We start from the raw sequence: 268,240 nt of genomic DNA, 5'->3' as shown, positions 1-268,240 counted from the left end.
TTCAAAGATATTAGCCCTTGATAACCCAGAGAACCTTGTCTCTGACTTGAATTTTGAAATTTTTCTTGAGTGGGAGAGAAAGTATATCTTAGCCTAGTTGGCTAGGAATAATGTTTAGTTAACTCACAGCCCATTCTTCCCATTCTGAACTGACATCATGTTAACACCCCAAAACCAAACCCACTGCCATGGAGTCGATTCCAACTCATAGCAGCTCTCTAGGACAGAGTAGAACTGCACCATAGAGTTTCCAAGGACCACCTGGCGGATTCGAACTGCCAACCTTTTGGTTAGCAGCCGTATCACTTAACCACTATACCACCAGTGTTTCCATCATGTTAATTGTCATGGTAATAGAATTTACCATAGTGCTTTACTTCCTCAAAAAAATTTTCAAGATATTTTAATCCCAAAGTACTGTATGATGCATTTGAACATCATCAGGTTTCCATACCTTGGGAAGGAAAAAAAGGTGAGAACTTCTAATAAAATTTATGTAACTGTTTGATTTGAAATTATCCTTGGATTTTTATTTTCTCCTTGAGCACTTATTTGACATTGTCAGAATTTGTAAAATGTAATGATTGAACATACTTTCACACAGCCTGTTAACTTATTTAATAAAGAAAAATTGGGCTGGAAATGAGATGTTACCTTTAAGGATATCTGTGGTTAGAATTTCTGTCTAAAGATTGTAGAGAAAAAATTGTGCTTCAGTGGAAAACAGTGAATTGTTTAGCACACACTCTCTAGGTCATCTGATTCATATTCCACGAGAATGGTTTTACAGCTTTATAAATTGTAGACAAGGAGCCCTGGTGGTGCAGTTATTAAGCGCTTGGCCCCTAACCGAAAGTTCAGTGGTTCCACCCACCAGCCACTCCTCAGGAGAAAAGACCTGGTGACCTGTTCCAGTAAAGATTACAGCCTAGAAAACCTTCTGGGGCAGTTCTACTCTGTCCTATAGAGTTGCTAGGAGTCAGAATCAACTCCATGGCAACGGGTTTGGGTTTTGGCTGGTTAAAAACCTAAGTGGTAGATAACTATAGCGATGCTAAATATATCTTGTCTATAGACATGTTTTGGGTTGCTATGAGTTGGAATCAACTGGATGGAATTTTTTTTTTCTTTTAGACATGTAAATCTGTCTTGTCCAATTGACTTCCCTTCCCTTCTGTGGAAAAAGCTAGCTTTGCCTCCATTTGCAGATTCCTTTCAATATTCCTGATCTATAAATGTATCTGTTGAAGTCTCCTTTGAACTGACTGTAATAGCTTACTAGATTCTTCATTATGAGTTTTAATAGATCTTTAACACATGTTCATTTTATATATGAATCAGAATCATGATTTTACCTTGTTTTTTGGGGGGATTACCTCTAATTAAATAGTTAACCATACAAATGTGGGAGGCTAGTCCATCTTTAGGATCTCTGAGTCAGAATCAACTCTACAGCAATGGGCTTTTGGCTTGGTTAGTCCATCTGGAGTGGTGCAAATAGTTAACATGCTAGGCTACAAGCCAAAGGTTGGTGGCTTCAGTCCACCTATAAGTCACCTCAGAAGAAAGGCCTGGCAATCTACTTCTAAAATATCAGCTATTGAAAACTCTATAGGGCACAGTTCTACTCTGACACCCGTGGGGTCACCATGAGTCAGAATTAACTCCATGGCAACTGGTTTCTGGGGTTTTTTTTCTGGTCCATCTAGATGCATCAGCAACAGAGATCCTTAGTTAGCTGGGATCTGGCTTCATATACCCGTAATTATTATTATTGTTGTTATTTATTATTTTTATAATTATTTGTTGTTTCACACACACCTAGTGATCAAGGTAAACAGATTTTAAATAGATAATTGAGATGATGTTTGGTCAGAAGTTGGGTATTCATTCCAAGATATATAGGTTCTTAAACTCTCTAAAAGCAAACATTTTCTAGGACAGACAAGCTCTTAAATGTTCTTTTCTGAGCTTTAAAATACACTTTAAATGTGGCTTGTGACAGAATAGGAGCCGAGGCCAAACAGTTTAAGTAACTTGCCTAACTTCACATAAGCCTGGAAGTGGCAGAACTTAGATTCTAATCCAGCTCTATCCTGCTCTAAAGACTTCCTTCTACACTGTCCCTTGCACTCCCAGGGGCGATCACCCGATAAACAAGGTATGCATGGGCTTACTTGTGCTTACTTCTTAATCTGTAGTAAGACCCATGTGAAATTGTTCACTACAGATTAGGAAGTAAACCCGTGCTTACCTTGCTCACTGGATAATCCGTCCCAGTCAGGGATTGTAAATTTGAAAAGAGACTTCGATACTGTAGGGAGGTGCTGTGGGTTTGGGAAGAAGACAGATGCCAGCCATACCTAGAAGCAGAATTTTCGATGTCATGAAAAAATGTGCAGTTGTTCTCTACAGACAATCTCGTGAACAAGGTAAGCACCTTACTTATCTTGCCTAGTGGGTAATCCACCCCAGCTCATACTTCTGACATTTTCTTTTCCAGAAGTCTCTAGTTAATATCAAAATTGCTCTCTTTCGACAGCCTGCTTAAACAGCTTGACTTCAACAATTAATACTTTGAACATTAGTAGCAGTGCTGGGGAGGAGGTGAGCTTAGCCCCCCACATTTGAGATAGTATCCAGGAGATTCTCCCACAATACCTGCTCCCACCCATCTGACAGACCCCAAGAAAAGGGAAACCCAATAACTCTGCTCCACTCTGTTCATAGGCTATTTCAACAAGAATTCACAACTTGCCCAGGGGGTCCCTGGTCCCATATTTTACAAGGATAAGTAGTAGAACCCAAGGTTTTAGAGCATGTTTGTGATTGGTTGGGGACAAAAGGTAGTGCCTTAAGGGGTGGGAGGGACAAAGGAAGGAGGAGTGAGTGTTTAGGGGGCGCTGAGTTTCCGTTAATGGTGGTGGAGTAATCTGGAAAAGGATCAATGAACGTGATGAATATAATCAATGTCAGTGTAATCAATGTCACTGAATTGTACATGTAGAAATTGTTGAATTTGCAAAAGTTTTGTTATATATATTTTTACCACAATAAAAAAAAATTTTTTTTTTAAATGAAGGTGCCTCAGGCATCAAGTGTTCCTTGACCTGGCCAAGAACTCCTATGGGCTGTCTCACTTCCTGGCAGCTCTGTAGTCTAAAGAAACTTCGCCTACGGCAGTGCTCCAAGTCGCCTTTCAGATCTTTTGATTAAATAAACATTTAAGGCGCTGACATTTTTCACATTTGCTAAGGTATATTAGGAACATGGAAACCTGACACGCGTTGTATTATAATAAGCTTTCAAGAGAGGTATTGCCAACTAGCTCCAGTAATGTCAACAACCATCTAGTGAAAATCTACTAAGGGTAAACACTATTGTAAACATAAAATAAATAAGACTTGTTGCCTGCCTTCAAGGAGGCTTAATGTCAATCTCTGTAGTTGACTGCAGTTTCAAAATATGCCCTACGTTACAAAATAAACTCTGTGAAGGGGCAGTCCAGCATAAAACACTAAAAAACAGTTGCCATGGAGTCGATTTGGACTCATGGTGACCCCATGTGTGTCAGAGTAGACCTGTACTCTGTAGGATTTTCAGTGGCTGAATTTTTGCAAGTAGATTATCAGGCCTTTCTTCCCAGGCACCTCCAGGTAGACTTGACCCAACAACCTTTCAGTTAGTAGCCAAGTGTGTGAACCATTAGCACCACTCAGGGACTCTGCAGTCACGTATTAAAAAAAAAAAAAAAACTAAACCAATTGCCACGGTTGATTTCAACTCATAGCTGCCCCACGTGTGCAGAGTAGAATTGAACTCCATAGAGTTTTCAAGTCTGTGACCTTTCGGAATCAGATCGCCAGGCCTATCTTCTGAGGCACCTTTGGGTGGGTTTGAACAGCCAACCTTTCAATTAGTAGTTGAGCCCTTAATTGTACCACCCAGGGGCTCCGCAGCCCAGCACATGGCTCTGAATTCAAACTTCTACCATTTCATAGCTCTGTGAGCTTGATTAAATGACTTAACCTCTGTGTGCTTTAGTATTGTCTGTAAAATGAGATAATAAGGTTGTGGTGAGAATTAAATGAGCCATGCCTAAAAAACTTCTTAAAGTGGTTCCTGGAACATAGAAAACATTCAATAAATGTCAGGTATCATTATTACTATTACTGAACTCTCAACAAATGTTATATCTCTGCCTGAGTCAAATCAGCCAGAAATTTCATAAAGTTAGCACAGGACGTCCCCATCTGTTGGTGATTTCAGGAGTTGGAGTATATCTTTACACAGAAACATTGTAATAGATGAAGCTTAGTTCCCAGGCCCTCAAACAAAAGGCCCTTTAAGCCCTATCACTTAAACTTGAGTGAGTAAAATTTAAAAACAAATTTAAGGCCCTGCTATTGTAATAACAGAAAAATGGAACAGAACAACAATAAAATATCATCAGTAGCTTTTGATTTAGCTTGAAAGTTAGCTCTTGAAGAAAACAGGATATATTAAAAAAAGGATGAAGGGCCATATAGAATTCGTGCAAGATGAAAACACACATCTGTTGAGTCAATTCCGAGTCATGGCGACCCTATAAGACAGAGTAGAACTGTGCCACAGGATTTCCAAAGAGGAAATCCTATGGTGGATTTGGGCTGCTGACCTTTTGATTAGCAGCCAAGCTCATAACCACTGCACCATCAGGCTCCTGTAATTATTAGAAGGTCTTATTTCACTCCAGTACTTACATGACTTTTTTCCCTCAGCCATTATTAGAGGTGGTTTTGTACCTGTTTATGGAATTAAAAGACAGGCAGAAGAGGACAAAAGAAGATACGTTTTCTTTAAAAAGATGTGTACACATACAAAAACAAAAACTTGTTGCCATCGAGTCGATTCGGATTCATAGCGACCCTATAGGACAGAGTAGAACTGCCCCACAGGGTTTCTAAGGAGCAGCTGGTGGATCGAACTGTCAGCCTTTTGTTAGTAGCCATAGCACTTAACCACTGTGCCTCCAGGGCTCAGTGTACACATAGAAAAAAAAAAAAAAAATAGAGGAGAGAAAAAAAAAAAAAACTGTCGGCAATGGAATGAACTCAGCTTTAACAAATAACAGCAGGATAGAGTCTCCAAAAAAAATTAATAAAACTTGTTAAGCAGCCTTTGACTTTCATATCTTCAACTATCGAGCTACCTGCATTTTTACATGGCTCCTTTGGTAAACATTAAAAAAAACAAACCAAACCAAACCCAGTGCCATCGAGTGGATTCCGGCTCATAGCGACCCTATAGGACAAAGTAGAACTGCCCCATAGAGTTTCCAAGAAGCACCTGGTGAATTCCAACTGCCGGCCATTTGGTTAGCAGCCGTAGCACTTAACCACTATGCCACCAGGGTTTCCTGGCAAACATTAGGACCCAGCAAATGATCAAGTTGAATCCTTGTATGAAGGCTCCAACCAGCCAACAGTACAGTCTGCCATCTTTGTTTGGCACTGATTGTCCATGTGAGTTAATACTTTGTTATGCTTTTTCTTATTACAAAAAGGAGTGAGCGAGAGGAAATGAAAAAACAGAGATAATATGCAGACCACATAAATAGAAGGCAATTGAGACAGAGATGACTCTTGAAGGAACACATCCTAAATCTGTCCACTCATCAACGGTGAAGGCAAAGAAGAAAATTAAACGTTAATAAAACACTAGAAATATATATTTAAAAATTATGAAATAAAATTATGAATTTGATTACCCATTTTAATGCTCTGGGGATGGCAACCTCATAACATGTAAATTCATGCATAGCATATAAATCCAGAGCCCTGGTATAAATCCAACTTTTTCACTTTTGATTTTCGAAATGCTCTACCTATGTGCAAGAGTAAAGGGGTGGTCTGTACAAAGTGAGGAAGGTCGCTGCGCCAGATAGTTCCCCATGTTGGTCACCAGGGGTCACCATCAGCTCGTAATAGCCGGGCTGCTGGCTCTGTTACTGGGGGCGGGGCGTTTTCCGTGAGGTTCAGAAAGGAAAAAGCAATCTGTTGTTCAGTGCGTTCATTCTGTTGGGACTTTTACAAATCAGATGTTTGTAACCTAGAGACTGCAGGAGATGTCAGGTTGTAATTAGGTTTTTGCTGCCTCATTAACATACTTTATATAACCATTTTTTTAATGTCCTCTTGGGGGTAATTGCCTCTCACTTGTCAGCTCTCTCAAGAACCTGCAGAACTATTCCTGTTCCGACGTGACTCGGTAGCTTCTATCTGCTGAAGTAGACAATCTCATCTGTCTGAAGTCTGAAATGCCAAATCTAAGTAAGAACCTGACTTTAGGTTTTGATAAATCTTTAAACGAGATGAGCTGCTGCACTTACATGTATCTCCGTAGGTGCTGTTAATGACAAGACAGGAGTAGGATTCTAGACTAAACTGAACACTCAGTCAAGAAAATGGCCTCACTCGTTTCCCATGACTCTGCTCCCTCTGAAGACACACAGGGTTGCTGCATGATGGCACCATACAGCCCCCTTCTCTTGCACTGATGCTGTAGAACCGTTTGCTTTTCCCTTTCGGGGTGTTTCCTCTTGCTGATAGACTCTGCTGTATAAAAGGACTAAGTTACTTTGGGAGTCTCTGGGTGGTGAAAACGGTTAAGCACTCAGCTGCTAACCAAGAGGCTGAATGTTTGAGTCCACTCAGAGGTGCCTCTGAAGAAAGGCCTGCCAATCTACTTCTGAAAAGTCAGTCATTGAAAACCCTTTGGAGCACAGTTTTACTCTGACACATCTGGGGTCACCACCAACTGGTTTTTAAGTTTCTTTAAACCATTGAAAGGGCAATTTGAGCTGCATTGAAAATTTTTGGCTGTTAAGCCCAGCGGCTGCTAAAGAAGGTCATCCTGGGTAGCAGAAAGCTGGTAGGGAACTCACATTCCAGGGTCTGTTCCTTCTCACCGTGATCCAGAAACTGACTCGGCAGTGTGGCGATTGAGCCTTATACTACCACACTCCCGGGAGATTGTTGTACAAAGGACAATTGCGATTTATTAAGTCGTGATCAACAAGGAGGGCACAGGAGAGTAATGATGGAGGCACATGGTTAAATGGTAAGAACTCGTGGGTTTTTGAAGTTATTTCAACAAATGGCTAGACTAATCCATTAAATGCATGTTTTACTGGTTGATTTCTCAGTGGGTACATTATTTCTAAGTGTGGGAAAATAAGCCCGTTGCCCCAAAGTCGATTCCAATGCACAGTGACCCTATAGGGGAAATAAAACCAAAAACCAAACCCCTTGGCATTGAGTCGATTCTGACTCATCATGCCCCAGATATACCACAGTATGAATGTACTTTAATTTGTTGTCAGTTCCCACACCTTTATGTATATCCCACTACCTGTCAGTTTGCTGTACTGTGGTGGCTTGCGTGTTGCTGTGATCCTGGAAGCTATGCCACCGGTATTTCAAATACCAGCAGGGTCACGCATGGTAGACAGGTTTCAGCAGAGCTTCCTGAGAGTAGGAAGAAAGGCCTGGTGATCTGCTCCCAAAACTTAGCCAATGAAAACCCTGCGGATGGGAACAGAATATTGTCCAACTGGACTCAAGCATACCAATGATCATGAAGATGCACAGGGCTGGGCAACGTTTGGTTCTGTTGTAAATAAGGTCACCATGAGTCAGAGCTGACTTCTTGGCAACTAACAGCAACATATGGTGTTCCTCCCCAGGTTAATAGGATCCTACCCTCCAATACAGAGTATGAAAGATCACACTGGGATCTGTCAGCACAGTATTAGGATAGGATAAACTATGCCGGGATAACAAACCCTGGCTTAACACTGTAAAGCTCTGTTGCTCGTTCATACTGATGTTCCTGGTCAGAAGTCTCATCTGGGCAGCTCTTCTCCAACCAGCAAATTCAGGAATCGGGACTCCTTCGCTCATGTGCCTCTGCCATCTTGGGATCTTCACTTTTAGCCCTGCAGACGGAGTGAGAATGAACAGGAGAGCTTCTGTGGAGCCGTTTATGCAAGGGAATGCTGGGAAATGTAGTCTTCCTCTGTGCTCGAAAGGAAAAGGAAATGGTTTAGTGAACACAAAGAATTGTCTCCGTCACAATCATGAGTCATTATTTCTAACAGAGGAACTTTCTGTAAATTTCAATTTCAACTTTCCACTCAACTCAATTTTCTTGGATTCTGTACAGTTTCTAATAACATGGAGATATAAAACTTCCACATGCTTGTAACACTATCAAAAGCATTTTAAGCTTATTTATTTAAGATCTGATTTAACCTTGAAGAATATTCTAGCTACAGAGCACCCTCCACTGGTTGAGGACGAGCACTGACTTTAACCCCCGCCCCGCACTCACACCTTTAGGGCTCAATCCATGTTACAATTAGGACCTACAACCACCTATAGGGTCTCTCTTCCTCACAGTTGCAAAGCCCTAACTCTCTCAAACACAACAGAGAGTAATATTTCCAAATTCCTGACAGATAGTAATCTTTGGAATTTGGGAATGAGAGATGAGAATTCCCAGATATTCTCAGGTATACCCAAAACCATAAGGTCTATCTAAAATACTACCAATTTTCTTTTTACTCTGTATTCATTATTATGGATATCGGAAACAAATTTGCTTAATAATTACAAAATATCAAGTTTGATAGTATTTACAAAGAATCGTAGCCTATAGTGAATACTCAAACACTGGATAAACATCAGCAAACATCCCAAAATCAAACCATTGCCATGGAGTCGATTCCAAATCATAGTGACCCTATAGATCTGAGTAGAACTGCCCTATAGGGTTTCCAAGGTTGTAAATCTTCAGGAAAGCAGACTGCCACATCTTTCTCTCATGGAGTGGCTGCTGTGTTTGAACCTCCCACCTTTCCGTTAGCAGCCAACTGCTTTAACCACTGTGTCACCACAGCTGCTTCAGCGAGCATCACCAAAAACAAAACTAAACCAGTTGCGGTCAAGTCGGACCCACAGCAACCCTATAGGACAGAGCAGAGCTGCCCCGTAATGTTTCCAAGGAGCGGGTGTTGGATTTGAACTGCTAACCTTTTGGATAACAGCTGAGCTCTCAGCCACTGTACCACTAGGGTTCCATTAGTAGGTAATATTTGAATAAGGAAACATTCAGTTTTCTTGGAGGCTGAGTGGTGCAGTGGTTAAGAGGTTAGCTGCTAACTGAAAGGTCAGCAGTTTGAATCCCCCAGCCGCTCCTTGGAAACCCTGTGGCGCAGTTCTACTTTGTCCTATAGGGTCGCTGTGGAATCGACTCAATGGCACATAACAACACCAGCAAGGTTAACAGCCCTACACAGACCACTTAAGGAAATTGGCAATTTAAGGATTTATTTTGCTTCCTAAATTTGTTATTTCTTGAAACACCTCTCAAAGGATTTGTATACCATTTATATAAACTGCCATTCTGTCTTCTCATCTGTAAATGGAAAGTTAATTACGCCAACCTCAGAGAGCTGCTGAGAGGATTAAACAGATCACAACGTAAAAACCTATCAATAATGAAGAAATGTTTGCTATTATTATCAATTAAATATGTACATATATATGAATACAAATGGGAAGAAAATTATCTGGAAGGAAGCACACAAAACTGCTAATAGTGGTTATTCCAGGGAAGGTGAGCAAGATTTTGGGAATAATAAGGACTTGAAACATTTACTCTGTATCTTTCTGAATTTTCATTTTTTACAGTGAGTATTTATCAATAAGTTATTTCTATAATTTCTGGAGCGATGTATAGACATGAATGGTCATTGCGGTGTTTTTAGAAAACATCACATCATGCACTAATACCTGTCATTTCATTGAATAACGTAGATTTTGTATTTTCTAAAATAAAGCATAGCTAGGAAAGACTGATCTGATAAAAAAAATCATCTTGATTTTGCCATAGGAGGTTATTGCCCTAGGAAATAACTAAAGCAGTTCCATAGAAATCTGCACTAATGTGCTCCAATTGCATCTTAGAAATTTCGTGTCATATAATTACAGCAAGAGTTAAATACATGACAAAGTATCCATTTTCATTACCATGTCGCTGTATAAGTGGTTATTGTCTTTAGTCTGGGCCATCATACCACCTGTACTTGAGTTTCCACTTCATATACTTACGTTCAGTGACAAAAGAAGTGCCAGATGTGTGCTGCTGTCATTACTTCACCTGGGCCACAGCCACAAGTTGTTATGTAGGACACGTGTCTATAGGTAATAAAAGAAGGCTGCAACAAAAATCGGCACAGTGGCTGCAACAATGGGCTCAAACACGGCAATGATTGTGAAGATGGCGCAGGACCGGGCAGTGTTTTGTTTTGTTGTACATAGGGTCACTATGACTCTGAACCGACTCGAGGGCACCTAACAAAAACAACACAACAAAAACAAATGCTGGAATCTTAGGGGGCAGCGAGTTTATGTTAATGGAGGAGGAACAATTCAGAAAAGGAGGGCAAGAATGGTAGGACAACTCAAAGGGTGTAATCAATGTCATGAATTGTGCTTGTAGAAACTGTTGAATTGGTGTATGTTTTGCTGTATATATTCTCAACAGCAACAAAAAAGAAATTATTTAGAAAATAAATAAACTCTGTAATTCCGAGCCAATGAAGAATTTTTTATTTTTGTGACTGTGCTTGGGGATATTAATGAGAAAAAAAAAAGAAAAGAATTTAACTCTGTTTTGAACAGTTTTGTCCTTAATCTCAAGGGCCCAAACATCAACATAAGAAGTAAAGTTTGGGAAGAGAAGTTGTGGTGAAGATACCCCTGGAGTTCCAAATCCCACGGACAGAACCTAACTCAAACAACAGGGTTCTATGCTGACCCCTCCCCTCCATTCTCAAGTATATTAAGAAACCACAGGGACCTGTGAAGCCTGAGGCTTGAGCTTCCCTGCTGGTGAAATTTAGTTGAAAATAAGTTAGAGATCTTTTCACTATGGTAAACCATTTTACACGAACCCAGAGGAGAAAAAAGCCTTCTGCAGAGGTTGGGAGCCTAAGAGAGGGGACAGGTTGTTAAGAAGAAGAAGGAGGAGTGCTGCGCAGAAAGCAGCAAGCCAGCCCCATGAGCCCCCTGGGTTGGAGCTCCTGCTATTTTGCGATAAAATCGCCAGGGGGCGCACGGGAAAGGATCACGTTCAGGCCCTTTGGACTATAGGCGAGTGTTGAAAGCCCATCAGCCAAACACCAGCAGATTCACACCTGTATTCAAATACAGTCGGGTTTATTACTTGAATCAGCAAGAGAAACTATACACCCTGAGGAACCGCGTGACATCTATATAAGGGGTAGTAAGGGGGGACTTGTGTTAGGTTGGAGCCCTGGTGGCACAGTGGTTAAGAGCTCCGCTGCGAACCAAAAGGTCAGCAGTTCGAATCCACCAGCAGCTCCTTGGAAACCCTGTGGGGCAGTTCTACTCTGTCCTACAGGGTCGCTATGAGTTGGTATGGACTTGATGGCAACAGATTTAGTGGTTAAGTTCTCGGCTACCAAGCAACCCAAAAGTGAACTAAACGAAAATTCCACGGTTTGACCCCACCTGCCCCTTGGCAGAAGAAGGATGTGATAGTCTGCTTCGGTAAAAGATTGAAAAAAACAAAAACCAAACCCAGTGCCGCTGAGTCGATTCCGACTCATACCGGCCCTATAGGACAGAGTAGAATTGCCCATAGAGTTTCCAAGGAGCGCCTCGCAGATTTGAACTGCCGACCCTTATGGTTAGCAGCCGTAGAACTTAACCACTATACCACCAGCGTTCCCGGTAAGAGACTGCGGCCTTGAAAACCTTTATTGGTCAAGTATACTACGAGTGGGAATCGACTCCACAGCAATGGGTTTGCGGTTTGTGTGCGTGTGTGTGTTAGCTTAGAAGCCGTGTTTGTGAAGCTCCCCGGCTAACCGCTACACGGCAGCTCGGACCCACCAGCCGCTCTGAGAGAGAAAGATGTGGCAGTCTAATGTGACAGTCTGCTTCCGCAAGAGATTCCAGCCTCGGAAACCCTATGTGGCAGTTCTAATCAGTCTTATAGGTTCGCTTTGGGTTGGAATCCACTGGACAGCAGTGGGTTTGGTTTCGGGTTTGATTTTTGTTAGGTTGGATCCCTGGGTGGTACAATTAATGTGCTCGGCTGCTAACCAAAAGGTTGGAAGTTCGGGTCTATCCAGAGGTGCCTCCAAAGAAAGGAAGGTCTACCAGTCTCCTTCCGAAAAATCAGCCTTTGAAAACCCTATGGAGCACCGCTCTACTCTGATACACATGGGTCTCTGTGAGTCAGAATTGACTGGATGGCCACTGGTTATGTTCAATTTATGTCAGATGATTTGGGGACGGGCTCAACAAAGTGAGGATTATTTTGGATTGGGTGCCATCAGAAAGCATGGGCAATTTGATGACTGGGCATCTTAATAATGATTTTTATCTCGGAGGTGGCAGGAACCAGAGGGAGCTACAGATGCAATGAAAGGAGCAGTAGTTGTAGTTGCTCATATTAGCCAGGAGAGGGGGATGTTTGGTCGTTTCTGCAGCGGCACACTGTTCTTGCTGTCGTGCTAAAGACCTGATTACAGAGTGATCTCTCTCTCTCTTTTTTTTTTTTTTTTTGTCTCACTGCATCGCAGTCATAGAGTGACCTTGTGTGACATTGCTACTCTGTGAAACTGTTTATGTTCAGCAGGTGAACACCTTGGCCTAGCCGTTGGTTCCAGGTCACTCTCCAGCTGACAGCTGTCTGGACTCCATGTTACTTTTCATACTTCCAGTCCACAGGGTACCGGCCGCCAGAAGGAGCATGACTAAGAAGCCACCCCTTCAGAAAACCTGTTGCGTGGTCATTAAATGCCCAATTCATGGCATCAGACTGACCTGACTTTGCATCCTAGCTCTGCCATTCACTGACTGTGTGACCTTGAGTAAGTAATTTTTCTGTGCCCCTGTATCGTCACTTGTAAAACAGAGCTAAAAAAAAGTACCTACCTCTTTTGGAAATTGGAAAAATTGAATGAGACAACATATATAAAACACCTAAAACAGTGCCTAGCATTTAACTTACATTGTGGTTGTATGCCGTTGAGTCAATTCCAACTCATAGTGACCCTATATGATAAAGTAGAACTGCCCCATAGGGTCTCCAAGACTGTAATCTTTATGGAAGCAGACTCCCGCAAAGCTGCTGGTGGGTTCCAACCAGCCACCTTTTGCTTAGCAGCTAAGCACTTAACCACTGTGCCACCAGGGCTCCTTTAACTTACGTTATTTACCCTCGTAGTCATTTGTCAGAGGTCACATTCTCTCAGCCACCCACAGTGCTCTCTGGAAAGCCATCCACGATGCTGAAGAATCAATATTCAGTTTCTATAAAACTTATACTGATACGAGGGGAACTGATGCATTGTTTTGCCATTTCTGGTTGCAAATTGTTTCTTATTTCTCAAATTGCTGCATTTCAGATATGGATGACATTTAGGCTTTAAGATGATCTGAGAGATACCTGGATCCTTATTTAGAGAGTGGAATCCCTCAGTAGCACAAATGATTAAGTACTCAGCTACTAACCCAGAGGCGCCTTGGAAGAAAGGCCTGGTGGTTTGCTTCCAAAAGGTCACAGCCTTGAAAACCCTATGGAACACAGTTCTGCTCTCCAACACATGGGTTGCCATGAGTCAGAATTGACTCAAGAACTAGCTTTTTTGTTTTTGCTTTTTATTTAGAGAGGCAGATCTATGTGGGAGAGGGACAGAGAAAGAAGGCTTGTTTACTTGTGACTCCACTGACAAACCAGACTGTAACATACTTGCCTATTGCATAGCCTGTGTGACTCTTGGCATTTCTCTCTGACCTACGAGTGGATCAATGAGAAATAAAACTTAAAATGAGGTGACATAAGCACGAATGCTGAAGCTGCACTTTAGTTCAATTCCTATTGGTCCCGCAGCCACTAAGCAGACAGCTCTCTTTCACGGGTGCTTTGGCCTTGCTCTGCCTTCAGCTCAGCATTGAAATGCTGCTCACTGACAGACTCCCTGCAGAACCCTCTCTGCCTCCCATGCACGTCTGAATGTTTTTCTGTGTTGCCTGCCTGACATCTTTTGAAAGAATTAAAACTTGCCACTTGCAGTTCAGGGCTTTCCATACCAGCTTGCACCTATAGCATCTCGCCTATCATTCTTTTCTCGCCTTTTGTCCCGCAGTGACGTGGTTCGAGGGCTACTAATTCATTCTGAAATAGAGCTGGTCTAGCTTGTAATTCCTACAACTTATTTCCTGGAAGCCAGCCTGGATGTAGCCTAGACCCTGAGAGGTGACCTGGAGTCCTCAAGCCTGCTCCCCTCCCTCAATGAACATCCTTATTCAATGTTCCTGCCAGGTTCTGAGCAGTGAGGCTTTGATTTGCTTTCCCTTTCAAGAGCCGAGGGAAAAAAGCTGTCAAGTTCAAGCTGATCATTCTGAACTAATTCCGAGGATTTCTGGAAATGCTCAAAATCCAAGTGGGAGTGGGCAGCAACAGGCAGACAACTGAAACTGGGAAATGGGTAGTTTCTCTTTCTGTCCACACTTACCCCTCCCCTTCCTGTGCTTTTCCTGTTTCCTGAAGAGATTCCTTTCTTCCTCCCCACCCCTTCCTGCAGCTTTAGGAGCTAGTGCCCTCTCTTCTTACTAAAAATAAAGCAAAGCTTGCCTGTCCTAAAAGAAAGGATGTGAATCATGGAATCCCATAGCTAAAAGGGACGTAAGTGATCACTTTGCATTTTGGGAAGGTAACTCTAGCCTTTTTTCTTTACGTCTTGGAAGGCTCTGATCGTGTATTTTCCCAGAGGTAGAAGGAAAGATGTAACTTTTCATCTGCTGGCCTCCTTCCTTCCCCTGGAGGCTGCTTTGCCTAGTGGTGCCATTGAGTCAGTTCCGACTCATAGCGACCCTATGCATGACAGAACGAAACACCGCCTGGTCCTGCGCCATCCTTACAATTGTTGTTATGCTTGAGGTCATTGTTGCAACCACTGTGTCAATTCACCTCGTTGAGGGTCTTCCTCTTTTTTGCTGACCCTGTACTTTGCCAAGCACAATGTCCTTCTCCAGGGACTGATCCCTCCTGATAGCATGTCCAAAGTATGTAAGACGCAGCCTCGCCATCCTTGCTTCTAAGGAGCATTCTGGTTGTACTTCTAAGACAGATTTGTTCGTTCTTTTGGCAGTCCATGGTATATTCAGTATTCTTCGCCAACACCACAATTCACAGGTGTCAATTCTTCTTTGGTCTTCCTTATTCATTGTCCAGCTTTCACATGCATATGATGAGATTGAAAACACCAAGGTTTGGGTCAGGTGCATCTTTGCCTAGTAGAGAAGGGTATTTTGTGGCACCCCAAAGGGGAAGCAACGAAATGCTTGGAAATATCCTTGCACCTAGTGCACAAAAAGAAATCTGCGGCAATGTGAACCTTGTGTATAGAGATAACACTCTTAGAGGGTGTTTTAGGCAGGGTTCTCTAGAGAAACAAAACCAGTAAAGTGTATAAATATCTATATAAAGAGATTTATATCAAGGAGATGGCTCACGTGATTGTAGAGGCTGGAACGTCCCAAATCTGCATGTCAGGCTGGAGGCTTCTCCTGATTCACATAGCCGCAGGGGCTGGTGAGCCCAAGACCGGCAGGCAAGTCAGACAGCAGGGCTCTGGCTCACAGGCTGTGAAGACCTATGAATCCCAAGATCAGCAGACAAGACTGCAGGTAAGCTTCTAGCTCAAGTCCCAAAAACAGGAGGTCAGACAAACAGGAGCCAGCTGCAGGATCCAGAGGGAGCAGAAGCCCACAAGCCTTGCCAGAGAGTCCATTGATATTCAATGCAGGCCACACTCCCAAGGAAACTCTCTTTCAGCTGACTGGCTACTCACAGCAAATCCCATCATGGAGGTGATCACATTAGATCAAATCTCATCACAGTAGTGATCACATCATCATACGACTGCCAAGCTACATCATAACTGCCAAACCATTGAGAATCATGGCCCGACCGAGTTGAACATACAACCTTAAGCATCACAGAGGGAGATGTTGATTAAATACTGGAGTGGGTATGTGTCTTAGTCATCTAGTGCTGCTATAACAGAAATACCACAAGTGGATGGCTTCAACAAAGAGAAATTATTGTCTCACTGTCCAGTAGGGTACAAGTCCAAATTCATGGTGTCATCTCCAGCAGAAGGCTTTTTCTGTCAGTTCTGGAGAAATGTCTTTGTCATCAATCTTCCCCTGGTCAAGGAGCTTCTCAGGTGCAGGGACCCCGGGTTCAAAGGACAAACCATGCTCCTGGTGCTGTTTTCTTGGTGGTATGAGGTCCCCTCATCTCTCTGCTCACTTCTCTCTTTTATATCTCAAGAGAGATTGGTTAAGACACTATCTAATCTTGTAGATCTCATCAATATAACTGCCACTAATCCATCTCATTACATCATAGTGGTAGGATTTACAACACACAGGGAAATCACATCAGATGACAAAATGGTAGACAATCATACAATACTGGGAATCATGACCTAGAGAAGTTGACAGATATTTTGGGGAACATGATTCAATCCATGACCGTATGGGAAGTGGATGGGCAGGGGATTTAATCAAACAACATGTAAACCACAACTCTAAATAATACATTAATGCCTGCAGAGAATTCTCTTCCTATAACAGGAGTAGGAAAAAGCCAGTTGAAACATGTTGTTTTGCAACTGCATCGTCTTGGAAAGAGTACTCCTGTTTTGCTCTGGGGAGATTTCCCCTTCCCCACTCTCAGTCCTTATGCTCCAGATGGAGCTGACTCAGCTCCAGGAATGGAACCTATGACCCGGGCCTAAGCCAGGCAGCACATTGTCATCCCCTGTCTACTGTGACTTGTGCAGAAATGGGCACAAGTTCCAAGATGGCCCCATAGTCCTATCCAAGGACTTGTGCTACAGCTCCCTGTAGGAATTTCTCTGTTCTTCTCATCTGACTTGAACCTAAGAGACTGTGAGGCTGCAGCTGCTATGTCAACCAAATACTCAGAGCCTAAGAATGGAGCCAGCACACAGAGGATAGCAGAGTCAGCCACCAAACAGAGAAATCTGGCTCCCTGTAACGTTGTTTGAGCCCTCAATCAAGCCTGTCCTCAATTCCACCAGCCAATAAATTCCCATTTGCATCATTCCAATTTCATTTTGTTTTCTATCACTGGATGGATACTCAGAGTTCTATCCAAAAGAATGAATACACTTAACACATAATGAGCATTCAAAAAATGTTTTTGAATGTGTTGATGAATCAATTGTTTGCTGAACTTGAATTTACCATGTAGCTATACATCTACACTTCTTGGTTCCTTTCTTTAAAGGAGCGTTCTTCAAAGGTGAGTTCAAAGAGCTTCAAGTGTTTATATTTGAAATAGGCGCATAGTAGGTGTTGTTTTTGTTTGAAGATAAGCAGGGAACAAAAAGGAAGGAAACTAGAGATGGTGCAGGATTTCTAAAGTGAGTCATTACCTTCTCAGAAGAGATGCAAAATTAAAATCCCCGCCAAAGAGTTGGATGCCATTGCTATCTTAAATGAAGAAACTCAGGAAAAGTACAGAGAATAAAAACCTTCTGAGGTTTGTACCTTGAACAGCAGAGAGCCTTTAAGGGGTTGAAAATTGTATAAATGGGTTCAATCCTGTTTGAAAGTCTTTTGCCAGGATTTGGGAAAAGAAAGTTTATGTTTGGACCCATGTTTTGAATACCTATTAAACTGCCACAAAACTCAGTGATTTAAAACAGCCATTTATTTGGCATATGGTTTTGTGGGTAAGGAATTTGGGAAATGCTCAGCTGGACAGTTTGTGCACCTGGCTTTCTATGGGACAGCTAAGTCTGGAAGACATAATTCCATGGTGTTTTTTTCTCTTACATGTCTGATTGTCTCAGTGACTTTTCTTGCTCTCCACCTGACACCCCAGGACCTCATTATGTGACTTGGACTTCTCACAGCATGGTGGCCTCAAGATAGTTGCACCTCCTAGAAGCAGGAAGTAGATGATACCAAGCCAGTGAAGGACTGCACCTGAAATAGGTGTGGCCTCACCGTTGACATATTCTATCGGTCAAAGCAGTTGCAGAGCTGGCCTAGATTGAAGGGCGACTGACAAGCTCACATTGCAGAAGAGCAATGGGCTTGTGGGGTATTCTTGTGGCCATCTTCAGAAAATACAATTTGCCTCAACCCTTAATCTTATTCTTAGTAACTTATTGTAAGGAAATGATGACAAAGAATGTATAAAAACAGGTCATCACAGCTTTTGTAGCTTCTCCCCTCCCCCCCAAAATTGAAAACAACCTCCATGCCTGGTAATAGATAAACAGCTGAGTGACTGACTGATCACGCACCAAGTGAAAGGAATATGAAGCCATAATCATTAAGAAGGTTACAAAATGACATGAACAAATGTTGCTATAAAAGGAGCAAAAATGAAATGAAAAAGCATGTGTACTATGATGACAATTATGTAAAAACCTGACCGCATCTGGACAAAGCCTGGAAGGAAACGGGTAGAAGTGAAAATAATTGCACTGAGGTGGTAGATTATGCATGCCTTATATTTTTTGCCTTTACTGTTGTAGCTTTACCAAAAACAGAAATTGTAAGAAAAGAAGAGAATTACAGTTTTAAGTGTCAGTGCCCACCCAGTACTTGGCAGGTACATGTACTGAAGACAAACGGGACCTACTGCTCTCCCTTAGTGTTCACACGGGTTCAGACCAACTTCCAGGTCAGAGAATCCACAGATATTCTTATTTAAAATTAATCTTCTGCTTTGACCCATCATCTCTGGAATGCTGACTGTCATGGAAGCAATCATTACTATATTCGTCTGGCTATGTTCCCAAGGTTGTCCGTGATATAATACTGTGATTTAAAATGCCACCTTGATGCATAAATATAAGGTGATATATTAATCTTTGTCATAATGAATCTATCTTATCCAGGGTTTCTAAAATCGTCAATGGCAATTTGGCATGGTAGTGTTCCCTAGAAGACTCTGACGAGAACTAGATTAGCTCCAGTCCCCTTTTTATAGCCTTCTGTTTGCCTTGGCCTCAGTGTTTTGTAGACAAAGAGGTTGTGGAGTCTCGAATAGGCTATACTAACCAAGCTGTAAGCCCAATTTCTGGAGAAGCCCTGAATTTAATCTGGTTTTCAGAGACCAGATACCAGCCTTCCTGGGACTCTGACACACTAACTGTGGATGACTTCCAGCCCTTCACAATCAAAACCAGCCTTGGAACATGCATTGCTTTCTGATATTAGCTTACTTGCTTGTCTTAATTGAATTTTTTTTTCAATGACTTTTTGAAGAGTTATTAAGGAAGGTGAAAGAAAGTGCAATAAAGGTAAAAGTCTGAAGAAAGTCTGATAAAATAATTGAAAAAGAAAAAGAACATATCTGATTAGTTGGCATGACCAGTAGTTGTGTTTATATAATTAATCGGAGAAAGCCTGAACAAGATAAGGGTTTAGATAGTATCCTGGTAAATAATTTTGATGTAGCTCAATTGCCTTTAGGCAAGTTAAAAAATAATAATAAGAAGAAAGGCCTATATATCTGATAAATGCAACTACAGATCTTAGAGGTAATATTTAAGTAAGTTTTTTTCCACCTGAAATTGTTGTTTTATTTAACAAATGCTTACATAGCAATCACTATGTAGGAAGACTCCCTCCCTCCCCTACCAGATAGTCATAATAGCAGTAGCTAAAATATACCAAGCCTTTGCATGGTGTGCTTGTCTATTTCATTGGTGGCCCCCCATGAATCATTCCTCCTAGTATTCATGTCCTTGTATAGTCTGCTGAATCCGGGCTAGCCTTGTGACTCTATTAATCAATAGAATATGGCAGAAGTGATGCTGTGCTAGTTCCAGGAAGTCTTAAGCTGGCATATAAGAAGTTCAACTGCCTTGCTTATAGGCCATGTGCCGAAAGGGAGAGACTCAGCTGAGCCCAGCTCTCCAGTCAACTACCTGTCAGCTGATTAAAGCCACACAAGTGGCAAGACCAATAGAAGAATCACCCAGCTGAGCCCAGCCCGAATAAATAGTTGTTTTAAATCACTAAGTTTGGGGATAGTTTGTTATCTAGCAACAGATAACTGGAACACTAGGTGTCCCTGCCCTTTATTATCCATTCATTTGCAAATATTTATTAAATGCCTACTGCATGCCAGTTCTAGGAATTGGGTATAGTACTGAATATTAACAATTAAACGTAAATAAATAATATAAGTACTCTTGATAAAATATAACCAGATAAAATGATAAATAGTAAGTGGTGGAGGTGTTTATTTTAGATAAGGAGGTCAAGGAAGGACCCTCTAAGGAGGTTAATTTCAGATAGAGATCTGAACAATGAGAAGGAGCCAACTAGGTAAAGATTAGAAGAACAGAGGGGACCACAAGTTAAAAGGCCCTGAGGTGGGAAGGAGCTTACATGTTTGAAAAATGAATGGCCAGAGGCTGGATCATAGTGAGTAAGGGGTAGAGTGGTGAGAAAATGCAATCAAATAGGTAAGCAGGGACTGTGCGGTATTTGGGCTACGGTGGAATTTGGATGCTATTCTCTGTGTAATAGGAAACCATTGGAGAGTTTTAGACAGGGGAGTGATATACTCTAATATGAGCTTTTCAAAATATTGCCCTGGCAGCTATGTGGACTAATAACTATACAGGCCCCAGGGTGGGATCAGGGAAACTAACTAAACAACTCTTGTAATAGTGTAGACAGTGAGTGAGAGTAGATTGGCACAGGGAAATGGTTCTCAAAGTGTGGTCTCACCAGTTTGGCCAGTCCTCATAAAGTTAAACAGAGTTACGATGTTGTTACATGCTGCTGAGTCAATTTTCAATTCGTAGCGACCCCAAGTGACAGAGTAGAGCTGCCCCATAGAGTTTCCTAGGCAGTCATCTTTATAGGAGCAGATTGCTAGGTCTGGGAGCAGCTGGGTGGGTTTGATCTGCCAACCTTTCAGTTAGCAGCTGAGTGCTTAACCATTGCAGCACAAGTGCTCCTTAGAGTTACTACAACCCAAAAAAACCAAACCCATTGCCATCGAGTTGACTCTGATTTATAGTGACCCTACAATGATGGAGTAGAACTGCCCCGTTGGGTTTCCAAGGAGCAGCTGGTGGATTTGAACTGCTGACCTCTTGGTTAGCAGCTGAGCTCTTAACCACTGCGCTATCAGGGCTTCCAGAGTTCCAATGTTGTTGTTGTTAGGTGCCATTGAGTCAATTCAGACTTATAGCAAGGCTATGTACAACAGAACAAAACACTGCCCAATCTTGCGCCATCCTCACAATCCTTGTTATTCTTGAGCCCATCATTGCAGCCACTGTGTCAATTCATCTCCTTGAGGGTCTTCCTCTTTTTCACTGAAGCTCTATTTTGCCAAGCACAATGTCCTTCCCCAGGGACTGGTCCCTCCTGATAACATGTCCAAAGTAAGTGAGGTGAAGTCTCGCCATCCTTGCTTGTAAGGAGCATTGTGGTTATACTTCTTCCAAGAGAGATTTGTTCACTCTTCTTCATAGTCCATGGTCTATTCAATATTCTTTGCCAACTCTATAATTCAAAGGCATCAGTTCTTCTTTGGTCTTCCTTATTCATTGCACAGGTTTTGCATGCTTGTGAGGCAATGGAAAACACCATGGCTTGAATCAGGCACACCTAGTCCTTAAAGCGACATCGTTGCTTTTTAACACTTCAAAGAGGTCTTTTGCTGCAGATTTGCCCAATGCAATACGTTGTTTGATTTCCTGACTGCTGCTTCCGTGAGCATTGATTGTGGATCCAAGTAAAATGAAATCCTTGACAACTTCGATTTTTCTCTATTTATCATAATGTTGCTTATTGGTCCAGTTGAGGGGATTTTTGTTTTCTGAAAAATCTGAAGAACATCCTTGATCTTCATCATAAGTGCTTCAAGTCATCATCGCTTTCAGGAAGTAAGGTTGTGTCATCTGCATATCTCAGGTTATTAATGAGTCTTCCTCCAATCCTGATGCCACATTCTTCTTCATTTAATCCAGCTTCTCGGATTATTTGCTCAGCATACAGATTGAATAAGTATGGTGAAAGGATACAACCCTGACCCACACCTTTCCTGACTTTAAACCATATGGTATTCCCTTGTTCTGTTGGAACGACTGACTTTTGGTCTATGTACAGGTTCTTCATGAGCACAATCAATGTTCTGGAATTCCCATTCTTCACAATGTTGTCTATAATTTGTCATGGTTAAGAGTTTGCCTGCTAATCGAGAGATCAGCAGTTCAAGTCTACCAACTGCTCCTTGGAAACCCTATGGGGGCAGTTCCACTCTGTCGTTTAGCATCATTGTGAGTCTGAATCAACTCCATGGCAATGGGTAGAGTTTCTATATGACCCAGCAATTCTACTCCTAAGTATGTACCCAAGAGTATTGAAAACACGTGTCTACACAAAAAACTGTACACTTATATTCATAGCAATATTATCCATAATGGTTAAAAAGTGGAAACAACCCAAATGTCCATTAAGAGATAAATGGATAAATAAAATGTGGTATGTCTAACAATGTAATATTATTCTACCATAAAGACAAAGTACAGATACATTCTAAATGTGGATGATCCTTGAAAACATTATACTAAGTGGAAGAATGGAGCTGCCGTTGAGTGGATTCCGACTCATAGTGACCCTATAGGACAGAGTAGAACTGCCCCATAAGGTTTCCAAGGAGCGCCTAGTGGCTTTGAATTGCTGACCTTTTGGTTAACAGCTGTAGCTCTTAACCACTATGCCACCATGGTTTCCAAGTGAAAGAAGCCAGACAGAAAAGACATATTGTGCGATCATGTTTATATGAAGTGCCCAGAATTTGCCAATTCATAGAAACAAAGTAGTGGTTGCCAAGGACTGGTGAGGGAGAGAATAGGTAATGGCTGCTAATAGGTACAGGGTTTCTTTTTGGGGTGACGAAAATGTTCTAAAATTGATTGTGGTGATGGTTGCACAACTTTGTGAATATACTAAAAACTATTGAACACTTATTTTAAAAGGATGGATTTTATGGTATATGAATTATATATATCTCAATAAAAAATATATATATTTTAAAGTGTGGTCTAGGGATCCCTAAGAACTCTTAAGGTCAAAACTGTTTTCATAATAACACTAAGATGTTATTTGCCTTTTTCATTCTCATTTGCTCATGAGTATACAGTTGTTTTTTTTTATACAGTAGAGTTTTTTTTTAATAACTTTTATTAAGCTTCAAGTGAACGTTTACAAATCCAATCAGTCTGTCACATATAAGTTTACATACATCTCACTCCCTACTCCCACTTGCTCTCCCCCTCTTGAGTCAGCCCTTTCAGTCTCTCCTTTCTTGACAATTTTGCCAGCTTCCCTCTCTCTCTATCCTCCCATCCCCCCTCCAGACAAGAGTTGCCAACACAATCTCAAGTGTCCACCTGATATAATTAGCTCACTCTTCATCAGCGTCTCTCTCCCACCCGCTGACCAGTCCCTTTCATTTCTGATGAGTTGTCTTCGGGGATGGTTCCTGTCCTGTGTCAACTGAAGGTCTGGGGAGCATGGCCGCCGGGATTCCTCCAGTCTCAGTCAGACCATTAAGTTTGGTCTTTTTATGAGAATTTGGGGTCTGTATCCCACTGATCTCCTGCTCCCTCAGGGGTCCTCTGCTGTGCTCCCTGTCAGGGCAGTCATCGATCGTGGCCGGGCACCAACTAGTTCTTCTGGTCTCAGGATGATGTAGGTCTCTGGTTCATGTGGCCCTTTCTGTCTCTTGGGCTCTTAGTTGTCGTGTGGCCTTGGTGTTCTTCATTTTCCTTTGCTCCAGGTGGGTTGAGACCAATTGCTGCATCTTAGATGGCCGCTTGTTAGCATTTAAGACCCCAGGCGCCACATTTCAAAGTGGGATGCAGAATGATTTCATAATAGAATTATTTTGCCAATTGACTTAGAAGTCCCCGCAAACCATGTTCCCCAGACCCCCGCACTTGCTCCGCTGACCTTTGAAGCATTCATTTTATCCCGGAAACTTCTTTGCTTTTGGTCCAGTCCAATTGAGCTGACCTTCCATGTATTGAGTGTTGTCTTTCCCTTCACCTAAAGCAGTTCTTATCTACTGATTAATACAGTAGAGTTTTCCAGAGGCTACATGACTTGTGATATTGCAACAGACTAAATGCAGAAGTAGCTATAAAAATCCAATTTTTTACTAAGCCAGACATTAAAGAGATTCCCACTCTTCTCACTAAATTGTTTTTAAAAAAATATATAGTAACTTTAAAAAAAATGTGTTATTTATGTTAACATGATATGGACTTACTATTTTTTTAATGAATAAATAAGTATTTAAAATTTGTCTCAGGTTTAACTCCTAATACTATTAATAAATAAATAATTTTTTTTTTAACCCTGGTGGCATAGTGGTTAAGTGCTACAGCTGCTAACCAAAGGGTTGGCAGTTCAAATCCACTAAGTGCTCCTTGGAAACTCTATAGGGCAGTTTTACTCTGTCCTATGGAGTTGCTGGAAACCCTGGTGGTGTAGTGGTTAAGTGCTAGGGCTGCTAACCAAAAGGTCAGCGGTTGGAATCTGCTGGGCGCTCCTTGGAAACTCTATGGGGCAGTTCTACTTTGACCTATAGGGTCACTATGAGTTGGAATCAACTCGACAGCAGCAGGTTTGGTTTTTGGTTTATAGAGTTGCTATGAGTATAGGGTCGCTATGAGTCGGAAACGACTCGACAGCAGTGGTATGAGTTGGAATCTACTTGATGGTAATGGGTTTACTAATAAATATTAATATAATCCACATAATAACAAGTTTTTGATGTGAAGAGTCATGTTAAAATGGCAAATGTTCAAAAAAAAATGTTCAGTCACCTATATATTTATCAAAATAAAAAAAAGGGCAGGGGAGGGGTCTTTGTAGTTCACAATTGTTTCTAAGAGCATAAAGGGAACCTGAGACCAAAAAGTTCGAGGATTGCTGATCTAGGGTGATAGCAATGGAGGTGGTGCAAAATGTTTGAATTAAAGATCCATTTTGAAAGTAGACCCCGAGGCTGGGAGGTGAGAAGTCAGTGTCAAGGGAAGGAAAAATTAGGAATGACTTCTAAGTTTTGGGCCCAACAAAATGTGATTGGTGGTGCCAAGAGCTGAAAAGGGCATGAATTATATTGAGGAGCATGTTGTGCAGAGAAAATTAAGAGTTTTGTAGTAAAATTTAAATGTCTGGGCATTGAAGGAGGAGCTCTGGTGGTACAGTGGTTAAAGTGCTCAACTGCTAACCAAAAGGTCGAAAGATGTGGCAGTCTGCTTCCCTAAAGATTTACAGCCTTGGATACACTGTGGGGCAATTCTTCTCTGTCCTATAGGGTCGCTCTGAATTGATTCCAACTGGACAGCAGTGGGTTTGGGGAGTTTGGGTGGCATTGACATTATCTCATTTAATCCTTCCACCAATTCAGTGAGGTATTATTATTACTATTATCTGCATTTTATAAATGAAGGCATTGGGACTCAGAGCTTGCCTAAGAATGCAGGTGATGGAGCCCAGGCCTGAACCACTCCTGACTCTGAAGTCCACACTCATCTCAGTGGCCTCAATTAAATTTACCCAAACTGCCAAACAAAAGGAAATAATAAAGGGATTTAGGTAAAAGTCGTACTTAAAATATGTAACAACCAGTTCACTGCCCCATGGAGCCCACAGTTCCCACAAACAACCACAGAAGGTTGTCTGTGGGATGGTAGGCTGGCAAATCCTCAGTGACCAAATGGGCACCCAGCATTCTCCCTCTAGGGTGCCAGCACAGATGCCAGGGGCACAGACTTCCCTACCAGCCACACCCGGGCTGCTATAGCCCAGGTCCAGAGAAGCCCAGGGGTGTGCTTATTGGGGGTGGAAGGGGTTTCAGGACAGTAGCTAGTTACTTTTACAGAAGCATTTTCATATTTTAACACTGGGTACAAGCATAGCAGTGCAAAGCAGCTAAAAGTCACCCATGGCTTTAGGAAGGCAGAAGTCAAGATACTGCTTCTTCCTGTCTGAATTCAGAGAAATTATTTTCAAAACAGAGAAGTTAGATTTCAGTTTTGCACTGTTTTTTCTCCTGCAAACAATCAACTTGCTCCGTTTTTAACCCCTGGATAAAATCAATCAATCAACAAATCTATCAAATATAGGAAAGTGATTTATAATATATATTCATTTTAATGTAATTTCAGCAAAAAGCAAGGCTCCAGGAATTGACAAAATGCCAACTGAGATGTTTCAACAAACAGAGCAGTGCTGGAAGTGCTCACTCATCTATGCCAAGAAATTTGGAAGACAGCTACCTGGCCAACTTGACTGGTAGAGATCCATATTTGTGCCCATTCCAAAGAAAGATGATCAGACAAAATGCGGAAATGCTGAAGATCATTCAAAAGCGGTTGCAGCAGTATATCGACAGAGAACTGCCAGAAATTCAAGCCAGATTCAGAAGAGGAGTGGAACTGGGGGGATCTTTGCTGATGTCAGATGGATCCTGGCTAAAAGCAGAGAATACCAGAAAGATGTTTACCCATCTTTTATTGATTAGGCAAAGGCATTCCACTGTGTGGATCATAACAAATTATGGATAACATTGAGAAGAATGGGAATTGCAGAACACTGAATTGTGCTCATGCAGAACCTGTACATAGACCAAGAGGCAGTCGTTCGAACAGAGCAAGGGGATACTGCGTGGTTTAAAGTCAGGAAAGGTATGTGTCAGGATTGTATCCTTTCACCATACTTATTCTTTCTGTATACAGAGCAAATTATCCAAGAAGCTGGACTAAATGTAGAAGAATGTGGCATCAGGATTGGAGGAAGATTCATTAACAGCCTGTGATATGCAGATGACACAACCTTGCTTCCTGAAAGTGAAGAGGACTTGAAGCACTTACTAATGAAGATCAAAAACTACAGCCTTCAGTATTACACCTCAACATAAAGAAAAAAAAAATCTTCACAACTGGACCAATAAGCAATATTATGATAAACAGAGAAAAGAAGTCGTCAAGGATTTCATTTTACTTGGATCCACAATCAACAGCCATGGAAGCAGCAGTCAGGAAATCAAACAACGTATTGCATCGAGCACATCTTCTGCAAAAGACTTCTTTAAAGTGTTGAAAAGCAAAGATGTCACTTTGAGGACTAAGGTCCACCTGAGTCTAGCCATGGCGTTTTCAGTTGCATCAAATGCATCCAAAAGCTGGACAGTGAATTAGGAAGACAAAAGAAAAATAGATGCCTTTGAATTATGGTGTGGGCAAAGAATATTGAATATACCATGGATTGCCAGAAGAATGAATAAATCTGTCTTGGAAAAGTATAGCCAGAATGCTCCTTGGAAGCTAGTATGGTAAAACTTTGTCTCATGGACTTTGGACATCTCATCACCAGGGACCAGCCCCTGGAGAAACACATCATGAAAAAGAGGAAGACCCTCAACGAGATGGATTGACATGGCTGCTGCATCAACGGGCTAAAACCTAATGATTGTGAGGATGGCACAGTACCAGACAGTGTTTCATTCTATTGTACGTAGGTCACTATGAGTCATAACATGGAAATAATCAAAATAAAAAATTTGGATTCCTGTAAAGTTCAACCTGAAAAACCTTTTCCATTACTACCAAACATTATTTGAACTATGTGACTATAAGTAAGGCTTTTAGTATCACCAACTGTACATTATACGATATAAAAGAGGGTTGCTCATTTGTTTTAGGTGTGACAAGCCAAGCATTTAACCACTGTGCCACCAGGGCTCCTCTTTAAAGATACATACTACAGTATTTTCTGGTGAAACAATATGATCTGATATCTGTGATGACTCTAAATAATCCAGTGTGCGGTGATAGGAGGAACCATAAAATTATAAGTGAAAAAAGATTGGCCATGTTTTGGTAAATGTTGAATTGGGAAAATAGATGCATGGGAGCTCGTTATTCTACTTTTGTATATTTTTGCAAATTTCCATAACAGAAAGTTTTAGAATAAGCTCAGTATTTATCTAGTGTTTGGAGACCATGGCTGCTGTTTGATAAACAGGCATATATGATGCAAGGTTGTGAATTGTTTTCTGTACTTTACTTGCGTTAGGGTTGTGTTTTCTTGAAAGCATTTTGTGAAATTGTACATTTCAAGATGAATATAAAAAGTAGTGTGTATTTATCCATAATCTCCTTTGTAGTAGCTTCTGTGGTGCCTCCTATATGCTTCCAATCTTAGCAACAAGAGTAAATAATTCCCCCTAATTTGGCCTCAACACTCAACTGCTGTCACATTAATTGCTACCTTTGTGTAGTTCCTACTGCCTGCAGACATTTTTAGTGTCTGAATTCAGATGTTGACTTAGGAAGCTTTGTACTTTTTAGTAATTTATTTTCTTTTAAGTTGAAAAATTTTAATTCTGTTGGCTTAAGTCTATATTATAATCTAGTCATATCTTGCCTTAAAGAGGTCTCCAGAGCTCTCTTTTAATTCAATAATTTTGAAAAGGTGGCTCCACAATGTACTTAAGCTTCTAGCTATAAATGATATAGAGGGGAGAGTGTTGACAGGTTGTGGGGTTGGCAACTGATGTCACAAAACAATACATTTATTAATTGTTTAATGAGAAACTAACCTTCATCTAAAGCACATTAAAAAAAAAAAGATAAAAGAATCCCCGTGTCCAGGACCCAAGGCACTCACAGACACATAAAAACAAAAGTTACTTATTTTAGACTTTTTAAAAAATTATATATCTCTGAATAAGATATTCTTAACTATGTTCATTGGTAGTAATAGTTATAAAATGAATTGAGTCCTAGTGGATTTGTAAAAAAGGAATTTTTAAAATGTTTAAGTGGGTGTTCTAAGCTTGAATTTTAAGCTTTTCATATTTTTTCTTTTTAAAAGTATTTTGCACGTATTGTCCATTAACTAGTTGCCATCGAGTTGACTCCGACTCACAGTGGCCCTTTAGGACAGGATAAAACTACCCTATAGGGTTTCCAAAGAGCGGTTGGTGGATTCAAACTACCAACCTCTGGGTTAGCAGCCGAGCGCTTAACCACTGTGCCACAAAGCAAAAAGAAGGAAAAAAAAATCACTATTGATCCTGCTACCTAAAATAAATGATGTTAATTTTTTTTTTATTGAGGTGACATTCATATAACACAAAATTAACCATTTTAAAGTCTACGGTGGTATTTAGTATTTTCACAATGTTGTGCAGCCACCACCTATTTCAAGTTTCAAAATATTTTTATCACCCCCAAAGAAAATCCTGTGCCCATTAAGCAGTTATTCCCATTGTTCCCTGCCCCTACCCCCTGGCAATCACCAAGCTGTTTTCTGTCTCTATAGATTTACCCGTTCTGGATATTTCACATAAATGGAATCATACACTGTGTGACTTTCGTGTCTGGCTTCTTTCACTTAGCTTCATGTTTTTGAGGTTCATTTATGTTGTAGCATGTACCAGTACTTCATTCCTTTTTGATTACTATGCGTATAGATTATGTATATATGTAGTATGGGGTATGTATATACCACCTTTGTTGATGAGCATTTGGGCTTTTCCATTTTTTGGCTTTTGTAAATAGTGCTGTTATGAACATTCATATACAAGTATTTTCAATTTTTTGAGGTATATGCCTAGGGGTAGAATTGCTGAGTCATATGGTAATTCTATGCTTAACTTTTTGAAGAATTGCCAGATATTTTCCACAGCAGCTGCACCATTTTACATTCTCACCAGCAGTGCACAAAGATTCCAATTTTTTCACATCCTCACCAACATTTCTGTTCCACATTTTTTATCACAGCCATCTTAGTGGGTGTGAGGTGGTATCTCGTTTGATTTGCATTTCCCTGGTGATTAATGATGTCAAGCATCTTTTCATGTGCTTATTGTCCACCTATATTTCCTTTTTAGTGAAGTGTCTGTTCATATCCTTTGCTTATTTGTTAATTGCATTATCTTTTTATTGTTGGGTTGTAAGGGTTATTTATATATTCTGGATACTAGACTCTTATCAGATATATTATTTGCAAATATTTTCTCCCATTCAGTGGGTTGTTTTTTCACTTCCTTGATGATGTCATCTGATGCATAAAAGTTTTAAATTTCTATGAAGTCCAATTTATCTATTTTTGCTTTTGTTACTCATGCTTTTGGTGTCATACCTAAGTATCTATTGCCAACTCCAAGGTCATAAAGATTTACCTCAAGCTTTCTTCTAAGAGTTTTAATAGTTTTAGCTCTTACATTTAGGTCCTTGATCCATTTTGACTTAGATGTTGTACATGGTGTTATGTGATAGGGATCCATCTTCATTCTTTTGCAGGTGAGTATCCAGTTGTTGCAACGCCATTTGTGTTCTTAATAATTTTTTTTCTTTGTTTTAATAATATTTTATTGTGTTTTAGGTGAAAGTTTACACAGCAAATTAGATTCCTCTTTAACAATTTTTATACAAGTTGTTCTCTGACATTGGTTATAATTTTTATAATGTATCAGCATTCTCATTCTGTTTGCATTGATCTAGCTTCCCTGTCCCTCTTTTCCTTTCCTTCTTCCCTTTTGGGTAAATGTTGGCCATTTGATTTCATAGAGTTAATTGATTAAGGGAGCACTTTATTCATGGGTGATATCGTTTATTTTATAAGCCAATCTATTATTTGGCTGAAAGGTGACCTGCAGAAATAGCTTCAATGCGAAGTTGAAAGGCTATCTAAGGGTGATAGTCTGAGGGGTTCCTCTAGTCTCTGTTGGTCTAGCACGTCTTTTTTTAGGAATTTGAATTTTGTTCCAGATTTTTCTCCCATTCTATCCAGGACCTTCCATTGTGTCCCTGGTCAGAATGGTTGGTAGTGGTAGCCTGGCACCATCTAGTTCTTCTGGTCTCAGGTTAGAAGAGGCTGTGGTTTGTTTGGGCTACTAGTCCCATGGACTAGTTTCTTCTTTGAGCCTTTGATTTCCTTCATTCTCTTTTGCTCCATGCTAGTAGAGACCAACAGTTGTACCTTATATGGCTGCTCACAAGCTTTTTTTTTTTTTTTAATTGTGCTGTAAGTGAAAGTTTACAAATCAAGTCAGTCTCTCGTGCAAAAACTTACACACACCTTGCTATGTACTCCTAGCTGCTCTCCCCCTAATGAGACACCACACTCCCCCTCTCCACCCTGTATTCCCCGTGACCATTCAACCAGCTCCTGTCTCCCTCTGCCTTCTCATCTTGCCTCCAGACAGGAGTTGCCCACACAGTCTCATGTGTCTACTTGAGCCAAGAAGCTCACTCCTCACCAGCATCATTTACTGTCTTACAGTCCAGTCCAATCCCTGTTGAAAGAGTTGGCTTCAGGAATAGTTCCAGTCTTGGGCTAACAAGGGTCCGGGGGCCATGACCTGCAGGGTCCCTCTAGTCTCAGTCAGACCATTAAGTCTGGTCTTTTTACTAGAATTTGAGATCTGTATCCCACTGTTCTTCTGCTCCATAAGGGATTCTCTATTGTATTCCCTGTCAGGGCAGTCATCGGTGGTAGCTGCCACCATCTAATTCTTCTGGCTGATGTAGTCTCTGATTTACGTGGCCCTTTCTGTCCTTGGGCTCATGTTTACCTTGTGTCTTTGATGTTCTTCATTCTTCTTTGCTCCAGGTAGGTTGAGACCAATTGATGCATCTTAGATGGCTGCTCACTAGCATTTAAGACCCCGGACGCCACTCACCAAAGTGGGATGCAGAACATTTTCTTAACACATTTTGTTATGCCAGTTGACCTAGCTGTGCCCTGAAACCATGGTCACCAGACCCTGGTCCCTGCTGCTCTGGCCTTGGTTGTATTCTGGAAACTTCTTAGCCTTTGGTTTAGTCCAGTTCTGCTGACCTCCCCTGTATTGTGTGTTGTCTTTCCCTTCCCCTAAAATAGTTCTTGTCTACTATCTAATTAGTGAATACCCCTTTTGCTCCCTCCCCACCCTTGTCACCATCAAAAAATATTTTCTTCTGTGTTTAAACTTTCTTGAGTTCTTGTAATAGTGGTCTCATACAATATTTGTCCATTTATTCGCAAGCTTTTAAGACCCCGGACACTGCTCACCAAAGTATGTTGTAGAACATTATCTTTGTGAACTGTTGTTGTTGTTGTTGCTAGGTGCCACCAAGTTGGTTCCAACTCATAGTGACCCTGTGTAACACAGAACGAAACACTGCCTGGTCCTGTGCCATCCTTAGATCGTTGTTATGTTTGAGCCCGTTGTCGCAGCCACTGTTGTCAGTCCATCTCGTTGAGGGCCTTCCTCTTTTTCACTGACCCTGTACTTTACTAAGCATGATGCCCTTCTCCAGAAATTGATCCCTCCTGACAACATGTCCAAAGTATGTAAGAGGCAGTCTTGCCATCCTTGCTTCTAAGGAGCATTCTGTTTTTACTTCTACCAAGACAGATTTGTTTGTTCTTTTGGCAGTCCGTGGTATATTCAGTATTCCTCGACAAGTTTTCACTGGCTAATTCTTTTTAGAAGTAGACTGCTGGGTCCTTCTTCCTAGTCTGTCTTAGTCTGGAAGCTCAGCTGAAACCTGTCCTCCATGGGTAATCCTGCTGGTATCTGAATACCGGTGGCATAGCTTCCAGCATCATAGCAACACGCAAGCCCCCACAGTATGACAAGCTGACAGACAACTGGGCATCTTTGTAAACCAGGTTATGACAGTTGACTAAGTTGTTCTCTGAGACTATGGTCCCAAGCTTTTTGACCCAGTAAACCAATCCCTCCAGTTGCTTGGGTATGTCTAGGAAGCCTCTGTAGCTGTACCTCTTATGTGGTTTGTTATATGAGTGGATACATATGGAGCACACACAAACCTGTGTATGCATATGCCTACAGATGTATCTATACGTGCATGTGCATTTACTTACATATCCCTTCCCAAACACAAATATGCATACATACCTACCTATGTCTCATGGATTGAATTGTGTCCCCCCCAAAGTATGTGTCAATTTGGTTAGGCTATGATTCCCAGTATTGTGCCGTTGTCCTCCATTTTGTGATTTTCCTTTGTGTTATAAATCATAACCTCTGCCTGTGGTTAAAGAGGATTAGGGTGGGATGTAATACCCTTGCTCAGGTCACATCCCCATAAAGGGGGTATAAACATAAAGGGAGTTTCCTTGGTGTGTGGCCTGTATCACCTTTTATCTTACAAGAGATAAAAGGGAAGTGAAGCAAGCAGAGAGTTGGGGACCTCATACCACCAAGAAAGCAATCCCGGGAGCAGAGCACATCTTTGGACCCAGGGTTCCTGCCTGTAGAATCTCCTAGTCCAGGGGAAGATTGAAGACAAGGACCTTCCTCCAGAAACAACAGAGAGAAGGCTTCCCGTGGAGCTGAGGCCATAAATTTGGACTTATAGCCTACTAACACTAGACTGTGAGAAAATAAATTTCTCTTTGTTAAAGCCATCCACTTGTGGTATTTCTGTTACAGCAGCACTAGATAACTAAGACACTATGTAATCACAGACATATTTGTTGTTTTTACTGTTGTTGCAAAATTGTATATGTTATAGCATTTACTAAAAATGTCCTTTTTTCTGTGTACTTCTTAGTGTACACTTACCTTGGTCAAGTTGCACTGACTTCACCCATATCTGGGATGCCTTTCCCATCACCAAAAATAAAAAGTGTTTACTATGTAGAAAGTGATTTCCTCTCCCTCTCCCTTCCATGCCTGGCAACTATCAAAGAATTTTGCTTTCTGTGTTCTTGTGTATCTATTCTTGATTTTTTTATAATAGTGGAACCATATGATATTTGTCCTTTTTTGATTGACTTATTTCACTGAGTATAATGTCCTCCAGATTCATCCATGTTACAAGATGTTTCACAGGCTCATTATTCTTTATAGTTGCATAGTATTCCATTGTATGTATGTACACAGTTTTTTAAATCTACTCTTCCATCAATGGGCATCTGGGTTGTTTTCATCTTTTGGCTGTTGTGAATAATGCTGTAATCAACATAGGTGTACATGTGTCTATTCAGGTCAGTGCTTTTATATTTCTAGGATATACACCCAGGAGTGAGATTGCTAGATCATAAGGTATTTCTATTTCTAGCTTTTCGAGGAAGTGCCATACTGTTTTCCATAGTGGCTGTACCATTTTACACTCCCACCAGCAATGTATGAGAGTTACAATCCCCCCACAGCCTCACCAGCTTTTGCTGTTTTTGTTTTTTTAATCATTTCCATTTTTGCAGGGGTGAGATGGTGTCTCATTATAGTTTTGATTTGTATGTCTCTTAATGGCTAATGGTCACGAGCATCTTTTCGTGTATTTGTTGGCCACCTTAATGTCCTTTTTGGTGAAGTGTGTCCTTAATAATTTAAAACTTAAAAACATGTATGTCTGGGAATTGCCTAATATTTTCTCTGTTGATTTCTAAAAGGATGAAATATTCTATTTTTTTAGTAATCTATTTTCTATCACATCTATAGTAAGAATTTAATCACAAATAGCCACAAATTAAAAATACTTATTAGCGCTAAAAAGTTCAGGCAAAATTATATAAAATTTGTTTAACCTTCAAACCTGTCTAAATGATATTTACTAGTGCAAGAAAAAATATTAAAACTTATAATTTACCTCTGAGAAAAAGATTTCACTTCTGAAAAGTATAACTGCCTCAATTTTATGCCCTACCTTGCCCATTTAAATAGAGATTAGACTTTTGTGAAGAGTCATTTATTTATAAATCGATCTCTGTAAGGAGCTTGGTGTTTTATAAGTTTAGATAATCGACAATTTTATGAAGTGGTAAAGAGTTTGCTGATAATTTAAGAACCAAAAAAAAACCAAACAAGTCAATTCCGACTCATAGTGACCCTATAGGACAGAGTAGAGCTGCCTCATAGGATTTTCAAGAAGCAGCTGGTGGATTCAAACTGCCAACTTTTTGGTTGGCAGCGATAGCTCTTAACCACTGCACCATCAGGACTCCAATTCAAGTATCGAAAAACCAAAAACCAAACCACTTGCTTTTGAGTCCATTCCAACTCATAGCAACCCTACAGGACAGAGTAGAACTGCCCCCTAGGATTTCCAAGGAGCGGCTGGAGGATTCGAGCCAGGGCTCCAATTTAAATACAGGGAGATTAAATTATTTTATCCATCTCAACTCTTGAAGAAATGAGAATATAAATCTAAAATGGTTGATTCATGCTTCTGGAGCTTCACTACTGGATAATGCTCTCTCCTACTTTTTTAGTTAATAAATGCAAATCCTCTTGTGTTGCCTTAGGTTCTGTTACTTTAAACAGGCACCTACCAGATTATCATTTTGACTTGTTTGAAGATGGTTGGGGTCTGATATTAATTTTTTTTTCCTTTCAAGAAAAAAGAAGAAAGAAAGGAGAGATAGCATACAAGAGAAAAGCTAGAAGTAAAAATTATTTGGGAAAGTAAATTAAATCGGCTTTTCTCCCACTATCCTTCTTGCCACATTCAATTATTGTTTGAGTCTAAAGTTCAAGGAAATAGTCAGAGGAGAAGAATTCTTAAAAAAAAAGAAAAAAGAATCCATAGTTTTCCTAAAATATAATAGGTGCTTTCCAAAATGTTTTCCAGCAGCTCTTATGTAAGCTGGAATTTCTCCTTAGAAATGATGTGCGTAGAGGGGCTGTAAGCTTGGAGTATGATATTTGCTTAGAAGCAAGCTAAGTCGAATAAACATCCTGAACTTTCTTTCTATGATGTAAAGCCTAAATCAATGATGGGATTATGACTAAATTGCTAAGCTTAAAATAATTGCCTCATGAATAGTCATAATGATTATGACTGAAAAGCACAGAGGATCTGTGTTCTATTTTTAGTTTAGATGTACAGTCTTTGTTGAGGAAGCTGAGGGATGCATTTAGTCAATCAATTTTCTGAAAGTGTAAACTGCGAGATATGAGGGGAGAGAAAGCAGTTCCTGACCTCCAGAAGCTCTCCGATGCACAAGCTGAGGAAAAAAAGATTAATATCCCCGAAATAATTAATAGTGCAATACGAAGTTGTGTGGGACAAGGGTTTAATTAAAGTGCCTCTCAGTTTGAAATGGGGGGGGGAATAGACGAGTGAGATTTGTCTGATTTATAGGAGGTTCTAGGAATTGTATGTGAAGTCAGGAATAGAGAATTCAGGCTCAAATTCTGGCACGTGGCAAGGGTCTAAAGATGCCAGATCCAAGATATATCCAGATCAAGACTGGTAATTTCATGTAGTTGGCTATCCAATGGAATGATTTCAACCTTAAGGCTTTTAGATTGAGAAAGCTTACAAATATATAACTTAAAATTGAGTTCATTACTGAATAAACAAATTAAATTTCTTTAATGATTGAAAATCATACCTACATAAACATGTATATTTTGCTTTATCTCAATATTTATAGTTACTTATACTCTTGAGACTATTTTGGATTTACATAGGTATAGCACTATGTATTTATGTATTTATAGGACTTTTATTCACGCACGTATCTGTAGAACATTGCCTGGCATATAATAGGCATTCAATTAGATTGCTGAATAAAGCAATGAATTATCATGGACACATGTGTGTGTATGGATCTACGTATGTATATATAATCATTTGAATTCGTCTGGAGAATAAGTCAAAAATAGTTGAGTTTAAGTTATTTGTATAAGAATAATCATATTCGCAATACTGAAATCTTTCCTCCACAGAGGAAAAACAAACACCTGAAAAAAAGGTTTTGAATTATAGAAAGTAGGAGACTCCTGTTGTAAAATTTTTTAGCAATACAGAAATATGAAAAATAAAAAGTGGAAGCCATCCAGATGTTTTCACTGCACATATACATGCATAGTTTATTTTCAGCATAAAATGTAGGATTAAACTATATTTTTTTCTTGCTTCCTTTTTCCATTCAACCATATATTAGGTAATATTTTTTCCATCAGTGCAACCTCATTATTAGTGTTATATCATATGGATACACCCACCAGAATTTATTTAACCATTTCCTATTGGTAGAAATAAGATTCTCTCCACTTTTTTTTAATATCATGAACAATGTTTCAGAGGACACTATTGCACACGTGTCTTTCACTTGTGTGTATTTCTGTAGGATAGATTCTGAGAAGCAGAATTGATGAATCAAAAGTTTTGAGTATTCTAAATTTTACTTGAAAAACTGTATTTTAATCATTATTCTAGCATCCTTGGTCTTGATTTAATGAGAAAGAGCCTGACCCACCAAGGAAAATACTTTATATAGAAAACTGCTAAAAAAAAGAAGTTTCTTCCTCATCCTATCATCAGTGATCTGTAGGGAAGTTGGGGGTGGCTATCCTAGCTGAGGAGCCCTGGTGGCGCAGTGGTTAAGAGCTATGGCTGCTAATTAAAAGGTCAGCAGTTCAAATCCACCTGCTGCTCCTTGGAAACCCTATGGGACAGTATAGCATCCCTGAGTCGCAATCGACTTGATGGCAATGGTATTTTTTTTTTTTTTTTTTGCTGTCCTAGCTGACAGAGGCTCTGTTGACATATCACTCTCACATCCTTAAGAGGAGATAGCTTTAGAACTTTTTCAGAAGATGGAATTATATATTTTTTTCCTTTTAGATTTAGAATATATTATATATGTATACACATTTTTTTTATGTACACAGACATATATATGTATATACATTTTTTTTTAACTAGAAGGAACTTTAGAAATCACGTGAGTTCAACCCCCTTATTTAATGAGTGTACTTATACTTGCAAGTAAAAGAAAACAACTCAAACTCACTGAGACAGTAAAAGGAATGTACGTATTGGCTCATATGACTGACAAATTCTAGATGTTGGGCAGGCTTCTTGTGTGATTTGATCCAGAGATCAGGATATGATCTGCTTTTTGGTGATTCTCTTGGCTCTGCCCCAATCTGTATGTTGGCTTCATCCTTGGCCGTGCTTTCTCTTCAGGGCTACCAGCAGTTCTCAGGACTATGTACTTTCTTATTTACATTCAAAGTGTTTCTTCCTCCAACTATCAAACAAAAGTCCTGAACCTCACACTAATTAGGCCAGTTTAGGACAGCTGGCCATCCCTCAACGGAGAACTCTTACGAGGGAGATTGGCTCACAAGGCCTCACCCTAGAGCTAGTAGAAGGCCAATCCTATCCAAACAACTGAACACAGTGAAGGAGGAGGAAAATCGATCCAAACAACTGAACACAGTGAAGGAGGAGGAAAATCGATCTTGGGTAAACAACTACCCCATAAGGAATAACCTACTTCTTGTCCTCTTGCCTTATGTTTCCACGCAGAGGGACTTCCTCTACAGTAACACCGTTGGTCTCTCCCTCACACATTGCTTACTTCTTCCCTGACTGGGGTAGCAAAGTCTGACATCCATGACCCCCCTTTCTCCATTGGATGGAGCTAATCTAATTAAAAGTTGTAAGCATTGGTGATTCAGCTCTCATTTTCTTTCTATATGAGGCTTATATGGAGCTGCATTACTGTGGTAAATATAGATGGTCTGCAAACTGAAATATCTCTTTCTGTGGGTTATACTAGGGCCCGGTCTTGGGGGAGAGCAGGACTGAAGGATGAGGACTAATGCACCAAATCTTTTTGATGGCAGATCTAAAGCTCTTTCAATCACCTTTATCAGTAATAAAGTCTGTATTTTACTCTCCATTTGTTGAGGTCTTGTGTCTTACTTGTCAACTGGTTCCAGTCTTGGGGCAGAAAATGAAGTTGCTTATTGATCTTTAAAACTCAACACTGCACTGTTTCAGGTTCTGGTCTCTAGGGCTTTTCTTTCAAATCTAGACCTTCTACCAAGTCTAGTCCTCTGCATTCTTTAATTAGGATGTATCATTGTGCCTCAGAATTGGCCTCCTGTCTTATATGCTGTCATCATTCTCTTTCCATGAGCCCTGCGCCCTATGTGTCTTGGGTCCCACTATGATAACCTACCTAGGTCTCCAGTTCCTTTCTTAGACTGGACCCTTGCCAATTTCCCTTGTAACTTCTTGATTTGACTGGAGAACCTATGTCTCTCTAATAGTTTTCCTAATGCTGACTACTTGCCCATACTTTTGAATGCTACCTGCATTTGGTCCCCACTTCTGTCACTTTTATATATTTATATATGTTGTTGTTGGCTGCTGTCAAGTTGATTATGGCTCATAGCAATCCTATGTGACAGTAGAACTGCCCCATAGGGTTTTCCAGTATGAAATCTTTACGGAAGCAGATCACCAGGTCTTTTCTCTTATGGAGTCGCTGATGGGTTCAAACCACCAACCTTTTGGTTAGCAGTGAAGCTCTTACTACTGCACCACCAGGGCTCCTTAAATTCATAATTAGCATAGGTCATCTCCAGTTTAGGGCTATGATGAATAAAGCTGCTATGAACATTCACAAACAAGTCTTTTCGTGGTCATTGTTTTCATTTCTCTTGTAAATACATAGAAGGGGAATTTGCTGGGAGATACGATAAGTGTAGGTTTAACTCTATAAGAAACCGCCAAACTGTTTTCCAAGTTGCATTTTGCATTCTCACCAGTAATATATACATCCTTCCCAACATTTTATATTGTCAGACTTTTAAATATTAGCAATTCTCATGGATATGAAGTGGTATCTTTTTGTGGTGTTTATCATTTACTGATGTGGTTTAGTTATTCTTGATCTTTTCCATCTCTACCTGTTGAAATAGTGATCTTTTCATGTTTATTAGACATTCCTATATCTTCTTCTTGGAAGTGTCTGTTCAAATATTGCCTGTCTTTAAAAAATCAGTTGTTTCTCTCCTTTTTATTGAGTTGTAAGAGGTTTTTTTTTGTTGTTAATATTCTGGATACAAGCCCATTGTCAGATGTATGTACGGCAAACATTTTAACATACAGATTTTTTTTAACACAAAATACAATCTACTAATAGGAAAAATAAGTTTATGATATCTTTAATATAGGTTTGCTATTTTATCAATAATGTAAGAATGGCTTGGGGGTATCATCTGACCCTTTGTCTAACTTCATGAGGGGAAAGAATCATCAGCTTCAGCCCAAGGCTGATTCCTATGAGGTGGAGGTCAGCCATACCTCCTCTCTTCCACCTTTTTACCAATTATGACACCAGCTGTCCCTTCCACAGCACTCTCTACTTCTCTGCTAGGTTTGCTAATTCATTGCAGTGGCCACACAGAATTCACAGCCAATACTCACGATCATGTGATTTACTAGGGAAGTAACAGGTTACAATTTGGGATCAGGATCAACAGGCTAAAAACTCAGGATCAAGACCAGGAAGCATGTAGGCAGAGTCTCCCTTCTTCAGTGAAAGAAAGCCTGCTCAGCTCCTGTTGGCCATGCAGGGATTCTCTCAGTCCCATAAGGACAGGCCTCCTCTCTCCACCCTTGGCCCACTTGGGCAAGTGTTATAAAGCTCTTTAGCTCCACTGATAAGTTCCCAGGGGCACCCCACTGCACCATGAAGCCTCCTTCCCAAAGGCTCTCAGCTCTCTCGTTCCATGGGTCAGCATGCCCACTGTAGCTGCCTTGCTCATGGGCTGGGAAGCCTACCATGCTTTTTTGAGCTAGTCTCCTGGTACTGCTGCCACCATTTCTCTGCTGCTGCTTCTCACCGTCTCTCACCATGTCCAATGTTACAACTGTCTCTGTCTGTCTCCTGAGTCTAGGAAGTTCTCGGCACAGGGACCCTGGGTCTGAAGGATGTGTTCTACTCCCAGCTCTTTCTTCATGGTAGTGAGGTCCCCCTATGCTCTGGGATTGGCTCTTTTTTTAAGCCTAGAGGGATGGCAAAACTGACCAATCCCCTAGTTAGGGGTTCCATACACTTTATTTGCATGGTTCCACCCTGCAGGGGTTCCATGCACCTTATTTGCGTTATTAGCAGGCTGTCCAATCCCCTTGGTGGGCCACAAACACCTTATCTGCATAGTCCCCCCAGTCATTTTGTGGGGGTCACAGGACCATGCATGCCTATAAGAGCCATACAAAGCAATTCACTGCACCACAAATAAGCAAACAGATGGAGTACAATCAGTTTTCATGGGTTTTATGTATTTACACTTAACCTAGAAACCTTGAAAACATACATAGAATTACAGATTCTCTTTTGAATTTGGGTTTGGAAGGATGCTTAGAATGGTCTTTATATCTTTTACCCAGAATGGTGGTGCAAATATTTAACACACTCAGCTGCTAACTGAAAGGTTGGAGGTTTGAGTCCATCCAGTGGTACCTCAGAATAAAGGCCTGGTGATCTACTTCCAAAAATTCAACCATTGAAAGCCCTATGGAGTACAGCTCTACTCTGACACACATAGGGTCTTCATGAGTTAGAATTGAGTTGACAGCAACCAGTTTTGTTTTTTTTAACTTGAAGCTTTTGCCTGAATCTTCCTATTGATATCATCCAGACCAAATCATACTTACATGTGCACTTTTTTGGCTTTAAGTGCCAGAGTCTGAATTTAAATTAGCTTAGGCAAAAAAGCCAAATTCATGATAACAATAGTGGCTATCTCATAAGACTCACTGACAGTAATGTGGCTGGGCCTCAGAAATAGTGGGAAGCAAAAAAGCGAGAGGCTGACTGAGCGCTGCTGACTCAACGGCACGTAGGGACTCACTAATGCAGTGAAAACTGGGAGAGCCAGAACTCGATGGGACTGCCTTGTTTTTCTGGGTCTTGAAAGTTTCCCATCTTTGACAGAGTGCAGTCATCACTTTTCTATCACTCTCTATGTTTAGTGGAAAATATTTTAGTTTTCCTTCTCTGACAGGTTTCCATCTTACGCAGGTTTTGGCTTTCACAGGTTCAATGAATGCCTCGGCTCTGAATACTTACATCAGTAATCCCGTTTCCTTTAGTGGGGTTTGATAAGGGTTGTCTTAGCACGGGCAGAGAGACATAATCTCCCCTTTCCCCAGCATAGTTTTTATATTTTGGAAGATTCATTTGAAGTCGTTTTCATTATTTTAGAGGGACACACAAATGACATGTTACATAGTTAATGCTTGATTATCTTTCAACTTCGTTTCATTGCAGCTTAATGCAGAATATATTCTAAAGTGATAATGAGGAAAGTACTGAGGTATTTTCAAATTAGTGCTTAATTTTATAATGTGTGACTATTTCTTTAAAAGCTTAAGGGAAAATTTTAGGAATGTTGTCTATTTTAATGAGATTTATGTATTTTAATTCATACATTGTTTCATTTGGGCTTATTTTTATTTTTTTTTTTCATTTTAAGAACGTTAGCATAAGTTAGCATAGAGCTTAAAATCTCAGAAATCAGTGACTGTTCAAACTAGCCAAAAGTGATATGTCTCTTGGCTAGTGCAAATAATAATTTTTGATTGTTCTTTGTTCGATTAGTCTAGAATCTAACAAACATTGTGTTATGGGTGGAATGTCATGGATTGGATTATATTCCCCCCCACCCAAATGTGTGTATCAACTTGGTTAAGGCATTATTCCCAGTATTCTGTGGTTGTCCTCCATTTCGTGATTGTAGTTTTATGGTAAGAGCATTAGGGTGGGATTGTAACACCACCCTTACTGGGTCACCTCCCTGATCCAATGTAAAGGGAGTTTCCCTGGGGTGTGGGCTGCACCACCTTTTAACTTTTAGGAGATAAAAGGAAAGAGAAGCAAGCACAGAGTAGGGGACCTTATACCACTGAGAAAGCAGCACCAGGAGCAGAGCGCGTCCTTTGGACCCAGGGTTCCTATGCCTGAGAAGCTCCTCGACCAGGGGAAAACTAGGGACAAGGACCTTCCTCCAGAGCCAAAAAACAGAAAAAGCCCTCCCCTGGAGCTGACACTGTAATTTGGACTTTTGGCCTACTTTATTGTGAGGAAATAAATTTCTCTTTGTTAAAACCATCCACTTGTGGTATTTCTGTAATAGAAGCACTAGATAACTAAGACACATTGTGCAAGAAGCCACCATCAAAGATAGTTGGGAGAAATATAAACACACCCTACCACCCCTTCCCCTTCCGTATTAGTGAAATTGTTTTGTTCATTTCAGTATTCTCTACATGAGAAAAAAGCCATCATTGTATAAGAGTAAATTAGTGTATGTTACATAGGTTACAGATATTATAGTTTTTGTGTTTTCCTAGTAGCATCAACAACCTGTTACTACCTACATAATCAGCCTTCCATTGATTCGATAAACATAAATTGAGGGGCTAAGTGGTACCAGGGTTCTGCTAGATACTGGAAATGTAATGAACAAGGGAGTAGGACTCTTGCCCTAGTGGAGCTTACAATCCAACTAAGAAAACAGACACAGTAAAAATCATTACAAGTGTTTTGAAGAAAAACTGCAGGCTGCAATAAGAGGTAAAGGTCAATTACCCAGGCTGTGGTTCATCCTGATTTCTTGATTCTTCTTACATTTCAAATTGGAGAGAGAGAGGGAGAGAGGAAGAGGAAATGAAGACACAAGCTACAGTAAAAGATAGTATGCATGCATACATATCTTCTAGGAAGATTATTAAGTCAAATAATGAGGCTCTCTCAGCCCACCGCCCTGGAAGATCTGCTTTTGTGTCTGCCAGTGGTGTTCATGATCCTCCCCACCCTCATCCTTATACCCAAATCTAGAAAGAAGAGAGTAGGGAGTGGCGGGGAAGGGATGGCCATATGGAGATGGAATGGATTCAGCGTTTCACCTTTGAAAGGAATAAGAACTGGCTGGTGAACTCCTCTGAAGAAGGAAAAATCTGAGGAAAGGGCAGTGTAGGCAAGCCTTGCCTTTGTGAAGAGCAGAGTTCAGGGTCTAATTCCTGTTGCCTTATCTCCTCCGAGTGTACCTGCAGAGACAGCTGATAATTATCAAACGAGGACAGAGCTGGGGAACTGGAGTGCCTTGGCTACTTTACACCGACCTGGAAAATGTCCGGGTAAATTACGGAATGGTGGGGGTGGTGTGGGTGTTGGCGATGGTACTCCTTTTAGAAGTCTCAACACTTTGTGGATATTGAGTGTTTTTCCCCCCTCAGCGTTGACGTACTACCAACTGTTTGTGGAAGGATGGTTTGTGAATGGCCGGGGGAAGGACGGCCAGAGGGAAAGGATTTAAGGACTAGAATCTTAAAATAAGACATACCTCTGCATGTGACATAGTTTAAAGATATCAATGGTCCAGAACGTTGTGGGAAATGGTCTCAGAGTCGCTGTTATCCTTCCCCGAACCTGTGTATATTTTATTTTTTAATTAGAATGGGTAGCATCCCGTTTAGAAGACAATCCTCCTCAGCTGGTATCCCTCTAACCTGTTAGCCACGGTTAGGAGGCGTGCATGTGGGGTCCCCCGCCTGCGCCGCAGCCCCGCCTGTGAGGGTGAATCTCTCCAGTGCCAGGCGCTCCCTCGGAGGCCGCCGGGCGCGCGCGCGCGCGCACACGACCGGAGTGCGCGCCCCCGCCCCCCGCGAGCACGCCCTTCCCCCAACCCCCGCCCCGCGCCGGTCCCTGGCGCCCCCGCCCGCCCCGCGCTCCTTCAGCCCCGGCGCAGCTCAGCTGACCGCCGGGCGCCAGACGCTGGGGCTCCTAGCTCGCGAGCGCAGCTGCGGCGGCGCGAGCCTTTCAAGCCGCGCTCTCGCACACGCCGACACTCCCCCTGCGCGCCCCTCCCCCACCCCAGAACTGGGTCCAGGACCGACCGAGCGCGAGCCCGTGGCCGCTTCCCCGGCGCCGAGCGAGGAGCGAGGCTGCGGTGGCGATCGGCGACCGCGCAGCCATGGGCGCGCCGGTGTCGCCTTAAAGCGGGCATACAGGGACCCCAGTCGGAGCGGCGGCAGCCTCGGCGGCGAGCCTTCCCGAGCGGCGGCGGCGGCGGCCGCAGAACAGCGCGGCCGGGATGAGCGGGAGCGGCGCGGCGCCCGGGCCGGGCTCCGGCTCCTCCCCGGCCGCCTGCCGCTTCGCGCACTACTTCGTGCTGTGCGGGATCGACGCGGACAGCGGGCTGGAGCCTGACGAGCTGGCGGGTAAGGCCGAGCTGGGGCGACGCGGAGGCGCGAAGCCGGCGGCGTGGGGGTCCCCTCAGGGACACGGGGGAGGCTGCGGAGACGTGCGGGAGGCAGGGATTGGGTTCTAGACAAAGTCCGCTCCTGGCTGCGCCCCCCGCCGTCGGCTCTCCTGCGGGACGGACGCTCGGGGGGCGATTTAATGACATTGTTATTTATTCCGCGTGCAGGGTACGCTGCTGAGCCCGCGGGCGCCTAGTCGCCGAGTGGGGGCTTTTGCCTCTCCGGCGTGTGGTTATTAATAACGGGCGCGGAGGCAGGGGCGAGGGCGGCACGCAGGCCCTTTCGCCCGCAGCTGCACGCGGAGGCGGCAAGTGACTCACGGGGCGCGTTAACTCCCCAGCCTTGCTGTTATCCCGTTGATCCCACCCCCCACCCTTTCCGCCCCGGCCGTGAAGTTTCAGCCCCGGCACGTGACGTGGCGCTCAGGCCTCTTTGGGGTGAGGGGTGTCGGAGACCAAGGCGGGTGATGGCCCCCCGGGCAAGCGCGGAGCGGGAGGCTAGTTGGACTTCATCCTTGATTGTTCCCGGTCTGCACCGCCTCCCGCCTCGGGTTCTGTGATGACGGCAGAGTCACCTTTTGGAATCCTGTCGATTTGGCAGTGTCACGGGAGCTGGCGGGGACTTTGGACGCTTCAGACCCAGCATGACGCTTTGTTGACATTGCCTACCCTGTACCCGAGTTTAAGGCGTTGGGTTCCCCTCAGTTGGGTGCACCTTGCGGTTCTGCCAGGGTTTCCCTGGAAGGACACCAGTCCCTCCTCTTGACTCATTTGATGGCGCAGTGCAGGGCTGAGCTGGGAACCGACGCTGGGAGAGGGGGCCGTTAAAGGATTGGGGGGGGGGAGGGGGACAGGTAGGGTAGTGCGCGGTGTCCAGAGGAGGCCAGAGAGAAATGACCCATTTCATTTTTCACGCATTTTTCATTCTGCTTGGCTCCGTGGCATCTTTGGTTTCTTTTTTTTTTTTTTAAGTGAGTGAGACAAGTGACATCTACCGCCTGAACTTTATCTGTGTCAGTGTTAAACACTTAGGTCATAGCCTTTCAGAATGGCTTCCTTTGGACATAGCATTCTTTATTGATTGCACCAATGGGGATTTTTCTCCTTGCCTTTTGAGAGGACTGGGAAGAATGTATTAAATAATAAACGACATAGTAAACGAAACTGTTAAGCCTTAAGATACAGTACCCATCAGCCCATGTCTTAACTGAGTACCTTTTTATTAAGTCAGCTTCAGGGCAAAGCATTTTCAACAGTAAGAACTATAAGTCTAGTTTAAGCTGAAATTTTTCAGAAAAGAGGGATAATACAGTATCAGGTTTTCTGTATACATAATTATGCAATCATATTGTTTCTTTAAGATTTCACTTTTTTGGTCATATACATATTAAGAATGACTTTATTAACATGGCCAAAGAATATGAAGTTAGAAAAAGTGCCTGTAGAGGAAATTGGGGAGAGTCCTCTTTTGGTATTGGTGAAGAGATTACTGGTATCTCATTTTTCTAGCATCCCTTCTTCCCTAAACGTTCTGAACATTGGTGACACAAGGGTCACTTGGAGGCCTTCTGTCAAGTGGTAATCGGTGAGAGGAAAAAGCCTGTATTTTTTCTTTTCCGTCTGGAGTCTGTATGCCTAGTAAAGTTAAAACAACATCAAAGATGTGTCCTGGGGTGCTTTAGACACAATGCAAATGGCTTTTTTAAACAAAATTAAACAGTAAAATGAATTTTTAATGTAGTTTTTAGAAATGATTCTCTTGTTGCTATTCTATGTGTGAATGTGGATGATTGATTGGAATTTCTGCTCCTCAGGGTGTCTTGTATTGGTAATATTTCAGTATCATTCATTCTTTGAACAGTTTTAAAGCCTTCTATGTGTAGACTGTGTTCTAGGCACTGGGGACAACTGTGAACAAAACAGTCAAAAATCCCTGCTGTCATATAGTTTATGCGCTAGTGGGGTAAGACACTCTGTAAACAAATAATGAATATATATTGTATCCCAGATGTTAGTAAGTGCTATGGGAAAAAAACAAAGCAGAGAAATGGGATGGTGGGGTAGCAGTTTTAAATAGGATGGTCAGAGAAGGCCTCATGGAAAACATGCCATTTTGAACAGAGACCTGAAGGAGGTTAGGAAGCAAGCCATATTCAATTGTCTGGGGAACAGTATTCCGGGCAGAGGAAGACAGCAAATGCAAAGACCCTGAGGTGGGTAGTGCCTAGTTTGTTTAGGTATCAGCAATGAGACTGGCACTGAGGGAGAGTGAGAGTAGTAGATAAAGTCCAAGAGAAAGGGTAGGGGAGATTGTGTAGGGCCTCGTAGACAATTGTTAGGCTTTAATCTGAGTGAGAGAGAACACCACTGGAAGGTTTTGAGCAGGGTAATGACAAAATCTGATGTACCTTTTAAAAGGATCACTGTGGCTGCTATGTTGAGTGATTACATCAGTGGCAAGATGGAGACAGAAGAACAGTTAGGAGGCTGTTTCACTATTTGAGGTGAGAGATGTGAAATGTTGGTGATTTAGACCAAGGCAGTAGCAGTGGAAGTGATGAGAATATAATTTGGATATATATTAAAGGTAGAGACAACAGGACTTGGTGATGAATTGAATATGGTATTTTATATTCAAAGAAAGGGATCAAAGATGACTCCAAGATTTGCAGCCTGAACAACTGAAAACAAATTCTCTCATTACTGAAATAGGGAAGACGGATGGAGAAGCAGGCTGCAGAGGATTAGTTCAGTTTTGGACATGTTAGTTTGAAGTATCCATTAGCTGTTCAAATGGAGATGTAAAATAGGTAAGATATCTCTCAGGCAAGAGGTGGGGCTGTAGATATTAATTTAAAGCCAAGGAATTGGGTGAAATCACCTGGGGAGTGAGTGTGACTAGAATAGAGAAAAGGCTCAAGGATTGAGTCAGGGGAGCATTCCAATGTTCAGAGTGAGAGAATCGGGAGAAAACAACCCAGAAGATTAAGGAGTGTAACCAGTGAGATGGGAGGAAAACAGAAGAATGTATCAATTTCCTAATTTAACAATGCTCTTGACTATTTCCCCAGAGCTAGATTTGGAGATAAGGAAACAAGTCCAGTGTGTTAGGCAAATTAGAAGCTTGTTTCTGTTTTACCACATTATTAATTCAAAATTAAGTTTCTATTTTGCTTTTCTGAAACTGGTCTATTTTTGTCACACTGTTTCTTAGCAGGTTGTCACCCTGCTTGTAGAAGGTCTTAATTGACTTCCATTGAACAAATTCTACCAGTTGCTTTGTAAACTTGTTCTTAACATATGCATGTTCCTAGAATTCACACTTCACAGGTGGTGGGACAAATTAAGGACAAATACCATGTGATGAAGTGATACGATTAAGTAGACTAACACCTTGTAATAAAAGTTTCCAAGGCTTCAGATTTCTGTTAGACATTCGTCCCAGTAAAACCCAGCTTTCACAACAGAAGAAAATGTCTTCTATCTCAAGTAAGTAGGTTTCTTAATAGTTGAAAGTAATTTAAACATACATAAGTAAAATATATGTATTTCAATATGGAGGACCTAGAATTTTTATGGAGATGTGCACAAATCTATACTGATATTACATATTGTCCTTTCTCTACCACATCTTAGCTGTTAATGTGCTTCTCCTTCTCCTCATTGTGTATTTTCAAGGTGCCCTGGATCCATAAGCAAAAACTCCTTTAAGTGTTAACAAAAATATTTAAAATTCCTTTAAATGTTAAAGATAAGAAAAAGGTATCAAAACAGAATTCTTTATTGCATGAAGAAGAAAGATGTAAATGGAGGTAAATCTTGAAATTAGCTGATGGAATGGAAAGCAGAAAGTTTGAAATTTTTTTTTAGCTTTCATTTCCTTTAAGATCCGGCTGTAGGAACTTACATGGCTTGATTTACAGCAAGAAATCTCTAAGGCAATGGAAAAGTGAAGGACATAATTAGGCCTTTATTCAAGTAACAAATACGCAAGCCATCCAAGAAGTTTGCTTCTCTTTCACAATACCTAATACATAGTACACAGTATTTAACAAGTACATGAATATAAAGTTTACATATGAGCCTATAAATTGTGTGACAACCAAAATAATCTTAAACCATTCCCATGAGCCTGAATTCAGTCTTGCTCATAGCTGTTGAGTTTGATGGGTGAGATCCCTTCCTTAGCATCTCTAGCTGTTTTTAGTTTTGATTGTCTTGAATGCGATTTCCAGAAGAACTTGGAGGCAGTGGAGACCATGGTCTAAGTTCAAATAGAAAATTTAGTTCAAAGTATCATGCCATCATAATCCTAGAAGAAACCTTAGACATCATTTACAGTGATGAAACTGAGGCTGAGAGATTAAGGGACATCTTAAGATCACATTGAACCAGTAGCAGAATCCAGACTAGAGCCTAGTTGTTCGTGTACACTGTGCCCCAGAGTTTTTTTGTTTAAACTCAGAAAAGATGAGTTTGACTGAGGTTCAGCAAGAATTTCAAGCTTACTGTCATGCAAGACTTGAATGTCACAGTCAGGACTGTGCTGAAGGCTTAAAAACAATGGGCAGAGGTACAGGCTCTGGTGGTTTGCCCTGATCTGACCACCATCGTTAGTGCCTCTTTTGTTAGCCACAATAGATTATGGTGGGAGTTTGAGAGGTTTGGCCTGATTAATAGCGGGGTCTGGGGAAGGAGTAATACAAGGATCAGCCACTACTCTAATGAAGCCAAAGAAGATTCAAGGTCTAGTTGCTGTGGTATAGTGATAGCTTGATTTAAAAAATTCACTGGGAAAAAAAACTCTTTATAATGAAATTGGCCCAACAGCGAGTGCTGCTGAACTTGTGATAACCCCAGGGCTCAGACATCTGCTCCATTTTGTTAATGCAGGACCCATCAGCATAGAGAAAGAAAAGAGAAGATGGTATGTTTTATTTAACCGAATGTACCCCAAATTTTTTTTTTTTACCCAAAATATTATTTCAACATATAATCGATATACAAACAAACAAAAAACAAACCTTTTGCCATAGAGTTGATTCCAACCCATAGTGACCATAGAGAACAGAGTAGAACTGCCCCATAGGGTTTCCACGGAGCAGCTTGTATATTTGAACTGCCTTCCTTTTGGTTGGTGGCCATATCAATTAAACACTGTGCCACCAGGGCTCCATAATCAATATAAAAATTATAAAAGAGGCATTTTATATTTTTCTTACTACATCTTTGAAATCCATTGTTTGCTTTACTTGCAACACATCTCAATATGGACTAGCCCCATTTCAAGTGCTCAATAACCATACATGGTTAGTGGCTACCCTGTTGGATAGTGTAGCCCTAATCTCTGCAGGATTGGCTTCTCGGCGTTCAAGTCTCTGCACATGTGTTACCTCCTCCGAGAGGCCTTCCCAGACAATGCTATATAAAACAGTGTCCTTCCTCACTCTGTCTGCCCTACTTTTGCCAGTCACTCTGCATTATTTTCCTTATAGCGGTTGTTAGCTGCTGTCAGGCCGGCCCCTGACTCGTCACACCATGCACAACTGAAGGAAACTGCCTGATCTTGCACCATCCCTTTAAGATCAGATCTTTGTGATCCGTAGTATATTCATTGGCTGATTTTCAGAAGTAGATCACCAGGCCTTTCTTCATAATTCATCTTAGTTTAGAAACTCCACTGAAACCTGTTCAACATCATAGCAACACAAGCCTCACTGACAGACAGGTGGTGGCTGCACATAACGTACATTGGCTGGGAATCAACCTGGGTCTCCAGCATAGAAGGTGACAGTTCTACCACTGAATCACCAGTGCCTCCACATGGCACTTACTAGTACCTGACAATATACTGTAAATGCATTTGCTTGCTCTTTTTTTGCTTTATTATTATTATTTTTTATTGTACTTTAAATGAAGGTTTACAGAACAAACTAGCTTCTCGTTACACAGTTAGTACACATATTGTTTTATGACATTGGTTAACAACCCCATGACATGTCAACACTTTCCCTTCTCAACCTTGGGTTTCCTATTACCAGCTTTCCTGTCCCCTGCTACCTTCTAGTCCTTGCCTGGGCTGGTGTGCCCCTTTAGTCTCATTTTGTTTTATGGACCTGTCTAGTCTTGGGCTGAAGGGTGAACCTCGGGAGTGACTTCATTACTGAGCTAAGGGTGTCTCAGGGCCATACTTAGGGTTTTCCAGTCTCTGTCAGACCAGTAAGTCTGGTCTTTTTTTGTGAGTTAGGATTCTTTTCTACATTTTTCTCCACCTCTGGCTGGGATCCTCTGTTGTGATCCCTGTCAGAGCAGTCAGTGGTGGTAGCCGGGCACCATCTAGTTGTATGGGACTCAGTCTGGTGGAGGCTGTGGTAGATGTGGTCCATTAGTCCTATGCTTACTTTTTTTAAACATAATTTTATTTTGTTATGGAGAATATACACAGCAAAACATCAATTCAACAGTTTCTACATGTACCATTTTATGACATTGGTTACATTTTTTGAGTTGTGTAATCATTCTCACTCTTCTCAGTTGTTCCTCCCCCATTAACATAAATTTACTGTCCCCTAAGATTCCTATCTAATATTTTGAGTTGCTGTTGCCAGTTCGATCCCATACAGATAGTTCTTAAAAGAGCATAATGCTCAAGGCAGACTTTTTTTTTTCTTTTTTTACTAATTAAGGTAAACTGTTGTTTGGTTTTAAGAACACTCCAGGGGATATTTTTGGTTTAAGGTTTAAAGATTATCTTAGGGCAATAATTTCAGGAGTTCCATCCAACCTTCACGGCTTCAGGAAGTCTGGAGTCTATGAGAAGTGGAAAATCTGTTCTGCGTTTCCCCCCTTTTGGTCAGGATTCTTCTATGGAATCTTTGATTAAAATGTTCAGTAATGGTAGCTGGGCAGCATCCAGTCCTTCTGGTCTTAAGGAGGCAGTTATTTGTTTACTTTTTAATGTCAGTCTTCCCCATTAAATTGTCAGCTTTTAGAATGTAGGTTAGGGAGATTCCAGGTGGTACAGTGGTTAAGAGCTTGCCCGCTAACTAAAAGATCTGCAGTTCAAAATCACCAGCTGTTCCTTGGAAACCCTATGGGGCAGTTCTACTCTGTCCTGGAAGGTTGCTATGAGTCGAAATCAACTGGATGGCAACGGTTTTGTTTTTTTTTTTCCCAAGAAGGTTTTTTGTAGGGCCTTTGTCTCTTGTTTATTGTTACTGACGATTGATTGGAGTGTGGGTTTTTTAAATCCTAAGGTGGAAGTGAGAGTTTCTTTAAAAATGAGAAGCTTGAGACTGATGAAAAAAGCAAGTGGGTAAATGATTAATTATTAAAAAAGATATATATCAGCTTTGTGGAGAGCTACTAAAATTTCTTCTGCCTATAATATTTATTAGCCTGTCCCTTACCTCTTGCAACAAACTATGATAAATAAAATTAATCTCCCCCCCAGTTTTCTTTAAGCAAGCATACAGAGACCAGCAAAGCTTTGATTTTTTTTTTAAAGCAAACAACATGTCTTATTTATTTATAAACTAGTGCCAAGTGATGAGCAGATAAATAGTAGGTAGAGTTTATGAAATTGCGGAAAGTGGTTGTACTAGAGGGTGCATGTACCTTCAGTAGTGGTTTTAGAGGAGCACCGTAAGAAGTCGCATTCAGTTTCCTTGCTCGTGGGCACCCACACTAGTTTTGGGCATGGTCAACAAGGATAGCTCTTTGTTTCTATAAAGTTTAATCCTATCTCTATATTTTTCCATATATACTTATTGTGCTTTATATAATGTCCTGTCCTTCTAAGGCTTCACTTTTTAAGATGGCACCAGAGATTCTGCAAATTTTCAGTATAAAACTGCCCTTTCAACATTACTTCTTAAATCAAATGCAGAGATGGCTGGGGGTAAGAACTGGGAATCTAGGAACAAAAGTGGAAGTATTTTATACGCTGCTAAACCAGCACATCATGAGGTAGAAGAGTGTGGATTCTCAAATATCCCTTCACCTTGTCTAAAAATTCATAACTTTTACTAACTTTATTCTAAATTAAATATTGTAACTTTTTACTTACATGAGCTTCTTGAGTTACCTGTTTATTCTTCTGTAAACTTGAATACAGCACTGGTGCGGAAAACCGATTTTGAAATAATGCTTTCTTTAAATGATTTTCAAAGATAAGTGCTAGCATTCTTAAGTCAGAAATAACCCCAGGAAATCACCTTTATGCTCTGAAGCCACAAAAACATTTATTGGGTCATGAACTGTGGTTGGTGATTTGTAAATGTTATCTTTCATCCTCGTAATAACTCGAAGGTATTACTGTCCTCATTTTGCAGATGAGGCTGAGGTTCAGTGAGTTGTTGCCCAAAGACGTAGAGACAGTAAAGGCCAGAGCTGGATTCCGTCCCAGGCTGTCAGTTTTAAAGTGGCCCTCTTTCACTGTGCCCTACTGTCTCCCTCTCCAAGACCTACAGACCAGCTGTCCTCAACTGCTGGGTCACAAATAATTTTTTATTAATAATAGTTGAAATACTGGGGTTGTAAATGATGTACATTTTTAATAAGTAAAATGGATTCAAGGCCTCCCCTCTAATTGTATCATTCTCACGCAGTTCCATTCTTACGCGCTTTTATCAGATGGGAGAGAAAGAGGTGGCGTTATATGCCCCTTACCAGGAAATGTGTATAGCTCCAGTGCATAATGGAAAACCTATCTTGTTGATGCTAAGGCTAAGCTACTGTAAGCCATTACTGTTGAGCTGTGAATAATTTCCACATATTCATAAAGTCTTTTACGAATACCTCTGCAAAAGTAGTCTTATTTGGTTCCTTTCCTGTAGACTTGTTAAAAATTTTGTTCATAATCCGAGAACACCCGGAGGAGTGCGTTTCTCAAGACTTATGCTGAACTAGATTGTTTCTAGATACCTTCCTCAGTTACAAGATGTGGCAATGTTTTGGAAAGGGCTTTTAAACTCTAGGGTGCAGTAACAATATAAAGTGGAATTATAATTTTAGGTTGTAAAATCTTTTAAGTTTAACCCTGCTGTGAAGACTGTAGTGCCGAGTCCTTAGGTATAGCTTGTATATTTTTAAGTAGTCTATTTTCTACGTCCCAGAGGCGTTGTGATGAAAATCCACCTGTTTCACATTCCTTAGTGTAATTTCCTTGTGCCAAAACCAGAGGAATCACGATTCCTGGTTTGAAGACAATGTTTTTAAGCAGGAGCCTTCTTGCCCTTCCCTTTCCATCCACTTTTCTGGCAGACACACTCGCTGTCATCTCTTTAACACAGGAAATTATCCTGTAGTTTGAGGAGACTAGTGTAGAAGTGATATATAAATTAAGTAAATTTGCAATAGTCTTAATTCTTCCATACAGATTGGCACAAGTTTGCTCATAGATGGATCTTTCATACTTCCTCTGTCCCTCCTTCAGAGATCACCGTTATTTCCACCTTAATCCTCATGAAGCCACCTCTCACTGTCCTTTTAGTTGTCTCTTATTAAAACCTCTAGAAGAAGAAACATTCCTTTGACAGAAAATTCCAGGATCACTAAAACATCATAGTGAAGAATTCTTTTCAGTGTGTGACTAAATCCTCCAGTTACCTTCATTCCCAGCAGAACTAGGAAGAATTTCTTATTTCCCGCACCTTTTCAGGTTTAATACTTTTTGGTCCCCTCTATCGTTTCCTTCTGTCATAGTCCTTTGAGAAAACAGGGACAATCTGCTAGACCAACACTATTCTTTCTGTGTATTAAATTATTATTATTATTTTCTTTTTGCTATAGATTGGGGCTAAAAAGGGAAGGAGGGATTGTTTCCCCTAGGCAGCTAAGGCAGGAATTGTTTGGGGGGAGATACCCTATAACAACAACAAAAAAAATTCCCTAAGGTGAAAGTCGCCCCCCCCCAAAAAAAAGAATCAGCAGCAGCATATCAACTGGAATGCCATGAGAATGAGATAGTGTCTTTAGTAAGAATAGGTTTGAACAGCAGTAATTTAGGTTTAAAGCTCGTGTATGATTCACTTCCAGGACCGCAGTGTTTTGTTTTATTTTCTGGGTTAACTTATCTTCACTTCAAATTTAACCCCAACCTTTAAGGAAATTTAAATACCTGGGGTAACAAGATAACAGATTGTTTAAAAATATTTCCCATCTCCTGTCTCAACTGTATTCTTTTTCCTAATAAATAAACTTTTGTCTAGGTTTCAAAATATTCTGGCTCAACTCCAGGGAAAAGCGCTTTTGTACTTGACTTCACTTGCTTTGTGCCATTGTTCACAAGAACAGTGACTGATTTCACCGTTTATTAAAACACAGGCATTGGTACCATCGAGATGATTATGCCAAAATAGGTTGTTTTGTTTGGTTGTTCTCCCTCCTGTCTAGCAGTGCTTATTTCTTCATTGGCAGCCCTAGTTACAACCAGATGTTAATTAAATACATGAAAGATGTATGTGTTTGAATGTAAAAATTTGCCTGTCCTTCATAGGGAAGGACTGACAGGTCTTATTTACTCTGAACCACTTTGAAACCATCTTGTCCTTGATGGAAGGGGCCGAAAGGGAGAGAGTTAAAGCATGGGTATACAGAGGATGGTAGAAAACAAAAAATTAAAAACCATGCCTGTTATGACAAAATCATCTTTTCCTGATTTCACTGATCTCTCTCTCACCTCCTCTTCCACCTTAGAACACAAATTTTTTGGCTCAAGGAGGAGAAATGGCACAGAGGTATCCAGATAAATGTCTCAAGCCCCTGAGACCCTACAAATTTTAAGCCTGTATGAGAAATAATGGAATCATTATAAAAAGTCTCCTGCACAAATGTTGAGCCTACCGAAAGTTTAACAAAATTACATTCACTTTTCCTTGGAACGAAATTTCCTCTTAGCAGGGGTAAAATTCAGCATTTTCTGAATGTGAACATAAAACCAAGAAGTAGACATAGTTTGTTGCATCATTAGGAGGCAGAGACCTTGATGTGAAATGTCTCTTGACATGTACGCACATTTAGTATTTATTTCTGTGCCCTATTGAACTTTGTGTTGAATAGATCAGGTGACAGCTTTTATCTGAAAGTCAGTCTTCCAGGGATAGCTGAAGCCCTGGGGAGTGTGTGTGTGTGTGTGTGAGAGAGAGAGATTGTGTGTGTGTGTGTGTGTGTGTTTCCCAAAATGTAGGGAAAAGGAAGATGTGACTTCTTAGATTCCTTGCTCTTAAAAATAAATTGTTTTGTAGAATTCAGATTTGCCTTGAGACTTAAAGGAAATTGTAAATAGTTGTATTATTTTAGAAAACACAACTGAATAGTTTTGGAATGTCTTCTGAAATAATGAGAGATAGTCTCCTCTCAAGTGTGGGAACTATTTTGCACCCTGTTCCCCGACCTCTGCCTTTTGACCCTCTTGTTTTGTGGTGAGATTATAGGCCTTTCAGCTTTTCTCCATTCTACCCAGGTTTCCTTACACAGCAACATAAAGCTTTAAGCTTTCTTCAAAGATGCTTCTTACAAAATTGAGAAGAACATTCAGATTTAATTGTGGGTATGAGTTTTGTAAATATTTTCTTTAAAAAGTTTGTTTTTTCTTCCTTAGTACTCTTCTTCTCCCAAAGTATCTGTGTAATGAGATTTTCTAATAGAAACTTTGAAGTTGTATGTGTGTGTGTATGTGTATGTGTGTGCATGACTAAAAATGTTTTTCTTTGGAGAGATTTCCTTTCTTAAAGTGAAAGTGCTGATTTAGGGAAAGGCTAAAAATTAGAGCTTTCTTGTGTAAGGAAGCCCAGTAGAGACTCAACTAGTTACTCTCTATTGTTGTCTCTTAGGTATGAGAAGTTAAAATCTAGATTCAGAGGGTGCCATGCAAGAGCAGCAGATTGATGATTTTCAGAGTCAGCGCTTTCACGTGCTTATCTTACAGTAAACAAATACTGTTTAGACGCCTAATCAGGCAAAATAGAATAGGAAGAGAAACAGGGACCCAGAAAAGGAGATAACTCATTTGTTTTTGCTGTTTTTTAGTAGCTTATGTAAGAGAGTTTCTGGGAAAGAAGATAAAATTAGTGACAAAAATAAAAATTAGAGATTATCTGTATATTATTGTTTTGCATCCTATCTTCAGGTGTATCCAGAAAACCAAGCATTTACTCTGTTCAAGACATTTTTAGTAGAATTTTCTGAGCAATGCCTGTTTTACAAACCCTCAGAAAGATTTATATTAATGAAGCATCAGAACTTTGGTTTACGTGGCACATTCTCGCTGCTGAATATTCCACCAAGAGTGAGGATAAATAAAATAATTGGTTTGAGATAACAAAATGCACTGAGTGCTTATTTTTTTAAATTGTGGTAAAATATATTTAACAAAATATTTACCATTTTAATTTTTTTATTGTGGCTTTCAATTATAATAGTAATGTATGTTCAGTTTAAAAGCTACAAAATACAGAATTGCATAAGGAAAGTAACAGTCATCTGTTATCCCACAGGGGTTGAATTTAAGATAAAAATAGAAGTTTTGATTTCTGGTCACTAACTAGAAGAGTGACATTTTACTGAGGTGTTGTGGTTAAATGAGCTGAGCAATAATGCAAGAAACCCAATAAGATTTTTTTTTTTTTTGGTCCAAGTCATTGCCACTTGTTTAGTTTGTGATATCTGTGAAGACCTCAGTAAATAGCGGATTGAAAGAGTAGATGACAATATAAAATGGAGTTGACTACATCAGGTGTTTACTTTGAGGAATAAAAATTAAATCCTTATTACTTGCAACATATTTTCTTGACCAACATCCTGTACATAATCAGTAATTAAGGTAAAATGGGAAAAAGAAAGAGTAGCTCTGATTCTTAGGCTTGTACGCTAAAGTAATCTACTTTTTTTCTTTTTTGTTATGGAAAAGAAGGGAACGTATTAGTGACAAAAGAGATGGAAAGAGAGAGAGGAAGATGCTAGTAAACAGGCAATTCAGTGACAAATAAGATAAACTCTTGGTTTTAGTCTTATGGGAATCTGATTTATTCGTTGTCACATAGAACAATGAAAACCATGTTTAGATGGTATAAGAAACCTGTGATGGAAAATACAGTTGTCTCTGTATATGAGACTAAATGGGCACTCCAGCCCAGGGGCAAGGATAAAAAGGAAAGCTGGACAAATGGAAATGGGGATTCTGAGGTCGAGAAGGGGCTTGTTGACACATCTCGGGGTTGGCAACCAATGTCACAAAACAATGTGTGTATTAATTGATGAGAAACTAATTTGCTCTGTAAACTTTAACCTAAAGCACAACAACAGCAACAAAATATGGTTGTCTCCCTTCAGGTTGATGGGAGAGAAGAATATTTTAGAACGCTAAATCTATCTAAAAGCAGCAGCAGATCTGCCAACATATGTCCCTCCCAGCTCCCTTTTCTGACTCCCATGTAAGGGCTGTGTAAACATTTCAAGATCAGTGGTGGCACTAGCTGCAGAGACTGTGGATAATGCCTACAGTTTCCCTTTTCATGCGGTGGAATAATACTTCCAGGGACAATATTTTGACTGTCTTGCTATGTTTTGGCTATCAGTGCTTTTTAAATTCCCAGACTATGTTGCTATAAGGAAGTCAGAATTTCTGCCCCATTTTGTAAATGACTTGCCCCCTAAAACATATTTACCGTAAGTTTCATATGTGTAAAAGGAATACCTTAAGATACCAAAGAAGGGATATTTGTTATAATAATTGGAAAAACTTATTCAAGGACAGGTGTGCTTCTCTCATTTTCTTTAAACCTATCAATTTGTGGACATGAATGTGAGTTTTCTGTGTTATAACAGCACCTCCCTTTTTCCTTTTGTTAAGGGAACCAAGTATGTGTGTATATTCATTTAAATCTGTGTTTTCAAACATAGGATTAGGATATAAATACATCATACTTAAGAAAAATGTAGCAACTTTTAAAAAATAGTATGTTTTTGATTAAAGTTTACACAGTAAATTAGATTCCCATTTGTCAGTTCCTACACAAATTGTTCAGTGACATTAGTTGTATTTTTTACAATGTGTCAGCATTTTCTTTAACTGCACTCTGCTTGTTTCATTTCTAGAACTCTAGTTTCCTTGCCCTCTTATCTTCTGAGTTTGCTTTGGAGTAGTTGTTGGCCTTCCTAACTTTTTTTTTGAGTTAGGAAAATTTGTTAAGCATTTATCAGTAAATAATTTACCCTTTTTCTGCAGTCCTTCAGTTTGTGCTTAAAATGCATTTTTTATGACAAGCTTTAGTGTGTATTTAGAGTGTATCTGTATTCTGAAGTTATGAGTCAGTGAGCCATATGCTTTTTAACATTCTGGATTTTGTATAGAACAGAACCACCTATAACCAGTTTGAAGGAGTGCTTGTGGCACCATGGTTAAGTGCTGGGCTGTTAAGCAAAAGAAAGGCCAGTGGTTTGAACTCACCAGTGGCTCCAGGAGAAAAGCCCCGGCGATCTGCTGGCGTAAAGATTACAGCCTAGGAAACCCTATGGGGCAGTTCTGCCCTGTCCTATAGGGTTTCTATGAGTTAGAATTGATGTGACGGCGTATAACAACATAACCTGTTTGAATGTCTGCAAGTGCGTGCACTGGTTTTAGGCATTCTGGTTAACGTGCTCCACAGCTAATGGAAAGATTGGTGGTTTGACACTGCCCAGCGGTAGTCTTTAGACAAAGTAAAGTATTGTCGTACTGTGGGGGCTTGTGTGTTGCTGTGATGCTGGAAGCTATGCCACCGGTATTCAGACACCAGCAGGGTCACCCATGGAGGACAGATTTCAGCTGAGCTTCCAGACTAAGACAGACTAGGAAGAAGGACCCGGCAGCCTACTTCTGGAAAGCATTAGCCAGTGAAAACCTTATGAATAGCAGCGGAACATTGTCTGACAAAGTGCTGGAAGATGAGCCCCCCAGGTTGGAAGGCACTCGAAAGATGACTGGGGAAGAGCTGCCTCCTCAAAGTAGAGTAGACCTTAATGATGTGGATGGAGTAAAGTTTCCGGGACCTTCATTTGCTGATGTGGCACGACTCAAAATGAGAAGAAATAGCTGCAAATATCCATTAATAATCGGAACCTGGAATGTACGAAGTATGAATCTAGGGAAATTGGAAATCAGAAAAAATGAAAAGGAATGCATGAACATCGATATCCTAGGCATTAGTGAGCTGAAATGGACTGGTATTGGCCATTTTGAATCAGACAATCAAATAGTCTACTATGCTGGGAATGACAACTTGAAGAGGAATGGTGTTGCATTCATCGTCAAAAAGAACGTTTCAAGATCTATCCTGCAGTACAATGCTGTTAGTGATAGGATAATATCCATACGCCTATAAGGAAGACCAGTTAATATGACTATTATTCAAATTTACGCACCAACCACTAGGGCCAAAGATGAAGAAATAGAAGATTTTTATCAGCTGCTGCAGTCTGAAATTGATGGAACGTGCAATCAAGATGCATTCATAATTACTGGCGATTGGAACGCAAAAGTTGGAAACAAAGAAGGATCAGTAGTTGGAAAATACGGCCTTGGTGATAGAAACAATGCCAGAGATCGAATGATAGAATTTTGCAAGACCAACGACTTCTTCATTGCATTGCATTACCTTCTTTCAACAACATAAACGACGACTATACACATGGATCTCACCAGATGGAACACACAGAAATCAAATTGACTACATCTGTGGAAAGAGACGGTGGAAAAGCTCAATATCGTCAGTCAGAACAAGGCCAGGGGCTGACTGTGGAACAGGCCATCAATTGCTTACATGCAAGTTCAAGCTGAAACTGAAGAAAATCAGAGCACGTCCACAGAGAGCCAAAATATGACCTTGAGTATATCCCGCCTGAATTTAGAGACCATCTGAAGAATAGATTTGACTCATTGAACACTAGTGACCACAGATCAGACAAGTTGTGGAATGACATTGAGGACATCATCCATGAAGAAAGCAAGAGGTCACTGAAAAGACAGAAAAGAAAGAAAAGACCAAGATGGATGTCAGAGGAGACTCTGAAACTTGCTCTTGAGCGTCGAGCAGGTAAAGCAAAAGGAAGAATTGATGAAGTAAAAGAACCGAACAGAAGATTTCAAAGGGCCTCTCGAGAAGACAAAGTAAAGTATTATAATGACACGTGCAAAGAGCTGGAGATGGAAAACCAAAAGGCAAGAACACGCTCGGCGTTTCTCAAGCTGAAAGAACTGAAGAAAAAATTAAAGCCTCAAGTTGCAATAGTGAAGGATTCCATGGGGAAAATATTAAATGATGCAGGAAGCATCAAAAGAAGATGGAAGGAATACACCAGAGTCATTATACCAAAAAGAATTAGTCAATATTCAACCATTTCAAGAGGTGGCATATAATCAGGAACCAGTGGTACTGAAGGAAGAATTCCAAGCTGCTCTGAAGGCATTGGCGAAAAACAAGGCTCCAGGAATTGATGGAATATCAATTGAGATGTTTCAACAAACAGATGCAGTGCTGGAGGTGCTCACTCGTCTCTGCCAAGAAATATGGAAGACAGCTTCCTGGCCAAGTGACTGGAAGAGATCCATATTTATGCCTATTCCCAAGAAAGGTGATCCAACCGAATGCGGAAATTATAGAACAATATTGTTAATATTGCACGCAAGCAAAATTTTGCTGAAGATCATTCAAGAATGGCTGCAGCAGTATGTCAACAGGGAACTGCCAGAAATTCAGGCTGGTTTCAGAAGAGGACGTGGAACCAGGGATATCATTGTTGATGGCAGATGGATCCTGGCTGAAAGCAGAGAATACCAGAAGGATGTTTACCTGTGTTTTATTGACTGTGCAAAGGCATTCAAACTGTGTGGATCCTAACAAACTATGGATAACACTGTGAAGAATGGGAATTCCAGACTGCTTAATTGTGCTCATGAGGAACCTTTACATGGATCAGGAGGCAGTTGTTCGGACAGAACAAGGGACACTGATTGGTTTAAAGTCAGGAAAGGTGTGCGTCAGGGTTGTATTCTTTCACCATACCTATTTAATCTGTATGCTGAACAAATAATCCGAGAAGCTGGACTATATGAAGAAGAACGGGGCATCAAGATTGGAGGAGGACTCATTAACAACCTGCATTATGCAGAGGACAGAACCTTGCTTGCTGAAAGTGAAGAGGACTTGAAGCACTTACTAATGAAGATCAAAGACCACAGCCTTCAGTATGGATTACACCTCAACATAAAACAAAAATCCTCACAACTGGACCAATGAGCAACATCATGATAAACGGAGAAAAGATTGAAGTTGTCAAGGATTTCATTGTACTTGGATCCATAATCAACAGCCATGGAAGCAGCAGTCAAGAAATCAAAAGACACATTGCGTGGGGTAAGTCTGCTGCGAACGACCTCTTCGAAGTGTCGAAGAGCAAAGTTGTCACCCTGAGGACTAAGGTGCGTCTGACCCAAGCCATGGTATTTTCAATCACATCATATGCATGTGAAAGCTGGACAATGAATAAGGAAGACCGAAGAAGAGTTGACGCTTTTGAATTGTGGTGTTGGCGAATATACTATGAATATACCATAGACTGCCAAAAGAACGAACAAATCTGCCTTGGAAGAAGTGCGGCCAAGAATGCTCCTTAGAGGCAAGGATGGCAAGACTGCGTCTTATATACTTTGGACATGTTGTCAGGAGGGATGAGTCCCTGGAGAAGGACATCATGCTTGGCAGAGTACAGGGTCAGGGGAAAAGAGGAAGACCCTCAACGAGGTGGATTGACACGGTGGCTGCAAAAATGAGCTCAAGCATAACAACGATTGTGAGGGTGGCGCAGGACCGGGCAATGTTTCGTTCTGTTGTGCATAGGGTCGCTATGAGTCAGAACTGACTCGATGGCACCTAACAACAACAACAACAGCGGTGCTGTGGATGAAAGACTTGGTGATCTACTTCTGAAAAATCAGACATTGAAAACTCTGTGGAGCACAGTTTTACTCTGACACACATGAATTGCCATGAGTTAGAATTGACTCACTGGCAGCTGGTTTGGTTTTTGCACCTGGAATGTTTAGGTCATCTGATACTGCTGTAGAAGTATATATACCAATTGGCTGTATGAAAAAAAATCTGAAGTTGAACTAGCTGGATTTAGCTGATAGGTTATATATAGTACTTACTACAGAGCATGTCAGAATGTAATTGCTCAATAAATGTTAGCCATTATCTTTATTGCCATAATTAAGCATCAGGCATTTTGATGGAATTTAAGGTATTCCTTGAACGTTCCCTTATACATTCAAGAACACCCGTCTTTTTTTTTTTTTTTTACCGACAACTTATTTTGTTCATTATTATTTCTTTTTTCAATTAATATGATTTTTTTTATTGTGGTAAAATATATATATAACAAAGCATTTGCCATTTCAACATTTTTTACATGTACCACTCAGTGACACTAATTATGTTCGTATGTTTTTTTTTTTTATGTTGTGCAGCCATCACCAGTGTTTCCAAATTTTTCCATTGCCCTCAACAGAAGTACCTGTAACCCCTTGCCATTGAGTCGTTTCCGCCTCATAGTGATCCCATAGGACAGAGTAGAACTGCCCCATAGAGTTTCCAAGGAGCGCCTGGTAGATTTGAGCTGCCGACCTTTTGGTTAGCAGCTGTAGCTCTTATCCTCTCTGCCACCAGGGTTTCCTGACAAGTACAGTGCTCCCTAAACAATGACTCCCCCTCTGTCCTCCCACTCGTGACTACTAATGAAATTAGGTCCCTATGCATTTGCCACATTCCAGATGTTTCATGTAAGTGGAATTATGCGATATTTGTCCTTTTGTGACTGACTTATTTCACTTAGCATAATGTTTTTAAGGTTCATTCATGTTGCAGCGTGTATTAGGATTTCATTTCTCTTATGGCTGAGTAACATTCCGTTGTAGCTATATACCAGATTTTGTTTATCCATCCATCAGTTGATGGGCATTTAGCTCGTTTGCACCTTTTGGCATTGTGAATAGTGCTGAAGTGCACATTGGTATATAAATTCCTGTTTGCATTCCTGTACCTAGGAGGGAAATTGCTGGACCATATGGTAACTCCATGTTTTAATTTCTCAGGAACCACCAAATGTTTTCCACGGTGGCTATGCCATTTTACAGTTCCACCAACAATGGATGAGGGTTACAATTTCTCCACATCCTCGCCACCACCTATTATTTTCCATTTTGTTGTCCGTTATTTTTTAAATAGATAATACATTTGTGTGTAGTACCATTCTCAGGAGATACAAAAAAAATTATGTTAAAAAATATTTATCTGACTCTCTCCCCATCCATCCCATTCTTTACTCCAAAGACAAATAGCTAGCACTTTCTTGTGTATGCTTTCAGAGGTACTCTGTGTTCCATGACATTTTTCTTATTAATTAGATTACACCCTTGACTTTGATTTTGTACATACCTTTCCCTTTTACCCAGGTTATTGTCATTTGTTGTTGTTAGTTGCCACTGAGTTGGCTCTGACTCATGGAGACCTTATGTATTACAGAATTAAACATTGCTCAGTCTTGTGCCATGTTCATGATTGTTAATGTGTTTGAGTCCTTTATTGTGGCTCCTGTGTCAGTCCATTTCATTGAGGGTTTCCTTCGTTTTCACCGACCCTCTACCAAACGTGGTGTTCTTTTCTAGTGATTGGTCTTTGCTGACAACATGTCCAAAGTAAGTAAGTCAAAGTCTTGCTATCCTCGCTACTAAGGAGCATTCTGGCTGTATTTCTTCTAAGACAGATTTGTTCATTTTTTTGGAGTCCACAATATAGTCAGTATTCACCAACACCACATTTCAAATGCGTCAGTTCTTCTGTCTTCCTTTTTCATTGTCCAACTTTTACATGCATATGAGGTGATTGAAGAGACCATGGCTTGGGTCAGGCAAAGGTGACATCTTTGCTTTTTAAACCTTTAAAGAGTTCTTTTGCAGCAGATTTGTCGTGTGCAATGCACTGTTGGATTTCTTGACTGCTGCTTCCATGGACATTGATTGTTGATCCAAGTAGAATGAAATAGCTGGCAACTTCAATTTCTTCACCATTTATCTTGATGTTGTTTATTGGTCTAGTTGTGAGGATTTTCATTTTCTTTACGTTCAGGTGTAATTTATATTGAAGGCTGTAGTCCTTGACCTTCATCAGTAAGTGCTTCAAGTCATTGTTATTTTCAGCAAGAAAGGTTGTGTCATCTGCATATCACAGGTTATTAATGAATCTTCCTCCAGTCCTGATGTCACATTCTTCTTCGTATAGTCTGGCTTCTCATTTTTTGTACAGCATAGAGGTTGAATAAGTAAGATGAAAGGATACAACCCTGCCACATGTCTTTTCCAAGTTTGAACCACACAGTATCCCTTTGTTCTTTTCGAATGACTGCCTCTTAATTCTTGGACAGGTTCCACATGAGCACAATTAAGTGTTCATAAATTCCCATTCTTCATAATGTTATCGGTAATTTGTTATGATCCACCCAGTTGAATGCCTTCATGTAGTCGAGAAAACACAGGTAAACATCTTTCTGGTATTCTCTGCTTTCAGCCAAGATCCATCTGTCATCAGTGGTATCCCTCATTCCATATGTTCTTATGAATCTTGCTTGAACTTCTGGCAGCTCCCTGGCAATGTGTGGCAGCAATGGTATTTTAATTATCTTCAGCAAAATTTTGCTAACACGTGATAATTAATGATATTGTTCAGTAATTTCCATATTCCATTTGATCACCTTTCTTTGGAATGGGCACAAATATGTGTTTCTTCCAGTCAATTTGGCCAGGTAGCTGTTTTCTAAATTTCTTGACACAGATGAGTAAGCACTTCCAGCATTGCATCCATTTGTTGAAACATCTCAGTTGGTATTTCAGCAATTCCTGGAGCCTTGTTTTTCACCTTCAGTGAAGCTTAAGCTTTTTCCTTCAGTACTAGTGGTTTTTAATCATAATCTACCCTTTTTTTGGTACAGTGACTCTTTGTATTCCTTCCATCTTCTTTTGATGCTTCCAGCATCATTCAATTTTTACCCATAGAGTCCTTCAGTAATGCAGTTTGAGGCTTGATTTTGTCTTCAGTTCTTCCAGCTTGAAAAATGCCAATTGTGTTCTTCCCATTTAGTAATATTAATAATAAAAGTGTTGCATCAATTCTGTTTTTTATTATTTATAGCAGGTCAAAAGCAACCACTAATTCACAGTTAAGGTCCCTGATGGCGGAGTTTAAGAGCATGGACTTTGAAGCTCAACCGCCTTGACAAGTCACTTAAATTCTCTAATAATGATAGTAGTGCCTCGTACCATGGCAGCAAGATGTGGCGGTTTGCTTCCATAGAGATTTATAGCCTTGGAAACCCCCTGGGGTAGCAATGAGTCGGAATCTACTCAATGACAGTGGGTAGTACTTTTTGGGATTGTTTTAACAGTTAAATCACGTATTGTACCTGGCACATAATAAATGCTCAAATGTTAATTGTTATTATTTTTTCATTGTTAAAAGATCTTGGGTATGAGTGAACTCCCAACTGCTTTTGTATCTGGACTGTGGGGTAGAATGATGGAAGATGAAGCTGAAGGGGTAGGTAGGAACCAATGTACCATGGAAAGAATGAGCCTTCACCTCTGAGTGCTAAGCAAGAGTTGATCTGTGTGTTTATATTGTTGTTAACCCTTGACAACTAGTGTTTATTTTAAACTATGTTGTTTTAAAAAAGAATAGTCTTTTGTAGCACTTCCTTTGTCCATTTTTGCTTTAGTAATAACACCTGGATTCATCTTCAGACTTAACGGTGCAGGCCATGTAGGTGTTCTTTTCTTCTTCTTCTTCTTCTTTTAAATAATCACCCCAATTTGAAAGAGAAGTGATGATTGTGGTGCTTTTTAAAAAGGAAGAAAAAAAAAAGTGGTAGTGGAAGGGAACTGAAAAGTGCTTGATAAATTATGTAAGGAAGCATTTGGCTTTGGTGAGAAATTTAGTTGTTAGCCAGCTGCAAGCCATCCCATCTGGCACACTTATTATTCTTCTGAAATATTTATGGGCTCCAGTAGTCCCTGCCTTGTTACCATTAGACCCTCACATAGTCACATCTTCCTCACATAGTATCATCTTCCATTAGCTAATCTGGAGTTGCAGTGGTTGCCCTTGTTTTGTTTTCTTGATGCTGTGGATGTAATCAGTAAAGAATAGACACTCGAGGAAAAGTTTGGATACTCAAATTCTCTTGTAAAATAAGTTGTGAAGCAAATTAAATAATGTACTATTTGAGAACAACAAACAATGGCTAAAATCATTACCACAGTATATTAAGCTTTAAAGTATTTCTGAATCATAAATCTCTTCCTGATCTTTAAACAGTGCCATTCATTTTCATTACAGAAATTTCATTTTATTTTTTTAGAGAGCATGTAACTAATAAAGTAAATTTAAAACGTTTTATTTACAGAAGAAATTTGCACTGTATTAATTTTCCAGCAGTCTCTTGAAATCGTTTAGAATGTAGATCAAAAGAGATCATAAGTAATCCTTTTATTTTAAAAAATTAGCCTCTCTTGCTTTAAATGGTTGATATTAAGCTTACTATTTAGCATTTGAAACCCCTGATAGCGTAGTGGTTAAGTGCTACAGCAGCTAGCCAAAAGGTCGGTAGTTCAGATCCACCAGGCACTCCATGGAAGCTCTTATGGGGCAGTTCACTCTGTCCTGTAGAGTCGCTCTAAGTTGGAATCAACTCAGCGACAACGGATTTGGTTTTCATTTAGCATTCAAACAAAGGTTTTGAGAATTTGTCTTACAGACTTCTCTTAAACCTCATAAGACTGTCCTGAATAGGAATTTGAGATTCACCTAGTTATACATACTTCCATTTTAAGTAGAAATTTTGCCACTATTTAGTACTGTCTTCAAAGTTAAAATATGATTTTCCTACATTAGCTGCCTGTTTTACATGGGAAGGGAACTCTCAGATAAAAAAAAAAAAAAAGACGGTTATTAAAAAGGAAGTTGACAGTTTGAGTTCATACCAACTGCTGAGATTTTACCTATAGTGATAGGTTATTACCATTTTAAAATTTTGTAGGTTAACATTGTGATGGCAGTTTTGAAAAATACAGGCTGTTTGTGTTACAAATATGTAAGATATGGCGGCAACATGTTTGGTTTTGGTTTTTTAATCTTCCTTTGGCTTTTCTTCTTTCAGTTTTGGCTCCTTTGTCTGCTCTGGCCTTAAAAAATGAAGAAACATAATGGCTTTATTGGGGTCACTGCTTCCCAGAAACCTGGCTGACTTTTATAGTCAATAGGACTCATTTGCCACCTTTTAAACAAAAGATTTGGAGGCCTTGCAGGCTGCGCATCTGTCTTAATGAAATTCAGTGCAGCTAATGTGCAAAATGAAGTTTTACTTTGGGGCAGAAGGAAAGAAGCCTTTTCTACATAAGTATTTAGAATATGTAAAAAATAATTTTTAGATAAATTTAGTTTTGTGCTGTATTACAGTTTATCCAATTTTGTTTCCATGCGTTAGGAAGAATGAGTTGGACAGAAATATAGGTCTTGTCGCCGAAGTAATTAAATCAAAGTTATTACACAGCAGACTTTTCAGAAGAAAAGGAAAAAGCTAAAAATTAGTCAATTAACGGTTTTCATTTTTTACTATTTTCATTCACTTAATTTTTCTAGTAAAATTGATATCACACAGATTATTTACAAGTGCAAGTCATCTATTTAAAATTAAATTTGTCCATTTTGTAGTATAAAATATGTGCCTTCTTTGCCTGTGGCTACTTAATTTGCCATTTTTATTTGTCAGGTAGACTCTTGGGTACCAGTGAGGTAGGGCTGGTCAGGTGTATTAACATTATTTCTAAGCATATCTTTCTGCGCCCTAGACTTGAAGCTACTTGAGGGAAAAAGTTTAGCACGGTAAAGAGCATGGGTTTTGGAGACGGGGTGCCTGGGATTAGATTCCAGCTCTGCCATTTGCTAGCACTTGCATCTTAAACTTTCCTAAGCCTTAGTTTATCCTTTCTAAAACAGGGGTATATTTAACTCATAAAGTTTTCAGGCTGATAAAGGAGTATGTCTCTCATGAGAGTGCAGCCAGGTTGTTGGCAGGGGCTGCAGTGATCTTGGGGCCTATCGACATCTGGAGTGCATAGAAAGCACTCAGTAAATGTAACCTACAAAACCAAAAACCGAACCCACTGTTGTCGAGTTAATTCCGACTCACAGCGACCATATAGGACGGAGTAGAACTGCCCGATAGAGTTTCCAAGGAGCGCCTGGCGGATACAAACCGCTGACCTTTTGGGTAGCAGCCGTAGCACTTAACCACTACGCCACCAGGGTTTCCACATGTAACTTAGTATACACATTTATCATCCCTCAGCGTCTAGTACAGTGCTGTGCACATAATAAATGCTCACTGTACATTTGATGAATGAGTGATGTGGCTTAAACTTCAAGGAAAACTTCCATAAGACATAGCCATCGTCAATGTAATTGATAAATGTAGTAAAAAAAAAAAAAAAAATACCTATGCGTTAGATATTTGTACTTCATTTTCATTGCAGCCACCACACTCTTGAGACCTTCCAGGCAGGGACTTTTTTACTCATTTTTGTGTGCCAGCTTCTGTGACAGGCCTGACAAATAATAGGTGATCAGTATATGTTTGAATAAATTGTTGATTTTTCATTCCTCCTTGAAATGGAAAGTTTTTCTATTTGTCACTTATGTTATGCTAAACAGATTGAAGTTTTAGGTATCCTTTTTGAAAAATGAAACTATGACTTCAGGAGGTCAGATGTTGACTAATCATATCTCAAAATGGTGGTAAGTTTTTGGTTTTTTTTTCCTTAAATATAAGCATAAACCAGACGTAGTGGTCTGACAGAAACTAGAGGAACCCTCAAGACTATGGCCCTGGACACCTTTCTTAGAACTGAAGCTACTCTGGAAGTTCACCTTTCAGCCAAAGTTTAGACAGGTCTGTTAAACAAACAGTAACACATGTGAGGAACATGCTTCTTAAATCAATCAAGTATATGAGACAAGTGGGCAACATGTGCTGTGGTAGTTAAGCTTGTGTGTCAACTTGGCTGGGCCGTGATTCTGTGTGTTTTGGCAGTTGTATAATGTTGTGATCACTTCTCTGTTGAGATTCAATACGTGGTCACCCCCATGATGGGATCTACTGTCAGTAGCTAATCAGTTGAAAGGGAGTCTCCTTGGGTGAGTGGCCTGCATTGAATATAAGTGGACATTCTAATCAGGCTTGGGGGCTTTTTGCTTGTGCTGGATCCTGCAGCTGGCTCCTGTTTGTCTGACTGCTGGTTCTTGGGACTTGAACTAGCGGCTTACCTGTGGTCTTGCCTGCTGATCTTGGGATTCATCAATCTTTGCAGCCTGTGAGCAAGAGCCCAGCTCTCTGACCTGCAGATCTTGGGTTTGCCAGCCTGTGCAGCTATGTGAATCGGGAGGCCTCTATCCTGACCCATGGACTTGGGATATTCCAGCCTTTATAACCACATGAGCCATTTCCTTGATATACATCTCTCTCTCTGTGTATATTTATACGTACGCTTATTGGTTTTGCTTCTCTAGAGAACCCAGCCTAAGACACTTGCCCAAAAGCAACGTTGAGAAGGCAGAAAGGGACAGGAAAACTGGACGAGTGGAAAGGGGGAGACTGCTGACACATTGTGGGGATTGGAGCGAATGTCATGAAACAATTTGTATATAAATTTTTGAATGAGAAACTAATTTGCTTTCTAAGCTCTTACCTAAAGCATAATAAAAAAAAAGTAGCACATAACAGAGGTAAAGGCAAAAAAAAAGGACAGAATAAGAAAAAAAGCACAACAATTATCACCAGCAGGTTGACTAGTTATTGAACTGCTGTTTAGTTCTGATCTTAGTTCTGGAGAGGATCAAGCTTTCTGGTATTATTTATAAATATTTTCTTTCTCCTTCAGTGTTAAAGTACAAAGTTGAAAGATTATCTTATATATATATGAAACTTAAACCACAATCAGTGTAAAGATGATCATTTTATTAGTACTTGTGCAGCCTTGTGAAAACTCTGTGATATACTGTACCCTGATTTGATGTCTGGAGCTGTCGTTCCTTGGGAAGAAGTTCTCTAACTCACATTAAAAATATTTGGGAAAATAATTATACTCAAAATTTAAAAATAAGCAGGCAGTGTGCACCTTAAAAAGATACAGAAACAAAGTTCTTAGTCTCTCCTGCTTGCAGGTCGCTGATTAGAAGTTGCAGGGATTTTCCACAATATGAATATTTGTTCTGTGTACTATTTATTAAAATAGAAACAAATTCAATGATGTGCAATAAAGGTTTTTTCAAAACAAAAACAAAATAACAAAAAAGGTAAGCATAGGCCTCAGTTAAGCACCTTTCCTTAGACATAAACTGGTACAGACATTATTTGCATATACCTCGAGCTGGGGTAAGAAAATGCTCTGCTGTGTTTTAAATTATTAGGTTTTTTTTCCTGTGAAACTATTAATAAGAGTATGCTACAGCTATATATCTGTGATTCAGATAGGGCCTCTGAGTATAGATCCTTTTTGGTAACTCATCTTTTCTTCATCTCTTGCATGCAGAATTCTCTATTCAAGTCCCTGGACATAACTGGGGTCTTGACTAAAGGCTCCAGCTGATCTCCTATTCCATTTTCTTGTGGCAGTACTCTCTCCATTCTAGTACTTTTTTCCACAGTTTTTGCTAGGTGAGATAAGTTCGCCAAGGGTAGGTTACAATTTCTTTTTTTTTTGGCTGGGAGGGGGCCAGCTGCACTATTAAAATAGGATGGTCAGGGTATACCTCACTGAGAAGTGACTGGTGAACAAAGACTTTTGAAGTAAGGGAGTTAACCAAGTGGATATTTTGGACAAATGCCTTCCAGGCAAAGAGAACAGGTAAAGCAAGGGCCTTAAAGTGGGGGCTGTGGTGGTTGTCTTGTGAGTTCAAGGAACCCTAAGGAACCTGGAGGAGTGAACAAGGGAGAAGAGTAGTAAGAGGGGAGAGCAGAAGGATCACAGGAGGTCAAATTACGAAGGATCTTGTATTGTTGAAAGGACTTTGGCTTACTCTAGGGGAGATGGGGAGTTGTGGCAGGGTTTGAACAGAGGAGGGATGTCAGACTTAGTTTTAAACGGATCATTCTGACAGGTATATTAAGACTAGACTGTAAGGATGCAAGGGCAGAAGGGAGACCTGTTAGGAATCTATTGCAGTAATCTAGGTAAGAGATGATGGTGGTTCAGATCAGAGTGGTAACGGTGGAGGTGGTGGGATGTGGTCAATTTCTGGATATATTTGGAAGATTGAAGCAATAGAATTTCATTACCGAATGGTGGGGTGTGAGAGAAAGGGAGTATCTTAGTTACCTAGTGCTGCCATAATAAAGAATACCACAAGGAGGTGGCTTTAAGGAAACCCTGGTGGCGTAGTGGTTAAGTGCTACGGCTGCTAACCAAGAGGTCAGCAATTCGAATCCTCCAGGTACTCCTTGGAAACTCTATGGGGCAGTTCTACTCTCTTCTATGGGGTCAGTATGAGTTGGAATCGACTCGACGGCAGTGGGTTTGGTTTTTTTTGGTTTAGGTGGCTTTAAAGGGCAGAAGTTTATTTTCTCAAAATTCAGGAGGCTAGAAATCCAAATTTGGCACTTGGCTGTAGTGGGAGGTCTTTGTCTGTTTGAGCTTCTAGTAGCAGGCAGTCTTTGGAGTTCCATGTGCCAGGTGTGTCTTTCTTTATATGGTGTCGTAACGCTGTGTATCTGTGTCTGTTCTCTTTTTATAACTCAAAAGTGAACAAGGTTTAGGACCCATCCTACTCTGGTATCATGTCATTAACATAGCAAAAGAAAACCCCGGTTTCTAAACAGGGTCATATTTACAGGTACAGGGGTTAGGATTTTGACGCACATTTTAGGGTATGCAACTCAGTCCGTAACAGCAAGAAATCAAGGAAGACTACAAAGATTTCGACTTGAACAACTTAAAAAAAGGAGTTGCTGTTAACTTAGATGGGGACGACTGGGTTACATAGGTTCAGGAGGGATTGTGCAAATCAGGAATTCATTTTTGGACATACTGAGTTTCAGGTAACTCTTAGACATCCTGGTCCAGTAGGCGGTTGGATGTATAAGCCTGGAGTTTGGGGAGAAGACTGAGCTGGAATTATAAATTCATGGATGTATTTAAATCCTTGAGACTAGATAAAATCACTAGGGAGAGAATGTAGATAGAGAAAAGGAAAAAGACCAAATATAGCTCAGGGGTACTCTAGCATTAAGACTGTATCAATAAGAACATTTAAAATATTTAGGAAAATGCTAATTAATATTTAAAGAATAGAGGATAGAACAGTAAAGAAGGATGGCAGTGGCACTTGTATCTCTTTTTTTCTTCCCTTATAAAAACTCTTTTTTTTTAATTTGGCTGTAAGCTCAAGGTCAAAGTGAACATAGCACTAACTAGCTTTTTTCCTGGTAGATTAATGTCTTTGGTTTCTGTTCCTTTCCCTTCATTGATGTTCTTAAATCCTTGATTAAACCTCAAGTATGTAATTGCTAAACAGATATTAATAAATGCTATCATTTCCACAACACCTTCATTAAGCTGAACAATGAAATAAACTGTAGGCACCATCCTTACTGCTAACAATATATTAATGCCATAAATTCTGAAAAATGACCAGCTCTTGGACATAATAGCATTTAAAAAATTTTTGTTTTTACTCCTTGCCTGGAGATAATTACAAAATATTTGTGTTTTAGCTACTCTGTGTGGGGTTTAGCTATAATGAAGGATAGAAGGTAGCTGGTCTAACTGATGGAAAATCCTTGCCGATACTTGAAATTAGATTAATGGAGCTGATTCTGAAGCAGAATCTGACTTAGGTAACAGTGTCTTCCTTTCTTCTCTCACATTCTCTGTTTCCAGTTTTTAAGCTTGTGTTTGAATTTGACTTGTTGAGGAAAAATAACTTACGAAGAGTAACTTGATTTGCTGTCACTAATTTTCTCTAATAATGTAAGTGTTCAACTATAGTAAATTAAAGACCGATTATTTTCCCTTCCACCCAGGATTAAAGATTATCTATCAATATTAGGATGGTAGAAAGTTTACTTTTCATTTTTCACCTATGGTTAAAACTTTTGTTCCAAATGACATATTTGCCATTGAATTAAGGTATAGTTGGTAGCCGAATGACTGATATTTAAAGGTACAAGCATACTTTGTTTTCTCCATACAGCTAATGCTTCAAACCCCCCATTCTCAAAAAATAAAAATAAAAAAACCTAACCCATTGCCAACTCACAGCAACCCTATAGGACAATAGAACTGCCCAATGGGATCTCCAAGCAGTGGTTGGTGGATTTGAACTGCCAAACTTTTGGTTAGCAGGGCTCCCTTCCCCTCACTAGGAGTGATTAAAGACTTTTTTGACTGCCATTTACTTTTTTTTTTACTTAGCAGCGTTGAAGCATTGGAACCCTGGTGGTGCAGTGGTTATGAGCTCAGCTGCTAACCAAAGGTCTGCTGTTTGAATCTACCAGCCACTTCTTGGAAACCCTGTGGAGCGATTCTACTCTGTCCTGTAGGGTCGTTATGAGTCGGAATTGACTTGACGGCAATGGGTTCAGTGAGGCGAAGAAATTTTGTTAGTTGCATTTGTAATAAAACTCAACATCAGTCTATATTCATGAGGTTTCTAGTTTAAAGAACCTCAGACTTTCAAGTATTAAAATAAATTTTCAGTTGCTAAATGGATGCATGACCACGTCTTCGTCATGAGATTGATTATGTTTGGATTTTACTACTGTTATTAAGCCAATCATTTGGAGAGGGAGCAAAGGGGATTGATTTAGAGTGTTGTGTAAAATGTATTTTTATCTATCATTGTGAGTATTTTTCTTGTTTTAGTCATGAAACAGTGGGTTCAGAGAAGTTTTAATAAAATTTCCAATTTTATTGGGTCAGAATAAACCTTGTAAATAAAGTTTTATGGTGCTCGGGTACAAATTAAAAAACTAGAAATAGGTGTTATTTGAGTCTTGCATTTGAATTTTAGGAGTTGTAGAAAAAAATGGTGTGTTATACCCTGGAGGTCTGCAAGTTTCCTTAGATCAAAGAGCTTGGGTTCAGTTTTCTTATTTCGCTGTTCTTTTGGCTTCACCCCAATAATTTTTGATGGGAAAACTGAGAACTTATGTCATTGTGAAGAATCACCAGTGCAAATGTCTCTTGTTTCAAGCCCAGGAAAAACAAAAAAGGGCATGGAGGGGGAACTGATTCATATTAGTATATCCCATATAAAGAGATTTATGACTGACCTCTATGAGGAATTACTGAAAAGAACAATAAAAATTTGTGGTCTGTGGTACACCTCTGTATTACTTTAGAATGGGCTTAGTGTCTGAGTATAGCTGGAGCTAAGTTATAAAAGTTGTGAGCTCCTGAGAATAGTCTATGCCTGTTTTTATTTAGGAGCTGGGAGACTTAACAACAGCTTCCCCTCCACAATGTTTTGATGCGGCAAATTGGTGGAGCATTTCTCTGGTTTTCACAGGTTACAGATTGTCCCCACTCTGAGCTTTTTCTTTTTCTCTCTTCCTACTTTTCAAAAAACTTGAACTGTATTAGTCAGATTTTTTTCATTATTCAGCTTCCTTATTTACCCTATGCCTTGAATTTGGACTACTAATTTTTGCATTTAAAAAAATGAATATAATTATATATTTATTCTGATTGTCAAAATACCATATGTGATTTTGTAGAAAATTCGATACAGGAAAATATAAAGCAAGTAAAAAATGAACAGTATCTTGGATGTTTAGCAATAACTGTGATACATTTTAGTGGACATCATATCTCTGCTCTCTGTACATGAAGATAGAAACAATGTGTAATAAGTAATTTATATTTAATATGTAATACCCAAAACCAAACCAAACCCATTGCCATCAAGTCAATTCTGACTCATAGCGACCCTATAGGACAGAGTAGAACTGTCCCATAGGGTTTCGAAGGAGCAGCTGGTGGATTCAAACTGCTGACCTTTTGGTTAGCAGCCTGGACCCTTAACCACTGCCTTGCCAGGCCCCCATAATAATTGTATATAGTGAAATTACGTTATAAATTATGTTAACCATTTAAAACAATAATATATTGTGAACATGATTTGATTTTAGATCTACATTATCCTTTTTTAATGATAGAATACCATACACTTTATGGATGCACCCTTATTTATTTACAAGATGTCTTTCTATAAAATTATTAGGTTGTTTTGCATTTTTTTATTATTGTAAACAGTATTGCAAAGAACTTCCTAGTGGGAAAATCTTTGCACACTTCAAAAAAAAATTTTTGGTACACATTTTTAATGATCGTTTAAGTCACATTTCTAAGGGGAACTGCCATGTCAAGAAGCATGTGTATTTTATTTTTTAAAGCATATTGCCAAACTGCCCTCCATAGAGGCTGTACCAATTTACACTTCTACCAGTATTCTTGAAGGAATTATTATGGGTTTAGACTTTTGGGTTTTTTTACCCTCTACTGTGTATTTTGTTAAGAAAACAGAACCCACTCCAAGACTCACAGTCTCTTTATTCCATAAACAATAAAAAAACCAAACCAAACCCTGTGCCATCGAGTCAATTCCGACTCATAGTGACCCTATAGGACAGAGTAGAGCCCCATACAGTTTCCAAGGAGCGCCTGGTGGATTTGAACTGCCGACCCTTTGTTTAGCAGCCATGGCACTTAACCACTACGCCACCAGGGTTTCCTAAACAATAGATGACTTAATATTGATCTGCAAAGCCTCTGGAATTCCTAGGTGTAATAAAATTGTCTTCTGAAAATTAAGTGTGGTTTCTCTTATGGAAACCCATATGACCGCAAAAAGGAATAATTTTCTAAAGAGTAGATTACCCCCAGACCCGGTTGCTGTCAAGTTGATTCTGACTCATAGCGACCCTATAGGACAGAGTAGAACTGCCCCCATAGGGTTTCCGAGGAGCGCCTGGTGGATTTGAACTGCCGACTTTTTGGTTAGCAGCTGTAGCTCTTAACCACTATGCCACCAGGATGTCAAAGAAAAGATAGCATAATTAAATTAATACTTAAAATAAATAATTTTTAAAAATCTCAATCTTTGGTTTCATTAATAATTTTTCTTAAAAAAATCATTTTTTTTTAGAATTAAAAAAAGACAATACCTTTTTAGAACAAGAAGAAGACTTGGTTATCGTTGCTTATGGGGAGTGAATGGTATATTTTAATTCTCATTACTGAACTTTCTTACTGAAGTCACAATTAGAAAATGAGCTTGGCTTTCAGTACTGTGTTTGTTGATTCTGTGCTAAAAGGGCCCCAGTTTTCACCTACACCCAATAATATATTCTCTGCATAAGAAAAATATAGCACTGACCTTTGAAAGAATACATAACCATTAATTAATTAAATTGGTCCACTTGAAGGCACTTTTGCTGAAAAGGTCTGTTCTTTCACTCAAAGAAGGAAGAGGTTTGATTAATTTGCAGAATATGCTTCAGCATATAGTATAGTATTTGGGAAAATGTCAGTCCCTTATGAGTTTTTTTTTTTTTTTTTAATGTTATCATGTGGGAAATTTATTTTCTTGTTAATTGAGCTTGTTTTCAGAAGGATGTGAAGATCCAAGAGTCTTGTGATGGTAATTAAGTTTGTTGAGAGGCCTTGTGCCACATGGGGAGAAAATCTGGTTTTGGAATCAAGCACTCTTCGTTCTACTCTTGGTGGGAAATTCACTTAATCTCGCTATACCTCAGTTTTCTCAACTGAGCAGAGTAGACTAGGTATGTGCTTTGAAAACTTTAATGTGCATATGAGTCACCTGGGGATTTGTTAAAATGCAGAGTCTGATTTTGTAGGTCAGAGCTGGGCCTTAGATTCTGTGTTTCTAACAAGCTCCTAGTCCAGTACTGCTGGTCCAAGTATCACAATTTAAGGAATTAAATGATATCTTTGTTTCCTCCTAGCTTTAAGGGCCTAATTCTGATTTAAGCTATGCTAGACATTAAGTTAAAAAAAAAAATTAATGTCTTAAGTGTAAAGTGTAAGAAAACAAGTGTATTTACAACTTTTAAGTTTGCTACCTAGAAGTATTTATCTGTGCTCACCTTGGCAGCACATATACTAAATAGAGAACCATTTATCTAATCATGTCTGAGATTTTTAAATAATACTCCAACCCCTGCTCCCTCCCTAAAAAAAAGTCAGGAGGGGAATGTATAAAACAAGGATAGCAAAATACTAATAATTGTTGAAGCAGGGTGATGAGCATATAGGGGTTCATTATCCTAACCCAGTGCCGTTGACATACCCTTCCCATATTCCTTGTGTGGAAACCGTGGTGGCATAGTGGTTAAGTGCTACGGCTGCTAACCAAGAGGTTGGCAGTTCAAATCTGCCAGGCACTCCTTGGAAACTCTATGGGGTGGTTCTACTCTGTCCTATAGGGTTGCTATGAGTTGGAATCGACTGGATGGCAGTGGTTTTTTTTTGGTTTATTCTTTCTCCTTAGGTGTATGTTTGAAAATGTTCATTAAAAAATAAAAGTAAGACACCAACAAAAAGAAATGTGAACTGCCACCGTCACAGACTGAGGGGTCTGTGTATATCTTCCTTCAGGCACAGGGTCCTTGGTACCGATTTGTCTAATAGGAAGCGATATAGCAGTGACCTGAGAGAAACTCTCTGGAGGAAAAAAGCATAATGGCTAATAAATCACATTTGCTGGAAAGAAAGAAATTCAGAACTGCCATTTTCCATGCGCGAGTCGTAGGCTATTTTTGTTAAACATTGCAAATGTAACTGTGCCAACAAGAATGTGTTAGTGTGGTGTTTCTGGAAAATCACTTTGCAAACTGTAAATTCGAAATGGATTTCGGTTGCTTTTGTTGCTGAATTAATCAAATATCACCATATTTTTATGGAACAAAGAAATTTAAAGAAGTATGCAGGAAGAATACATTCAACGTATGTTTTTTGCTATTCCAAGGGTCTTTTAGATGTAAGGTTATGATGTTGCTTTAAATCCAAAGTAATTTTACATGCTATGCAATAATAGCTCAGTTCCCGCTAAATATGTATTTTTCAGAGAGATGAAAACAAGTAAAATCGAGAACGGATATTGTAGAGGGAGCTTTGTTTTGGTAAGGATTTGGGGAAATGACCAGAAAAAGGTTATAGAATGACACCCTCATTGGTAAATAACATTAAGAAAATTTTTAATTGTGGTAAAATATATAACAAAGTATATTTTGTGGTAAAATATGTAACAAAGTTGACATTTTGACAATTTGTAAGTGTACAATTCAGTGACATTCATCAGAGTTGTGCTACCGTAACCTCTTTCCATTTCCAGATGTTTTCATCACCCTAAACAGATATTCAGTACTCCTTAAGCAGTAACTCCCACTTCTCCTTCCCTCTAGCCCCTGGTAAGCACTAGGTTAAACCATCAGTTGTTGGCAAGTCACCTTTGACTCATAGCAACCCCGTATGTGTCAGAGTAGAACTGTGCTCCATAGAGTTTCCAATGGCTGATTTTTCAGAAGTAAATCGCCATGCCTTCCATGGTGCCTGTGGGTGGACTTGAACCTCCAACCTGTTGGTTAGCAGCTGAGTACGTAAACCATTTGCACTGCCCAAGGACTCTAACCACTAGGTTAAAAAATAAATTTTTGTCTCAATGCATTTGTGTATTTTATATGTGGTATTATGTAATATTTGTCCTTTGTTTCACTCAGCATAGTGTTTTCAAGATTTATCCATGTTGTAGCCTGTATCAGAATGTCATTTCTTTTTATGGGGGAATAAATATTGCATTCTATGTGTATACCACATTTTGTTTATCCATTCAGCTGTGGATGGATACTTGTGGTGTTCCCACCTTTTGGTGATCGTGAATAATGCTGCAGTGCACACTGGTGTGCAAGGATCTGTTTGTGTCCCTGCTTTCAAGACTTTTGGGTATATACCTAGAAGTTAAATTGGTGAATCATGTGGTAATTCTATGTTATATTTTCTGAGGGACTGCCAAACTCTTTTCCACAGCAGCTGCAACGTTTTATATTCCCACCAACAACGGATAAGTGTTTCAATTTGTCCACAACCTTGCCGGTGCTTGTTTTCCGTTTTCTGATCATAGCCAATCTAGTGGGAGTGAAGTATTACCTCATTGTGGTTTTGATTTACACCTCCCTAATGACTTTTTTTTTTTTTTAATGACTAAGTGGAAACCCTGGTAGAGTAGTGGTTAAGTGCTATGGCTGCTAACCGAAGGGTCTGCAGTTTGAATCCGCCAGGCGGTCCTTGGAAACTCTATGGGGCAGTTCTGCTCTGTCCTGTAGGGTCGCTATGAGTCGGAATCCACCAGACGGCACTGGGTTTGGTTTTTTTTTTTTTGGAATGACTAAGTGGAAACCCTTGTGGTGTAGTGGTTAAGTGCTACGGCTGCTAACCAAGAGGTCAGCAGTTCAGATGCACCAGGCACTCTTTGGAAACTTTATGGGGCAGTTCTACTCTGTCCTGTAGGGTCGCTATGAGTCAGAATTGACTCGATGGCAGTGGGTTTGGTTTTTGTTTAATGACTAAGTGTTTAAGAGCTTGGCTGCTAACCAAAAAAGGTCGACAGTTAGAATCCATCAGCTTCTCCTTGGAAACTCTATGGGGCAGTTCTGCTGGGTCTTACAAGGTTGCTTTGAGTTGGAATCGACTTGAAGGCAGTGGGGTGTGTTTTTTTTTTAAATGACTGAGGATGTCCGGCATCTTATGTACCAGTTTAGCGTCTTTATTTTTAACCAGAATTTATAATAAAGCATTAAGGTGTTATGTATTAAAAGTCTTTTTTCAACCCAAAACAATGTTTTTTCTATACTTTTTGGAAAGATGATTATATCTCTCATGTAGAATGAACCTCAATCTCAGAGAAGAGTAGTAAACCAAAAAAAAAACCCCAAACCCACTGCCATCAAGTCGATTCCGACTCATAGCAACCTTAGGAGGGAAAATCTAAAAATTCATATTATAACAATATTTAACAGTTACTCTAAAAATATTCATATGCCATTTCTTCAGCCAGGCCGTGGAAATGATTATTCAATGGCTTATGGAAGTTCCAAGACCCAGAGCCTTAGGACAGAACTTTGGAGACGATGTAGTCCAAGTCCGTGGACTTACTGGTCTGACAGACACTGGAGGAACTCTGAGAGTATGGCCCCCAGACACCCTTTTAACTCAGTACTGAAGTCACTCCTGAGGTTCACCCTTCAGCCAAAGATTAGATAGGCCTGTAAACAAACGACAACACATGTAGTTCAACTCTATATATGAGACTAAATGGGCACACCAGCCTAGGGGCAAGGATGAGAAGGCAGGAGGGGACAGGAAAGCCAGTAAGGGGGAACCCAGGGTTGAGAAGGGACGAGTGTTGACACATCATGGCGAATGTCACAAAACAATATGTGTATTAATTATTTAATGAAAAACTAATTTGCTCTGGAAACCTTCATCTAAAGCACAAAAAAAAAAAAAATCTAGGTATAAAAATAAATGGTACCACAATATAGCTGTTTGCTAAGGTCAGAAACCTAGAAATCATCCTGAATACTTCATTCCTCCCCATAAAAACCACTGCCGTTGAGTCGATACTTCCCCATATCTAATTTTATCATCAAGCCACATTGTTTTTATCCCCTAAATCTCAAATATATCCCCTTTTCTCCATCACTGTCCCACTTCGCTAGTTTATTACTGCCGTAACCTATTAATTGCCTCCCACATCCATTCTGACCATCCTTCAGTCTGTTCGCCACACTGCAGCCAGAGTGATCTTTTCAAAAAGAGAATGTGTTTTTACCCCCGTCTGGTTTTTTCTGCCCCACTGCAGTACAGTGGGTTTCTCTTATATATGGCTTTTCTGGCCTTGGGTTTATGATTTTGCCAAAATGATTGACTAGGCCATGACCTTGCCAAGGAATTGGTTAGTCTACTATGCAAATAGGGTGCTTAAAGCCACCCAGTAGGATTAAGTGACCTTGTGGGAATTGGTCAATTACTATGCAAATTAAATGACTGTGGCTTATCAAGGGGATCAGTCAGTGGTCCTGGTGGGAGGATCTTGCCTTGAAACTGACAAGGAGTAGGCTTACTTAAGGGCCAATGCCACAGAGGTTGGGGAGGACCTCATTAACATCAAGAAGAGTCTGGGATTGAGTGTGTCCTTTGGACTCGGGGTCCCTGCACTGAGAATCTCCTAGACACAGGAGAGAGCTGCAACACTGGAGACAGCATGAGATGGTGAGAAACAGCTGCAACCTCAGTAGCACCCCAGTAGGGAAACAGTGGCAGCAATATGAGCGGCGAGAACCAGAACGGTGAGACTGGTGAGAGGTGGCCATGGTGGGTGTGCTAACCTATGGAGTGGCAAAAACTGGGCTTCTTCAGGCAGCAGGCTTGGTGGTGGGGTGGGGTGCCTCCAGGAACTTGTCAGTGGAGCTAAAGAGCTGAGAGACTTGCCTGAGCAGGGCAGAGAAGTAGAGAAAGCCCTGCAGTGGGCATTGGCCAAGAGAAGGGGCTGCCTGTCTTGAAGGCACAGCCAAGAAGAAGCCGAGAGCTGTCTTAGTCGGAAGCTGTCCTGATTGAAGAACTCTATCCCGTCTCCTGAGTTGTATCCTGTTAACTTCTAAGTTGATCCTGATCCCGAGTTGAAGCCTGTTACTTTCCTAATAAACCACATAATTGTGATTATGTTACGAGTTTTCTTTTGACCGTTGCAATGAAATATTGAACCCAGCAGAGAAGTAGAGAGTGCCATGGAGAGGTGTGGCTGGTGTCAGAAATGGTGAAAAAGCTGGAGAGAGGAGATGTGTCTGACATATGCCTCCTAGGAACCAGCTTTGAGCTGATCTTGATTCTCATCCTTCCTCCTGGATTTAGGCACTGATGCTAGCGGGGTATACCCATTTAAAACCACTTCAGTGATTTTTCTTTGCTGTTAACAATAAAATCTAATAGTCTAGGAGGCGGAGCCAAGATGGCGGACTAGGCAGACGCTACCTCGGATCCCTCTTACAACAAAGACACGGAAAAACAAGTGAATCGATCACATACATAACAATCTACGAACCCTGAACAACAAACACAGATTTAGAGACGGAGAACGAACTAATACGGGGAAGCAGCGATTGTTTCCAGAGCCTGGAGCCAGCATACCAGTCAGGTACGGCACAAGCACAGAGACCTGCTCCACCCCCCTGAACTAACCCCGGGAGGGGGACTAGCCGGTTCCACGGGCGGCGTGGGACGCAGCCGTTAGGAGAAGTCCCCGGGAGGCAGTGACTGATCTTGGAGCAGAAAGAGCAGCACCCGAGCCGGGGAACCGTCCCACAGGGATTTGGACTGCACGCAGGTACGCCATAAACACGGAGAGTTGCTCCACCCCCTGAACTAACCCCGGGAAGGTGACCATCCGGGTCGCGCGGGCGGCGTGGGACGCAGCCGGTAGGAGAAGTCCCCGGGAGGCAGCGACTGGTATTGGAGCGGGGAGAACAGCGTTCCAGCCGGGACACTCGGTCGCGGCACAAGCACGGGGAGCTACTCCACCCATCTGAACTAACCCCGGGAGGGGGCCCACCTGGTTCACGGGGACGGCACGGCCACGCGGCTGGAGGGACGAGAAGTCCCCGGGAGGCAGCGACTGATTTTGGAGTCGAGAGTGCACCGTCCCAGTAGGGGAGCCTTGACGCTGGGCGTGGGGCTGGAAGCGGAGGATCTGACCGTGACTCCAGCGGGCCAGACCCCCCGGGGGCAATCTCCACACAGACAGCACACATAGGCGACGCGCCCGCGGGAATCTCAGATATAATAGTCTTTCCAAGCAAGACAAGCAACTCTGGCTATATTCTGAAGTGCTACTCTCCTATCTCTCTGTTCCCTCCCCCACCCTCCCCAGGCGGCTTCATTAACATCTGAATAGCCTGAGCCAGAGGGAGAACTCTGATAGGGATCTGACTGCAGTTTTTTTTTAGCGGATTTTCTGGAAAAACTAGTTTCCCAGTGATGGCTCGGAGACAACAATCCATATCAAACCACTTAAAGAAGCAGACCGTGACAGCTTCTCCAACTCCCCAAACAAAAGAATCAAAATCTTTCCCAAATGAAGATACAATTTTGGAATTATCAGATACAGAATATAAAAAACTAATTTACAGAATGCTTAATGATATCACAAATGAAATTAGGATATCTGCAGAAAAAGCCAAGGAACACACTGATAAAACTGTTGAAGAACTCAAAAAGATTATTCAAGAACATACTGGAAAAATTAATAAGTTGCAAGAATCCATAGAGAGACAACATGTAGAAATCCAAAAGATTAACAATAAAATAACAGAATTAGACAACACACTAGGAAGTCAGAGGAGCAGACTCGAGCAATTAGAATGCAGACTGGGACATCTGGAGGACCAGGGAATCAACACCAACATAGCTGAAAAAAAATCAGATAAAAGAATTAAAAAAAATGAAGAAACCCTAAGAATTATGTGGGACTCTATCAAGAAGGATAACCTGCGGGTGATTGGAGTCCCAGAACAGGGAGGGGGGACAGAAAACACAGAGAAAATAGTTGAAGAACTTCTGACAGAAAACTTCCCTGACATCATGAAAGACGAAAGGATATCTATCCAAGATGCTCATCGAACCCCATTTAAGATTGATCCAAAAAGAAAAACACCAAGACATATTATCATCAAACTCACCAAAACCAAAGATAAACAGAAAATTTTAAAAGCAGCCAGGGAGAAAAGAAAGGTTTCCTTCAAGGGAGAATCAATAAGAATATGTTCTGACTACTCAGCAGAAACCATGCAGGCAAGAAGGGAATGGGACGACATATACAGAACACTGAAGGAGAAGAACTGCCAACCAAGGATCATATATCCAGCAAAACTCTCTCTGAAATATGAAGGCGAAATTAAGATATTTACAGACAAACACAAGTTTAGAGAATTTGCAAAAACCAAACCAAAGCTACAAGAAATACTAAAGGATATTGTTTGGTCAGGGAACCAATAATATCAGATATCAGCACAACACAAGGTCACAAAACAGAACGTCCTGATATCAACTCAAATAGGGAAATCACAAAAACAAACAAATTAAGATTAATTAAAAAAAAATACACATAACAGGGAATCATGGAAGTCAATAGGTAAAAGATCACAATAATCAAAAAGAGGGACTAAATACAGGAGGCATTGAACTGCCATATGGAGAGTGATACAAGGCGATATAGAACAATACAAGTTAGGTTTTTACTTAGAAAAATAGGGGTATATAATGAGGTAACCACAAAAAGGTATAACAACTCTATAACTCAAGACAAAAACCAAGAAAAACGTAACGACTCAACTAACATAAAGTCAAACACTATGAAAGTGAGGATCTCACAATTTACTAAGAAAAACGCCTCAGCACAAAAAAGTATGTGGAAAAATGAAATTGTCAACAACACACATAAAAAGGCATCAAAATGACAGCACTAAAAACTTATTTATCTATAATTACCCTGAATGTAAATGGACTAAATGCACCAATAAAGAGACAGAGAGTCACAGACTGGATAAAGAAACACGATCCATCTATATGCTGCCTACAAGAGACACACCTTAGACTTAGAGACACAAACAAACTAAAACTCAAAGGATGGAAAAAAGTATATCAAGCAAACAATAAGCAAAAAAGAAGAGGAGTAGCAATATTAATTTCTGACAAAATAGACTTTAGACTTAAATCCACCACAAAGGATAAAGAAGGACACTATATAATGATAAAAGGGACAATTGATCAGGAAGACATAACCATATTAAATATTTACGCACCCAATGACAGGGCTGCAAGATATATAAATCAAATTTTAACAGAACTGAAAAGCGAGATAGATACCTCCACAATTATAGTAGGAGACTTCAACACACCCCTTTCGGAGAAGGACAGGACATCCAGTAAGAAGCTCAACAGAGACACGGAAGATCTAATTACAACAATCAACCAACTTGACCTCATTGACTTATACAGAACTCTCCACCCAACTGCTGCAAAATATACTTTTTTTTCTAGCGCACATGGAACATTCTCTAGAATAGACCACATATTAGGTCATAAAACAAACCTTTGCAGAGTCCAAAACATCGAAATATTACAAAGCATCTTCTCAGACCACAAGGCAATAAAACTAGAGATCAATAACAGAAGAACGAGGGAAAAGAAATCAAATACTTGGAAAATGAACAATACCCTCCTGAAAAAAGACTGGGTTATAGAAGACATCAAGGAGGGAATAAGGAAATTCATAGACAGCAACGAGAATGAAAATACTTCCTATCAAAACCTCTGGGACACAGCAAAAGCAGTGCTCAGAGGTCAATTTATATCAATAAATGCACACATACAAAAAGAAGAAAGAGCCAAAATCAGAGAACTGTCCCTACAACTTGAACAAATAGAAAGTGAGCAACAAAAGAATCCATCAGGCACCAGAAGAAAACAAATAATAAAAATTAGAGCTGAACTAAATGAATTAGAGAACAGAAAAACAATTGAAAGAATTAACAAAGCCAAAAGCTGGTTCTTTGAAAAAATTAACAAAATTGATAAACCATTGGCTAGACTGACTAAAGAAATACAGGAAAGGAAACAAATAACCCGAATAAGAAATGAGAAGGACCACATCACAACAGAACCAAATGAAATTAAAAGAATCATTTCAGATTATTATGAAAAATTGTACTCTAACAAATTTGAAAACCTAGAAGAAATGGATGAATTCCTTGAAAAACACTACCTACCTAAACTAACACATTCAGAAGCAGAACAACTAAATAGACCCATAACAAAAAAAGAGATTGAAACGGTAATCAAAAAACTCCCAACAAAAAAAAGTCCTGGCCCGGACGGCTTCACTGCAGAGTTCTACCAAATTTTCAGAGAAGAGTTAACACCACTACTACTAAAGGTATTCCAAAGCATAGAAAATGACGGAATACTACCCAACTCATTCTATGAAGCCACCATCTCCCTGATACCAAAACCAGGTAAAGACATTACAAAAAAAGAAAATTATAGACCTATATCCCTCATGAACATTGATGCAAAAATCCTCAACAAAATTCTAGCCAATAGAATCCAACAACACATCAAAAAAATAATTCACCCTGATCAAGTGGGATTTATACCAGGTATGCAAGGCTGGTTTAATATCAGAAAAACCATTAATGTAATCCATCACATAAATAAAACAAAAGACAAAAACCACATGATCTTATCAATTGATGCAGAAAAGGCATTCGACAAAGTCCAACACCCATTTATGATAAAAACTCTTACCAAAATAGGAATTGAAGGAAAATTCCTCAACATAATAAAGGGCATCTATGCAAAGCCAACAGCCAATATCACTCTAAATGGAGAGAACCTGAAAGCATTTCCCTTGAGAACGGGAACCAGACAAGGATGCCCTTTATCACCGCTCTTATTCAACATCGTGTTGGAAGTCTTAGCCAGGGCAATCAGGCTAGACAAAGAAATAAAAGGTATCCGGATTGGCAAGGAAGAAGTAAAGTTATCACTATTTGCAGATGACATGATTATATACACAGAAAACCCTAAGGAATCCTCCAGAAAACTACTGAAATTAATAGAAGAGTTTGGCAGAGTCTCAGGTTATAAAATAAACATACAAAAATCACTTGGATTCCTCTACATCAACAAAAAGAACACCGAAGAGGAAATAACCAAATCAATACCATTCACGGTAGCCCCCAAGAAGATAAGATACTTAGGAATAAATCTTACCAAGGATGTAAAAGACCTATACAAAGAAAACTACAAAGCTCTACTACAAGAAATTCAAAAGGACATACTTAAGTGGAAAAACATACCTTGCTCATGGATAGGAAGACTTAACATAGTAAAAATGTCTATACTACCAAAAGCCATCTATACATTTAACGCACTTCCGATCCAAATTCCAATGTCATATTTTAAGGGGATAGAGAAACAAATCACCAATTTCATATGGAAGGGAAAAAAGCCCCGGATAAGCAAAGCACTACTGAAAAAGAAGAAGAAAGTGGGAGGCCTCACCTTACCTGACTTCAGAACCTATTATACAGCCACAGTAGTCAAAACAGCCTGGTATTGGTACAACAACAGACACATAGACCAATGGAACAGAATTGAGAACCCAGACATAGATCCATCCACGTATGAGCAGCTGATATTTGACAAAGGACCAGTGTCAATTAACTGGGGAAAAGACAGCCTTTTTAACAAATGGTGCTGGCATAACTGGATATCCATTTGCAAAAAAATGAAACAGGACCCATACCTCACACCATGCACAAAAACTAACTCCAAGTGGATCAAAGACCTAAACATAAAGACTAAAACGATAAAGATCATGGAAGAAAAAATTGGGACAACCCTAGGAGCCCTAATACAAGGTATAAACAGAATACAAAACATTACCAAAAATGATGAAGAGAAACCCGATAACTGGGAGCTCCTAAAAATCAAACACCTATGCTCATCTAAAGACTTCACCAAAAGAGTAAAAAGACCACCTACAGATTGGGAAAGAATTTTCAGCTATGACATCTCCGACCAGCGCCTGATCTCTAAAATCTACATGATTCTGTCAAAACTCAACCACAAAAAGACAAACAACCCAATCAAGAAGTGGGCAAAGGATATGAACACACATTTCTCTAAAGAAGATATTCAGGCAGCCAACAGATACATGAGAAAATGCTCTCGATCATTAGCCATTAGAGAAATGCAAATTAAAACTACAATGAGATTCCATCTCACACCAGCAAGGCTGGCATTAATCCAAAAAACACAAAATAATAAATGTTGGAGAGGCTGCGGAGAGATTGGAACTCTCATACACTGCTGGTGGGAATGTAAAATGGTACAACCACTTTGGAAATCTATCTGGCGTTATCTTAAACAGTTAGAAATAGAACTACCATACAACCCAGAAATCCCACTCCTCGGAATATACCCTAGAGATACAAGAGCCTTCATACAAACAGATATATGCACACCCATGTTTATTGCAGCTCTGTTTACAATAGCAAAAAGTTGGAAGCAACCAAGGTGTCCATCAACGGATGAATGGGTAAATAAATTGTGGTATATTCACACAATGGAATACTACGCATCGATAAAGAACAGTGACGAATCTCTGAAACATTTCATAACATGGAGGAACCTGGAAGGCATTATGCTGAGCGAAATGAGTCAGAGGCAAAAGGACAAATACTGTATAAGACCACTATTATAAGATCTTGAGAAATAGTAAACCTGAGAAGAACACATACTTTTGTGGTTACGAGGGGGGGAGGGAGGGAGGGTGGGAGAGGGTTTTTTATTGATTAATCAGTAGATAAGAACTGCTTTAGGTGAAGGGAAAGACAACACTCAATACATGGAAGGTCAGCTCAATTGGACTGGACCAAAAGCAAAGAAGTTTCCGGGATAAAATGAATGCTTCAAAGCTCAGCGGAGCAAGCGCGGGGGTCTGGGGAACATGGTTTGCGGGGACTTCTAAGTCAATTGGCAAAATAATTCTATTATGAAATCATTCTGCATCCCACTTTGAAATGTGGCGTCTGGGGTCTTAAATGCTAACAAGCAGCCATCTAAGATGCAGCAATTGGTCTCAACCCACCTGGAGCAAAGGAAAATGAAGAACACCAAGTCCACATGACAACTAAGAGCCCAAGAGACAGAAAGGGCCACATGAACCAGAGACCTACATCATCCTGAGAGCAGAAGAACTAGTTGGTGCCCGGCCACAATCGATGACTGCCCTGACAGGGAGCTCAGCAGAGGACCCCTGAGGGAGCAGGAGAGCAGTGGGATGCAGACCCCAAATTCTCATAAGAAGACCAAACTTAATGGTCTGACTGAGACTGGAGGAATCCCGGCGGTCATGCTCTCCAGACCTCCTGTTGACACAGGACAGGAACCATCCCTGAAGACAACTCATCAGACATGAAAGGGACTGGTCAGCGGGTGGGAGAGAGACGCTGATGAAGAGTGAGCTAATTATATCAGGTGTACACTTGAGATTGTGTTGGCAACTCTTGTCTGGAGGGGGGATGGGAGGATAGAGAGAGAGGGAAGCCGGCAAAATTGTCAAGAAAGGAGAGACTGAAAGGGCTGACTCAAGACGGGGAGAGTAAGTGGGAGTAGGGAGTGAGATGTATGTAAACTTATATGTGACAGACTGATTGGATTTGTAAACGTTCACTTGAAGCTTAATAAAAGTTATTATAAAAAAAAAAAAAAAAAAAAAACCAAAAAAAAAAAAAAAAAAAAATCTAATAGTCTAAACACGCTAGCAAGTCCTACCTACCCCTTCAGCCTTAAATCTCACCTCCCTCTACCTTTACACTCCAGACACACGTTGGCTTCTCTACTATAGTACTTTGAATCTGCTGTTTCTTCTTTCTGGAATGTTCCCTGCCTACTCCCTCCTCCCCTGCCCTCAAATCTCTACCTAGATAATAATGCCTAGTTTTCCTTCATATCCTGCTTCAAGCATCCGTCACTCAGGGAAGTCTTCCTGATATCTCAGCATAGTCTGTGCATGTTCTTTATTTTAATAAACATTAATTGAATTTGAACTATGTTTCTATCCTTTAGAGTATTATCTCAGTTTATAGCCATACATTCATAATTGCAACCGTTTGATTATTGTCAATCTTCTCCCCAAACTGTAACCTCTATAAGAGCAAGCATGTTTGTTTTTATGGTCTGTTTTGTCTCCGGTACACAGCATAGTGAGTGACTCCATAAATATTACTTGAGTGGGTGACGTAATTATCTCTCAGGTCTGAGTAAAGACCTTTATGATCCCAAAATGTGTAGTCTAGAAATATCTTTCTACTCTGATTTATTATCAGGCCAATTTTAGGTTAGTTGTGTATTATGGTGAATAAGATGAAAATATGAGGTCAGTTTCTGCTGGAACGATCAAGGCAGTTTCAGGGTCTGCCCAGTATTTGAGTGAGTTTTGAACTGCGTGATATTCTTAAATTCACCCTGGATAGAATGTAATTCCAGGTTGATTAGAACCACAATAAGCCCTGTAGTCCAGGCCTATGATACCTCTGATATCAGGATTCAGGATGTTCCAAGGCTCTTCTTATGGAAGTCACACTGCTAAACAAACCCCCAAGTAGACCTGTAGGGATATGATACCAGTAATTCTTTTCAGGGAGTTCAAGTCTCAGCAGAAATCAGTTTCACATATACACAAACACAAATTAAATGACCTAATTGCTAAGAACCGTTCTTATCACAGAGGAAGAGTATGTGTTTGGTATTGTGTGTAGAGCTAAAGAGACTTTGAGTCAGCTTTTATGCCTAACGTTAAATGTATTAGAAACTTCAGTTCAGGAAAGTGTGAAAACTTTGAACACGGCATGAACTGAATCAAGTTGAAAATAATGATTAAGCTCGTTCCTGCCCCCCCTTCCCTTTGTGTGTTTTGGATCTTGCTCAATTTTACCTATGTTATCTATTATTTAAAAGACTTTTTAAGATGCCTGGAGTAAAATAGGAGATGAATTTTGGCTGGTTACCAGGAACAGGAAGAATTAGCCAATAACCTAACTGATAACTTTGACAGCAGCCATTTAAACTTGAGGTCTTAGGCTTGGGTTCCTCTAAGGTTTAAAGGTTTCAAAAGTAAATGTACTTGTCCTATTAAGGGAATTCTTTGGAGTCTATTTTCACTAGAGAATTTTCATTATGTATGAACGTGGCTTGTACTTGAAAAATTTCTTATCTTCCATTTGTACTTTCAAAGGGTGTGAAAATGTATATTTTATTTTTAAAATTTAGTCATTCTTCAGAAGAACACCAAAGGCACAAGAAAAATATGAGCCCAAGAGACAGAAAGGGCCACATAAACCAGAGACTCCATCAGACTGAGAGCAGAAGAACTAGATGGTGCCCAGCTACCACCAATGGCTGCCCTAACAGGGAACACAACAGAGAGTCCCTGATGAAGTAGGAGAAAAGTGGGGTGCAAAGCTCAAATTCTAGTAAAAAGACCAGACTTAAATATCTGACTGAGACTGGAGGGACCCCAGAGGACATGGCCCCTGGACTCTCTGTTAGTCCAAAACTAAAACCATTCCCGAAGCCAAGCCTTCAAAGGTTAGACTGGAGTATAAGACATAAAATGATAATGGTGAGGAGTGTGCTTGTTAGCTCAAGTAGACACATGAGCCTAAGTGGGCAGCTCCTGTCCAGAGGCAAGATGAGAAGGCAGAGTGGGGCAGGAACTGGTTGAATGGACTCAGAAAATACAACGTGGAGAGGAGAATGTGATGTCACATTATAGGAACAGTAACTAGGGTCACATAACAACGTACGTATAAGTTTTTTTTTTTTTTTTTTAATGAGAAACTGACTTGAATTGTAAACTTTCAGTTAAAGTAGAATCAAAAAAAAGAAAGAAAGATGCATCAATTGGTCCCACAACTCACTTGGAATAATGGAGAATGAAGAACACCAAAGACATAAGGGAAATATTAGCCCAAGGGATAAAAGGACCACATAAACCAGAGACTTCATCAGCCTGAGACTATAGGAAGTAGATGGTTCCTGGTTACCATCAATGATTGCCCTGACAGGGAACACAACAGAGAGTCCCTGATGGAGCAGAAGAAAAGTACGGAGCAGAACTCAAATTCACGTAAAAAGACCAGACGTAATGGTCTGAGACAGGAGGAACCCCCGAAGCCAGGGCCCCTGGATGCTCTATTAACCCAGAACTAAAACCGTTCTCAAAGCCCACCTTTGAGACAAAGATTAGACTGGACTATAAAACATGAAATAATACTTGTGAAGAGTGTGCTTCTTAGTTCAGGCAGGTACACAAGACCAAATGGGTGGCTCCTGTCTGGAGGCAGGATGAGAAGGCAGCAAGGGACAGGAACTGGTTGAGTGGACACAAGAAACCCAGGGTAGAAGGGGAGTGTGCTGTCACATTGTGTGGGCTGCATCTAATGTTACATAACAATACTTGTATAAATTTTTGTATGAGAGGAAAAAAAAATTTAGTCATTCTTCAATTCTGACACAATCAACTTGTGGTTTATTCTGATTTTCGGGTCCTTAGCAAAATTACCTCAAACCTGAGAGTTTTAAATTATTTTAGCATGATGGATCCTATTGAGAATAAATGTTCTGAACATTTTTTCTAGAAAAATATATGTACACTCAAAATGTACAAAATGCTTCTTAGATATATTACTGATGTTTCTGTTTAGTTAATATATCCTATTGCATTCAAATTTTATTAAAATTGAATTACATTGCTATAGTGTTTAATTTGCATAATGTAAACGTCTATGATCCTCTATTTGGAAAGGGAGGCAGTAAAGAGAAGGAGGCATGTGTGCTAAATGGAATTTTTTAAGGGAGTCCAGAATTCAAAGCAATGGCTACTGATAAGGCAAATATAGTTGTACCTGTTTTTATTCCTCTGTGCTTTTAAAAAATGAGCCCTGGTGATGCAGTGGTTAAAGCGCTTGGCTGCTAACCGTAATGTAGGCTGTTAAAATGCACGAGGCACTCAACAGGAAGAAGATGTGGCAGTCTGCTTCCTTAAAGATTTACAGGCTCGGAGACCCTATAGGGACTCTGTGAATCGGAATCGACTCAGCGGCAGGGGTTTCGGTGCTTTTATAAAATGTAATATACAATTCTTAATATAAATTGGCGTGATCTTTGTTGGGTATTTTTAAGAGGGTGGTTTTGTGTGTGGTAGTTTTTTAATTCTCTTTGTAGAACTTAAAATGCTGTTGTGGAATCCTTACATGGGATCTTGGTCCTAACTCCCCCATCTCATGGATTCTAGGCCTGTCCTTTGTCCTAAATTTTCAAATGTTGAAATTTCACTATTTTTTAAATATTGAAAATTTGGGGGAACCAGAAAGTCTCCCAAGACCTTTCAGTAGTTCGGGCTTCTTTCAGTGGATATAGTTTTCTTAAATAAATGCCAGGTCCATCAATTTTAGGATGAGTGAAGTTACAAAACTCTCTCTAGTTCTTTTCTGCCCTGATGTCAGGCACGCTGTTATTTTATAGGCTTCTGTCTCCATGTTTTTTGTATACACTCACTCCCTTGGTGATTTCATCCAACATCATTATTTTAAATACTGTCTCTTTATTGATGACTCTGAAATTTATATCTCTAGCTCAGAACTTTATCCTGAAATCCAGACTTATATATCTGACTTCCTTCTTCACATCTCCATTTTGAATTAGCATCCCCAAATCAGCATGTCCAAAACTGGTTTTCTGTTCTTTCCCCTAAAAAGTAGTCTTTCCTATCTCAGTTGATATTAAGCCCATCTCTCAAAAGCTTTGGAATCTATCAGTGATTGTTGTCTCAACCTTTAAGATATATCCAGATTCTAACTTGCATCTCAGTATCTCCACTGCTAAGGCCCTGGTTGATGCTACTGTCAGTCCCCTCTTGCCTAGATTACAACTTCTGCAGTCTAATACTTCTTTCCTTGTTCCCTTGTAGTCTACACTTAAGAAAAAAATTTTTTTTCAAGTTTTTGCTTTGAAAAATATGAAACCCACAGGAAAGTTGAAAGAGTAGTAGTATATATGCACATATATTCTTCACTGGATTCATCTATTAACATTTTGCTAAATTTGCTTTCTCTCTGTATTTATAGGTATTTGTTTTTTGCTATACAATTTGTAAGTAAGTTATACGTATCATGAGACTTGACCTTTCAATGTATAACTCCTAAGAATAAGGACATTAGCCAGTATAAGTGCAATACTAAGATCATACCTAAGAGAATTAACTTTAATTCAGTATCATCTAACATTGTCCCAGAAGTATCTTTTTTACCCTTATCCCTTCTAGTAGGCTGAATAATGCCCCGCAAAGATATCAGGCCCTAATCCCTGGACCCTGTAAATGTTACTTTGTATGGAAAAAAGGGTCTTTGCAGGTGTGGTTCAGTTCAGGATCTTGTGATGGTGAGGCTATCTTGGATTATCTGGTGGACCCTAAATGCCATCACTTGTATCCTTATAAGAAAGAGGCAGAGGGAGATTTGATACTAACACCCAGAAGAGAAGGTGATGTGAAGTTGGATGCAGAGATTGGAGTGATGTGACTATGAGCCAAGGAATGCTGGCAGACATCAGAAGCTGGAAGAGGCAAGGAACGGATTCTCCCCTAGACCCTACAGAGAATGTGTGGCTTTGCCAACCCCTCGATTTCTACCCAGTAATACTGATTTCTTACTTCTGGACTCCAGAACTGTGAGAAAATAAATTTCTGTTGTTTTAAGCCACCCTCTGTGGCTTGTTGTCTAGTGGAACGTCCCACGTTCTGGATTTGCCTGATTGGTTCTTCATAGTTAGATTCAGGTTAGACATTTTTGGTAAGAGTACTACATAGGTGATGTTGTATAAAATGTATCCTTAACACAACTCCCAGAGGGATTTTTTTTAAAACATAAGAAGTCAGAGCATAGCACACCTCTGCTCAGAAGTCTCCAGTGTTCTCCCATTTTGCTCAGAGGAAAAGCCAAAGCCCTCATGTGATCTGACAGCCTGTAACCTCCTTGGCCTTCTCTTCTACTCTCCCCCTCACTCACTGTGCTGCCCTCAAACAAGCTGGGCGCTCCCATATTACAACATTTCTTCTGACTGTTCCCACTACCTGGAATGCTCTTCCCCCGGATATCTTTTGGCTCACACTGTCCCTCCCTTCAAGTCTTTGCTCAAACGTCACCTTTTCAGTGAGGCAGTCCCAGAATACATATTTTTTTTTTATTGCATTGCTTTTCCCCTTCCCCACCCCAATCCCTCAATGCTGCTTTACTCTTGTTTTTCCATACCATTTATCACCTTCTCAGATACTATGTAATTTAATGGCTTATTACTTACTAAATTTATTGTTTATCAGCTACTTCCTCTGTTGAAATATAAGCCACACAGTGGCAGGAATCTTTTTTTACACAGATTCATCCCATGCTCTTGTGTTCACAGCAAGCCCACATTAAATATTTGTTGCAAGAATAAATATGAAAGTACTTCAGATGAGTGTATCCAACTTCATCTTAGAGAGTTGGCTTAAAAATAAAACAAAAGTTTATTTCAAGATAATTTTAGGTTTATAGAAAAATTCAAAAGATAATAAAGCGTTCCTGTATACCCGTCACCCAGCTTACCCAAATGTTAAAATCTCACATAACCATGGTACATTTATCAAAACAAAGAAATTACATGTGAATAATACTGTTAACTAAACTACAGACTTTATTTGGAATATACTAGGTGTCCTTTTTTTTCTGTTCTATTATTATTATTCAGTCCACCAGGCGCTCCTTGGAAACTCTGTGGAGCAGTTCTCTGTCGTATAGGGTTGCTATGTGTCGGAATTGACTCGACAGCAGTGGGTTGGGTTATTCAGTCCAGGATACCATGTTGAATTTAGTTATTATATCTCTTAGTCTCCTCCCATCTGTGACGAGATTGCTTCTTAAAGGATTTTAAACCTTTTCCAGGTATACCCAAACCCATTGCCATCGAATCAATAGGACAGAGTAGAACTGCCCCTTAGGGTTTCCAAGGCTGTAATCTTCATGGGAGCAGACTGCTACATCTTTTTTCCGTGAAGCAGGTGGTGGATTCAAACCACCTACCTTTTGATTAGCAGCTGAGCACTTAACCACTTTACCGCCAGGGCTCCTTTTCCCAGCTATACCACCCTTATAATTGTGTAAATTATTGTAAAACACTGCAACTTGTACATTATTTGAGCAAGTGATATTTCTGAAGGAAAGAAAGGTGGTAAAACTCGGACGTACTAGCATACCTAGGCATAGGGCATTGTTGAACTTTAGACAAGAAGATGGAGGAACTGACATATTTTCTGGGTTAGGTACAGGGTATATCTAATCTGTTCTCTTCTGCCATCAGAGCTTCCCGACTCTGTCTTTATTATCATTTGAAGAGGTGAATCCTAAAGTAACACTTAACCATTTGTGACTCTTTAATGGGTACATTTGACTAAAGATAACATAATTTAGTTCATGTTATTTGTCTAGTAACTCTTTGAGGGTAATCAGCTCTTTAATAGAATAAAAATGTATTGAATACTTACACTACGTAATACACTGTGTTAGATCTTTTTTTTTTTTTAACTATGTTAGATCTTGGGAAGGGGATGCAAAAAAAAAAATTTTTTTTTTACCTTTCAGAGCATGGGTTCTAACATAGATGATATATAAAGAACAGATTATAATAGCAACTGGTTTGACAGCACAGAGGAAATTACTAATTTTGACTGAGGGAGGGGGAAGTGGTGGGAGAATTACATTTAAACTTACCCTTAAAGGATGCATAAAAACCAGCACCCATTACCATCAAAGTCGATTCTGACTTCATAGTGACCGTGTAGGACAGAGTAGAACTGCCCCATAGGGTTTCCAAGGAGCGGCTGGTGGATTCACACTGCTGGCCTTTTGGTTAGCAGCCAGGCTCTTAGCCACTGCACCACCAGGGCTCCATATAGACTTGCAAAAAACAGCTTTATTGAGATATAATTCATGTACCATAGAATTCACCTATTAAAAGTGTACAGTTTAATGACTTTTAGTATATACACAGAGTTGTACAACCGTCATCACAGTCAATTTTAGAACATTTTCATTACTCCAAAAAGAAAAGACACCCTACTCCCCTTAGCTGTCAACTTCTCCATTGCCCCCTGCCCTCCCCGGCCTAGGCAACCACTAGTCTACTTTCTGTCTGTAGATTTGCCTCTTCTGGATAGTTCTTATAAATGGAGTCATGCATTATATAGTTTTTCGTAATTAGCTTCTTTCACTTAGCAAAATGTTTTCAAGGTTCATCCATGTTATAACACGTATCAGCACTTTATTCTTTTTTATGGTGGAATATTATTCCATTGTATGGATATATGGCATTTTAGTTATCCATTCATTAGTTGGATAATTTTCCACTGTTGGCTATTATGAATATTACTGCTGTAAACAGTTGTGTATACATGTTTTTGTGTGGACATATGTCTTATTTTCTCTTGGGTGAGTACTTAGGAGCAGAATTGCTGGGTCATATGGTAACTATGGAAACCCTGGTGGCGTAGTGGTTAAGTGCTATGGCTGTTAACCAAAGGGTCGGCAGTTCGAATCCACCAGGCGCTCCTTGGAAACTCTATGGGGCAGTTCTACTCTGTCCTGTAGGGTTGCTATGAGTCAGAATCGACTCGATGTCACTGGGTGTGGTTTTTTTTGGTTATGGTAACTATATGTTTAACTATCTGAGAAACTGCCGGACTGTTTTCCAAGTGGCTGCATCATTTTATATTTCCACTAGCAGCGTATGAAGGTTCTGATTTTTACACATCCTAGCCAACACCTGTTACTGTTTGTCTTTTTCGGAATCGACGTGAGGGCAGTGGGTGTTTTTTTTTTTTTTGGTTTAGGGATATGAAGTGATATCTCATTGTGGTTTTGATTTGCATTTCCCTGATGACTAATGATATTGAACATCTTTTCATGTCGTTCTTGGCCATTCTTATATCTTCTTTTGAGACACTGAGTTTTTATAGATGAAGAAAGGGGAAGGGACGGGAACACTTTAGTCCTAGAGAACAGTGCAAAACAAGAGCCTGAGAAATGGGGAGACAATCAGTAAGACTGGAGAGTAGGGTCCTCAGAGAAAAGGAGTGAGAGAGAAGACTGGGAAACTCTTTGAGTCTCTAACTTTATTTTTTGTATGTATCATGAGGCACTATCCTCTGCTTATTTTAAGTTTACATTGCTAAAATTTCAAGGATATTCCCGCTTTTGTAAATGTCAGCAAGTGTCATGGCTAGCTTGTTTGGTTGATTCATTCAACCTTAAATAAATAATTATTGAGGGCCTACTTCCTTCCAGGCATTCCTGGCCTGGTTAGTGAGAAGGGTAGATGGGTGAGGAAAAACAGACAAGGCCCTTGCTTTTCATGGAGCTTATTTTCTAGTGGGGGTGATTTTGCAGCAATAAAAGACTGCCTTGTTAAAGGCTGCCTTTATTCCAGATTTTCAGGATTTGGTAAACAAATCCAAATCTACATTGTTCATGCTGTTGATGATTTTATTGGCTTAGGGCATTATCTCTTTCACCTTTCACTTTTTCAGGTTTAAATTTTAATCAGCAGCAGCCTGTAGTCTCTCCTGGCATTCTTCTTTCTCTTTTCTGGGACTGCTGAAGTTGAAGACCTTTTCCCCACTGTAGTCACTACTAACTAATCAAGAAGTCTGATAAACTGTAACAAAACATTGCATGCATCTTTTAAACATTTCTTTTAAAACATACATATGTATCTTTTGTTTTAGAATCGAGGCCTGTCCTTTCAATGAGGATATGCTGATTTTAATTTTAAGTCTTTCTTACATAAACCTCACACAAAATCATCTGTGGTTTTTAGTTTCCATTTCTTTAGAGTGAGAATTTAAAGCCATTTCAAATCACTCTGAGCGCATAATCCTACATTTTTATTTCCCACCCTAATTTTTACTTTTTTTTTTACATCTAATTAGACAGCAGTTTTACTTTTTTTTTTAAGCTTACCTATTTTTTTTATGTACACATCGGAATCGACTCAATGGCAGCAGGTTTTTTTTTTTATGTACACGTTCAGCTTCCTATTGAATATAAAAAGAAATTACAACTTTTCACAGTCCTGTTTCATAGGTTTACTTAAACTTAATTAAATTATGAATTCAATATCATGTACAGACAAGGTGGAAATGGCTCTTGGTAAGCAGTTTCAAGTAGAAGCAGAAGTAAGTGCTACTGGTCATGAGCATTTGGCCTACTATGGGCACCAGCCATTCCGTATTACAGGGGAACAGGACATTTCAGGATCTCTAACCGGGTTTGTTCAGGTCTGAATACCAAGAATTTGCATTTCTAACAAGTTCCCTGCTGAGACTTTTTGAGGTCCCTGGTGGTGTTGTAGTGGTTAAGTGCTTGGCTGCTAACCAAAGGGTTGGCAGTTCCAATTCAGGCGCTCCTTGGAAACTCCATGGGGCAGCTGTCCTCTGTCCTCTAGGGTTGCTATGAGTTGGAATTGACTCGACAGCGGTGGGGTTTTTTTTTTTAAACAAGTTCCTGGGAAGTCATACATAAGAATCACCTGAAGATCTTGTTAGACTGTAGATTCTGACTCAGTATATCTGGGGTGGAAATGTAAATTCTCAGCAGGGAACTTGTTAGAAATGCAAATCCTTAGCAGGAATTGGAACCAGGACTAACTGGTTTGAACCCCTGGTTAGTTTCATCTAGGTTGTCTGTTAAAGAGAAATTGGTTAGGAAGGTTTCAGATATCACCCAAGATAAGTGCTCTTTCACTGTGTTCTCCCAGCACTCTGTAGATACCATTTTTGTAATACATATGTCACTCCTCTGTTACTTGTGTGCCTCCCTTCATGAGATTTCGTAGCCTTCTTTGAAAGTAGTGGTATATTCCCTTGTTATTTTATTCCTGGTTCCTAGTATATATTAAGCATGTAATTAAATATTCACTTTAAAAAGGAATTAATTGACTGCAGGCTCAATATAATTTGACAATATAATCAGGCTATCAAAAATAAATAAATAAATAAACAGTTCACTGACAGTGGTTACGAGCTTGGCTGCTCACCAAAAGGTCAACAGTTTGAATCTACCAGCTGCTCCTTGGAAACCCTATGGGGCAGTTCCATTCTGTCCTATAGGGACGCTACGAGTTGGAATTGACTCAGCAGCAAGGTTTTTTTTTTTTAAGGTTATATTAGTTGTATGTAGTGTTCAGAATTCTTTGCGCATTGATTAACTGAAGCGCATCCCTAAAATATTAATTCTTCAAAGTCAGAGACTGTTTTATTCACTGCTGTATCTCTGGTACCTGCAATGTAGGATATTAATGCATTGTAGACAGTAGGTGCTCAATGAATTTTTTTTTTTTAATGACTGAATCCAGGGAATGGAGAACAGGATGGCGAAGGGTCTTTACCTTTTCTTGAGAAATGGAAGAATGGACAGGATGTGCTTCCTTAGAGAGGTAATCAGTATATAAACCAATTTTGAAAATGGGAGGCCTGGTCTGTCACATTCTGCTTGTTACAGCAATCGTAAGTCTAGCCCAGATTCAAGGGGAGGGAAATAGACCCCTCCTCTTGGTGGAAGAAGTGGCATGAACATACAGGGTGGTGGCCATTTTTTGAGAATAGACCCTTAGAGTTTCCTTATAAAGGATAATATCATTAAAGATACGATAATTTATAAATTTTTCCTGTATTTACTGGTAAGCATCCTTCCAACTCATTTCTTCGCTTATGCATTAATGTCTCTTACTTCAAGACTTATGGCACCAGTATTTCTAAGGCATGGTTCAAAATTTTTGGAGACTAAAAAAAAAAAAAATAGGCTCAGTAGTTTTCTCTTGAAAGACAAGGAAGCTCACTGAGCTATTAAAGATGTTAATTAGGATTCATTCCCTTTAATGTGCTACAAAGAATGTTATGATACCACTTTACTAATGAACAAAATAGAGCTTAATCACTGGAAGGTAAGTATTCTGACGTTATAATCTTTTTTCTCAGAGCCTGTCACAGCAGTTTTGGAATTTAAGATGTATTCCTGGCAAAATTATAGAACCAGTGTGTCATGGAAACACAAATGAAGAAAAAATATGATGGCATTGGTAATCCTGCAGTATTTTTCATGTTATATACTTCTTTTTGTACATTTTTTATTGAGGTAAAGTAAGCATGATACAAGGTTAATCATTAACCAGTTTAAAAAAAAAAGTAGCATTTAGTACATCCATGGTGTTGTACAACTTGCTATTGCAGCCATTTTTATATGTACAATTCAGTGACATTAATTATGTTTACCATGTTGTACAACCATCACCACTATCCTTTTATAGATTTTTTTTTTATCATCCTTAACAGAAACTCAGTGCCTCTTAAGCAAAAACATACCTTTCCTCCTTCAACCTGCCATTAATAACACGATAAACTTGGGTTTCTATATGTTTGCCTATTTGAGATATTTTATATGAATGGGATCGTATTGTGACTGACTAATTTCACTTAGTATAATGTTTTCAAGATTCATCCATGTCATGGCATGTATCAAAACTTTATTTCTTTTTATGGCTGAATAATATACCATTGTGTATATATAAACCACATCTTATTCGTTTGTTGATGGACATTTAGGTTGTTTCCATCTTTTGGCTACTGTGAATACTGCTGCAGTGAACATTGTTGTTTCAAGTCCTTGGGGTTGCTGCTGGGTCGTATGGTAATTCCATGTTTAACTTTTTGAGGAACCGTCAAACAGTTTCATTGTATAATGCCCTTATATGCTCTGATAACAGTATAGCCACCTCAGCTCTCTTTTGGTTACTATTGAAATGGAATTTTTTCCCACATTCTTTCACTTTCAACCTATTTGTGTGTTTAACTTTATTTATATAGATGCATCATGAGTTTTTTTTTTTTTGATCCATTTTACCACTCTCTGCCTTTTGATTGGAGAGTTTAGCCATTTACATTAAAAGTCATTACTAATAAGGAAGGATTTACTTCTGCCATTTTGGTAATTGTTTTTTTGTGTGTCTTACACTTTCTTTGTCTCTCCTCCAGTATGCCTTCTTTTGTATTTAGCTGATTTTTTGTAGTGAACGATTTTGGTTCCCTTCTTTCCTTTTTTGTATTATTTTCTAGGTGTTTTCTTTGTGACTACCATGAGGATTACATTTAACATCTTGAATTTATAACAACTTTGTTTAAATTGATACCAACTTAACTTTAGTAATATACAAAAACTCTATTCCTGTACTGTTCCGCCCTCTCTTCTTGTAATTATTATCATAAAGTACATCTTTATACATCATGTGCCCAATAGCATACATTTATAATTATATTTTATACATTTGTCTTTTAAAGTCATGTAAGATGTAACTACTAAAGTTTGTCATGTACTTTTTTGTTTTGTTTTTAATAATAGTTTTTTTTGGTTAAAATATACATGTCATATACTTTTTAAAGGAAGAATTTATTTTCAGGGAAATGAAGAATAAAATTATGGCAAAATAGATTAACGAGGTGGTCATTCACTTGAAAATAACTTTTTTAGGTGAAATGGTGTGAGAGATACACTATCTTACACTGAGACTGCCACATTTCCACTTAAATGCCAGGATGGCCTAAGCAATCCCATTCTCGCCTCCAGGCAGCTTCCTGCATTCTCCAAAATCGCAAGAATAGATAAATTTTCACCCCTATTCTAGGGATGGTAAGCATCCTCAGGAACCTACCAAATTGGTTCTCTATTACCAAAGCCTTGGGCGTTTCATTCCAGACCCAAGAACAACTCTTACCCTGGGGGTGGTGACTGGGGATTCATTAGTCTCTCCAGGTCCTTTTCCAAGTCTGCAGTTGTTCTAAGGGCTGAGGTTACCCTCTGTGAAGTGGAGGTTGCAGGCTGCATGCAAGCCCTATTCCCAATCCCTCCCCTCCATCTTAGGCTGGGTTCTCTAGAGAAGCAAAACCAGTAAAGCAAATAAATATATATAGAGACTTATATCCAGGAAATGGCTCATGCAGTTGTAGAGGCTGGAGAGTCCTAAGTCATTGGGCCAGGTTGAAGGCTCCTTCTGATTCACATAGCTGCAGAGGCTGGCAAACCCAAGATCAGCAGGTCAGACAGCAGGGCTCTTGTTCATATGCTGTGAAGACCGACAGATGCCAATATCAGCAGGTAAGACAGCAGGTAAACTGCTTGCTCAAATCCCAAGACTCAGAAGTCAGATGAACAGGAGCCAGCTACAGAATCCAGAGTGAGCAAAAGCTCATGAGCCTGGCCAGAAAGTCCACCTATATTGACACAGGCCACACCCCCAAGAAAACTCCCTTTCAGTGGATTGGCTACTCACATCGGATCTCATCATGGAGGTGATCACATTATATCAGATCTCATCATGGAAGTGATCACATCATTATAGGACTGCCAAACTACATCACAACTGCGAAACCACTGAGAATCATGGCCCATCCAAGTTGACACACAACCTTAACATTCATATACCCCCTAAAATTTTTTTTTTTTTATATGGAAAGGAATTTAGATATTTATGTCATTGGTGCTTTACTGGCATCAGGTAAAAAGTGAACAGATGTTGTAAGTTGCTATAGATTTAAATTTTTTTTTTTTTGCATTTGAATTGTGGTTTTGGTGAAGAATATCGAATATACCATGGACTGCCAGAAGAATGAACAAATCTGTCTTGAAAAATGCACAGCCAGAATGATTCTTAGAAGCGAGGATAATGATACTTCATCTTGCTTACTTTGGGCGTGTTATCAGAAGGGACTAGTCCCTGAAGAAGGACATTGTGCTTCGTAAAGTAAAGGATCAGCAAAAAAGAGGAAGACCCTCAATGAAATGGATTGACACAGTAGCTGCAACAATGGGCTCAAATGCAGCAATGATTATGAGGCACGGGACGGGAAGTATTTCATTCTATAGTACATAAGGTCACTATGAGTTGGAACTGACTGAACAGCACCTAACAACATGCCCTTCCTCACACAGTCTCAAGAATTAACTGCCATCTTCCTTGAGCTAAAAAAGGATGAGGGAAGGAGGGTGCATACTTCTGTGAGGAAGAAAGAAGTACTCTGTCCAGAAGAACCGAACATCACTTCAACATCGATCTTAATGGTTGGGGTGGGAGAGAGTAGAATAGAAGCAAGAAAATTAAAGAGAAAAATAATGTCTTTAGATAATAGTATTCCTGTGATATTTCTTTAAACAAGCTGTTGGAAAAGCAGTGCTAATAATTAGAGAACACATGAAGAATAATGTTACAACCTTACTAGTTGTAAAATTTTGAAGCAGTCACAACCTCTTCGATATTTCCCTCATCTGTTAAATGGGGATCTGCCCAACTCCCAGAGGATGGTATATTTAGGAAAGCAGAGTGTAGGAAATTTCAGTCTCTATTATGGCCGTGGAAACCCTGGTAGCATAGTAGTTAAGTGCCATGGCTGCTAACCAAAGGGTCAGCGGTTTGAATCCGCCAGGCACTCGATGGAAACTCTGTGGGGCAGTTCTACTCTGTCCTATAGGGTCGCTATGAGTCGGAATCTACTCCACGGCACTGGGTTTGGTTTTTTGGGTTTTCTTATGGCCACGCTTTAGTAAGAAAATTCCAAAGGTAATTTGACTCTGATTTTAGGCTCACATAATCACATTAGAGCCAAGCCTTCATAAAATCTGACTCTCCTGCACAATGTGATGGATGCTGTGAAAGAGAGCATAGAAGAGTACATCTAGCTTTTCCTGGCAGGAAATGGGGAAAATTTCACTGAGAATGTGTCTTAGTTACCTAGTGCTGCTATAACAGAAATACCACAAGTGAATGGCTTTAACAAACAAATTTATTCTCTCACAGTCTAGGAGGATCGAAGTCTGAATTCAGGGCCAGCTCCAGGGGAAGGCTTTCTCTCTCTGTCGGCTCTCGGGGAAGGTCTTTGTCACCCGTCTTCCCCTGAGTCTAGGAGTTTTCTCAGCACAGGGACTCCAGATTCAAAGGATGCACTCTGCTTGCAGCTCACCCTTCTTGATGGTAGGAGGTCCCCCTCCTCTTTGCTCACTTCTTTCTTATATCTCAAAAGAGATTGACTCAAATACAACCTAATCCTGTAGATTGAGTCTTATTAACATAATTGCCTCTAATCCTGCCTCATTGACATCATAGTTTAGAATTTAAAACTCATAGGATAATTACACCAGATCACAAAATGGAGGACAACCACATAATACTGGAAATCATGGCCTACCCAAATTTGGGACACAATTCAGTTCATAGCAGAATGTAATATTGAACTAGGACCGGATGTTTGCTAAGTGGGCAAAGATTGAGGAGAGAATGTCTTGAACTGAGGGAAAAGCATATGCAAAGGCAGAAAGCGGTGGGAATGTGATAGCAAGTAATTTGCTATAAATGTGAGAGAAGAGGAAGTGTAGTAAGTAGAACTGGAGAGATAGTCACAGGCCAAATGTAAGCTTAATATCTCAAGCTAAGGAATTTAGATTTTTATTGGGCCATAAAGAGCCACTGAAAGATTTTTATGCAGGGGATTGTTATTCTCAGACTGCCATAGTTAGAAGATCATTTTGGCAGTAGTACAGAGGCTGAGTTGACAGGCCAGTTAGGAATTTACTGGAATAATCTGGGGAAGAGATGATGGGTACGTAAACTAAGGCTTTGGGATAGAGAAGTTAGCATGACAGGTGATTACTTAAAGAGTTTAGGAGCAGTGGGAGGAAGCAGGAATAATTCCCTAGGTTAAGGGTTTGTATGGTGGTGCCCTTTACTGACTCGGCATATACAGAAGTAGAAGCCATTAAAAAAAAAAAAAATTCACGTAGGCATCTTGTATAGGATAGTCTGATAAAAAGTGAACTGTTCTTCAATTTTAACTGAAAAATTAGTGATTTCCTACTGATTATCATTTTACCTAACCCTATACAGGTCAATCTATGAAGAAAAATATTGATAGAGTTTTTGCTGCTAAAACGAGTACCTAAAATCTCCATATTCTATAGAATATACGGTGGAATTCTGATGCTTTGTCTCTAAACTTACTACACATAAAGTTGATATAATCTCTCCTCTTGTTTTTGACACATTTCATTCGATTAAGTTTCTTCCCTCTGGTATATTTATATCCAGGCAGCCCCGTTTGATGAACTGAAAAAGAAACTAACTTCAATAATCTTTTTTTTTTTTTTTCTGCTGTTTAGTATGGAGCCCTAGTGTCACAGTGGTTAAGAGCTTGGCTGCTAACCAAAAAGTTGGCAGTTCCAATCCAGCAGCCACTCCTCAGAAACTCTATTGGCAGTTCTGTTCTGTCTTATAGCGTCACTGTGAGTCGGAATCAACTCGATGGCATTGGAAATTGAGCCCAACTTGGCTAGTAAAATGAGATATGTTGTAGATGTAAGATACCAGATTTCAAAGACTTAGTTAAAAAACAAAAAATAAATATCTCACTAAAATTTTCATATATTGCTTACATGTTGAGGTAATAGGATATATAGGTAAAATAAAGTATATTATTACAATTGATTTTCCTTGTTTCTTTATACTGCTTTTAAAATGTGGCTACTAGAAAATTTTAAGTTATGTATATGGCTCACATTATATGGCTATTTTTTTCCTTGTTGACTAAATTTATTTCAGTTCAATTATCTGCCTAAGTTTTATGCTAGGTGTTGGAAACCCTGGTGGCGTAGTGGTTAAGAGTTCGGGGGCTAACCAAAAGGTCGGCAGTTCAAATCTACCAGCTGCTCCTTGGAAACCATATGGATCAGTTCTACTCTGTCCTATAGGGTTGCTATGAGTTGGAATTAACTCCACGGCAACAGGTTTTTTGGGTTTTTTTGATTAGCAAATATTCCATCGTAGTTTATTAGAAATGTCTGGAAATTGCCATAATGCAAAAATGTTTTTTATATTTTAGAAACAAGGAAAAAATATCTATAGGACCTTGTAGTTGATTTTATTAAGTTCCTCAACAGAAAATGTCTGCAGAAACTTTCTGCAGGTATCACAATTCATTTTGAAGTCTGTAAATTGGATAACATTCACTCTTCTGCAGTTAAGTTGTTTCTACGATGAAATTTCCGAAGCTGAAATACGGATAAGACAGGACTAGAGAAAAGGTGATTTGGAGAACAGTTTTGAGACTTGTCAGGTATTACGTAAAACAAACAAACAGACAAAAAAGCCAAACCTGTTGCCATCAGGTCGATTCCAACTCATAGTGACCCTATGGGATAGAGAAGAAGGAGCGGCTGGTGGACAGAGTTTCCAAGGGTGTAATCTTTATGGAAGCAGACTGCCACATCTTTTTCCCGCAGAGTGGCTCATGGATTTGAACTGCCAACATCTTGACTAGCCACTGAGTGCTTAACCACTGTGTCACCAGGGCCCTTTGGTATTGTCTAAGCATTGTAAAATTTCTTTTTGCCATGTTCCAGTTGACAAAAGCCAAAGAAATGCTTGCATAGGTGACAAATGAACCAAGTAAACAGGAATGGCTTTCGTATCAAGAACTCTGTCTGCTAATGAGTATGAACTTTATTTTTCGGGGGGTGATAAAAATATTATAAAATTCGATGGTAGTGAAGCCAATAAAAGCACTGAGCCCTGAGGCTTAGATGGAACTTTCTGGTTTAAAGAGCAAACATCTGAGGAGGGCAGGCTGTCCCCTTGGGACATGGAAACTCTGTGCTGTGACCCTTCCTGTACCTTACCCTGTGCATCTCTTTATTTTGCATAGTTTTTTGTTATATTAAAGCCATTATCGCAGGTATGATGTTTCCCATGAGTTGTTCAAGAGAATTATAGAACCAAAAGGAGTAATGGGGGTTGGCTATTCTGAAGTGGAAAGAGTCAGGCAGACTCCCAAGCTTGGGCTAATACCCATTTATCTAGCTCTGGGTGGCTAGGGTCACAAAGAGGTACTGCATTGGCAGCTGGGGTATGAAGGGAAGCTGAGATTTCCACAGGATGCAGTTGGCATGTGGAGCGGGATTTGTTATCCACTGCACAATTTGGAATCAGAAGTGGGTGATCTTAGTCTTACTCCAGACTGGTTAGTACAATTGGCATGGTCAGTAGGATTCACTAGAGCGAACCTGACATCATTGTCAACGTAAGCCATATGGCCAAGCCCATAGTCAAGGGGAGGAGGGAAATGCACTATACTCTTTTGGGAGGAACTGCAAAGTCATATAGCAAAGGATATGTATACAGAAAAGGGCAAAGAATGGAGACGATAATTCAGTATACACCTGGTGATCATGTGCTCCAATTTTGGAGCAGGGAGGAACCACTTATTTGACACCACAATTAGTAAGTTACTGTCATTGATCTTCAGCCATGACAGTAGAGAAGAAGGCTTGGTGGAAAGTAGAAGCAGAGAGATGGAAAATCACTATGAAGCTTCTACATTTTTCTCTTTACCCCAAAGAGCTGAAGCTGCATTTTATGTTAGCTCTTGGGTTCTCTCTTTCTCTTAACTCCCTCCCACCCCGGTTTCAGATATTCCTGATAAAGAAAGGGCAAGGAGAGGGTGGTTGTTTTGTAGGTGCCATCGAGTCAGTTCCGACTCATAGAGATCCTGTGTACAACAGAACAGAACACTGCCTGGTTGGTTTTCGTTTCTTGTACCGCAGGTTAATCATGTAGAAAATCAAGCAGTCTGACTTAACAAGGATACCAAAAGAAAAGCCATGTAGTATTTTCAGCTATGGAGCTGCATGGTGAAGGAGGCAAATTTATTCTTTTCCATTTGCTACCACCTAAAGTAAGTAACATTTCCTGGCTAGTCATCAAGCATCTATCACACCAAAAAGAAAGAAAGAAATACGGCAAATCTGGTGCATCTCTTTTCCCCCAAGCCTCCTTTCCAGGTCATTTCCAGGGGAGAAGTTTTGCAGCCATAGTACCGAGAGGAAGCTGGGCTCCATTTATACTGTCATGAGCAAAACCCTTTACTTAGATTTTATACAGCTGCTGTATTTGTCTTAACCCCTTTCCTGAACAGCCTTGTTACCGGGGTCTTACTCTAGGGCTGCTTTAGGCAACCTTTCTGACACAGGTTTAATGCTGATTAGTCCCAAAACAATTTTAGGGCAGGGCTCCCTTGGCAGCATGAAGAATGAACAAAACTGGTTTGCATACAGGCCAGCTGCATTTACTGCAGCTGGAGCCTGTCAGATGAGGACAATTTTCTTGTTTATCAAGATGAGGTTAAATTAGCACAGCGTGAGACAAAAAGGATTTAAAAAGACCAGCTCTGCTAGCTGAGTATGATGCAGTGAGTGTGGAATTCAGGTGATTTTAAGTTAGCTTGAAAATGGAAGCTAGCATCTAGCATATAGTACTAAAAAACTTGATTAAAAGAGCTTGAAAGATCTGCTTGCTAATAATCTTAGTAAAAAACAATATGTTTGAATAGTGCTTCAAAATTAGTAGATTACATTTGAGAAAAATCAAGTGGCCTGTATATATGGGGTATGTGCCTCATGCTTAGCCCGGGGCCTGGGGCAACAGTGCATGGGTGAACATTTAGTAGAGAAGGACATAGTCAATGAAACTGTGTTGCTGGAGACTTTAGTTCAACCCCCTGTTGTGTCTTTAACTAACTCTGACCTTAGGCAAACCATGTAACTGAGCATCTGTGTCCTCTTATGTAAAATAAGGGCTCTTTGTATATGTGTGTATGTATGTGGACTGCATATCCACTTAAGAATTATTCAGGTCTAACATGTTATGAATTACTGTATATATGCAAAATATTTTAATTATATTTTATGTGTCGATAAAGTGATGTCTGTTAGAGCGATTTACAGTCTAGATGAGAGGTAAGACGAACCGTGTAATCAGAGAACTGAATGTAAGCAGTCTCTGACTTCTGAAGCTTCCGTTTACAAGACTCCCTTTCCCTGCCTCTCTTCTCTGCACTGCTGCTAACGGAGACTTCCTTCCTTCCATTGCAGAGTCTGCCCAACAATGCAAGGCTGGGGTGGGTGGGTGGGTAGGGAAACCTCTGTAGTGGCAGAGTAAATATAGCTGAGGGCAAGAAGTAGAGGTATAAGGGGAAAGGGGAAGGAAAATAGAGAAGAGAGTGTGTGATGGGAAGGTACAGTGAAGGATAAATCCCATTATGATATTCCCTGAAGTCCTATCTCCCTCCACAGACTCACAGAGTCTTTGTGCTTCACCTCCCAGCCCTTCATCTGCTCCAGATCTGAGAGCTTCTGAACCCTTTAACTCTGCCCCTCATTCTCCTCTGCCCTTCGCCGATCCCTGTCCTTGGTTATTAAAAGCACCCCTACTAGTTTAGGCCTAGGGAGATAGGGACTCCATATATGTAACATTGTTCTTGTAGGAAATGAATTCTCTTACATGCCAACCTCTGAATGCAACCATTAGTAAAACTAAGGCTAACTTAAAAAGGTTGTGTGGCTATAGACAGATCCTTTTTATCAATTCACATTTCTATTGATTCTCATCCTATACTGTGCTATATTTTTCACTGCCTTTCACCTTCCCTTAGGTGGCTTTACCCTGTGCCTCAAGACAAAGGCAGCAACAGTCAATGCAGAATCAGGAGCTAGAGTAGCGCAGTCAGGGTGTTAACTATTCATAGTTCAGTTTAAGCTCAGGCTGGAGGAAGTTATACACAGAAAATAAAGATCTGCCTATATTAGATAATAAAGCTGGTAGGACTTAGAGAAAAGAGGAATCACCATGGGCAATAGTAGTTTATACAAGTAGGATTTAAGCTGAGCCCTGAAGGATATGTATGGACAGAGCGAGGGTGGGCTGGTGTTTTGAGCTCCAGGCCTGTCGGGGGTGGGGGGCACAAAGGGGACTTCATTCTATCTCTAAAGTTCTATTTGTATAAAAAGAAAAAGTGGAGTAAACATAAAATACTAACATTTGCCAGATTTGGATGGTAGACGCCTACACATAAGTGGTCATTATTTCTGTTCTACTTTTCTATATGCTTGAAACAGTTTTTAATTATAAATAGAAAAGTAAATTGCCTTAAAACCGAGCAGCACATTAAAGAACAGAAAAAAATAATATCCAAATTAGATAGTCAGCTCTTGAATAGCTGAATGTTAGTGATAATCACTTATAGCAGGGTCTTGAAGGAGCCACATAGTGTATTTTTCTAGTTTAAACAGAGAAGAAAATATTCTTTGATGGTTACAAGAGGGGGGAGGGAGAGGAGTATCACTAATTAGATAGTAGAAAAGACCTATTTTGGGTGAAGGGAAAGACAACACACAGTACAGGAGAGGTCAGCACAACTGGACTAAACCAAAAGCAAAGAAGTTTCCTGAATAAACTGAATGCTTCGAAGGCCAGCGTAGCAGGGGCAGGGGTTTAGGGACGGACCATGGTTTCAGGGGATACCTAAGTCAATTGGCATAATAAAATCTGTTAAGAAAGCATTCTGCATCCCACTTTGGAGAGTGGCATCTGGGGTCTTAAACGCTAGCAAGTGGCCATCTTAGATGCATCAATTGGTCTCAACCCACCTGGCGCAAAGGAGAATGAAGAACAACAAAGACACAAGGTAATTATGAGCCCAAGAGACAGAAAGGGCCACATAAACCAGAGACTACATCAGCCTGAGACCAGAAGAGCTAGATGGTGCCTGGCTACCACCAATGACTGCCCTGACAGGGAACACAACAGAGAACCTCCAAGGGAGCAGGAGAGCAGTGGGATGCAGACCTCAAATTCACGTAAAAAGACCAGACTTAATGGTCTGACTGAGACTAGAAGGACCCCGGTGGTCATGGTCTCCAGACCTTCTGTTAGCCCAAGACAGGAACCATTCCCAAAGCCAACTCTTCAGACAGGGATTGGACTGCTCAGTGGGATAGAAAATGATACTGGTGAAGAATGAGCTTCTTGGATCAAGTGGACACATGAGACTATGTGGGCATCTCCTGTCTGAAGGAGAGATGAGAGGGCAGAGGGGGTCAGAAGCTGGCCGAATGAACATGAAAAGAGAGTGGAAGGAAGGAGTGTGCTGTCTCATTAGGGGGAGAGCAATTAGGAGTATATGGCAAGGTGTATATAAATTTTTGTATGAGAGACTGATTTGATTTGTAAACTTTCACTTAAAGCACAATAAAATTTTTTAAGTGTATTTTTCTACAACCAAAGAACTGAAAAGTGACTAAGATAATCCATAATGAAAGGTTAAATGCAACAAAGAAGTGTTAAAAAATAAATAGAATGCCAAAACTTATTCACTGCTTGGCTCTTAATTCTTTTTAGATATGACAGATTTAGTAACACAGAGAAAATGCTGTGCGTTCAAGGAAATATAAAGGAGTGACATATTTTTAGTCACTATTGTCAGAAAGAACCAGCTCAGTAATACTGCACAGGAAATAAGAGTAACCTATACACCAAATTTTTACTCATACATATACATGAAGAATAAGTATATTTTTCTGAAAGAGTAGCTTTAATGCATATAATTTCATTCTTTAAAAAATAGACTGAAAAGCCTCTCTATCTTGTAATTGTTTCTGTTCATCATCTTGAATTCTTGCCTTCCTAAGCATTTCTTCCATAAGCACTGAGAGGGAAGAGCCATTACTACAAATTTTTGTATATTCCTAATATGCTTGGTTAAGCTCATAACAAGAACTGAATATTTTTGTTGATTGACACAGAATTTTGAACAGTCTGTTCACTACTAGTAATTCTGTCCCTCACTCCCCTCTGCCCCTGGCTGATCCCTGTCCTCGGCTATTAAAAGCATCTCTAGTTTTTTTTTTTTTTTTTTTTTACTAGTTTAGGGCTAGGGGCATAGGGAGACTTAACCACCATATATGTAACACTGTTCCTATGGGAAGTGAATTCTTTTACATACCAACCTCTGAATACTGTGTTGCTATAGTGAATATGTAAGTTTAATCTTAGTTCAAAAAGTATTTCTACGTAACAAAAGTTTTCCTAAATCATGGTCTACTGATTATTTATATGTGATTTAACAAAATCCTAGCTTTTTTTTTTTCATTCATACAAATCGGCAGGTCCTTTGAAACTCATTGTAAAATATCTGTAAAGTTATAAATATGTAGAATGGTCTTGCAAGACACGAAATTCATAATGTAGCTTCCTTGAATGTTTTTCAGCTGTTTCTATATTGTGAAAGAACCAAATACTGCTACATTAATAGTAATGAAAATTTTAATTTATAATTTCAGTATAATGATAATCTCATCATAAAATCTTATTAAATGACCTTTATACTACTACTAAACTTCTACAAAAGAATTTTCCCCCTGAGGCAAGCGTAAAGTCTATAGCAACCATGTTCTTTTGACTAGCCTATGTGCATAATTATCCATTTATTCAGTAGATGTTTCTTGATTTTGTAATAAAGTAGGCACTGTGTAGAACCTTGTTCAGTAACGTTATCTTGTTCAGTGATGAGCAAGACACAACTCCACCTTCAGAGAGCGAAAGGCTTTTCAGAAGAAATGACTAAGCTTAGATCTGAAGGGTGGCCAAGAATTTGCAGGTGGGATGGCTGGGGATGAGAAGAGAGGCAACACTGGAAGAAATATTTGTGGCAGCAGAACAACGTGTGTAAAGATCTGCATATTTGAGAGAGCATGGTATATTTGGTGAACAGCTAGTAAGAATATGGAAAAGCCCGTGGGAAGGGTTAAGACACAAGCAGGGTCAGATCATGACAGTTTTTGAAGCCATATGAAGAAATTCTTAGGATAATGAAGCACTGTTGAAGGGCTTTTAAAGGGAATAACATCAGTTTTGTATTTAGAAAGATTTCTTGGCTGTACTAGGGATTAGGGATTGGTTGGGAGAAAGCCTGGAGGCAGATAGAACAGGGATGGCATTTGTAGTTATTCAGGTGAGAGATGACATGACATTGGACTAGAGCAGTAGCAGTAGAAATGGAGAGAGCTGAGAAGATTTAAGAAAAACAAGAGGTTAAGTCATTGGGAGACATTCGGCTGTGTGGATCATAACAAATTATGGCTAACATTGTGAAGAATGGGAATTTCAGAATGCTTTATGGTGCTCATGCAAACCTGTACATAGATCAGGAGGCAGTTGTTCGAATAAGACAAGGGAATACTGCATGATTCAAAATTGGAAAAGACATATGGCAGGGTTATATCCTTTCAGTTTACTTATTCAGTCTGTATGCTGAACAAGTAATCCTAGAAACTGGACTATATTGAGGAGTGATACGACGTTGGGATTGGAGGAAGACTCATTAACAACCTGTGATATGCAGGTAACACAGTCTTGGCTGCTGAAAATGAAGATTTGAAGCATTTACTAATGAAAGTTAAGGACTGCAGTCTTCAGAATGGATTACACCTGAACGTGAAGAAAACGAAAATCATAACTGAACCAGTAAACAACATCATGATAAATAGTGAAGAAATTGAAGTTGTCAATGATTTCATTCTTCTTGGCGCAGCAATCAATGAACATGAAACTAAGTAGACAAGAAATCAAACAACGTATTGCATTGGAGAATTTTGCTGCAAAAGACCTCTTTAAAGTTTCAAAAGGCAAAGGTGTCACTTGATGACTAATGTGGTATTGGTGGAGAATAAAGAATATGCCATGGACTGCCAAAAAGTGATCAAATCAGCCTTAGAAAAAAATACAGCCAAAATGTTCCTTCAGAGTGAGGATGACGAGACTTTGACTCACTTACTTTGGACATGCCATCAGTAAAGACCAATCACTAGAAAAGGACATCATGTATGGTAAAGTAGAGGGCCAACAAAAAATGAGGGAAACCCTCAATGAGATGGATTGACATAGTAGCCACAAAAAATGAACTCAAATATACCAATGATCATGAAGATGACATAGGATCGGGCTGACATTTTGTTCTGCTATAATAAAGTTGCCATGAGTCAGAGCCAACTCGATGGCAACTAATAATAACAATTGATTATGTTTTGGAAGTAAGAGGGAAATAGTAGTAATGGATGACTCCAGGTTTCTAGCTCGTACCTCTGAGTGAATGATGTACGACTTAACTGAGCTAGAGAAAATACTAGTGAGGGCTTTGAAAGTGATTCTTTATTTGGTCTCTTAAGAAGTTGTCCAACTTCGAGTCTAAGAATTTATGATTCTTGACTAAGAAAGCTCCTTCTTTGTCCTGTAGATCTGACCATTTTTATTGCCACTATATAAAAGTGGGAAGTATGTATGTCATTCCTGAGATGTCGTATGCCTGCTTACTCAAAGGCTTCAAAATAACAGTTAAGATTCCATGTTAGATCTTATTGATTTGTCAAAGTAGAGAAAATACTGTTCCCTGTAGGCAGTGTATAATTTTTGTCACTATATATATAATCCTTTATAGGTTGATTTGGGAGCCCTGGTAGTACAGTGCTTAAAGCACTCAGCTCCTAATTGAAAGGTTGGCAGTTTGAACCCACCAGCTGCTCCATGGGAGAAAGATGTGGCAGTCTACTTCCACAAAGATTTCAGCCTTGGAAACCCTATGGGGCAGTTCTACCCTGTCCTTTAGAGTTGCTATGAGTTGGAATTAACGCGACGGCAATGGGGTATAATCAATATAGACATGTGTTAGATAACTCAAAAAGTAGTTCTAATGATGACAGTCACTATTGTTAAGGATGATGTAAATTTTAATGAAATTATTCATTTAACGAATGTGAGGAAAAGCAGTATTTCTAGATTAATATTGTTTTATGTGATTTTAAAATGTGATATCCAACCAAATTAATAACGTTAAAAATGAACAATTAACTATTTCATCTACCTCTTTAAAAGTTTATATATTTATACTGGAAATCCCTGCCCCTCCCCCCCCCCCAACAAGTTACTGTTTGGAAAATTGGTTGGTCACCTTATATTCAGGGCTACCCTCTACACATGATTTTTTTCTGCCTTTTACAATATCTCTTGGAAATATTGCTTATCTTGTCTTACATTTAAAAGTAACTATAGGGCATTTCTTCCTACTACCAATTAGTAGTCAATAATAGATTCACATTACTGGAGAGGTTTGCTGCTTTTTTTCCAATGAAAATTGATGCTAGCAAATGAAGAACTAACTATGTAATTCAAGCATGCTGTTAAGCATTCTTGCTGTCATGATCACTTTCTCTAAAAAGTGAGTATTTTATTAATAGTTGGAGGAGAATTTTAAAAATAACCTTTATAATATTTGCTATTTTTACAACCTCACTTTATGCACGATGCCGTTTTCATTTCTGGAAAACACAGAAAGACTAGGTAGCTTACACAAGGTCACATACAGCTTAGTCATACTATGTTTATGTTCCAGAAGCAGAACAGCTAAGATTCATCCTCCACATTATAAGAATGTTCAGCTCCTTTTATTACAGAAAACACTTGTATGTTAGAAGGAATTTCTTTCATTCATCTTATTTTCCTCAGCCTTTTTCAAGAAAAGGGAAAGGCAAGAGTAAATCCCAGGAATAGAGGAGGAAGAGGTAGTCAAGGAGACATAAAGTGTTAAATTTAGAATACTCTGAGTTTTAACACCTTACAATAAAGATGTTCAACAGACACTTGGACATTCTGACCTGGAGAGAAGAAGCTAGGAAGTTTCATCTGAGTAGAATCTTGAAAGATGTAGAGCTCAGCAGGCAGACAAGGAGGGAGGCATGTGGTAGGCAGAATTTTAAAGATGCCCTCCCTTTCCCAGGATTCCTGTCTTCTAACCAGAAGTGTTCAGTCAAACACTAATCTAGGTACTGGTGGGAGGGGACTTGGCAGACTAAGGTATACCTGACCCAAGCCATGATATTTTCAAGAGCTTCATGCACATGCAAAAGCTGGACAGTGAGTAAGGAAGACTGAAGAAGAATTGATGCTTTTGAATTATGGCATTGGTGAAGAATATTGACTATATTGTGGACTGCCAGAAGAACAAACAAATGTGTTTTGGAAGAAGTACAGCCAGGATGCTCCTTAGAAGTGAGGATAGTGAGACTCTGTCTCACATGCGTTGGACGTGTTACCAGGAGGGCCCAGTTCCTGGAGAAGTACATCATGCTTGGTAAAGTAGAGGATCAGCGAAAAAGAGGAACACCCTCAACGAGATGAAATGACACAGTAGCTGCAACAGTGGTCTCAAACAGCAATGATTGTAAGGATGGGGTAGCATAGGGCAGTGTTTCGCTCTGTTGTGCATAGGGTCTCTATGAGTCAGAACCAACTTAACAGTACCTAACAAGAACAACGGTCAGCTAACCTCAAAATAGGGAGACTTAAGAAAGTGTCAGTGAAATAAAGACAGCTTCAAAAAGGAAATCACCGAATCAATACCGTTTATTATAACCCCTAAGAAGATAAAGTAATTAGGAATCAATCTAATCAGAGATGTAAAAGATCTGCACAAAGAAAACTACAAAACGCTACTGTAAGAAACCAAAGAAGACCTTCATTAAGTGGAAAAACATACCACGTACATGGATAGGAAGACTCAACATTGTGAAAATGTCAGTTCTACCCAAAGCAATCTACAAATACAATGCAGCCACAATCCAGATTCTAACAGCATTCTTCACCGAGGTGGAGAAACAAATCACCAGCTTTATATGGAAAGAGAAAAGGCCCTGGATAAGTAAAACATTACTGAAGAAAAAGAACAAAGTGGGAGGCTTCACACTACCTGATGTTAGAACCTATTATACAGCCATGGTAGTCAAAACAGCCTGGTATTTTTATTAGTACAACAACAGACACAAAGACCAATGGAACAGAATTGAGAACCCAGACGAAAATCCATCAATTTCGAGCGGTTGATATTTGACAAAGGGCCTAAGTCCATTAAATGGGGCAAAGACAGTCTCTTTAACAAATGGTACTGAACGTCCATCTGTAAAAAAACGAAACAAGACCTGTACCTCACACCATACACAAAAACTAACTCAGAATAAATCAAAGACCTAAATATAAAATCTAAAACGATAAAGCTCATGGAAGAAGAAGCAGGGACAACGCTAGGGGCCCTAATACATGGCATAAATAGTATACAAGCCATAGCTAACAATGCGCAAACACCAGAAGAGAAACTAGAGAATGGGGAGCTCCTAAAAATTGAACACTTATTAAAAGACTTTGTCAAAAGAGTAAAAAGAGAACCTACAGACTGGGAAAAAAGTTTTGGCTATGACATATCCAACAAGGGTCTAATCTCTAAAATCTACAAAATACTGCAACGCCTCAATAACAAAAAGACAAATAATCCAGTTAAAAAATGGGCAAAGGATATGAACAGACACTTCATCAAAGAAGACATTCAGATGGCCAACAGACTTAAGAGGAAATGCTTGTCATCATTAGACATTAGAGAAATGCAAATCAAAACTACAATGAGATACCATCTCACCTGGGCAGTATTGGCACTAATCCAAAAAACACAAAGTAACAAGTGTTGGAGAGGTTGTGGGGAGATTGGAACTCTTAGGCACTGCTGATGGGAATGTAAAATGGTATAATCACTTTGGAAAACGATATAATGCTTCCTTAAAAAGCTAGAAATAGAAATACCATACGATCCAGCAGTACCACTCCTAGGAATATACCCTAGAGAAATAAGAGCTGTCACAGGAGTAGACATGTGCATACCCATGTTCACTGCAGCGCTATTCACAATAGCAAAAAGATGGAAACAATCTAAATGCCCTTCAACAGATGAATGGATAAGCAAACAATGGTACATACACACAGTGGAATACTACATAAAGATAAAGAATGATGATGAATCTGGAGGGCATTATGCTGAATGGAAATAAGTCAGTCACAAGAGGACAAGTATTGTGTGAGACCGCTATTACAAGAACTGAAGAAAAGGTTTACACACAGAAAAAAATGTCTTTGATGGTTACAAGCGTAGGGAGGGAGACAGAGGGGAAACCTCTAGATAGTAGATAAGTGTCAACTTCGATGAAGGGAAAGACAACCCACAATATAGGGGAAGTCAGCATGACTGGACCAAAGCAAAAGCGTAGAAGTTTCCCAGACACATCCAAACACTTAGAGGACCGAGTAGCTGGGGCTGGGGACCATATTCTCAGGGGAAATCTAGGTCAATTTGCATAACACAGTTCATAAAGAAAATGTCCTACATCCCACCTTGGTGAGTAGCACCTGGAGTTTTAGAAGCTTGTGTGTAGCCATCTAAGATACGTCTATCGCTCCCATCCCGTTCGAAACAAAGGAGAGTGAAGAAAGCCAAAGGCACAAGGAAAATATTAGCTCATAGGACTAAAGGACTATATGAACCAGAGATTTTACCATCCTGACCCCAGAAGGACTAGGTGGTGTACGGTTACCACCACCAACTGCTCTGACAAGGATCACAAGAGAGAGTCCCAGACAGAATGGGATAAAAGTGTAGAAGAACAGAATTCAAATTTAAGAAAAAAGACCAGACTTACCGGTCTGACAGAGACTGGAGGAACCCCGAAGACTCTGGCCCACAGACAGTCTGCTAACCCAGAACTGAAACCATTCCTGAAACCCACTTTTCAGACAAAGATGAGACAGGCCTATAAAACAAAAAATACACACGTGAGGAATGTGCTTCTTAGTTCAATCATATATACGAGACCAAACGGGCAACTCCTGCCCAAAAGGAAGATGAGAAGGTAGGAAGGGACAAGAACTGAATGAATGGTCACAGGGAACTGGGGTGGAAAGGGGGGGCATGCTGTCTCATTGTGGGGATTGCAGACAATGTCACAAAATAACACGTATATAAATTTTGGAATGAGACATTAACTAGAGCTGTAAACTTTCACCTAAAGCACAATTAAAAAAAAATTTAAAAAGTGGCAGTGAACAACTCAGCAGGCATGGATTGCACTGGACAGTGGGTTGGAGAGAGAAGCTGATGAGGAGTGAGCTGCTTGCATCAGGTGGACACTTGAGACTGTGTTGGCATCTCCTGTCTGGAGGGAGATGGGAGGGAAAAGGGGGTTAGAAGCTGGCAAAACGGTTACGAAAGGAGAGACTGGAAGGAGGGAGCGGGCTGACTCATTAGGGGGAGAGTAAGTGGGAGTATATAGTAAGCTGTATATAAGTTTATATGTGAGAGACTGACTTGATTTGTAAACTTTCACTTAAAGCAAAATAAAAATTTTTTAAAAAAAAAGTGGCAGTGAAAAGAAAAGACTGATTTGGAGAGATATTAAGGATATATAGATTGCAAAATTTAGTGATCATTTGAATATTAGTTGGAATTGACTCGACAGAAACAGGTTTGATTTGTTTTGGCGAATGTCACTAGATGGCGGGCGTGGGGAGCAGGGGGAATCTAGGATGACTTGCAGTCAGGCAGTTAGTTACTCAGCAAATGCGCCGGCTGCATATCAACGAGCACTCTGAGTGTTAGAGTGAAAATAATGAATATGAATCCATTGTTTGTAGAGAATTATATTCAGTGTGAAATTAACCCTCTTCAGGGATGAGTAAGTAGATAATAGTAATACTTAGACACTCAGTGGCAGCTAACAACAGTACTGAGGTGACTGCATGAATTGTGGTGCTGTTAATACAGGAGTAGCTTTGAGGGAGAAGATAATGAGTTCAGTTTTGGATGTATTGAAGTTGAGGTCGCTGGTTTGAAACAGCTGAATGGAGATTGTTGGTGGGTTGTTGGAATCATGGATTAAAATTCAGAGCTAGGTACTATCCTGAGGGTTTGTTTTTGTTTTTTGATGGAATGGCAGGAAGGAAGGAGGAAGACTGTTTTTCCTATACAGAGGAGAAATTTTGTCCATCCTCTCAAGGGAAATTGTTATAAGCCTCAGAAATCAAACAAGATAAGTGCTGCAAGATATTTATTGAGACACTAATTTTTGAGTTTATGGTTGGAGCCCTGATGGCACAGTGGTTAAGAGGTTGGCTGCCAACCAAAAGGTCGGCAGTTTGAATCTACCAGCCGCTCCTTAGAAACCCTGTGGGGCAGTTCTACTCTGTCCTATAGGGCCACTATGAGTCAGAATTAACACAACGGCAGTGGGTTTGGTTTGGGTTTTCTTCCCATTTTTATCCTTCTTGGTCGTTGTATGTTAATTTTGAAAATTTAGGAAAGTGGCTAAAATGACTTTTTCTATAAAAGGGGATTTGACTTTTTTAAATATGTTACACAGTCACTTTGGAAACTGCAGCCTCTTGTTAAGACTAAGAAAGTCTTAATCATCTTATAGGTTACTTTGTCCTCTTCCTTATATATGTGAATCTAGATTTCACAGGTCTCTGCAGTATCTGTTTTAAAACCTGGAGCTTATAGCCAGCACCAAACATACTGGAGGAGGGCCTTGAATGCCTGATGCAGAAAGACTTTCTGCGTAGTGAAAAATCACATTAACTTAGCCATTCTAGCTACCAGACCCTTCTAGTAATTGTTGGAATTATAATGCTTCTGTTTGATTCTTACAGGAAGATTTCTGTTTCCAGTGAATCTTGTTACTAACATTCTTTTGCCCTATTTTGTTCATGTTAAAATATACTGATAGACTTAAAATACACTGTGATAGACCTATACACTGATAGACACATTAATAAAATAGATATACCTACCCCCTTCTTCACCTTGTAATTTCTGTTTTTTCTTTAGAGAATATTGTTGATTTCTTATCATTAAGGATTTTTTTAAAAAGAGGGTAAGAAGAAGACAGTGGTATTCCTGTGTAAGCTAATTGGTATCCTATGTAAGCTAAACTGAGTTACTTGTGTTTGGACTCCATATAAAATTTTTTTGTTGAGAATATTGGCAACCAAAAAATAATGAAAGGAAATGGCATTACTGCTTCTGAGAGTCTGCAGCAGGAAAGTTTCAACTGAATCATCTTAAAACTCTAGGTCTGTAGTGTTACTGATCAGCTATAAATATTTTAATCGATAGCTGACTTTATTTTGTTTCCTAAGCGAAAGAGTGTCTTTTTAGCAAAGAATACTTTCTTTAGCTATAGGGGAAGATTTGTCTTATATGATAACAATACAATATGCGTAGTGATATTAATATGTCTTCCCAGAAACACATGGGATTGATTATCAAATAAGGTAAACCAGTTGGCATCGAGTCCACTCTGACTCATGGTAACCCCGTGTGTGTCAGAGTAGAACTGTTTTCAGTGGTTTATTATTATTATTATTATTGTACTTTAGATGAAGGTTTACAGAACAAACTAGCTTCTCATTAAACAATTAGTACACATATTGTTTTGTGACATTGGATACCAGCTGCAAGACTTGTCAACCCTCTCCCTTCTCGACCTTGGGTTCCCTATTACCAGCTTTCCTGTCCCCTCCTGCATTCCAGTCCTTGACCCTGGGCAGGTGGGCCCATTTAGTCTCATTTTGTTTTATGGACCTGTCTAGTCTTTGGCTGAAGAGTGAACCTCAGGAGTGACTTCATTACTGAGCTAAGCGAGTGTCTGGGGACCATACTCTTGGGATCAGTAGTTGAGTTTTCTGTAGTAGATTGTCAAGCCATTCTGTTGGTTAGTAGCCATTTGTGTCACCCAGGGCTCCATCACAGAAGGTAGATAAAATAATAATGCATTATTATTACAGTATTATAATAGTTGTAATAATAAAATAATCTGTATTTATATATGAGGAAACCTCCACTCAAAGATGGAGCCTGGTGGTACAGTGGTTAAGAGCTCAGCTGCTAATCAAAACATGAGCAGTTCAAATTCACCAGCCTCTCGTTAGAAACCCCGTGGGACAGTTCTACTCTGTTTAATAGAGTCAGCTCAGTGGCAAAGGGTCTACTCAAAGATACTGTGATTTTCCGTAGGCTGCTGGAATAGGATGTTCAGCTAGAACTAGAACCTTGTTTTTTTGGCTATATTTATTATTTGAAACTCACTTTGCTTAGATATTCTTTAGGATAATAAAAGATCATTTACTAAGCTCTGGTGAGCACATGGCACTTATTTGATAATTAGCCTAAAATGTATGGACCCTTTCCTCTAGAGTTTCATAACATCAGTTACAATATAATAACTTTTTGAAGTTTTTCTCTTGTTTCATATTTTATTAGAAATGGGTGGTATGATACCCCTTTAGAAAAATAACCCCTTTAGAAGCTGCAGTTTATTCTCTGGGCCTCTACCTCCTCTCTTTCCATTCTCTCTTGGAACAACTCCAGTCAGGCTTTTACCGCACCACTCCGTAGAAACCACTCTCATCAAAGTCGGCAATGACTTCTATGTTGTCAAGCTCCTCCTTTTTGAACTGTTTTCTTTACTTGGCTTTCATGATGCCTCATGCTTTTGTTTTTGCTATTATCTCACTGGTTCTTTTTTTCTTATACCTTTGCCAGTTCCTCATCCTTTTCTCTACTTCTTAGTGTTCACCTGAATACTAGGGCTCTGACCCAGGACTTCTTATCCTCATTTAACATTCATTTCCTAGGTGATCCTGTGTTGTTAAACACTGTCTTTTTAATGTTGAGCCCTGAATTTTTACCTCTTCCTCAGAAATTTAAATTTGTGTATCCGAATACATACTCAGAAATTTCACTCGGGTATCTAATAGGCATCTCAGACTTAATATATCCAAAACTGAATTCTTTATTCCAGTCTCCCTGTCCCCACACCCAATAAAATCCTTCTTTTCCAGGGTTCCTAGTCTCAACGAATAGCTACACTACTTATCTACCTGCTAGACCAAAAACGTGGTCTATTGTTGTTTCTTTGCCAGATCACCAAAAGCCTCCTATCTGTTCTGTTTTCACTCTTGCTCACTACAGTATGTTCTGTCAGCTGCCAGGGTGATCCTTTTAACGCAAAGGTAGATCATGTCATTTCTCTGATCAGAAAGCTCCAGTTACTTCCCGTAATACTTAGCATAAAATCCAAAGTTCTTATCATGGCCGGCAGTGCCCTGTCTTACTTGGCTCCTGGTTACCTCACTGGCCTCATCTTCTACCACCTCACTAGAGGGTACTAGACTTGTTGGGTCTCAACCAGGACAAAACTCACTTTTCCCTCAGGGATTGTACACTTGCTGTTTCCTCTGGCTAAAATGTTCTTTTTTGAGATGACCCCATGAATAGATTTAAGAGCGTAGACTCTGAAGCCAGGCTGCTTGGGTTTGAGTTTACTGGTTCTCTAATGTTGGACAAGTTATTTTTCCTTTCTGTGCCTCAGTTTCTACATCTATAAAATGAGGATAATGATAAAACTTATTTCATAGGGTAATTATGATGATGAAATGAGTTAATATATCTGGAGCATGTAGAACAGTACCTGTTCTATAGTAAGCACTATATATTTTGATGAAGTCCAGTTTGTCTGTTTTTCTTTTGTTGCTTGTGCTTTTAGTGTCATATCTAAGAACCCATTGTAAAAAATAAGGTCTTGAAGCTTTATCCCTGCGTTTTCTTCTGAGAGTGTTAGTTCTTATGTTTAGGTCGTTGATCCATTTTAAGTTAGTTTTCGTATATAATGTGACATATGAATCTAACTTCATTGTTTTGCATGTAGAGATCCAGTTGTCTCCAGACTTGATTTTTTAAAGCAGTTTTAGATGTACAGAAAAGTTGAAAAGACAGTACAGAGTTTCCGTATTCTCCATATACCCATACGCACACACGCAGTTTCCTCTATTAATAATATCTTACATCAGTATGGTACATTTGTTACAATTAATGAACCAATACTCATACATTATTGTTAACTAAAGTCCATACATTATTCAGATTCCTTCGTTCTAACCTAATGTCCTTTTTCTGTTTCAGGGTCCCACCCAGGATACATTACATTCAGTTGTCATATCTCCTTAGGTTTCTTTTGGCTGTGACAGGTTCACAGGCTTTTCTTGTTTTTAATGTCCTTGACAGTTTTGGAGAGTACTGGTCAGGTATATTATAGGACACTCCTATAATGGAACTTGTCTAATGTTTTTCTCATGAATAGACTGGAGTTACGGGTTTGGGGGAAGAAGATCACAGAGGTAAAGTTCCATTTTCATTACATCATATCATGGATACGTACTGTCTACATGATTTATGACTCTTGATGTTGACCTTCATCAACTGGCTGAGATAGTATTTGTCAGGTTTCTCCACTATAAAGTTATCTCCTGCCCCATTTCCATACTTCCTTACAAGGAAGTCACTATGTGCAGCCCAAACTTAAGGAGCGGAGAGTTTTGCTCTCCCCCTCCTTAGGGTGGAGTATCTGCATAAATTATTTGGAATTCTGCAGCACAGGAGATTTGTATTTTCTTTGTCATTTATTAATTTATTCAGTCATTTATATCACTGTGGACTCGTGGATGTTTATTCTTTAGCTTATAATCCAGTACTACTTTATTTTGTTTTTCAAGTTATTTTAGCTTTGGACATTGAGAGCTCCTTCATTTGGCTCCTGTGCCCATTTGACATAGTCCCATCAGTGTGGTGGTTGTTGTAATGTGATGTGGTATGGTGTAGTGTTGTGTTTTGAGCACTTCATTACTTTCTGGCATTGTAAAATGCTACAAGGCTCACCTTGGGTATTTCCTGCCCCAGTCCTAGAATCAACTATTTTTCCAAGGAGTCATAGTTCCTTTTATTGAAGAAACCAAGGTCTGGGCACTGGGTGTGCTCATTGCTGCTGGGGTGTTATTGCTTCTGACTGTCACAGTTGACAAAAAAAGAAATATATGTGTGTATACTAACTCACCACCACTCATCTGTCAGTTTGTTGTACTGTGGTAGCTGCATGTTGCTGTGATGCTGGAAGCTATGCTATTGGTATTTCATATACCATCAGGGTGACCCTTGGTAGACAGGTTTCAGTGGAGATTCCAGACTAACACAGATTAGGAATAAGGACCTGGCAATCTACTTCTGAAATAATTGGCCAGTGAAAACCTTATGAGTAACAATGGAACATTTCCTGATAGAGTACCAGAAGATGAGCCCCTCAGATTGGAAGGCACTCAAAATACGACTGGGGAGCAGCTGCCTCCTCAGAGTAGAGTCGACCTTAATGACATGGATGGAGTAAAACTTTTGGAACCTTCATTTACTGATGTGGCACGACTCAAAATGAGAAGAAACAGCTGCAAACATCCATTAATAATTGGAACGTGGAACGTACAAAGTATGCATCTAGGAAAATTGGAAGTTGTCAGAAATGAAATGGAATACATAAGGATATCCTAGGCATTAGTGAGCTGAAATGGACTGGTACTGGACGTTTTGAATCAGACAATCATATGGTCTCCTATGCCGGGAATGACAGATTGCAGAAGAATGGTGTTACATTCATCTTTGCAATCCTCAAAAAGAACGTTTCAAGATCTATCCTGAAGTACAGTGCTATCAGTGATAGGATAATATCCATATGCCTTCAAGTAAGTCCAGTTAATACGGCTGTTATTCAAATTTATGTGCCAGTTAGCCACTAATGTCAAAGATAAAGAAACTGAAGATTTTTACCAACTTCTGCAGTCTGAAATTGATCAGACATGCAATAAAGATGCGTTGGTAATTATTGCTGACTGGAATGCAGAAGTTGGAAACGAAGGATCAGTGGTTGGAAAATATGGCCTTGGTGATAAAAATAATGCCAGAGATCTCATGATAGAATTTTGCAAGACCAATGACTTCTTCATTGCAAATACCTTTTTTCAACAACGTAAGTGGTGACTATACATGTGGACCTTGCCAGATGGAGTACACAGGAATCAGATCAACTCCATCTGTGGAAAGAGACAACGGAGAAGCTCAGTATCATCGGGCGGTACAAGGCCAGGGACTGACTGCGGAACAGGCCATAAGTTGTTCACGTACAAGTTGAAGCTGAAGAAAATTAGAGTAAGTCCATGAGAGACAACATATGACCTTGAGTATATTCCACTAGAATTTAGAGACCATCTCAAGAATAGATTTGATACATTGAATATTTAAGACCAAAGACAAGATGAGTTGTGGGATGACCTCAAGGACATCATACATGAAGAAAGCAAAAGGTCATTAAATAGACAGGAAAGAAAGAAAAGACCAAAATGGATATCAGAAGAAACTCTGAAACTTGCTCTTGAAAGTAGAGTAGCTTAAAGAGAGTGAGAGAAATGATGAAGTAAAAGAGCTGAACAGAAGATTTCAAAGGACAGCTTGAGAAGACAAAGTGTTATAATGAAATGTGCAAAGACCTAGAGTTAGAAAACCAAAAAGGAAGAATATGCTTGGCATTTCTCAGACTGAAAGAACTGAAGAAAAAATTCAAGCCTAGTGTTGTAATATTGAAGGATTCTATGGGCAAAATATTGAACGACACAGGAAGCATCAAAAGAAGATGGAAGAAACACAGAGAGTCACCTGTACCAAAAAGAATTGGTCGATGTTCAACCATTTGAGGGGGTAGCATATGCTCAAGAACTGGTGGTATTGAAGGAAGAAGTCCAAGCTGTACTGAAGGCATTGGTGAAAAACAAGACTCCAGGAATTGATGGGATACCATTTGAGATATTCCAACAAACAGATGCAACCCTGGAAGTGCTCACTTGTCTATGCCAAGAAATTTGGAAGACAGCTACCTGGCCAGCCAACTGGGAGAGATCACTATTTGTGCCCATCCCAAAGAAAGGTAATCCAACAGAATATGAAAATTATTGAACAACATTATTACTATCACATGCAAGTAAAATTTTGTTGAAGATAATCAAAAAAATGGTTGCAGCAGTACATAAACAGGGAACTGCCAGAAATTCAAGACAGATTCAGAAGATGATGTGGAACCAAGGATATCATTGATGATGTCAGATCAGTTTGGGTTGAAAGCAGAGAATACCAGAAAGATGTTTATCTGTGTTTTATTGGCTGTGCAAATGCATTCAACTGTGTGGATCGTAACAAATTATGAATAATGTTGCAGAGAATAGGAATTTAAGAACACTTAATTGTGCTAACAAGGAACCTGTACATAGACCAGTAGGCAGTTGTTTGAATGGAGGAAGGGGATACTGTGTGGTTTCACCATACTTATACAGCCTATATGCTAAGCAAATAATCCGAGAGAACCCGGACTATATGAAGAAGTTTTGGCATCAGGATTGAAGGAAAACTCATTAACAGCCTTCCATATATAGATGATATAACCTTGCTTGCTGAAAACAAAGGAGGCCTGAAGTACTTGCTGATGAACACCAAAGACCAAAGGCTACAGCCTTCAGTATGGTTCGCACCTCACTCAACATAAAGGAAAAAAATCCTCAAAACTAGATTAGTAAGTAACGTCATGATAAATTGAGAAAATATGATAAATTGAGAAAATATTGGAGTTGTCAAGGATTTAGTTTTACTTGCTTCCACAATCAACACCCATGGAAGCAACAGTCAAGAAATGAAATGATGTGTTGCATCGTTCAAGATGTCACTTTGAGGATTAAGGTGCACCTGACGCAAACCATGGTATTTTCAGTCACCTCATATGCATGCAAAAATTGAACAGTGCATAAGAAAGACTGAAGAGGAGTTGATGCCTTTGAATTATGATGTTGGCGAAGAATACTGAATATACCAAACAAATTTGTCTTGGAAGTAGTACAACCAGAGCATTCCTTAGAAGCGAGGATGGTGAGATTTTGTCTCAAGTACTTTGGACATGTTATCAGGAGGGGCCAGTCCCTGAAGAAGGACATAGTGCTTAGTTAAGTAGAGAGTAAGCAAAAAAGAGAAACACCCTCAACAAGATGATTGACACAGTGGCTTCAACAATGGGCTCAAACATAGCAATGATTGTGAGGATGGCGCAAGACTGTGCAGTGTTTTGTTCTGTTGTACGTAGGGTCCCTATGAGTCAGAACCAACTCTATTCAAAATTTTTTATATGTAACCCTCTAACTTTATTAAGCTAAACATGAGTTCTTACCGATGGCGAGCTATAACCCATTACTGCATGGATCATTCTGTCCTTTTCCTCTCGCTCTCATCTGTTAACTTCTCACTCTTTAACAGTGAGAAACCTGGCTCCCACCATCCACTGTCCATTTACTTAATTGTCCAATTCCAATATACATGTATAGCAGTATCACAATTGTTACTTCCCATCTGTAACAACAGAATCCCACCCTTTGGGAAACAACTTTACCATCTATATACGGTACTTACATGGAATTTCTTCTGCCTATAGTCTTACAGACAGTCTTCATTTCCAAAGTTTTTTATCTTAGCATCTTTCCCCCCAACCACTTCATTGATGTTGTTTCATGCATTCCTACTACAGTTAGGTTTTCTTATTACAGTCTGTGTTCCTTCCTCAGAGTCTCATCCGCCCACCCATCTTCAGCCTGTAAATAATTTTTTTTTAATCTGTATACATTAAGGTTTATTCTTTGTGACCTAAAGTTCTGTAGGTTTTAAAAGCGCATAATGTCACTTATCCACCATTACAATATCATGCTAAATAGTTTCACTGCCGTAAAAATCACTTGCGCCTGATCTGTTCATCTCCCGTCCTTCCCCCGCAAACCCTTGGCAACCACTGATCTTTTTACCATTCCTATAATTTCACCTTTTTCAGAGTGTCATGTAATTGAAATCTTACAGTGTGGAGTGTTTTTGGACTGGTTTCTTTCATTTAGCAATATGCATTTCAGTTTCTCCATATCACATCATGACTTGATAGTTCATTTCTTGTTATTGGTGAATAATATTCCATTGTATGGATGTACTAGTTTGTTCATCCTTCCACCTATTGAAGGACATCTTGGGTGCTTCCAGTTTTGGGCGATTATAGATATAGCTGTTATAAACATTCATGTGAAGGTTTTTGTGTAGACAGACATAAGTTGTCAGATCAGTGAATTAATACCTTGGAGTGTGATAGCTGAGTCATATGATACTACTATGTTTAGCATTGTCTGCCCATCTATCTTTAAATGTGGCTGTATCATTTTGTATTCCCTGCCAACAGTGAATGAGAGTTCCTGTTGTTCCACAGCCTTGCCAGCATTTGGTATAGTCGTTTTTTTTGGATTTCAGCCGTTCTAATAGGTGTGCAGTGGTTGCGATATCATTTTTAAAGTTGGCAATTTAGTCACTATCATAGTTTATTATATCAGACTATAGAAACGTTAGCTTGTTCCTTCTATTTCTCTTAAAATTAGCGTTGAAGAAAAAAAATTTTTTTTAAGAATGATATATGTGCTTTTTCCTGTACAAATAACTGTTACAAATGTTTAAATAGCATTTCACTTTATTACATTAATGTAAAAATTACCTGTTTTCTTTGCTTTCTTATTACTAATAGCTTATAAGGTGCATTCCATTGGTGTTAATGTCTCACCTTTGATTGCTTTTGTTTAATTTTTTATCCTCATTTTCTATTCTCCAAAGTTATTTTTGCTTTTTTGTTTCTTTTTATTTCTTTGTTCATAAAGCTTTTTTGTTTCTGTTACATTATGTAGTTTTGTACCAATGGCTAGAAGCAGATCGTCATGGCAAGAGCCAAGATGCTGCAAATGCGACTTCAGGTAAAAAAAAAAAAAGAGGTGTTAGAAATCATTATTTTAATTCACCCCAAGCCCATTGTGAATATTTCTTTATTCAGTTTTGCTTGGACAAACCTACAGGTATTATTTTTTATTTCAATTCTTTGATCTCATCTTTATTTTTATAAAGACCTCAGTTGCTTCAAGCCTTGAAAATAGAATTGCCTAGTTTTTAAGCTCTCTTGGCAGATATGTCTTACTTTCCCAGGAAGAAAGATTTCATTGTAGCTTAAATCTAGGGATAGGTTACTTGGTATATTACTTGGGATTAAGCCCTTATATGTAGTTTTAACAAGGGATATTAATATTTGCACAAATTATTTTCGTTCAAGCTGATGTTTAAAAGATGAATTTTAACTTAATTAAAAAGCTCTTAAGTGTAATTTCCATTTCCTGGGAATCCAAATTCCTACACCTAGTCATTTCTCCTGCTTAGACTAACTAAAAAAAAATTTTTTTTTCTAGTTAGCCTTAGCAGTGAGGGCAGTGGTGTTTCAGTGGTAGAATTCTCACCTTCTATGAGGGAGACCCGGGTTCCAATCTTGGCCAGTGTACCTCAGTGCAGAGCTACCACCTGTAAGTCAGTGGTGGCTTGCGTGTTGCTGTGATGCTGAACAGGTTTCATGGAGCTTCCAGACTCGGACAGACTAGAAGGAAAGGCCTGACAATCTACTTCTGAAAATGAGCCAGTGAAAACTCTACAGGGGGAAAAAAAAACCCTGTGAATCATAATAGCTGACCCTGCTGTGCATGGGCTTGCCATGAGTTGGGGGCAGCTCGACATCAGCTAACAACAAAAGTCTTAGCAGTAAATTCCAAGTTAGTGGTTAATAAAGCATGAATTGGAAATAAGAAGAGTAGATTGTTTCCCCTTCTTTTGTCCCCAAAAGGCATCTCTAAGATTCTTTCCCTTGGTTGGTAGTAGTAGGAATAATTGCATCTACTCATTTTTAAATCCTAAACAGTAACATCAGAATTTCTGAATAATTGATTCTTTTCCTAATTTCCTTGAAGGTAATATTTGCCAAGAATGTTTTTGTTTTTTTAAATAGTAACATCAGAATGTCTGAATAATTGATTCTTTCCCTAATTTCCTTGAAGGTAGTATTTGCCAAGACAGCTATGTGTCTATATAGCAGTGATCTTTTCTATTGCTCCTCTTTTATGGCAGTCTGATATAAAGTGGTGGTGGTGGTGGTGGTGGTGCTGTTTTGTTAGATTTGTCTTATCACTTTGATGGGTTTGGTTTTATTTTGTTCTGGTGAAATTCTTTCTCTGGAGATGGTTTTCCTACTCTTTCTTCTGATTGATTCATTGTGCCTCAGAAGGGTGTGGTATTTAGTTAACAGAACAATTGTATTAAAAATGGCACTGTCATGCCTTTTCTGATTTATCTCCTGTCCCATTAATAATTTGATTTATGAATGAAGGTAATGTTACTATTTAAACCATATGCAGGCAGGAATTCCTTAAAAGGTAAGTGATGCAAGCATTCATGTCCTGGGTCTTGTGCTGTTTTTCCTGCTCCTGTAATGTTTCTCTTTTATTTATGCTTATGCATGGTAAAAACAGGCATTTTCTGGTGTTTGTGGGTGGGCGAAGGAGAGGGTTTCTTGATGGCTGTGTATTATCTGTGGATATCCTGTTGCTTTATAAATAGGACACTCAACAGCATAGAACTCCAGAACCAGGAAAATATATATATTTTTTTTAATTTCCTTTCTGACCTGAAGTAAGGAGTCACTTTTTTTTTAAAATCAAGAAGTAAATAATCTAAAAATTGTTAGTGTTTACATGAAAATCTAGTAGTATTAGCTTGTCGACATCCTTTACCCTTTATGAAATCAACAATTCCGAGCCCTGATTCAGTGTTCTTCAGCCATATTGACTCTGATAGACAGTTTCTCCACTGACTTTCTGATGTTTATGTAGGAGCATATTGCAAAAATTGATAAACTTTCTTTAAGGACTCCTTTGGCATTTCTCTTTTAGAGGTGAAGGCTGTTGATTCCATCTTATAAAATGGTAGAAGGATGTAGAGATGAAGTACTTGCCTAAACAAGGAGTCCAAAGGAAAATGATCTACCAAGGGTTGACAATAGTTGTCTCCGCACATATGTTTAAATTATGTGTCCTTATTTGAAAAAGCTCCTGTGACTTTTTTTTGCAGTCTCCAGCAAGATTTTAGAGTGTGAAAATTTTTCTCTCCTTCTGTGATGTTAGGTTTTGCACTCAAAAGTGTTTTAATATCTGTGTTTTCATATTTTTATCCAAAATGGAAAACTGAGTCTTAACTAGATGTCAAAGTGTGACTCATAAATCATATTGTTTTATGATATTTTTAGTTGTACGAATACTCCTTAATGACAGTTATCCTTTCCATGTAACTGCTAGTATTTTGCACCTAACTAGAATTTTAAAAGTAGAAGAAAACACAGGAGACAGAATGAAATTGCTCTAAGGTTTTCTAATTCCTGAATCTCAACTTTGTGACATTAGGAGTTTAAGATCCATCCATGTTAAATATTTTATAAAACTAACTTGGGAATAATAGTGCAAATGGGAATAAATTAAGTCAAGTAGATGGAGAACTGAGCTGAGAGCTGCTACTGAATTTGTATATATAAAATAACCAAAGTATTGTAGTTAGTTGTGTTGTTAGGTGCCGCAGAGTCGGTTCTGAGTCGTAGTGACCCTATAGGACAGAATAGAACTGTGGCTGGTGGATTTGAACTGCCCACCCTTTGGTTAACAGCCAGACACTTAACCGCTATGCCACCAGGGCTCTTAACCATTATGCCACCAGGGCTTCTATCAAAGTATAGCCTACTTTTGTCTTTCTGAAATTTTGACAGATAGCAAATTTGGCTTAAATAGCTCGTTTCTTTTCAAAAGTTAGTGTGTGTTTATTGTGTTCTGTTTACTTGACCAGGCAGCTCAGCAGTGATGCTTCTAACCCTCTTAATTCTGTTACTTGTAAGAGACTGGAGATGCAACCATAATTATCAGAGATCTTTGTAAAAACTCAAGTAAAATTGCTTCCTTTTAGCACTGCAGCATCAGGTCTATCTGTGTATAAAAATTCAGGATCATAAGAAGTATGAGCTTAATTTAAGGTATTTCAAGATGAATTAAATATTTCCATGCAGTTTTTTTTTTTAAATCACTTCATATTGAAATGAGGACAATAATTAGGTTACAGCAAGGATTATTTTAGCATATCTTGATTTTTATTATCAGATGTCTAGCCAGGATTTTAAAATTCAGATTCTGAGGTTTTAAATGCAGTTCTCTTGTTAATGGATCTTTTTCAGTTGTCCATTGGGAATTTTAAAACTCAGACTGTTAGAGGTAGAAATGGAGTCAGATTTCAACATTATTAGTTAAGATACCTATAAAATAAAAATGAAACTATGATATGTCTTTGAAAAAGTTCTAGATATTAACAAATTATTATTTGTTATAGGTGAAAATTTTGACCAGAGTCCTCTGAGAAGAACATTCAAATCCAAAGTTCTGGCTCACTATCCTCAGAATATAGAATGGAATCCCTTTGATCAAGATGCAGTGAACATGGTATGTTTTTCATTTCCTCTCCTTTCTGTCTTTAGCATTCCCTTTATTTTATTAATACTATGATATTGAGTATATTTTGAGTATCCACATTGTTGTTGTTGTTAGGTGCTGTCAGGTTGCTTCCAACTCCTAGCAACTTCATGTACGATAGAATTGAAACATCGCCCAGTTCTGGTCCATCCGCACAGTGTTGCCCATTATCGTAGCCATTGTGTTAATCCATCTTATTGAGGGTTTTCCTCTTTTTTTTTTTATCACTTTCTTCTTTACCAGGCGTGATATTCTTTTCCAGGGACTGGTCCCTCCCGATAACACGTCCAAGTAAGTGAGATGAAGTCTTGCCATCCTCACTTCTAAGAATCATTCTGGTTGTACTTCTTCCAAGATAGCTTTATTCATTCTTCTGGCAGTCCACGGTATATTCAATATTCTTTGCCAACATCATAATTCAAAGGCATCAGTTATCCTTCAGTCTTCCTTATTCCTTGTCCAGCTTTCGCATGCATATGAGGTGACTGAAAATACTATGGCTTGAGTCAGGCCCACCTTAGTCCTCAAAGTGACATCTTTGCTTTGTAACACTTTAAAGAGATCTTTCGTAGCAGATTTGCCCAGTTCAGTATGTTGTTTGAGTTCTCTTTTATTTATTTTATTGTACTTTAAATGAAGTTTTACAGAACAAACTATCTTCTCATTAAATAGTTAGTACACATGTTTTTTGGTGACATTGGTTACCAACACCATAATATGTCAACACTCTCCCCTTCTCGACCGTGGGCTTCCTATTACCAGCTTTTCTGTCTCCTCCTGCCCTCTAGTCCTTGCCCCTGGGCTAATGTGCCCCTTTAATCTCGTTTTGTTTTATAGGCCTGTCTAAACTTTGGCCGAAGGGCGAACCTTGGGAGTGACTTCATTACTGAGCTAAAAGGGTGTCCAGGAGCCATACTCTCGGGGTTTCTCCAATGTCTGTCGGGCCAGTAAGTCTGGTCTTTTTTTGTGAGTTAGAATCTTACTTTGTATTTTTTTCCAGCTCTTTTGGGGACCCTCTATTATGATCCCTATTAGAGTAGTGAGTGGTGGTAGCCAAGCATCATCTAGTTGTGCTGAACTCAGTCTGGTGGAGGCTGTGGTAGTTGTGGTCCATTAGTCCTTTGGACTAATCTTTGCCTTGTGTCTTTGGTTGTCTTCATTCTGCCTTGCTGCAGATGGGGTGAGACCAGTGAAGTCTACTCACAAGCTTTTAATAACCCGGACACTACTCATCAAAGTAAAATGTAGACCATTTTCTTTATAGACTACGTTATGCCAATTGAGCTAGATGTTTCCTGAGATCATGGTCCCCTCAGCCCAGTAACTCGGTCCCTCGGGGAGTTTGGATGTGTCTATGGAGCTTCCATGACCTTGTCGTGGTCAAGTTTTGCTGATTCCCCAGTACTGTGTATTGTCTTACTCTTCCTCAAAGAGTTGTTTCATTTCTTGACTGCTGCTTCATGGGCATTGATTGTGAATCCAAGTAAAATGAAATCTTTGACAACTTTAGTATTTCCTCTGTTTATCATGGTGTTGCTTATTGGTCCAGTTGTGAGGATTTTTTTTTTTCTTTATGTTGAGATGTAGTCCATACTGAAGGCTGTAGTCTTTGATCTTTATCAGTAAGTGCTTCAAGTCCTCTCTACTTTCAGAAAACGGTGTTTTATCATCTGCATATCGCAGGTTGTTAATGAGTCTTCCTCTAATCCTGATGCCCATTCTTCTTCATATAGTCCAGTTTCTTGGATTATTTACTCAGCATACAGATTGAGTGTGATGAAAGGATACCTCCCTGTTGCACACCTTTCCTGATTTTAAACCACGCAGTATCCCCTTGTTCTGTTCAAATGACTGCCCCTTAGTCTATGTAAGAATTCCACATGAGCAAAATTAAATGTTCTGGAATTCCCATTCTTCGCAAAATCATCCATAATTTGTTATGATCCACAGATTCGAATGCTTTGCATTGTCAGTAAAACACAGGTAACATCCTTCTGGTATTCTTTAGTGTTAGCCAAGATCTGTCCAATATCAGCAGTGATATTGCTCATCCCACATCCTCTCCTGAATCCAGCTTGAATTTCTGGCAGTTCCCTGTCGATGTACTGTTGCAACTGTTTTTTAATTATCTTCAGCAAAATTTGCATGTGTGATGTTAATAATACTGTTCAATAATTTCTGCATTCTGTTGGATCACCTTTCTTTGGGATGGACACAAATGGAGATCTCTTCAGTTGGTTGGCCAGGTAACTATCTTCCAAATTTCTTGGCATAGATGAGTGCATGCTTCATGAGCTGCATCTGTTTGTTGAAACATCTCAATTGGCATTCTGTCAATTCCTGGAGCCTTGTTTTTCACCAGTGCCTTCAGTGCAGCTTGGACTTCTTCGTCAGTACCGTTGGTTCTTGATCATATGCTACCTCCTGAAATGGTTGAACATCAACCAGTTCTTTTTGGTGAGTGACTCTGTTTCTTCCATCTTCTTTTGCTGTTTCCTGCGTTGTTCAATATTTTGCCCTTAGAAACCTTAAAAATCGCAACTTGAGGCTTGAATTTTTTTTTTTTTCCAGTTCTTTCAGCTTGAGAAATGGGGAATGTGTTCTTCCCTTTTGGTTTTCTGACTGTAAGTCTTTGCACATTTCATTATAATATTTTACTTTTGTCTTCTCAAGCAGCCCTTTGAAATCTCTTGCTCAGATCTTTTCCGTCATCGTTTCTCCCATTGTCTTTATCTACTCTATGTTCAAGAGCAAGTTACAGAGTCTCTTCTGACATCCATTTTGGTCTTTTCTTTCTTTCCTGTCTTTTTAATGACCTTTTGCTTTCTTCATGTATGATGTCCTTGAGGTCATCCCACAACTCGTCTGGTCTTCTATCATTAGTGTTCAATGTGTAAAATCTATTCTTGAATTGGTCTCTAAATTCAGGTGGGATATACTCAAGGTCGTACTTTGGCTCTCGTAGGCTTGTTTCAATTTTTTTTAGCTTCAACTTGAGCTTGCATGTGCTCAATTCATGATCTGTTCTGCAGTCAGCCCCGACCCTGTTCTGACTGATGATAGTGAGCTTCTCTGTCGTCCCTTTCCACAGATGGAGTCGATTTGATTCCTGTGTGTCACGGATTAAATCGTGTCCCCCCAAAATAACTGTCAACTTGGATAGGCCATGATTCCCAGTATTGTTTGATTGCCCACCATTTTGTCATCTGATGTGATTTTCCTATGTGTTATAAATCCTACCTCTGTGATGTTAATGAGGTGGGACTCAATCTGCAAGATTAGGTTGTGTCTTAAATCAGTCTCTTTTGAGATACAAAAGAGAAGCAAGCAGAGAGACATGGGAACTTCATACCACTAAGAAACAAGAGCCGGAAGAATAGCATATCCTTTGGACCCTGGGTCCCTGTGCTGAGAAGCTCCTAGACTGGGGAAGATTGAAGACAAGGATCTTTCCCCAGAGCCAACAGAGAGAGAAAGCCTTCCTTTGGAGATGGCACCCTGAATTCATACTTCTAGCCTCCTGGACTGAGAGAGAATAAGTTTCTTTTTGTTAAAGCCATCCAGTTGTGGTTTTTCTGTGATAGCAGCACTAGGTCATTAAGACACTGTGTAGTCCACCTGGTAAGGTCCAAGTGTATAGCTGCTGTTTGTTTTTGAAGAAAGGTATTTCCAATTAATATGTCATTGGTCTTAAACAAAATTCTATCATGCGATCTTCATCACCACTTCTATCACCAAGGCTATGTTTTCCAACTCCTGATCCTTCTTCTTTGTTCCCAACTTTTGTATTCCAATCACCAGTAATTATCAATGCATCTTGATTGCATGTTTGATCAATTTCAGACTGCAGAAGTTCGTAAAAATCTTCAGTTTCTTAATTTTTGGCCTTAGTAGTTGGTATGTAAATTTGAATAATATATTAACTGGTCTTTCTTGTAGGCATATGGATATACCCTTTGACTGACAGCGTTGTACTTCAGGATAGATCTCAAAATGTTCTTTTTGACCATGAATGCAACACCATTCCTCTTCAATTTGTCACTCCTGGCGAAGTAGACCATATGACACCAATATCAGTCTATTTTAACTCACTAATGCCTAAGACATTGATCTTAAAGTGTTGTTTCATTTTTGACGACTGGGTTCATACCTTGTAAATTCCACATTCTGGGTATTAATGGATGTTTGCAACTGTTTCTTCTCATTTTGAGTCATGCCACATCAGCAAAGGAAGGTTCCGAAAGCTTTACTCCATCCACGTCATTAAGGTTGACTCTGTTTGAGGAGCCAGCTCTTCCCCAGTCGCATCTTGAGTGTCTTCTAACCTGAGGGCTCATCTTCCAGCACTATATCAGACAATGTTCCACTGCTATTCATGAGGTTTTTGCCAGCCAGTAATTTTAGAAGTAGATGGCCAGGTCCTTCCTCCTAGTCTGTCTTAGTCTGGAAGCTCTGCTAAGACCTGTCCACCATGGGTGACCCTGCTGTTATTTGAAATACTGGTGGCATAGGTTCCAGTATCATAGCAATATGGAAGCCACCACAGAACGACCACTGATAGACGAGTCACGGGTATCCACATTATCTAGTTTAATTTATTCTTTTAAATAACTATTTAAAAACAAAAAACCAAACCCACTGCTGTCAAGTTGATTCCGACCGATAGCGACCCTATAGGACAGAGTAGAACTGCTGCATAGGGTCTCTAAGGAGCAACTGGTGGATTCTAACTGGGGACCTTTTATGGTTGGCAGCCAGGCTCTTAACCATTTCATCAGGAGGGCTCCAAATAGCTCTGTAAGATAGATATTATTATTATCTCATTTTACAGATGTGGAAACTGAAGCTCAGAGAGGTTAAGTAGGTATGTGTTATCACTTTGGTGGTTTTCTTTCTAGAGATGGTTTTGCTTCTCTTTCTTTCTTTTTTTTAATTTTTATTGTGCTTTAAATGAAAGTTTACAAATCAAATCAGTCTTTCACACAAAAACTTATATACACCTTGCTACGTACTCCCAATTACCCTCCATCTAATGAGACAGCATGCTCCCTCCCTCCACTCTCTCTTTTCGTGTCCATTTCGCCAGCTTCTAACCCACTCTACCCTCTCATCTCCCCTCCAGGCAGGAGATGCCAACATAGTCTAAAGTGTCCACCAGATCCAAGAAGCTCACTTCTCACCTTCTCTTTCTTCTGGTTTGTTCACTGTGCCTTAAGAATGTGTGATGTTCTTTAGCTAACCGAAGAATTTATTGAAAATAGCACAGGGTACCACAGCTAGTAAATGTATACGACAGATCCTCAGAGCTCATTTTTTTTCCTGCTATTAATCTGTGGGCATTCGTTAGTTAATACATAGATGCTTTGATAAACAGTGATATTATTTTGTTTGCCTGGAGCAGAGCCTGATGGAAGGAATATAGTTAAGTTTTTGTATTTCAGGTAATATTGTGTAATAAGCCTGTAATTTGTCATTTTCACAGACAAGTTCACATAAAGGAACTTTATTGCAATATTTAGACATTGGTAGTAATTTGTTTATAGAGATTTTAGACTAATGTAATGAGTTATCAGTGATGATTAGAAGTCCCTTTTAGAGATTCTTAGAAATAAGGTAGGCTGAAGTTTTAGATCTTTTGGGAAGGGTCCTTCATAGAACCTGGGATAATAATTTCGACCTTCATGGACTGTGATTGCCCAAATCAGAGGGCCCTCAGTGATCAGGCATGATTGATACAGAAGTGACTAGAGGCGGACTAAAACACTTTGAAAAATGTACTATAGTTCTTTTTGAATTAAAACTCTGAGTGGCATTTTAAAGGTAGAGCCAAAAGAGACCCCATTACGACCTGATACTATATGGGGAAGAATTAACATTTAGTAAATGTCTGCTGTACTTTATGTATATTATTTTCACATACACACTTACATGTATCTAGTCAGAATTCTTTCTCATATTTTACAGATGTTAAATAACTTGCCTAAAGTTGTGCAATAAGACTAAGAGGTTAAATCCAAATTATTTTTACCCTCTAGTTCACGTTTTTTTTCCAGTACACCATGTTGTTTCCCCTAAAGAAAAGATATGTGTCTTAGTTTGCTAGTACTGTTATAACAGAAGCACCATAAGTGTGTGGTTTTATCCAATAGAAATTTATTTTCTTATAGTTTAGGGGGCTAGAAGTTTGAATTCAGGGTGCCAGCTTTAGGGGAGGGCTCTTTCCCTGTGTTTTCTAGGGGATAATCCTTGTCTGAGCTTCTCTAGCCTTCTTCTCAGCATTCCTTGGAGATCTCCACATGACAAAAAATCTTTTTAGCCCATTCCTGCTTCCTTGCTTCTGTGCCTAATCTGCTCTCTTTGTATCTCGAAAGTGGTTAGGTGTGACATACCCTATACTGATACGGATTTCAACACATATTTTTGTAGGACACAGTTCAGTCCACAACAGTATGTAATTCAGTTTTGACCTGCCCCGGAAATGACATGGGCTGGACCCTTGTTGGTATTTCTGTATCATAATGAACATTTTCCAGTTTGGGCTTGATCCAAGGGGAAGGAATAGCATGGCAGTTTTTTAATGACAAATGCTTAAGGCACTTGGCACTTTGATTCTTTGCAGAGCACAGTGTAGTTACTTTCCTAAACTCTTACCTAAACCAAAATAATCAGAGATTGCATTTTGTTAGAAGTTAGTTCTGTGGGTGCCAGGTACCATCTTTAGTGAAGACAGCACTATAAATATTAAGTAGAACACAACTGTTAGTTATCCTTATGAGATGTGGAGATGCCCTGACAAGTTTCTGATTAACATAGTCATTAAACAGCAGTGACAGAAATAGTTTATCACCTGCTTAAGAGAGCAAATAAATGGAAAGATATTAAGGAAAAGAGTGAAAGAATGTTTAAATGAAGCAGTGCAAAGTGGATAAGAATATGAATGGATTATATGCTTAATCTTCTTAAATTAGTAAAGGTATGTCAAAGTATAAATTATTCTGTGACAAATCAGAATTTTTCCCAAAACAAGGTTCTTACCAGTTGGGACCTAGTTGGAACAAAACACCGTACTTGACGTGTTTTCTCTCTTTTAGTCATTTAAATAAAGTAATAGTGAGATAGCTATAATAGATTTTAAAATATTTATCTTTAAGACAGTTATCAGCTTCCTTGATCTATCTGTGGTGTTCCTTCACCCCTTGCCTCTCGATGTTTCTTTATATAAGCAGCAAAAGTTTCCTCAGAAGAATAAATACATAGGCTTGTGTTTTGATGTTTAAGCACCACACAGCGTTTTGTTTATGGCTGCAAATCTAAAAGGATTTGCTAGCACTCCTTGAAAATCTCTGGAAAGCGTCCCATTAAGCTAGACTGCATTTGGGTCATAGATTTACTGCCCTTAATTTCCTCTTTGATTTATTAGTAAGCATTTGTATGAAGCTATAATTTATTCCTGCCTAAAGCTATAAATTTAAAGCTATAAATAAAGCTTTGTTCTTGCTTTCAGCAAAATCCCACTCCAAGTCATTGCCTTCTGTAATTTCAGTTATTCCTCCAGTAACCAACAGTGGTACTTTCAATAAGGGTCAATAATTTTACACAGAGATTAAATACCCAAAGCAATTAACTTTGTTAAATTAAAAATTCTGTTCCTGTGTGTGCAGTGCAAGTATAATAGAAAATAAAAATGTGACAAGTGAAATTGTTTCTGAATTAATTACTTTTTATGTACTTTTTTGGTTTCTGATTCAGGGTTTTTATAAGAAAAAAAATGGAAATACCAAAACACCGAATAATGCAATAAATAGTCGTATACCTCCCACGCAGAACTAACATACATCAGCACTGATTTGTTTGCTTCAGATGTATACTTTTCCTCTTGCATGAAACAAAGCATTGCAAATAGAGCTGAAGTTTCCTGCCTTCCCCATCTCCCAGATCGCTTTGAGGTAATCTGTGTATTCTTGGCTGTTGACATAGTATTCTAGTAGATAGATCTTATACTTGAGAATATACTGCAAGTAGGATTTGTTAGGAAGAAAGCATAATCAATACCTTTTTAAGCAAATTATTATGAAATACAATGATTCTATCTTATAAACCTCTGCTGAATGAAACTTCTGATATATTATATTCTTCGCCAGTTAAAAGCGTAGGTAGAGTTAGATAGCTACCATCTAGTTGACTTTGACTCATTAGTGACCTTATATACAACAGAAGGAAATGTCGCCCGGTCCTGCCTCCTCCTCATGATTGCCTGCATGTTTGAGTCCATCGTTGTGGCTTTTGTGCCAGTCCGTCTCACCAAGAGTCTCCCTCATCCTTTTTGGCCCTTTACTTCTCTGAGCATGATGTCCTTCTCCAGCAATTGATCTCTCCTAATGATGTGTCCAGAGCAAGCAAGTCGGACAGTGTTGTGTTGTGATCCGTAAGGTTTTCACTGACTTATTTTTGGATGTAGATCTCTAGGCCTTTCTACCTAGCCTGTCTTACTCTGGAAGCTCCACTGAAGCTTGTCTGCTGTGGGTGACCCTACTGGTATTATTTGAAATACCAGTAACATAGCTTCCAGCATCACAGCAACACACAAGCTGCCACAGTATGACAAACTGACAGATGGCTGGTGGATTAAAAGAGTAATAACTGATTATTTTAAAGCTCTTTATAATCCATAAAGCTCTAAGTTTACAATTTACTTTGATCACAAAGGAGTGTGGAGTGAAATGATGAGGAAAAAACAAGTTTAAGTTCATTGTTTCACATTAAAATCATAGGAATGGGCTTCTAATGCAGACCTATTGCCGAGAAAGCCAACCTGTTTCTTTAATATTGCACCTAGAATATTTCACTGGGATCTCAAACTTAGCATGTCCAAAACTGAATTCACAATATTCCCACTAGCCTTGGTCAATGAATGGTACAGCTGTCCACTAAGTTACCTAACCTAAAAATCTGGGCATCATCCTTGAAAGTGCTAGCTTACCCTCTCCCATATCCACTCAGTTATCTACTTCTCTCTGTTTCCACATGCCCACTGTAGTCCACACCTCTTACCTGACCTCCTGCAGTAACCCCCTAACAGACCTCCTGCTCCTGTCCATGCCATTCTTCACAGTACAGCTTCTGCTCGTGCTAGTGTTTTCTTCTGGAAGACTCTTCCGCTTCTTGTGAATTCTTATTAATCCTTCAGATCTCATTTTAAACATGATTAGTTCAGAGAAGCCATCCCTTACTACCTCCTTTTGCCACTTCCCAACGCTCAGTTAGGTCTCCTTAAGGTTCTCTTAGCACCTTGTACCTTTTTGTAGGACCTATCACAATTGCAATTAAATCATTATGTAGCTAGGAGCGCTGTCTCTTATACATTGCTGTAACCCCAGCTTTGGACTCATCGTTGGATAAATGAAGCAGTATTTGCTTACTTCCAATAATTCTCTGCCCCGTCCTCATTTATTCAGGTGTCATCTCCACTGTGAAACCATGTCTTAAGCAGGAATAGTTAGGTGCTCTCTCTTTATTTCTGTAGCATCTTGAACACATTTCATAGCAGCACTAATCACATTGCTTTATAACTGTTGGTCTATCCTCCTAGATTGTTAACTCCCCCAAAGGAAGGAATTTTTGTCATATTTGTCTTTTGAATGGCCAATATCTAATGCAATATTTGGTAAAAAAAAAAAAAAAAATGTTTCTTGAAGGAAGAAGGGTAAACTGACCAACTGTTTGAGAATTTTGCGAATAATTTCTCTTTATTTGTGAAGTGAGGGGGAGATTATGGGAGTCATAGAATTTTAGAAACTGGAAACTAGTCTCCTTAAAATTCTAACCAAACTGTATGTGAAAGGGTCCAGACAGATAATAAGGACATTTGATCACGCGAAGCAGGAGAGTGAGGCTATTTTGGCTAAGGTGATTGTCACTAGTGGCAATCTGGTCAGCAGTGACAGCTCTAATTTTTAGTAGTTTTATTATGGGAGGACAGGGTGGAAAGTGAATATTGTTATGAATAGCAATATTGGGTGATAACAAGAGATTGTTGAATGCCACACTGAGCAAATCTTCATCTGTATCTCAGGTTTTCTAAAAAATAAGCTCTTTTAGTTCTTGACAGTTCATTTAATTTCCTTTTTTACAAATGAGAAAGCAATAACATTTTCCAATTCATGGTTCTCAGATTGGAAAGATAATTCTTAGACTTTTTTTAATTCACAGGAAGAGAAGTTAAGGAAAATTCTTACATCTGTTATCTGTAGCATAGAAAGTCATTCTTCACTTTGAGCACAACTTTTGGCAAGCTTTTCCTGTAAATGTTTGAATGTGTTCTCAAGAAAGCTATAAACCTTCAAGGCAATATGTGGCAGCAGTTCAAAAACAGTTTGAGGTGTAATTTTGTGGTTTATGATGTCCAAAAAGGCTATCAATTAAGTTACATCTTTATGTTCACTTTGGAGGTCATTATGTTTCTGTATTACCTACTTGATGTAAAAAGAGAACTAACTATAGGCTGAGATGAACTTACCTGGTTCTGTATCCCCAGGTATTGTTTTTGTTTGTTCATTTATTCATTAATTCAAAAAATACGTATGTGCCATGCATTATGCTAAGTAAATTTGAGCATAGCCTGGAGCAAGAGTGATTCATGTCATCCCTCTCACAATCTTTATTGACTGCAGTAAATGTGTCCAGGTGAGTTTTCATTCATAATATCAGCAGATCTCATTGATTTGTTATTATGATGAAAGCAGCCTTAATATGAAGACAGAATTATGAAAAGATTCTGCCATGGCCTTTCCATATACAGTTATTCCTAAGACTAGGAATAAACACTTTTCCCCCAGCAAATCCAGATATTCATGGGTCTTACCTAAGTCTGTATCTTAATCTACCCAAATTTACATAGTAATATAATTCTTATCAACATACATAAGAATAATTAATTAGGGCCACCTTAATACTTTCAGTTTCATATTCAGCGATGTGAAATATAAAAAAAATTTTCATTGACACTCTAATGCTCAATAGAAGTGAAGATGGCGAGACTTAGTCACTCATCCTTTGGACATGCTATCAGGAAGGACCAGTCCCTGGAGAAGGACATCATGCTTGTTAGAGTAGAGTAGAAGGGTCAGCGAAAAAGAGGAAGACTCTTCAGCAAGATAGATTGACACAGTGGCTACAACAGTGGGCTCAAGCACAACAGTGATTGTAAGGATGGCGCAGGACCAGTGTTCGCTTCTATTGCACACAAAGTTGCTTTGAGTTGGAGCCAACTCTAAGCACCTAACAACAACTAATGCTGAGCTCTGTGGATTTTGTTTTTTTCCTTGTTGTTAATCACCATTTATTATGATCCCAAATGGTACATAGTTCCATGTGTGGTATTCTTAAATGTTTAAGTTTATTTAAATGTGGTGTTAGTCTTTAAGCAGCTTGCAGTCTAGAGCAAACAAACAAAAATAACCCACTGCCAGAGAATACTAGTAATGTGTGTCTGTGTATAACGTACTTATATATAAAGTGGTGCAAGACTTTAATTCCTATATTCAATAAATACTTTTTAGAAGAGAAATATCATTTTTAATGGCATTTAAAGGATGAGAAGAACACTGTTTTTTATAAAGGTTAAGGAAGACCTCTCTAAGGTGGCGTTTATGTAAAGACCTAAAGGAAATAAGGGAGTGCTTTGGTTATCTGTTGCTGCACAACAAACCATCCCAATACTTAATGGCTTAAGAGAGGTTGACAAATTTTTTTCTATAATGGGGCCAGATGGTAAATAGTTTAGGGATTGTGAGCAATACAGCGTCACAGTTACTCACCTCTGCTGTTGTAGTGTAAAAGCAGCCATAGACAATGCATAAATGAATGGACATGGCTGTGTTGCAATAAAACTTTATTTACAAAAACAGGTGGCAGACCAGATTTGACCCAAGGGCTGTAGTTTGCTGACCCATGATTTAGAATGATGAAATCAGTATTCTGCCCTACTTGGTGTCAGTTGTGGTGCTTCAAAGGCAGAGGACTAGAATCATCTTAAGGCTTGCACAGTCACATGTCTGACTCCAGGCTAGGAACATGGCTGGGGCTCCTTGTATCTCTGCAATCTCTCTATATTATCTCTGCAGCATGGCAGATTCTGATTAGCCAAGCTTCTTGTATGTCAGCTCAGGGCTCCCAGGGTTTGTGGCGAGACAGAGAGAGGTAGGGAGGCAGTAACTATACTGCCTTTCTAGCCTTGTTTCAGAAGTCATTCAGTGTCATTTTTCACTTCTATTGCATTCTGTTTGACTAGGCCAGGGGCCAAAGTGAGCCCTTGGGACAAAGTGAGCCCAACCAAAACAACCCATTGCCATCGAATTGTTTCCGACTCATAGCGTCTCTATAGGACACAGTAGAACTGCCCCATAGGGTTTCCAAGGAGCAGCTGGTGAAGTCTAACTGCCATGCCTTTTGGTTAGCAGCTGAGCTCTTAATCACCGCACCACCAGGGCTCCATATGGCCTATAAACCCACCCACCCAGTACCATCAAGTCGATTCCGACTCATAATATATGACCTGTGGAGCCTAAAATATATACTCTTTGGCTCTTTACAGAAAACGTTTGCCAGCCCCTGTTCTAGCACTCTCAATGGCTCACACAGGTTCAAGACTCCACCTCTTGATGGGGGAGTGCCAAGGTTCTGAAAGAACTTGTGGAACTAGAAATATTGTTGGGGCCAATGTGGAAAATACAGCCTGCCCCAAGGAGTGAGTCATGTGGATTCCTAGGAGAAGTCGGTTTCAGGCAGAGGGTATAGCAGATTTTGACAGCATCCTAGGTATGTTCAAGGAAAGCAGTGTGTCCATTGTTGTACCAGAGTAGGTGATTTAAAGAGTTAAGAGGAGATGAGGGCAGAGAGGCAGCCAGAGCCAAGTCATATAGCGTCTTGTAGGCCATTGTAAGTGGGTGAAATGAAGTTTCGCCATCCTCTCTTTTAAGAAACATTCTGGCTTTACTTCTTCTGAGACAGATTTGTTCATTCTTCTGACAGTCCATGGTATATTCAGTATTCTTTGCCAACACCATAGTTCAGAGGCATCAATTCTTCTTCCATCTATCTGATTAGTTGTCGAGTTTTTGCATGCATCTAAGGTGATTGAAAAGATTATGGCTTGGGTCAGGTGCACCTTAGTTCTCAAAGTGGCATCTTTGCTTTTTAACACTTTAAAGAGGTCTTTTGAAGCAGATTTGCTCAATGCAGTACGTCATTTGATTTCCTGACTGCTGCTTCCATGGGTGTTGATTTTGATCCAATTAAATGAAATCCTTGACAATTTCATTATTTTCTGTTTATCATGATGTTTGTTGATCCAGCTGTGAGTGAGGATTTTTGTTTTCTTTATGCTGAGGTGTAATCCATAGTGAAGGCTGTGGTCTTTGATCTTCCACAGTAAGTGCTTCAAGTCCTCTTCACTTTCAGCAAGCAAGGTTGTGTCATCTGCATAACTTAGGTTGTTAGTGAGTCTTCCTCCAATCCTGATGACCTGTTCTTCTTCATATAGTCCAGCTTTGCAGATTATTTGCTCAGCATACAGATTGAATACGTATGGTGAAAGGATACGACTGTGATGCACACCTTTTCTGACTTTAAACCATGCAGTACCCCTTGTTCTGTTCAAAAGACTGCCTCTTGATCTATGTCCAGGTTCCTCATGAGCACAATTAAGTGTTCTGGAGTTCCCATTCACAATGTTATCCATAATTTGTTATGATCCACACAGTCGAATGCCTTTGCAATAAAACACAGGTAAACATCCTTCTGGTATTCTCTGCTTTCAGCCAGGATCCATCTGACATCAGCATTGATATCCCTGGTTCCACATCCTCTTCTGAATACAGCTTGAATTTCTGGCAGTTCCCTGTCGATATACTGCTGTGGCCACTTTTGAACGATCTTCAGCAAAATTTTACTTGTGTGTGACATTAATGATATTGTTTAATAATTTCCACATTTGGTGGGATCACCTTTCTTGGGAATAGGTATAAATATTGATCTCTTCCAGTCGGTTGGCCAGGTAGCTGTCCTCCAAATTTCTTGACATAGACAGGTGAGCACTTCCAGCACTGCATCCATTTGTTGGAACATCTCAATTGATATTCCGTCAATTCCTGGAGTCTTGTTTTTCACCAATGCCTTCAGTGCAGCTTGGACCTCTTCCTTCAGTACCCTTGGTCCCTGCTTATATGATACCTCCTGAAATGGTTGAAAGTTAACCAGTTCTTTCTGGTATAGCGACTCTGTGTATTCCTTCTATCTTCTTTTGATGCTTCCTGGGTTATTTAGTATTTTCCCAGCAGAATCCTTCAGTATTGCAACTTGAGGCTTGAATTTTTTCTTCGGTTCTTTCAGCTTGAGAAATGCAGAGCGTGTACTTCCTTTTCGGTTTTCCATCTCCAGGTCTTTCCCCATGTCATTATAATACTTTGTCTTCTTGAGCCACCGTTTGAAATCTTCTCTTCAACTCTTTTACTTCATCATTTCTTCCTTTTGCTTTAGTACTTGCTGTTCAAGAGCAAGTTACAGAGTCTCTTCTAACATCCATTGTGCTCTTTTCTTTATTTCCTGTCTTTTTAATAACCTCTTGCTTTCTTCATGTATGATGTCCTTGATGTCATTCCACAACTCATCTGGTCTTCAGTCATTAATGTTCAGCGCATCAAATCTATTCTTGAGATGGTCTTTAAATTCAGGAGGGATATACTCAGGGTCATGCTTTGGCTCTCATTGACTTGTTGTAATTTTCTTTGCTTTCAACTTGAACTTACATGTGAGCAATTGGTGGTCTGTTCTGCAGTCGGATGATATTGAGCTTTTCTATCATCTCTTCCCACAGATGTAGTCGATTTGATTCCTGTGTATTCCATCCAGTGAGATCCATGTGCATAGCCACAGTTTATGTTGGTGAAAAAAAGTATTTGCATTGAAGACGTCATTGGTCTTGCAAAATTCTATCATACGATCGCTGGCATCAGTTCTATCACCAAGGCCATGTTTTCCAACTACCAATCCTTCCTCTTTGTTTCCAACTTTTGCATTCCAGTCTCCAGTAATTATCAGTGCATCCTGATTGCATGTTTGATCAGTTTCATACTGCAGAAGTTGGTAAAAATCTTCAATTTCTTCATCTTCGGCCTTGGTGGTTGGTGTGTAAATTTGAATAGTAGTCATATTAACTGGTCTTTCTTGTAGGTATATGAATATTATCCTATCGCTGACAGCATTGTACTTCAGGATAGTTTTTGAAATGTTTCTTTTGACAGTGAATACAGTGCCATTCCTCTTCAAGTTGTCATTCCAGCATAGTAGACCATATGATTTGTCCTGTTCAAAATGGTCCATACCGGTCCATTTCAGCTCACTAATGCCTAGGATATCAGTGTTTATGTGTTCCATTTCATTTTTGAAGACTTCCAATTTTTCTAGATTCATCCTTCATGCATTCTATATCCCCATTATTAATGGGTGTTTACAGCTGTTTCTTCTCATTTTGAGTCATGCCACACCAGCAAATGAAGGTCCCGAAATCTTGGCTCTATCCGCGTCATTAAGGTCAGCCCTACTTTGAGGAGGCAGCTCTTTGCCAGTCGCCTTTTGAATGCCTTCCAACCTAAGGGTCTTATCTTCCAGCACTATATCAAGCAGAGTTCCACTGCTATTCATAAGGTTTTTACTGGCTAAATCTTTTTAGAAATAGACCACTGGGTCCTTCTTCTAAGTCTTAGTCTGAAAGCTCAGCTGAAACCTGTCCGCCATGGATGAGCCTGCTGGTATTTGAATACCAGTGGCATAGCTTCCAGCATCACGACAACATGCAAGCCCCCACGGTACGAAAACTGGCAGAGACATGGGTTTGTTTTTTTTTTTTTTCCCATAGCAGCCTGTATTTACCCTGCCATAGTGCTTTCCATATACTACAGTTTATGACTTTTAAATTATCCCCTTTCTTAGATTGGAAGCTCTGTATGGGTGGGAACCATGTTTGTCTTTCTCACCTTTTTTTTTTTTTACCATTACAGGGCCTAGCTCATAATAGGCACTTAATAAATGTTGGTCGACAGTTTGAATGAATGATATATAAATTCCAAGATGAATTGCTTTTTCTTGGTGATGTGGAGATTTCAGAGAACTTATTAAATCTGAAAAATATTTAAAATGTAATAATGTATGGTAAAATTATTTCTACGTAAAAAACGTAATACAAAAGTGTAAAGGGATATATAAAAATTAATGATTATTGTTAGGATGAATTGAATTGCAAGTTCTATTTTCTTCAGCATGTTTTGAATTTTGTATAATTGGTTATATTTCTTTTATTTAAAATGTTTTATTTTAAATGCCTTAAATGTAACACCTTCAACTCCTCAGATAATTCTGTTCTCAGGTTTGACAGAATCCTGGGTAGTCACAAGATCTAGAGCATAATCTCTACTGTGAATAACCTAAAATATATTGTTTCTACCCTTCTGCTCCAGTAAATCAAAAAACTTGACATTTTCAAAGCTTATTTTCTGAGATGAAGGATTATAATGTTCGAAATATCAAGAATAATATTATTTTTGTTTTTTGTTTAACATTTTTTTCAGTTTATCAAATGAGCCTTCACTCATTGCCCTTATTTCCCTATTACTCTGCAACATTATCATCATTAATACCAAGATAGTACTGAAATATTAAATATTTATAAAGGGCCTTTGAACACTGTGTCATCAAGTCATTGATATTGTAGATAAAGAAACCAAAACAGGTTACGTGACTTGCAGAAGCTCACAGACTTGGTTAAAGGTGTATCAGGACTAAATACAAGATCTTTTTGTTCCTAGTAGAGCTCCCTTACCATGCAGTAAAGATTTTTTTTTTTTCCTGTGGATGTATATATAGTCCTTCAAGAATAATTTTGTTTATATATAAATAAGGAGCTTATAGTATATTTCTAAATTAAGACTGCAGCTTAATAATGTTAAACTGAATAAAAACCCGTGTCCTTCTGAGTCTGTTAAACAAACACGAACATATTTTTCTGATGTGAAGTTATTCGTGTACTGGATTCTGATGCGTTTTTTCCCTCTTCTTCCAGTTATGTATGCCTAAAGGGCTGTCTTTCAGAACACAAACTGACAATAAAGATCCTCAGTTCCACTCATTTATAATTACCCGGGAAGATGGTTCCCGTACCTACGGTTTTGTTCTTACTTTTTATGAAGAAGTTATGAGCAAGCAAATCTGCACAGCAATGCAGACGCTCTACCAGATGCACAACGCTGAGCATTACAGCAGCGTGTATGCTTCGTCCTCCTGCAGCATGGACTCGCTGGCAAGCAGTATTGATGAGGGAGATACAACTTCCCTTTTGAAACTCCAGAGATATAACTCCTATGACATCAGCAGAGACACCCTGTACGTTTCAAAAAGCATATGCTTGATTACACCGCTGCCTTTCATGCAGGCCTGCAAGAAATTCCTCATCCAGCTTTACAAGGCAGTTACCTCACAGCAACCACCACCCTTGCCGCTTGAGAGCTACATCCATAATATCCTTTATGAGGTACCCCTTCCACCTCCAGGGAGATCACTGAAATTTTATGGTGTTTACGAACCTGTCATTTGCCAGAGGCCTGGGCCCAGTGAACTCCCCCTCTCTGATTACCCCCTTCGGGAGGCCTTCGAGCTCCTGGGATTAGAGAACCTGGTGCAGGTATTTACCTGTGTTCTTTTAGAGATGCAGATACTTCTCTACTCGCAAGGTAGGTGTTTCTGGAGTTTTAAGTTTTCTAAAGACAAGTATTTTGCTCCCAACTACTTGTTTCCTCTCAACTACTGTATTTTCATTGGTTATATTATTAAAACCAAATAATTATGTAATGGTCAGAATTCTTTTCTGTTTGGAGTAAGAGAAGCAGGTATGAGTGGATCTAAAGGCTGAGACATTGCTTCTCTTTCGGCTGGCAGTGGCTGTAGAGAAAAACAGGAAGGAATACAGAAGTATTAGCTGATTTGAGTGTATTTTTAATGGAAATAGCTCTGTTTTCCCTGATAATACATTATCATCGTAAACAAAACACATTTCTTTTTACAGCGAAAGTGAGAGAATCTTATTAGTAAAGGAACATGTAAACTTCCCATTCTTTACGTATTTAGTAAACCTTTGTGTCCAAACTGTGCTGACATTGAAAAGGGGTTGATGAAATTGGTGGCTCTGCAGCTTCCTGAGGCAATTAATTTTGGTTCTTTGGCTGCAGGAGCTTACCATGTGAGCAAAAAAGGTATGCAGACATGAAACAGAGATGACTTTCCTAGGACTAGCACTTCTGCCAGAGTTGTGTGTTTTTTTTTTTTTTTGCTAGTTTTTTGTTTTTGTTTTCTTTTAATCCCAGAAGGAAGTTACATTTGCGATATTTTTCATTCAAAGTTCTCCCAGCACATACCTAAGAAACTAACAAAATGCAGTTTTATTTTATACCTGTTCAGTTACAATGACTAAAGTTCCAAGACCAGAGTACCAGTTCCAATCTGAGTAGGAATTACAGAGGAAATAGAGATGCTGTGTCCTGGTGGGTAGTAAATTAAAGGAAAATACAAAATGATACCTGTGCATTGATGGAGTCTTTGAAAAATGTGTCATGAATATTTAGGTTAGCATTTTGCCAGCTTGTATTTAGGCTGGCAGAATTGTAGTGCAATCTCCTGACTCTTGCCGTCAAGCTGATTTTATCACTTCCCCCTTTTTTTTGTCTTCCTATTTTAAATTATAAGTGAAGTTGAGCCAAGTAGGCTATTTTTGTACTTCCCCATCTTGTGTGTATGTTGACACTATTTGTGTGTTGACAGCCCTTAACGAGGTTCTATTTTCTTTAGTTTATCCTCCATAATGTGTTTTTTAATAATGTGTTCCAAAGTCTTTGATTTTTGTTGTCAGGAAGTTCTTCCCTAATGGCCAATCTAAATCTCCTTTCCTCTTGCCCTCACTTTCTTAGTGCTTATCATTAGCTGTAGATCACCCTTTTGTATCTGAAAGATTTAAATAATTCTCTCTCGTTTTTTTCTTCTGAAAGGGGAAGGGGCAGGGGAATTTCTAGAAGGGATAGGGCTTGGAGCTTAGAACAGCTTTTTCAGATCCTATCCTACAGTGGATCTTAAACATCATTTAGTTCCATTTCCTAATGTTCTGCTTAGAGAAGCAGATTTGGGCTGGGAAAAATATTGGTTGTGAAGGCATAACAGTCCTGGGTTCAGATCTCTGCTCTGTCACTGACTATAACCATGGGCAAGTTACATAACCTTCTACAGTGTCAGTTCCCTCTTCTCTATGGGAATAACAGGAGCCCTTTTTTTTTGTAGTGTAACTGTGAAATGCTTGGCTGCTAATTGAAAGCTTAGTGGTTCAGACTCACTCAGTGTCTCCACAGAAGAAAGACCTGGCAAAAAGCTCCTGTAAAGCTTATAACCTAGAAAACACAATGGGGCATTTCTACTCTGTCACCTGAGGTCCCTATGAGTCAGAATCAAATCAGCGGCACCTAACAACGTGGGCGTTTTGGATTGAACTGTGTCCCCCAAAAATCTGTATTGTAAATCCTGACCTCTATGCTTGTGGTTATAATCCCATTTGGTAATGAGTTGTCTATGTTATGAGACAGGATTAGTGTACGGTATATCTTGAATTAATGTCTTTTGAGATATAAGGGAGATTAAACAGAAGCTAGCAAGCAGAGATAGGGGAATAGAAATGCCAAGCCACACGCAGTTCATGGAGCCCTGGTGACTCAATGGTTGTTTTGTTTTGTCTTTTAAATACATAATTAGCATTGGCTAAATGATCATTCTATAAGTTGTGCTTATCTTAATTAGTGAGGGTCCAACATATTCATTTAAAGTATAACTGTTAAATAGCCAAGCCATTCGTTCTAGGGTCGAGAACCTAATAAATGTACTTTTATACCATGCCATACTTATTTTTTAAAGGAAAAAACCTTCCATTATCACACTTTATTTTTTAAATGGCATTATATATGTCTTGGAGCCGTGGTGGCACAGTGGTTAAGAGCTTGTCTGTTAACCAAAAGGTCGACAGTTCAAATCCACTAGCCACTCCTTGGAAATCCTCTGGGGCAGTTCTACTCTGTCCTATAGGGTTGCTATGAGTCACACTCTACTTGATGGCAGTGGGTTTGGTTTGGTTTATATATATCTGGGAGCCCTGGTGGCACAACAGTTAAGGGCTCAGCTGCTAACCAAAAGGCCGGCAGTTTGAATCTACCAGCTGCTCTGAGTCAGAATTGACTCAACAGCAAAGAGTTTGGTTTCAGGTTTATATGTGTCTCACTGTTTATGGAATGTCCTATGTCCTCATCCTTCTGCGGTGTTTGATTGGCTTGTCCCACCCATTTGGTTTATGGAGTCTGCTTCTTGAAAAAATTTAGCTGATTCATATCTACTTTTTTATTTCAGTTTAAAATGAAGAAGGGTGATACTGTGAACATGTTTTTGTACTGAGATGAGTATTTTTTGAACTTATGCTGAGGACAAAAGAGTGAATACTGTATAGAACTAGATATTTTTTTAAGTGTCATAAAGTAAGTTTGTAAGTATCATTCACTGAAATCACTCAGGAATTTTGTGGGTTTTTTTCCCTACATATGATCCTCAACGGTGAATTAGTATTATTACCCACATTTTATCAAGGCAGAAATTGAGGCTCAGGAAACCTAAGTAACCTGCCCAAGATCACACAGCTATTAAGTAATGTGGTCTCTCTTCAGAGTGCTCAGTTACCATGTTACCTGTATTGGACACTATACTTAATCTTACCTGCCTCTGTAGTTATTTTTAAAATTGTTAACTCATCCTGCAGGACCTATATTAAGGTATCACGTTAAATAATTGTGAAGTAGAATATAAAATGAAAGCTCTGTGAAAGTGAATTTTAACAGTGACAATATCTCTCCTATGAAAGACATTTCATTTAAATGAATGAATCAAGAGTCATTAAGTTGATTCGCACTCTGGTACCCTCCTTAATTCTTCCTGGCTGTGTTAAGGGGGTTTTAATAGCATCTGGTACTTCATTTCTTATTCATTGGTAAAACTGTCCTATAAAATTTGAAAACATTACAAGTGCTGAATAATTATCATGAAAACCTAAAGCAAATCAAAATTGATGGATTTCATTGATGAAAATGTCCTTCTAGACTGATTTGAAATTAAACGAATTCACCTAGGTAGTGAAGACTCTTCTCTAGGACCCCAAATCAGAAAAAAGAACTTTCTTCTACAGCCTGAAAATAACTGGAGCAAGAAGATTCAAATGTGATCTTTTTTCAAAGGAATAGTGGAGGAATAAATGATAGGGAAATTTAAACACCAGTGTCTAACTTTTGATACCAATAATTAAAGCCTCAGGAACATTTTTGGACCTTGCTTACCTCCTTTGGCTCTTCACAGTGGAAATAAGCAGTCACCCACTGCCCACACTGCACTGCCTGCCTGTGTGCCTTTGCAATGCTCTATCTCCCTCCCCTCCTTTCTTTCCCTCCTAGTAAAAATCTGCATGAATTAACCTTGTCAGAAAGTGGAAGCCACTTGTAGTTTTATTGAAAAAATCAAGAGCCTTCTAATCACAAACTGCTAGTTATGCTCAAGTGAACATTATGGCTTATTGGTTATAGAGTTTTTATAAATTATAAAATCAAACCTGATGTTTTGATGACTAGAGAGTGGGTTTCCATGATATGTATCCTAAAAGCAGTAGAATTTGGCTAGCTTTGCCTGATATTTTTATACAACCAAACCAAACCCATTGCCATCGAGTCGATTCCAACTCATAGCGACCCTATGGGACAGAGGAGAACTGCCCCAAAGGGTTTCCAAGGAGCATCTGGTGGATTTGAGCTGCTGACCTCTTCAGTAGCAGCACAACACCTAAACCAAGTCTTAATATTAAGATATTTTCTTATTGATTTTTTCTTTATATATTGAAGGTACTTATCCATTATATATGTTTAGCAAATATCTTATTCCAATTTGCAACTTTTTTTTTTACTGGGGGATGGTCTTTTGATGAACAGATACTCTTAATATTCATGCAGTTCCGCTTACCAATCTCTTCATTTATGTACTTAGCTTTCTGTCCTATTTAAGAAATCCTTCTCTGATGTCATAAAAATATTCTACATTTTTTAAATGCTTTGAAGTTTTACACTTAACATTTAAGGCTTTAATCTGTAAGAAATTTACTTTTGTTTATGTTGTTAGGACTGGGATCAACTATGTTTAAAATACAGATAACCAGGTATCCTAGTACCATTTATTGAAGAGACTATTCTTTCTCCCATGATCTGCAGTGCCACCTCTGTTGTGTATAAGCTCCCATGTGTGAAGTTGTATTTCTGGGCTCTCAGTTCTATTCTGCTTACCTCTTTTTCTGTCTCAGTACTAAATCACACTCTTGTAATTACTGTATAGTTTTAAGGTAAGTGTTGATTGGGAGACATTGATGTCATTTGGCATAAAATAGTACATTTGACAATGTTCAACATCCTACTTTAGCGAGTAGCGTCTGAGGTCTTAAAAGCTTGCAAGCAGCCGTCTAAGAACTATTGGCCTCGTCCTGGCCGTAACAAAGGAGAGTGGAGAAAACAGAAGACTCAGGGGAGCAGTTACTCTAAAGGAGCAATGGACCACATGAACCACAGCCTTCATGATCCCAAAACCAGAAGAATTAGATGGTGCCTGGCTACCCACTCTGACCGGGATCACAATAGAGGATCATGAGAAGAGCAAGAGAAAAATGTAGAACAAAAATCAAATCCATAAATAAGACCAGGCTTACTTGTCTGATAGAGACTGGAGGAATCCCCAAGACTATGGCCCGAAGGCACTCTTTTAACATGGAACTGAAGCCATTCCCAGAGACTATCTTTCATCCAAACAATAGACTGAAACCCAAAACCCATTGCCGTTTAGTGGATTCCAACTCATAGCGACCATATAGGACAGAGTAGAACTGCCCCGTAGGGTTTCCAAGGAGCAGCTGGTGGATTCAAACTGTAGACCTTTTGGTTAGCAGCCAAACTCGTAAACCACTGAGCCACCAGGGCTCCACAAATAATAGGCTTGCAAAATAAACAGTAACACCCGAGAGGAATGAGCTCCTTAGAACAGTTAATTATATGAGACCAGAAGGGCAAAATCTGCCCAAAAACAAAGATGAGAAGGTAGGAAGGGGTAGGAAAACCAGACCAAAAGAAATGGGGGACCCTGGGTAGACATGAGGAGAGTGCGGATACATTGAGGGGACTATGACCAATGTCTTGGAACATTCTGTGTACAGATTGTTGAATGGGAAACTGGTTTGCTCTGTAAACCTTCACCTAGAGCACAGTAAAATATTTTTTTTAATAAATTAAGTCTTGATATCTGATAGGACAATTCCCTTCACAGTCCTTTTTCATTGCAATTAAATTTAATCGAGCTTTCATAGAATTTACATCTTTAAAATATTTAGTCTTCCCTTCCATAAAGTGGTATCTCTCTCCATTTATAAGGTTCTTTAATGTTTCTCACAAATTCAGTCTGTTGTATAGATAGCATGTATATCACAATCATTTTGCAGTGATAACGAGCTAGAAAATTTAAGTAGAGAATGCATCCAGGCAGTGCAGGCTCTTTCCTGGGACCCCAAGTCAGAAAGAGGAGCTTTTCTTCTGTAGCCTGTACCTCTTGTCAGTTTATTCTTAGGTACTTTACATATTAGTTACTAGTATAAATATTAAGTTAAAAAAAATTTCTATTGCAAAATAAAACATACAGAAAATCACTCAAAACAATTGTATAACTTAGTAAATTATTAGAATCTTGTAACCACAACCCAGGTCAAAAACAGAAGTTTGTGGCCCCCTAGATTCCCTTTTTATGTGCTTGTTCTCATTCTCAGCCTCTTCTCTCCCTCCAAAAGAAACAGCTATCCTGACTTTTATAGAAATTACTTTCTTATGTTTCTATATGGTTTTATTACCCACACGTGCAACCTTAGACAGTTTAGTCTTGCGCATTTTTAAAAATTTGATACATTTCAACATGGTCCTTTGCTTTCTGTATTTCCTGCAGTTTGACTTCTACATCTAGATGCTTGATCAAACTCAGGCATAATTCCTTTGGTTATAGTGTGTCCTTTCATCCAGAGCCACATATTGTCTGATTGTCTTTGTTTTGTGATGTTAGCAGCAATTGATGTTTACTATCTCGACCCATTAATTCAACGGAGGTTGTAAAATGTTGACATTCTAATTCTGTTGTTTCTTTTTAAGTTACTAGCTGGAATAATTTTATGAAGAGATGTTCTCTGGTTTCCTCATCTATTTGGTTACCTTTGGTACAATTCATATAGTCAAGGCACGCAAATGTTTGATTCTCTTTGTTTATTAGGTAATGAGTTCATTTCCTGTCATACTCAGAATAACCAAGTAGTTTTTTGTTTTTAATGTCAGTGTGAACTCATGACATTTGACATACGGGTTTCATCATGGCATTTCTTATCCATATTTTATCTCAGATTGACCCATCTTTGGCCATTTGGCTTCTTGGTCCTTTTGACATGACTGATGGCTTTCTTGCTATCTGGTTACAAGATCTTCCAGGCTCATTTTTTGCATTCCCTGCCCCAGACCTAGAATAAGTCATTTCTCCAAGAAGCCCTGCGTTTCTTTATTAGGAAATAGTATTTCAGGACTACAGTCTCGTAACACACATGAGCAACGTGCTTCATAGTTCAATAATGTCTTTGAGACTAGTGGGTACACCAGCCCAAATGCAAAGACGAGAAGGCAAGAAGGGACAGGAAAATTGTACGAGTGGAAACAGGGAAACTAGGGTGGAGAAGGGGAGAGTGTTAACACATCGTGGGGTTGGCAACCAGTGTCACAAAACAATTTGTGTTTTAACTGTTTAATGAGAAAACTAATTTTTTTCTGTAAACTTTCTCCTAAATCACAATTGAAAAAAAAAAAAAGACTGGTCTGTCTACTGGGAATCCTCATTGCTACCAGGTTGGCCAGTTTCTAGGCCTTTTTAGTTGACAAAGCTAGGGATAAAATAGATATTTAGACATATATGTATGTGTGTATGTATGTATGTTCATCTCATCACACACATACTGTCATTTTTAAAGGTAATTCATGAATTCATATTATTTTCAATTCTAATTTAGGACAACAGAGTTTTTACTTAATTTTTTCTGTGTAACTAACGTCTGTATGTGCTTTCTTATAAATCGAGAATCCTGGTTCTCAAAGACACAGAGGAATAGGGGATGATAAAATTAGAATATCCTATCATTACGTATTTGGTTTATCCTATGTTATACACACAACAGTCTCAGAATAATATTAATACTACCATTACCAGTTACGATTACTGAAAACAGTTAAATTTTTAGTGTTCATTTTCTCTGTCATAAAGTGTTGCTTTTGAAAAGGCTGATGAAAATATAATTTTCTTTGCCTTATAAATTGACATCTTTTTTTGCATATATATGACCGAAGACAGAAACTACACAGTAATTTAAGCAGAGGGATTTAATATAAAAAATTATTAAGCTATGATAGGAGCTCTTGAGTGTCGAGCAGCTAAAGCAAAAGGAAGAATTCATGAAGTAAAAGAACTGAACAGAAGATTTCAAAGGGCCTCTCGAGAAGACAAAGTGAAGTATTATAATGACATGTGCAAAGAGCTGGAGATGGAAAACCAAAAGGGAAGAACACGCTCGGCGTTTCTCAAGCTGAAAGAACTGAAGAAAAAATTCAAGCCTCGAGTTGCAATAGTGAAGGATTCCATGGGGAAAATATTAAATAATGCAGGTAGCATCAAAACAAGGTGGGAGGAATACACAGAGTCATTATACCAAAAAGAATTAGTCGATGTTCAACCATTTCAAGAGGTGGCATATGATCAGGAACCAATGGTACTGAAGGAAGAAGTCCAAGCTGCTCCGAAGGCATTGGCAAAAAACAAGGCCCCAGGAATTGATGGAATATCAGTTGAGATGTTTCAACAAACAGATGCAGCCCTGGAGGTGCTCACTCGTCTATGCCAAGAAATATGGAAGACAGCTTCCTGGCCAACTGACTGGAAGAGATCCATATTTATGCCTATTCCCAAGAAACGTGATCCAACCAAATGTGAAAATTATAGAACAATATCATTAATATCACGCAAGCAAAATTCAGCTGAAGATCATTTAAAAATGGCTGCAGCAATGTATCGACAGGGAACTGCCAGAAATTCAGGCTGGTTTCAGAAGAGGACGTGGAACCAGGGATATCATTGCTGATGTCAGATAGATCCTGGCTGAAAGCAGAGAATACTGGAAGGATAATTACCTGTGTTTTATTCACTATGCAAAGGTATTCGACTGTGTGGATCATAACAAACTATGGGTAACACTGCGAAGAACACTTAATTGTGCTCATGAGGAACGTTTACATGGATCAAGAGGCAGTTTTTCGGACAGAACAAGGGGATACTGATTGGTTTAAAGTCTGGAAAGGTGTGCGTCAGGGTTATATTCTTTCACCATACCTATTTAATCTGTATGCTGAACAAATAATCCGAGAAGCTGGAGTATATGAAGAAGAACGGGGCATCAAGATTGGAGGAAGACTCATTAACAACCTGCGTTATGCAGATGACACAGCCTTGCTTGCTAAAGTGAAGAGGACTTGAAGCACTTACTACTGAAGATCAAAGACCACAGCCTTCAGTATGGATTGCACCTCAACATAAAGAAAACAAAAATCCTCACAACTGAACCAATGAGCAACATCATGATAAATGGAGAAAAGATTGAAGTTGTCAAGGATTTCATTTTACTTGGATCCACAATCAACAGCCATAGAAGCAGCAGTCAAGAAATCAAAAGACGCACTGCATTGGGCAAATCTGCTGCAAAGGACCTCTTCAAGGTGTTGAAGAGCAAAGATGTCACCTTGAAGACTAAGGTGCGCCTGACCCAAGCCATGGTGTTTTCAATCACATCATATGCATATGAAAGCTGGACAATAAATAAGGAAGACCAAAGAAGAGTTGATGCCTTTGAATTGTGGTGTTGGCGAAGAATATTGAATATACCATAGACTGCCAAAAGAACGAACAAATCTGTGTTAGAAGAAGTACAACCAGAATGTTCCTTAGAAGCAAAGATGCCGAGACTGCGTCTTACATAGTTTGGACATATTGTGAGAAGGGATTAGTCCCTGGAGAAGGACGTCATGCTTGGCAGAGTACAGGGTCAGTGGAAAAGAGGAAGACCTCCAACGAGATGGATTGACACAGTGGCTGCAAGAATGGTCTCAAGCATAACAACAATTGTAAGGATGGTGCAGGACCGGGCAGTGTTTAGTTCTGTTGTGCATGGGGTCGCTATGAGTCAGAACTGACTCAATGGCGCCTAACAATAACAACGATAGGAGAGTCACTATAAAGATACAAAGGCAATTCTAAAGGGTACTCAAGGAAGGACAAACTTGGAAGGGAGACTTCCAAGTTTGTCTTTCCCTGAGGTGGGAGGAGTTCATAATTCATTGAGGAATATGTAGCTGCAACCCACTGGATGATGGAAAAGTTCAGTGGGTTGCCTGAGCCAGGACTGGTCCTCGGTCACTGGACAAGCAGAAAACAAACCTGAGGCAGAAGTGAGCTGTGGCTGGTGAGCGGGTACACTGAAGTTGTAGGAGCTTCACTGTGGGTGTCAGTTCTGAGTATGCAATGTCTGTGTCAGGAGGGCCTTGGGAAGGTGGTCCCCGGCCTTGTCACTGAGGGACTCTGGATATCCTTGTTACCAGATGCCCTCATACTTCCTCATACTTCCACACTGACTATTGAGCAGGGGGAAGAACAAGCAGAAGGTGGTACCTGGGACCCCCTCCTCCTTCAAATAAAGCTCAACAGTATGCTCACTCTAAAAAGTAAATGCTTAAAGAGTCCAGTCCATTATCACAGAGCATGTACTTGAGTGAATTTGGAGCTGACAGGTGATAAAAGAATAACTGGCACAGGATTTGACTACTTCAAATCCTAAGCCTTTCACCTGTGTTTTGCTTATAATTGAGAAAGGAAGGGGGAAAAAATGAGCCAGTAATTTCCTGGAATGGATCCATGCTCACAGCTAGGCCTCAGTGTTGGTGCAAGCTGATACTCAGAGCTGAGCCACGTTGTTCTACTGGACGTAAAGAATCTCACAAGGACACCCATTTCAAGTAAGATCACAAAATACCAAGCAGGGCTTTGAATCCATTCATTGCATTTCTAACAAGCTCCCAGGAAGTGATACATAAGAATCACCTGGGGATCTTGTTAAACCATAGCTTCTGATTCAGTGTATCTGAGGTGGAAATACAAATTCTCAGCAGGGAACTTCTTAGAGATGCAAATTCTCAGCAGGGGCTCGAACCGTAGCAGACCAGTTCTAAGCCCTGGTACTAAGCAAAGCACAAAATACCAAATGTCCCCCTCTCTCAGTGAGTATATTGCTACTTCTTTACCAATTACAACTTTATCCTCACTTTAGCCTGCCTTCTGTATAAAAAAAATAGACCAGATTTATTGAGATACCTAGTCATAGAATTGCTCTGCTTTCTGAAAGCACCCTATCTAAAACAAGCTCCCACTTCCTTAGACCTGCCCCAAAATTACCCAACCAAAGCCCAAATCTTATAATAGGTTTTTTCTAAAGCCTCTTATTAAGACACCCCACAATTTCCCAAAGCGTGCATTGTTTCTTTCTCTAAGTATTAACAAACCCAACTTGTTCAACTACAGGTATGTTCTTGGTATTTTTTGACTGAAGGGGACTGAGAGGATAAGTGATTAATAAGTATTTTTTAATTAAGTGAATCTTCCTTTAAAAAAAAAAAATTCCTAGGTAAGATATTCAGAAGTCAGAGGTAGGTAAGGAGTTAAAAGAAGAATATTTCCCTACTTTAAATTATTTAAAGTAGGGAAATATTCTTCTTTTACGGGTTTAAATTATTTAAGGACTGTTAAGTTCTCTTCTCCCCTTTAATGTAAGAAACATAGCCCTTTTTAAAAACCTAGATTGTAGTTTTTTTTTTTTTTCTTTTAAGAAGTTAGCTGAGTCCTGGTGGTATAGTAGTTAAGAGCTTGGCTGCTAACCAGAAGGTCAGCAGTTCAAAACCACCAGCTACTCCTTGGAAACCCTGTGGGGCAATTCTACTCTGTCCTATAGGGTTGCCATGAGTCAGAATCCACTTGATGGGTAACCGTTTTTTTTTTTTTTTTCAAGCTGAGTCAGAAACATTTACTTTTTTTAAATAAAGGATTGTCCTAGAAAATTAATCTTAAACAGTACCCAAAAAAACCCTTGTAATAATAGTTTATTTATGTAACTTTTTGTAACAATAAAACCTGGTAAAAACCAACAGTAAAGCTAATAGCAACTTAAAAAATTAGTAAATATAGACAAGAAAAGTAAAATTATTTTTGTACCAGCCCACCCACATAGGACATACTCAGGGTTTCGAACTGATTTGTTCAGACCCCTGCTGAGAATTTACATTTCCACTCCCAGATATACTGAATCAAAATCTACATTTTTAATAAGATCCCTAGGTGATTCTTAAGTATAATAAATTTTGAGAACCACAGCTGTACTAGTGGTTCACAGAATTGGTTCCTAACTAGCAGCATTAACATTGCCTGGGAACTTGTTAGAAATGGAAATTCTCAGCAAAGCCTCAAAGCCCTGGGCATGCTATACATTTTTAATACAGTCAAGTCATAAAATATTGATGTGGAGATGAGGTTATGTTTTTATCCTCTTAATTTTTAATGGGCTCTTTTTCCCTCAAATTTTAGTAGTAACATGTGAGATACAGTTTTCTGCACTTTCATTCTCTTATCTTTCCAGAAAGCTTCGGAAGCTTCCTGTGAGTCTTTCCCCACTCTGAAGGGCTTTGGGAAACCTACATTATATTTCACCATTAAAATCTTTACATTTTAATATTATATTTTTAATATTATGGATTGAATTGTGTCCCCCAAAAATGTGTGCCAACTTGGGTAGGCCATGATTCCCAGTATTGTGTGGTGGTTTTACCATTTTAGATCTGATGTGATCAGACTATGTATTGTAAATCGTAATCTCTATGACGTTAATGAGGTAGGATTAGAAGTACTTATGTTAATGAGGCAAGACTCAATCTATAGGATTAGGCTGTATTTTCAGTTAATCTCTTTTGAGATATAAAAGAGAGAAGCCAGCAGAGAGGAGAGGGATCTTACACTGCCAAGAAGCACCAGGAGTGGAACATGTCCTTTGGACCCGGGGTCCCTGTGCTGAGAAGCTCCTCGGCCAGGGAAAGGTTGATGACAAGGACCTTCCCCTAGAGCCAACAGAGAAAAAAAAGCCTTCCCTGGAGCTGGAACCCTGAATTTGGACTTCTAACCTTCTAGACCGTGAGAGAATAAATTTTTCCTTGTTAAAGCCATCCATTTGTGGTATTTCTGTTATAGCAGCACTAGATAACTAAGACAAGGGGTAAGATGTTAAAATGTGATTTCTCTTTCTAAACAGTAGTTCTGATTTCTAAAAAGTGTACTTATGCATAGCTGGAATGAGTCATTTGGTAACACTTCTCTGTGTGATGAGCAATAACCATGGCTTAGTAACTGCCTATTCAGATTTTCCTTATCATGTGCCTCAGCAGGCACGTAGTTAACTGAATAAATATCCCAGGAAATGTGGTTTTTCAGCGAAAATTTTCTTGTCTGAATAGTTACAATTTCCTCCTATTGAAAAAATAAGTGATTATTTTCATGTGGACAAAAATCTAAGCAGGTTATTTAATATTCTTCCCCCTCCTCATTCTTTTATTTATTAAAAATATTTTTGAGCACCTATTATATGTTACCTTGGTTTTCACCAATGCCTTACAGAGCAGCTTGGACTTCTTCCTTTAGTACCATCGGTTCCTGCTCATATGCCACCTCTTGAAATGGTTGAACATCGACTAATTCTTTTTGGTATAATGACTCCGTGTATTCCCCCCACCTTGTTTTGATGCTACGTGAATCATTTAATATTTTCCCCATGGAATCCTTCACTATTGCAACTCGAGGCTTGAATTTTTTCTTCAGTTCTTTCAGCTTGAGAAACTCTGAGCGTGTTCTTCTCTTTTGGTTTTCCATCTCCAGCTGTTTGCTCATGTCTTTATAATACTTTGTCTTCTTGAGATGCCCTTTGAAATCTTCAGTTCTTTTACTTCATCAATTCTTCTTTTGCTTTAGCTGCTCAACGTTGAGGAGCAAGTTTCAGTCTCCTGTGACATCCATCTTGGTCTTTTCTTTCTTTCTTGTCTTTTCAGTGACCTCTTGCTTTCTTGATGTATGATGTCCTTGATACCATTCCACAGACTCATCCGGTCTTTGGTCACTAGTGTTCAATGCGTCAAATCTATTCTTCAGATGGTCTCTAAATTCAGGTGGGATGTATTGAAGGTCATATTTTGGCTTTCATGGACTTGCTTTGATTTTCTTCAGTTTCAGCTTGAACTTGCATATGAGAAATTGATGGCCTGTTACACAGTCGGCCCCTGGCCTTATTCTGTTGATATTGAGCTTTTCCATTGTCTCTTTCCACAGACGCAGTCAGTTTGATTTTTGTGTGTTCCATCTGACAAGGTCCACGTTCATGTTGGTGAAAGAAGGTATTTGCAATGAAGAAGTCGTTGGTCTTGCAAAATTCTATCATTCAATCTCTGGCATTGTTTTTATCACCAAGGCCATATTTTCCAACTACTAATCCTTCTTCTTTGTTTCCAACTTTTGCATTCCAATTGCCAGTAATTATAAATAAATCTGGATTGTATGTTTGATCAATTTCAGACTGCAGAAGCTGATAAAAATCTTCAATTTGTTCATCTTTGGCCTTAGTGGTTGGTGCATAAATTTGAATAATAGTCATATTAACTGGTCTTCCTTGTAGGCATATGGATATTATTATCCTATCTCTGATAGCGTCGTACTTCAGGATAGATCTTGAAATGTTGTTTTTGACAATGAATGCAACACCATTCCTCTTCGAGTTGTCATTCCCAGCATAGTACACTATATGATTGTCTGATTCAAAATGGCCAATACCAGTCCATTTCAGCTCACTAATGCCTAGGATATCGATGTTTATGTGTTCCATTTCATTTTTGATGATTTCCAGTTTTCCTAGATTCATACTTCATGCATTCCAGGTTCCAATTATTAATGGATGTTAGCAGCTGTTTCTTCCCATTTTGAGTCGTGCCACACCAGCGAATGAAGGTCCCAAAAGCTTTGCTCCATCCACATCGTTAAGGTCGACTCTACTTTGAGGAGGCAGCTCTTCCCCAGTCATCTTTTGAGTGCCTTCCAACCTGGGGGGCTCATCTTTCAGCACGATATCAGGCAGTGTTCCTCTGCTATTCATAAGGTTTTCACTGGCTAATTCTTTTTTAGAAGTAGACTGCCGGGTCCTTCTTCCTAGTCTGTCTTAGTCTGGAAGCTCAGCTGAAACCTGTCCTTCATGGATGACCCTGCTGGTATCTGAATACCGGTGGCATAGCTTCCAGCATCACGGCAATGCTCAAGCCCCCACAGTATGACAAACTGACAGACACTGATTGGTTTAAAGTTAGGAAAGGTGTGCGTCAGGGATGTATTCTTTCACCATATTTATTCAATCTGTATGCTGAGCAAATAATCCGAGAAGCTGGACTATATGAGGAAGAACGGGGCATCAGGATTGGAGGAAGACTCATTAACAACCTGGGTTATGCAGATGACACAACCTTGTTTGCTGAAAAGTGAAGAGGACTTGAAGCACTTACTAACGAAAATCAAAGACCACAGCCTTCAGTATGGATTGCACCTCAACATAAAGAAAACAAAAATCCTCACAACTGGACCAATGAGCAACATCATGATAAACGGAGAAAAGATTGAAGTTGTCAAGGATTTCATTTTACTTGGATCCACAATCAACAGCCATGGAAGCAGCAGTCAAGAAATCAAAAGACACATTGTATTGGGTAAATCTGCTGCAAAGGACCTCTTTAAAGTGTTGAGAGGAAAGATGTTAACTTGAAGACTAAGGTACACCTGACCCAAGCCATGGTATTTTCAATTGCATCATATCCATGTGAAAGCTGGACAGTGAAAAAGGAAGACCGAAGAAGAGTTGATGCCTTTGAATTGTGGTGTTGATGAAGAATATTGAATATACCATGGACTGCCAAAAGAATGAACAAATCTGTGTTAGAAGAAGTACAGCCAGAATGCTCCTTAGAAGCAAGGATGGCGAGACTGTGCCTTACATAGTTTGGACATGTTGTGAGGAGGGATTAGTCCCTGGAGAAGGACATCATGCTTGGCAGAGTACAGGGTCAGCGGAAAAGAGGAAGACCCTCAAGGAGGTGGATTGACACAGCGGCTGCAACAATGAGCTCAAGCATAACAACGATTGTAGGGATGGCTCAGGACCAGCCAATGTTTCATTCTGTTGTGCATAGGGTTGCTATGAGTCGAAACCGACTTGGTGGCACCTAACAACAACAATTATATGTTACAGCCCTGGTGGCACAGTGGTTAAGAGCTTAGCTGCAAGCAAAAGGTTGGCAGTTCAAATCCGCCGTCTGCTCCTTGGAAACCCTATGGGGCAGTTCTACTCTGTGCTTTACAGTAACTGTAAGTTGGAAATGACTCGATGGCATGGGTTTGGTTTTTGGTTTTTATTATAGACTAGGTACTGTGTTCGAATCTGCCAGGTGCTCCTTGGAAACTCTATGGGGCAGTTCTACTCTGTCCTGTAGGGTTGCTATAAGTCGGAAGCGACTCGATGGCGCTGGGTTTTTTAGAGGTACTGTGTTAAGTACTAAAGTTACACACACAGAAAAAAAAAAACCCTAATTTGTGACTGAAATAGATGGCCACAGAATAGAAACTAAGGACATTTCCTGGATTTGGCCTTTTTATAGTTATCTGTATGCCTTTCTACTTCTGATATGTTTGGGTGTTTTGTTAGTACTCTTATTTGCACATGAGAGGAGAGAGGAATAATGTTTGGCATCATCAAGATATTACTTTCCGTTGTAAATTTTGATCAGGCTCATTCATTAGTTAAGCCCTGGCTATAAGCCAGGCTCTGTGCTTTGTGAGGCAAAATGAAGTAAAATGAATACCCCTCTGCCCTTAGGGATCTCGTGGTGGTAGAGAGACAGCACCATGGGGCAAGTACCATAATGGAATCCTGTGTTGGTACAGAGCTGCTGTTAGTTCTGACCAGAGCACAGCTTCTAAATCTGGGGTCCATCTGACAGGCTTCGGGGGTTTCAGGTCAGCTCTCCATCCTCATCGCGACCCCTGTGATAAAAGACCCCATCTCCTGTGGTTCAAGCATTTGCCTGATTACTGGCATAGTGGTAGGTAGCTGATTGTCTGATCTCCTTTTGTCACTCCACCCCCCAGCTCCACAGAGTACCAGCTGTCTCAGCCCAGCTTCTTCCTGTGGGCCTCAGCTGATCCTGTGTGTGTGTTTCCACCCCAGGTAATTGGGTCAGCTCTTCATGCTCAAAGGACTGACCCCTACCTCTCAGGCCACCTGGTACTTGCTTTTCAGAAGTATTCCCATGATCGAGTTTTCAACTAAAATTTGAGTCTTCATAATGAATCGATAAGAAAATTTTAAGTATACTTGTGTTACAAACAGCTGATGATTCATGATCAAAATCCCATTATAGACTGTTAGAGGTAGTCATTTATAAATTATGAAGTGACAAAAAATTTTTTTAAATGGAAAACATCATGTTTATGCTTGGCCAAGTGTTGAGTTGATGTGAACTAAGTAGCATCTGATCATTTTCCTTAACCGTCTTATTAAGACATCCCCAGAGTCTTACTGCCCCAGATTTTACAACCTTTGTGTACAGTTAAGCCTGTGAGAGGATTATTACAAGCCCACAATCTCTTATCTTCAATTCTCAAATACAAAAAATTTGGAAAACCAAACATGCTTTTTGTAACTTCTTTATCTGAAAAGCCTGACCTGAACCAAAGTGACATTATTTATTATATTCTTTGATTCTCTGCCTTAGTAGGCCTACTCATATGTTTTGCTGCATAAATAGTAATATATTGGATTACAAGGTGCTGCCATAGGTATTTTGTAGTTTATAGTGTATGTATCATCTTACCTTTCTAAATAAAAAGTCTGCCTAGGGATTGTGTTCATGTGTATGTATAAAGCATCCGTGCCAGGGTGATTTTAGAGACCACTTCAGTATTTTGTAGCAGTTTTTAGTTTCAATAAATGTGGTTATATAAAAACACAACAAAAAAGCCCAGCCTTTAATTTTCTGGCATGGCTTTCACTTTGTTCCTAGATGTGTTATACTTCTGTTAAAAAAAAGAAAAAAAAGTCTCTGTAGTTGGGGATTAAATGTAGTTAATAATGTGACTATGAATGTATATATCTGTTTGATTTCTTGTAACCACAAAAGGAAGACTAAAGTGAATATAATCAATGTAAGTATAGAAGATAGCCATGATCATATCTTCAAGAAAAAAAGAGCCTCTGAATTAGGGGATTATATAGGTTTTTTTTTTTTTTTATAGGTATACATTTATGCAAAAGGAAATCAATAGTAATACAATGCATTTTGCACATTTTGAGTTAGTTCTTGATCGCCCCGCCATGTAACCATATGTGTGTTCACATACCAGTGATTTTAAGAAGCAGAAAGTGTGATGATGTTTCTCACCTGCCGACGCCCGCTGTCACTTAGCATTGAAGTGAAACTGTGACTCTTTAATAATGGTGGGATAGAACTGACCTGTTTTCTGCATGATCGTGAAGAAATGTTCATTAATACAGGAAGGAGCCCTGGTGGTGCAGGGGTTACAGCACATGGCTGCTAACCAAAAGATTGGTGTTTCGAACCCACCAGCCACTCTGACAGGGAAAGATGTTAGCAGTCTGCTTCCATAAGATTTATAGCCTTGGAAACCCTATGGGGCAGTTCTACTCTGTCCTGTAGAATGGCTATGAATCGACTTGACGGCAATGGGTTAGGTTAGAGTATTAATACAGAAAGTCTTTTTTTTTTTTCCTGGAAATTGTTATTTTCAGACTTAATACAGTGATTATGTTTTTACTTGGACTCTTCCCCTCCATTTTTCCTTGTTCTGTGCAGATTATCAACGCTTGATGACTGTGGCGGAAGGCATCACCACGCTTTTGTTCCCATTTCAGTGGCAGCATGTTTATGTGCCCATCCTCCCTGCTTCTCTGCTACATTTTCTTGATGCTCCTGTCCCTTATCTGATGGGCCTTCAGTCAAAAGAAGGAACTGACCGTTCTAAACTAGAACTTCCTCAAGAGGTAAAACTTACAATAAATGATGAAGCATTTGCTGTTTGTCAATTTAGGTCAAGGCTGTTTTTGTTAGATAGCAGTGCTTTAGTCCAAATTGTGTGTCTTCGACTATTCTGAATCTCCCAAGTACATCTGGGGTAGAGTCTGAGCCATAGGATGCAGATCCCACCCACCTCCTGGTGATTACTAACACAGTCATTAACTCGCATGGTTCAAGACAGGACAATTGCAAATTTTCAGACAAAAAATTGTGTAGATGGAGCACTAGTAGCACTATCGCATTGCTTTATTATTCTAATAATATTTCTTTTCCCCATTCATGTTACAAATTTTGTTTTTAAATCATATAGGCCAGATTTTAACATCTTGTAAGATCATTGTATTAAGTAAGATGAATTTGATTCTTGACCACTGTCAAATGTAAAGTAACACCTTTCAGCAAGCCAGGGATGATGGAAATACCAAATACTAGGCCAGTTACCAGCCTGTTCTAAATGTCAGCTTGGCTTACGGGTTGAGATAAAAATTCTAACCCTGGCTCTGGGCCACCTTAAGGTTACTCTGATTTCTGCATAGTGATGTATTTTCAGATGCTGTTTAAGAAGAAAATAAACAAATTTTTGAAAGCATTTTGAATGTAATTTTTAGCTGTTGTTAATAGTACTCGGAATTGTAGTATAAAGGCTTTGAAATGAAGTACTGATGAAGATGCCATGGCCTACTACAAAAGATAAAATGGTTAATTACATTATATTATTAGCTATTTAATTAGCACCTTTCTTAATGAAATCTCTCATGCTGTGCTTCACTTTTATACTTACTTCCCATAGAGATTCTCATTTTAACAAGTGAATTGAAAATTATACACTCAGCCATAGCCCTGTGAATATTATACCCAGGAATGATTCCTGTAATCATCCATTGCTTACTTTTATAAGTGTGTCCTTATCAGAATTAACATTTTTGTTCAGGGGAAAATAGCTTGATTTAGTTCATATAAAATATATGTGAAAACTGCCTTGCACTTTCTGGGCTGATTTATATGCTCTGCTCTTTCCTCCCTTTTTTACCTCTTTTTTCTACTCCCTGAACTTTCTTGTTTTCTCTTTCATGAAATTAATCTGAATACCTTGTTAGTTCAAAGAAGGTAAATCCTTTAAATTTTCAAAGAAAAAAATAGACTAACAAAATGCATTTTGTTTTAAAGACTTAAACAATGACATATTTTAGTTTCTTGCTGAATGTATTAGCCAAATTCTGTAAGACAGTTTATTTCAGTTCATAAATGTTGCCTTTCCGTTTTTGCCTGAGTAGTAATTGTTGAGAATTTTTAAAATAATTGCCTTGATTTACTTGTAATAGGGGAACTTTCTGTTTCTGTGTCTGTGTCTGTGTATATCCCCTAACTCTAAAGATACAAAATGTAAACAAAATTCCAAACGTTATTGCAGTGATGTCTGTGATTTTTCTGATTTTTCATTTAGAAAGTCAACACTACTTAATAAATAGATATACCCATCTACTCATAGTGTAGAATAATATGGGACACCTCAGTCAGCTGTGAAAATAGCAATGCTTCTATGTAGAAACTATAAATCAGGGCATCGTTGTTTTAGAAGAAAAGTCTAATAATGTACCACGAAGTTCTGGTATCATTTACAATGAGTTGAAGTAACTGGCTTCATGTAATTTTGGGGAGGAAGTGGGTATAAAAATAGCAATTTAAAAAGGGATCTTATATGCACTCACTAGTAATACTTTCCTCCCCCTTTTTCTAAAAACCCTAAAATAAAATAATGACTAAAAATAGGGGCAGAGCTTCTTAAAGTAGTTGTAAAAATGACAAGTTTATGAAGTGGTTATTTTAGGAAGGTATGATTTTAGCTGTGCATGTAACTGTAGACTTATAATTAGCCACCCACTCACTCTCCCAATGATTCCAAAATGATAGGCACAGGTGGTCATTTGCTGTATTGTTTTCGAGGTGGCGGGGTTGGGAGAGTGAAGGGCGGAAGAACACAGCACTGAGGATTAATTGCATAAAGTGATACCTCACTTTCTACCATTCTTGCTCATTTTTACATAAGTTGTGCACAAAGAATCAAGAGAAAAAATGAGACAGAACTGCTTTTGCTGCTTTCTTCCTGTCATATCTTACCCTGAGATTCTGAGGGAATATTTAAAATTTTCTTGTTTGTCTTATCCTCATGCCCTCTTAACTTCAGTCGCCGAGAAGCTAGGTCCCCTACTAAGCATGGAGAACAAGAACTACCCCAGTCTACCTTCTGGGTTACTACTTTCTCTCCTCTACATCTTTGAGGCCCCCGCAAATGACCACCTCGTTAAGCCTTATTCATTCATTCACCAAAGAGTTGACAAAAGTACTTGTGTCAGATACAGTGGGAAATATCATGGTAAATAAGAGGTGATCTCTGCCTTCCAAAAAGAATCATTTACAAATATCAATAAACAGGTTTAAAAAAAATTATAGGAATGAATAAACTTAGAACACACAGAGGAAATCAGAATGCCTTTAGGGTAGGGATAAAGTAAGAAAGCAATTTATCAGAGTGCCTTACTGTGTGGAGTTTTTGTTTGTTTCAGAGAAAGGGAATTTTAATTTTCTTTAATGAATTTTTATAATACAAGTTCATATTTTCTGTTTCTATTTTGTGATAATCAAAGCCCCCAGCTTGAGCCATTCTAAGCAGACACTGAGGGGTGTGAGAGGCTCTTTTGGGAACTTGAAGACTGGGACAGCCTTCTTGAGATACACTTTCAGCTCAGCAGTGATTACATGATCACAACAGACTTTAAAATTTCAGAAGATGTATCATTTTCTCTTTTCATGAGAGGAAGAGAGAGCTAGAAAAGAATAGTAGAAAGGTATTAATGAAGGAGAGTACAAAATGTAAGTAGTGTTGGGGTTGTTGGTTAACATTTAGATTAGCAAGTGAGTGAATTTTTTTTCTTCGTTTTTAAAGATACTTACTCATCCAGCTTCCATTTGAATTGTGGTGACCTACTTTCTCCCTTTAATGTATACTGCTTTTCCTGAGACTGTAGACACATTTATAAAGATGGGATTTACAGAAAGCTGTAGGCATCACTACTGTCTTCAGCAAGATATGACTGTTTCAGCTCTTACTTTATTTAGAGAAAATTGCTAACATTGGAGATGAGGAAAAGTGAAAGAAAAAAAAATTTCTTAAGCAACCAGGCTGTTTGAGGAATACATATCTGGAACAGGCATCAGGAAGTCACCTAACTTCTTAGGCCTTGATTTCTTCATCTGCAGAATTAAGGGGTTGAATTCAAAGGTCGTTTCAGGCTCTAACAATCATCGATTATCTATTTTGGAATAGGGGAAAATGGTGAGAAATTTTTGTGTAGCTTAATTTGGGCTTCTCTGTACTTCTTGCTCATCAGCATTTAACTTGAAGAGCAGGAATCAAAAGGGAAACGAAGGCCCAACCATGTGCTCCTCCATTTCACCTGACCTTGTCGTTCAGGATAGGAAGGATAATCCGAATTCTCTTCTTGCTGACCTGGAGTGGGGAGATGGATAGAGATGGGAAAACACGGGGTGGAGCTTCCAATTCTGGTTATTGACTTCCATCCTGCATCCCATGTTCAGCCATTAATGTAATTATGATCAGTTTTATGTGATGGACTGAACCTTTGATCCTCCCAAATCTAAGAGCCCAGTCTTCCCTTTGACTGACAACCTTGTTCTGATAGAGAGGGTGTGGACAGTAGAGGTAAAAGACTGTCTTGAAGTCTACTACAGTCGAGTACCTGAGGGATGATGATAATTTTAGGCAGGTGCTTGGCGCCTTGAATTTTCCATATACAACTTGAAAAATACTTAAAAATCTTTTTTTCGGCCTTGCTTGTGATTCAAACTAGAGTGTAAGTGAACAAACAAACAAAAAAATTTCCTCTGATTTGTGTCACCTTTTTCTCAATTCAAAAATACCTTTTAAGTCAACTCTTTAATTATTCAAGTGTTAAGTCATTTGTAGTTATCTAAGCACTTGGTTCTACCACCTCTCTTTGCCTCCTGCTGTTTGTCTAAAGGCGTCTGAAATGGTTTTACTGTCCAGGAGTTGAGGCTGATTTTAGATAAAATGAAAATAATGGATTATCTGTGAATTGGATGGAAACCCTGGTGGTGTAGTGGTTAAGATCTACAGCTGCTAACCAAAAGGTCACCAGTTCAAATCTACCAGGCGTTCCTTAGAAACCATATGGGGCAGTTCTACTCTGTCCTGTAGGGTCACTATAGGGTGCTATGAGTTGGAATCGACTCGATGGCAGTGGGTTTGGTTTTTTGGTTTGGTGAATTGCACTGATCTTGCCAGTTTCATCACATTTTGGAATACTACAGCTGCTAAACTTTAGCAGTTATTGCCAGTTCTAAGTTATAGATGGTGTTAGAACAATGGGATAGAAACTTCAAGCTCATTCAGTAAGTGTTTTACTCAGTGCCTTGTATTTGTAAGGTACTTCGAGTCTGTGCACCTTTACCCATTTAGCAGTGCCTAATAATTTTTTTTTTTTTAATCGCACTATTTTTTTTTTTTTTTAATGGGTTTTGTGTGCTCGGCTGCTAACCCAAAGATCACCAGTTCGAACCCATCAGCCACTCCACAGGAGAAAGATAAGGCAGTCTACTTCCATAAAGATTACAGCCTGGGAAACACTATGGGGCAGTTCTACTCTCTCCTATAGGGTCGCTAGGAGTCAGAATTGACTCATCAGCAATGAGTTTGATTTTTTTGGTTTAATGGATGCCAAGTATTAGAGAATTGTGTCTAGATTATATTAAATTGCTGAGATGAAGAGAAGATTATTCATATACAGTAAAACCTGTGAAAGCTGGAACCTATATAAGGTGGGAACCTGACCAAGAAGGATATTTTCCACTAAAACAAGCAATAGAAAGGTGATAAGCTTGCACCCTATCAAAGCCAGAAAACTTTTGAGACCCAGAAAAACAAGGCAGTCCCATTGAGTTCAGCTCTCAAAGGCTTCACTATACAATAATTAAATGGTATAAAAATACTCACATAGGGATTTAAGAAATTTATTTTATAAAAATAAAATTCTCTGAACCTTGAGATGGTTAACGTAAAAAGCAGTGTAATCTATGCTTTTGTTTATAATAGTTGGTAAGAATTTTAGAACATAAAATTCCTTTATTTTAAAACCTTTGTATTTCTTTTTTTTCTGTTTTAGGCTAATTTGTGTTTTGTGGATATTGACAACCATTTTATTGAATTGCCTGAAGAATTTCCACAGTTTCCCAATAAGGTGGATTTCATCCAGGAACTCTCTGAAGTTCTTCTCCAATTTGGGATTCCTCCTGAGGGCAGCCTGCACTGCAGTGAGAGTGCCACCAAACTGAAGAATCTGGTTCTGAAAGACTTGGTCAATGACAAAAAGAATGGCAACGTCTCCACTAATAACATCAGCATGTATGAGTTACTTAAGGGTAACGAAACCATAGCCCGCCTCCAGGCTCTAGCTAAGAGAACTGGTGTGACTGTGGAAAAAATGGACCTCTCTGCCTCTCTGAGTGAAAAAGAAAAAGATTTAAAACTGCAGTGTGAAGAGGCAGAACTGATGGACTACAAGCTAAACGTACAGCTCCGAGAGGTCTTTGCCAACCGCTTTACACAGATGTTTGCGGATTATGAAGCTTTTGTGATTCAGACTGCCCAGGACATGGAGTCCTGGCTGACCAATCGGGAACAGATGCAGAACTTTGACAAAGTAAAAAGAACTATAGTTTTCCTTCTTATTTAGATCTTAGCCAGCTGTATTACTGACTTTGTTAACTTTTTTAAAGCAGATTTCTCCTCTCTCCCTTCCCATTAAGAACTTTTCTTTATCAGTGTTTTATACTTGATAAAATAATTTCACAAGGAAGCAAATCGACTGGCTCGTTAAGCTGGTCACTGTCTTGTGTATTAAATTGCCTATAACCTCATTTTTTACTTTTCTATATTTCAGTGATGTTTGAATTATAGAAACTCCTAAATTTCACAGGTTTTTCAAATCTGTTAGCACTATCTGAACTTGCAAGAATTTTATTTACTCTTACATTTTGATTAAGCTTGTTAAATGAGGTCTATTCCTTTTCTGATAAATCCTTCTTATATATCTTGTCTTTATCCTATAATGAAGTCACAACTTGTCCATGTAAAGGTAACCAACAGTTTAGTTTCAGAAGCCAAATTTTGAACTTGTTCTAGGATCAAAAGAGAGTAAGAGTGAGTAAATTAGGTTTTATGATTCTTAATCTAAGGCTGTGATCCAAAGTTTTAGGTAAGGGAAGACAGAAAATGGTGCCAAATTCAATTGTTCTGCTAAAAATCAAGCTTCTTTCCAAGGTTTACTATAGAATGTTCTTTTTTTCAGAAGCTGACAGGCCTTATTCTGCCAGGCTTCCTTGACATGCCCCCAGATTTGTTTTTCAGACAGAAGCACTTATGGATGTTCATTAACTCTTTCAGGTCACCAGGGTACAGTTCATTCCCCTGCCTCTCTGATTGCTGAGGCATGATATTGCTGTTAAAACGAATATATGACTTTTCACTAAGCGGTATCTTTGGGTCATGGAAGACCTCCTTGGGGGCTAAAACTAACTCTCAGAGCTTGAGCTACAATCTTGCAATCTTGTAACATATGACAAATAAGGATTAACTAAAAATTTGTATAAAGGGTGGATAGCATAAAAGATTTTCTGAATTTATCAGATATTTTCTCTGACAAGATATATGCTACCTTGAACATTTAAGTTCTGGTGAATTGTAAGTTTGAGAAAATTTCTTTAATAAATTAAAAAGCCTTCATTTCTCAAAATGTAGTCCCGCTCTTAGGTTTTTTTCTCATTAAACTTAACCGTTTTTCCATATTTTTTTCTATCCAGCGTGGAACTAATGTGTGTACACTCCTGATTTATCCTTAGGCAATTCAAATTCTTATCTAAATTAGGAGCTGGTACTTTCTTCCTTCTTAATCTTTGTGTAGCTGCAAACTATAAATGGAATTCTTTTTATATAACCCGTAGAGAAATGAAAGTTTCATGTTGGATTCCAGAAGAATTGTGATCATCTTATTTTTTTACTAGGAACATTTGTAGGACTATCATATATTAGTCTTGCAAGCCAAATCTTTGCTGACCTTTAAAGATATTGCCCATAGGGGTCTGGATACAAAAAGCCAGGCATTCCACCATGTAAAAAGGGGGAGAGAGCTATTTTTTCCATAAAAAGTAAAATTTATATTTATCTATAAAATGGTTTTTAAAGAGATGAACTCATTTCTTGAGACTACTGTGAGTCTTTGGATTTGTGTAAATACATCTAAACTATAGAGACAATTAAAGTGAGTAAGTGGGTTTTCTGTAAGGAAGTTAAAAAGACCTCCTGATCTTCAAAATGGAAAATAAATATGCTAAGAAGAAGCTGATGAATATTAAGGAGAATAACCTTATATCAGAATTTGTCTTTCCATCTTTTCCCTTTCGGCCACTGCCACACTGGATCTACTCAAAAGAATGGAAAGCAAAACCAACCCAGCAACTGAAATAGTAATTCACTTCCAAATTTCAGCTAGGACCAAACTGAGATTAGAATTCCTATAACAATGGAAAGAAATGAACACTTTTTATTGCAATTTGCTGAACCATTCCATGCAGTGGACAAGCTGGTAACTAGAAGTGCAGCTTGTTTGTACATGTTTTCTCTAGGCTTCTTGTGGTTTCTCAGGCAGTGCTCCATTTAGTTGTTAAGACGCGCACTACAGTGTCAGCACAGGTCTCGGAAGAGTTTGATCTTGAATTAACATTTATCCATCAATTTCTAACAAGAGTTGGGGCTTAGAAAAACATTCAACTGGAAAAAAAAAAGATTTTGCCCATGAGCACAAATGCAGTGCTTCTTTGCTCCAGGTTATTGCTAATGTATATATCATCGTATCAGTTAATTGTCTTACTGCCTGTGGTTTGGAGGTACGTTGCATAGGCTGGAATAGAGAGCAGAAGAAATTACACTGGATGATTGATGATCATATAGCAACTTACCTATCATCTTTCATTAATGATGCCCTCTTTTCACATAATAGTCATGAGAATCAGAATGTAGATCCATTTTGAAAAGTACAATCAGTACTGAAGATGTAAGCAACCTAAATGCTATGAATTCATGAGAAAGAAAGAGTGGATTTTTCAATGTCAGGGGTCAGTTTTGTGTTATAAGATTAAAAGATGAAAGAAAATAGCCTTAGCAATAGATAATTTTCAGATCATATAGTATTGAGATGGTCTCTTTGCACTAATAATTTCCTAATTATCTCATTACAGGCTTCCTTTCTATCTGACCAGCCTGAGCCTTATCTACCATTTCTTTCACGCTTCATTGAAACACAGATGTTTGCCACCTTTATTGATAATAAAATTATGTCTCAGTGGGAAGAGAAAGATCCTTTGCTTCGGGTCTTTGACTCTCGTATTGAGAAGATAAGACTGTATAATGTAAGGGCGCCCACCATGCGGACATCTATATATCAAAAATGCAGCACTTTAAAAGAAGCAGGTACATTTGCATGCCTTTTTAAATAAAAATTCATGATCATTTCTTTGTACACACTGTCGTCCTTATATACTGCAAAATCAGTTTTTAATTTTAGACTTCATGGGTAATCCTGTCAGGGGGTGCTTTCTATAGTTTTGTTTCCTTCTGTGTCTGTAGTTAATGTCCATCCCATTCCTACTTGGCTTTCCTCTTCTTAGTTTAAAAAAATCAGTTGCCATAGAATCGACTCCAACTCATGGCAAAGCCATGTATATCAGGGTGGAACTGTACTCCATAGGGTTTTCAATGGCTGGTTTGGGGGGAAGTAAGTAGGTCTCCAGGCCTTTCTTCCAAGGTACCTCTGGGTAGACTCGAATCCAGCATTTCAGGTACCAGCTGGGTGCATTAACCGTTTGCACCACCCAGGATATGATCTCCATTAGTTTGAAGAGGAAAAAATAATAAGTTGAATGGAGTATAACTAGAAAGTTGTCTTATTCTCTTTATCACCTTAATGAAAAAAAATGGTAATTTCTATCATGTTGCCTTTTTACATCTCAACTCTTTTCTCTTTATCCAAGAAAAGGTAAGTATTAATTTTAAATAGTAGGTCTGAGATGCTGCTTAATTTATATAACTGATAGTAGCAGACACAAATAATATATTTGTATTAGTGGTGCCATTAATTATGATAGCTTCTTAAACCCCTGGGTTCTTCTTTTCAAATTAAAGGTTCTGCAATCCTGACACCAGTTTTTCCCTGTCAGACAATTATATGAGTCTTTACAAGTCTTGTCTGACAGTTGTAATAAACCAAAAAGACTAAACTCGTTGCCATCGAGTCACTTGTGACTCGTAGTGACCCTACAGGACAGGGTAGAACTGCCCCATAGAGTTCCAGGGAGCGCCTGGTGGATTTGAACTGCTGACCTTTTGGTTAGCAGCCGTAGCTCTTAACCACTATGCCAGCAGAATTTCTGACAGTTGTAATATAGACCCTTAAATAAGTAATCATATTAATATTCAACATTTACTCTAAACGAGCAGCTCCTGTCTGGAGGCGAGATGAGAAGGCACAAAGTTACAAGAGCTGGTTGAATGGACACAGGAAGCCCCGGGTGGAAAGGGGGAGTGTGCTGTCACATTATAAGGATTGCAGCTAGGTTCACATAACAATATGTGTATACATTTTTTATGAGAAATTAACTTGAGCTGTAAATTTTGACCTAAACCACAATAAATGAAAAAAAATTCAGCATTTACTGAGTGCCAGACACTATGTCAAGTGTTTTACACGTATTTTAACATTAGATCTTAACAACAATTGGGTATAGGTACACTTAACTTTTGTTTTGTTTTATTACTATCCCTGAGAGTTTACGTAACTTGTCTACAGTTGGATAGCTAGTGATTAGTAGGGTCATGATTTGAACCTGCGGTCTGATTCCAGCTCCTGAAGCCTTAACACCATGTTAGCTTCTCGTTCAATAAGGAAACGTGTAAAATGTATCAATCCACAGAATTTTACAAATTTATTCCTAGCTCTTAACCTTTTCGTTGCTGAGTACACTGATATCTATCACCTGATCCCTTCTTTTATTTTCTTTCTCTTCAAATGTAGGAGCTTCCTGAGAGCAGTTCTTCCTCTGGAGAAAAGGCAGGCAACAAATGTGGAGCGTCTTTGTTCCAAATGTGTTGCTGGCTTGAATTTCCCACTTTACTTAAATAGATCAAAGCCACAGGAGTGATGAGGCTGTAGTTTAAGCATATTTAAGGAAAGAAATATGTAAATGAGGTCTTGTATGTAGCCTTGGAAATCTCTGATAACTCTAAAGCTTTGTCTTGTTCCTGTATTCCCACGTATAAGGGTCTGTCCTTGGAGCCCCGTCAAGAAGTGGCAGTTACCTGTGTTTCTGTAAGTTTTAGGGAGTTGAATGAATGAAAGTGGCTGTGACTGTTCAAAGAATAGTATGACTTCCAGTGCTTTAATAGCCGTGTAAGTAGTATAATGCCTTCTTGAGCAAATTTCACTTCTCCTTCCCTGACAGAATTTAAAATGGAGCTAAACACTGATTTCTTTATGTATGTGCCTCCAGAAAACCTTTCCAGTTAAAATGGATTTTCTTTCAGCCTCTCAGAGTTTGGTACTCCCACTGTCATCACAAAATTATGTAATACTGTTTTGACAGTATACCACGTAGATTTCGCATATGAAAATGAGATCGCGCTACCCGGGAACTTAATTTATCAAAGACTTTTTTTTTTTTTTTAAGTAAAAAGAGGTAACTGGCTGTGACTCTCATTAATGACCAAAATTAACTTCAAAAAAATTGGGATTTGGTGTTGACATTGGATTTTTATTGTGTGTGTGTGTGTGTGTTTTTGTTGTTGTTTCTTTGTTTTCTTTCATTTTGCCTGTGACCAAAAAGCATTTGGTTTGCAGGTGAACTCTTAGGCAGAGGCTATCTGCTGTTGATACTGTGGTACCAGAACCTTACGAATTCTATCCAGAAAGACAAGTCGATAGTAATTCAGAGTTCCTTTTTTCTTACAAATCACAGCAAATAAATATTGACACAAACCCTTACAATCTAGCAGTAGGTCCCTCACTTCTCAAAGCAAGTATTTAATAATTTCTGAATGTCCATTATTCGCTGGTAGTATAACTGAAAAGTAATGCTACATTAAGCTTCCTGTGGCGGTTTTAAACGTAAACCCTAGAGTAATTCATTGTGAATCATGTTTTTTTTTTTCCTTGTTGTTTTTAAAAAGCTTTCCAACCTAAGGGGAAAAACTCAATATCAGATGAATTTTTGTCATTTTTAATCCAACAGAAAAACCACAGCTCTTTTCTTTTTTTGAGTGGTGAAGACAGAGGCACTCATTGACAGAGAGGAAATTTTGTAGTATTTCATGGAACATAAAATTAGCAGGGACTTCAGAGAATTCTGTATCATGAATCCAGACATTATTTTGCCTAAACCATCTGTTAATTATGTCTTTAAAATATTAGGTAACATAGAGAGTATAGATAGGATTATAGAGAGCCGGGGGCATCTGTTGAAATTTTTAAAATCTGCCATCATTTCACATTAAAACATGGCATCCTTTTGGCCAGCAGTGAACATATGGACTATGCTTCAAGAAAGGTTACACATTAAAATATAATGGAATTGAAGAAGTTTTCAGATTAATTCGTATGGGTTATAAAGAGAAATTAGGGAAAATATTTGCATTAAACACAGACAACTAACTTTGGAAAAACACAGACAGGTAGGTTAGATGAAGCATTAATGAGTAAAAAGATAAGAGGGAAGAATGTTGTGGACAAATACACCATTCCTGGGGGGGGCGGGGGAAGGTTTTTGGAAGTAAGTATGGGTAGTTACCAGAATGAATCTATTGGTATTGAAAAAGGACAAAATAAACTGATTCAATGAAATATTTATGTTGTTATTATTGTTAGCTGCTGTCGAGTTAGCCCCTGACTTGGGGCAGCCCCGTGCACAGTGAAGTGAAACACTGCTCAGTCCTGTACCATCCCCATGATAAGTTGCGGATTGGACCATTGTACTCCATAGGGTTTTCGTTGGCTGATTTTCAGAAGTAGATCACCAGGCCTTTCTTCCTAGTCCATCTTAGCCTGGAAGCTTCACTGAAACCTGTTCAGCATCACGTTGTTGTTATTGTTGTATGCCGTCAAGTCACATTCCTACTCACAGTGACCCTGTGAGAGTTCAGCATCATGACAACATGCAAACCTCTACTGACAGAAGTGTGGTGTCTGTGTGAGGCACAGTGGCTGGCAGTTGAACCCAGGTCTCCCACATGGAATACAAGAATTCTACCACTGAACCACCAATGCTCCTTTTGATATATTTATAGAAATACATTTTAACTTCTCTGAATTTTCAAGATTAGCAGTTCCCACAGTGTGTTCTGTTTATCACACAACCATCGTTACTGCTTGTTCTCCCTTTTAGTAATCTCTAGGCAAAGGACTGAAGACCTAATCTTCTGAAATATTTATTTCCTATTGAAAAGTCAGCTGATAAAAACATTCAAGATAAGTTTTTTTTTTTTTTTTCTTTTTTATCAGAGAAATAGTTAACTGTTTCATGGGCCTTTGAGACATCCTCCAACATTCCTAATTTTAAGTGGTTTTAAAATAGAAATGTTGAGCAATTCCTATCTTTTAGCTGTAACCTGTTTTATTCTTTAAAAGGCCAGCTTCTTATTCTCTGGACATTGTCTGCTTATTTTATCTTCCTCTGAAGTACCCCTCTTGATCTAATAGACACTCCTAAGTGACTCCTACTAATGAGAATGTGACTGTTGCTAATAGTGAAATAATACACTTCACACAGTTTTTTATTTTTATAAATGGGGAAGCGTGAATATTTAATGGGTCTTTGCACAAAGAAATAATAAGTCTACTGTGCTTGTTTCTTCTTTCCCTTTACATTGTCATTCAGCTCATTGAAAGTATTTTGGTTTGCCATCATTTTCTTTAATGTTGTACTTAGAACCTTTTTTTTTTTTTTATGGTGCTTTAAGTGAAAGTTTACAAATCAAGTCAGCCTCTCATACAAAAACTTATATACACTTTGCTATGTACTCCTGCTTGCTTTCCACCAATGAGACAGCATACTCCTTCTCTCCACCATGTATTTCCGTGTCCATACAGCCAGCCTCTGACCCCCTCTGCCTTCACTTCTCCCCTCCAGACAGGAGCTGCTCACATAGTCTCATGTGTCTACTTGGTCCAAGAGGCTCACTCCTCTCCAGTACCATTTTCTATCTTATAGTCCAGCCCAATCCTGTCTGAGAGTTGGCTTTGGGAGTAGGCTAACAGAAGATCTGGGGACCATGACCTCTGGGGTCCTTCTAGTCTCAGTCAGACCATTAAGTCTGGTCTTTTTACAAGAATTTGAGGTCTGCATCCCACTGTTCTCCTGCTCCTTCAAGGATTCTAGAACCATATTTTTTTTTTTATGGGAAACTGTTTCAATACTAAATTATAGGTTTTTCAACGAAGGTAGAAAATAATATGAAAATTAATCATTCATTATAAAATTAACCATTTTATGTTTACATTATGCTGATTTTTGATTTCAGAAAGATTGAGTTCCCAGTAGGTGCATGAGCGGAGGAAGCATTATTTTTTAAGGCTTAGCTGATGAAATGTCTCTAATAATTTGTTATAAATTTAATTTTAGCCCAATCAATTGAGCAGCGACTGATGAAAATGGATCACACAGCAATCCACCCACATCTGCTTGATATGAAAATTGGTCAAGGCAAATATGAGCGAGGGTTCTTTCCAAAGTTACAGTCCGATGTCTTGGCAACAGGACCAACCAATAACAAGTAAGCGTGTTCTTCTCTTGAATAGTTGCTCAAAGGAAAGAATGAGGAGTGGAATGTTCTTTAACTCCAGTAGAGCAACAGTGCTTAGCTACTAAACAATCTATCGATTACTCTTTTTAAAAACCAAATTAATCCATTTGAAATGTGGGTTGACATTCTGTGAGTATTCCACTTTTAATTCTGTTATGTAGCATAATGAAAAGGCTAGAGATTTTAATAGCCTTTTTTTCCTTAGTAATGTGCACAATAGCCACACTTTAAATGACTCTGTTTAAATGTAAATTAATCCTTTCTAATGGGAGTTTTAAAAAGTAAACTTTTACCATCTTTGCACTTACTATCAAGTGTAAAAAGTTATAAAATAAATAAAAATAAGCCCTATCATTCTTGATGGTAGACGATGCCACTCAGAAACTATCTGAATATGGTTAGAATTGAAAACAGAGTTCTTTGCTCTTAGGGGGATTCTTGATTTGGGGTAATGCAAGTGTTTTATTAACAAGCAAATAATAAAAAAAAAATGGTGTATAAGAAAGGAAGCAAAGGAGGATATTATTGGAAAATAAGGTAAGTTGGAAAGAAAAAGCTTTGCCTTGGAAATCAGCAGTTCTGGAATTTAATTCATTCTTAACCGTTAAGCCTTGGACAAGTTGGAGCCACTTGCCTATTTTCTCACCTGAATATAAACTTTAACCTTATACAACATCTACTGTTTCCTTTTTAAGAAGACTCAGAAAAGAAAAGTGAAAAGGAGCCAGGCATTGACAAAGAAATGGAATAGAAGACTGAAATAAGAGACTGAGTACACAAAATGAAACGGGTACTTAGCCACCCGAATTTTGAGAACCCAAGTAGAGAATAATCAGTAAAGAGAATAAGGAAAAGTAGAATTTTGCCTTTTGACCTAAATCAGTAAATAATCGGAAGGTGCTTGAAAGTATGTTTGTCCCTCCCGCTGATCTGAACCTATATGGTTACAGAATCTTGTCATGATTCTACTGGTAAAGGAAAAGGCAAACATAGTAACTTATCTTTATAATATGTGATGGTAACACCTGTTTTCCCCTCATTACTTTGTGATCTTAAAGGCTTGAATTTTTTAATAAATACTGTGCTAAGCTAGGTATTGTGGTATTCAGGATCTCTTGGGATTGCATGTATATGCAGTAATATTTGTGTATCCTTGTGTTCAAGTTTGTACTGTTAATGTCATATTTTTAATGACCTGAATGGAGTGAAAACCTTGCCCTTTTCCTAGATTACTGGGTGAAGATGTTTGTTTACATATGTTTCTGGAATGTGTCAGAATTATTGATTTATTTAGGTCCAAATGTGAGAAAATTGTAGTAATAGCAGACACATCAAAGGAAAAAAAAATGATGTCTGTGAATTAAGGGAAACACAGTACTGTATACATTGCAGTTTCTTTTCCTTTTAGTCTTTTATTTATAATTTTAAATCTCCGCCCCCTTACAGGTCTCAGTCAAAATACCTGGAAATTTTCACCACTGGTTTATTTAAAGTAATTACTACCTTGCTTCTAGCTCTTTTTTCCTGCTTTCAGCATACCTTTACCTCCAGTGGAGGCTTCTCTGTGCCAGGAGAGGGGTAGTTATAGAGGTAATGGTACTGATAATAATAACTGACGTTATTAAGCAGGCTTTGTGTTAGCTTCTCTGCTGTGTGCATTAAGTGAATTGTCTCATTAATCTTTCCTACAAGCATATCCATATATATATATGTAAAACCTGTATTGTCATTCACCTGTTTTGTAAATGAGGTTCAGCAACTTGCACCAAGATCACATAGCTAGAAAGTAGTGAAAGCAGAATTCAAAACTACGTCTACTGATTCAGTGGCCCAAACTCTTATCTATTACACTAAATATACTGCACTATTATCTATTACACTAAATATACATTGAACATAGGGCAGTTTGGCAATAGTCTTTCACACCAATCTAATGAGATCCTTCCACAATGAAAGAGCCCTCAGATGTCTCACCTCTGCCTTAAACAAGGCTCTGTTCAGAGAGGTCTCAAAGGTAGGGTAGTATTTTGGGAAGCAAGATACTGTCTTAGGAGCCATCTTCCCTCCTGAAGCAAAGGTTGAGATCAAATGGCCTAACCCTGAAGGTAATGCTATTGTTGTGTGCTGCTGGAAGTCAGAGCCTTGGTGCATGACAGAGCTGAGGTTAGAACCCATGTCTCTTTACTCCTATACCATATTTTTTTTATGGTGTCTCATTCACAAAGACTCTTTGGAGGTCTGAAAATTTTTCGGTACCAGTACCCTTTTAAATACTTGGGAAAGGAACACTGTAGAGTAAGAATTGTGGATTAAAAAAAAAAAGCCTTATTTGGTTGAACTCTTTTATTTAAGTAGGCTGTCTCAACTATAACGAAGAGAGTACATGGAGGATGAGTCACAAGAAAGGGGAAAGAGTTGTGGGACAGAAGAAATTGTCCCATCTTGTAGGTAATGCAAGTGTTTGTATTGACTCTTGGGGATGAAGGCTGTTAGAAAAACTTTAATATGCTGCTTGCAAGGCAGAAGCAAGTAGCTAATAACTGAAATTTTTACCTTAAGTACCTTAACTAATTTGCATGCTTTAACCCTTGGGTGAAGAGCTGTCCCTGCTTTTATAAACAGTGAACGTAAAAATGTGCTAAGAGATGTTGACCATTGTGAGGGTTCAGAGTTTTGAGGTTATGGTGCTACTAGATCCAACATTCTGTTTTTCAGAAATGGATAAGATTTTTCCATCAGAACAGATTATTCATCAATTTGTTCATTTTTTTATGTATATAAAATATGTTAGTTGTTAGTCACATTGATGTAAGCTACTAATTTTAATAATTTTTATTCCCTTTTGAAAGCATACATTGCTCATTCATTCATTTGGCAAAGATTTATGGAACTCCTGTTATATTCCAAGGCACTGTACTATATTGCTAGGCACTGGGAGTTTAACAATAAACAAAACAATAAAAACCCTGCTTTCAAGTGCAAGAAAACAAACAACAAATATGTAAAAGAAGTAGTATGTCAGATAGTAAGAAGTTAGAAACATAAATAAGGCAGAGACTGGAAGTAGGGAGTGCTTATTGTTGTTTTTAGTTGCCGTCAAGTCAATGCCTACTGGTGACAACCCCATGTGTGCAAAGCAGTACTGCTGGGGCCTTTCAGAAGCAGGTTGCCAGGCCTGTCTTCCGATGTCCAGAGGGTAGGTTCAAACCTCCAACCTTTTGGCTAGTAGTCAAGGGGTTAACCGTTTGCACCACCTAGGGACTCCTAGGGAGTGCTTAGGAAGGATTTCAGTAGGAAAATCTTTAAGGCATATTATCTTGCTTTTAACCTTGTATAAAATCTCAGGGTTTCCCATTTCCACACTGAGCCTCAAGTATTACATTTTCACATAGATTATAGTCTGAAAGAGAAAAGATCTCCAAACTGATTGCAGGGTAAAGGGGTTTATAACCAACCATGGTAGTCAGCCTGTGTAAATGGTTGGTCAACTGTAGAGAATTTAATATGCTGCTTACAAAGGAGAAAAAAATAAGCAATCTTTAGTATTTCAGCAACTTTGATCATCTTTGGTAAAATTATGTTTTGTTAATGAGGTTTAATAAGGAAAGAATAAATTAATTTTGTAACAAGACCAGCAATGTGTGGACTTCATAGTAATTTTCTAAAGCAGGTGCTCATTTCCCTGTTTTGAAAATGAAATTAAATCGGGCATTTTGTCCCATGGAGTGTATGGTAAGAAGCTAGTTATATTATGTAAGTTAATCTTTGTCTTTTTCTTTTCCCTAAAGCCTTTTCCACTTCTACCTGCCAAGGAAAATGTTCTGCCATTTATATTCTATTCTTTCACTTTGTTTATTATGTTAGTTTATTAACTGATGTTTATAGTCTACTTCATATGTTTATTGTTTATTTGGACTGCCCTACTCAGTAATTTTTTTTAATCCGTTTTGCAGTCTTACACTGACCTTTTTTGCTATAGGGCTGTTTCTTAGGTCTCCATGTCAAAGATCTATACATAGGTCTTTGCAAGCTTTGTTTGTTCTTTATGTTCTCCTTTATTTATTATATGTAAGTTTACCAGCAGGAGTTTATATTTCGTTTCAGTCTTAATGTTTTTTTTTTCTGGATCCTCCTTTTCAGTCCCCCCAATTCGGTTTGTATTCATTTTGCAGTCTTAAGTTGATACTTTGCTATAGGGACATTTTCAAGAATTCTACTTCAAAAATCTACAGCTAGATTTTTGTACATTTTTTTTCTTGATAAAAATCTGTTTTTTTTTTTAAAGCTCTTTTAAACAGGGGTTATCTTCCTCAGTTCCATTTTTGCCATATTTCATGTACCACTAAATAGCAGACTAAAATGAGACGGTTCAGAAGCCTGAGACCAAAGGCATGTATAACTTATTTTAAAAGTAACAAAAGAAGCAGAGTTCTCATTTTGTTTTTTGTAAACTGGGTGCTTCATAAAAAATAAGGTAATAAATCATTATCAGTAATGTAATATGACTTTTCCCAAATGGTAAGAATACAAATTTATTTTTAAAATTATGCTTAGCTCTGTTTTGTCATGGATATACTCAGTAAATACTAGAATACCCTTACTAGTTACCCATTGCCATCATGTCAGTTCCGACTCATAGTCCAACGAATACATAGATCGTGGGGATGATAGGTCAAGAGCTAAGAGGTTTTTTAAAGTAATTTGATTTAAAATTATATATGCTCATTAGAAAACTTAGAATATTGGGAAGTGATGGGGTAAATTTTTTTAAAAAAAAGTTTTTTTTTTTTCCCCATAATCCCGTCATCATGAGATGTTAACGTTTGGCATTATGCTCTTCCATCACCGGGCTCTTTGTCTGTGTGCACGTGTGGGCATGCATCCACATTTTCCTTTTTTACAAAATTAGAATATTATTCATACAATGTTGTCTCTTACTTTTTTGTTCAGTGTTATGTCAGCACTCTCCGTATTATTAATGTTCTTAGAAATTTGATTTTTTAAATGACTGTGCTATTTCATTGTAAGGCATCTCCTACTATTGATTGTTTAGTTGTTTTGAGTACACTTCCTTGATCCTAAGTCACTCTTAAGGAGCTCTTTGGTGGTAAAAGTGGTTGAAGCACCTGGCTGCTAACCCAAAGGTCGACGGTTTGAACCCACCAGCCACTCCACGGGTGAAAGATGCTTCTGTAAAGATTACAGCCTTGGAAACCCTATGAGACAGTTCTACTTTATCCTGTAGGGTCACCTGTGAGTTGAAATCAACTCGACGGCAGTAAGCTTGGATTTTTTTGTATGTTTCTTTAGGTCACTATTGGTTGTAAGATATGCTATTAACTCAAAAGCATTTTGGAAAAATTATACATTGAATATGCATATGGATTAAAAGATGAATCCCACAACTGAATGCCTCAAAGGCCAGAGTATCAGGGACAGGGTCTGGGGACCATGGTTTCAGGGGACATCTAGGTCAATTGGCATAACAAAGTGTATTAAGAAAATGTTCTGCATCCCACTCTGATGAGTGGCGTCTGGGGTTTTAAACGCTAGCAAGCAGCCATCTGAGCAAAGGAGAATGAAGAATACCAAAGATATAAGGTAAATATGAGCCCAAGAGACAGGGCCATATAAACCAGAGACTGCATTAGCCTGAGACCAAAAGAACTACATGGTGCCCAGCTACCACTGACGACTGCCCTGACAGGAAACACAACAGAGAGTTCCTGGTGGAGCAGGAGAACAAGGGGATGCAGACCTCAAATTCTCGTAAAAAGAGCAGACTTAATGGTCTGACTGAGACTAGAGGGACCCCAGAGGTCATGGTCCTTGGACCCTCTGTTTCCCCAAGACTGGAACCATCCCCAAAGCCAACTCTTGAGACAGGGATTGGACTGGACTATAAGACAAAATGATACTGACGAGGAGTGAGCTTCTTGGCTCAAGTAGACACGAGACTGTGGGCAGCTACTGCCTGGAGGCGAGATGAGAAGGCAGAGGGGGACAGGAGCTGGTTGAATGGACACAGGGAATACAGGGTGGAGAGGGGAAGTGTGCTGTTTCGTTAGGGGGAGAGCAGCTAGGAGTACATAGCAAGGTGTGTATAAGTTTTTGTATGAGAGACAGACTTGATTTGTAAACTTAAAGCACAATAAATAAAAATAAAGATGTATCGCAATTTCAGGAACATTTAAATATCAAAATGTGAGTCTTAGATAAAGAAAATACAGCATTTGCTATTGCGTGTATGTTGTTGTGAACGTCTGTAACATAAATATTTTAGATCAGCTAATGTTTTTTTTTTAATGCCCTAACCTTGCCTCCTAATTCCTACCCTCTGCCTAAGTGATGGATACATGTAGACACCGTCATCTTCTCATCTCAAATAATAAAATATATCAGTCACAGTTCAAAGCTATTTCTTCCACCTGTATCCCTGACCAGTTCTCTCTTGCTTTATTCAGTCTGCTCCATTAGTCACCCCTTTTCCTGTATCTCCTGTTTTTCTCTCAGTTGAATATTTTTCTTAAGTTTACAAGCATGCTGGTCACCTTCTTCAGCCTCTGTTGATTATGATTGAATCTCTACCCTTCTCATGTAAAAAAAAGAAAACTTGAGATGTAAGTCCTTTACTTGCTTACCTCTGGATCTTCAGTTCACCTCACAGCAGCTTCTCCCCTTGACAGTCTCTTAATGAGGTCATAGATATCCCAACTGCCAAATCCAATGATTATTATTCAGCTTTTGGCTTACTCAAACTCTGCCACATTTATTACTGCAGATCGCTTTTTCTGTCTTAAAACTTCAGCTATTTTCAACTGCCTCAGTATTTACAATGGGATAAACTTTCTTATCTTTGAGCTGTTGTCTATGAAGTTTTCTCCTTCATCTTTCAGATAGCTTAGATGCCACTTCCGTGGTCCTTCTGAATCTAAATTAGCTATTCCCCTATACTCTCCAATTATAGTACTTATCACAGAGTATTTATGACAGAAGTAAAATAAAGAAAAGGTTAAGGATGGTGATAGCTGGGTAATTTGAGTTTTATACACTAATCTGGAGCTTGCAGGTAGCTAGGGTAACCACAAAAAGATCTTTGACTGACAGAAACATCGTAAGCACTTGGGGCAGATCTTTGGGTCTAGAGTACCTTAGAAGGAGCCCATGTGGTACAATGGTTAAGTGCTGAGCTGCTAACCAAAAGGTTGGCAGGTCAAACCCACCCAGCCACTCTGTGGAAGGAAGACTTGATGATCTGCTTCTGTAAACATTACAATCAAACAAACCTGTGGCACAGTTGTGCTCTTTCACATGGGGTCACCATGAATCAGAATTGACATCGACTGGACAGCACCCAATAACAATAGGGTTCCTTAACTAATTTTTGAACCATTATTACCTAAAAACAAAGGTAATGAGTTTGAGTATTAGACCTAGAAGACAACTTAGGTGAAAACAATTCGGTAGTAAAGAAAACTTAAAAGTAGGACTGGTTTTGTTATTTAAAAACAGAATGGAAGTCAACAGAACCTGGGCAATTAGAAGTGGTGTGAGTTAAGGTCAAAGACAAGCAAAGGCCTGGTTGTTTAACATTTAAGTCATTGAAAAGAGTGTGGATTTTATTTTAAATTCATTTTTTTTCTGCATATTTTTGTATTGGATTTATATCATAACCATTTTTTAGAACAGCTGATAAATACAGGTCAGTATTCCACAGAAACACAATAAACATAATCATAAAATTTTAGGGCCAAAGGTAATTGTCGTGGTCATATAGTCCAACTCTTTTAGTTTATAGTTGAAGACTCATTCTTACTTGTTTGAATCTTAGGCCCAGAAAGTTATTCATTTAAAAAGTTGTTGTTGTTAGGGGCTATTGAGTCGCTTCCAACTCATAGCAACCCCGTGTACCACAGAACAAAAAACTGCCCAGTCCTGCACCATCCTCACAGTCGTTACAATTGAGCGCGTTACTGTAGCCACTGTGTCAATCCATCCCACTGAGAGTCTTCCTCTTTTTCGCTGACCCTCTGCTTTATCGAGCATGATGTCCTTCTCCAGGGACTGATCTCTCCTGATAATATGACCAACGTATGTGAGACGCAGTCTCACCATCCTCGCTTCTAAGGAGCATTCTGGGTGTAGTTCTTCCAAGACAGATTTGTTCGTTCATTTGGCAGTCCATGGTATGTTCAATATTCTTCGCCAACACCACAATTCAAAGGTGTCAGTTCTTCTTCCGTCTTCTTATTCATCATCCATCTTTCACACGCATGTGATGCGATTGAAAACACTGTGGTTTGGATCAGGCGCACCTTAGTCTTCAAGGTGACATCTTTGCTTTTCAACACTTTAAAGAGGTCTTTTGCAGCAGATTAGCCTAATGCGATGCATCTTTTGGTTTCTTGACTGTTGCTTCCACGGGTGTTGATTGTGGATCTGAGTAAAATGAAATCCTTGACAATTTCAATCTTTTCTCCTTTTATCATGATGTTGCTTATTGGTCCAATTGTGAGGATTTTCATTTTCTTTATGTTGAGGTGTAGTCCATACTGAAGGCTGTGGTCTTTAATCTTCATCAGTAAGTGCTTCAAGTCCTCTTCACTTTCAGCAAGCAAGGCAGTGTCATCTGCATAACGCAGGTTGTTAATGAGTATTCCTCCAATCCCGATGGTGCATTCTTTGCATATAATCCAGCTTCTTGAATTTATTTGCTCAGCATACAGATTGAATAGGTATGGTGAAAGGATAACCCTGATGGACACTTTTCCTGGCTTTAAACCACTCAGTATCTCCTTGTTCTGTTCAAACAACTGCCTCTTCATCTATGTGTAGGTTCCTCATGAGCACAAGTGTTCTGAAATTCCCATTACAAGTTGAGAGCTTCATAAATTTCATTTGTTCTTTTAGAACAGTGTTGTTGTCACATGCTGTCGAGTCTGCTGTACTCATAGAATAGAGTAGAACTGCCCCATAGGGTTTTCTAGGCCGAAATATTTACAGGAGCAGATTGCCAGTTCTCATGCAGAGTTGCTCGTAGGTCTGAACCTCCAGTCTTTTGGTTAGCAGCTGAGCATTTAACCATTGAGCAACCAGGGCTCCTGTTTTGACATGAAGGGGAATATTTGCGAAATCCGTAAGTATAGAATTACTTAATTCTAGCCTTGTAAGCTTACAGATTTTGAGAATATTCTCCTTCGTGTTAAAAAAATGTATATTCACCCATAATGTTTACCTTGAGCAAGTCAAGACATCCTTATTGTATATCTAATATAATCAAGGACTAACTCGATTAAGACCTGACAAAAGTGTATGGATACTGTACATATTTTTAACCTCAATTTTTTAAATTTATTGATGTGATGGTTGCACAACTCTGTGAATATACTAAAAATCATTGAATCGTGTACTCTGAGTGGGTAAATATGTGAATTATAGCTTAATAAAGCTGTTATATATAAAAGGAACAGAACAAAAACATTGAAAAGTTGGTACTGTCAGTCCTTTGTGCTGAACGGGTCATTCTTTCTGTTTTCAAGACAGTGACCACATTTTGTTTGTCTGTTTTAACCTACACCTTCTTGGATATGGTTGGTTTTTCAGTCGCTGGGTAAGTCGGAGTGCCACCACACAGCGCAGGAAAGAACGCCTTCGCCAGCATTCCGAGCACATTGGACTAGACAACGACTTGAGGGAGGTATGTGGGCTGCCTTGCTGGGATGCCATGATGCCAGGAGCCCTGAACTAGGCTTACTTAGCACAACAGGCATTCTGCCATTGTGTAGGTTCCTTCACGGTCTTCTATAAAACAGCTCAGTTATATTTTAAAATATGAATCCTTTTTTACTGACAGCAGAAAACACTATTTTTCAATTTTTGTAATTCCAATACATCTAAAACAAGTCTTTCTGTTTACCACACCAAGTTTCAGATAAATTTTTGGTCGACATGTAATTTAAGCATTTACATCAACCGATTTAGGTAATTTATTATGTTTAAATTATGCTTGAAACTTATGAATGTCTGTGCTTCTTGTAAAGATTCATTTGCTGTGCTTTGTCCTTGACTTTCTGATACCACATTTAAAATTGTTTTTAAAAACTATTTTTAAGTTAAGATCCTTATGCTTTATTTGTACTGTTTGAAAATAAAACCATAATTACACATTTGAATAATTATAACTGTTTTGATTATTTGTGGTCAAAAGAAAAATGCAATCAGAAGATGTGTTAACTATTTTCTAAACTCAAATGTGTAGAAATAAAGCAGAAAACATCATTCCAAACATATGTTGTCTTTCATTAATGTATTCATACATTTATATGATTTTAAACGTTTCTTAAAAACTGAAGCATAACCTGTTTAGTGCTTTTCTTTGTATTACCGTATTCTCTTCTCCTCCTTTCTGCTGTAACTTTATCATATGCATGCTTTTTTGCTTGTCTCTTTCTCCCTGTCCTTTTTTTTTGCTTTTCTGTCATTGGCACGTCTCCATCCTCTTAGCCTTCCGGGGAACTTTTGGTCTGTCAGAACTCCATGGCATTCTGGGAGTGGGATCAGGGTCTACCTCCTCCTGCACGACTTCCTAAAAAATCCTTCTCTGAGTGCTGCCTGGTATGTTCTTTGCCTGAAAGTGCTTTGCCAGATGTTCCCGAATCCTGTCTTTGGTGTTACTTGAATTTTACACATGCGTGAGTGCACGTAGCTCTAGAATGTCCCACATCACCTTGTGACGTGAACTCTCAGCCTCTCCGTAACTACACTTCAGCTTGTGTCTGGTACCTGTTTGTGGTGGTGTGTGCTAATATAAGTTGTAAAGAAAAAGCATTTTGAATAAGAGATTTGTCTTCAAATAACTTTTCTCTTGCTGGATTTTATTTCCGCAACATTTTGATTTACCCTTCTTCTTAGTCTGTGTTTTCTGTGGTCAGAAAATCTAGTCATCAACCATAGAATCTTAGTGCTAAGAGAAACCATAGCAATCATCTTGTTCAACTTGACATAATGTAAATAAAGCTCAAGAGACTTGGCCAAATTTAAACAGACATACAAGGGCAGAGCTGGACTTAGCGCAAGTATTCCTGCTTTCCAGACCAGTGGTCTTCTCACTCACCCTACATACCAGGTTGCTCTAAACAGCTATTCACTCTAGGGCCGGAATAACTTAGGACTGTTGCTTGTACTTTTTTTCATTAAGACATATTAGCTTAGGTTTATTTAACTTTGTAATGATTTTCTCTTCGTAAGTCAGCCCCAGTTAAAGGAATAGGATGTTACGAGAAAATTTGTGGAGAGCCTGGTATTAAAGAGCAGTTAGTCAAGTATATATTGAGCAAGAGGATATATTTCTTGCAGTTTATTGCTTTTGGCTTTGACAAAAATGAAGAAGAGCATAGGACAAATCTCATAAGAAACCTGGGGTTACTTCTCTCTGTAGAAAAATGGACTTTATTAAAAAAATAGCCCTTGTGAAAGGTTTCTCATCTCCATTTTTCATCTTAAAATATACCTTTCCCTCCATCTGCCCCAAAGCAATCACGTTTTTATCCCCCCTTGTTTACCTTGAAGGCATTGCTCTGTTTTTGCAGTGCGCGGAGGCAGCCTCAGCTGTTGCTTTGTGGAAGGGCCTTGGGCTACCCCTGTATCCTTTCTGTGCGCATCCGTGGAATGTTACTGGTTCTGTGGCTCCAGCAGGCATGCTTAGAAGGAAACTCTGGACAGGGCATTGCACCTGTGTATACTGGGTGCTCGATAAATATGGTCACTAAAAGGGCAACCTCAGTCTAGCTTGTTTTCATTTATGAAATAGAACATAAACTTTAAACATGCCTTAGTTTTTAATCTAGTTATTGACTTTTAAGGATCTAATTATGCATGTATTTCAGAAAAAAAGAGAAATACTAGAGGCTTCTTCCCAACCTCTTGCCTGACCATGCCCCTCTCTCTTTTTCTTCTAGCCAATGTATTTCTTCCTAAGCCAAGTTTGATACTTAGCTCTTCTTAAGATTTGAGTCTTATAGTGGTTCTCCCTGGATTCTCTCTCTGCACAAGGTCAAAAGATAGAGGAGTTGAGGCAGGAAGAGGATGGAACCTTTTTAAACATTTAACAGTTAACATTTATTTTTACCAACCTTTTATCTCTGATTGGTAATTTTCTAAAACATTAGTATAACCTGTAAATATTATAGTTCTCATATAGAGAACCAAAAAACCAAACCCACTGCCGTTGAGTCGATTCCAACTTACAGCAACCCTATAGAACAAAGTAGAACTGCCCCATAGGTTTTCCAAGGTGAATTTGAACTGCCAACCTTTTGGTTAGCAGCGTGACTCTGAACTACTACACCACCAGGGTTTCCCTTTCTCATATAGAGGCCCTGCTTTATATCTCAAGTTGATTTTTCTGACTGTTTACATTTCCTGCTTTTATTTACCTGAGAACTAATGTTCAGAATGTTACTATAGACCTTGTTACTTTTAATTTCCCTAGTGGCAATAGTCTTTCGTTCCAAATTTTCCCTTCTTTTCTTGACCCCCTAAAAATGCTTTGAATCAGAAGAAAGTATACACATGTACCATAGAAACTAAATGCTTACAGAGTCCATTTGGTTTTTAAACCTGTCCTTAGAAATGATTGAACTGAAAAGGAGACAGAAATTTTGCTAATCTTGCCTTTCATCAGGAGAGTTGGGAAGTAGCAGGTAAAACTGATCAGTTGAGTCCCTAATGAATGAAAAATTTTGTGTTATTTGTACCACATTTAGAAGATTGCTTTTCTTTCAAAAGCAAAACCTATTTAATGCACAAACTACCTTTTATTTAAAGAACGCAAACGATTTTACACATCTCTTATAATAACCAAATTCTCCCTTTAAGATAGTAAGAAACTTCACATATATGCTGGTGGGAGGGTGTGCTCGCTTGCAATCTCTCTTTCTTTCCCTCACCAAACTGCTAGTTTCAGTATACAATTTAGAGCAGTTTTGTCTCTAAATATAAAGAGCCCTGGAGGTACAAATGGTTAAGCACTCAGCTGCTAATCGCAAGGTTGGTTTTTCGAACCCACCTAGCAGCTCTGTGAGAGAAACACCTGGTGATCTGCTCCCGTAAAGATTACAGTCTAGGAAATCTTGTGGGGGCAATTCTACTGTTACATGGAGTCACTACGAGTTGGAATCGATTTGACAGCACCCAACAACAATAACAACAGTCTCTAAATATGGTCTTAAGGTACTGTTTGGAGATTCTGCCCTGTGGTCCTGATGCAAACACAAGGTTATCTAGGTGAGTTTTTACAGGTAGCATAGAAAGAAGTAGAATGAAGAGAGAGCACATGCCCTGAACTAATCACAGGTGCTAATTTTTTTTTCCCCTGGAAATTTGCTAACCAAAGATCAAGAGTGTTGGACTGGGTTTCTGTAGTCCCCTCAGAGCTACTACCTACTCTGAAAGTAACACCGTGATTCCACTTTCTCTTGATCATGGAACAAAGCAAGGGAGGTATGTTTTGTTTATATCACAAAAAGAAGAGGCCTCCTGCATTTGGAGCACATCGTGATTTTCAGATCTTACAGCCTTTTTTTGTGAAGTAAGTGGGCATATTTTATGCCCATTTTATAAATAAGCCACAAGGCACAAAGGTTAGTTGATATACTTAAGATCACAAAATTAGCTGTAACCAGATTCTGGAGCTACTGGTTTTACTGTTATAGCTTGAATAGCGTAAAAGGTTGAATTGGAGAGCACTGCCCTAGAGGCTAAAAGTACCTTGAGTCTCTCAATCTGTGGGAAGAGGAGTGGCAGAAACCCGTGATCTGAGTTTCTGCAAAACCTTCGGTTTCTGGGTTTCTGCAAAACCTTGTACTTGTAATCCAGACACCTAAATTTTTTCATCCCACCCACAGTCCAAACTAATCACAAACTTGGGTATTGCTAATTGAAGACTAAAACCAGATGAAACTGTGTTTGAATGTTAACTGTAAATCTATCACATACATTTAAAACAGTTGTACTCTATCTCCTTTTGAATGAGTTCTAACTTGATGGGGTTTTTGTCACCCTCATATTCACAGAGTTTAACAGGTTGAGGGGAGGGAGTGTGCACGTCCTCTGCCTTTTGGTGCATTAAACCTTTAATTGTTGCACTATACACTTAAACGGCTTTTTTTTGCGTCTTGTTCCTGTGCTTGTTTGTGTAAGGTTAAGTTGCTAAGAATATCTGGTATTTATACATTAAAAATGCTCTTTAATTTTTAGAAATATATGCAAGAGGCGCGAAGTTTAGGAAAAAACCTGAGACAACCCAAATTGTCAGACCTCTCTCCTGCAGTGATTGCACAGACCAACTGGAAATTTGTAGAAGGTTTATTAAAAGAATGTAGAATGAAGGTATGTGTTACTGATGTGAGGCAGGGTGCATTCATGTTTACACCGTTGTAGGCTGAGATGAGCAAACTTAACCCATTCGAGCCTGTAGCTTCCCTAGAAGAAAACTTCTATAACAGACCGCACGTACTCCTTACTGAGGCCATGACTTTCCGTGGGCTCTCCACTGATCACAGAATCAATGACGTGGGAGCCCTGCACCGTTTTTCTCACCGTTACGGACAATGCTTGCCTTCTCTCTAATGTGAGCAGATGTTAAGCTAGTCATAGGCTGTGTCAAGGATGTTGTCATCTTATATGAGAGACAACCGGCTTTTTGTGTGTCTGTTTGTGCACTTATGTGCAGTGCAGCCTTATCTGTGCCCATACATTCAACAACATACAGACAGCCTTATCTGTGTTGTAGGTTTGTGTATATTGCACAGCAGTCTCCTCAGATATCTGTGTTTATTGGAGATGACAAAACTCAAAACATCATTCTAGCCAATAATTTCATTTATTTATCTGACAGTAATTGCTTGAGCACTATCTCTGTGTAGTGAATAAGTGAACTATGTCAACATCAGGATACAATAGTGAATCAGACAAACAGGGTCCCGGCCTAAAGAAACTAAATTCTGTTTCACTTTATATTTTATAAAAGCTGCCAAGACTAATGCAAATTAACTTACTTCAAACTGATTTCCGTTTCCTTTCCACTTTTTTGGTGCATTCTCATGAGTAAAGAGAGAAAAGAGGAAGGAAAAAAAGGCCTGGTTCACTGACAAATTAGAAAACTCCCCCCAAATTAAGACCTGTCCATTTTGTTGTGGTTTTGCCTAAGTGCAATTGGAACTAAGCCCAAATATCTTTATCAAGATGCGGAGGGCAGTGGGAAGGCAGAGTTGTGTTGGCCAGATGGGGTTCCAGATTCTGATAGCACTTTTTTTTATGTCTGGTATAATTCCCCAACAACAGTCAAGTTAGTAATCTAAATTTTATTGTACCTAGCATTTTTCAACATGGGGATGATTTACAAATATTATTCTCTGTTTAGTGATCCCCTGTTTCTCTCACAACATAGTGAAAACATAAATGATCTTACTCCAGTTAGTTGACTACAGAGATTAAGACACTTTTCCCAGGGTGATTAAAAATCTGCAATTAGAAGTACAATGACAAGAGCCCGGGTCTCCTAATCCAGCAATTGACATGTTGGTTTTTGGTTTCACTGCTGGGGTAACGCTTGTGACCACACATGATGTTTTCAGACAAAACGCATGTTGGTGGAGAAGATGGGACATGAAGCAGTGGAACTGGGCCACGGAGAAGCAAACATAACTGGCTTGGAGGAGAACACCTTAATCGCCAGCCTCTGTGACCTACTGGAAAGAATATGGAGCCACGGCTTGCAGATCAAGCAGGTAACAGTCTTAAGAGGCCCTGGTGACAAGGCCAGTTAGGAGCCCTGTAGACAAACATAACAAGGGAAAAAGGATATTAAAAAGATATAAAAATTAAAGGTATGTTTCTTAGTCACAGGATGACCAGAAATGTGCTACAGGCATTTTAATTCCAGAAAAAGAAAATACAACCTATGACCAGGAGGTGGTTTGAGGATCTTTCCTGGTAAACACAGGAAAGGGTAAAATAAAATAGTGCATTCATTGCAGAGGCTATATCCTATATATAAAAAAAAAATAGATTTCACTAAATGTCTGCTTTTGTCACTGGCCAGGGAAAAACCTTTTAGCCAGAATTAACAGTTCTTTCCTATTTTGTTATCTTAAACTTCAACCATATTTCCATTCAGGGTACAAAAATTCAAGTAGCTTCTTTGCTTTTGTTCCTCTGGTCTCCCTTTCTGATTTTTTTTCTGTTGTGTGGATGTTACTTTATTCCTCCCCTTTCTCTCTTTCCTCTCACCTTATTTTTCTTCCTTTATTGTCATTCCATATATCCAAACATTTTGCAGATGGATGTACACAAACACATTCTTTGTTGCAAAAAAAAAAAAAAAACCCAAACCAAACTCACTGCTGTTGAGTCGATTCCGACTCAGAGTAACCCTGTAGGACAGGGTAGAACTAACTGCCCATAGGGTTTCTAAGGAGCAGCTGGAGGGCTCGAACTGCTGACCTTTTGGTTAGCAGATGAATTCTTAAACACTGTACCACCAGGGCTCCTCTGTGTTGATGGAGCTTTTTAATTCCGTGGTTAATAATGTTTCCAGTTCAGATAGCCCTAATTACATAGAGCTCAGTAACAACTGAGGTGCATCAGAAATGTCCACGCCTGCACACTGGCCTTTTGCTTAACTGCTCTCCTTCCCCAGACAGTTGTCAGTCTGCTTCAGGAGGCACAGGATGATCCTCCTAACATGGGGCAAGATGCTCAGAATGTCACAATGGATGAGCTTGGGTCACCAGACTTGTAGATGCCCATTTTAATGTGAATTTTTTTTAATTGTGGTAAAAATATATGTAACAAAACATTTGCCATTTCAACAATCTCTACATGTACAGTTTAGTGACATTAATTATGTTCATCATGTTGTTCAGCCATCACCCTTATCTGTTCCCAGATTTTCCCATCATCCTTAATAGAAGCTCAGTGTTCCCTAAGTATTGAGTCCTCCTTTGCATCTTCCTCCTGTCTCCTCTTGGTAACCACTAATAAACTTTGGTCTCTATACATTCTCCTAGATATTTTATATAAGTGAGATGTATTATTTGTCTTTTTGTGACTGACTTATTTCATTCAGGAGTATTTGCAAGGTTCATCTGTGTTGTAGCATGTGTCAGGACTTCATTTCTCTTTGTGGCTGAGTAATATTCCATCGTTTTGTTTATCGCTTCCTCTTTTGGACATTTAGGCTATTTTGACCTTTTTGGCTGTCATCAATAGTGTACAGTGAACATTGGTGGATAGTATGAAGGGTTTTGATGATAAATTATTTTTGATGAATTAATTCCTTTAAAATGAAAATTTTTATATACCTTTTACTTTCAGGGGAAGTCAGCTTTGTGGTCACATTTAATTCAGTTTCAGGACAGAGAAGAGAAACAGGAGCACCTTGCAGAATCACCAGGTGAGAGTTCATTGGTTTGACTTTTTACAAAACTGGCAGTATTGGACCAAATGAGGGAAGAGTATGGCCTTGTCTGTCTCTGTGTCTCTCTCCCTCCCTCTTGTTCTCTTTCTGTCACACTCTCACTCTCACTCACTTTTTCACTCTCATTCTCTCACTTAGCTTAAAATATTATTTACTAGCTGTGAGACCTGGGAAAAATCACTTAATCTTTCAGAGCCTCAGCTTTGTGATCTACAAGATAGAAAAATTAATATTAGCTATGCCAGGGCTGTCATGGTGATCAAATAAGATAACGTATGTGAAAACTTCCAATGAATTGTAAAGGGCCGTACAAGTGTACATTACTTTCACCAGTATTATTGTGTACTGATTTTTTTCTTAAAGAAAAATTTTATGACCATCGTTAATAATCTTTCATGTATATATATATGTCTCTAAAAATTACAGGAGTGAGATTTCTTTGGTTTACAAGACAGCATCATGTGTTAGACACGTCATAATTCGTTAGCTAATTAGAGTTACATCCTTAAGCTAAATGTCCTACCTACCATTTAGAACTACTCTAACCTCTAAGTTAGAGCTTGCTTTCCTTTCTTTTTTTTTTTTAATTTTTATTGTGCTTTAAGTGAAAGCTTACAAATCAAGTCAGTTTCTCATACAAAAATTTATATACACCTTGCTATGTACCCGTAGTTACTTGCCCTCTGATGAGACAGCACACTCCTTCCCTCCACTCTCTCTTTTCGTGTCCATTCAGCCAGCTTCCGACCCCCTCTGCCCTCTAATCTCCCCTCCAGACAGGAGATGCCCACGTAGTCTCATGTGTCTACTTGATCCAAGAAGCTTACTCTTCACCAGTATCATTTTCTATCCCATAGTCCAGTTCAATCCATGTCTGAAGAGTTGGCTTTGGGAGTGGTTCTTGTCTTGGGCTAACAGAAAGTCTGGGGACCATGACCACCGGGGCCCTTCTAATCTCAGTCAGACCATTAAGTCTGATCTTTTTACAGAATTTGGGGTCTGCATCCCACTGCTCTCCTGTTCCCTCAGGGGTTATCTATTGTGTTCCCTGTCAGGGCAGCCACTGGTTATAGCTAGGCGCCATCTAGTTCTTCTGGTCTCAGGCTAATGTAGTCTCTGGTTTATGTGGCCCTTTCTGTCTCTTGAGCTCATAATTACCTTGTGCCTTTGGTGTTCTTCATTCTCCTTTAGAGCTTGCTTTTCTTTATGTACAATAGCTATTCCACAAAAATATAGAAGTAGGAAATGTTCACAATCATTAGCCATTAGAGAAATACAAATCAGAACTATAATGAGATATATCATCTCACCACAGTAAGGTTGGCAGTAATCCAAAGAACACAAGATAACAAATGTTGGAGAGGTTGTGGAGAGATTGGGACTCTTATGCAGTGCTGGTGGGAGTGTAAAATGGTGCAACCACTTTGGAAAATGATATGGCGTTTCCTTAAAAAGCTAGAAATAGAAATGCCATATGATCCAGCATTCCCATTCCCAGGAATATACCTGAGAGAAATAAGAGCCATCACACGAAGACATACGCACATCCATGTTCACTGCAGCACTATTGACAATCGCAAAAAGATTGAAACAGCCTAAATGCCCATCAGCAGACGAATGGATGAACAAATTATGGTACACACAATGGAATACTATGCAGTGATAACAATGATGAATCCATGAAACATCTCACAACATAGATGAATCTGGAGTGCATTAGGCTGAGTGAAATAAGCCAATCACAAAAGGGCAAATACTGTATCAGACCGCTATTAGAAGAGTTCAAGAAAAGGTTTAAGCATAGAAAAAGCATTCTTAGATGCTTACAAGGGTGGGGAGGGAGGTCAAGGGGGAGTCACTAACTGGGTAGTAGATAAGGATCAACTTCTGTGAAGGGAAGGACAACACACAATACAGGGGAAGTCAGCACAACTGGTCCAAGGCTAAAGCAAGGAAGTCTCCTGAACACATCCAAACACTCTGAGGGACAGAGTAGCTGGGGCCTGGGGACCATAGTTTTGGGGGACATCTAGGTCAATTGGCATAACATAGTTTATTAAGAAAATGTTCTACATCCGACTTTGGTGAGTGGCGTCTGGAGTCTTAAAGGCTTGCGAGCAGCCATCTAAGAAACATCAGTTGGTCCCATCCCACTCAGAGCAAAGGAGAATGAAGAAAACCAAAGACACAAGGAAAATACTAGCCCAAAGGACTAAAGGACCAAATGAACCAGAGACTCCGTCAGCCTGACACCAAAAGAACTAGATGGTACCCAGCTACCACCAATGACTGCCCTGACAGGGAATACAACAGCGAGTCCTGGATAGAGCAGGAGAAAAATGTAGAACAGAATTCAAATTCACGTAAAAAGACTAGACTTAATGGAGTGAAAGAGACTAGAGGAACCCACGAAACTACGGCCCCCGGGTGCATTGTTAACCTACCCTTGAAGCACACTCTTCAGACAAAGATTAGACAGGATTATAAGACAAAAAATAATATGTGTAAGGAATGTGCTTCTTAGTTCAATCAGGTATACAAGACCAAATGGGCAACTCCTGTCCAAAAGTAAGATGAAAAGGCAGGAAGGGACAGGAATTGGTCTGATGGACACAGGGAACCCGGGTGGAAAGGGAGAGAGTGCTGACACATTGTGGGGATTTGTAACTGATGTCACAAAACAATTTGTGTGTAAATTTTTATATGAGAGATTAACTTGCGCTGTAAACTCACCTAAAGCAGAATTAAAAAGTAGAAGTAACAGTGGAAAGCTAATCCAGATAAAATATTCTACAGAGAATCAACCTTTGAGGGACCTTTTCTAAAATTATGGATTGTTTTAGAAATTCAGAAATTATGAAAATAATTTTTAAAAACTCATAAGCCAGTGACCTACTTAAGAATTAAAGCATTGCCAGTACAGTTGAAGCACCGTATGTACTCATCCCCAGTCCCATTCTCCTCACTTCCTCTAGCGGTCAACACCGCTATAAATGTGTTTATTTTTGAAAACCTAGTTTTTAAAAGTGCTTAATGAGACAGCAAAGAATATGAGTTTGATACCACATTGCCCTGGAGCCCCTCTGAGCACAGTGTCAGAGTTCTCATGTCCCAGAATATGACTGTAGCTGTAAAGATTCAGATCAAGTTTGAAAGCATTCTCTAGTGCCTGCCTTGTCTCTGCCCCCTTTTCTGTTGAAAAAGTGAAAACACACTGGCATATGTCCTGAAACTGTCTTTAACAGTTAACCATGATCATAAAAATATAAGCTGTTCAGACCATAAGACCAAGCAGCTTACCCTAATTAGAAAATATAAATTTCCAGAAAGAAGAGCCATTTGTAGGAAAGCCAAGCTCAGAGCAGAGAAATGGCCAAAGGAAGTAGCGAGAATGGCCAGCTGTTAGTGTCAGCAGCTACTCGGCAGCACTAGCAGCTTGGTAGCTTTAACTGGTCAAACACTGAGTGGTTCAGTTGGAGACCACAGAGACTCAGCTGTTCGCAGTGTCCTTAATCGTTCAGTAGTGTGATGAGCAAAACTCTAAAGAAATATAAAATGTGTCGAAGTTTTATGCAGTCAGTATTTGTGCTGCACTGTCAAATGTTAATGAAGGGCTAGTGATATAAGAATGAACACATGTTAAATATTTTACTGATTCTTAGTAGGATTAGTGGTATTAACTGGTCTTCCCTATAGGCTTGTGGATAGTATCCTATCACTGACAGCATTGTACTTCAGGATGGATTTGAAATGTTTTTGACGATGAACGCAGCACCATTCCTCTTCAATTTGTCATTTCCGGCATATGATTGTCTGATTCAAAGTGGCCCATGCCAGTCTACTTCAGCTCACTAATGCCTAGGATATCAATCTTTATGCATTCCATTTCATTTTTGACAACTTCCATTTTCCTAGATTCATACTTCATACATTCCACATTCCAGTTATTAATGGATGTTTGCAGCTGTTTTTTCTCATTTTGAATCGTGCCACATCAGCAAATGAAGATCCTGAAAGCTTGATTCCATCCATGTCGTTAAGGTCGACTCTACTTTGAGGAGGCAGCTCTTCCCTTGTCATAGTTTGAGTACCTTCCAACCTGAGGGGCTCCTCTTCCATCGCTATATCAGACAGTATTCTGCTGCTATTCAGAAGGTTTTCACTGGTCAGTTTTTTCGGAAGTAGACTGCCAGGTCCTTGTTCTAGTCTGTCTCAGTCTGGAAGCTTAGCTGAAACCTGTCCACCAAGGGTGACCCTGCTAGTATTCGAAATACTTGTGGCAAAGCCTCCAGTATCACAGCAACACACAACCCACCACGGTATGACAAACTGACAGACTCTAACCACTAAGGCCAAAGATAAAGAAATTGAAGACTTTTACCAATTTCTCCAGTCTGAAATTTTTCAAACATGCAGTTGAAATGCATTGATAATTACTGGCGGTTGGAATGTAAAAGTTGGAAACAAAGATTTATAGTTGGAAAATATGGTCTTGGTGATTGTCTTAGTTATCTAGTATTGTTGTAACAGAAATACCACAAGTGGATGGCTTTAACAAAGAGAAATTTGTTTCCTCACAGCAATGTAGGCTAAAAGTCCAAATTCAGGGCCTCAGCTCCAGGGGAAGGCTTTCTCTCTCCCTCGGCTCTGGAGGAAGGTCTTTGTCCTCAATCTTCCCCTGGTCGAGGGGCTTCTCAAGTGCAGGGGCCCCGGGTCCAAAGGATGTGCTCTGTTCCCAGTGCTGCTTTCTTGGTGGTACAAGGTCCCCCGTCTCTCTGTTCGCTTCTCTCCTTTATATTTCAAGAGATTGCCTCAAGACACAGACCATTCTTATAGATTGAGTCCTGTCTCACTAACAAAATTGTCGTCCATCTTCCCTCATTAACATCATAGAGGCAGGATTTGCAATATATAGGAAGATCACACAATACTGGGAATCATGGCCCAGCCAAATTGATGTACAAATTTTTGGGGGGGCATAATTCAACCCATGACAGTGATAGAAATGACACCTGAAATCTCATGATAGAGTTTTGCAAGACCAATGACTTCTCCATTGCAAATACCTTTTTTCAACAACATAAATGGAGACTGTACACATGGACCTCTCCAGATGGAACACATGGGAATCAAATTGACTACATCTGTAGGAAGAGACAATAGAAAAGCTCAGTATTGTCAGTTAGAACAAGGCCAGGGGCCACTGTGGAACAGACCATCGATTGCTCGTGTGCAGCTTGAAGTTGAAGAAAATTAGAACAAGTCCACAAGAGCCAAAGTACAACCTTGAGTATATCCCACCTGAATTTAGAGGCCATCTCAGGAATAGATTTGACACGTTGAACGCTAATAACTGGAGACCAGACGAGATGTGGAATGACATCAAGGACATCATAGACTAAGAAAGCAAGGGGTCATTAAAAAGACAGGAAAGAAAGAAAAGATCAAAATGAATGTCAGGAAAGACTCTGGAACTTGCTCTTGGACATAGAGTAGCTAAAGCAAATGGAAGAAATGATGTTGAAGTCAAAGAGCTGAACAGAAGATTTCAAGGGGCGGTGCGAGAAGACGTAGTATTATAATGACATGTGCAAAGACTGGAGATAGACAACCATTGGGCATTTCTCAAGCTGAAAGAACTGAAGACAAAATTCAAACCTTCAATTGCAGTACTGAAGGATTCTGTGGGGAAAATATTGAATGAAACAGGAAGCCTCAAAAGAAGATGGAAGAAATACACAGAGTCATTGTACCAAAAAGAATTGGTAGGTGTTCAACCATTTCAGGAGGTAGCATATGAACAAGAACTGACGGTACTCAAGGAGGAGATCCAAGGTACACCAAAGACACTGGCGAAAATCAAGCCTCCAGGAATTGATGGAATACCAATGGAATATTTCAACAAACAGATGCAGCAAGTGAGAAGCACTCGCTCCTCTATGCCAAGAAATTTGAAAGACAGCTACCTGGCCAACCGACTGGAAGAGATCCATATTTGTATCCATTCCAAGGAAAGGTGATGCAAGAGAATGTGGAAATTATTGAACAATATCATTGCTATCACATACAAATAAAATTTTGCTGAAGATCATTCAAAAGCGGTTGTAGCAGTACATCGCCTCAGAACTGCCAGAAATTGAAGCCAGATTCAGAAGAGGACAAAGACAAGCTTTACTGCATTGATAAATTAAAAATTCTTAAAATTTGCAAAGACTTGGACCCTCAGTGAGATGGATTGACAGTGGCTGCAACAGTGGATTCAAGCATGACAACAATTGTGAAGATGATGCAGGACCAGGCAGTGTTTTGTTCTGATGTACAAAGGGTCTCTATGAGTTGGAACCAACTTGATAGCACCTCACAACAAGTATCATTAACATAAACCATGTTGCTTTTAAAATCAATGTTATCTGTCTGGAGGGATGGATGTTATAAATATCGCTCTAATACTTCTGTTGATTTAGCCCAGGAAATTAGTACTTAAAAATATGAGAGAATAAATATATATAGACCATATATATGTAAGGGTGAAATATGTATAAAAGTGTCAGTTTAAAAATTAAATATTTTATTCTTTGACACAGTATAGTGTTTTAATTATGTAAAAATTAGCAGTTTGCTGACTTACTGTATTTAAATGTTTTTTTCCCCAAAGAATACTTTTTTGTTTGCCAATTATAAGCTTTCTAATTGCAGTAAACAGCCTGTGTTGTCATGTTAAGATCCTCAGAGTTTTTAGAGATTCCCAGTGAGTTTGTGCTCCTGTTAGCATCGAGCCAGAATGAGACAACTGGGTGATGGATCATTAATGTTCTTCTTCAGAAGCGTCACTAAACAGGAGTCAGAGACATTTTAAGGGTTGCAGAGGAATGGAAAGGGTCTGTCTTAGCAAGAGGACCAAAAAGAGGGAAACTGTTCAATTTGACCTAGTGATCGCTGTACCTAGTAGTCTGAAATCCTGTTTCAAAGAAAAGATGTCAGTGCTATTGGTCTTAGAAAAAAGGCTTCTCAAGATAGATCACTCAAAAGTTTCTACCTTTAAAAATGTTGGCCAGCTTAGACATAGTCTTGTTCTCAAACGGTGCATCCTCAGACATGGTTCTGCTAAACTTTAAATAGATCTTTAAATCAGTTAGTGGGGGGTGGGAGTAGGGGGAAAAAAAAAAAAGAAGGACGTGGAAATTACTGCTTAGAAATGGTTATTCTGGATCTAACCCTAGAGTTTTGAGTCACTCGTCAACAAAAATATTCTGTTAATTACTTACCTGCCTATAAAAATAACATATATAGTTTCTGCCCTCTAAAAACTTGCTGTCAGTAGCATTGATTCAAGCAGCTCTACAAAGGGGATTCCTGAGGCTAAATATTAAATCAAATTTTCCCCCCTCTCCCTCGGTTGACATTCTAACTTGGCATTTAAGGATCTACCATCTGGCCCTAACTAGCCTCATTGTGCTCAGTGAGTATTTGTTGAGGATATACTGCAGGGGATTGGGACCTCTGTGAGGCCCTCTGGGTTTTCCAAGAAAAGGGTATGATCTGAGCCTCAAGAAGCATTATAGTTTAATAGGAGTAAACTATGTTAAATTGTGGTAAGTTCTATGATAGAAGTTCAGTTTTACAAGTCTTGGTAGAAGGAGGGAATGATTTACCCAACTGTGCACCTAGGATGCACCTAGGAGAGAGAGGATATTCAGGAAAGATTTCACACAGAGGCAGAATTAAAGCTGAATTTCAATTCTCTGTAGGGTTCAAGAAAGCTCATATTCTTAACCATTAAGCTATACTCCCTTTCAGTCTTAACTGACGAGTAGGCTATAAAGAGGCAGAAAGATTCAGGAGCATTAAAGAATGAGCTTCAGCAAAGGCATGGAGACGTGAAAAAGTACATCACGTGTTTAAGGAACATTGAGCAGTAAAGGATGACTAGAATATAGGGTTGGGAGTAGGGGAGCGATATTAACCCCAACTGTTAGTTTCTGCTTAAGTCCAAAACAAGATTCTCAGAACATGCTTTTTCCTGTGGATACCCTTATTGTGGATGCTACTGTGTTTTTAAATACCAGTCTCCTCTTTTGTTTAGAGCCTCTCACCTGCTCTCTGGTCCCAGAGGCATGGTTTCTTCTTGTTGTCATGTCTCCCTCTAGCCAACTTGCTGATTATGGTTTCAGTTCCCCTCTGCTGCCTCATAATCTTTTTTTTTTTCCCCCCTTCTCAACCTATTTCTTACCACTCATGTGGCCATCTTTCATCCTGTCTAATCATCTGGTATACAGAGGCATTCACTCTCTGAGGCATCTCACTTTCTCCCAGAAAGGGAGATGTGTTTTCTTTAATAACACATTAAATAGTGGCAATCTTAGACAGGAAGAAAACAGCACATTCCCTGCAAGTCTCTGGAACAATTCCCATTATTTCCTGGTATCAAGATGAACTAGTCTTTTTTAGTGTCCCATTGAAAATTCTGTCCCCAAATTGCCAAGGCAAATGGCCTGTTTATAACTCACCTGGTATAGAAGGCCCTGGAAAGTATTGCCTTTAGGTAGGCCTAGCCATACCCTATTCCTTCTGACAGCCCCATTAATCTACTGGCTTTACCAATCCATACTCATTTATACCCACCAGCTGCCAGCCTAGCCACAGATGGCAATGAACCAAAAGGTTCCCTGCCTATCTTCCATCAGGACCGACTTCATATATATTTATGTCTTCCAGCACAGTATCCTAGCCCCCTAAATTAGAATGCCTCTAAAACCTGAGAAAACAGCATATTTAATATTCAGCAAAAACCCACATCCTAAATTCTAATTGTATTGATGTATTTTATAAGTGCAATATTGCAATTTAGCCATCATTTACAGATGGGGAAATGGAAATAAAAGGGCACAGAACTCCACGACAAATCATTTACAGTGGGCACCTCAGCTACAGTATATCAGCCAGTAGTTGATCGGTTAACCTTTGCTATACAGGGGAATAATTTTTCCTTTCATAAACATTAGCTCTTCAGATTTATATAAGAATAACCTGTGAATATTACATTCTAAATGAAGATTACTTACTTTGCGTGGTATATATACTATTTAAATTCTAAAGTTTCAAGTAGAAACTTAGACTAGAGAGCCCAAACTCTTAGATTTTTTAAAAACACTTTTCCAGGGTATAGTGAAATGTAATTGCAATTCATGAGCGTAGAGATGATTTACATACTAAGTTTCGAGTCATTACCCAGAGCACTCATCTACTTGTCTGCATTAGGATGAATAGTGTTTAGAAAATGACTGGCCCTTAGGACCACAATTTGCCTACACTGCTTTATTTGCTAGGTGGACTTTTTTTTTTTTTTTAAATAATATTTTATTGTGTTTCGGTGAAAGTTTGTACAAGCTAGGTCCCTGCTAGGTGGATTTTTATGATTCATTTTAAATTTCCAAATGCAGCCCAGATTAGCTGGAGAGAAAATAACTGGTTTACTGTATTAATAAAATAACAATATTCAGAGAAAATAATTTGAAATTTTCTGTTGCCTTTAAAATTTGTTCATATCAAAGTAATTTCTTATACTTATTTTTCTACACAGTTGCCCTTGGACCAGAAAGAAGAAAATCTGACTCAGGAATTATGTTGCCAACACTTAGGGTCTCTCTTATCCAAGACATGAGGTATTTGTTTTATACATGAGCACACGCTGATACCTTTGAAATACTTACGGCTTTCACCTCAATTACTTCAGTAAAAATGGCTATGTGTATTTTATGCTTATATGTTCTAGAGAAACCATTTTTTATATTTTATGATTTTACTTTTACACTATAGTATTTTATTCCTCAAATACGAAGAGAAAATGCAGCTGAGAAGGGTTTGAAAGCATCCCTAAATTATAACTCCTTTTGTTCTGTTTTTTTAAATACCTGCTGCCCACAGATACACACACAAAAAAATCTGCAAATAAAGGCAGATTACTTGACAGAAAAATTGCTGTCAGATAGATTTAGCTTGAAGCAAATACAGATCGGAGAATTACTACTTGCAGTTACTGATCTTAGAAATCTTTACCAAGGCATCAGGATATCTAAATTAGATTACTGAATGAGGAACACACAGGGTTTTTTCTTTCAAATGTATTAGATTTGAAAGAAAACATTTTCATACTTAGCCAAGTCTTAAAATATGTGAGCTTAAATGTTACAATATCTGTAACACTTGTAACTCTTTTCTCATGATGTGCTTTTTTAATATTAGTTGTGGGTGCTTATATGATTCGTCAGATATTTGCAACTGAAAGCACAGCTCTCATGAGTGGCAGCACAGTCGGTGGTAACATGTCTTGACTTTACCACTTACCAGCTGTGTGACCTTTGGCACAATTTTCATAAGTTATCTATACTTCAGTTTTCCCATATCTCAAATAGAAGCAATACCTATCTTATAGGACTATTGTGGAATTAAATGAGTTAGTCCATGTAAAAAGTTTAGAGAAGTATTTGTCTCATAGTAAGAGTTCAGTAAATGTTGGTTCTTGTTATGTAAATCAGTTTATATATTTATATCTTAAATGTCATTGCTCCTTGATAGATGTTGTCTTTATGTAGCTTGTGATTGCTTTTGATGGTTAGCATACGAGTAATCATTGTAACTGAGGAGAAAATTATCTTTGTCTCCCTGAACTGAAACATACAAGCCATGTGAGTTCTGCAGTGAGTGATTTCCCAATAGCCATCACCTTAAGGTGATGGTGGTTGAAAGCTTTGCAGCTGTTACCTCGAGACCAAACTTCTGATGTGACCTAATTAGGAGATGGTCATATCACGTAGGCTGACCTGCTCCTTCAATTTCCTTCTTATTTTACTTTTACATATTTCATGTTGTTGTTGGTTTTTTAAGGGCAGGGAGTGCCTGCAGTAGTTGTGTATAGCTTTAGTTCTCTATGTCTTTAGCCTTTCAGTATCCTACCAAAATACTTTTTGCCAGAATTTAGATTAATTCTTTTTTTCCTCCATCTCCTTCAGTGTGGTTATGTTATTTATTTGTAATATAGTTAGGCTTATTTGCTACAGTTTCTATTCCGTTTTAGTCTCCCTCCACATCCTCACTGATTTTTTTTCTTTTTAACTTTATTTACATACAGTAAAATTCACTGTTCATGGTATGCATTTCTGTGGGTTTTAACAAATGTACATCATGGTACAGAATAGTTCGATCACCCCCAGAATTCCCTTGTGCTACTCATTTGTAGTTGACCCCTCCCCTGCCCCTTGCCCCTGGTAGTCACTAATATATTTCCAAGCTTTTTTCACTGAGAGGGACTAGCAGCAGTGACACACCAGGAGCAGTGAGTACAGCTAGCACCCCAATATTGGTTTCTAATATCATTTTTCAGTGGAAGGAACCAGAGCTCCCTAGAGAAGTGGTTGATTCCAGGGCTGAGACAGGGCAAATATAGGATAACCTACGTCATGTGGTTCCAGAAAGTAAGGAGTGCTGAAAAACGGATGGAGTCATGTCAAAGAAAGGTACAGGAGCCAACTTAAAAGAGTTCCCAGTGGCCAAAGCTGGAACAATCTTAACAACAAAATAAATAGTGATAATATTGGAGCATTATACATAGAATAAAATAAACATCTGGGAGATGGGTGGATGCAATGAGGCAGCTTTTTTTTACAGAAGAATTCCACTTAATGTTGAAGGAATGAAGGAGTAGAAAATCACCATTAGTACACCACAGCAATAATTGTTGTCGACAATATCTACTAATAGATGCTAAAATTAGTGGTTGAAAGTTTAAGGAGAAATCAGGATATTTGCATAGTCTCAAAGCATCTGTCCCAAGGACTTACTAATTACAAAGAGAGGTATAGTAATTTTTCAGTGGAGAAACCCAGCAGACATCACCTTGACCAAGTGATTGAGGTTAGCCTCACTAGATACAAGATATATCAACATCATGTACCCCCTGATAGGATGCACTGAGAAGAGTATATCGTTTCTCATTGTTCTTGCTATAAATGTGTAATTTCAATCTAATCATAAAAAAATCAGAGAAATACAAATTGAGGGACATTCTACAAAATAACTGATCCAGCTCTTTGCTAGTGATCCTCATGCTGATGGAACTGTTGCTTATTAGTGTTCAGACCAATAGTGTACAATCACATTCAGACTGTGATAGTGTTCTGAATTAGTTAATAGTAATTCAGACTCTGAACTGCAGAATCTGCCCCATAATTGGTGCTGAATAAATATTTGTTAAATACAGATTTGCCATATTTTAAGCTCTATGAGTATATGTGTATGCGGGTGTGTTTGTGTTTACCTAACATTTTTGCATATATCTTTAACTGATCAACTGACCAAATTTCTATTGAATTGTATTGGATATAGTTTTAAAGATTTAGAAAGGTGGCGATTGCTGAGATACTTTTTACTATCAATTTAAAGTAACAGAAGAAACTTGAGAAGTCTCATTACTTAGTTTCTTCCTTTTGCAGATGTGGAAAATGAGGCTGAGACAGGTCTCTCACCATATATCCAGTTAACAGTGGAAAGAAAACTACAACCAAGGTTTCCTGGCTTAGTTCAGGACTTTTTCTAACTAGACATAAGTCCTCGGTCTTTACTAGGTCTCTAGAAAAATGCCATGTGTAAGTAGGCCCCAATAAGTTGGCAGTAGTATATGAGCATGTATCAGCCTAAATGTAATTTAGTATAACCTTGGACAGCCTACATTTGTTCAAGACATTAAACTAAAAAATTGATGTCCTGTGACTTCTTAGTTGAGTGTTACTTCAGTTCTTAATTTTCAGACTTTGTCCTACAAAGAAGTCTGAAAAAAACCTCTGAGTTTCCCAAAGCGATGTCTTGGCCACATGATAGATGCTTTTCATAAAACTTGATTGGTTGATTGCTTTCAAAAGGTGTTTAGTAAGGCAGAAACGTGTTGCCCAGAAGAGACAAATGGATTTTCCTGTGTCTTATAGCATGCATGGCTGTAGACCTTGTGCTAGGGTTTTCAGCATTATAAGCTCAGAAACCAAATAATTAGTAAACTAAAGGTAATTAGACTCTAAAATACTGACTCCTGCTAATCAAAAGACTGACTTCAGATACCTAAAAGAGATAAGAAAATAATTGGGTGGGTTTGAGTCATCTGTCCACCCTGGTCAAATCATCTGTGGAGAACAAGTTCACAAGAAGTTGATAAAACCAGTTTATCATTTCCCTCACCAGATGACTGGATACTCTTTTCTCATGATATGGGTATTCTCTCACTGCAAAGCAGAATAACACCAGAAGGCTGCTTGCTGTCCTCAGAATCAGAACTGTGGAAGCTTGATGCATGCAGCTCTGCACTGGTGGTCCTCCTGCTGATGGCACTGAGGCAGTCTGCTCAGGAAAGCCCTGGAGAAACACTCCTGTGTTTCCTCTTTGACCTCTTTTTTCTCTCCTACCATTCTGCCTCTCTAAGATGCCTTCTTGTATATTGTTGCTGTCATTCATGATATGTTCACTTCAAAGCCTAACTCTCAGTGGGCAGGCTTATTTCCCCTTTTCCAAGTTCTTGGCAGGCACTTCATTGTAATCCCTAGTTGCTACCACATAATTGATGTGGATATTTTCCTTAAAGAATAACACCCAAGTAATATTCTAAACTTCTTTTTTTTCCAATCTGGACAATTAAAGAAAACTCTAGGCCAGGTAATATTGAAAATTCTACCTCTCTGAGCCTGTGCTCTCTTCTCTGTTGGACATAACCTTCTGCTGGTACCTCCCATCTTTCCAAGTTTATCTCTGGAGGCAAAGACATTGGCAGTTTGGGGACTTTAAGTCGTTGGCAGTTGTCAGGAGTGTTAGCACTGGGCTGCTTAGCGGTTGGCATGAGTCCAGGACAGGCACGTCTAAAGGCCATCCCCTTTGTCTTAGTCTTTCAGGTAACTCTCCGCGGCCTTCATAGATGCCAGGTATCACTAAATTGTCAATAATAGAATGATTTTATTGTTCCAAAGAGAAAGGCTGGAGATCTGTAAGTAATTGTACAGATCATCTGTATATCAAAGTTTGATCATAGTGTTGCCATTATTCCCAGTTTCTTTCCAGAGCACCCTGTAGTTGTTCAAACTGACTTTTGTTCTTAATGACAAAATGTTACTGATGATTAGGGGCAGAGTAGAACATGACATGAGCTAGGAGATTGTGAGTACTGTAATCTAAGTATAGATATTTTGAATACATAACCGATGGACAGAATGAGTAAATACCAGGAATATTCTTTCTAAAATGGTAATAAATTTAGTTGAAGGTACTGGCTAGTTAGTAACTTTATGTTTTTATAAATGTATACGCATGTGCTTGTGAGCACCTGGCTTTATTCTACACTAAAATTTAATAGTCATGAGTGACATTGTTTTACCCCAGGAAGGAATATTTTTAAGAAGTTTTATGACATCACAGAATGTGAATTTAAACTAAAGATGGTTAATTTCTTTAATAAATATCCTTGGTGATACAATGAAATAAGCACCAGTTTGGTACTCAGGAAACACAGATTCAAATTTAGGTATTGCCACTCTGTTAGTCAGAAGTCACTTGGTTTTAGTAACTTTGCAAAAAGGGGGAATTTATTGGAGGCATATGAGGGTGTTTTAGAATTCAAGAATGGGAACTGTGGCTGGATTGAAAGCATTCTTGTCCTGAGGTTGGTTACCTTTTCTGTCTCTAAAAGCAAATCATTTCCGCTTCTCCCTTTACATCTGCTGCTTCTCCTCTCCTCTCCTTCCTTTTCCTTCTCTGTTCTTCCCTCCCCTTCCTTTCCCTTTCCTTTCCTTCACCCTTTATTGTGCACATGATTGCCCAAGCCCTGGCCTTAACTTCACTTCTTACTTCAACCATTTAACAAAAACTAAATCAGTTTTCCAGTGTACTAATTCTCAGTGTTTGAGAAAAAAAAACCTGATTGGCTTAATTGAAATCAGATATGTGCCTCTTATCTAGTCAGTTCTAGGTGAGGATTAGGAACATGGGGCTTGCCCTTTGAGGTCGTGGTGGTACCTGGATCTGTGGGAGAGAAGCTTCTCTGAGAAGAGAATGTGAGTGCCAGGAAGAAGTGATTGAGAGAAAATGGGTGGCATGTCTAGAATAATACATATTATCTGTGTGACATCGGGTGGGTCACTTAGTCTCTCTGAGTCTCCATTTTCTCATCATTAACTTATAATAATGATGATCTCTCTCCCACTAGTGGCTGTGACAATCAGGTAAGACAAAGCACATAAAAATGTTTCTAAATTGAAAACCTTTATACCAGATTTGGAAACAAATTATTTAAACCACATTGTATATACTTTTTTGTAAATTAACAGGATCTATTTTGAAAGTGGAGCCCTGGTGGCACAGTGGTTAAGAGCTCAAATGCTGACCAAAAAGTCGGCAGTTCAAATCCTCTAACCACTCCTTGGAAACCCTATAGGGCAATTCTGCTCTGTTCCGTAGGGTCCTGTGAGTCAGAATTGACTTGACAGCAACAGGTTTTGGGTTCTTTTGGAAGCAGTACTTGTGTAATATTATGTTCAATGCCATGATAATTACCTATAATAAATTATTCTAATTAAAAAACAGATTCAAATGATATAATTACACAGCAGATTTTTTTTTAATGTACTATAGATGAAGGTTTGCAGGATAAACTAGCTTCTCATTAAACAGTTAGTACACTATTTTATTTTGTCACATTGATTACCAACCCCACAACATGTCAACACTCTCCCTTTTTGACCTTGGGTTCCCTATTACTATCTTTCCTGTTCCCTCCTGCCTTGTGGTCCTTGCCTCTGGCCTGGTGTGCCCCTTTAGTCTCGTTTTGTTGTTTTATGGGCCTGTCTAATATTTAACTGAAGGGTAAACCTCAGGAGTGACTTCATTACTCACCTAAAGGGGTGTCTAGGGGCCATAATCTCAGGGTTTCTTAAGTCTCTGTCAGGCCAGTAAGTCCAGTCTTTTTTTATGAGTTAGAATTTTGTTCTACATTTTTCTCGGACTCTGCCTGGAACCCTCTATTGTGATCCCTTTCAGAGCAGTCAGTGGTGGTAGCCAGGCACCATCTAGTTGTATACACATCAAATATTTTTTCAACTTTACAGGCATACAATTTATTGACAGCAATTACAGGAATCGGCTGTGCAACCCACAGTAAATACTTTAACGGGTTTGGATTAAAGTTTAATAACACAATGTATATAAATTGTTTTAAAGCATAAAATTAGATACTATAGATTTATATAGCTGCAGAATTTTTCGAGTTCCTATTATGTGCTAAACGAAAAAACCCGTTGCTGTTGAATCAGTTCCAACTCAGAGCAACCCTATAGGACAGAGTAGAACTGCTCCATAGGGTTTCCAAGGAACGCCTGGTGAACTCGGTCTGCCGACCTTTTGGTTAGCCCCTGAACTCTTAACTGCTACAGCACCAGGGTTTAGAGATGTTATATTAGGCCTTTGAATTATGGTATTGGTGAAGAACACTGAATACACCAGGGACTGCCAGAAGAATGAACAAATCTGTCTTGGAAGAAGTACAGCAAGAATACTCCTTGGAAGCAAGGTTAGTGAGATTTTTGTCTCGAACGTTTTGGACATGTTATCAGGAAGGACCAGTCCCTGGAGAAGGACATGATACTTGGTGAAATAAAGGACCCACGAAAAAGAGGAAGATCCTCAATGAGATGGATTGACAGAGTAGCTGCAACAGTGAGCTCAAACACATCAATGATAATGAGGATGGTGCAGAACCAGGTTGTGTTTCATTCTGTTGTGCATGGGGTCTCTATGAATCGGAACCTGCTTGACACCTAAATCAACAATATGAGGGTACAAAGACAGAAGCTAGGCTACAGAGAAGTTTTGGCCTCCTTGTCCTCAGGAAGCTTACGTCGAGCTGAGAAAAATGTATACCAACAGAAGATGATAAAAGTACTAGGCAGTGTATGATAAGTGGCAAATTAAATTCTAGAAATCCATAAACTAGAGAGGTCATTGAAGGCTGTCTTGGTCACAGAAGCTCTTTAGGGGAAGCTGGGTTATCAAAGATTAATATAAATTTTTTTTTTTTTTTTTGGAAGCTAGAAGAGAGTACTTTAGGTAATGGGATGCAAAGTCTTGTAAATCAGATTCCCTGGAATGATGTATTTTTTTAATAGGAAAATAATGAAAAGATAGGTTGAAGCCAAGGGGTACAGGAATGCCAGCCTGAGCAATTCGGACTATATCCTATGAGCTGTTGAAGGTTTTTGAATAAAGGAATGACATTAAGGAGCAATAGTTAGGCAGATTGATTTTCCTGGTACCAGTGAACAAGACAGGTTTGAGGAGAAGAGTCTGGAGGCGTCATCTCCAAAAAATCCGTATCTCCTTCCAAAAGAACTAGCAGAAACACTTCAGTGATGGAAATACTGATTACCACCCAAAATAGGTTTTACTTTATGTCAATCTTTTCCAATTTCATTAAACATAGATTTTTTTCAGATTGTAACTTCCACTTTACCATTCTTCACCTAGCATGTCTCCAGGTACTTAAGTCCAGAATAAAACTAATTTCAGTAGATTTTACTGTTTTTGAGTAGGAAGGATACTTAAGGAAAGATTATACATCATGAATAATTACCAAACCTCATGTAGGTTTGATTCAAATTGGTACTCCTAGATTATTTAAGCTGTAACCTGGCACTGTACTCACAGCAGTACCTCATCAATACTGATGAACATTAAGTGCTTGATTGATATGGTTTTCTCCCCAAGTGATCATATATAATGGTTTTAGCCCTTTAAAATAAGGTCTGTCAAAATAAATAAAAAGTCATAAATTCTGAAAACTTGCTTTGAAGTGACGTGATATTGGCTGAGCCCCACAAAAATGGCAACAGAATTTTTCATCTTCTCATCTAACTTATTTTTAAGCCACTTTTTAGTGTGTGTGAGTAATGTGGTGTACTGCTTTGCATCTTGTTTCTCAAGGGTGTTTGATCATACATCAGCACTGGGGGTCAGAAGCCTAAATCTTTAGAGCCAGAGATTTGGTTAAGTGAGAAAGTGTCACAGACAGAGAGAGAGAATGAGAATGTATGTGTTTTGCAGGGAGGATATCCCTTAATCTGAATACTCAGAATCAAATTAGGGCCAGGATGAGTCGTTTCTGATATTTAAAAAAAGAAATCAAGAGAGAGGATGGTGGGTCACAAAAACAAAGACTTTTCAATCACTCACTGCAGTGGTTTTACAGTTACACTTGCACCTCCTGCCAATTCTTTCACCCTTAAAACCTGTTACTGTCGAGTCGATTCTGACTCATTAGCGACCCTGTAGGACAGAGTAGAACTGCCCCATAGAGTTTCCAAGGAGCATCTGGTGGATTCAAACTGCCAACCTTTTGGTTAGCAGCCATAGCACTTAACTGCTATGCCACCAGGGCTTCCCCCTTAGGAGGAAAAAAATGATTTAGGAAGATAAATTCAGTCTTGCTGTGTAGTGTAGTGAATTACTTAATATATCCCTTCTAGCCATAGTCTTTGTGACTCCCACACAACGGTTGGATGGGACTATGGAAATAAGGTGCTTGTGGCTCACCAAGGGGATTGGACAGCTTGCTGCTAATGCAAATAAGGTATGGACCCTGTGCTGGTTAAGGTTATGTGTCAGCTTGGCTGGGCCATGATTTTCAGTGGTTTGGCAGTTATATAGTGATGTAATTTGGCAGTTGTGTAATGATGTAATCATCTTCTATTTTGTGATACGCTGTAAATCCTAGCCTCTATGCCTGTGGTTATGGTCCCATTTGGGAGTGAGTTGTCCATTATGTTACTGAGGCCAGATTAGGGTGGGGTGTATTTTCAGTCACTGCTTTACTAGAGGGTGTGACTCATGTCACCACCCTTACCCCAGTTACTGTTCTTAACCCCCTTGTTCAAGCTATGCCATTACTTGAGTCACACCTTTTATCTTATAAGAGATAAAAGGAGAGGGAAGCAAGCAGAGTGGGGGAGGGACCCACTGCTCCCACCAAGAAGAAGAGCCAGGAGTGGATTTCATACTTTGGACGCAGGATCCCTGAGCTGAGAATCTCCTAGACCCAGAAAGGAGGGTTGTAATGCCAGAGATGGTGCAAAACGATGAGAAGCAGCAGCAAGCACAGCAGGGAACCAGCAGCAACAGAACCAGTAGACTGGCACAAGATGGGGTAATGCACTTTCTGGCCCATGGAGTGAGGCGGCTATCGTGGGTGTGTTGGCTGACCCATGGAGTGAAAGAGCTGAGCACCTTTAGGCAGGAAGCTTTCTGGGGAGTGGAGTACCTCTGGGCACTTGTCAATGGAGCTTGGCTTGCGGACCCATAGAGCAAGAGAGCCGAGCGGCTTCAGGATGAGGCTTACTGGCAGAGTGGAGTACCCCTGGGCGCTTATTGGCAGAGCTAAAGAGATTTGTAACACTTGTCCAAGCAGGGCAGAGGCCAGGCCAAGGGCCGGAGAGAGAGTCCTGCCTGTGGGCACCCAGCTGGGAAGCAGCTGTCCTGACTGAAGAACTATATCCTAAGTTGTTTCTGATCCTGAATTGTAACCTGGCTACTTCCCTGATAAACCCCATAATTGTGAGTATTGTCTGTGAATTCTATGTGGCCATTGCAACAAGTTATCAAATCCAGCAGAGAAGTTGGGAGTGCCATCGAAGGGACAGCTGGTGTCAGAATTGCTCAAAAGATTGGCGAGAGGAGGTATGTCTGACCTCCTCCTCCTAGGAATCAGCTTTGGGCTGTTGATGCTGACAATGATTCTCTCTCCACCTCGTGAAGGTAAGACGAGGAGGTCTGACACCCTGCCATGCTGTTTTTACATGCTAGGCATAGCATTGCTGTCTACACACAATGTGACTTTATCTGTGTAGGTAACATTCAAGGGGGTTTGACCACAATTTTTTTGCTTTTTTTGTAGCCACACAATTTTGCAAGTCTTTCCAAATTTTAAGAATTTTTAATTTATCAATGCAGTAAAGCTTGTCTTCATCCTCTTCAAATCTGCCTTGAATTGCTGGCAGTTCCCTGTTGATGCATTGCTGCAACCATTTTTGAAGTATCTTCAGCAAAATTTTACTTGCGTGTGATGTTAATGATACTGTTCGATAATTTTTGCGTTCTGTTGGATCACCTTTCTTTGGAATGGACCTCTTCCAGTCAGTTGGCCAGGGAGCTGTATTCCAAATGTCGTGGCATAGATGAATGTTTCCAGCACTGCTTCTGTTTATTGAAACATCTCAATTGGTATTTTGTCAATTCCTGGAGCCTTGTTTTTCACCAGTGCCTTCAGTGCAACTTGGACTTCTTCCTTCAGTACCATCAGCTCTTGATCATATGATTCCTCCTGAAATGGTTAAACGTTGATCAATTCTTTTTGGTACAGTGACTGTGTGTATTCCTTCCATCTTCTTTTGATGCTTCCTGCATCATTCAGTATTTTTCCCGTAGAGTCCTTCAGTATTGCAACTCGAGGCTTGAATAAATAACATTGCAAAGAATGGGAATTCCAGAACACTTAACTATGTTAAAGAGGAACCTGTACATAGACCAGGAGGTTATCATTAGAACAGAACAAGGGGATACTACATGGTTTAAAATCAGGAAGGGTGAGAGTCAGGGTTGTATCCTTTCACCTGTATGCTGAGCAAATAAACCAAGAAGGTGGATGTCTTGGTCATCTAGTGCTGCTATAACAGAAACACTACAAGTGGATGGCTTTAACAAACAGAAATTTATTCTCTCACCGTCTAGTAGGCTACAGGTTCAAATTTAGGGCGTCAACTCCAGAGAAAGGCTTTCTCTCTCCATCAGCTCTGGAGGAAGGTCCTTGTCATCAATCTTCCCTGTTCGAGGAGCTTCTCAGCACAGGCACCCCAGGTCCAAAGGATACACTATTCTCCTGGCTCTTGTTTCTTGGTGGTCTGAGGTCCCCATGTCTCACTGCTCCCTTCTTTCTTTCATATCTGAAAAGAGATTGGCTCAGCGCAATCCAATTTTATAAATTGAGTCCTGCCTTATTAACATAAAAAAATTTTTTTTTTTTTATAACTGCCGCTAATCCCATCTCATTGACATCGTAGAGATAGGATTTACGACACAGAGGAAGATCACATCAAATGACATAATGGTGGACAATCACACAATACTGGGAATCATGGTCTAGCCAAATTGATACACATATTTTTGAGGGACACAGTTTAATCCACGACACGGAACTATATGAAGAAGAATGCAGAATCCAGATTGGCGGAAGACCGACAACGTGCCATATGCAGATGACACAACCTTGCTTGCTGGAAGTGAAGAGGACTTGAAGCACTTACTAATGAAGATCACAACTGGACCAATAAACAACATCATGATAAACAGGGAAAATTTTGAAGTTGTTAAAGATTTCACTTTATTTGGATGCACAACCAATGCCCACAGAAGCAGCAGCCTGGAAGTCAAACAACGTATTGCATTAGGCACATCTTCTGCAAAAGACCTCTTTAAAGTGTTGAAAAAGCAAAGATGTCACCTTGAGGACTAAGGTGTGCCTAACCCACGCCATGATATTTTCTGTTGCCTCGTGTATGAAGAAACTGGACAATGAATAAGGAGGACCAGAGAAGAATTGATGCCTTCAAATTGTGGCGTTGGTGAAGAACATTGAATGTACCATGGACTGCTAGAAGAACAAACAGATCTGTCTTGGAAAATGTACAGCCAGAATGCTCCTAAGAAGTGAGGATGGTGAGACTTTGTCTCACTTAGTTTGGACATGTTATCAGGAAGGACCAATCCTTGGAAAAGGACATCGTACTTGATAACGTAGAGGGTCAGCGAAAAAGAGGAAGATCCTCAATGAGATGGACTGACAAATGGCTGCAAGAGTGAGCTCAAACATAGCAATAATTGTGAGGATGGCATAGGACCAAGCAGTGTTTCATTCTGTTGTACATAGGGTCTCTATGAATCAAAACGGACTCGACGGCACCTAACAACAGCAAAGCTTGTCTTGTCCAGTGCCATAGAAAGTAAGATTTCATATTTTCCATATATTGCCCAGGGTTACTTGAAAAGTAATTCAGTGGATTAAAGTATGACAGATACTTAATTAAACTGTATAAGAAGTACTCTGAATAAGAACTTGAATATTCAGTATGTTTTATTATTTTTCTGATCATTAGAAATAACCAGGTGTCAGCTTACAGATGTCTGTGGGGTAAAACAGGGATGTAAAGCCTGAAAGAGTGAAGGAGTGTTAAATATTTTGTCTCAGAACTCTGCCTATGTACTTGTGTTATAAATGGTGATTCTCAGGTGAGACTAAATTTATGATTCAGATGGAACTTTTGAAGGTGTAATCAGTTTAAATTGTGTATTATTCACTGCTGCCTCTAAGGATAAAAAAACTGTGTGCTAAGTGCTATAACTCTTTAGTAGTTTTAGTTCAGAGTTATCCTTAGGATTTACGTCTTTGCTGTTCTTTAGGCATATTCAAAACATGAGTGAGATCAAGACTGATGTCGGACGAGCTCGAGCATGGATAAGATTGTCTCTAGAAAAGAAGCTCTTGTCCCAGCATCTCAAGCAATTGCTCTCTAACCAGCCACTTACCAAGTAAGAGATTCCTTTCTGAGGCATTTCTGTTTTGATGACCTGTATGCTTGCAGAGTAAGTTGTATAAATTGACAGAAACTGGCTTCTTCAGTGTGAATTGCTGATTCCTGAGTATGTGCATTCTTTCCTAACAGGCGTGTGAGCTTCAGAAGCTATGTATCTTGACATAATACTTGATCATATCTGGGAAGGCACAGCAAGTTTCACAGCCAAAGGCCAGTTTGTTCCCCTCTAGAAAAAAAAGCTAACTAGTCCACACAAGCTAACAGTAGCACCCAAAAGAGAGCTTGAACTGTGTAAACCTTATATCATATTGTGAAGATCACAACAAAAACCTGAAGGAGCAAAAAAAAAAAAAAAAAATGTCCACGCTAAAAACTTCTGAGAGTTGCCAATACTTACATTTATTAATTCAGAGCCAGGAAACAAATCAGGTACATACCAATTAATTGATGGTATTCCTTCAGCCTTTTTGATGGTATTCCTTCAGCCTGTCAAGAAATCCTCTTAGATGAAATGCATCAGCCAGATAGTATGTACACTAGAGCTAATTAGAAGACTAAGGACTTTGTGTTCTCAAGAGCAAAAGTATGCAAAGAATTCAACAAAGACCGCAAATATGACAGTCTGTTGGAATCTTATCATAGTAACCCAATTCTTGGTGTAGTTTTGTATTTATAGGTATCATCCATAGATTACTTACTGAGCATTTTAGGATGCGCCTTAATATACAAAGAATAGGTCTGATAAAGAATGCAGTGGTGGAGTATAGCCTGTGAATCTGACCTTGTTCTCTTAAAATTGACTCGTTTTTCTGATTGTAAAAATCATTCATGCCCATTGTGATCAAAGTACAAAGAAATAGATGATAATCATTTATAATCCTACTACATAAAGATGAGTAATATCTTACATGTTTTCTTCTGTACTTTCTCCTACACACGTTCTTTTATTTGAAGTTACACTATATTTACAATTCAATATCATTCTTTTTAAGCTTAACTTTATATCTTAAGAGTTTAAGCTTTGAAGTCTGAATGCCTGTGCTCAAATATTGCTTTTACGATTTACTCTTCGAGTGCCCTAGGACAAGATACTTAATTTCTCTTTATCTCTGTTTTTCCATGTACAAAGTGAGAATGCTAATAGATTTACCTCCTAGGATGGTCATGAGGATTAAGTATATTAAAACCTATAAAACACTTGGAACAGTGCTTAAATATAAGTGGTTAATAAGTTACTTACTGTTTTTAGTGATAATGGTATTATTATTGTTAAATTTCTTCCTGAACTATTTTTAATAGCCACACAGTATTCCAGCATATCTGTATACCATGGTATATTTTTACTTAAAACATTTCAGTGGCTGTATGCGAATAAATCTTTTCCCACATCTGGCATCACATCGTTAGGACTGAGTCCTAAAAGTAAAATTAATGAGTCAAAGGATATGACTGGTTTAAAATAATTATTGCCAACACATTTCTTTCTTGAAATTTTCAGCCCACCAGCTATGAGAATAGCTATTCATTGCCTCCTTGTCAACACTGATCATCACTTTTTAAATCTTTATTAGTATGATAGACAAAATGGATTCATGTTTTGGTTTGTTTTCCCTTTAATTACTAGTTAGGTTAAAAATGTATTGAATATTAACGGTTCATTTTTGTGACTTGTCTGTTCTTTCAAGGATAGAGTTTCTACCCATAGTTTGGAAACCCTGGTGGTGTAGTGGTTAAGTGCTACAGCTGCTAACCAAGAGGTCGGCAGTTCAAATCCGCTAGGCGCTCCTTGGAAACTCTATGGGGCAGTTCTACTCTGTCCTATAGTGTCACAATGAGTCAGAATCGACTCGATGGCAGTGGGTTTTTTTACCCATAGTTTGTCCCAGTGAAGGTAGTTTTTAATGGAAGGTATAACGAAAAGTATGAAAATTTAGTAGACTGTTGTCTGAGGTTCTGTGCTTGTCTCACCCTTTCCTAGGAAGCTTTATAAGCGGTATGCTTTTCTCCGTTGTGAAGAAGAAAGAGAGCAGTTTCTTTATCATCTTCTTTCCCTTAATGCTGTGGACTATTTCTGCTTCACCAGTGTGTTCACCACTATCAGTAAGTCTGACCTGTTAGTGAGGAGTTGTTCAGGTGACTAGTGGAATAAAAGAGTTTGTATCTTTAACAGTGAGTCATACATGGTACAGTGAGATAGGCACTGTGTGTGCCACACAGATCCGTTTAGGAATGAAGGACATTTTCCAGCTGCTGGGAGTGCTTCCAGAAGACAGCTCTCAGATATCATCCCCTATGGCGATTACCTCACTGAAGAAAACTGCCTTACCTGAGGTGGTGCGTTTTTCCAGGGACAGCCAGCACCCAATGACTGATCAAAGAGCTGTCCCAGAGCTCCCCATGAGGTCAGCTGAGGAGTTCATTGAGACTGCATCACAGGTCAACCTCTCCCTTGGCCAGTCCTGCTTCCATTCCACATATTGACCCCGGAAGCACTCTCTTGTACACATTCTGCATGCTAATCTCTGGCTCTGAGTCTGCTTCTCAGGCAACTAAACCTGTAATAGGATGGCTGTGAAAAGAAACATTTTATTACAAATATCCCACTATCACTTCTGCTATATGTGGATCAGTACATGATGATAATAAACATCATTTAAACTTTGATGATTCAGACGGACTTCAAAATCTTGCTGGACATTGTAGATCCATAATGGGAAGACGGGCATTCTGGCAGGCCAATGGTTAGGCGCTCAGCTGCTCATCGAAAGGTTGGCAGTTCAAACCCACCAACCGCTCTGTGGGAGAAAAGACCTAGAGATTTGCTCCTGATGAGATTACAGTCTAGTAAACTTTATGGGGCAGTTCTACTGTGTCATATAGGGTCAGTATGAGTCAAAATCAAGTCAACAGCACACAACAACAACGGGGAGACATGCTGATTAAAGATACATTATTGATAGAATGTTGAATAATAATATTTATTCTAGTCACCATTACTAATTATTTGCAGTGGTTCCCCCTTTCCTTCTTCGGAGAGTTTTTACTAGTATCAATTAGGAATTGTGTTTAGCCACAAGTATCAGAAGCTTGAAAAACAGTACCTTAAAGAAATTAGTAGTTTTATTTTTCTTATATAATAATGAAAAGTCTGGAGGTAGGCAGTCCACAGTGCCATCATGGACTCTTTCCTCTTAGACTCCCTCAGTGTGTCCATATCACCTCATCATCACAAGATGGCTATTCTTCTTAATCCAGCTTCCAGCAGAAAGGAGGAAGGGAGCAGGATCTATGTTAGAAAAGCATATCCGAAAAATCCCAATAAATATCCCCAACGTATCACTGGCCAGAATCGTGGGTTTTGGCTTTCCATTCTCTATGGTAGAGGCAGACAAGGAAAAGGGAAGTTGGAATGGGTGTTAGACCCAGCTGTGATATCTGCCAAGCTACTATTACGTATATTAGTTTATTACAGGTATAAGAATCTAAGATGTTATATACAATTTTTTGTTAAAAGAGAAGGATTAATAGCAGAGGTAGTTGGGATTCTGAAGATCCTCCTTATATCTGCAGATTTTTTTCCTGAGCAACTCTTTTTAACCTGAGGAATTGATACACTTAAAGAAAAATTTTGAGTTTAATAATATTGCTCTTTTTATACCTTATCTATGAAATCACTGTTGTGTTATCTGTGGGCCCTTTACAGCCACACAACTGTTGACCCCAAAGAAGTCCTTTTTCTCTAGCTTTGCTATTTCTGTCAGTGCAAGAAATGAGAGAGCTTTCTGGCACCAAAAATAAACTTTTATGCTAACCTCTTCTGCTTTCAGTTTCAAAAACCATTTGATTCTGATTACTAAACCATGAAAGCATGGCCTTTCCTCTGACATTTTCCCTTCCTTCAGCCAAAATAAAAGAGTAGAAAAACGAGATTATTCACCCAACATAAAGAAAGCCGTTTATGTAAAATTAGGGAAACGAACCGTTTATTCCATTCATCTTCCTCATCTAAGAGTGCATTGGACTGTGGACTCGTTTATGAGGCTGTATCTGGGCACCTCGTCCAGTAAGTGTTTTTAATCCTATGTGTGGGTCTTTCAAGGAAGGCTTCCAGCACCCCTTCTTGTGACTGACCGAGTAGAAGTCCCAAGGATACTAACAAAATATTGATCCTACCCTAAGAAAAAAATGTGGCACTGATGAATAAAATGGGCTAATGTGTTTAAACCATCCCCCTCTTTTTTTTTTTTTTTTGAAGAGAAGGGAGTGTAATGTCTTTGTTGTGCTTTCACATTTGAATAGGACAGTGACATCTAGTGGTGTGCCTTTTAAAGAGCCTTAAAAGGAACCCTGGCTGCGCAGTGGTTAAGAGCTTGTCTGCTAACCAAAAGGTCAGCAGTTCAAATCCACCAGGCACTCCTTGGAAGCCCTATGGGCCAATTCTTTTCTCTTGAATAGGCACAGTGGTTAAGAGCTGGGCTGCTAACCAAAAGGTCGGCAGTTCAAATCCACCAGCCACTCCTTAGAAACCCTATGGGCTAGTTCTTCTTTCTCCTATAGGGTCACTATGAGTAGAAATAACTCGGCAACAATGGATTTGAGAGAAAAGAGGTTTTTACACAGACTTCTTTCCACATCTTGATTCTTTCTCTGCAGCTCCTCTTATGCATGAATCACCTTAATAGTTTACCAAGTCATGGTTTATAGACTTTGTTATGTCCAGAATGGAGATGCCAAGAAAATCAGCAATAAAGAAATATTATCCAAGAAGTCATCCATCCCTCTTTTCATATGAAATCACGTCAGTAATCATGGTTATTTGTACTTGATTTTGGTTCAAAAGTAATTTTAAAAAAACATTAGAACAATGAAAATACCATATAGTGCAGTCAGTGTTTGTGTCCTCAGGTATTCTGGTGCTAATGCCTGAAATTACTTATAAATGTAGTGGTAATCTATATCTATTGTGATACTCACATACATGGTAACATATATGCCATGAAGCCACCACCACAAGTATTGGTACTTGTCATTTACAAACTAGACTTCGTCTCTGTAGACTGAACCAAAGAAAAGCTCAAACCTATTGCTATCAACTCAATTCCTACCCATAGTGACCGTATAGGGCAGAGTAGAACTGCCCCATAGGGTTTCCAAGACTGTAATCTTTACAGAAGCAAACTGCCGCATCTTTGTCCCAAGGAGCAGCTGGTGGGTTTGAACAGCTGACTTTTCAGTTAGCAGCCAAGCACTTAACCATTGTGCCACCAGGCCTCCCTCTAGACTGAAGAGGTTATAACCTAATTTTTTTGTATGAATACATCTTGACAGGTCATACAAAACAAAATATCTGTGAAAGCCAATAGAGTTCTTCAGATATATTAATATATTTTGTTATCAAGAGAATTTCGTTGTAGTTTTGCATTAATGTCAGCTTTTTTTTTTTTTTTCTTTCAGTAATTCCGTATAGGTCAGTGATCATCCCAATCAAAAAGTTGAGCAATGCGATCACCACTTCCAACCCTTGGATCTGTGTGGCAGGAGAGCTGGGAGACACAGGAGTAATGCAGATTCCCAAAAACCTCCTCGAAATGACTTTTGAGGTAGGTTCGGCTTAGCAGAAAACCTTCTTAGCAGAAAGTGTCAAATACAGTTCTACAGAGGGATTCTAGCTTTGCTTTTTTTTTTCTCCCTTGAATCAAATAATATACAGGAACCACCCAAACATGCAAAATCAGTTTTGTGACTGTATATCTAAAGTTGTCCTAAGCAATTTACTGTAGTTTGTTTTAAGCTCTGTTTTTCTATTTGTAATATTAAGGTGCTATGAGGCTTTGCCAGGCCCTGTTTTATGATTGCCAGTGCCTAACACAGAACCTAATAAGTATGAGACATTCAAGTAAATACTTACCCAAAAAGGTTCTCCTCCTTACTGTAAAGTGCTCCCTGCCTGAACCTGAGTGTCCTTTAGCAAAAAGGCAGGAGAGCTGACATCCATGCTTATGACTTTGAGACTACATAGTGGCATTTATAGAAAGATTTAGAAAAAATAACTTTCAACATTGTAGCTAGCTTTCAGGTCTCATCTGGTGAAGCATTTCTGTGTTTGAGCCCACATGCAGGTTGATCTTGGTATGCACGAGGAAGACAAATACCTGCTCGTGTTCCAGAAGGGGAAGTAGTACTAAGCGAATGTCCTGTTCTTGTGTTCTTTGGGGTGTAGGGATAGTGGAGTCCACTCAAGGTCATGATCCCTCAAGAGCCTATTTTGGCCTTATCTACCCAATGGACTCACCTCCCTCATCTGGATCACTGTGATGCTTTCTCACAGAGATACAAAGAAGTCAAGTGATTTAAAAACTTATTGCTCTGGTGTACCTGTCCGTCACATAGTCATTTGGGGTCTGTGATCTTTTACCTGTCAGGATTTAATTGACATTTATTTTTACTAAAATGTTTATTATTATTGCTTCTTTTGTACTTGCCCACAAAAGGGCCAGTAAGGGACATTGATAACTTTGGTTTTTTTGCCATAGTGTCAGAGACCTCTAGTAGGTGAGTTGTGAAGTCACTTCTGCCTTAGTATTTTATTAGAAACAGAAAAATATCAGCAGGATGATATTTATAGCTGTTTTCCTGACTTGTATGTAACTGAATCTAAATAGCATCCTTAGCCCACCTCTTGAAATTCTTTTCCTCCAAAGTGTAAATCACCATCTCTATGTTATCCCCGTGTCACCCGATTAGAATTGTTTCTTCCTTGGTGTTCTTATAGCACTTGTTTACATCTCTAGCGTCTTGTTTAGTCCAACTCACTTGATAGTTAATATTTATGTGTCTCCCGTATCATTAAATAGGGGCTCCCTGAAAGCAGGGAATACCTGTGAATAAATTTCTCTAGTGTACAGCAGAGCACTTTATGCAGAAGAGGTCCTTTGCAGTTTTTATATTAGATGGAATCAAAGTGCCCTGCCAAAGCTGAGATGCAGCAGAATGGGATTGGGTATTGATAACCTGTAATCCATTCCCTACAGTGTCAGAACTTGGGGAAGCTAACCACTGTGCAGATTGGTCATGATAACTCAGGACTGTTAGCCAAATGGCTAGTGGATTGCGTCATGGTCAGAAATGAAATCACAGGACATACCTACAGGTAAGTAAATGTCCTTGGAAGCTTAGAATTCTTTGAGACTCTAGACAAAAAAAAAGTTTGAGAATTGTTTGTTTGCTTTTTTCCTAAAGCTTTCCCACTGCTTTCTGAATTTTCTTTTAGTCTTTGGAGTTTCTTTTTTTTTTTTATATAATTCAAAATTGCCAAAAATGTAATTAAGAAAAAAAAAAGATTATGCTTGCTGCTAATGTTGCCTTTTTAACAAGTGTTGAAAAAGATCGGTATAACTCTGAGAAAAGAAGAAAGAAAAGGGAAACTTAAAATGTTTTAGTAAAAGGAAAGGATCTTTGGATTCTACTGGTTACAGCCAGCACTCTTTTGTAGGAACACTGTTTTTCCCTCTAACTTAACTCCAACATTAATTTCTAATTTGAAAATATTCTTCCCAAAACTAGCCACAGAGTTTTAATACACCCTAGGCATGAGCAAATATTAAAGAATTGTTTTTATTTGTCTTGGGTGTGACACCATATGTGGCTTTGTAGGAGAATGTCTTCACTTTTTAGAAACTCCAACTCCAGTGTTTTTTGGGCTGAAATGTCCTGATATCTGTAATTTACATTAAAATACTTAAAAATGAAGAACATGGCAAAATCTAAGTGATAAGAATATGAATGTCTATTATATTGTTCTCTCCACTTTTCTGTATGTTTGAAATTTTCCTTAATTAAAAAAAAAGACCCACAGCCACTAAAGTGATGGGCTACATGCATGTTCTTTTTTGTTTGTTTGTTTAATTCTGAAAAAAAACGAGTAAAAAAAATTGGTGACTCCAAAGTTTTTTTCCATCCTACCAGGTTCCCATGTGGGCGGTGGCTGGGGAAGGGCATTGATGATGGGAGCCTGGAGAGAATTCTTATTGGAGAATTGATGACCACAGCATCAGATGAGGATCTCGTAAAGCAATGTCGGACTCCACCACAGCAGAAATCACCCACCTCAGCTAGGAGATTAAGCATTACTTCACTGACAGGAAAAACTACTAGTAAGTAGTTGGTTTTTTATTTTCCAATTGTGCCTCAGATGTTGCAGTCTTCGTGTGGCCATTTCACATAGGAACTGTTGCACTGGTGAATTGTGATAAGGAGATTAAAAAGAAAAAAGCTGAGGAAAATTAATTTGAGGAAAGGACCTTTAAAACTCGAGAGGAACTAAAGGTAAAAAATAAAGGCAAATCATTAACAAATACTCAAAAACCTGAAAAATTTGAGATATTAAAATCTCAAAACACCAAATGCTCAGTTTTGATCAAGCTGTAGAAATATGAGTAAATAATATTTTACCTAAAAGTCAGTGGAATAATAAGGACAGTTATATATTATAATATTCCAGATAGCCATACCTGGCCATCCGAAGCCTCCTTTTCAAAGAGCTTAAAAATTACTCCCCACACCAATACCTCACACCATGCACAAAAACAAACTTGAAATGGATCAAAAACCCAAATATAAAATCTAATAAAACGATAAAGATCACAGAAGAAAAAATAGGGACAACGCTAGGAGTCCTGATACACGCTATAAACAGTGTACAAAACATTACTAACAATGCAGAAGAGAAACCAGATAACTGGGAGCTCCTAAAAATCAAACACCTATGCTCATCCAAAGACTTCACCAAAAGAGTGAAAAGATTACTTACAGACTGGGAAAAAGTTTTTAGCTATGACATTTCCAAACAACGCCTGACCTCTAAAATCTACGTGATACTGCAAAAAAAAACTCAACTACAGAAAGGCAAATAACCCAGTTAAAAAATGGGCAAAAGATATGAACAGGCACTTCACTAAAGAAGACATTCAGGCGGCTAATAGATACATGAGGAAATGTTCATGATCATCAGCCATTAAAGAAATGGGAATCAGAACTACAGTGAGATTTCATCTCACTCCAACAAGGCTAGCATTAATCCAAAAAACACAAAATAATAAATGTTGAAGAGGTTATGGAGAGACGGGAACCCATACACACTGCTGGTGGGAATATAAAATGGCACAACCACTTTGGAAATCGATTTGGCGCTTCCTTAAAAAGCTAGAAATAGAACTACCATATGATCCAGCAATCCCACTCCTTGGAATGTATCCTAGAGAAATAAGAGCCTTTACACAAACAGATACATGCACACCCATGTTAGTTGCAGCACTCTTTACAAGAGCAAAAAGATGGAAGTAACCAAGGTGCCCATCAACAGATGGATAAATTATGGTCTATTCACACAATGGAGTATTACGCATCAATGAAGAACAATGATGAATCTGTAAAACATTTCATAACATGGAGGAATATAGAAGGCATTATGCTGAGTGAAATTAGTCAGCAAAAGGACAAATATTGTATGAGACCACTATTATTAGAACTCGAAAAATAGTTTTAACAGAGAAATAAATATTCTTTGATGGTTACGAGAGTGGGGAGGGAGGGAGGGAGGGAGAGGAGTTTTCACTAATTAGATAGTAGATAAGAACTATTTTAGGTGAAGGGAAAGACAACACACAATATAGGAGAGGCCAGCACAACTGGATTAAACCAAAAGCAAAGCAGTTTCCTGAATAAACTGAATACTTCGAAGACCCCCGTAGCAGAGGCAGGGGTTTGGGGACCATGGTTTCAGGGGACATCTAAGTCAATTGGCATAATAAAATCTAGTAAGAAAACATTCTGCATCCCACTTTGGAGAGTGGCATCTGGGGTCTTAAACCCTATCAAGCAGCCATCTAAGAAGCATCAATGAGTCTCAACCCACCTGGAGCAAAGGAGAATGAAGAACACCAAAGACACAAGGTAATTATGAGCCCAAGAGACAGAAATGGCCACATAAACCAAAGACTACATCAGTCTGAGACCAGAAGAACTAGATGGTGCCTGGCTACCACCAATGACTGCCCTGACAGGGAACACAATAGATAACCCCTGAGGGAGCAGGAGAGCAGATGCAGACCCCAAATTCTTGTAAAAAGACCAGATTTAATGGTCCAACTGAGACTAGAAGGACCCGAGAGGTTATGGTCCCCAGACCTTCTCTTAGCCCAAGACAGGAACCATTCCCAAAGCCAGCTCTTCAGACAGGGATTGAACTGGACTATGAGATAGAAAATGATACTGGTGAAGAGTGAGCTTCTTAGATCAAGTAGACACATAAGACTATGTGGGCAGCTTCTGTCTGGAGAAGAGATGAGAGGGCAGAGGGGGGCAGAAGCTGGCTGAAAGGACACGAAAGGAGAGAGCGGAGGGAAGGAGTGTGCTGTCACATTGGGGGAGAGCAACTATGAGTATATCACAAGGTGTTTATAAATTTTTGTATGAGAGACCGGCTTGGTTTGTAAAGTCTCACTTAAAACACAATAAAAAGAAAAACACACACACAAAAAAATTACTCCCCCCCACCATTATGGATTGAATGGTGTTCCCCAAAACGATACATTGAAGTTTTGACCCTTGGTACCTTTGAGAGTAATCTTGTTTGTAAATGTTGTTGGGTGCTGTCCAGTTGATTTCGACTCATAGCAATCCCATGTGACAGAGTAGAACTGCTCCATAAGGTTTTGTAGGCTATAATTAGGAGCCCTGGTGTCACAGTAGTTAAGTGCCTGGCTGGTGACTAAAAGGTCAGTGGTTCGAATCCCCGCCAGCCGCTCTGTGAGGAAAAGATTTGGCAGTCTGCTTCCCTGAAGATTTACAGCCTTGAAAACCCTATGGGGAGCGGGGCCAAGATGGCGGACTAGGTGGACGCTACCGCGGATCCCTCTTGCAACAAAGACGCGGAAAAACAAGGGAATCGATCACATACATAACAATCTACGAACTCTGAACAACAAGCACAAACTTAGAGACGGAAAACGAACAAATACGGGCAGACAGCGACCGTTTTCAGAACCAGGAGCCAGCGTACTAGCCGACTACTTGGAAAATCTAGTTTCCCAGTGATGGCTTGGAGACAGCAGTCCATATCAAACCACATAAAGAAACAGACCATGACAGCTTCTCCAACCCCCCAAACAAAAGAATCAAAATCTTTCCCAAATGAAGATACAATCCTGGAATTATCAGATACAGAATATAAAAAACTAATTTACAGAATTCTTAAAGATATCACAAATGAAATTAGGATAAATGCAGAAAAAGCCAAGGAACACACCAATAAAACTGTTGAAGAACTCAAAAAGATTATTCAAGAACATAGTGGAAAAATTAACAAGTTGCAAGAATCCATAGAGAGACAGCATGTAGAAATCCAAAAGATTAACAATAAAATTACAGAATTTGACAACGCAATAGAAAGTCAGAGGAGCAGACTCGAGCAATTAGAATGTAGACTGGGACTTCTGGAGGACCAGGGAAACAACACCAACATAGCTGAAAAAAAATCAGATAAAAGAATTAAAAAAAATGAAGAAACCCTAAGAATCATGTGGGACTCTATCAAGAAGGATAACTTGCGAGTGATTGGAGTCCCAGAACAGGGAGAGGGGACAGAAAACACAGAGAAAATAGTTGAAGAAATCCTGACACAAAACTTCCCTGACATCATGAAAGACAAAAGGATATCTATCCAAGATGCTCATCGAACCCCATTTAAGATTGATCCAAAAAGAAAAACACCAAGACATATTATCATCAAACTTGCCAAAACCAAAGACAAACAGAAAATTTTAAAAGCAGCCAGGGAGAAAAGAAAGGTTTCCTTCAAGGGAGAATCAATAAGAATATGTTCTGATTACTCAGCAGAAACCATGCAGGCAAGAAGGAAATGGGACGACATATACAGAACACTGAAGGAGAAAAACTGCCAACCAAGGATCATATATCCAGCAAAACTCTCTCTGAAATATGAAGGAGAAATTAAGATATTTACAGATAAACACAAGTTTAGAGAATTTGCAAAAACTAAAACCAAGACTGCAAGAAATGCTAAAGGAGATTGTTTGGCCAGATGACCAATAATATCAGGTACCAGCACAATACAAGGTCACAAAACAGAACATCCTGATATCAACGCAACTCAAATAGGGAAAGCACAAAAACAAACAAATTAAGACTAATTCTAAAAAACAAATAAATAAACAAAATAATACATACAACAGGAAATCATGGAAATCAATAGATAAACGATCACAATAATCAAAAAGAGGGACTAAATATAGGAGGCATTGAACTGCCAGATGGAGAGTGATACAAGGCAATATAGAAGGATACAAGTTAGGTTTTTACTTAGAAAAATAGGGGTAAATAATAAGGTAACCACAAAAAGGAATATCAATTCCATAACTCAAGAAAAAAGCCAAGAAAAACGTAACGACTCAACTAACATAAAGTTAAACATTATGAAAATGAGGATCTCACAAGCTACTAAGAAAAACGTCTCAGCACAAAAAAGCATGTGGAAAAATGAAATGGCCAACAATACACATGAAAAGGCATCAAAATGACAGCACTAAAAACTTACTTATCTATAATTACGCTGAATGTAAATGGACTAAATGCACCAATAAAGAGACAGAGAGTCACGGACTGGATAAAGAAACACGATCCATCTATATGCTGCCTACAAGAGACACACCTTAGACTTAGAGACACAAACAAACTAAAACTCAAAGGATGGAAAAAAATATATCAAGCAAACAATAAGCAAAAAAGAAGAGGAGTAGCAATATTAATTTCTGACAAAATAGACTTTAGACTTAAATCCGCCACAAAGGATAAAGAAGGACACTATATAATGATAAAAGGGACAATTGATCAGGAAGACATAACCATATTAAATATTTACGCATCTAATGACAGGGCTGCAAGATACATAAATCAAATTTTAACAGAATTGAAAAGTGAGATAGACACCTCCACATATATAGTAGGAGACTTCAACACACCACTTTCGGAGAAGGACAGGAGATCCAGTAAGAAGCTCAATAGAGACACGGAAGACCTACTTACAACGATCAACCAACTTGACTTCATTGGCTTATACAGAACTCTCCACCCAACTGCTGCAAAATATACTTTTTTTTCTAGTGCACATGGAACATTCTCTAGAATAGACATATTAGGTCATAAAACAAATCTTTGCAGAATCCAAAACATCGAAATATTACCAAGCATCTTCTCAGACCACAAGGCAATGAAGCTAGAAATCAATAACAGAAAAACTAGGGAAAAGAAATCAAATACTTGGAAAATGAACAATACCCTCCTGAAAAAAGACTGGGTTATAGAAGACATCAAGGAGGGAATAAGGAAATTCTTAGAAAGCAACGAGAATGAAAATACTTCCTATCAAAACCTCTGGGACACAGCAAAAGCAGTGCTCAGAGGCCAATTTATATCGATAAATGCACACATACAAAAAGAAGAAAGAGCCAAAATCAGAGAACTGTCCCGACAACTTGAACAAATAGAAAGTGAGCAACAAAAGAATCCATCAGGCACCAGAAGAAAACATAATAAAAATTAGAGCTGAACTAAATGAATTAGAGAACAGAAAAACAATTGAAAGAATTAACAAAGCCAAAAGCTGGTTCTTTGAAAAAATTAACAAAATTGATAAACCATTGGCTAGACTGACTAAAGAAATACAGGAAAGGAAACAAATAACCCGAATAAGAAAAGAGAAGGGCCACATCACAACAGACCCAACTGAAATTAAAAGAATCATATCAGATTATTACGAAAAATTGTACTCTAACAAATTTGCAAACCTAGAAGAAATGGATGAATTCCTGGAAAAACACTGCCTACCTAAACTAACACATTCAGAAGTAGAACAACTAAATAGACCCATAACAAAAAAAGAGATTGAGATGGTAATCAAAAAACTCCCAACAAAAAAAAGCCCTGGCCTGGATGGCTTCACTGCAGAGTTCTACCAAACTTTCAGAGAAGAGTTAACACCACTACTACTAAAGGTACTTCAAAGCATAGAAAATGACGGAATACTACCCAACTCATTCTATGAAGCCACCATCTCCCCGATACCAAAACCAGGTAAAGACATCACAAAAAAAGAAAATTACAGACCTATATCCCTCATGAACACAGATGCAAAAATCCTCAACAAAATTCTAGCCAATAGAATTCAACAACATATCAAAAAAATAATTCACCACCACCAAGTGGGATTTATACCAGGTATGCAAGGCTGGTTTAATATTAGAAAAACCATTAATGTAATCCACCATATTAATAAAACAAAAGACAAAAACCACATAATCTTATCAATTGATGCAGAAAAGGCATTTGACAAAGTCCAACACCCATTTATGATAAAAACTCTCACCAAAATAGGAATTGAAGGAAAATTCCTCAACATAATAAAGGGCATCTATGCAAAGCCAACAGCCAACATCACTCTAAATGGAGAGAACCTGAAAGCATTTCCCTTGAGAACGGGAACCAGACAAGGATGCCCTTTATCACCGCTCTTATTCAACATTGTGCTAGAAGTCCTAGCCAGAGCAATTAGGCTAGACAAAGAAATAAAGGGCATCCGGATTAGCAAAGAGGAAGTAAAATTATCTCTATTTGCAGATGACATGATCTTATACACAGAAAACCCCAACGAATCCTCCAGAAAACTACTGAAACTAATAGAAGAGTTTGGCAGAGTCTCAGGTTATAAGATAAACATACAAAAATCACTTGGATTCCTCTACATCAACAAAAAGAACATCGAAGAGGAAATCACCAAATCAATACCATTCACAGTAGCCCCCAAGAAGATAAAATACTTAGGAATAAATCTTACCAAGGACGTAAAAGACCTATACAAAGAAAACTACAAAGCTCTACTATAAGAAATTAAAAAGGACATACTTAAGTGGAAAAACATACCTTGCTCATGGATAGGAAGACTTAACATAGTAAAAATGTCTGTTCTATCAAAAGCCATCTATACATACAATGCACTTCCGATCCAAATTCCAATGTCATTTTTTAAGGAGATAGAGAAACAAATCACCAACTTCATATGGAAGGGAAAGAAGCCTCAGATAAGCAAAGCATTACTGAAAAAGAAGAAGTGGGAGGCCTCACTTTACCTGATTTCAGAACCTATTATACAGCCACAGTAATCAAAACAGCCTGGTACTGGTACAACAACAGACACATAGACCAGTGGAACAGAACTGAGAACCCAGATATAAATCCATCCACATATGAGCAGCTGATATTTGACAAAGGCCCAGTGTCAGTTAATTGGGGAAAAGATAGTCTTTTTAACAAATGGTGCTGGCATAACTGGATATCCATTTGCAAAAAAATGAAACAGGACCCATACCTCACACCATGCACAAAAACTAACTCCAAGTGGATCAAAGACCTAAACATAAAGACTAAAACGATAAAGATCATGGAAGAAAAAATAGGGACAACCTTAGGAGCCCTAATACAAGGCATAAACAGAATACAAAACATTACCAAAAATGACGAACAGAAACCAGATAACTGGGAGCTCCTAAAAATCAAACACCTATGCTCATCTAAAGACTTCACCAAAAGAGTAAAAGACCACCTACAGACTGGGAAAGAATTTTCAGCTACGACATCTCCGACCAGCGCCTGATCTCTAAAATCTATATGATTCTGTGAAAACTCAACCACAGAAAGACAAACAACCCAATCAAGAAGTGGGCAAAGGATATGAACACACACTTCACTAAAGAAGATACTCAGGCAGCCAACAGATACATGAGAAAATGCTCTCGATTATTAGCCATTAGAGAAATGCAAATTAAAACTACGATGAGATTCCATCTCACTCCAGCAAGGCTGGCATTAATCCAAAAAACACAAAATAATAAATGTTGGAGAGGCTGTGGAGAGATTGGAACTCTTATACACTGCTGGTGGGAATGTAAAATGGTACAACCACTTTGGAAATCCATCTGGCGTTATCTTAAACAGTTAGAAATAGAACTACCATACAACCCAGAAATCCCACTCCTCGGAATATACCCTAGAGAAATAAGAGCCTTCACACAAACAGATATATGCACACCCATGTTTATTGCAGCACTGTTTACAATAGCAAAAAGCTGGAAGAAACCAAGGTGTCCATCAACCGATGAATGGGTAAATAAATTGTGGTATATTCACACAATGGAATACTACACATCGATAAAGAACAGTGACGAATCTGTGAAACATTTCATAACGTGAAGGAACCTGGAAGGCATTATGCTGAGCGAAATTAGAGGCAAAAGGACAAATATTGTATAAGACCACTGTTATAAGATCTTGAGAAATAGTATAAACTGAGAAGAACACGTACTTTTGTGGTTACGAGGTGGGGAGGGAGGGAGGGTAGGAGAGGGTTTTTTACTGATTAGTTAGTAGATAAGAACTACTTTAGGTGAAGGGAAGGACAGTACTCAACACACAGAAGGTCAGCTCAAATGGACTGGACCAAAAGCAAAGAAGTTTCCGGGATAAACTGAATGCTTCAAAGGTCAGTGAAGCAAGGGCGGGGGTTTGGGGACTATGGCTTAAGGGGACTTCTAAGTCAATTGGCAAAATAATACTATTATGAAAACATTCTGCATCCTACTTTGAAATGTGGCGTCTGGGGTCTTAAATGCTAACAAACGGCCATCTAAGTGCATCAATTGGTCTCAACCCACCTGGATCAAAGGAGAATGAAGAACACCAAGGTCACACGACAACTATGAGCCCAAGAGACAGAAAGGGCCACATGAACCAGAGACTTACATCGTCCTGAGACCAGAAGAACTAGATGGTGTCCGGCCACAACTGATGACTGCCCTGACAGGGAGCACAACAGAGAACCCCTCAGGGAGCAGGAGATCAGTGGGATGTAGACCCCAAATTCTCATAAAAAGACCAGACTTAATGGTCTGACTGAGACTAGAGGAATCCTGGTGGTCATGGTCCCCACACCTTCTGTTGGCCCAGGACAGGAACCATTCCTGAAGACAACTCATCAGACATGGAAGGGACTGGACAATGGGTTGGAGAGAGATGTTGATGAAGAGTGAGCTACTCGTATCAGGTGGACACTTGAGACTGTGTTGGCATCTCCTGTCTGGAGGGGAGAGTGGAGGGTAGAGAGGGTTAGAAACTGGCAAAATTGTTACGAAAGGAGAGACCGGAAGGGCTGACTCATTAGGGGGAGAGTAAGTGGGAGTATGGAGTAAGGTGTATATAAGCTTATACGTGACAGACTGACTTGATTTGTTAAACGTTCACTTAAAGCTCAATAAAAATTATTTAAAAAAAAAAAGAACTGAACAGAAGATTTCAAAGGGCCTCTCAAGAAGATGAAGTAAAGTATTATAATGACATGTGCAAAGAGCTGGAGATGGAAAACCAAACGGGAAGAACACGCTCAGCGTTTCTCAAGCTGAAAGAACTGAAGAAACAATTCAAGCCTCGAGTTGCAATAGTGAAGGATTCCACGGGGAAAATATTAAACGATGCAGGAAGCATCAAAAGAAGTTGGAAGGAATACACAGAGTCATTATACCAAAAAGAATTAGTCAATATTCAGCCATTTCAAGAGGTGGCATATGATCAGGAACCGATGGTACCAAAGGAAGAATTCCAAGCTGCTCTGAAGGGATTGGCGAAAAACAAGGCTCCAGGAATTGATGGAATATCAGTTGAGATGTTTCAGCAAACGATGCAGCGCTGGAGGTGCTCACTCATCTATGCCAAGAAATATGGAAGACAGCTTCCTGGCCAACTGACTGGAAGAGATCCATATTTATGCCTATTCCCAAGAAAAGTGATCCAACTGAATGTGGAAATTATACAACAATATCATTAATATCACATGCAAGCAAAATTTTGCTGAAGATCATTCAAAAACGGCTGCAGCAGTATATCAACAGGGAACTGCCAGAAATTCAGGCCAGTTTCAGAAGAGGACGTGGAACCAGGAATATCATTGCTGATGTCTGATGGATCCTGGCTGAAAGCAGAGAATACCAGAAGGATGTTTACCTGTGTTTTATTGACTATGCAAAGGCGTTCGACTGTGTGGATCATAACAAACTATGGATAACACTGCAAAGAAAGGGAATTCCAGAACACTTAATTGTGCTCATGAGGAACCTTTACATGGATCAAGAGGCAGTTGTTCAGAGAGAACAAGGGGATACTGATTGGTTTAAAGTCAGGAAAGGTGTGCATCAGGGTTGTAATTCTTTCACCATACCTATTTAATCTGTACGCTGAACAACTAATACGAGAAGCTGGACTATATGAAGAAGAACGGGGCATCAGGATTGGCGGAAGACTCATTAACAACCTGGGTTATGCAGGTGGCACAACCTTGCTTGCTGAAAGTGAAGAGGACTTGAAGCACTTACTAATGAAGATCAAAGACCACAGCCTTCAGTTTGGATTACACCTCAACATAAAGAAAACAAAAATCCTTACAAGTGGACCAATGAGCAACATCGTGATAAACGGAGAAAAGATTGAAGTTGTCAAGGATTTCATTTTATTTGGATCCACGATCGACAGTCATGGAAGCAGCAGTCAAGAAATCAAAAGACGCATCGCATTGGGTGAATCTGCTGCAAAGGACCTCTTCAAAGTGTTGAAGAGCAAAGATGTCACCCTGAAGACTAAGGTGCGCCTGACCCAAGCCATGGTGTTTTCAATCACATCATATGCATGTGAAAGCTGGACAATGAATAAGGAAGACCGAAGAAGAGTTGACGCCTTTGAATTGTGGTGTTGGCGAAGAATATTGAATATACCATGGACTGCCAAAGGAACAAACAAATCTGTCTTGTAAGAAGTGCAGCCAGACTGCTCCTTAGAAGCAAGGATGGCCAGACTGCGTCTTACATACTTTGAACATGTTGTCAGGAGGGATCAGTCCCTGGAGAATGACATCATGCTTGGCAGAGTACGGGGTCAGCGGAAAAGAGGAAGACCCTCAAGGAGGTGGATTGACACAGTGGCTGCAACAATGAGCTCAAGCATAACGATTGTAAGGATGGCACAGGACGGGCAGCGTTTCATTCTGTTGTACATAGGGTCACTATGAGTCAGAACTGACTCAGTGGCACCTAACAACAACAGTGGCCAATGGGAGCCTTGTGGCGCAGTGGTGAAGAGCTCAGCTACTATCCACAAAGTCAACAGTTTAAATCCACCAGCCACTCTTCGGAAACTGTATGGGGCAGTTCTACTCTGTCTTACAGGGTCTCTATGAGTGGGAATCAACTCGATGTGGGTGGCTGGTGATAGCGAGCATTTCCTCATGTGTTTGTTAGCCACCTCCGTGTCTTCTTTGGTGAAGTGTCTATTCATATCCTTTGCACATTTTTTAACTGAATTATTTGTGTTTTTATTGTAGAAGTGTTAGATTTTCCTATAGATTTTCGAGATTAGACCTTTGTTGGATAAGACATATCCAAAAAATTTTTCCCAGTCTATAGGTTTTCTTCCTACTCTTTTGATGAAGTCTTTTGATGAGCATAAGTGTTTAGTTTTAGGAGATCCCAGTTATCTAGGTTATCTTCTGGCGTTTGTATATTGTTAATTATAGTTTGTATGCTGTTTATGCCGTGTATTAGGGCCCTTGGAATTGACCCTATTTTTTCTTCCATGATCTTTATAGTTTTTGGTTTTCTATTTAGGTCTTTGATCCATTTTGAATTAGTTTTTGTGTATGGTGTGAGGATGGGTCCTGTTTAATTTTTTTAAAGATGGGCATCCAGTTTTGCCAGCACCATTTTTTCAAAAGACTGTCTTTTCCCCATTTAATGGACTTTGGACCTTTGTCAAAGATCAGGTGGCCATAGGTAGATGGATTTACATCTAGGTTCTCAATTCTGTTTCATTGGTCAATGTGTCTGTCTTGCTACCCGTACCAGTACAGACTGTTTTGACTATTGTAGCTGTATAGTAGGTTCTGAGGTCAGGTAGTGTGAGGCCTCCTACTTTGTTCTGTTTCTTCAATAATGCTTTTCTTATTTGGGACCTCTTTCCTTTCCATGTAAACTTAATGATTTAGTTTTTTCATCTTGTTAAAGAAATGCTGTTGGTATTTGAATTGGGATTGGATTGTATTCATATATTGCTTTGGGTAGAAATGACATTTTCACAATGTTAAGTCTTCCAATCCATGAGCATGGTGTGTTTTTCCATTTTTGTAGGTCTCTTTTGGTTTGTTGCAGCAATGTTTTGTGGTTTTCTTTGTATAGGTTTTTTACATCCCTGGTTAGATTTATTCCTAAGTATTTTATTTTTTTAGGGGCTGTCATAAATGGTATTGCTTTCCTGATTTCCTTTTTGTAGTTCTCTTTATTGATGAAGAGGAATCCAACAGATTTTTGTATGTTTATGTTGTATTCCTGCTACTCTGCCGAACCTTTCTTTTAGTTCCAGTGGTTTTCTTGTGAAGTCTTTTGTGTTCTCTACATATGGTATCATATCATCCACTAACAGGAATAGTTTTACTTCTTCCTTAACCATTTGGATGTGCTTTTTTTCTTGCCTTATTGCTCTAGCTAGGACTTCCAGCACAACATTCAATAGGAGTGGTGATAAAGGGCATCTTTGTCTTTTTCTTGTTCTCGAGGGGAATGTTTTCAACATCTCTCCATTGAGAAAGATATTGGCTGTTGGTTTTGTATTGATCCCCCTTATTATGTTGAACCATTACCCTTCTATTTGTATCTTATTGAGAGTGTTTATCAGGAATGGGTGTTGGACTTTATCGAATGCCTTTTCTGCTTCAGTTGAGAAGATCATGTGATTCTTTTATTTACGTGATAGAGTATGTTGATTGATTTTCTGATTTTGAACCATCTTTGCATACCTGGTATGCATCCCACTTGTATTATTTTTTTTTATATGGTGCTGAATTCTATTGGCGAGAATTTTTGCATCTATATTAGTAAGAGATATTGGTTTATAAATTTTTTCTTATGGTATCTTTGCTGTGGTTTTGGTATCAGGCTTATGCTGACTTCATAGAATGAATTCAGAAGTATCCCTTCCTTTTCTATGTTCTGAAATAGTTTGAGTAGTACTGGTGCAAGCTCTTCTCTGAATGTTTGGTAGAATTCTCTGGTGAAGCCATCTGGGGCAGGGATTTTTTTTTGGTGGGAGTTTTTTTTATTACCTTTGCGGTCTCTTCTCTTGTTATGTGTGTTCAAAATTTTGACCTCAGTTTGTGTTAGTTTAGCTAAGTAGTGTGTTTCTAAAATTTGTCCATTTCCTCTAGATTTTCAAATTTGTTGGAGTACAGGTTTTCATAGTACTCTCTTATGATCCTTTTATATCAGTTGATTCTGTTGTAATGTCCCCCGTTTCATTTCTTATTTGGGTTATTTGTGTCTTCTATTTTTCTTTTGTCAGTTTGGTTAATGGTCTGTTGATTTTGTCAGTCCTTTCAAAGAACTAACTTTTGGTTTTGTTGATTCTTTCTGTTGTTTTTCTATGCTCTATTTCATTTATTTCTGCTCTGATCTTTATGATTTCCTTTCTTTGGTGGCTGTGGGCTTCTTTTGCAGTTCTTTCTATTTGTATTGTAGGGCTCACATTTTGATTTTGTCCTTTCTTTTTTGGTGTGTGTGCCTATTACTATAAATCACCCTCTGAGCACTGCCTTAGCTGCATCCAGTAGGTTTTTGTATGATATGTTTTCATTCTCATTTGATTCTAGAAGTTTTTTTATTCCATCTTTGATTTCTTTTATTACTCAGTGGTTTTTAAGCAAGGTGTTATTCACTTTCCACATATTTGATTTTTTTCCTTGTTACTTATTTCTACTGTTATGTTGTGATCAGAGGAGATGCTTTGTATTATCTCAGTGTTTTGAATTTTGTTGAAGGTTGCTTTGTGGCCTAAGATGTGGTCTATTCTGGAGAATGTTCCGTGTGAGTTGGAAAAGAATGTATGTCTTGCTGCTGTTAGGTGGAGTGTTCCATATATGTCTACGAGGTCAAGCTGGTTGATTGTGGCCTTAACATCTTCTTTATCTTTGCTCAGTTTCTTTCTAGATGATCTGTCCTTTACTGAGAATGGTGTATTGAAGTCTCCTATTACTGTGGAACTGTCAGTTTCTCTTTTCAGTTCTGTTAGAGGTTTTTTTTTTTTTTTTTTTTTTTTTGTGGTGCTGACATTTTCTTTGTTGCTCTTACTCTCCTGTGCTGAGTTCCTTTTGGTTTTGAAATGTCTTTTTGTGTCTTTCATTATTGTAGATTTCGTGTACACTGAGACTTTGTTTTTCTTATTTTGATGAGCAGGTTTTTAACTTTTTTTGTGATTACCTTGAAGTTTACCCCTATCTTCCTACGTTTGAACCAGGCTTTTATTACTTGATATTGTGTTTACTTCCTCTCCATTTGAAAGTTCTATATCTACACTGTGTATTCTCCTTTTTATTATTCTGACATTGTCATCATTCATGGATTGATGTCTCTAGTTCCCTGTTTTGAATCTTTTAGTTTTCTTTTACCCTTGAGAGTTCATTACCTAGGTTGGTATTTGGCTGGTATTGACCTGTGTCCTAGATTCAGGTTGTTGTCTGATATTGACTTTATCCCTTCATTTAAGGTTCAGGGTTTTAGGATTGACATCTGTATCTACCTTACCCGATTTTTCAGGTCTTTGTTGCAGCGGGATGGCTTAATGTGTCTGACTAGTCAGCCATCTTGGCTCTGCTTCCGGGTGTGAGTTTTTTTGGTTTTAATCTTTAAGGGAGCATATCAACTGGTCTTTCTTCCACAGAGCTACTGGGTGGGTTTGAACCATCAGCCTTTTGGGTAGCAGCCAAGTACTTACCATTGTACCACCAAGGATTCTCTTACTTTGGGTATTTGAGAATGTTATCAGTTATGTTAACATGTCATAATGGAATAGGGTGGGACCTAATCTCATCTGAGTAGTATGCTTATAAAATCAGAGGAAAAACACAGACAGACACAGGTAGAAGACAGCCATGTGAATATGTGTCCACAAACCAAAGAACACTAAGAAAGACCTAGGGCTACCAGAAACAGCCTGGAAAGATAAGAAAGGATCTTTTCCTAGAGCCTTTGGTGAGCACATGATCTTGCAAATACCCAGAATTTTGACTACTAGCCCCCGCACTGGGAGAGAATAAATTTCTGTTCTTATAAGCCACCCAATTTTGTGGTATTTTATTACAACAGTCCTAGGAAACTAGCACAGCCTCCCCCCGCTTAACTTATAGGAGCAAAGAAACAAAATATTGTAAAGTAATGAATTCTATAGATAGAATATCATGTTCACATGCCTTTTTTAATAAACCTCTAATTTATACTAATGTTTAGTAGGCTGAATAATGTTCCCAAAGGTATCAGGTCCTAATCCCTGGAACCTGTAAATATTTCCTCATTTAGAAAAAAAGGTCTTTGCAGATGTGATTAATTAAGGATCTCGAGATGAGGAGATGAGCCTTGATTATCCAGGTGGACCCTAAATGCAATCACATGTATCCTTGTAAGAGGGAGACAGAGAGATTAGACACGAACAGAGGAATAGGTGATGTGAAGAAGGAGACAGGGATTGGGGTGATGTGACCACAAACCAAGGAATGTCAGCAACCACCAGAGCTAGAAGAGGCAAGTCACAGATATCCCCCAGAGCCTCTGGTTGGAGTGCAGCCCTGCTGACACCTTGATTTTGGTCCAGGAATACCGATATCTCGCCTCCAGAACTGTGAGAGAACCTAGTTTGTGGTAATTTGTTTCAGCAATTCTAGGAAACTGATACAGACCCATAATAATTAATGAAAAAAAATTTAGAAGTTTATCAAGAAAGTGGTTTTATTTCAAGTATAGGCAATTACCGTGAGTAGAATAACAAAAGCACCTAATAGAAGCCCTTAGTTTACTAACAAGACAGTTTCCTTAAATACTGTTAGTCTCTATTCATTTGTTAGCACATGCTGGTATATTAAGTATTAGGACGATAGTATAAAAAATCCTTCAATCTTAAGCTGTGCCCCTAATTCATAATACCTTTCTGCATTCAGAAGTAAACTTCATACCACACACCCACCTGAATGGCAAACATTAAAAAAGACTGATAATACTAAATATTAGTGAGGGTGGGGATCGGATCAATGGAATATGCTCATACACTGCTAGTGGGAATGCAAAATTGAAACCAATTTGGCATTTTTTTTATAGACTCACACTATGCAGTTGACCCAGCAATCCCATTCTTATTTACCCAAGATAAATGAAAATGTATGTCGATACAGACTTGAACTCAGATCTTCATAGCAGCTTTATTCATTATACCCAAAAATGGAAACAGTCCAAATACCCATCAGTTGTTGAATGCATAAACAGGTGGCGCTATAGGTAGTCAACGGTATTCTATTCAGCAGTGTATAAAAAATGAATGAACTACTGATACATCAACAATATGGATGAATCTCAAAAGCATTATGCTAAGTGAAAGAAACCAAACACGAAAGACTATATATTATTTGATTTATATGAAATTCTGGAAAAGGCAAAATAGCAGTGATACAAAGTCATCAATGGTTTCTAGGGGCTAGGAGCTGGGGGAGGGATTGAGTAAAAAGGGACTTGAGGGAACTTCTGGGTGATGGAAATTTTCCATATTACAATTGTGGTGGTTATATGACTATACATCTGTCAGACTCATCAAATTGCACATTTAAAATTGGTGAATTTTATTGTCTATAAATCATACATTAATTATGCTGATTTTAAAAAAGAGGTAGATTTTAGCTCAGTCCATCTAAGTTATTACTTCTGAATCAGTCCAATTTCATAGAGTATCACTGTTTTGAGAGGCCTTATCCCCCATTTTTGGTCATATTTTCTTTCCTTACTCAAGAAACAGGAAATGTTTAGTAAGCTGAGACTTAAAGATGGATAACTTGGTATTTGTTCACAGTATGTGCAAGGTGATGTTTGTTTAGAAAACTAAAAATTTTAAATCAGTTTTAAAATTCTGCTGATTAGTACAGGGTTCTTTTGGAATGAATAAAAGCTTTCAAAGTAGATTTTGATGTTTAAAAGACAAAATAATATTCAGAGAAAGGTAAAAGTAAAATAAACTACTAGGAACTGAAGAGGTCTCAATATCAGTGTTTTAGTCATAAGAGGTCCATTTTAATAATTTTTATGCATTGATGTAGAAAACACTTGACTTTTACCTAAAGAGTTGGCTTATGTAAAGAATTCTCCGTCAGTATTAATCAGTGATTCTTAAACACTAGGATGTGTATTTTGTCATTTATAGTCTGTGAATTAGATTTAATATTTAATCACCACAAGAAAATACCAAAATTTACACTTTTTCTTGTCTTATCTATTTCGGAACCTGAATGAAACCCAAGTTTGTTTTTTTTTTTAAACCATCCTTGGGACTTCAGGGTCAAGGTGGTTTGGGTACCATTCAAGCAGCCCACAAAATTCTCTCTCAGAAAAGGGGCCTAGGTGATGGGCAAGTGCTGGCTGCCAGGATGAAGCAGTGCCTAGGCCGCAAGAAAGGGGCGGGGCCCGGGCTTTCGGCTGTGGTTTCCTAGTATACCCCACATCTTCCCTTTTACTTTAGACACAAAAGCGAAAGCACAGACTCCAGATTAGCCATTCAGAGCTTCAGAAGCTTTAGCGTATGCCCACTATGGGGCTCAGAGATACGTAGGAAAAGGAAATGTCTGAGAAGAGATGCTGTGGCTCTTCCTCATCTCATTCCTCACATCTGAGGACTTGCAAGCACTTTATGACAAATACCATGCCATATTTATGCCTATTCCCAAGAAAGGTGATCCAACCGAATGTGGAAATTATACAACAATATCATTAATATCACACGCAAGCAAAATTTTGCTGAAGATCATTCAAAAACGGCTGTAGCAGTGTATCAACAGGGAACTGCCAGAAATTCAGGCCAGTTTCAGAAGAGGACGTGGAACCAGGAATATCACTGCTGATGTCAGATGGATCCTGGCTGAAAGCAGAGAATACCAGAAGGATGTTCACCTGTGTTTTATTGACTGTGCAAAAGCATTCGACTGTGTGGATCATACTAAACTATGGGTAACACTGCAAAGAAAGGGAATTCCAGAACACTTAATTGTGCTCATGAGGAACCTTTACATGGATCAAGAGGCAGTTGTTCAGAGAGAACAAGGGGACACTGATTGGTTTAACATCAGGAAAGGTGTGCATCAGGGTTGTATTCTTTCACCATACCTATTTAATCTGTATACTGAACAACTAATACGAGAAGCTGGACTATATGAAGAAGAAGGGGGCATCAGGATTGGAGAAAGACTCATTAACAACCTGCGTTATGCAGATGACACAACCTTGCTTGCTGAAAATGAAGAGGACTTGAAGCACTTACTAATGAAGATCAAAGACCACAGCCTCCAGTACGGATTACACCTCAACATAAAGAAAACAAAAATCCTCACAACTGGACCAATGAGCAACATCATGATAAACGGAGAAAAGATTGAAGTTGTCGAGGATTTCATTTTACTTGGATCCACAATCAACAGTCATGGAAGCAGCAGTCAAGAAATCAAAAGACGCATTGCATTGGGCGAATCTGCTGCAGAGGAGCTCTTCAAAGTGTTGAAGAGCAAAGATGTCATCCTGAAGACTAATGTGCGCCTGACCCAAGCCATGGTGTTTTCAATCACATCATATGCATGTGAAAGCTGGACAATGAATAAGGAAGACCGAAGAAGAGTTGACGCCTTTGAATTGTGGTGTTGGCGAAGAATATTGAATATACCATGGACTGCCAGAGGAACGAACAAATCTGTCTTGTAAGAAGTGTAGCCAGACTGCTCCTTAGAAGCAAGGATGGCAAGACTGCGTCTTACATACTTTGAACATGTTGTCAGGAGGGATCGGTCCCTGGAGAAGGACATCATGCTTGGCAGAGTACGGGGTCAGCGGGAAAGAGAAAGACCCTCAACAAGGTGGATTGACACAGTGGTTGCAACAGTGAGGTCAAGCATAACATCAATTGTGAGGATGGCCCAGGACCGGGGAGTGTTTCGTTCTATTGTGCATAGGGTCGCTATGAGTCAGAACCGACTCGACAGCACCTAACAACGACAAGCACCATGCCGGGCGTTTGACACCTAATATCTCACTCAGTTTTCCCAGTAACCTTGTGGCGTGTGTTTTTTCCCTATTTTACTATTGAAGAAACTCAAACTTGGAGGGAGTTAGACACTTGATCAAGATTTTAGATTGCAAGTGGTAAGACTGGGATTTTAATCTAGGGGTCTCGGCTTCTTCTCCATGGTGCCAGGATGCCTTCCACTAGACCAAACTGGCCACAGGCAAGTTTCATGGAGCTGCTGGCAAAACGAGTCTGCTCTGGTGAAGTGTTTCCTACATAAGTGGACACAGGTTGTATACTATAGGTACTTTGTTTTTCTCACATGAGAATTCAGCCACTGTTCATTATCTTACAGAGCCCAATGCTGGACAAATTCAAGAAGGAATTGGAGAAGCTGTGAACAATATTGTGAAACATTTTCACAAACCTGAAAAAGAGGTATTATGGGCTATAAAACTTACTATAGTGGGACTTTTAAAGCCACTTTTGTACCTAAGTGATACATAAGGCAATAAGGAGTACTTTAATACGAAAGCTTTCTGATAGCTGTGAAAGTACGCTCCATATAGTTCCTGTCAGCACTTGTTTCTCTAGTGTTTTTCATAGACAGACACAGCAGATTATTCTTCAGCACTGTATGTTATGTTCCACAGAGAGGAAGCCTTACAGTATTGCTATGTGGAGAAAATGGCCTGGTTGCAGCACTTGAGCAAGTTTTCCACCATGGGTTCAAGTCCGCCCGCATCTTTCACAAGAATGTCTTCATCTGGGACTTTATAGGTAAATAAAGCAAATGGATGTAATTTTAAGGTCACTGAAATATTTCTTACAAAACTCAAAGACCCAGGAATTTGAGCGAATGAGGAAGTGTGTGTTTAATAATAAGTGTCTAATTTTTTTTTTTTTTTATCAAATAGACGGAAACCCTAGTGGCGTAGTGGTTAAGTGCTACGGCCGCTAACCAAAAGGTCGGCAGTTCAGATCCGCCAGGCGCTCCTTGGAAGCTCTATGGGGCAGTTCTACCCTGTCCTATAGGGTTGCTATGAGTTGGAATCGACGCTACAGCAATGGGTTATCAAATAGACAGTATTACTGGTTTTCTTCACACTTTATAGTGTCCACAATATTCCAAACACTATTCTGAATGTTTGGGATTTACATGAGTAAAGAAAACAGACAAAAATCCCTGTGGTTGACAAACTTACACTCTGGTGGAGGTGGAAGGGGGAACAAACAATACACAAAAACATAACAAATATGTAATATATATATGGTATATTAGAAGTTGATCATTGATCTGGAAAAAAATAGAGGGGGGTAAAAGAAAATGGTAGCAGTCCCTGGGTGGTGCTAACAACTAATATGCTCAGCTGCTAACCAAAAGATTAGAGGTTTGAGTCTACCCAGAGGTGCATCAGAAGAAAGGCCTGGAGATGTCCTTCTGAAAAATCAGACATTGAAAACTCTGTGGACCACAGTTCTACTCTGACTCACATGGGATTGCCAGGAGTCGAGATTGACTCCATGGCTACTGGAAAGAACTGGGGAAAGAACATCTAGAGGGTAGTATACTTTTAAATAAGATAGTTATAGGCTTTGTCGAGAAGATGACATTTGAGCACAGACTTTAAGGAGGTAAGAGAGTGAGTCATGAGGGTTGACATCTGGGAGAAGAGCACTCCAGGCCAAATGCAAGGGCCCAAGATGGGAATGTGCCTGGAGACCAGTGTGACTGGAGCAGAAGAGGGAGAAAGAATGAAGGAGGAGATAGGGATGGAAGGTTTAGCACCAGGACTCTACTGGGTAGGGTCTTCTGGAGCATTGGAAGAACTTTGGCCTTCATTCTCAGTGAAAAGAAAAGGCATTGGAAGGCTTTAAGCTGAGAAGTGACTTGATATAACTTCTGTTTAAAAAGATCACTCTAGCCCTATGCTGTCCAATATAGTAGCCATTAGACACAAATCATTATTTTAATTTAAATTAAAATTCATTTCTTCAGATATACTGGCTACATTTCAAATGCTTAGTAGCCACATGTAGTTAGTGGTCACTGTATTGGACAGCACAGATACAGAACATTTCCATCATTGCAGAAAGTTCTATTGGACGGTGCTGCTATATAGTCTGCCAAGCTTTGTAATCTTTCTTTTGGTATACAGCACTTCTAGAATTCCCAGTTTTATTAATGCAGTGATTAATCAGTTGCTTTATAAGTAAGGCCGAGATCAAGGAGTTGATTTAATCTAACCCAGAATTTCTACGTAAAGAAAGGACAGTTGACAGAGCCAGGCTTTCAGGGGTGATTTTTTTTTTCCTTCTCTAAGCCTAGAATTTTATTGGCCCTGCTTCTGATACATGTGTAACTATTTCTTTCTCAGATTTACTGATTTAGTTCCATTGCAAGGATATTATTGCAAAGTGTTGGCCAGTCATTCTATAACTAGAGCAGGGGTCACCATCTCAGTGGCTACCATGTCTTCACTACTGCTGGAGGGCTCCATTTTAACAGAAGAATATATTTTTATTTTTGCCAGTTTCCCTTTCGTGAAGGTATTTTAGAGAGAGCTTTCCAGCCATCTGGAATACAGTCTAGATTAGAAAATAAGTTCCTGAGAGCATATTATTCCACCATGAAACGCGGACCTCTGGAATTAATTCCAAAGCCAGTGAAAACGTAATACTTTGGCTTCAGGGCTGGCCATAATGCAAAGCATCATGAGTATTTCCAGAGTAAACGAAATGATAAATCTTTCTATATATGAACGTTGACGTGCATTATGATATGATCCTGACTTCCTTCCTCAGAGAGAGCCGTTGCTTATTTTGAAAACACTGACCAGATTCTAGACAATGAAGATGATGTCCTTATTCAGAAATCATCCTGCAAAACCTTCTGCCACTATGTACATGCTATCAATACTGCACCCAGGAACATTGGAAAGGATGGCAAATTCCAGATTTTAGTTTGCCTCGGAACACGGTATAAAGCCAATTCTTGACTTTCCTTGTCTTTGTTATGTGTTGAGCAAGAGCCCAGGAGGGGTTATACTAGATCATGTCCCTTGCAAAGCTCTCCCTTGGGTTTCTTTCATTCAAAGTTTTATGATACTAATATTTATTAGATACTTACTATGTGTTGGACACTGTGCTAAGTCCTTTAGATACCATCATCTCATTTAATCACACCAATGCCACTACATGAAGTAGCAACCAGTATCCCCATTTTATAGATGAGAATATCAAAGCATAGATAAGAAAACTTCTGCAGGTCACAGCTAGAAAGAGGCAAGATTCGTGCCCATTCTCACTCTAGAGCGCAAGCTCTCAGCTGTTACACTATACTGGCTCCAAAGATAGGTAAGTAGGTACTAGGTAGGTTAGTAGATAATTAGACCAACCAGCACATACACATGTATATATATACTTTGTGTGCTTGTATATAAGTTCTGATGGAACAGTAGTTAAGTACTCAGCTGCTAACGAAAGGTCAGCAGTTGGAACCCACCAGCCACTCTGCAGAAGAAAGGTGTAGCAGTCGCTCCTGTAAAGACTTATGGCCTGGGAAACCCTATGGGGCAGATCTACTATGTCCTTATAGGGTCACTGCCATGAGTTGGAATCGACTTAACAGCAATGGGTTTTATTTTTGGTTATAGTGCATATGTACTCCCGTATTGCTTTAAATTTAATAATATTGTGGGATTTTTTAAAGTTATCTGTATCTTGGGGTTTTTTTGTTTTTGTTTTTTTGATATCTTGTTTGTTTTCCCCTAAGTCCCTAGAGCCCCAACATGAGATTCAGGATGATCTAATTATGGCTGTCCTTGTCATGCAGGAGCCCTGGTGGTGTAGTGGTTAAGAGCTTGGCTGCTAACCAAAAGGTCAGCAGTTCTAATCCACCAGCTGCTGCTTGGAAACCTTATGGGGCAGTTCTGTCCTGTAGGGTTGCTATGAATCAGAACTGACCGGATGACAATGAGTTTGGTGTTGTTGTTGTTTATTTGTTTTCTTGTCATGAAATGCATATCAAGGGCTGTTCACTAAGTGATAAAATAGATACCACTAATGTCAGGGTTTCATTGAGGGAACGTTGAAGATAAGAGATTTGTCCTCCTGAAACAGCTAGTTTACAGAACTGAGTTCTGTGTTTTTTTTCTTAATAAAAGGGGCCCAATTTCAGCTGTGTTTTCAAAGTTCCTTTTGAGTATGATCCTTATCTACTTTTATCTCTTCACAGTTCTGATTTATTAGAACAATATAAATCGTTTTCTGGTTTATAAAATCTACTTAATGCTTTTCTGCCTTAGTTTTATTCCTTACCTCGTTGTTGTATACATTTTTTTAAAAATCTAATCCCTAATATTTAATGTAGTTTTTCTTCCCAGTATATTTTGACACAGTCTGTCACAGATGTCTGAATAACACCCCTGTTTAAAAAAAAAATCACTATGCCTTTTTTTTAAACTGGTAAAATCAGAATAGGAAATTTCTTTAATGTGTGTGAGACCTTATGACCAAATTGTCTGTACCTGCCTTTAGAACTTGGTGGGTTTTCCCATTAGTTTACACTGCCTAATTATTGTGTCTTCTCACCAGTAAATATCCAGCTTCTTGACTTTGCTTTCCTCTTTACTGACCTCAGAGCTTGACTGGATTTTGCAACATCCAACCCCATATCTTTATCACCTGTCTTGTTCCCAGTTGAAAGCACCAAAATGTGCTTTTCTCTGTAGTGAGTTTAGCAGCGCTCAGGAGTTGTTTCTGTTTGAGCCTGCAGGGATCGCCTGCTCCCACAGTGGATTCCATTATTAGCCGAGTGCCCTGCCATTACCCGAATGTATGAAGAGAGCGCCCTCCTGCGAGACCGCATGACTGTCAACTCCCTCATCCGCATCCTGCAGACCATTCAGGACTTCACCATAGTCTTAGAAGGATCACTCATCAAAGGAGTGGATGTGAACCCAATTGTCTAGAAATTCTCAGTCCAGACCCCTTGCTCCTGATCCTTTCCCAACTAAACAAGTCCATACGGACTGATTTGGACTTGTCTGGTGCAGTAGTGAGTCACTACAGGGGACAGCCCACCATATCCCCCAGTGTGAACAATCCTCACGCTACAGACAAGGCAAATGCTGTATTGTAGTTCATTTGAACCTGGAATTTAGTATAAAATAGAGTATTTTCATGTGTTAGATGTGTGTAAATATGCTATCTTTAAGAAATTATATTACTCTAATAAGATACTTTTCTTAGATTGAATATTACTGTGACTTAAAAATATGTAGTTTTAAAAGGTTAGGGGTTAGGGGAGAAGAGTGATGCTAGTCAGGAAGAAGCCAAGAAACATGTAAATATATTGCGACCCAGTTGGGCTTTTTGTTCTCCAGGTATCACAAAGGAACCCAGAATGCATTGTTATCTTGTAGCCATCCATCCTGGTGTCTCATCCTTTGTACTGTGAATGTAAACGGCTTTATCTACTGTAGGGCAGTGTCCTCATTTGTCCTCATTTGTATCTTTTAAGTAACCAACTGTTTCATCCACTTGAATTGTGAGTCACTTTTCCAGTCTTTTGGAAATTTTTTTCAGTCAGCACAAGAAGATATAATTCAAATACTTCAAATACTGGACCCCAGGAGCTTGGCCGGACTGGAAAGAGAACACACAAAACCTGAGAAGTGTGTTAAATTGTGGGATTATAACTTCTTTACACTTTGGAAAGATTAGCCTAGACTAACTTCATTCTTGGCATTTTTATTCTTGTTATTTGAGGTACTTCAGGGAGATGTGAATTTCAAAGTGTTGGCCTCATAGTCATAAGAACTGCAAACAGCAATTTGATTCCGTACTTTAAATTTGGCCATCTAAACTCTGCAGTGATGCATTACCTCTTAAGGATAACCACAAGCCCTGTCTTTGTTGGGTTCCAGTCACCCCTCTCTCCCCTCTCCCCATGCCCATCCCCCTCTCAGGAAATGGAAGGAATGTTTAAGAAGGAGGAGGGCTCTGCTGTGGCTTGGAATGTTTTTGTGAAAGTATTTGTTGACCATGATAATGCAAATAACAGAAAGAGAGAGAAAGAATGGACTCTTTCTGGGTGTTTGAAGGGAAGCTTTATGTTTCTTTGTGAGAAGGGGTAATAATGTAAAACAACTGGCTCAGAGAAGTTAAAAGCCACTGTAGCACACACTGACAAAATGAAAGCAAAACGAGAAGCAACAATTCTGAAAGACGAAAAGTTGTGAGTAACTTTCCAGTTTGGTATTCTTTTTTAAAAAAGTTAAATAAATGTGTTAGCCAATTACTTAAGTCTTCGACTTATGGTAGGCCCTGTAACTCTAATTAGGCATTTGCACATTTTAACAGTGAAATTGCCTCAGCAGTGCCCCGGGTTTTATTCCCAGTGTGGCTGAGAAGCAAAGCCATGGCCTCTCAGGATCCTTGTGCAATCTGAGGGTGCTGGGCTTTAGCCAGCAGTGCTGTTTCTCTTATTTCCTGGAGGAAGAAACTAATAAAACAAATGCCTCCTTCCCTTTATCAAATACTATATTTCTTCAGGGCAGCCAAGGTGTTCTTTGAATGTAATGTGACTGTACAGCCCCTTGGAATGTAATGTGACTTAGTACATGAGGAGGAAACCCCTTGGGAGGGGTTTAAGAAGATGGTCCTGGGTGACCTGGGTAGACCCGAGATTTGTTTACCTCTGCATTGGGGCGACTATTTCAGTAGTATGGAAAGTCTGTTATGGGAGACCTCCAGAACCTGTTTTATCACAAGCTGATACTATGTTTTAATGATCAGAAATAATCGGTTACAAATTTAACCACAGTCCAGGACTTCGTTCTTGTTATCTTTTCCTTAAGACCATGCTTCTGACACACTCTGGGCAACCAGTGAAAATGACTTAGATTAGTATGCCAGAATTGAGTCTAGTCCACCCTCTCATTTTATAGATGGGAGGACTTAAGAATCAGAGAGATTAAATACTTACAGTTTACCCTACAGCTGGTCAGTGACAACACAAAGTCTAGAATTGTTCTTGTTTGTTTTTAATTGCACTAGGCTGCATGAGACCAGACCTTCAAGGTAGTCCTACTGTCTACGACGATCTTTTATCCATCCTCTTCTACAGATGCTAAGCCAGGTATACGGATAGGAAATAAGGATTAGTATACATTTTAACAAATTGCTATCAAGTTATCGAGGATTACATCTGTTGTAAAAACTTAGCAGAGTTGGATGATTTGGGGGAAACCATTAATTTAAAAGTAATATCAGAAAATGAAAGTAAATCCTGAAGTTCCATCTCACTTGTGTAGTATGACTATAACAGTGAAATGGCTCATTTTTTAAAAAGTAAACACACCATAATCGTCCTATGCTCCTGAATGCTGGCCCCTTCTAAAGTAGTTACCTGGGGAACCAGTGATAACGCCAGTGCTCTAAATGTGGGGAACTCTTTGTGAACTGCCTGGATGGCCTGCAGCTCATTCTTTTGAATATTCCCAGTAGTGGTAAATGTTGATCTTTCTGAATACGTTTACTATTTGGAAACAACATAAAGTCCTCAAGGTCCAACTCTGATAAAAAGGAGGCTTAGCTGAGTAATGGAGTTTAGATTCACATATTAAGAAATAAGGCTTAGTTCTTAAGTGACTTATAACTGTCTCTGAGCCAATACCAGAAAATTTGAGCAGAGCAGTAGCAGAATCCTTAGAATAAATGTACACTGAAGGTGACTTCTGGAAGGACCATACCCACTTAGAGGTATATGTTCTATTATGTCAATATTAAAAATTAGTATATTGCTTTATGATCACAACTCATAAGTTAAAGTGAATAAAATTCCATTTTTAGTCGACTTATTTTTTTAATCTCAAAAGCAAATGCCTGGGACTATAATTGGTATTTTCACACAGAATAATAGCTTGAGAATAAATTGTTTTAAAATGAAATTGCCAAAAATATTACCTCTCGAAAAAATTATTGTCCAAGTGTTTTTCAGATATCCTGAAACTTCTAATCTCAACCTTTATGATGCAGTGACATTACACTGATGTTGGTATTATGTGTGAGATCCTAACACTGTGCCCTGGTCAGGAGAGTCCTTAGCTCCTTAAAAATGATTGAGGCTCAATATTTGTGAAATAGCATAAAGTGAGGTTCTAGGTAGGAAAAAGAAGGCTACCAAGAATAAAAATAAAGCTGCCGACCCCTCCCCACTCTCTTTCCCACTGGGGTGAGAATTTGATATAAGAAATGACCTAAAGTTTACAAAAATCTGATTTCCCTCTAAATTTTATTTCAGATGTTCAACACATTTTTATACCTTTTGTGACGCTGGGGTACTTATTATAACATCACTTTATTATTTTTTAAAAAAATCATTTTAATGGACTTCTGTCATACTACATGAATGATAGAGGAGAAATACTGAATTGCTGATATTTCCTTTTTGGCAGTAAGGACTCTTGTACATGAATGTAAATGAATGAGAGAGGCTGAGACCATACCTGTCAGTTTATGTATAGTATATATTGACACCCCTAAAATATTTTGAAACATGAGGCAACTCACAAGGACTTCAGATCCACAGGGACATTGGAAGTGTAGCTATTCATAATGAAATATCTTCTTTCTGCTATGAATTATGAGTTTTCAGTAGATTATTTTCATTTAGGGAACTGTGAGTATTTCTCTGTGAGGTTTACAGAAACTAGTCTCTCCTTTTCACCATGTTGAAAGAATAACCTGAACCTTAGCTATTTATATTTCAGTATTAACACACCTTCATTGATTGAGAATGGAGTCTTGAGCCCTTCTCTACTTTTATAAAGTGAATCCTGTTTCCAAGTTTTGTGTCTTTTGAAATCCTTGTTTCTTATATAGTATTTGTTACATTATTATTTACCATAAAGAGGAGACAGAAGAGAATAATAAACTACTAGGTCACTTACTCCTGTTAAAGTACATTCATAAATCTCTTGAAAAAAACTGAATTTCAAGCTTTTTCTAGATGTTGCTGATGCAGTATGATCTGAAGAACCCAAGGAGAACCGCATCCTCCCAGATCGTATTACAGCTCAGTTGCCCTCACATGGACAAAATCAAGATTTGGCTTTGGAAAGATAATACATTAAATTATAATTAAAAAAAAAAAAAATTTTTTTTTATTTATTATAATACCATAGTGAAAAAAGTTCATCAAACCAAATTTCTCCCCATTTGAAGGGATCCAGGGTATCCTTAGCTTATTCGGGAGGGAATCAATTACTTGAATGTATTTGTGTGTGGATTCAATCTTTATTCCCAACATCAAATCTTGTTGACAGTAGAGAGAGAAGTATGGTAAAGAGTTTCTGTTGTCAATCAAATGAGGGTGTGAAATATATAGAAAAAAATCTTCTGTGTTACACTTCAACCATGTATAAATGTATCCTGTGTATCTTTAAAAAAAAAAAAACATTTCTGCATTTACATCATATTGTTTTTCTTTGTATTGTTAACAAAAGGCATCAGAACTGGAATTTTTTTTTTCCTCATCTGAACATAATATAAATTTTAAAGAGTATTGTGATATCAAGCACTTTAACATATCATAGAAACTGATGTGGGTTTTTCAGGTTTTGGAGTACATTTAAATATGACTTTTCATGCTTTGTTCTTTACAAATAAAACTGTCGGATTGCTACTTGGTTTTCCTTCATTATTGTAGAATCTTAATACTGAGTGGTTCACAGGACAAGTGATTTCAGAAAATAGATAAAACCAGAACAATTATGTAGGAAAAATACAGCCTGCCGGTCAACTGGAATTCCTACAACTCAACTGCAAAAAGACAATCCAGTTATAAAATGAGCAAAGGGTTTGAATAGACATTTTCCAAAGAAGATACAGGAATGGTCAATAAGCACATGAAAAGATGCTCAGTGTCATTAGGGGAATGCAAATCAAAACTACAGCAAAATACCATTTTGCCTCCATTATGATGGTTATGATAAGAAAAAATGAAAAAATAACGAGTGTTGGCAAGGGTGTGAAGAAATTGGGACCCTCCTATAGTGCTGGTGGACGTGAAATGGTGCAGCCACTGTTGAAATTTTGGCGGTTCCTCAAAAAGTTTAACAGAATTACTGTATGACCCAGCAATTCCACTCTTAGGTATATACCCAAAAGAATTGAAAGCAGGGACACACTGGTACTTGTACACAAAAATTCACTGCAGCATTATTCACTATGTATATATCTGTATGTCCACTTTCCCAGCAGTCATTAACCCTAGGGTTCACACAGGGCAAATCTGGGAAAGCCCCTCTTCCCTCAGGCCTAATCCAGACTTTGTTAGAGTGCAGCAATGGCCCATTGGGTAGCAAAGAAGTTTCCTGGGATGTCATACCAGCAGGACTTACTTGGAATTTGCCCTCTGGGGTGCTGGAGGAATCATCCATGGGGAGGTGCTATGCCCCAGAATTCTGGAAAGTTACCAAGGGGGTGCCAGGGAAGTGGTTCATGGAGAAATGCTGCACCAGTAAAATTGCAAAGCTGCCCAAAGGGGTGCCGCATGAGGCTGGCTGCTGAGTACCATAAGAGCCACAAGCTACAGGAGACTGCCAAGGGAAGCATCAAAATCAAACCCATTGCCATGGAGTCAATTCCAACTCACGGTGACCCCATGTGTTACAGAGTAGAACTGCTCCATAGTGTTCTTGGCTGTAATCTTTATGGAAACATAAACCTTTCTTCTGAGGTGCCACTGGGTGGGCTCAAACTGCCTACCTTTTCAGTTAGTAGTCAAGTGCAAACTGCGCCACCCAGGGACCTAAGGGGATCATGCGAGAATAAAAAAGAGAAGCCCCTTCCCCTTCCAGGATGTCTTTAGCACATTCTACTTACAAAGGTTAGCATTATACCAGCTTACAAAGGAAAAATGTTTACAGGGCCTACTTCCATTTTTGCAGAGCAGACAGTGAAGGATAGATTTGGATCTGAGAGGCAATAAATTAATAACTGCTACAAATGTTTTAGTCCCTATAGTCAGTAAAGAAGATTCAAAGGAGAGGAGTAGGAAAAATGCAAGAGAAAAATGGGATATAGGGCAAATGTCTCCAAACTTTATGAGGCATTGGTTTATGCAGGTAGTGTCTGGCACATTCTTTTGAAATTGTTCCATATTATGGATTGAATTGTGTTCCCCTCCTCCCCAAATTAGTGTTGAAATCCTAACCCTAATTCCTGTGAATGTAATCCTGCTAGGGAATAAGGTTTTCTTTGTTGTGTTAATGTGGCTAAAACAGTGTAGGATGTGTCCTAAACCTAATCACTTCCGAATTATAAAAAGAGCAGGTTAGACACAGGTGAGGGCACATACTGGGGAAGACAGATTCCATGTGAGGATCACCAACAAGGAAGAAATGGACAAGACCCTGATTCAGAGGACATCTTTTGGTCTCCCGAACTGTGAGAAAAATTTCTGTTCTTTAAAGCCACCCACATGTATTTGTGTTACAGCAGCATCAGCTAAAACGGTCCAGATATACACAATTTTTCATCACTATCTCTTAAAATATTAACTATAGTTAATAAGTCTGGGAGGCTTAGGAAAGAAGATACCAGTGGTAGCAATGGAGGGGTTGAAAGGGGTTGTGTGTTGATACACTTCGAAGTTAGATCCAGAGGATTTTGTGATAGAAAGATATAAGAATAACTCCAAGGATTTTGTCCTGAACAACCAGCTAGAATTGTCGTTAACTAAAATAAGGAAAGATGTGGAGAGAACAGTTTTAGAGAAAAATCAGGAGCCCTGGTGGCACAATGGCTAAGCTCTCTGCTGCCAACTGAAAAGTTGGCAGTTTGAACCCACCCAGCAGTTCCACGGGAGAGAGATGTGGCTATCTGCTTCCATAAAGATTGAACCAAAAACCTGTTGAGTCAACTCCAACTCATAGTGACACTAAAGGACAGAGTAGAACTACCCTTGAGGGTTTCCAAGGCTGTGATCTTTACAGAAGCAGACTGCCACATCTTTCTCCTTTGGAGCAGCTGGTGGATTTGAACCACTGACCGGTTAGCAGCCAAGTGCTTCACCATCTTTACAGAAGTAGACTGCCACATCTTTCTCCCATGGAGTAGCTGTGTTCAAACCTCAGACCTTTTGGTTAGCAGCCAAGTGCTTAACCACAGCACTACCAGGACTCCTTCCATAAAGATTACAGCCTAGGAAACCCTATGGGGGCAGTTCTGCTCTGTCACATGGGGTCACTATGAGTCAAAATTGACTCGATGGCACCTAACAGGAACAGTTGTGGACCTCTTGAATCTGAAATATTACGCATCCAAGTGTAGATAGTGAATAGAATATTGAAGGTCTGAGTTGGAATTTTGGGAGCAGTATCTAGATTTCAAATATGAACTTGGGTGTTTTCCAGGATATATAGGTGGAATTTAATGTCCTGAGACTGGAGGAGAACACAAAGGGAGTGAATTATTAAATAATCTCTCAAAGCATTAATTTTAATGGCTGTAATTATTCTATAATATGAATGGGGCATGACTTATAGTTTGGCATTTAGATTGCTCCCAATGTTTCACTATTCTGAAAAATATTATAATGAAAAAACATCCTTGCTTTATGAGAAGTTACTATTTTTATAGGTCAAAAACAGGCAGATGCCAACAACCCCATACGATTCAACCAAATTTTTTGATAATTCTTTCATTCTTTATCCTGATGTGCACTATACTTTTATAAAAACAGATAACCTAGGGGTTGCAGAATCTAAAAATCACTCTAGTTAGAGCCTGCATGCAGGCCAGCTGTTCACTATACTCCAATATAACATAATCCAGGTTCTATCATCTACCTACCCAGAACCCACATTATTGGAGGTCCCAAAACTTTTCCTGTATTTCCAGCCTACAGTCTATTAAAAAATAACAGAGCTTCAAAATACATGAACCAAAAACAGAATCGAAATGAGAAATAGGCAAATCCACTATTACAGTAGGATATTTAAGCACCTCTTTCTCAATAATTGATAAAGTAGGCAGAAAATCAGTAATGACCAAAAACACCCATTGCTGTGGAGTTGATGCCAACACATAGCAACCATATGGGGCTGGGGAGAACTGTCCCATAAGGTTTCCAAGGCTGTGATCTTTACAGAAGCAGACTGCCACATCTTTCTCCTTTGGAGCAGCTGGTGGATTTGAACCACTGACCGTTCGGTTAGCAGCCAAGTGCTTCACCACTGCGCAACCAGGGCTCCAATAAAGACAGAGAAGACTTGAATAACATTATCAACCAACTTAACCTAACTGACATCTACAGAATACTTACAGTGCAGTAAGTATATGGCACTTCTAGTCATGGTCTTGTAGCTCCCACTATATGTTTGGGTTGGACTATGCAAATGAGGTACCTGTGGCACACCAAGGTGATTGGACAGTTCTGATAAATGCAAATAAGTACATGGAACCCTTGAAGGGGATTGGTCAGTTGTGCTATCCCAGTAGGCTCAAAGGGAACCAATCCCAGAGATTGGGGAGGGACCTCCCTACCATTAAAAAGAAGAGCTGGGAGTGAAGCACATCTTTTGGACCCAGGGTCCCTGCACTGAGAACTTCCTAGACCCAGGAGTCAGCTGTAACACTGGATATGGTGCCTGATGGTGAGAAGTAGTGGCAAGAACAGCCGAGTCCAGCAGCAGAAAAGTGGAGGCAGCAGAACCAGAAGACTGGCACAAGATGGTGTAGTGGGCTTCCCAGACCACAGAGAGTGGTGGCTACACTGGGCATTCCAACACAGAACAAGAAAGCTGAGTGCCTTAAGGCAGGAGACTTCCTGGGAGAGTGAGATGCCCCTGGGCACTTATCAGCAGAGCTAAAGAGCTTTGTAACACTTGCCCAAGTGAGGGCCCAGGCCAAGAGCAGGGGCCCAGGCTGGGAGCGAGGGCCTGGTGGCAGCAGCCAAGAAGAAGCTGTCCTGATCTAAGAATTGTACTGAGTTATTCCTATTACCTCCAAGTTGATCCTGAATTGTAACCTGTTACTTCCTAATAAACTCCATAATCATGAGTATGGTCTGTAAGTTCTGTGTAGTCATCACAAGGAAGTATTGAACCCAGCAGAGAAGTAGAGAGTGCCATGGGAGGGACGGCGGGTGTCAGAATTGGTAAAAAGGGTTGGCGGGTGGATGTATGTTGGACCTCCACATCATAGGAATCAGCTTCAGGCTGATGCTGATCCTGATTCTCTCTCCTCCCCCTGAAGTTAGATGAGGTCTGATGCCATGCTGTTTTTACAATACTCCACCCAACAGCAGAATGTCCATTCTTTCCCAAATGCACAAAGAACATTTACCAAGATGGGTAGCCTGTATTCTAAGCCGTGAAACAAGTTTCAATAAATTTAAAAGGATCCAAGTTATGATGTTCTCTAACGATGGAATTAAATTAGAAATTAATAACAGAAATACATCTGGAAAATCTCCAAATATTTGGGGTCAAAAAGTAAATCAAAAGTAAAATTAGAAAGTATTTTGAACTAAGTGAAAACAAAGCACATCAAAATTTGTGGCATACTTCTAAAGTAGCACTTAAAGGGAAAATTAATAATAATGAGTGCTTATGTTAGAAAAAAGTCTCAAATTCATGACCTGAGAAGCTAGAAAAAGAAGACAGAAAATAATAAAGATTAGAGCAGAAATCAGTGAAATGGAAAAAAGAAAATCAATGAAACTATAAGGTGGTTCTTAATGAAAATCAATAAAGTAGATAAGACTTTAGCCAGGCTGGTGAAGAATAAAAAGAGATAAAACACAAATGACCAATATCAGGAGTGAGAGAAGGGACAAACTGCAAACCCTACAGATATTAAAAGGATAATAAGAGAATATTATGAAAAGCTTTTGGCAATAAATTCAACAACATAAATGAGATAAGTTTCTTATAGATACAAACTACCAGCACTCACTCAATAAGAAATATGTAACTTGAATAGCCTGTATTTATCTATTAAAGGAATTGAACTTGTCGTTACCCTTCTCAAAAAGAAAATTCCTGGTCCAGATAACTTCACTCGTTGATTTTACTAAAAATTTAAAGAAGAAATAATAAAAATTATACACAAACTCTTCCAGAAAATCAGTGAAGAGGTAATACTTTCTAAGCCATTCCATGAAGCCATTTTAGTACCCCAATACTAAAAGCAAACGAAGACATTACAAGAAAAGAAAAAGACCGATAT

At 39.1% G+C, this 268,240-nt stretch overlaps 1 protein-coding gene across 4 annotated transcripts; it reads left to right on the top strand.

Moving 5' to 3' along the window:
* Positions 1 to 44,950: 44,950 nt before the first annotated feature.
* On the top strand, positions 44,951 to 262,649 carry DENND5B (DENN domain containing 5B). Of its 4 annotated transcripts, XM_049882750.1 has the most exons (22): positions 44,951 to 45,172; positions 131,501 to 131,566; positions 135,051 to 135,160; positions 152,304 to 152,970; positions 171,457 to 171,644; positions 176,880 to 177,416; positions 180,010 to 180,241; positions 185,440 to 185,590; positions 195,224 to 195,317; positions 199,877 to 200,008; positions 201,256 to 201,408; positions 202,997 to 203,075; positions 212,680 to 212,761; positions 225,627 to 225,755; positions 227,739 to 227,860; positions 231,215 to 231,360; positions 232,792 to 232,910; positions 233,726 to 233,913; positions 253,353 to 253,435; positions 253,651 to 253,777; positions 255,803 to 255,977; positions 257,775 to 262,649. In XM_049882750.1, exons 1-22 carry the CDS (start codon positions 45,046 to 45,048, stop codon positions 257,968 to 257,970), a joined length of 3,903 nt encoding a protein of 1,300 aa, XP_049738707.1. In that variant the 5' UTR covers positions 44,951 to 45,045; the 3' UTR covers positions 257,971 to 262,649. The 4 variants fall into 4 exon arrangements, with proteins under 4 accessions (XP_049738707.1, XP_049738708.1, XP_049738709.1 ...); XM_049882751.1 differs by lacking the exon at positions 131,501 to 131,566; XM_049882752.1 differs by lacking the exons at positions 152,304 to 152,970; positions 171,457 to 171,644.
* Positions 262,650 to 268,240: the final 5,591 nt, after the last annotated feature.

Source organism: Elephas maximus, chromosome 4 (genome assembly GCF_024166365.1).
Source record: "Elephas maximus indicus isolate mEleMax1 chromosome 4, mEleMax1 primary haplotype, whole genome shotgun sequence".
Classification (NCBI taxonomy): Eukaryota; Metazoa; Chordata; class Mammalia; order Proboscidea; family Elephantidae; genus Elephas; species Elephas maximus.
The sequence above is the reverse complement of the archived record's forward strand: the minus strand, read 5'-3'. Positions and strand labels throughout refer to the sequence as shown.

Bases quoted from the DNA above. Each gene is read 5' to 3' on its own strand.
- DENND5B (XM_049882750.1), top strand. From the start codon at position 45,046: ATGAGCGGGAGCGGCGCGGCGCCCGGGCCGGGCTCCGGCTCCTCCCCG. The intron at 45,173-131,500 runs GTAAGGCCGAGC...TACATTATGTAG, and splicing joins GGAGCCTGACGAGCTGGCGG to TTTTGTACCAATGGCTAGAA. The intron at 253,436-253,650 runs GTATTATGGGCT...TATGTTCCACAG, and splicing joins TTCACAAACCTGAAAAAGAG to AGAGGAAGCCTTACAGTATT.